The sequence below is a fragment of the Anopheles merus genome, chromosome 2R, assembly GCF_017562075.2.
Source record: "Anopheles merus strain MAF chromosome 2R, AmerM5.1, whole genome shotgun sequence".
NCBI classification, from domain to species: Eukaryota; Metazoa; Arthropoda; class Insecta; order Diptera; family Culicidae; genus Anopheles; species Anopheles merus.
Genome location: NC_054082.1, coordinates 30,335,802 through 30,608,643, shown reverse-complemented (window position 1 = coordinate 30,608,643; position 272,842 = coordinate 30,335,802). Strand labels below are relative to the sequence as shown.

Sequence of the window (272,842 nt, the reverse complement as noted above, 5' to 3'; positions counted from 1 at the left end):
TCTGATTTTATTTGCCGATCAACAATCCTATCGTGTAAGCATGCTGATATCTGAAAAGAAAACAAAATCCAACAGATCCACCTGTAACGAAAATCAGGAAATTTAATTAGACACATGCTAATATCACTTAGTACGAATATGCACGCGTATTTACAGAGTACCAGTGGAAATGTTTCAAAATCATAAAATGTTGTCATTCGAAAGATGGTAATGAAGTTCATTCATCATGAAAAGAAAAACCAAGTTCAAGTTTTTACTTACCTATATAAAAACAATATCAATTCTACGAAGAAGTCCCCCGTAGTAGGAATCTGTAATTAAAGGACAAAGGTAAGCAAAATTAGCTTACGATCTGTTTTATCTAATAAACGTATAGAATCATATGAGATTCAGGGAAAAAGAGCTTTTAAATCACTGTTACTCATCCGAAAGATGGTGTGAATAATAAAAAAATCATCATTTGAGGCTAGATAGTAATCGAAAAATGATGAAACGCCACAATGCCAAACATACCTGAAATGAAACACAGAAAAAGGTAACGTTAATGTCATGTAAAATGTTCGAATTTTATAGCATATACGGATTTAATGAAGTCAGTGAGAGCAATCGAAATCATGGATATCATTCCCGAAAGATGGTTAGATGTAGCGAAATCATCATTAGCACAGAACAATTGAAAAAATACGAATGTGAAGCAAAACCTTACCTTTTAAGGGGAAAATCCATGATGCCGATGTCATTGTCACGCAAGTAGGTGAAGTACTCTCGCCGACGGTTTTCATATGCATCAATTAATTCCAAGAAAAGGAACGCTGAAAACTTTTACGGATTCGTGGAAATTTAAGATTAAAAAAATGGAAAAAGTAGTAGTTTTCGAAATGAAAATTTATTCCTATGTCACACGTTTTGTACACAATACCCAATCCACACCATTACACGCACTGTAACAATGATGCGAACCCCTTGGATTTGTTGGTAGCTGCAAAGAAAATAAGAATAACAGCTCAATTAGACATAGCGAAGAAGCTTAAGATGTTAAGAGATTCACAAATGAAGAGAAGGAACATTAGTGCCAAGGGTTGGATGAATTTATGGTGGTTTAAGAAATTCTATGTCTCTTACCTATATCTGAACGATATAGCACAGCAGCAGTGAATGTGACGCAGTAATAAACTGTAAAGGAAAAGAAGTGCTGGGTTTTAGAACGGTGTATTACAGTATTACACACGTGTTTCACGGCAGGCGGAACTGTATTGATCAGGAGAAATACTTTAAATCACTGTTCATCATTCGAAAGATGGTGATATATCGTTGTATTCATCATTGGAAACACGCGGTGAAGCTATATACAATTGCACTGAGGGAACACAAGGAATACGATACCAACCTGGAACGAAACAAGAATTAAATGTGAGTTAGTAAAACGTCTGTTTTTGAGGGGATTAAAAGCATTCCGATCAATTGGTTTAGTCGGTGATCAGTAAGAGCAATTGGAATCATTGTTATCATTCCCGAAAGATGGTTGAATACATGCGAGTTCATCATAAGAAAACATCTCCCAATAGAAGGGGGAATGTTGCACCCATAAATGCTTACCTTTTACTCGAAAAGACCGAAGCCCATGTCGTCGTCTTCGGATTCCGACTCTTCCTTCTTCTCCTCTGCAATTGGATGGAGAATTTTTTTTTCATTAACTTTCCGCACAACGAGGCACCTATGTGCACAGCACACTTCGTTAACTTACCCTTCTTCTCGGCAGCCGGAGCAGCACCGCCGCCGCCACCGGCAGCAGCAGGGGCAGCAGCGGCAGCGCCGCCACCAGCCGGCATCGAGGACAGCTTCTCGCGTCCGGAAGCGATCAGTTCCTCGATCGACTTGCACTTCAGCTCGTTCACCACCTTGGTGACGCGGGTCGAATCGGCCTCAATACCGACCGAGCTGAGGATCTTCTCGATGTCCGAGTTGGATGGTGCGGCGTTGCCACCCAGGACAGCCAGCAGGTATGCAGCTACGTAACGCATTTTTGCAAAACTAAAACACACCGAAACGATTGGTCGCTTGTTAGTTGGCGCTCCGGGCGGCGTTTTGGCGGATTCTCGTACTTACTTTTAAGTCAGATCGACACGAAACGTGAGCAGCAAATGAAATACACGTCTATTCGACTCAAGCAGTTTACAAAAAGAGGAAGCGTGAGGCTTGTCGGAAGTGCGAACTGACAGCCGATGTCAGGGCCACTCGAGTGCCATCTAGCGGAAACAGTGCCAACTATCTCGCAAGGAAACAATTTTATTTATCACATATTTCAGATAGCATTCACGGCATACAAGAACTAAAAAGATATATTTTTCATCATTTATTTATTTTTGTAATACTTTTTTTCATTTTTTTCATTTTTTTAAATTATGAATTAAATAAAAATTATGTCTTGGAAAAGATACCAGACATTCAATTTCCAACACGTCAACTAGTCCTTAAAAACGGAAAATGCGGCCAGCTGTCATTTCTAAATATAGAATGCTTTGTGTTTATGTTGTTATTTACAAATTAGACGAATGGGCACGGCCTAGAGGACAACATTCCGGGCCACAGTCGTCGACGATGTCTAAAGATGCGCTTTTAGCCGTCCCAAATGTGTGGAAGCCCGAGCGTAAGTTGTCGATTGACCCCAAAAGCACCAGTCGAAGCCGTAATGAACAGCGCGCAACTTTTTCTTGCAGTGTATAAAATACAGCTTGACGCTCCCACCCCAAAACCAGTGCTATGCGAGCGGGACGACATCATGGGACCCACCCGGTACGGCAAAGAGTATCACGGGACAATGGACCACAAGGAGTGTGAGCAGATGCTGAAGGACAAGCCGGATGGTAGCTACCTGGTGCGACGCAGTCCCGGTGCTGACAACTACTACACACTCAGTTTGCGGTTTGGCCAGGCGACCAAGCATTTTAAGATATTTTATTGCCCGGAAAAGGGCCACTATCTGCGGGAGAACTTTAAAAAGTTCGAAACTGTCGAAGAGATGGTTGCCGACGGATTGGTGGACTTTTACATGCGCCTGCATGCTGCCCCGATCCTGAAGGAAATGATGAGTCAGACCAAGAAATGCTACGAACAGAGCCCGTACATGACGCTGCATCGACGCAAGCTGCGCTCGCTGTGCAAACCGACCAAACTGCCGATGGTGCAGGACAGTCTAGAGTCGGCCGACACGGAAATAGCGGACGATCGGGATGGTGGTGCGAAGGGCGCAGACCAGGAGCAGTTTGAAAAGTCGGATACACACGACAACGCTTATCCGGAGTACGAAAAACAGCATGCGTTTAAAACTCACACATTCAAGGGCTTAAATTGGTGCGAGTTTTGTGCTAACTTTTTGTGGGGCTTCACCTCACAGGGTGTGAAATGTGATGGTAAGATAGAATTAATCCCTCCGTATGGTGTACCGATAGTAGCAAAAGTATATTTATTTTCTTTTTTGTTAGACTGCGGTTTTATGGCGCACTTCAAATGCTCGGAACTGGTACCGGCCAAATGCGTACCGGATCTGAAACGTTTGCGGGGAATATTTGGGGTCGATTTGACCACGCTAGTGACGGCACACAAGTGTCGCATTCCATTCATTGTGAAGAAGTGCGTAGAGGAGGTGGAAAACCACGGCATGTTGCAGGAAGGTATCTACCGGATATCGGGATTTGCGGACGAAATCGAAGCGCTCAAGATGGCACTGGATAAGGATGGCGAGAAGGCGGACGTATCCGCCCAGATGTACAGCAACATCAATGTGATTGCCGGCGTACTGAAACTGTACTTGCGGCTGCTTCCCGTTCCTTTGATAACGTTTCAATCATTCCCCTTGTTTATGGAATCGATGCGTAAGTAGCTGTAATCAAGGGAAAAGGGGGTATTACACATTTGGCTTACTTTATTTTGTGTCTCTCCAGGAGAGAAATCAATCGGCGAACAAGTAATAGCGTTGCGGAACGCTGTGAAAGCCTTGCCACCCGCCCACCTGCACTGTTTGAAGTACATTCTCGAGCACCTTAATCGCATTGCTTCGCATCACACGATCAACAAGATGAACGAACACAACCTGGCCACCGTGTTTGCTCCGACGCTTATTGCCACGCCCCAGCATATGACCGACCTGTCGCAGGAGATCAGCATGCTGGCAGCCCTAATCAGCCACTGTCATGCAATATTTTTGTAGTGTAAAGTTGAACAAGGTGCGAGAGAGTCCAAACAATCTGTTTAAAAAAAGTAACCGCAGCAGCATCTTAGGATATAAAGATACGTCGAAATTGTACTTTATTTTTGTTAGTATCCTTCGGCATCCTAGAGATGACTGAACAGCATTAGCTTCCTTAATATTCTGCTGTTTTCAAACTTTGCTCATCCGCATCAACAGCTAGCTACCACCAGTAAGGCTCGGTTTATGTTGTATGAAATTATGTTTCCTTACGTAGGTTAACTATCATTGCTAGAACAAAAACGAACAATCTCGTGTGTAATCATGCTTCTACTGCCCTGACTCTATGCTAATATGCCTTTTTATAACCTTGTTTTCTGTTCAACAGACAAATAATTTTCATACGGTATTAACAGTTTCATTTTACTGGATGTAATAAACAATATTTATGTCTTTAAAAATCTCATGTTTTTATACATTTGTTTCCCCGAAAATGGTTTTGTATGTTAAACAAACAGTTAAACAAATAGACTTAAAACTCTTGATGTTTTGGCCGTCGGTGACTTGGATGCTTGTATAGGAGATGAGCCGTTTGTACTTCTGGAGAGAGATGTTGTAAATATTGAGTAATCGAAGCAGGTTATGTTATGGGTAGCATAAACAGTATCTCCGAAATTGATAAAGCTGATTTCAAAGAGAGCAATAAATGAAATCAATCAAATAAGGGAAAATAATCTGACATTGAGTTGGACGCTCCTGTCAGAAAGAACGCCACCATTGCTTTAAGTGGTGTAATTCCAGTGCTCGTGTAAACTTACTCACAATGACCATCATTCGACGTAGACCTTCAATGTTCCCACAACCGTACACCCACTGCGAAATGCGGTTATTGCTCGATTTTAGATTATTCAGCGATATCGTACATCTTACTTAATTCAGACATTGCAAAAAAACACGCATTACTCACAAACGCACACCACTACTTTGTATTCCGGTGTTGTGTTGAAAAAAATATGCTTCCTTGATGTAGACTGGGTAGCTAATGTAGAAGACTAAACTAATTCAGACATGGCAAAACACGTCTCACAGCAAGATCTGTAAATGATTGCATGAATAACAACACCCTCATACTTTAATTGTGTCCTCAAACTCGTGTCCTACCTCACTATTCTAGGAACGGTATTGTGGAGGCCCCCAGCGCCTCGAAACAAATTTCGACAATTTAACATCTTTAAATTGTGCGCTTTGAATGTCATACCAATAGGATCGCCATTACCATTTTGTTTTGAGCGCTTTTATTTGCCACTCCATTTATTCTCCATCTTCTCCTCCCAACATCCGAACGCCAGCTGATGGTGACTTCGCCACGAACCGGGGGCGTGATGTTGGAAAAGATCCAAGCAACCGCCTCCTTTTTTGTTTCCAACCGTGATACACATTCCATTCCATCGTGTGTATGTATTAGTGATGGGAAAAAAGAAGTTTTCGTCGGAATCGATTCCGGCTAGCTCCGAAGTTTTCTGGGATCGATTTTGTTTAGTAGGTCCGGAATCAGTTTCCGGCATCGGGTCAGGCATTGGAATCTGTTCATGAATTGACATCGGCTCTGGAATAGGAATCGGCTTTGGATTCGGAATTGGCTCTGGAATCGGAATTGGCTCTGAAATCAGAATCGGCTTCGAAATTGGAGTCCGTTTCGGCATCTCCATAAGAATAGACGTTTGGATCCATAGCCACAAAGAATCAAAATTTCCTTGTAAACGATCCTTTCTCACGGAGATTCCCGGACTGATTTCGCTTCAAGAACTGATTCTCATTCCGGAGCTAATTCCAATTCCGGAGTCAAATCTGATTCCGTTACCGGAGCAAATTGCGATATCCAGATCGATTCGGATTCCTGAGCCGATTTGGATTCCGGACTCTATTCCGCATTCAACACAGGAATTGATCCCGGAGTCAACTCCGGAATCGACTCCGGAATTGACTCCGAACACGGAATCGGAACCGCATAGGTCCAATCCCGAGCTCCCATCACTAGTATGTATTATTTGCTCTATAGCGTTAGCTTTTGTTGTTTATTTGATATTCTTCCCTTGCCTCCACCATGTTGGGGACAAAACTTCCTAATGGACCCTATCTGCCCCTCCCGCCAAGTTCCGGAAGTGTCTCTACCAGGGGTTGTTTCCAAAACGCTGATCTTGGTTTTTCCGCAAATGGAACAGATCGAACCGCGAGTAGCCGACGAGTCGTCGTAATGCAGCTTAACCTCGACCAAGGTTGACACGGAACACGTTTGGCAAAATGCGCGAACCTACGTTAGAACGCAAAGGCGCACACGCGGACCGAGCCAACGACTCCCGGGTGTCTTCAAGCGAAGCGCCATCACCGGTTGGGTCCCATAACTGCGGGGATTGAAAATGAAACTCCCCTTCCTACCTGCACAAGCACACATGGTTTGTATTCTGGGGGAGGGATGCCAAGGGGAGGGGGGGGGGAGGTGGTGTGTAGCCCGGTCAACCTACCGGTGAGGTGGTAGTTGTATTGGTGTCGTTTAATTGTTTTTGGCTTTGGGTGTTTGGATTTGCAAGCGGTTTACGCCCGAGTGGGGGCCGAGGAGACGGATGCTGGGGACGGATCCTCCAAGATCGCTGCGACGGGCGCGAAACAAGCGATGACCATTAACCGTTGTTGTTGTTGTTGTAATACAGCGGGGGGCGGGGTGGGCGAGTTTTTATATATACCTCCACCGTCGGTGGTACTCGATCAGTTGGTTGACAATCGGTTTATCGAACCGATCGGATCCGAACAACGGGCTAGAGTCCGCGTCCGCGAAAGTGTGTTGTGCACCGAAACCCTTGACGTGGTGTTACGAATTGTGCAATTGTGTGTGCAAACACCTAGGAAAGGGGCAGCTCGGAGTTGGAAAAACAATCGCAGTTGTTGTCGATTATTGTGTAATTTGTGAAGAACGTTGACAAACATGGTACGTTACTGAGCGGGTGCGATAGTTGATTAAAAATGGCGCATGTTCACGTAGCACTTCAGTAATTGGGTGCACTAAGCCCCCCGTGTTTTCGAGAATAAACAATCCAATCCCACGCTTATGTGAGCGCTTGCTGTGTCCTTTGGCTCGAAATTCTGAAGCAATTCGGACACTGAAATTAGTGAACATTAGGGTGACACGTGTTGCGATATGTGAACTAAACAGCAACAGAATAAACACCATCATCTTAATGTGTCTGCTGTCTTTTCCGGTTTGATTGCAGCATCCGGTACAGCCGTTGGCGGGTCCTGCCCGGGTCCGGTGGCTGCTGGCGCTGCTGGTGTTCGGAAACGTTTGGCTCGCCGCCGTAGGTACGCAACGGACCGTTTATCGGGCGGGCGACGAAATCGTCACGATAACGCGCACGAAAGTCGATCCGTCTACGGCCACCTCTCCCGTCTACTCCTACTACACGTACACGGCTCCGAACCCTCAGCCCGAGGTCGTGTACTACACGAACGCGCAGGGTATCACGACCAGACAGTATCAGTCCACCTCCGGGACGGTGGTGTCAGCCGGAAATCGCCGCATTGCCTACGATGACGGAACTGCGACGGAAGGCATTGGAATAGTTTTATTTTTCCCCCCCACTCACTTTTTCACTTAATTTACATGCCCTAATCTTCACACCCTGTGCAACATATGCTTGCTTTTCAAATGCACTCTCAGATGATTGGATTAAAACTAATAGGACACAGCAGTTTGACACAATTCGAATCTAGGACGCGCCTCCCACAAACTGTTCCCGCCGCTAGTGTTACCTTTCTAGCGCAACCGTTACGCAACTGACACTATTGGCGCGCTCCTGCTCTGATCATACATCGCACCTATTGTCTCACTGACACAGCGAATCGTAGTACACCATGACAAAGTGACGCATACCAAACTCCCCTTGTCACTTTCACCGTGTCAGTCAAATTCAAATTCAACCGAAAGCTGAATAATAAGGCTCAACAGCTTTTAGCTCGATGTGGCCATATTTGTGTCTTTGATTTCTACCTATTTCTCCATCACTTTCTAATTTGATCGCTCTAGAAACAAACAATATACTACGGAGGAGGTAAACTAATCTGATTCACACTAATTTTGATCACTAAAATTAATACACTTGGAAGTGCAATTTCTGTAAAAGTAGTTGTCGTAGTAGTAGTATGTAGTAGTAGTAGTAGTTGCAGTAGTAATAGTACTCGAGCATACACCCATATTTCCATATTAACCTCGATTGCATAACCACACTGACACCCCACCCGTCTTTCTCTGCTTCCACCGCACGTGTCTCCTTATAGGGCAAGGATGTTCGCGCAATCCGTGCGGGGTAGGCGCCACGTGCCAGGAAACGGCCGGCGGCCGCCCGGTCTGTTCCTGCCCTGCCGGCTACAGTGGCAATCCGCTCGTCCAGTGTCGGCGGGCCGAGTGCCTCGACCATTCGGAATGCCGTGGTGACCAGGCCTGCCGTAACGGGAACTGCGTCAATCCGTGTGCGGGCGTGTGCGGCGTCAATGCCAACTGTGAGGTAAGCCAATTGGGGCCAATCGTTTGCATCGCAAATGGAGCAATGCACTCAGCTTACCGCGTTCTGCTCGATGATCTCTTTTTGCTGTAGGTGCGCAATCACGTGCCCGTGTGCAGCTGTCCCCGGGGCCGTACAGGAGATCCGTTCAGTAGCTGCCGTTTGCAGGACCCGGGTAAGTAAGCGAACCCGATGCACAAACAAACCCACACTCCAAACAGGGCCCTCCCCCCTCCCCCCCTCCGTTACCCGGAAGAGATGGTACCGATCCGATCGCAGACTAACTAGGGCCTGCGTGATGATCTACATTAGCGCGGCACGATCGCGTAGTAGCGCGGGGGGTTAGTGTTTTGTTCTCAGTTCCCACTGCCACACCTACGCGCTGCGGGGCGCGTGCGTCCATCCGGGTGGTTTCGCTGCCCCGGCGTGTGGCGTAAACTGGCTTACCTTGACTTTGAACCGACGTACCCAATGTTGGTGTGATTTCGATTATCGCGCGTACGTTGAGATGAATTCCACAGTACACAAACAAACAAACAGTTCTGCAGCTGGAGGCGGCAACGGCAACTCTTACTCAACACATCTTAGTGTAGGCTGCAACACGATGTAGCTATCCGGCTCACCGAGCAACGCGGTGTTTGTGGCGGTTCCGGCCTCCGACGTCTTGATCGTCTTGATGAAGATGAGGGGAACCGTGCTTGACCAGAGTAACTGTAGCGGCACAGACGACTCGATGTGTGATCCACCTTTTCAAAGTTCAAACATACAAACATTTGGCGTTTTTTTAGGGTTTTATTAGCTTCGCCTGTGTAGGTAGAAAGCACCTTCGTTCGGATGTTTGGAATCGCGCTTCTTTGCGCTTATTATTGCCACTTAAAAAAAAAAAATAATGGCATCTCATTCACGTGGGCGATACTCCCGGAACAATCAAACGATCGAAATGTACACAAGCCATCACAACGCAACACAATGGCATATTGTATTGAAAAATCTGAATAATTTGCTGGTCGCCAAAATCCTACGCATCTAAACGGTGAGGCCGATGTTTGATGTAAGAAACCGTTTGAATACACGGTGGAGGAAGCACTTTTTTTCTTAACAACCAATCGACATACTGGTCCGAAGGTTGTCGCACCCAAATATGGACCTCGTGGGGATATGGTAGCAGTGCCTATGTATGTGAATATGCGTGCTTTTAAATTATGTCTGTAATTATTGCTTTTCAACGAGCTGCGAGCAATTATGCCTTGTATGGAATGGTAGTTAAATTTTACTCAATGTAATTTTGCCTGCTGCCCGGCTTGGCCGGCTAGACTGTGCAAGGAGAGATGAACGAAGTAGGATTTTTAATTATTTCTCTATTTTGTAGAGGAGCTGTGCCGTCCGAGCCCTTGTGGATCCAACACTCAATGTAACGTAATCAATGGTGTACCGACATGTTCCTGTTTGCCGGGCTATATTGTAAGTAAATCCTTCGCACTACTAAAGCACCTAGTTAAATGCTTTAATTCCCCACGATCATCCAAAAGGGTTCTCCACTGTCCGGGTGCCGGCACGAGTGCGAATCGGACGGGGAGTGTAGCTCCAACCAGTACTGCAGCCAGTTCAAGTGCGCCAATGGGTGCAACCAGTGCGGCAAGGGTGCGACCTGTGCCCGGGTAACGAACCATCGGGCCGTTTGCGAATGCCCGAAGGGGTACATCGGCAGCCCGTTCACCGAGTGCCGGCCGGAGTGTTTCGGCGATCGCGACTGTCCCGCCGGTCGACCGGCCTGCATCTACGGCATCTGCAAAAACCCGTGCGAAGGGGCGTGCGGTGTCAATGCGGACTGCAATCTGCGCGGCCTGACGCCGGTGTGCAGCTGCCCGCGCGACATGACCGGCGATCCGTTCATCAGCTGCCGGCCGTTTACGAAGGAAGACCTGTGCAGCCCGAACCCGTGCGGCACGAATGCGGTCTGTACGCCCGGGTATGACCGCAGCAACCAGGAACGGCCCGTGTGCACCTGCCCGCCTGGTTACACTGGCAATGCACTGAGCAGCTGTGTGAGAGTAAGTTACTACTACTATCTGTAAACATTTGTGGTCGACGAGAAGGTGACGATTTTGACGGTTTTTTCCACCCCACTTTTTGCGTACAGGGCGAATGCCAAAATGATGCAGAATGTGCTGATCATAAGGCTTGCATCGCCTACCAGTGTGTCGATCCTTGCAGTGGGCAGTGCGGAGTTGGTACGTTTACCCGCTTGCGGAATGGATATGTGTTTGCCACACGGTTCTAAACCGTTGTTTTTTGTTTTCCCATTTTCCCAGGTGCTCAGTGCCAAGCGAAGCGCCATCTTGCCGTCTGTACCTGTCCGGCGGGCACACAGGGCGATGCGCTGGTATCGTGCCGTACCGCTCGCCACTACCCAGTGGCTCGTTATAACAAGAAACGAAATGCAGTTCCCTAAACCACTATCGTCCTCCTTCCTTTTGCATTGCACGGTAATTGAGTGTTTGTGTTTGTCGCTGCCACCCGGGCATGGTCCGGAACACCTCAAGCTAGTCGCTATAGCGAACGAATCGACAGAGACGTTCGAATGCTTCATCTTTAACTTATTGAACCATCATATCTTACCAGCTCCCCTCCTTCACCCTTCATAGACGATAACTTTTTGTGAATAGTTTTAACTGCCACCGACACGAGCGACCGAATGCCCCTCCCCAAAATGTGGGGCAACAACACGATGGGCGAACGATAATGGGTAACATAAACGTGCGTTTATTCATTTATTCATTCGACTACTACTACCAGAAAATCGACCACGGTTCTGTTTCTAATCCTGAAGTACAATACGTGAGTAAAAAAAAGAAGAAGAATAAATAATACACTGAAATCATTCAAAATATGACAAAATTAAAACGAAATAAAACATAATTTTCCACGAAAAAAGAATGTTCCTAATTTCAATACTCAATTTACAAATGTGTAAAATGTTACCGATCTGGCAGTGGCTGTAGTTGGAAGGAACCAGAAACACAATGCTTTCCCATGATGCACACATCCGATACGGAGCAAAGGGTAAATTCCCAATTATTCATCCCACAGATATGCGTGCCACGTTTGCGCTGCCTTTTGATCTTTATCGCGTTGTTAGCAGTAATGCGGTTCGCTCTGCGCAAAGGCGACGCTTGCGCATCAGCCCACGTGCTCCGTGAAATACCTGTGAACATCGTGCGCAAATCGTACATCGCTGGAGGGCAGTGTGGCATGTTCAATATTTTAACAGCAAAGTACTTTAAACCACATTTCTATGACTGGCTCACCACAGGTCAACGAATCCTACCGCCGGTGGGCACAGGTGTCCGAGCGTTTGAAGGTTCGTGTGGGGGTTTCGTGCCTCCCGTAGTTTGCATCAATTAGTCAATCTATTTCATTTTACGCACGCTCCACAAAACAATTGCCTTTGATGAAGGCACATAGTTCCGTGAGAAAACAATGTACCTGGGATGGATGATGCTGGGCTAGATTTAATATAGCTGTTGCATCCAGTGCCTCGTCATCAGTACACTGGTGTAACTCGCACAATCCACAGCGCGGTTTGGAAGGATCCGAAATAATAAGTTTGAAAAATCGGTTGTGCTAAGTGAAATATCATAGCTATGGTACGTTATATGTTTCGGTTAAAAACGCATAGAAAAGATTACAATTACGCTACGCCTAACAGTAATCTAGTTTTGGGAGAATAATCAGCTGGTGGTGATATGAGTTATGCAGTATGCAGTGAATAAGAAATAAAACTTTAAATAATCTCGTTAAAAAATCATAAAAGGTTCTAATGATTCTGATTGACTACTACTGATGAAAGATACAACAGTTTACGTTTCAATTGTTTGTGACGAATCGGTTCAACCCGTCCCCGACGCAAAGCAATCCAAATAAATATCTATAAACATTCATGTTTGTTTGTTTTGTTTCGTTTTTTTCTCCTATCGTTTCTGATCACAGTTTAAATTGGCAGTGTTTTGTATCGTTCTGGCGATTATTAGTCACAGCGATGGTGAGTAACACACCAAATGGTGTGAAGAAGAAATTCAACCCATTCTCATATTGCCAACCGTCCTTCGTTTCTCCCCAATGCTCACAGCTCAATGTCCCGATAATCCGTGCGGGATAGAGGCCTCGTGCCGGTTAAACTCCGCCGGGATTCCGGTATGCTCCTGTCCGTTCGGATACTTGGGCGATCCGTTCAAAGAATGCGTACGGCCAGAGTGCGTGAGCGATGGCGACTGCACCGAGTTCCAGGGCTGCCGCAAGGGAAAATGTGTCGACCCGTGTATTTACAGCTGCGGTACCAATGCGGCGTGCTCGGTAAGAATGAACGTTCTCGAGGCGGATTAACCGCGTGATTAATGTACGTATAGAATGGCAGCACAGTTGATTTCGCTTGTTTGTTTGTTTTGCCCATTTTGCCCGTTAGACCAAACATCACGTTCCGGTTTGCTACTGTCCCGAAGGTTTAACCGGCAGTCCATTCGAGCGATGTGATCCGTTGTAAAAGGCGCGCAGTTTCGGTTCGTGTTTGTAAAGTTATGTTTGTAAATGTATACCATTAAATGAAAATCGATACAGTTTTGTTTACCATTTCGTTTAGTTTCCACTTTTTTTATACAATGTTTTTCGATAAGCTTTGATTTTTCGTGTCTATCCGTTGTGACCGGTTCGGCGCTGGTTTGTGTGTGTGTGTGTTAAATATACGATTTAAATCAAGAAAATCATAATGAAGCATTTTACAATTATCATAATAATAATTATTATTATTACTGTTACACGCTTACGCTTAAAAGGGGGGGGGGGGGTTGCTGGAAAGAACGGTGAGAAGTGTTGTTGCTTCATGGGTTTCGGAATTCACGACATCATGTTTGTTGGTTTTGTTGGGTAGGATTCGTGGAGCTTGGGAGTCAGAGATGTTCGGCGAGTGACAAACAAATCGGCATCGGCAAACAAAAATAATCCACACATAACCGGTGTCAGGATTGTGGCCGCATTGTGGAATGGTGATCGGCGCTTTGGGTCGTCCTAGATTAGAGCTTCTTCTTCGAAGGCCAATGCGTTCATCAAGCACGCATCTACCGTACAGCTTGTCCAGTCTCTTCGTTCAATACTATCGAGGCCAATATCATACGCAATCGTGCCACCGATCATCGGTGGCCTTTCACCTTATTTGCGCACCGTAATAGTGTGTGCGATAAAATTTCGGAATTTGCTGTGCTAATTGTTCTCTACTCTTATGTACGCACTTGTACGATGCATGTTGCCGTTCGCCGTTCGCCCGACCAGTTGCAGTTATGTTTGAGGCAGTAGATGCAGTAAATATGTTACAGAAACACAAAACACCCATCCGTGGCTACAGCTGACACTCACGGAAGCATACCCCCACAGCACGGAACGTGCCAACATAAAGGCTACCCACTCACCCCTGCACCCTCCACGACCATTAGCAACACTTGTTCTTCTTTTTGTGCGTACCCTTTTTGAGCTGTACAGTATCGTTGTTCGTTTCCGACTGTTGCTGCTTTTGCGTCTGCTTCTTGTGCCTCAGGACCTGCTCGGTGATGGCGAGGAACATCTCCTCCACGTTTAGATTATCTTTGGCGGATGTTTCAAACAGCTTGATCTCCATCTGGTTGGCGAAACGCTCCGCATCCTCCGTGGTAACTACCTTGCGCGTTGGATCGTCATTTTTGTTGCCAACTGAAATGCAAAAAATCGAGTACAGTGGAGTGCGTGCGAAGCGCCATTTGGATTAGGGTTGACCCTTTTTCTTACCTAGTACTTTGTTTACTATATCGCAGTTCGATTCGATCTCCTGCAGCCAGCGCTTCACGTTACCGAACGATTCGCCATTGGTCACGTCATACACCACGATGACGCCGTGTGTTCCGCGATAGTAGCTGCAAACCATGCGTATGATAAGGGACAAGACAGGGGGAGGAAAAAAAATCTCATCATTCAACGCTCCATTTAGCACCGTTCTCTGCGTGACGCAGGTCAGCGATCGTGTACTGGTGATCTTACGTGTTGGTGATCGTCCTAAACCGTTCCTGCCCGGCCGTGTCCCAGATTTGCAGCTTCACCCGCTCACCATTGATCACCACTGTGCGTATCTTGAAGTCCACGCCGATGGTCGTAATGTAGCTTCCGGAGAATGTGTTGTCCGAGAAACGAATCAGCAGCGAGGACTTGCCGACGCCTAGAGCGATCAAAAAGGGCCATTGTTTGCGAAATTAATGATAAGTAGGCCGGTCCGGGTTAGTATCAATGGGATGAGCGAAATCGGATGCTGGGAAGGAATGTAAGGCAAACCGGTGCCGGGCAATGCATGTGTTCCCATGTACGGCCTCAACTCGACAAACTGTGCTGTGCTTATCCTAATGGGGCAGTTTTTTCACAACTTTTAATCAGTTGTGGGTAGCTTATCAATCGAGATGATGACCGAACGGCCAGTGTTAGATTTAGATTTTGCCACCGAGAGTGGACTATCAAATGAAAAAAAAAAACAAATTTGCAGAAGCATACAACCAGTAGCGGCAGCATAAAAATAAATATTACTCCCAACCACTGCTGATAAGGGAGCATTGCTGTAGCGGCCCCGTTTTACGATCGTACGCACAATACATGCACAGTTCGCGACTCGGTTAGTCACCACCCTGGACAGAAAGGCGGGCCACTTGGAACTTGGGGGTTCGAAATGTGTCTTCCTCGATCTAGAAGACACACAGCAGCGCAACCACGAATAATGAAGCTAAACCCTTGGCTCACGCACGTCCGGACGGTTGCTTTCTTTGTTTACGATGGTTGAAGAAGACAATGAACACTCGCCACTCGTTCGCAAGAAGACGCACAATCCGCCCGAGGGGGTGTTTAGCGGCAACACATCATCTGACAACATTCGCCCATCGATGCCTAGGCGCCCTCCCTCCTGCCCAGCACTCCCGCTTGCCGCAAACTCCTCACTACCCGACCCCACCAAGCCTCTCACTTACCGCTGTCGCCAATAATAAGCAATTTAAACAAATGATCATACTCCCGAGCCATTATCGGATCACTTGCTTCGTTGGGATTTGGCTACACACACGCACACACACACACTTGGGGCCAGACACTGCGCCTCCCTGAAATGCTGGGACACACTCGCTGCGCTCGTCGTTCCCTTCCCTTTCCTGTTGTGGCTCGCACAGCGCTAATCGGTGTTTTCTATCGATCAGCAACAACCCAACGCAGCGGAAAACATAGCATCCGGAAGGCGAGATACGCGGTCGGGTAGCGGGTAGCACAGGCTGCACCGAATTGCGGCGAAAACGAAAGGAAACACAAGAAAAACGGATTTTACGAGCAGGAAACACAAAACACGACAAGACAGAAATCACATCATAAGACGATTTTGTCACAATTATGATTCCTTTCCAACACACACGCACACACGCAAAGACCGAAACAGAGCGTTTTTTGTTGCGTTGTGTCAACTTTGGCTCTGACAGCCGAGGTCGTTAGAGAAGTTGGTCGAAGGTGGTTTTTGTTATTTAAAAAAAAAAGTGGAAATGTCGTTTTATCCTCATTTCTTGGTATGTTGGAGCATAACTTAGTTTATGAAAATGAAAATAATCTCCGAAAAGTCTGATTTGAAGTAGGTTCTCTTTGCTTTACCTTTTCGGGAAATTTCGAACCAAACAAACCAGTCAATGTGTCCACCCACTAGGCACCGCGTACATGCCGAGGTAAACAGACACATTGCAATCTGTCAGCGCTTCACAAACAAAGTGGTGTTGCTTGTGCTTGTGCGGAGAGTGGCTTTTATCTGAGCATCCTTCCAGTTGCTGGACCCGAAACCAATCGCACAAAAATGAACGCCAAAATAGGCAAGCAGCGTGCTCAACCGGACGACATGATGGCCACCGGTGGCCTAATGCCGGTAAGTGGTCGTGCCAAGTGCTCATTCATAATTTCCGCTGACCAGTGGGCTGCAGAACGAAACGGCACGGAACGGTGTGTTATAATGTGGCGCTTTTTCGCCGTCCCTACTTGCAGCTCATCCAGGCCCTCATTAAGCCACCGGAATCGATAGATTTGCTCGGACGCAACCAGCAAAAGCGGAACAACCATCCGTACTACAGGAAGCCGGGACGGGGACACAATAACGATACGTGCGATTCGTGCAAGGAGGGCGGCGCACTGCTCTGCTGCGACCGATGTCCATCCTCCTTCCACCTGGGGTGTCACGATCCACCACTCTCGGAGGAGGAAATACCGTACGGGCAGTGGGTCTGCCATACGTGCAAATGCAAATCGGCGATGAACGTTAGTGACGCGTGGGGCACGGGCGGAAAGCTACGGGTGCGCGATCGCAGCCTGTCCCACAAAAGCTTCACCTCGAGCAGCTCCGGCGGTAAGCATTCGCACGATGGTGACAATAACGATTCGCTAGCAGGCTGCAGCGAACCTACAACGCCCCCGTCGGAGGCGATTGCGATGAGTTCTGCTGCTTCGCTGGCCGCTGACCTGGAGCAGATCGAATCGCGCGCGGAGAAAAAGTGGGACGAGTGTAGTAAAACCACTAACTCGCCATTCGATCAACTCATAGAAGCGGCACGGATACTGAATCCGAAGCAATTTGAGCTACCTTTCGAAATGGAAATGTGCATCCCGTTTCCGGGGGCGGAAAAGGTAGATGGGATGGGTAAGCGGAACAAACCGAAAAAGATGCACGAACTCGATAGTCAGGGATTGGTGCCGCTGCCCGCAAGAACGTGCCACAGCTGTGGGCAGTCTTGCCGAAAGGCGCCACTGATCGCTTGCGATTACTGTGAGCTGGTGTTCCACCAGGACTGTCTTGATCCGCCACTTACGGCAATGCCCACGACGATGTGGATGTGCCCAAACCACGTGGAACAGTATGTGGTAAGTATCGCTGCTTCGTGTTGATTTAAATAGATAAAACGACAAGAGGTGACTTTGAAGTGAGAAGCAGATATTAATTTGCAAGCGTTAATCTGTTTCGCTCTCTGTAGGACTCCAAACTGGTCACCTCTGTTTCGCTAACCGAGCGCATACGGTTGTGGAATCGGTTCAGCAACGATATCGAACACGACACGGTTAAAACCGAATTCCTGCGCAAAGTGCACCGTAAAAATCCTCCATTTCGGTTGAAGCAAAAGTTTCGCCAGCGGACTAAAATCATTGTACCACCGTCGATCGAGTATCACTACCAGCATCGTGCACCGCTGCTACCGTCGCTTACGACGTTCCTGCGATCGCGTCAGGTGAACCCTTCCATGCATTTTCAGGATGCACAGCCCGTTCGGTATGATGACGAGACGCTGCTACAGATAGTGGAACGCGAGCTGCAAGCGATCGAGGAAGCGGACGAACGGATGGGCTTTGAAAAACAGAACACGGACGAAGATGGAAGTGGTGATGAATGTGGAGAGGAAACTGAGCAGAAAACGGACGACGGAAAAGCTGGCGAACACGATGTCGGATGTAATGGCGGGAGCGAGGATGTTAAAATGGAAATTGATTCGGTCGTTGAGAATGGTAGCAGCAATGTTGATGGTGGTACAGTCGGTGCCGCTAATAGTTCTGTGGCGCCAAGCTCAAGCTCGAACGCAACAAATAATACGATAAACATTACTGAATCATGTTATCAAAATGAACATGGTAAGGCGAAACCGAATTATTATTCAGTATTATTTTGTTATGGTTAGCATTATTCACATTATATTACATGCTGTATTCTTGTTAGACTTATTCTGTAGGATTTTTTAAAATAATTTATTTATTAATTAGATTTACTTTGTCTTTTGTGTTCTTTATTTTAATCGTAGAGTTATTGTTTCTTGGTTTGCATTCGCGTGGTTTTGTTAAAACATAATAATATAAGCAAATAATTATATTCCCATCACTTTCACTTACAGCAATGCGAGAGCTGGATAATCTGGGGCCGGCGTTGATTAAACTACTGGCAGTGCAGCGCATGCAACAACTCATAGCGGAGCATCCCGATCTGCTGGTTAGTTCCACATCCAACGGTACCACACATGAGGAAGCAATCGCACAGCTGTGCCAGAATGAGGACGATCTCAAGAAGATGCCACTCCCCAGCGAGCTGCTGACGAAGGAAGATATCGAGCGAATAGCGCGCGAGTTTACGGCGGCCAACGGTAGTGCGCTGAACGCAAAGCTGCAGTCGGAATTGAGAAAGCAAAAGCAAAGACCCAATAGTGGGTCAAACAATGGCAACTCTGTTAAGCCTCTGGCCTTGCAAGATGTGTCGGATGCAACCGTAACTACCTCCTCGAAGAAGGACGCCCTGACCGAGCTGACGACCCGCATAGTGAACCAGGCGCAACACCAGCAAATACGGGTGCGGGCCGCACTGACTTGGATCAATCTGGACCAGGAGGGATACTTTTGCTTCGAAAAAGTGGACGCATCCGATGCGATCTGCATGTCGTACCGCTCCTTTACGATCGGTTCCGGACCGGGGAATGATGTAACGCTCGCCAAGTATGGTGACTGTTGCTGCACATCCAGCCGCCATGCAATCATCTTCTACGATGAGGTATAATGGTGCAGCCGAGCTCTGACCTTCTTGTTAGTAAGTTGCGTTATTTGTTTCCCTTCAGGTTACGCAAATGTTTGAGCTCATCAACTACTCCGAGTTCGGGACGGAGGTGAATGGGCATCTGTACGCTTGCGATTTCAGCGATCACTCGGGAACGGAGTACGATCCGGCGTACAGTCAATATGGAAACGCGGCGGATGCCGTGTCGGACGGCAAGAAAGCAGCAATCAACGCGGGACAGGAGCACAGTGCAGCGGCCAGTGCAAAATGTGATCCGCGGAATCAGCTTAAACAGGATGTGCAGAGCATACTCGAAAAATCTCGCAAAACAAGGGAACAGAGGAAAGCGGAAGAGGCTTACGCCTCTGCTTGGTAAGTCAAGGGTTGCTCCAATCGGTGACGATTGTTTCTAACAAGCATTCTTGTCTGTTTATTCAATTCCCATTCGATAGTATGGCCGATCGATCCCTGCCACTGTGCAAGTGCTCACCGGAACGACGAATCCCAACACGTGCGTGCGGCTGGGAGGGCAGTGCCATCCTGTACCACGGTGCACTGATTCGCTTCGGTTGCCACGCGTTCGTCTTTACCATCGTCGACTTCGACGAGGGACAGGATGAGTTTGAAGATTCGTACCGGGATAGCGACAGCGACTAACTCTGCGCTGCTCAATACCTACCTATTTCGATCTGTTGAATAAAATTGAACTAAATACTCTACACAGTTCGGTGCCAGTGCAGTGCTTGAGGCGTAGCCCGAAAGTAAAAGTGTAAGACTAATCTGTATTTGGTTGGTTTTCCACGTCAAAGGTCACTTGATGAATGGTGTAAGGCGCTGCTGCCCCATTACAGGTTAACGGCACGGTTCAGTGTGCCGTGCTTAAGCCACGACCCGGGATTACAACCGCGGATTGGTCCCTCCTGGTTTTGGCTGTACACGTCGGTTGAAAGTTCCGGCAGGCCAATTTCGGCATCTGCCTTAGCTTGCTTGGTCGCCTCGTCTACCTCCTTCTTAATCTGATTGTCCATGGCCTGTGAAGCAAAGGGAAAGTAGAGTGAGAAAGGAAGTACGCCACTACAACTGGGCGCGGTCGTGCTAAAGTACCTTTAACTCATCTGCGGTCACTAAACCGGCGGCGAGAATTTTGTCCTTAAACGAAGAGATGGGATCACGCGTCTGGCGCACCTCTTGTACCTCCTCGCGCGTACGATAGCTCGTGCCCGGATCGGACATGGAGTGGCCGGAATAGCTGCAGCGACAAACAGTATTAGTATCGATTGCTGTGTAGGTTACGTTTCCCTTCCACCGCTTACCGGTAAGTATACACCTCCATCACAACCGGACCCACGTTCAGCACATGGTTGATGGCAAACTCGGTGGCCAGCCGGACCGCAACCACATCCATACCGTCCACCCAGATGCCCGGCAGCACGTCGCCGCGTTGATAGTAGTTCACGTTGCAAGAACCACGCTCGGCACTCGTTCCCATACCTGCGCGTGTTTAGAATAACGGCAAATCAGATCAGTTACGGATGTCACGGCCCATCACTGCCTGAAAACACAAACGAGCTTCTCACCGTAGCCATTGTTTTCGCACACAAAGATGCACGGCAGCTTCCACAGATGGGCCATGTTGTACGCCTCGAAGATCTGGCCCTGGTTGGCCGCACCGTCACCGTACAGCGCCAGACAGACGCCCTGGTTGCCCTTGTACTTGCAGGCCAGCGCAACACCGGCACCGAGCGGGACCTGTGCCCCCACGATCCCGTTGCCGCCGTAAAAGTTCGGCGCGTACATGTGCATCGAACCGCCCTTGCCCCGCGCGCAGCCACCCTGCTTGCCGGCCAGCTCGCACAGCACGCCCTGCGGCGAGACGCCCATCAGGTACGTCCAGCCGTGCACCCGGTAGGCGGAGATGATGTTGTCCTGGGGGCGCATCGCACCCTTCATGCCGACGGCGCACGCCTCCTGCCCCGAGTACAGATGGCAGAACCCGCGCACCAGCTTCTCCTTGTACAGGTTGCCGGCCGACGTTTCCAGCCGCCGGATCGTTTGCATCTGCCGATAGTACTTGACCGCTTCATCTTTCGTCACCTTGCCGGTGGTCGGGGGCCCTTCCTTCAGGTTGTGCAGTTTGAAGGGCTGCAAAGAGGAGGAGCGTTAATCAGCAAACTTAGCGTACTTAGCGGGTGGTGAAAAAAGTACGATGCGGAATGTGTTCGATAATGATGAGACACGGTTGGTGCAAATAAAAAAAAAACCGCGCTCAAGGTCAACAAATTCCCGACTCCGCACGGCGCGGATACCGCTCTTACCTTTGTCTCGAACGTTGCCTCGGTTGCATAATTTTTCACCGACACTAGCGTGCTAGGAACCACCGCCGTCTGGAAGAAAGCACAGTGCAGGAGCGTTGAATCAATTGCACAATTCGATTGAGAAAGCTGGTTCGCTTTGGCTTTTTTATTTATTTTACCTGTTGCCGCAGGATCCTCGGTACTAGCGATCCCATTCCTGTTTTGATCATTCTGAGGCAGATAAAAATGTGTGTAAAGTGATCGGATCAGTGCAACCGTTGCAACACTACTGTTCGGCTCGTCGTTGTCGCGGTAACGACGGCCGAGCGTTGGTCTAGCAATCCACAAACCCGCACGCTCACATTCTTACGATGCACACACACACACACGCGCGTACGAATGATGATGTGCGGTTAGTTTAGGGTTTGCAAAAATAGTGTATTCGCGGATGCATCGGGCGGTGGTGCGGTCGCGCGTGCATCAGTGCAATGAATGCAACGATGGTGTTGGTGGCCTGTGTGTGTGTTTGCGACGGTGTTGGTGGCAATAGAATAAACCAGCACACCGCACGTTTACGGTACGCTGTGTTTGTGGTGAAGCGCTCATACAGCTCACCAATCTGGTTGCAGCACGCGAGTGGTGTGTATAGATTTGCCTCTTTTTTATGCAGACGTTACTTTGTACCGCAAGATATAGGCGCTGATAACGGCGATTGGCTGTCAAGTGCTAATCAAGTGATTGATTTATTTACAAACTCTCTTTAGCTGCTTGTTGTTTCTGTTTGTGTTGTGCTTATTAAGATTAAAAAAAAATAACGAAGTTAAAAAGATAAGTTAAAAAAACGAAATAAAAATGATTGAAATGTATTTATTTCTTTTACTTTTCTATATATTGGTAGAACCTAAAAATAATTGAAGATTATTATTATTTTTTGTTTTTTTTTTATTCAACTTTGGAATATTTTAAAGGAATTGTTTGTTATATATTTATACATTTCTAAAAACGTTTGTATAATTGTCGTTTTTTGGAGAGGTTGCATATTTCATAACCTTTTATTGAACTAAAGAAACAGTCCGAAAGTAGATGGAGAAGCCTGGTATTTCACACACAATCACGTGTTGAGCCTACGTAACTGTAATTGTGCTAGGGAACAGTGATGATAAGCTTTGTTTTTTTCTCCCTCTTATTTTCTTACACTTTCACTGGTGCAAATTAAATAAAGAAAAAAAGTTGCCAGCAATAAACCAAAAACAGACAGAGGAATTTGAAAATGAAAATGTGCAATTTTAAACCTACATTCGTGTGCGTTTAGGTTCATACTTCCTGTCCAGCCGGGGGAGTGTTTTGCCGCAGTAGAACGGAAGTTGTTTTGGAGCTGTACCGACACCAACTCCTTGCGACAGTAATAAAAATGCAATCGAGAAGAATTCACATTAAATCCAAAACACAAACCATAAAGCAGCCGAAGCACAACACCCGTAAAGGATTAGCGGTACGCTCGGGAGAGCAAATTCCTTGATAAATACAACATCCAAGCAAACGACGGTGTATCAGTCGCGCTTGGTTTGCCTTCCTTTTTCTTCCGGTCAAGTGTGGTGGAAGTTTGGTCTCTCTTACTCTCTCTCTCTCTCTTTCTCTCTCTCTCTCTCTCTCTCTCTCTCTATCTTTCTTTTCGGGACGCTCCGTTTCTTCACGCATTGTATTGTAACCTTGTGGAGCAGGCGCACTATCCCCACAGGGTGGTCCGGCACCGTGCCGTGAACGTTGCCGAACGGTAGTCGGCAGGGTAGAGCCCGTCAGTGGTGTCACAGATTCCAGCACAGCATCTTCGGTACGGGCGGGCGGGATTTGTAAATTGAAGGGCAGAAGAACAAAAAAAAAAAGGCCAAAATCCTCCTGGGTCAGAGAGTGCTTGGCCAAACAAACGGTACGGCACGGTGAGGGTCTCGGTGAAGTGACACACGGATATACCACCATCCAGTACGGTGATGAGTAAAGAGGCCACCTCCTCGACGCGAGAGCCACCTGTCATGGTGTCGGGCGTTGCGGTGTAGGGTGGCGTTCTTTTTTCTTTCTTTAGGTTGGTGTTCGCCCCTTCGCTCGAGAGCTTGTTTTGTCCTGCTGGCCCTGGAACCTGGTCTGGCAGAAAGCGAACCACCAATTTGTGCTTTGTTATTGCCCAAGAGCTGTGTTTCAGCTCGGCAAGTGTGAGGCGCGTCGTCCCGTGAGTGGAGAGCGATGTTCGTGGCTGTGTGACGGTGTGTGTGTGTGTGTGTGTGTGCGTGTGTCTGTAACAGTGGTTGAAGTGGAATGCTAAGGACGAAGGAAAATAAATAAATCTTCTCGTCAGTAAGTCGAGACGAAGTGGTCCGAGCACACGGGCGTGAGACGGTGAGATTCGGGGGGGTTGGCGGGGGGTTTATGGTTTATTAAGAAATTTACCCTGTCCTAATGATAGGCATCCCGTGCTCCGTGTGCCCGTCCTCGAAATGCTGATTGGCATTTATTAAGAACGTCCTGTGTTTGTGTGTGTGGCATAGCACTGGGCAGGTGGTGTGAAAGTGTGTGCAATGGGAGTGGAAAAATAACCCCGCAGGAACACTGCAGGGTCCCCCCCCTCCGTTTCTGCCGTGGCAAACAGGTACTTTACAGGTTGGGAAAACCTGCAGGGGGGTTGGGCGTCACGCGGTCGGTTGTTTCGCCACACAAGGAAGCAGTGGAAGCACGAAGGTGACACTTGCCCTACGGAAAAATTGTACGCGAATTGAAAGAGGGTCGCAGCGAATGTGTGTGTATGTGTGGGGGGGGGGGTCTAGCTCTAGCAATTCGCGTTGTTATAGTGTAGTGGGGGATTTGGTTATTGTACTCATATCGACCTGCTTAATATGGAGCCATTCGAAAGCAGGCCGCCTACTTGTACTCGATACAGTTCAGTTCGGCAGTCCGACCAAGGGGTGGTGGTTGGTGAAGTAATTTAGCCTACCCTTTAGCGATAGCAACCGTGGGCAAGAGGGGACCGTGGTGCATGTGATGCGCTTTGATTTGTTAATCCTTGTTATAAAAAAATGGGATGATGACAGCACTGGCGTTCCAAAGCTCCCCAAAGTTGGAGTGGGTGACAGATTGACACGGCATTGAAACAGGAGCGAATATCCTCGGACACACCACATCGCCTCGTAGCTGGAATGTGTATTCATCGCTGGTGTGTGTATGTGTGTAAGGGTGTATTTCAGCGATTTTCATTGCATCCTAGTGGCAGGAAAACGGGACAGTAAGGGGAGCAATAACGAGCAGGGTAACAAGAATTATCCAAAAAAGAAAAAGGAAATGGAGCGACGGGAAGGGGAGAGCAGATGTGTCGGACACATACTCACACACACACACACACACACTAATCTGGCGCATCGACCACACACGACCAAGCGAAGGAAAACAGTTCCAAATCTCTCTCCTTTCCCGTGATGTGCCCTCCATCATCTGTCTACTCCATCCACCGATTTGCGATGTGATTAATTTTGTGTTCTGACGGGGGACCGTTTTTTCGCTCTCCCTCTCGTTCGCTCTCTCGTTTTTGCCTTCCCCACCTCTTTTTCACTCTTGCTGTCTAACACACTTTTTCCTCTTTTCACTTACCGCTTCCAGGAAGAAGAAGGAAAAAAACACGGTGCAAACTTGAATTATGTTTGTGTGCTTCGGTGCGGGGCGCTGATGGTGCGCGGGTGGAAAAATAATAATTTGATAACAGCGAGCAGCAGCGGTAGGGCTGATGTTGATTTTCGGTCCGGTTGGTGCAGGAAGGGAGTGAAAAGGGGGAAGAAAGTTTTGCACGCGAATGAAACAATCATCAAGTTAGGCTACATAGAGCGACGAGTACGTGTGTGTGTGTGTGTGTGTGTGTGTGTGAGTGTGTACGTGAAAGTGGAAAGAAGCGCGTTTGGTGCTGCCAAGGATTTGATTAAAGTTGACATTTCACAGCAACCCATCGCCCTGCACTAAACACAAATGCTTACATCCGCGGTGAGCTGGTCCATCGTTTATTAGTGTGCGTTTTGCTGCTTTTCGGACTATTCATCAGGGAACAGCAAGGAAGTGACCAACCTAAAGTGCAATGGCAAGCAGATAGTTTGGTTAACCAGGGTTTGTGTGTGTTGTGTAAAAGGGGATTAGAACCGATAACCGCAGAGCGCTGTCGCTCAATCTAGTGTGCCATATCCATTCTCCTACCCTGCCTCCGTAGTGCCAGCCCGGGATGCTTTAACGATGAGCATAGCCGCGATGCACGAAAAGGACGGTCACGATCACTACCGTTACGACACGTACGCGCCGCTGATGAAGTCCGCCACGCTGAAGGGCGTCAAGGCGGTCCACTGTACCAGCGAGACGGCCACCGTGCTCAAGGGCGGAACGCACACGACGATGACCAAGCACAGCACCACGATCCACAGCAAGGACGGGACGGCGAAGGCGCGCTGCTGCACCTGCTGTGCCGGCCGGGGCAGCTCCACCTTCTGGGCCGCCCTGCTGACCAACATCGGCGTCTGCACGTTGCTGCTCGCGTACACCTTGCTGGGTAAGGGCGACGCCGAGGGGGGGGGGGGACAACGATGACGCGTTGGAAATAAAAAGAGGCTCACGGACGGCTCACGCCGGTTTTGGTTGTTGTAGGTTCGTTCATCTTCCTGGCCATCGAAGGAGGCGCCTCACAGATGCAGCAGCGCACGCTCGCATCGACCAACCGGCACCAGAAGCAGCTGCCAGTGAACAACAATAACAACAACAATCATCATGGACGGCACGATACGGCCAACCTGACCTTTCCGCAGCTGATACTGCTGGAAGCGGTCGAGGCGCGCCAGAAGACGGTGGAAAACATCTGGGACATTACCGTGTCGCTGAACATTCTGTATCGGGAAAACTGGACACGGTAAGGAGCCGGGATGGAAAGGCGGGTTCAGGACACCGGCTGACACACACAGTTCGCTCGTCTCTTCGGCACAGGTTGGCATCGATGGAGATAGCACGGTTCCAGGAGCAGTTTGTCAACCGGCTGCTGGAGGAGATGACACAGATCAACAACATGCAGCACGCGGGCGCTCCCGGCACCGCTGGCCATGAGCTGGCGGGCCACGGGCCGGACAACAACTGGACCTTTGCCCGTGCCTTCCTGTACTCGCTTACCATTTTGACGACGATCGGTAAGTCTGGGGGACGGTAGTGGTAGAGGGAGAAGACGGGGTAAAAACCCTCAATACGGTGCGGTGTAGCTCGGTGAGACCCGAGGTGTCAACGTTTGTCATCGTCGGTAAAACAATTTACTTAACCATTTTTGAGCGCATAACAGAGAGCGGCCATATAATAGAACGGGCTGCGGGAAGAAGATGAGGAAGAAGAAGAGAAAAAAGGGGAAAGTCGTTAAAACTTTCGCACGAACGCTTGCCGGCGGCGGTAAGTGTTTTCTGCGATTTCCGCGTGTGTGTGTGTGTGTGTGTGGGTGCGCGAAAAGGTTACAACTACCGGTGTAGTCGTTCTTCCCGCTGCTACTGCCTCTCTACTACCCTCCCTTCCGTGGCGATTAATGGCCATTTACGGCACATTGAGTAAAGTGATAAAAGCAATTAGCGAAGAACCGAAGGTACCGCTCGATTGAAAAAGCGGGCTGGGGCTGGCGGACGGCATCCGTGATTCCTTCTCCGCTGTGCGCCTTTTACCTTAGCACCATCAAGCACGAGGTCAGACGTGTTCGTTCCATCCTTCCCGCTCTACGTCGCCTTTCTCTGCAGTACTTTCACGCAATGGACGCGAACATGGACTAAACACGGGATGGGCCCAACGCTAGTGCCAGATTTAATGTCGGTCCGGACGGTCTGCACCGAAACGGCTTAAAGCCAGGGAGCCAGGCTCCACCGAAATGGCCGGGCGCTGCAATCCATTGATCCCTTACGTTTTTAGCTTTACGATTCCATTTCGCCAAAATATTGTACTGGCGCTGCATTTATGAGCCCGCTCCCCTGCCCACTGACACCCTTTTGATACCTTGGTCGAGGGATGGGAAGGTTGAGCATTGAGTCTTCGAACTCGAAGCACGGCCCGCCGCCACGTGTCTTTACGCTTGGTCACGTTTTTTTGGCGGAGAGTATCTTTGCCCATCAACGTGTGCGCGAAACGGTGGCTGCCGTTTTCCATTAGGCGCGAGTATCTGATTGTAGGATGATGTATTTCAAAAGTCCCGGTCCTTCGGAAGACTAATGGTTTATGACTGGTGCATGATGATTCCCCTCTTTTCTTGTATTCCTTTTTTGCCCACTCTTTCACTCACTCTCTCACTCTCTCTCTTACCCTCTGTGTTACAGGGTATGGAAGCGTGGCACCACGGACCGTGCTCGGACGGATGATAACACTCGCGTACGCCGTGCTGGGGATACCGCTGACCCTGGTGTACCTTTCCAGCACTGGCGGGATGCTGGCGAAAGTTGCCCGTGGAGTGTTTTCCAGGTGAGTTCGTTTGCCCGGTGGTGGCATGCGGTGGGGGCAGTGTTAATGATATCTATATTGGGGTAACGCTTCACCCTTTCGCCCTTTGCAGAGTTCTTTGCTGCTGTCTGTGCTCCAACTGTGGCTACTGCTGCTACGACGAGAAGCGCATGGAGGAGAAGGAAAAGCGCATGAAGCGGAAGCGCCAGCAGATGGAGCTGCAGCAACAGCAGCAGCAGCATCTCGCCCTGTCCGGCCAGGAACCGTACTACGTGCGGTCGGGCTCGCTGCAGAACAGTGTCAGCTCGCCCGAGAAGCAGCTGACCATGCTGGGAACGGCGGCGGCGGCGGCGGCAGTGACGTCCGCTACCACCCCGGACCACGACTCGACCGCTGGCAGCAGCGACAGTGAGTCGCGCGCCTCGATGCACGGGCTCAGCATACTGGCCCCGATACTGCTGTGCGTGGCCATGATGTCCATCTACATTGTGGTCGGTGCGCTCACGCTGTTCCGGCTGGAATCGTTACCGCTGTCCGACGGGGTGTACTTTTGCTTTATGGCCCTGTCGACGATCGGGTTCGGGACGCTGGCCCCCGGCACACGCCGAGAGTCGACCGCGACCACCTGGTTCTGCTCGGGCTACATCATGGCCGGGATGGCACTGACGGCAATGTGCTTTAACGTGCTGCACGACGAGATACTGCACCGGTTGCGGCACATGGTCGAGATGCAGAAGGAGATCAAGAGCCACAACGAGCATCGCCGGTTTCTCGCCTCCTGACGGTACGAGAAGAACACGAACCTGTACCAGCGGAATCCCACCGAGGAAACCTTGATCACCGGTAAGTTTGTGGGGGGGGGGGGGTGGGTTAGTGTTTAACCGCTCATTTCAATATGCAATATATATTAGCACACTTTAAAGTGAAGAGTGACTGCAAAAAGCAAAGACGCGGCGTTGTTTCCAGCCTAGTTCACGCACCTTAAATGTGCCGCCACCCGTGCTGGGGCCAGCGTGCAGACAGATAGATCAAATGCTATGGAAGGGGTGTGTGAAACATCCGTAATTGAATTACAATCGATACTACTGCTTTGCTGCGCATCTTTCCCGGGCGGACTGGTTGCCCACCTACCCGTTCGAAGCTACGGTTAGCAAACCCCGCAAGGAAAGGGAGTAAAAGTGAAAATGGGTTCTAATTCGATCAAGCACCAATCAAGAACCGGTTAGAAAAGGGGTGACGATAGTGTAGTGTCTCCAGATTCGCTTCCCCTGTTGCGGTGTGCAGCTTGATTGTGTGAGACGGTTGTTGAAATTGGTAATTCAATTATCTGCTTATCTTTGCACTGGGTTTGTCGACGATGGGAGTCGATTGCCGTTTGCAGGTTGATAGAAACACACATTGGCATGCAGCAAACCGACACGATATCTTTGTTTGATACATCTCTTTGGTTCTAATCATATTTAATCGCTCGCTCGCTTTCCCCTTTCCCAATCCAGGAACACCGACGTCCGTCATCTTCGCCCAAGAGCCAGACTTGGGCCAGTTGCATCTGCAGCACGATTGTCACTCGGTGCATCATACGGTCGGGCACGAGCTTATACCGATCGTTACGATGGCCCCGAACGGGCCCGGTCCGGGCCTGTCGTCGGAGCTGCTGGACCGTGCCACATCCCTCTCGGACGTTGGGCCCGTTGGTGTTGGGCAGCCGATGATGATGCCGGCGCCGGGTGAACAATCGGTACCGCACGGGCTGGGCATGGCGAGCAGTGGGATCGGTTCGATGATGACGTCGAACTTGAATACGGGCGTGTACACGCTGCCAGAAGAATCCGAACACGAGTCGGAAGAGTGCCCAGCCATGTAAAGCCGAGGAGAGCTTGCGGACAGCGTCAACCTGACCCGTCAACTTTGCCGAGATGTTGGGTGTTGGGGCTGTCTGTCGGAACACGATACAGGTGGCACTCTTACAAAGATCAATCAATCGTTGAATCATTTCCGTACTCAACCGTGCTGTTGATGTAGATCAATTACGACAAAAACGGAAACGTTACACGTTAAATCTTAGGTTAAAAGGAAATCACACACATACTTAGATTTAGATATTTCGAATGCGTTTGAAAAATGGATGGACCGATGGAAGATTTGTTGCAACAGCTAGACACACATCAATTCCACACCCCGGTTGTTGAGGCTGCCAGGACATCATACTAAGTGCAATGTACATATACGTGTAACACACCTTACGCACCTAACATTAGCAGGCATCTCGAGCGACATAAACAGTAATGAAACAATCGCTACCATTTACCGCACAGTGGATGTAAATAGTGAAGGATTTGAACGCTGCTAAATACCATTTCATATCACGCAGTACATTTTTCTTACAGGCCGATATATTTCCAGCCAGCCATACACAACAATCTGCTCGTCAATTTGTTCAACTATGCAGTGCATCGCAAAATTCAATAGGTTTTGCTTTCATTTCCAACGAAAAATACACGCTACACTTACAAAATCCAACCAACCATAGAATGAATAGTGCCATGCGGAATGGGTGCATGTGTTTGTTAAACTTTTGTATAATTATTACCTTGGTTGGATAACGAAAAGGACATCTCGTAAAGCTAGCTAATACGGGCCGGAAATGGCCGACGTACATAAATATATCACCTAAACTATTTAGATAAAAACGAAAAAGGAAATAGAATAGAGATAAATGTTCACCTTCAAGCACATGCAACGGCTTGATTGGCTGAAGGCAACTGTGCCATAGATAAATGAGAAGCAATTATTCACTAGCTACGCAACGGTACGCGTGAAAAGATTATTCTATACGTTACCAGTCAATCATTTTAAGGTAGAGACAGTCTAAGCAGAAATGTATTTTTATCGATTTTCATATATGGTTACGATATATATGGTTCTGTTGGGGGGAATTTGTTTCCTTATTAAACCTTTCGATAGAGCAATGTAGGAAAAGAGAACAAATATCGAGAGTGGCACGAACACAAAAATCGCAAAATTGTTTCTATACATTCGGTATCCGAATGATGCATGTCAAACAAAAAAGGGGTTCCGTTTGTTTGTTCGGTTCCGTTCCGTTTCATCAAATGAAATTTAGAACACAAAGCAAACGTTTATAATAAGAACGTCCACTCGAAGGAATTTAGAGCAAAACGCACAGAGGAGGACTGCTAGGAGAATATGGAGATTGTGCGAAGGGAGTAATCGTCAATAGACCTAACATAACACATAAACAAGTTACCTTTTCGTGCAATATGTAATGCAACTCTATCGTATGATAATGGAATTTACTTCTCTCCCCACACCGTTGTAGTTCCACTCCCCAGAGCATCATCGATAGAAACAGAATCCCTCCTTTTGATGCAATATCTTTATCTTCGACATTGAGCCAGGTGCACGGTGCTGGCGGAAGGACATAGTAACCCTATCTTTCGCTCTCTCATCCTGTTCCCCTTTTCTATCCAAAGTTTTACGCGAACGATGTAACGCACGGATTTTATACAGTTGTACATAGCGCTCATTGTTTACCTTCTATTCGTTCGTCGACACCTGAACTATACGTTTGTAAAAGGGCAATCATCGGCGTGTTGGCCGGAGCATAATGTTTAATTGCCTAAACTGTCCGATTGCGTTCTTTACGAGAGGGAGATGGAATACTTCCAATAATAATCGTAGTATGATCATGTTGTATGAAAACTCTTCTGGAAGATCATTTTGGGATCATCACGGGAGCGAAAGGGGGAGCGTGAACCAATCGTGTGCTTCACGGAATTACCGCCATAAATAGTATCGATCAATGTGTTTAAACAAATTGCAAATGAACCCGTATGTAACCGATAAGTAACTGTAAGCTACAGGACCAGGCCCTGTTGTAACTAAAACAAACCTAAAAAAAACACTCAAACTAGCAGAGATCGTGCCGTTTGGTTTACATTGACGATCGTGCAAATTGATTCGAATTTATCCGCTCTAAAGGGTGGAAGAGTAATAGAAGGGCCGCGTTTGACATGACACCTACATCTGTGAACACAATGTGATAACGAATGAGCAGATACTATTACTAACTATTCCACAATGCAATCGAACAATAATGGAGGATGTCGTCCATTAAACGGGGAATTGAAATAGAGAGGAAAGCAAAATTCATAAGCAAGAAGATTTGAAGCACAGATTAGGAGAAGATGGTAAAAAGACATTGTGTATCCCTTACAAAACCTTCTTGTTCGCCACACCCAGACACATTCACATACGCTTCGCCCGAAGATATGCGTTGTGAACGGAACGAATGGACACTTCCTCAAGCATCATGTACGCGTCCATTCGTCAGGGATGAACTATGATGATCGTCCTTTTATCGATGCTGATCGTTGATGTAATAAAAAAAAAGTATATGCATACACTACCATATAATAATACAACACTTTATTGTGGGTGTTTTTTTTTATATTTATTTCATGTTTTAGTATGTGAATAACACGATCGGTCCCGTGGTACAGGTGGTCAACTCGAACGATTCAATAACAATCCCGTCATTGGTTCAAACCCACAATGGACCGTCTCTCCGTAGTAAGGACTTGCCTATCATTCGGCTGCATGGTAATGAATTAACTCTCGAAAGTCTGTATAAGCCGGCATGTTCGCGTAGGACGTTACGCCAAATAGAAGATTGTTAATAACACGTCGTGCGTGATCGAGCCTTAGTGCTAATCGATCCACAAACCATTTTAATTCGATGCATTGTTTAATATTACGATTTGAGATCATTCTTATTTCCTAATTAGTTAGACGCGTTCATGTCCATACGTGCGAATTGGACTTAATTAGGCTTCCGTGTATAGTTTCCAGCCACTCGCAGGCAAGGCTTTTTCTCACTCAATTCCCACAAAACTCGACTCAGCTTGCGCTGGCTAACGTAACCAACAAGCAAACAAAACCGGAGTGATCAAAATATTGCGTCGCAGTTTTTTCTTTCACCCCAAAAGTCCGCCATTTGCGGTAGCGTATGGTATTTCATTAAGCGGCGAACTGGTTTCCCGTACGGAAAGGAATGTTACGGTTGCACACATTTTTTTTGGTTACTCTGGCAGCGTAAGCGTGAACAGAGGAGACAAAACGGAATTGCAACGTCCCACGGCGGCATGGGTAGTGATCAATTTGGGGTAACGATAAAGCTATTTTTAGCAATGGAAAATTTCACGCTCATGGACGGATGGAGTATGCGCTTGTGCAGCGTCGGCTAAGTGCATTCATTGATAGAGTTGTTATAAAAATATAAATAATTTCGACAGAACGCTATTCCTTGGTGTATCAGCTTCCAATTTAAAGGGGAAATGATTTTCTATTTTATTATTTTTTCAACTGATTGGCAGACATGTGCTAATCGTTGTGTTTCCTTCCATTCCTTTGCATTAAGGGAAAGGCGCAGCGTCCTCAATACGCTTGTTGGTGCATTTATTTTTGCACCTTTTTTCTCCTCTACAAACAGTTGCATGCGCATGCTGAGAATGCAATGCGCTCTCACTTCCCTCGCGCACTTACCTGTGATGGGCACAGACATCCTCCCCTGTGATCTGATCACTTTCCATTCAATCGCATTCCGTTTCATGCAACCCGTTGGACGGATTGCTTCCACTTTGGATTGATTTGCCGTCAGGCGAAATGGATGGGGTTTTCGCACACGTCGGCATCATCCCGACCACGATCAATCATCTGTGCTGTTAGTGCAGGCAGCACCAAAGCGAGAAACCGATCGATCTGTCTTCATCGACGACCCACAAGCACACCAGCACAGACCCTGCAACGGGGGGTTCGTTGGGTTCGTTGTGTGTGCATTCGATCGGTCTTTTGACCTTCCCCGTTTTCAAGTTCAATGCCATTGAAATGAGCCGAGAAGAAGATGGAAAACGGTGTTGGTAATGGCTGGGAGCTGCAAATGGAGTTTTGTTGTCGCATGCATCTGTTCAGAATGTGTGTGTTTGTGTGTGTGTGTTTGCCCCTCATGGAAGGTGCTGGGGAACGACTCTCCAATATTGCTGCTATTTTTCCAGGTGTACCACAAACTAGTTTGCTGACAACCTTCGCCACTGGCAACCGAGCCGGCCCCGATTTTGTCTTATCGCCGCATAAACATATGGGCGTGCGTATTGAATAATGCGATCGCCGTTTTTAAAAAAAAAGGTCAATGGCCGCCTTCGTTTTGTGGGATCGCGCGTTTGTTTACACACGATCGGCTGGAAGATGAAGTTAATCCCGCTGTTCACCACCAAGAGGTATTATTTACTTTTATCTTTGGAAAAATATACATATATTCAAATACCGAATGTTAAGTTTGAGGTTGTGGAGAGCTTCGAGCTTTTGGGAAAGGTTAAAATCGGATGACTGATACTCCTCGCAGAAACTGGTTCGTCAGACTTTTGTGGTTGATTGTATCGCTTACAAGCGGATACCAACCGTTGGCATGTAGAAAAAGGTGAATATTCTTTCATGTGATTTAATGAGATTTTGACGGCTTATACCCCATAAAAATGTTAATAGTTTTATGTGCATCCAGTACGCGATCAGAATGTGTCCCCGTTCCCCGTCTGTGCAAGCATTGAAGTCTCTTTTCCGCTCGCCGATCTCCTCAAACGCCGCGTGAGATGGATTGTTTGTTTTCTCTCACTCGTTTTGTTTAGGTGCCGTATTTCGCTTCCTGCCTTCCCGCTTCAGTCCGTTTCCCCGGGCACCTTGCCACAGAAGAGAAAGTGACAACATTGCCCGGGCAAACCCCGTATCGGACGGGTGATCGTGATGGCGGATGGCGGCCCCTTATAATCGGTGCTCTTCAGTTGATCCGATTCCACCTGAGCACGGCCGACCGCTTCGGTGTGGGAACGGAGAGAAGGAACGCAGTCGCAGGCAGAAACAGAAACAAAACAAGTCCCGGTAGAGTGGGTCGTCTGCGGGGGCAGCATATCGGCCTGTTCTGCTTCCGCCGATTGGCATGGGAGTACGGTCGCACACGAAGGAGGCGCATGGTGCGGGTCGCCCAAGAGAAAGGGTGCGCACACCCCTTTGCCCGGTTGCGCATTCCCGCTCGAGCGTATGTGTGGGGCTGTCGCGTGCGTCTTCTTCGTACGATACGCGAGCGGCAGGGGCCGGGGAATGGGTGGGCTGCGAATCGGTGGAAGGAATCCGCGCACACATTCGCGCATTCGGCCGAAGCTCCCGAGGGTGCGATCGTACGTAACGTGACGTATCGAATTCAGTGCTCTTCCAGCCGCCGTACCGAATTGGTCGACTTACGACGCGGCCGCACAATGAAGTTGGTTTTGTCCTGTGCTATTGGTGCGCTCCTGTGCGCTTCGTTACGAACGGTGAGTTACCGGTGAGGGCGGGAGTGATCATTGCTGCTGGGAGAATATTAGTGTCGAAACGGTGCCACGATAAGTGGATGATTTTTGTATGCAGAAATTGTTGTTGTGCTCAGTTGCTCTTAAGTGATGTGATCACAGCTGAGGACAGTGTTCTTTGAATGTGAATGTGAGTTTATTAATTAACTATTAAATCGTTTGGCAACAAAAAATGTTTCCAGATTTACGCATCGGATGTAACCATATCAGCAGATGACGATGAAAGGTCAGGAGACAGAGGACCACTGCTGGTAGATAACTATATACCCGTGACGATGCAAATACTGCAACACTGTATCGAGATGATTCAGTACGAGCCGACGATGACACCGCCAAATGCTGAAGCTGAAATAAAACCTTCCACAACCACTACCACTACTACTAAACGGCCTTCAACAACGACAACGACTGTTGCTAGTAGTACGCCGTCTAGCTCAACCAGCAAGCCACCCCAGGACAGTCCGTTAAGTACCGCTAAGCCTGCAGGTTTGTAATGGCACCGCGTGAAGAGGTGATTGTTTATCGCACAGCAACGTGAACTCATCTGCTTATGCCTCGTCCAGATGCAACACTGTCGCCCACCAGTCCGCACAGACCGGGCTACTACGGTCCAGCAAAGCCCCCGCCAACGGTTGTGACCACGACGACGGGGAAACCTACCACCACTTCGAGCACCACGACTACTGAGATGCCCAAAGTAAACGAAAGTCCCACCACCGAGACGCTGCTGTGGAGTGATAAACCGTTTGCCGAGTGGTTCTTACAAAGCAAGCGCAAGAAAGTTCAGCCGATCTGTAAGTTAGTTGATTGTATCTGTGTGCATTCTAGTGAATTTGTGTGGGCCCTTCTTTGCAGCTCCTCTGAACGTGCAGCTGTTAGATCCGCTGCCACTGCGGGTACTGCAGGACTTTAACCGCGAGCCGTACGAACCGCTCGCGCTACGCCCGGAAGACAATGCCAACGAGTTCCGGCGCCTGTACGACGACAATTACCGGGGACCGATCTCGCAGCTGGTGCTGGAAAAGGGCACGAAAAAAGGTGGCAAGAAAAGGGTACCACCAACGAAACCGTATCTGCATATGCTTGTGCTGTACGATATGTTGAAGCGTGAAGCGAAGAAAAACATGTACAGCATCTACGAGGTAAGGGGTGTTGGGTGCATTGGCAGGGGAACTTATGCGTTTGTAAATTACCACATTTTCCACTCATTTGCTTAGGGATATTCGGAGGCCATTCTTGGCGAGCTGTCGGTGATGGATTTCCCTAATGCAAAGGAACAGCTCTATTACGCGCTAACGCAGCTGCTAGAGCGCAAGGACATCGAAAAGTCGGACGTTGTTTCGCGCTCGAAACAGATGATTACTGGTGAGTGTGATCATGCGTGAAGCATGTGGTCGAATCGGATCCTAACAAAATTTATTTGAATATCTTCTTCACATTCTGCTTTCTCAACCCGCAACAGACTTGAGCACGCGCAATAGTGCGATAACGATGGCGCTGGAAGTGGTACCGCCGCTGCGGTTTGGATTGTGATTTAGACAAATACTAGCCAACATACAATCGATGTTTTACAAACAACGATACAATTAACAAGTACTGAAATTTACATAATATAACTTACTCGCCCCTAACTGAGAAATACCATATTTAGCTTATGGCGTACGAAAAGAACGACTGAGCCGTTTTAAAGATGCCCCAGGAAAAGCCAGCGAACGATCCGAGCACCTCCAGCAGAAATATACCGACCGTTTCCATATTGCGCCGCGGTTCCGTATCAGCATCAGAGTCTTCCGCAAGCAGCGCTTCGGTATAATCGGCGTACGGGTCCACCACATTGGGTGGTAGCTCGGCAAGCGCACGTTTTTCCCTTGCCGACAAGTCATGGCTGTTCGATGCTATTGTTATCGAACGAGTACTGCGCGAGTTGCCTTCTCGACGTGTGTTTGCTGCTAGAATTAAGAGTCCCGTAATGGACGACAGTGCCTTCGCTACTCGTCGTCGCAGAACCTTCCGTCGTGCCTGAAACTGTCCCAGAAGCGTGCTTCCGTTAGCACCGCGATCGAACAAAGCAGGGTCACTGTCGTGCTGCAGTGGCTCAAGATCCGAATCGAGCTCATCGGAGTCATCATTGTCGGTGGTGGCGTTCAATGGATGTTCTGGCACCGATGCTATCTGGGAGTCGTCGTTCGTCGAGACCTGTTTCACTTTGTCCAGCTCTTCGGCGCCATTCTTGGGCACGAGGGTTTGAAACACCAGTGTGATGCGTTCCTGTGCTGGTTTGATTATGTCGTCGATGATGCGCACCAAAAGATCGGTTCTGTTCCATCGTTGCCACAGCGTAGTGGTGGTTGCTGGCGTGGTCGTTTGCTCGTTGGCGAACGTTATCGGTGACTCCTCCTCTGGACTTTGCTGAGTGTTGTTCGCTTTTGTGTCGATCAATTGCAGTTTATCTGCCTTCTTGTCCATTTTCATCATCATTCGAAAGTCCGTTATGTGCGACTGTGGGTCGTCGGGCGTCGAGGACGAAGCTATCGCACGTGCCAGAAGATCGCCAAGGAATGGTTTGCTCACGACAAGCGAGAACTGCGAGAATGCATGAACGATGGGTAGAATGTATGAACGCATCTAACAATCGGGACATCAAACCCACTTAACGTACCATTGATAAAACAGTTATCACTGTTATGCAGATGCATCCTGAAGGCATGGCTAAATGGATTATACGCACTTTCTACTCTGCTAACACCGTTTCTAGCTGACTGACACTGCACATTTGATCGCTCCGGAGCGATCCACAAATCCTCACACCACTATCGAAAGCAGCTCAAGCACAAACTGAAGCAGAGTCGTATGACGGGGTGTCTACTTGCGGGTATGTTGCAGTCGGTTTGGTTCGATTTTGGGGAGTGCCTCCCACCACACGCACTTTCGGCTGTTTTATATGCACGCATCGCGGTGACAATGGTACGTGACGTGGTAGTAGTTATTGGTGATGTTTACCACGTTCAATGTTAAGGTAGCGGGCGGTTTTAAACTCGTCACGGTTTCGTCTGGGAAAGACTGGTACAAAACCTTGCCACTTGCATTTTGGATGCGACATACCGGCACAAGGTAATGGTGGCGATAATCGTGCTCCGCGAAACGGCGTACGTTATCCATCGATGCTCACTGGAAATAGTTGAGCGATAGGTGGATCATTCTTGTAAACGGTGACGGGCGCATGTTCTCGCTGTCCCAAATTCGGGTGGGGGATCGCAAGCAAAACAAAATTCCCCAAAGCAATGGCATTGTGAAAGAATGTTCATTAATTGTTGATAATCTTGCGTTGTGTGTATTCTTTATTTATGCCGAGCCTTCCGGTGCTGTCGGGATCATATTCCATTAATAATAGAGCAAAGAAACAGTTCAGTTCGAGAATGCGCCATACGGCCGGCTCCGATGGACGCGACGATTGCAACGAATCCAACTGCCAACTGCCAACTAGCGGCTCCGAACGGCCTTCGACAGTTCCGAACAGATCCGACGTCTTCAACGACTTTACGCATGCAGATTTGCTCCTACCTTCTGGAGCTACTCCCAGTTTTGGTAGAGTCTTTCGGAAGCTATTCCGGTTTTTCAGGAACAACAATCATTGGTCTATTGTTTAGCTCTTTCTCATTATTTATGTTTATTTTGGCGACATATTTTCAACCGGAAACAAGATAGGCCGGTCCTGTAGTATAGTCCTCAACTCACTCGTCTTAAGAATATGCCGGTAATGGGTTATAGTCCCCAGACCGTGTTCCCCATACGTAGGACTGACTATCTTGCTATAGGTAATCAATCAGTCACTGATACCCATGGCCAGGAGGTACAGGCTGGCATTGGCCAAATACGGTAGTTGCGCCAAAATAAGAAGAAGAAAGAAGAATAATAAGAAGAAGACAAAGAAGAAGAAGAAGGTGAGAAAGAAGAAGAAAGAAAGAATAATAATAATAACAATAATAATAATAGTAATAATAATAATAATAATAATAATAATAATAATAATAATAATAATAGTAGTAGTAGTAGTAGTAGTAGTAGTAGTAGTAATAATAATAATAATAATAATAATAATAATAATAATAATAATAATAATAATAATAATAATAATAATAATAATAATAATAATAATAATAATAATAATAATAATAATAATAATAATAATAATAATAACAAGAAGAATAAGAAGAAGAGAAGAAAAAGGAAAATTAATAACGACACAACGATCCAATGGGAATCGGACCATGTCGGGTCTTCTAAGAGACTGTGTGTTTATCGCCATTCACACAAGTTTTACCTGGTTTTTGTTTCAATGTTTCGTGTGCTATGTTTTTATCACCTTTATCAACTGTAATTTCATACAAAAAATACATCTCGCGCGTGAAACCGACAATTTGAATGACATTTAAAAACCAAATGAATATTTGACCAATTCTTGCACGCACATTACCCGTTGTGCACACTATTTGACATCGGGGAACGCGTTTGTCAAACGAACGCGTCAACGTTGCTATTATTATTGTTGTTTTCAGCTCACTGCTACATTGCGCGGATACTTGGCTAGTCCTGCGGAAAAGGGACGTTCCTAAAAAAACGTCCCAAACCCCCGTAACAAGGATGAATTTCGCTCCGGTAACGTCGAAAGCGTTTAGCGCTATGCAAAACCTAGACATAGCCCAGCTGGCTACCTGCAGTCAGCAGGAAATACGACCACTGCTACCGTGCCTGGTGCGTATGAGCTTGTTGTCGCCGCTGGACAACACCAAGGGATGGGCCGAAGCACGAAAACAAATTCTCTCGCTGCTGGTCGGCATCGAGGTGGTGAACAACATCGTGTCCCTGTTGCAAGTCAATTACCACGAGCTGGAAATCGATGTAAAAAAGGAGCAACAGATTAGGTACGTTTTTCGGTGTGATTATCGCGCAAGCGGTTGGCGACGCGGTGTCGGCGTGTAATGCGTGAGTTTAATAACATTCCCGTTTTTAGGCAAAAGATCGGATACACAACACAGGACTCGGCACAGTTCCACAGCCTTCCGAATGGCATCGTGATGGGGTTTGAGCGAGCCGACGGCACGAACAAGGTTCGCGTGGTTTTGTCGGAACTGTTTTACCTGCAGGCGCAAATCAACGAGCTGGCCACGCAAGCATCGCTGCAGAAATCGTCCTCGAACGAGCTCACCATACGCCCGTCAGAGCTTTTCGACAATGAAATCTATCTGGAGGAAATAGCCGACATCATTTGCATTGCGCTGGCGGAGCTTCCATCCCTGCTTAACCTGCAGGAGGTGGTGGAAACGCTGCTGTATGTGCGCAACGGGTCCAAGATCGTGTGCTGGATCGTAGCTAACATGCCGGACTGCTTTCGTGAAGTGGTAACCGCACTGATAACGAACAGCGATGAAGACACTACCGATGGTCGCGTGAAACTTGCGGCACTGTACGAGCTGAGCGAGATGAACCCCAGCCAAGCGCTGTCGATGCGCACGATCTGCGTGGAAACGGTAAAGATGCCCTCGCTTATGATCAAGCTGAGTCTGCAGGATCCCCAGAATCTGGTAGCGTTCGTGTCCGGGTTGCTGCTCGGCAACGATCAGAACATCCGCTCCAGCTTTGCGCTCTACATACGCACGAGCCAAAAGCGCAAAGGCGACGTGCTGCATCAGCTGCGGGAGGAGTTGTTGAAGCAGCTGATGAACATCAACATGCAGTCGGTCAATGGGTCGCTGCCGGAAGAGCTGGTGGTGCAGGCGGCTGCCATCGTACGTCTGTACTGCGCACTGCGCGGCATATCGGGGATCAAGTTTTTCGACGAAGAAATACAGCTGCTAATGCAGCTGATCACCTCCAAGCCACCGCCAACGCCGGCCGGCATTCGGTTTGTGTCGTTGGGGCTCTGCATGTTCATTGCCTGCCCGTCGCTCATCACGCATCAATCGCACGAGGCCAAGATGATCGAATGGATACAGTGGTTGATCAAAGAGGAAGCGTACTTTGAGAGTGTGAGTGAAGTGTCGGCATCGTTTGGGGAAATGCTCCTCCTGATGGCCATCCACTTCCATGGCAACCAGCTGGCACACATCTGCGAGCTAGCATGCTCTACGCTGGGAATGAAATTTTCCCTTCGCCCCAACACGATCACGCGCATGAAGCTGATCTTTACGCAGGAAATCTTTACCGAACAGGTGGTGGCAGCTCATGCTGTGAAGGTACCGGTAACGCTGAACCTGAACGCATCCATACCGGGCTATCTGCCGGTGCATTGCATCCATCAGTTGCTGAAATCGCGAGCCTTCTCCAAGCACAAGGTACCAATTAAGAGCTGGATATACAGACAGATCTGCAACTCGGTCACTCCGATGCACCCGGTGCTGCCGGCGCTGATCGAGGTGTACGTTAGCTCCATCATATTGCCAAACCAAAAGGGACTGCAGGAGCAGCACACGCACAAGGCGCTTTCCGAGCAGGAGATCGCGCAAGTGTTCCAGAATGCTGCCGGGCTGTGGAACAAGGAACAGCAGAGCAAGCTCAAAGCGGCCGGCCAGACGGGGGCGGATCGGCCGACCAAAGAGCACGTCCATCAGCAACCGATGGAGGTAGATGATTCTGGGAATCGACAACCAAATCTTACGCCTCAGCTGCTGCTGCTTTACTATCTACTACTCTACGAGGATGTTCGGTTAAGCAGCATGCCGCAAATCATCACCAGTGGCCGGCAGGTGAAGAGCTATAGTAACGAGTTCATGTCCGAGCTGCCGATAAAGTATCTGCTGCAACAGGCGCAGAAAAATCAGCACGAGTACAGTGCCCTGTTCAGTCCGCTGTTGCGGCTGCTGGTGACGCACTTTCCCCATCTGTCGCTGGTGGATGATTGGATCGACGAAGAGACGATTGCGTTCAGCGATAGCTCCATCGGTCGAAGCATCAGCGAGCATACGATCGTGGAAGCGTTTGAAGAGATCGAGCTGAATCCGGCACGCGTGATCAAGTTGCTGCGCAGGATGATGCGTAAATCGCCCACGGACCTGTGGCCGCTGGCACCTACCTTCATACGGTACTTCAAACATACGCTCAATCCGACCGTGCCATCGCTCCTGCAGGAGCTGTATCGGCAGGTCTGGATGCGCTTGAACACCATCTTCCCTCGGCGGCTTTGGGTCATGTCGATCAACGCACTAATGCCGGCGGATAATGTGACGAAAAATTTCACACTCACCCAGGAAAAGATCCTGTACGATCCGCTCCAGGTGCTGCGCTGTGATAAACGTGTCTTCCGCTGCTCCAGCGCCCTTACCGTGGTGTTGCGCATTCTGCAAGCGATACTGGCGGCATCGAGAAGTCAGCTGTCGCGCCACATGCTTGACAAACCTCTGATCGACATCGGGAATCAGGTGAAAACGGACAACGATCGTGAAGAGCTCAAGTTGGCGCTGCTTGCCACGCAGGAAAGCATTGCGGTGCAGATCATACTGGAGGCGTGTCTCGAGAATGAAACCGACTGCTCGGAACCGGGCCGGCTGTGGGCGCTTCGGGAGGTTCGCGGTGTGATTTGCTCGTTCATCCATCAGATGTTCATCGCGGAACCGTCACTAGCGAAGCTGGTCCACTTTCAAGGCTATCCACGTGAGCTGCTGGCGATGACGGTGCGAGGCATTCCGTCGATGCACATCTGTCTCGATTTCATACCGGAGCTGCTAAGCATGGCTGAGATGGAGAAGCAAATATTCGCGATCGACCTTGCGTCTCACCTTTCCCTGCAGTACGCGCTGCCGAAATCGTTGAGCATAGCGAAGCTCTGCATCAACACGCTCACGACGTTACTGGGCGGTAAGTTTTGAGGCCTTTTTGTCTTCCCATAATTTGTTTATTTAAAAAAAATATATATAAATATCCCTTTGCAGTACTCTCCGGCGACACGCGTATCGAAATGTTCCGTGCGGTGCTACCCTGCATCGTGCGATTTGCCGAAGCGTTTCCACCCTTGCTGGATGAGTGTATACTGTACCTGCTGCAACTCGGACGAATAGTACAATCGCAAACCGCGCTCGGCCGTTCAACATCACTGCCATCGCTGTTCGTTGGACAGGAATGCAAGCGGCGATCGCAGAGCGGACAACTGCAGCACGCCGAAAGTTTGGTCGATGAGGTGCGGGAAACGTTCGTCAAACTGCTCGATGCGGCCGTACTGAGCCCGAAGATCTATTCACATTCAGAGACGTCCGGGAGTTAGAAGATGTAGGTGATCGCCATGATAACTTTTCCCAAGTTGTAGATTGCTGTAAGATAGAAAAGAGCTGCAACGATACGCTCCGGGCGATTGATGCTAGTGTTCGGATTGATTCTACGCCGGCAGCAGTGGCTACCACTAGAGACGAGAGCAACTAACTCACGGAACTACTTGTAACGATAGTGTACCAGAACAAAGTATAAACTAACTTGGCCTTGATTTTAATCACGTTTTAATGGTTTCGTGTTATGCACGCTTTTTGAACTTTTTAATTTTACTTTCGTGCCACATGTTGGCATTGCGGGCTTTAGTAAACTCGTTCGCAAACGGGTCCGACTTCTCCACGATGGTGCCATTCTGTTTCTGCTTGTACTTAAACTCGATCGATCGCTTCCGTGGACCCTTCCATTGCTGCACTTGGCTTGGAAACGTGCCCGGATCGCAAACAGAGGCAGCGATTTTATCGGCCATGGGTAGTTTCGCTTCCTTCTCGACCGCTCTACGTACTATTGGCACTTTCTTCAGCTTCACCTCGGCCGGGCAAGTGGGATCCAAATTGATGTCGATAATTTCATCACACCCTGGTAAAAGACGTACTCCGACCTCTTCGGTTGATCCGTTAGTCACTAATGACTGCGGAGTGCGTTCGGTTTCATCAAACTCTATGACGGTGCTGATAAATCTGGACAACTTGTCGGCCGTATATTTCTGCACGGCGGCCGGTACGTTTAGCTCGCTGTGGAAGACGGATTCCTCCTCGGGCAGAAACCGGTTGGACTTGGGCACAGATACTGTAACGCAAGCAATGATTAATGTTATAATGTTTCTTTGGTTTCGATTACAGAGCTCCTTCTACGTAAGCTTCCTTTTACTCACCGGCTGGGACAGGCGAAGATTTAACCTCTTTATTCGGTTTCTTAGTCTCTTCTTTTTTGGCTGTTGGTTTGTATAGATTGTCGTTCAGAAATGAGGTATCTACTGCTGACAATAATTGGGCATTTGTTTCATCGTCGCTACTATCCGAATCGGACATCGTTGGGCAGGAACAGTTGCGGACTTCTTCTTCTTCTTCTTTTGTGGAGCAGGATATAGTCTTCTATGTTTTATAAAGCCTATGCTTAATAAAGCCACATTCAAAGACGTACCGCTCTTAGGTTTTCGACTGCCTTAGTCATATACCTCTCCAATGTTGGTACCGTTGTATTTGTGTTGTTTACTTGCTGATGGTTTTGACATTTCTATGTTGTGTTTATGGTTTGTCTTTCAAAGTTCATATGATCATGTTGTCTATGTTTTTGTGTGCTGTTCAAATTTGCAGTTATTTTTTTTTTTTTCATTATAGGGAGATTTTTGTGTCTTGTATGAATCTAATTATTTCTTTTATTATTTTTCCATCATTATTTTTCCAGTGTTTGCTAAATAGATCTTCTCGGATGTTGGGGTATTTCTGTCTTTCATTGTTGTATTTTGTACAGTGAAATATTTGATGTTTGCCCGTTTCCTGTACTTGGCAAACATCGCATATATCATTTTCTTCAATTTTAAGTATTTTTAGCCAGTATTTTGAGAAGTCATGTCCTGTTAGTATCCGATTCATAGTCTTTATTTCATTTCCCAAGCGCCACAGATTAAGCTTAAACGACTGGAAAATTTAATATCCATATAAAAAAATGAAAGCTCCACAGCTTCATTGGTTTGATCAATAGATGGCGTATTACAACTCATCATTATATTGCTATCCTGTTCTTGCAATGTGTTTCGACAAGTTTCATCTTATCATGACCTATATAGCCTTATAACTTTCTGAGCAAAAATCTATGTGAATGGTCGTGTGGTCAGATACGTGGGTATCAACACCAACGACCATAACTCAATTCTCACTTGCTTCAGTACTGGTGGTTTCCGTTGGAGTTTAGTAATTAAACAATTGTATCGCCGTTCTAGTTCTAGCGATGCATAACTTCAATGCGAAACCATACAACAGTACAGAGGAAATGAGAAAGCTCTCCTCCAAGCGATGAAGCTCAACTGGTTGGGGTACACTGGTGGACATAAAAATAGGAACTTTTTTCTGTGACCGAAAGACATAGTTCTTGTCAGAAATATTTGGTAGCCCTGAAAAGGACTGTTTAAGTGGTTGTTGGGAGGAGGTGTTGCGGTGTTCCACAGAGCGAAAACACATTCTAACGGTCAATGTGATGACCGTTATTCGCTATCACTTCCTGACAGCGTTTGGCCATATCTTCGATGAGCTTACGGCATTCGCTTTCGGGTATGTTTTCCCACATAACCTCGCAGCGTGTCCATAGATCATCGGCTGAACGTGCAGGCTGGTTCTTAAGCTGACGCTTGAGAGTTGACCACAGATTTTCAATTGGGTTTAGGTCAGGACTCAACGCAGGCCACGGTAGAACTTGCACATCCTGGTTTGCCAAATAACATTTAACTGTTCGCGATGTGTGCTTAGAGTCGTTATCATGCTGAAAGATGTAATGCTCTTCGTCTCCGAATTTTTGTCGGGCGTATGGCAACATCTTACGACTAAGTATTTTTCTATACCCTTCCGAGTTCAGTGTCCCGTTGATACGGAACAAAGGACCCGGGCCGTGCCAGGAGAAGCAACCCCACACCATTACGTGGCCGCCTCCGTGACTTCGGGTTTTTATCGTATTTTTCGGATGATACGCCTGATTAGGAAGGCGCCAGACGTATTTAATGCCGTCCGAACCATCCAGATTGATTCTGGACTCATCCGAAAAAATGATTTTACTCCACCAAAAGATGGATGCAGCTAAATGTTCTTCGGCAAACCGAATGCGCGCTTCTACGTGGTGCGGCAGCAGCTTACGAACCTTCCGCGGTCTCCGGGCACAGAACCCAGCGGCGTGTAAACGGCGAGACACCGTTTTCGCCGAAACTTGCAAACCAAGCTCCTGCTTGATTTGAGCGCAAGTTTTGAAAGGATCCGCCTTGATTATCTCAACAATCTGCGCGTCAACGTCGGCCGTTGTTTTTCGCGGACGACCTGTCGATTTACCCGTAGCCTCGCTACGAATGGCGTTGTCCACAAACGTCCGTGAACGGCCGAACGCCTTACAGATTGTCTTGATTGGCACGTTCTCACGATAAAGCCCCTGAATGTGTTTTCGCTCCTCTGGTGTGCAGTGCTTTCCGCGACCCATGATGATTTTGTGGAATTTTTCAACAGCAACCTTTCACCTTGACTACTGATGGAAGAATGAAGCTCAACACGATTTGGCTCTCCTTTTATACTGCCGCAAAACGCTGCCGGCACTCAAAACTCAGATAAGTAGCGCACCAAAAATGAGAGTATAAAAGGCATAATTCGACTATTGCAAATTCAGTACGCCTCGAACTGTTGGCGATGACACACCTAGTGCACGCAAAAAAAAAAAACACACAATTTTTTTTTCCTATTTTTATGTCCACCAGTGTATCCCACCAACAGAGAGCGCCACCAGCTTTTTTGCTATTTTTAGAATGAAAGAGTCGTTTGCCGTCTGCTAAACGAAGTCTTTCTATATTCCGTTTAGGTAGAGAACTTGAGTCGTTTAGAAGCCGTTTAGTGGTCGTTTAGTGGATTTGTGGCACTTGGGTTGCATTTATATTTATCGTTTTATGCCAGTTATCTCTTTTGAATTCTTTCTGGTATTCTGCGAATTTTTTCCCTTTATGTTGTATTTCCGTTGTGTACCATTCCTGCGTTTCCAAAATCATTCTTTGTTGAAACATAAGTTTGATGTCACTTTTTCTTAATTTGTTTTCCATAATGTTGTCTGTCGTTACTCCCTTTTTTGCTAAGTCATCCGCCTTTTCATTACCTTCGATATCAATATGTCCCGGTAACCATCTGATTTGAGCATTTATTTTTAAACTGTTTTTAATAATATTGTATGTACTTTCCTCTATGTTGTTGTTATCTTGTTCCCTTTTTATGATGCTGCAAGCCGCTTTACTATCCGTATATAGTATAGGATTTATTATGTTGTTTTCCACTGCTATTTGTAATGCCTTGTCTATTGCAGTCAGTTCTACTGAGGTAATGGGTGTGTTGTTTTTTAATTTATATTTGTAGCTCCAGTACATATTTTTGTTGTTGTGTGGCTTGATGTATATACCTATACCACAACCATCATCTGTTCTGCTTCCATCCGTGTAAATAATTGTGTTTGTTTTTTTTAAAAACTCTATTTCTTGTTGGTAATATCTTTTGAGGATTTGTTTGTTTGTATGTTGATTTTTCGTTATATTATCCGGGGTATTGTATATTATCTTTACTCTTTTAGTGTTATCATTTATTACTATATTATCCATTTTGTTTATGATGTTTTTGTTTTCTTCATACAATTTTTCGTAATATGTTTTGTACTTGTTATTGTTGTTTCTGGTGTTGTGATTTTGGTTTGTGTCCCATAGTAGATTTCTGTGAATTTTTGAATGTGCAATCTCTTTTGCTTGCTCATTGCTCGCGAGGTACTTTGCTCTTATGCCTAAAGGAATTTCTGCCGCTATGGCCATTAGTGAGGGTATAGGAGTTGTTTTGGTACATCCTGTAACTTTTCTTAGAGATTGATTTTGTATTGTATCTAACTGTTTCAGTAGTTCTTTTTTTGCATTTCTTATTGATGCTGTTCCTATTTCTAAATTGCTTCTAATAAAACTTCTGTGAATTTGTATTGTTTTGTTAGGATTTAATTTATTGCGGTAATTACAAATTCTTTTTATTGTCATTAGTCTTTTTTGTGTTTTTGTTTTCATTGCATCTATTTGTTTTTTGAATGTTAGTTTATTATCTAACCATAATCCTAAGTATTTGTAGTTATTAACTTTCTCTATTGATTTTCCTTTTATCCTTATTTTTACATTATTATTTTTCGTATCAAAAATCATGAATTTAGTTTTTTCTGTGTTAATTTCTAGTTTTAATTCATCCGTTATGTCTGAAAACTGTTTCATGATCTCCTGCATTTTTGTTTGTAGTATGTGATGACTATGACTTTGTGTAATAATTGCAAAATCATCCGCATATTGAATTATTTGTATTCCCAACCTATTTATTTTGTCATGTATGTCTTTAGTATATATGTTAAATAGGCTTGGCGATAGCACATCTCCTTGAGGAAGTCCGTCTGATATTAGTTTATTAATTATTGTATCTTCTGTGTTTAATTCTATAGTTCTGTTGTTCAAAAAAGCTCCTATCCATCTAATAATTTCTTTTGGTGTTTGATATTTTTCTAATTTAGAGATAAGTATATCTGTCCTTACTTTATCATATGCATTCGTTAGGTCTAAGAAAATTATCCCTGTTGCTTTTCCATCTCTTTTATTTTGTCCTATTCGATTCGTTATGTAATTTGTGCAATTGTTTATAGACCTGTTTTTGATAAATCCGAATGTTGTTCCTGGAATTACTTTATTAATATTCCAATACCTGTTCATTTCTTCCAACACTGCACTATTGGCCATTTTGATAATAGCTGGTATAAGAGCAATACCTCTATAATTCAGTGGATCGTTTTTATCTAGGTTTGCTTTTGGGAATGTTATTATTTTCATTTTTTTGTAATGTTTTTTTATAATTCCTTTGTGCCACATTTCATTTATTTCATTAACCATTACAAGTCTTGTTTTTTCATTTATTTTCTTTAGTATTTCATATGATACACCATCGTGACCTGGTGCTGTATTTTTTTTCTTTTTTAATAAGCGATTCCATTTATGTATATCTATGATATCTTTGTTAGGTTTAAAGTTTCTATAAGGCTTCTTGTTTCCTTTTTTATTTTTAAAAAAATGTTTGTCTAAGAAAATTTTTGCTGCTTTCCTGTCAGTTTCTATTATGTTTCCTGCTTTTGTTTTACTCTTGAATTTCCCTTCCATTTTTTGTAAGAATTCATATAGTTTTATTGGATCTCTGTTGAAATCTACTTTCTCTAGTTTGTCCTCAAATTTTTTATTTTATTAAGTCTTTTTTTCGTTCTAAATTCAGCTATTCCTTTATTCATGTTAATTTTATTTTCCGTGCTTTTGTCATTGTTGAAAATTTTTCTAAGTTCATTTTTGTTTTTCCATGCTTTTTCTGTTTCTATATTCCAGTATATTTTTGGTTTTTTTTTTCGATGTTATTTTGTTAGATTTAATTAATTTTTGAATTTGTTTTGCTACCTGATATGCTGTTGTGGTTTCTTTTACCTCTATTGCTTCTATTTCTTTGAACAATTTTGGTTTATTTGTGTATGTTACTGTGTGTTCCTGTATTATTTCATTTATTTTTGTTATTATGGTTTTGTGATTTGTTGCACCCATATGATGTTCTGTAACTGTTCTTTGGCACTTATCTATTATATCTTCTGATATGATAGTAAGGTCAACAGCTGTTTCTCTTTTGTTTCTATCGGTGGGTATTAGTGTTTTTTCCTTGTTGTGTAATAAGCATAAATTTGAGTCATTTAATTCATCTAATAAAAAGTTCCCTTTACTGTCATTTGTTGGGTTCCCCCATATTTTGTGATGACAGTTCAAATCTCCTGTTATTATATGTTTTTGATTCCCTGATCTGTTGTGTAGTAACTTCCCAAGCGCCACAGATTAAGCTTAAACGACTGGAAAATTGAATATCCATAGAAAAAAAATGAAAGCTCCACAGCTTCATTGGTTTCATCAATAGATGGCGTATTACAACTCATCATTATATTGCTATCCTTTTCTTGCAATGTGTTTCGACAAGTTGCATTTTATTATGACCTATATAGCCTTCTAACTTTCTGAGCAAAAATCTATATAAATGGTCGTGTGGTTAGATACGTGGGTATCAACACCAATGACCATTGCTCAAATCTCACTTGCTTCAGTGCTGGTGGTTTCCGTTGGAGTTTAGTATTTAAACAATCGTATCGCCGTTCTAGTTCTAGCGATGCATAACTTCAATGCGAAACCATACAACAGTACAGAGGAAATGAGAAAGCTCTCCTCCAAGCGATGAAGCTCAACTGGTTGGGGTATCCCACCAACAGATAGCGCCACCAGCTTTTTTGCTATTTTTAGAATGAATGAGTCGTTTGGCGTCTGCTAAACGAAGTCTTTCTATATTCCGTTTAGGTAGAGAACTTGAGTCGTTTAGAAGCCGTTTAGTGGTCGTTTAGTGGATTTGTGGCACTTGGGTTACTAACATTTTCTCTAAATCTATTAATTTTTAATTGAGGTGACATGTATACACTTACTATATTATTTTTTTCCTGGTTAATTTTATTTCTGTAATTTGAACTTCTTTATCTGTTATGTTATGTTTGATAACTTTGTATGCTAAATTTTTTCTAATGTATATGGCTGATCCTCCATATCCATCTTCCCTGTTGGTGGTAACTAAATTGTAATTTGATACGTTTACTTTATTAATTTCCTCTTCTTGCATCCATGTTTCGGTAATGCACGCGATAGTAATTTTGTTTGCGTTCATCATCCTCTCTAATTCTTCTTTATTTCGTTTAAACTTGTTATATTAGTCTGTAATAGACTAAATTCCTTTTGATTTATCGTCGCCATTTTTATTTTCATTTAATTTTTCTTTATTGTTTAGTTTATTAGTTTGTGTTAATATCTTGTTTTGTTTCCTGTGACAGAGTTTTTGTTTTTTTGGGTCTTCCTTTTAGTTTTTTTAATTCGGTTTCTGTTTCCATGCAACTTTCATCCTCAGTTTCTGTTGTAGTGTGGCTGTCCACTATTCCTGTGCGCTTCTGAGCATTAGCTTTGCTAGTGCTAGGAGCTTCTTCTACGCACTCATACGCTCGTCGCTCTTTTATTGTGTTAACCGGTTTTTTGAACAAAGTGTTATCTTGTTTTTTCCTTCTAAGTTCAAGCCCTCTACTTCTCTCTCTAACTGTAGTCTATTCTGTACCGAACTCTTTACCCCTTCCTTCCGTACCATATTGGCATACGTACCTTCATCCTCGTTGTTATTGTCACCGTTCTTTTGTACTGGAGACAGGTCATGCCTAAATGCATGTTGAGTTCGCAGTACTTACACGTTCTCTGCTGTCCATTGTATTGTACATGCGCCTTTTCTCCTTTTATAGATACGAATGATGGTATTGGTGTATCTATTACGATGGTTACCTCTCGGTTACCATCTCTTATTCCCGCTATCGGGGATGGCGCTTCCCATACACAGTCAATGACTTTCTTTACTTCTCCAAATTTCATCATGGCTTTTTTAATCTCCTCATTAGTTATCTGATCCGTGCAGTTTTTTATTATTACTCTTGTCGAGTTGTCTTCCATTTTTATGGGTATGAAATATTTCTCCCCATTGTACTCCACCGCGTGTTTGCCATCGTGGTTATCAACTATTTTTATAGCCTCTCCCGATTCTTTTATTTGCACCACTGCAATAGCCGTTGTCGTCATAAGTTGCACTTTCAGCAAACTCTCCTTTTTTATTCCAATTTTTTCCAAAATAAATTGTATCACATAGCCCGGACTCGGCCTTTGTGGCATTAGATTGAAATCCACTTTGAAGGTATTGTCCTTCGTCACCATTTTGCAAGATCGTTTTTTTGTATCACTCGTTCAACGTTTGATTTGAAAACACTGTGTTGTCCGTTTGACGTACCAACATGGAATGCGTTGCGGACAAGTAAGGCCCGTGTCTGTGCTCCATCGCATGCGATTTTATCGCACGTGCTGTCAAACGCTTTTTGTATAATATTGCGATTATTTGGATGATTTTAATAATATAACGATTATGAAAAATTAAGTTGAGATTGTTCCTACAAAATATCACACATTTAGTTTGACAGATACAATCGGATGCGGCGTCCGACGAAATCAAATTTTTTTTATTCCGTCGTACGACGAAATCGCACGTCCGACGTTATCTGTCAAATCCCATATAAAATTTTGACAGGCCTTCCGATAAAATCGCATCCGATGGAGCACAGACACGGGCCTAAAGCCGGTAAAATGTGGTGAATGGAAATGTCCAAAACAACAACAATCTCCCCGCGGGGTAGGAAACGAATGACATTTCCTGCCGAGATGTATGCAACAATTTTCAGATTTTCAATAGAAATTCCGAAAAAAATATTATTGAGCGCATAATAAGGTTTAATTTCTATAAATGTACAATAAATTAATTATTTCAGATTAAACAAAATAATTTATCGTTCTTGTACTTCCGCAATAAAACACAAGATTTGCAGATATTCTTGCAGGCCTTTATTCGTCCACGTTTCCTCAAGTTACCTCGGTTGATGTTTAGTTGGCAAAATTTGTTTGACTGAGGGATTGAAAAAAAGTGTCTGCTCCGATAGCAGTTGTACGGAATCGGGTTCATTATTTTGTAACTTATTTTGTGCTAAAGACAGCGCGTTGGCTGTAGCTGAACGGCAAAATGCTTTCCTCTGGGTCGGCTGCAATCGGGGTGAGTGCTCTGGCCTCAACGGCTTACGGCAATGAGCGTACCGAGGTAGCAGAATACGCGAACGAGGGTGGCTTCTTCCACGCAGATTACAAAAAGTAAGTGTTGCGCTTCAGTGACGGTGGGGTGCTCCACCATATGCTTTCGTCGCTGGCTTATCAAAACCTTCCTTTTCGCGGTGCAGGCACGATGACTTGAAGCAAATGTTGGACAGCAACAAGGACAGCCTGAAGCTGGAGGCGATGAAACGAATCATCGGGATGATAGCGAAGGGCCGCGACGCGTCCGACCTGTTTCCGGCCGTGGTGAAGAATGTGGTGTCGAAAAACATCGAAGTAAAGAAGCTGGTGTACGTGTATCTGGTGCGATACGCCGAGGAGCAGCAAGATCTGGCCCTGCTTTCAATCTCCACCTTCCAGCGGGCGTTGAAGGATCCGAATCAGCTGATCCGAGCCAGCGCACTGCGCGTGCTGTCCAGCATCCGGGTGTCGATGATTGTTCCGATCGTGATGCTTGCGATCCGCGACTCCGCCTCCGACATGAGCCCGTACGTGCGCAAAACGGCGGCCCATGCCATTCCGAAGCTGTACCATCTCGACCCGGAACAGAAGGACGAGCTGATCGTGGTGATTGAGAAGCTGCTGGCCGACCGTACGACGCTGGTGGTCGGTTCGGCGGTCATGGCGTTCGAGGAGGTGTGCCCGGAGCGGACCGAGCTGATCCACAAGAACTATCGCAAGCTGTGCAATTTGCTCGCCGATGTGGACGAGTGGGGCCAGGTGCTTATCATCAATATGCTGACGCGGTACGCACGAACGCAGTTTCTGGATCCTAACGCTGATGTAAGTAGTGGCTTGTGCTCTTCTTGAATGGCTTTTAATTTTACTGTATGTATGTTTGCTTCTGTCCAGGATGACTATGACTACCAGGAAGCAGAAAATAAACCCTTCTACGAGGACGAGTCCGATTCCGATGCTTCGGACGGCAAACGAAAGGAGAGTGCGGCGGTGGCTTCGCCTCGAAAAACCTACACGCTCGACATCGATCATCGGATGCTATTGCGGCAGACGAAACCATTGCTGCAAAGTCGCAACGCGTCCGTCGTTATGGCCGTCGCCCAGTTGTACCACCATGTGGCACCACGTAACGAGGTGGAAATAGTGGCGAAAGCGTTAATACGCTTACTGCGCAGCTACAAGGAGGTGCAGAGCATCGTGCTCACCTGCATTGCCTCGATGACGATCGAGCGGAAGTCCATCTTCGAGCCGTTTATCAAATCGTTCTTCGTGCGCACAAGCGACCAGACGCATATAAAGCTGCTGAAGCTGGAAATTCTGACGAACCTAGCGACGGGTAGCAACATTTCCGTAATTTTACGCGAGTTTCAAACGTACATCAGTAGCAACGATAAAGAGTTTGTGGCTTCCACGATTCAGGCTATCGGGCGGTGTGCGGTTTCGATTTCGGAAGTGACGGAAACGTGCCTGAGCGGTTTGGTGCATCTACTATCGAACAAGGATGGTAAGTAAAGGAATGTCCCAATCCTTCCTTTCGATATCGATGATTAATTCTGTTTCTCACCTGCTGCAGAGTACGTGGTGGCGGAGAGTGTGGTCGTGATCAAAAAGCTGCTGCAGACAAAGAAGGAGGAACATTTCGAAATCATCTCGCAGATGGCGAAGCTGCTCGATTTCATCCAGGTACCGGCGGCGCGTGCCTCCATCCTGTGGCTTATCGGTGAGTACAACGAAAAGGTGCCGAAGATTGCACCCGATGTGCTGCGCAAAGCGGTCAAAAGCTTCATCGACGAGCAGGATATTGTGAAGCTGCAGGTACTGAATCTGGCAGTGAAGCTGCACATTACCAACCCGCAGCAGACGTCCCTGCTGTGTCAGCATCTGCACAATATCGCCCGCTACGATCCTAACTATGACATACGCGACCGGGCTCGGTTCTTGAAACCATTCCTGCTGGCCTCGCCGGACGGGTCGGATGCTGCCGGATCGATTCTGGTGGCAAAGGCAAGGAAAATCTTCCTGTCCGAGAAGCCGGCTCCAACGCTCGAAAGCATGTACCACGGCAGACGGCAATATCAGCTGGGATCACTGTCGCACTATCTGAATATGCCCACGAACGGGTATCAAGATTTGCCCGCCTGGCCAGCGGAGGCGCCCGACAGCTCGGTAAGAAACGTGGAACCACCGGCATCGATGGGTGGTGGAGAGTATCCGGGACGGCCGGGCAACGATCGTGCTGGAAGTGGAAATTCTGTCGGGGAAGCTGACCGGCGCAAGAAAAAGGCGAAATCTTTCTACTCCGGCTCGGAGGATGGCACCCGGTCGAGCACTACGGAGGGTGCGTCGACCGCTTCTGGTTCGTCTTCGTCGGGTTCCGGCTCGAGCTCGGGATCGGGATCATCATCGTCTGGTTCGTCGAGCTCCGGCAGTGGTTCTAGTGGCAGCGAAAGTGGTACCAGCAGCAGCGACAGTGGAAGTAGTAGCACCAGTGGCAGCGAGGACAGTGATTCCGGTTCTTCGAGTGACAATGCAACGCGAAAGGTGCAGAAAAGTGTTGCCAATGCACGTGATGCAGCAGCAAAGAACAACCGTCGGAAGGAGGATAGACCGACGAAAACGGCTTACAATGAGATGGACGGTACGAGTCGATCCAATAAGCAAAGCTCGATGGATGAGAGCGATAGTGATAGCAGCGGAAGCTATGAGTCATCCTCGTCTTCAGCCTCGTCTTCGGGAGGCAAGAAAAAATCATCTTCCAAACCCCAAACTAGCAAGCCGAACAACAAGCCCCGGGGAGGGGAGAAAAAGTCCGCAACGAATGCTCCGGGCAAAAGCAACCTGGACCTTTTGCTCGACCTCGACGACATTCCGCCGATCGGTCCGGTGATGACACCCTCGCTGGGAGGATTCCTAACGCCTATGGCAGCAACAAACACGGCAGGCGCTGGCACCGGCATTGAGCTGGTCGGTCCGAGCTTCATACCGATCAAGAAGCACGAGCTGCTAAACAAGGTGAACGGGTTCGGGCTGGGAATCGAGTATCGTTTCGTTCGCTCGCCCCATCTGTACTCATCGCGCATGGTTTCGGTGGAGCTGACGTTCACGAACCATGGCAACGTAGAGCTGATCGACATCGAGATGGGCAAGAAAGGGAACCTTCCGGCCGGGATGGCTGTGAACGATTTCGCCCCGATCGGTAGGCTGAATCCCGGACAGAGCGTGACGGGAATGCTGGGCGTGGACTTTAACGATTCTACCCAGCCCGTGCGGCTGGAAATCTGTTCAGCGAGCGGCTCGAGCACGGTAACGCTGAAGGCTCCGGTCGGCGAGATGGTACGATCGGTAACCATCGCGGAGAGTACGTTCGACAGCGAGCGGGCCAAGCTTCGTGGCATGACGGAACATTCCTGCACGCTGCAGCTCCGTGATGCCCTTTCCCCGGACGATAAGAGTTTGCATCGGGCCGTGTTTGAGGCGAGCAATGTGGCGTGCGTACCAGTCGATGATGGGAAGGACGATTCCGTCAAGCGATTGCTTTTCGCTGGACAAACGATGAGCTCCAAAAGTTTGGTGCTCGTTGTGCTGGAGCGAAGCAGCACGTCCGACGGTAAAAACGCATACTCATTGACCGTGAACTGCGAAAAGTTGGTCGTCGGATCGATGCTGCTGAACGAGCTGAAGGCGGCGCTGAAGCAGTAGGGCGTTTGCAACAACGGCGGTGGCAGACCCCTTTCATATTACTAATCAAGAGTAAAGCGAATTTGTGCTTATCGTATTATTATATTTTTTATGCAATCTCATACTATGCGCATGCTGTGCAAATTAAAATATCGAAATAAAGCAAAGTCCGTTAAACGCATTTCAAATGTTGCTCGGCCGTCGAGTACCACAAGGTTACTAGAGTGTCGGCCATCTTGGTTGCAGCTACCTCGTTCGGCGGCTTCCCTCTGAATGTTTGACATTTGCTCATAGGTCTCTTTTGCGGTATCTTCTGCACATTTGTTTTGTAAATTTGTAAACTAAAGCCAACAACTAAAACCAGTCGACTGCTGCCGAAAAGCGTGCTTGGAATTTACGCCATCGTGATAATAGTACCCCTCGCCAGAAGACATTTGCCTGTGCGATAACTTACGCGTCTTCGTTGCTTCGTTTTCGTACATCGGCGTGTATTTCCATCACAAAAAAGGGCGCAAACATCATGGCCGGTTTAGAATCGATGATAGTGGAAGAAAAACAACAGCCGATGAAATCGGTCGACCGAGAAAAGGTAGGTGTAATTCTTTATTAATCCTTCGGATATCGGAGTACTGATGCGTCTGCAACACCTTCCCGACCCAACACGCCTAGACCTGTCCACTGTTGCTGCGAGTGTTTTGCTCCACCGGACGCCATCATTCCACCAACGAGTACTCGTACGGCAATGTGCCCTCGAACGAGCTACAGATCTACACCTGGATGGACGCAACGTTACGCGAACTGACGACGCTCGTGCGGGACGTAAACCCGGAGACGCGGCGCAAGGGCACGTACTTCGACTTTGCCATCGTTTACCCGGAACGTGGATCGATGTACCGAATGCGCGAGATCGGCGTCACCTGCTCTGGCCAGAAGGGGGCGGACGACTCGAAAACCCTCGCCCAGGCCAAGTTTACGATCGGAGACTTCATGGACATTAACATAACGCCTCCAAACCGGGTCCCACCGCCCCGACGCCAGCGACCGTACTAGGGCAGCATGTGCACGTGCGAAATGTACGCGTGAAAGGATTCTTCTCCCCTTTGAGCTGCTGAACGACCAGAGAACCAAATCTGCCACAAACGAGCACAGGCTTTTTTAAGGAAGGGACGATTGCTTTTTTTTTGTGTAGAAATCTGGAGAAGTGCTAAAACACAGTGTGTAGTTTTACATTTTAAGTGAATGATTTTCCATCGCACACACTGAAATGGAAAACTTTATTTCATCTGTCGCTTCTTCAGATTTGAGTGTGTGTGTGTGCTCCCTTTGATTGAATTTAATCTTAGAAAAGCAAACGAACTGCATGTAAGAGAGTGTTCCCCCTTTGCCAGCGACAAACGCGAGCGCTGATTATAATAAATACGACTTTTCCTACATTCGAATTTTAGCTTTATTATCGCACGCTCGATTACACCAAAGAGAAAGGGTTTGAGGATGTGGTGTGACCGGTCACAGCATGGTCGCGCTTAACTCTAGTTACGATAGTACTGCTGCTGCTGCTGCTGCTGCTGGCCACCCGGTCGCTTGGACTGCTTCTTGCCCATGTTGTTCAGATCGAGCCGCACACCGTTCGGCAGGACGGCCTTGTTCTCCTGGTAGTCCACCTCCAGGTTGTCCTCGTCGTCCTCGTCCCGCTGGTTCGGGTCGCACTGGATGCCGGTTTCGTACGTGTACTCACGCTTCTCGCCGTCCGGGTCGACGTATCCGTAGCGGCCGCTGCACAAAAAAAAGGAAGAGCATTAGTACACTGTGGCTGACCGTCAGCCATTCAGTCACTTACCGGGTGACGCAGTCGATGCCGATCGTTTCCTCCTTGAACGAGCCGTCATCGTTCTCGAAGCCCCAGGTAATCGAACCGTCCTCGTGCTCCTCGCGCCACTTGCGCAGGATCTGCGCGACCGGCTTGCGCTGCCGGTCCTGGTCCTGCTGCGTGTGCGGGCGGGCCGCCTGCTGGTGCGGGGCGGGCCGGCGGTCCTCGTCCTGGAAGTGCTGCTGCTGGCGGAACGACTGCTGCGGCGCTGCGATCGGTGCCGGGCGGGCAATCTGCTGCGGTGCCGGCCGGTACTGCTTCGGGGTGGGCTGCTGCTGCTGCTGCTGCGGCTGGGGCCGCTCGGCCGGGAACCGGGCCGGTTCCTTGTCGGTGGCGAAGAAGCGCTCCGGGATCTGGGCGCGCTGGATCGGTGCCGGCCGGTTTTCCTGTGCATTGAAGCGAGAGAGAACATTTTGCTGTAGTTCGCGGTCGCGCTCGCTCGGCTGCTCGTCCGCCGGGATCGGGAACTGCAGGGCCGGGGAGGCGGCCGGGGACGGCGCCGCCGGAGAGGCAAGGGTCGCGGGCGAGGGATGGTGGTGGTGGTGGGGTTGTTGGAGCTGCGGGATGAAGGCGGGTCGGAAGTCGTCCTCCGGCTCCTCGGTCACCGGCTTGTGCTCGACCGTGCTCGGGATGTCGTGGAATTTGGGAAGGGCGGACGGCAGTTGGTGGTGGATGGCGTTCGGGGCGGCGATGCGCACCGCGCCCGGACGCCGCACGCGTATTACTTGCGGTGACTGCTGCGGGAGCAGCCGCTCCTCGCGTATCGGCGGCAGCGGGATGGCGCCGGGGATGTTCAGCCTCGGCGGGGCCGGACCGTACTGGGCTGTCGCTAGGGTGATGAGTCCCGCCAGGGGAAGCTGCAGGAGCGAGAGAACGAAACACGAAACGAAAGGGTGTGTTAGCGTAAGGAGGGTTGGTAGGGAGAGGAGCGGGGAGTTGTTGGTAAAATGGGTTCAAATCGCGTCAGTTTCAGGAATCGATTGTCATCGGAGAAAGTGCATTCACTTTTCGTTCGCGTCGCACACCGTGACCGTACGCCAAAGGGAACGGTTTCGGTGCGCAACGTGCAGATTGTGCGCAATGCTTGGAAAGTGCACGTGCGCAGGGCGTGTTGCGGGAGGGGCAGCGGAGAGTGAGAAAGTTTAGAGGAAGCGTTTAATGACTCTAATGTTCGTCAATTGCTGCGCTGATCGCACAGCACGGGGTTCTAAGAGGTCATTTTGTAACGGTGTTTCCAGCTAATTAGTGTACTAGCTGGCACTGCCTGATAAGAAAGACTAATTATCCACTAAAAAAACACGCCCATAAAACGGATCATATCCCATGCTTATAATCCAATAATTCAGAGGAAGCAACAATTTCCATAACCTGTCCCGGGACCAGCTGTCTCACCGCACTGGGAAGCCGTTGGAAGATCGATTCCCGATACCCGGACCCAGGCGTGCGTGATATACATTGGCAGGCGGCGGCGGCGGCGGCGGTAGATGATGTTGCAGATCGAAGTGAAAGTGAAAACTGGCTGTGGTGTGCCGCCCGATGGTACCAGTTTTAATTGCACCAACAGCTGCAGCTGGTCTAGCGGGATCGTCCGGCAACTTGGCCAGTGTCGCAATCCGGGGTAACCGTGCTCTGGGGCAATAATAGCCGGTTTTCGGAACGCAATTAAATCATTCGGTTCGGTATCGTTGACCGCCGGTATTGGTCCACCCGGGACCATTGACTTCTCCTTCAGCGGGGTGGGCCCACCGGGCCTTTCTTTTCTGGTTGCGAGTGACCGTAAAGCTCGCACCGTAAACTTGACTGTTTTGCATGGAAACAGTTCGTGTCCTTCACCCCGGTTCGACGGTTGAGTGCAGATCGTTCGCAGTTCCGGGTGTGTTCTTTCGCTTGTCTTCTTAAGTGTGGCTTTTTTGTGTTATTACTACTAAAGGCTTCTCAGATGCTTGATGCTATCTTGAACGACTCTTTATGATTAATGGTGTGGTTCGCTGACTGCTAGGCTGTTAAGTTGGAGCTGGAGCAGCTGGAACCTCCTGTTAAGCTTAAGCACCGTTGGACGACTGTCTCCCGGATGCAAAAATGGGTTAAAAAAATCAATCTTCCAACATTTGCCATCTTGCAACCGTGCGCGACTGGGGAACTGAACATCAAACAAGGCGTTCTTTGCATGGAATTTCCCCGCCCTTGTTGGTAGGATCGGTCGGATCAACAGAAAAAAAACGGGGTCCCCCATTGAGGTATGTCCTTCACACAAAAGTCATAACCATCAAAGCGGCGAGTGTCCATTTTACAACGCCCAATTACTGTTCGCAAGGTCAGCCGCATGGCTCCCTTCTAAAATAGCAACTCAACAACATGTGTAGTGCTGCTTATAAAAAAAGAAGCTGATCGATTGACAAGTCGCGCGTCATGCTGAACCGTTTCCGCATCCGCATTGCATTCGCGGGCAAGCAAATAAAGAAAACAAAATAAAAACACATGCAGCAATAAAGAAAGCCAACCGAGGGAGGGGGAGGGGGGAGGGGGGCGGAGGTCAGTTGGTCAACTCGATCACCCGCGGACTGGACATGCGTTAGCGCACAGTTTCCCAGCTGCTCGTATATGGCCGGTTTCGGCAATCGGCTCCCCGCCAAATTGTGGGCAATTTGGGCAATGATGGAAATCGATAATTGGAGCACACGAGCACATGATATGCAATCATCGTCAGCCTGGGCATTGTGTGGAAGAAAAAAAAAGAGTCGCTGCAACATTTATGTCGTAATAAACCGTTTTGTGGAGTGCTTTTGCGGGGGGGGGGCTCCGCTTTATGCGATCGATCGTGATCGTTCCATGTTGATGTAGATCTAGAAAAGGGGCCAGCAAACAGCCGCCCAGCTTGCGATCTTATCGTGCGATCTTAAAACGGTTGGTAAAAGGTTTTCGAATGCTTAGATCCGTCCAGCTGCTTAGATCGCGCCGGTTGGGGCGGTAAGTTCTATGTTTCCCTGTTTTGTTAATGGTGTTGACTTTTGCGATCAGCCCCATGCCAATCAGATTTTGCAGTCCATATCGTTAATCCAATGATGATGGCAGGCTGGAATTCGCCCGCTGGGTGAGTTCTATTTACCATCCTGACGGCTAACGGGGAGTTTTGACCTTTCGTCAGTGGAAAAGGCGGTGGGCAGCAAAAGCTTAACGATGTTACCGGCCATAAAAGAATGGCACGATGAACTTTACGATTGCCAGGAATGGTCATTAAGGGGATATTTGATGGGGTTGAGAAATGACCATCACTTTAAAACACCTGCCGAAGAGCGTTTGAGGTTCGAGATCCGGATTGGGAGAATGATTAGAAGGGGTTAGATAGCGTTTGTTCTTTAGAGCGAAGCTATAGGAGAGTCCTAAATGGTTTAATGTAACTATTTCATGACACAATTAATGGATTCTTAACAATTTGCATAAGGGATATTATTTGTAAGGAAAAGTGGAAACGCCTTGCTTCCAATGCACTTTTGCTTGCCATTGGATGCAACTGTTTCATTGAATCGCCTACATTTACTCCCTCTTTTCTTTCATGCACTTTCGATCGCAACCAATCGCACTGTCTCGATCTGCGACTTTTGTTAATAATCACAGCAGCAAAAAAAAAAAAACTCCATAATGTCACGAAACAATGACACACCGATGGCAGACTGTCACGCAGGGCTTAAGGAAAGCGGTTCATTTAATACGCCAACCCCAAAGGCACCCTCACCTAACCTGCGGCAGGACACACGTCAGGGGCAATGGACTGTTTGGCTATATTTCTTCCTATAGTCTGATCAGGTTTTTTTTGTCTTTCTACCGTTTTGTTGCGGGCCAATTGGAAAGTTCACTAATCAAACATGCACGACCGGGCGCCATCGGGCGCTGGCACAGAACGGGAGAGGGGAGGTCAAAAAGTTCCCCGGTCCCCCGATCCCCCGGCAGAGCAGGAGATGGGAGTTGCTTTTGCATGCATGCATGGACGGGACACGATACGGATTTGCAATGAATTGATTTGGGGCGCGGGATTTAATTTTTTTCCTTTTTGGTATTCATCATTCGTCTCGCAGGACGGAGCTAGGGGGGGGGGGGTGGACCGGAAATGGTTGGCACTGCAATTGCAGCTTTCCCCTGTCATGCTTCGTTGTTTTCTTACTTTTGCTTTTCGTCTATAATCCAGAGCGGAAGATGGATGTCTCTTCGTGGGCCGAGGGTGATGCAAAACCCTCTTTCCCGTTTTACATCGATTCGATACAATTTGCATCTCATTTTAAGGTGCCAAAGGCGGCGCGTTTCGAGGGCAGTCGACACGGCCACACGGCGACACTTTTCGCCCGACAAAAAAACGGCGCCTAAGAAAGAAAACGTGTAAACCCCGCCAGGCTGGCAGCGAGATTGAACCGGCTTTTGGTTTCGATACGGTCGTCCGGCGTGCTATTGTCATTCAAATTGTTACTTATTGTTTACAAATGCAACACCAGACGTGAGGACGGGTCGAAATAGAGTTCGCTTTTTTTAAACGCAAATGCGAAAATGAAAGTGAAAAGTTGGACACGATTTGTGTGAGCCCTATTATTCATCCTACAATTTAATGGGATTTGCTCTGACTTGTGATGAGAACTGAGCAAACGGTACTACAAATCGTGAGCAGCTTCTTTACAGAATAATGGATGCAATAAACAATTCACATATTTTTACAATTTTTTATAAACCCTCAAAATTACGCTTGCTTGTTCCAGCATGCATCCTTCCATATTCCCTAAAGTAGTCCTGCTTGCCATTCAGACAGCGAGAACGCTTAAGTGGTGTCGGTAAAGAAATTCCCTTTCACCTGGCGTGCATTTACGGTGGCAGTCACGGTTCGACAGATTGTAGCAACGTGTTGCATAAACCACTCTCGCGCTGTATCGGCCCTGCGCTGCGGTACCAGGAATGTGTGTGGCGTAGGATGTGTGACGAAGAACTTAACGCTACTACTCCATTGGACTGCTTCAGTGGAGGTTTTTTTTTGCAGGAGCATTGAATAAATTCTCCAAGGAATGGAAGAAAAGCAACATAAGCTTTTTGGAATGTGTTCAATACACTATCGCCTTTTAAAATTAAGTTACTTTCGCTGCAAGGGATATGGGTACAGATAAGCAAACTAGCAAAGAAAACTCTAACAACTTCGATGTCAGTATACACGCGTTGTACCTTTTTTCCTATAAAAGCGCTCTTTCCCTCATCAGATCGTTGGATCGATTTGATTTACTTATTGTTGGCTTTCGTTTATGTTTCTCCGACCAAAAAAAAAAAGCATACATCCCAAAACGAAACGCAAAAAAAAGTTCGATCGTTTATCCCGACCTAGGGCAAAAACTCGTTTTGTTTTCGCTTCCGAAAGTCATTTATCTTCGGTGGCGGAACATACTGCCGCCATGAAGAAAGGATGATTGCGCAACGCTTGCACGGGATCGATTAACTATTGGGGGCCCTGATGGTACACGAAACACACGTTTTGTAGCTTATTATACCCACACACACACACACACACAACACACTCACACCCCATGGGCTGTGTGGGTTTTTCTTTTGTTTCCGCGCGCAGCTAATTTCCTCGTGTCTTCGGTTCGTGTCTTTTAATTAGCGCGCAGCATTGAAGTCTACTGTTTTGATCGTATACGCTCTGCGCGGTGCGGAACTGTGGTCGCCATTTAGGCGTAAAATAAGCGATCGATTTTCTCGATTTCTTGGCTTGTGTGTGGCAGCACACAAAATCGATGCGGGGAAACGATAATCAGATGGTATTGGTTTTTGCTGCTTCAAGTGGGACCGGCCTACCGAAAAATCCGGCCTAATGATGGAATCGGCAGCAGTGCAGTGTGAGGAAGTGAGCCAGGGTGATATTTAGGCTCGATTACGGTCTACGTATGCCATGTGTGTGTGTGTGTGTGTGTGTGTGTGTGTGTGTTTGAAACGTAGTGATCGTAACGACCATGTCAATCGATCGCCGATTGATTGGAATTCCTGTTGCAAATTCTACACCGTCTAAAAGCGTGAATGCCGGACCAGACGGTGCGTGGTATGAGCCGTGAAGCCGTTTGTCGAATTACTTGCTGATGCATCGTTTTCCGCTCGGTTGGATTAGTTGGAGTCGGTTGGATGATGGAAAGGCGCCCACAACAAGACGTTGGGGTTGATTTCGTAGCGCGCGCGGGAACGGTACAGGTGAATGTGAAGGCTACAGACATTAGTTGAACGATTTATTTGTAGCGAGAGTCAGACGTTTGTTAAATATAAGCTGACTATTTTACGCAAATTGTTAACATTCCAACAAAAGAAACAAAAATCGCTTTCGAAACGATGTTTCGCTTCTTCGCTGACATGATTTAAGAAACGTGTTGAGAGCTGCTCATCGCTTACACAATCAATACACACGATCGTGGAAATGCATTCACCCAGCAATGAGCACCGTGATGCTCATAAAATTTTGCATCCTTTAAAATCGCCTTGCATAATTCAAACCCCTTTAAAGCTCGCCCGTGCATGAGAAGTTGCCATTTTATGAAGAAAAACAAAAAAAAAGCGCAAGATCATTTAAACACAATCCGGCATTCAGTGCAAACCGGCCCCCCGCCGAAACCAAGCGAACCTTGCATTTCCTTGCAGCTTCGATTATTACGCAAGGAGTGTATGTATGGCGTGGCCAGCGAAACAAAACCAACGGCAGAACGGCAAAACAAAAGTGCACCAATAACCTGATAGGGCCGGCCCCACATCGACCAATGAACCGGATCCCGCGCAATCGAGCATGCGAACGATAGCATAAGTTCGGCGTCTACGCGCAGCCTGGCTGCAGAGTGCTCGTTGTGGTGGTGGTGGTGGTGCTAGCCACAGCTTTAAGCAATCGCGCAGAACGGGCAATCGGGTTTGTTTATGAAATCATAACTCCAGGGCTTCTGGTCCTGCTGCGTCAGTACCCTTTCCGACAGCCCGTGCCTTGGAGCCACGTGCGACCTTTTGCAAGACAGCCGTCTTTTAAAGATCCCACCAGTGCGAACCTTGAATGATGTCAAGAAAGAGTCAAAAATAATTTACAAAAAAAAGAATGTAAATACAACTTCTTGGGTTTTTTTTTCATTAACTCCACTGACCGTCCCAAGAATGAGGAAGTCAATAAATGGAACAGTTGTTTGAGTAGAGCTGTACGGTCGGGCTTTTATCAGTCCGAACAACTTTCCTCCTGAGCCGCCACGCTGTGCAAGCGCCACGTTGGGCAACATTCTCTCCCCGGTTGCTCAAGGCCTTCGGTGGTTCGGCCCAAGCATCTAGGATCTGGTTTCGCAGGCTCCATCTCGCAGGCACGGAATGGAAGTGGAAGGGGAAGGGTAACGAAAGGCCACCGTGCACGGTCGGCGTCTAGAAAGGTGTACCGGCAGCACCCCGTTCGCATCGGCAAGCTGGCGGTAGATGGATCGGTGCTGGTACGAGTGCGACGGATCAAATGGTTCTCAAACTGACCACCCAACCGACCCGGTGTAAAGGAATTTGGGTTGGGTAGGGCGAATAAAAAAATGTATTGAAGTGTAAAGTAATGGCCAGCCGTCCCTTGCCTTTTGCCAGTGCCCACTGTGTGCCCGCGGTTGGCTGACAGCGATCAAGAGTGATCAAATGTGTGATGTCATTGAGATGGAATTGGAACAGTGGAACAAGAAAGGTGGTACACGGTACCCTTTACGACAGGGTGGGTCACCCTTGCGTTGCTGTATGGGCGCATACGCGAAAGCAGCACAAGGATCTTGGAATGGGAGGCGTTACAGTGGCGTGAGGTTTGACGAAGGGTTAACCTTCTCTGCTGGTGTCCTCCATTTGCACTCTGACCCGACGCCCTTTACCACATGCACTTTGTACGGGCAATGATTTGTTAAGAAAGTTCTTTTCGTTCATTACGATACTACCAACATACCAATAAGACCCTAAAGATGTAATATTCACTTGAACATATACTAAAAACCTACCAAAGCTAGCGTATATTTCATCCTGTAGACGAGTGTAAACTGTAACTGCACACGAACTATATCGTTTCTCCCCGCAAATACTTTCACTGCGTCAGCAAAAGCAAAACACAAAACTGATTTCCGCCGTTCTGTTCTATGCCACACAAAGCGCACTCTTTTTCACCTGCTATCGAACGTTTGTTCACTTTCTCCTTCACTAAGCTCACCACGAACCAAACGAAGCTTTCTTTCTTCCCTTCACACGCACTGTTGCCCACGGGTGGGAGGGCGTATAAGAATCGGTACGAGGTTACTTGCAAACCGTTCCAGACAACGATCTGCTAGCAAATAACCGTTCCGAGCGTGCTGCACCGGCATCTTATACCGAAGGCCTGTTTTCTTGCCACGCCGCTGGCCCGTTTTTTTTCCTTCCACCTCCTTGCGATCACATGCTCCCTCTGTTATTCGCTCGCTCTCTTTATTTCTCTCGCTCTCTTTCTCTGTCTACTTAATGTCGGTGGTTTGGCGGCATCATTACCACGGACGCACCCTGGAACGCCTGTAGTAAGATCGTAATGTACACTGCCCCAGCTACAACTGCCCTGTTACAGAAAAAAAAAACAAGCAAAACGCACAACGACACTACCACCAAGCGATAGTGATCGCGGGTAGTAGACGGGTGCGGAGTAGGGTTGTTGTTAATGTTGCCGAGGAAAGGCAAAACAAACCATGTGTGGGTTCTCACTCTCACTTTCAGCACGGTGCAGGGTAGCCTGCGATCAGTTGCTTGTGTTTTTCTTTGCTTCTTCTACCAACCGTTTCATGCAACTAAAACATACCACACACCGCTAGTCGACGCCAGATGGCGCTTTGGTTCGTAGAGAGAACCCACATCGATGGTAGTATTTCGTCGTAGCACCAGCTGCGTTGCATGAAGGCGTTGTTGGGGTACAACATTGATGAACATTTTACGTATAAAAAAAAAAAAACAGGATGAATGTGATCCTCAATCAACTGAAGGTTGTGGCCGGTTCGGCTTACTCGTTCGTCGATCTCTGTACTCAATTTGTTCATGGGGCACGCACTTACGCTGGTTTAGTATTGCGCAAAGCGACACCTTGTACCCCTCGATCGTACAAGGGCCACGTTGGATTTGCACCCGGCGGGTTCCATTGCGTTGCCCGCACCTCTTCACGGTACCTTCATATCCTCAGTTGCTCGAATGTGGTACGCAACTGCCAATCCCAGACGGTGCTCTGTAAGATGTGGGTGTGTGCATGTGTGTGTGAGTATAAACACGCATGCATTTACGTTCAGGATTATGCATCCCATGCAATGTGGGTCAAATGCAGTGAAAGCCGTGGGCCAGACTGGGACGGAAGGAGCAAAATTGCTTAGCTGCAGAACGGCCCCGGGAGGGTAATGAGTTGGAGGCCGAATTGGATTCCGGAGCAAGGTGCTATGATCGGTGTAGTTACGCTGTTGGCTTGGGATTATTGTTCACCCGCACGAGACACTAGGCAGTATGGGTGTGTATTATTTTCATTTTTTTCATCAATGACAGATCTATGCATGCGATATCAATTAGCGTTAGCGATCTTGTCGGTCGATCAATTAGTGTTGGTAATCTATTGAAGACTGGGGGAGTATCAGATGTTGCTTTGTTATTAAAGCAGTTTTTTTTGTAAAAATCCAAAAAAGGCTACTATTTATTTAAGTTTGTGTTATGCTGTAATTTAATTCTTGCCCATGTGAGTTCCACAGTTCCAGATATAAAAAGAACAGTTACAGAAATAGTTCAATAACAATCCACTTTATTCCAGCAGGTTTGAATATCAGTAGCAGTAGGTAGAAACTACACTAACGTGTTCAACAACACTGTTATATTGCACTTACTTTAGCTATCTTGCATAACCCTTATGCAGAGCCCGGAGTTGCCTAATACTTGCTGTGTACCTATTTGCCCTAAAGGTAGTGAAGGTTGCAATAATACTTGCTGCTGCAGATGTCCTTAGTACTTAAATATCTTACAATAACTATCAATAAAGTAGGTTGATGAAATCGTGCCTCATCCGGAAGGTTGTAGCATCTGTTATCACATGTTGCCGTTTTTTTGTTCGTGTTGCGATCGTGTATGTTCCCAATGTGCGCTCGGTAAACTGGTTCTGGATCTATGGTTCGCCATGAAACCTTTAACTTCCCATTGGGCTTTTGTACACCAAATCCTGACCCGTTCGAAATACTGTCATGAATGCTGTATGCTCAAGCTGCGAGCGATTCGCCTTACTAATCGCTTACTTACGAATAATATCAATGCATATCGTTATGGGAATGTTTTGCATCTAAATTTAAATACTAGCTTTAAATTGTGTGCTGAAATCTGTTCCCAATGGTTTGATTCTACTTGCTCCGCTAGTCCGATTGTATTACCATCTATTTAACTAGCTGCATTAGAACTTGCTACAGAAAACTGTATCCCCTGCCCGCTATTATTTACTAATAGAGAGAAAGAGAGAGAGAAAACGAGGGAGAGAGAGCATGTCTTACTGTAAAGCTTTACAGAAAGATGCTTTCGTTCTGCGCAAATCCGATGTTGCTGATGCCGGCCCCATCGTCCGTGTTGTGCGGGAAGTGTGAACCCAGGCGCCTAAAGGTAGACAATCGGTACAGCACATTACAATCGTTACCGCGTAGCGTTACAGTAGAACTCACGTGCGTTATTGCGAACGTAACGCGCTCACTTACCGTTTCGGATCGTCGTTTTCCATCGCCGCGTGGTGCTTCGTACCGTTGATGGTGGCGGCATTTTGATAGATCGACGCCTGCTTCGCCTGCTTGCGTTGGCGATACTTTGGGCTGAGCTTGTCCTTTAGGATGGCCAGCGACAGGGCACCGATAATGCTGAACACACCCATGATCGTCATCGGCAGGTACTGATCAACGTGTTCCTGTGTGGGTGGGGGAAAAAACCCGAGCACAAACGGCACAATCAGTAAACGCTTTAAAGTGGCAACGCCAATCCACCTTTCTCTGTCAGCTTTGTCTGGCTTGGTAATGCTGTTACCCCCGGACCGTAACAGGGAGCTGGAATGCGATTAAACATGCAGATGCGCGACCATAACTCACCAGCAGCCACAGGTACGGTACGATGATAAGGGCCACACCGGCAGCGAAATTTCCCACCCCAACGCCAAGGTTGCGCATCGTGGTCGGATACTGGTAGGCGGTAAACGTCGGTATGATGGCATTACACGCTCCAACACAGCACTTGACTGGTAAGGAAAGCCAAAAAAAAAAGAAAGAGAAAAGAACAAGTGTGAGGAAGCAGCAATGTAGCGATAAAACCAACAGAATGAGCGCGCCTGATACAAAAGCTGACTGCGGTTTGGCGCTATCCCTTCGGCGGCTGAGGCGGCAGCAAATTGATAACACTTGAGTAAATCAGAGCGCTCAGGGCACAGTGTGCAGTGTTTCAAGCAACGGTGGCACTACATAGTGACACTAGTTGAGCGCAACACTAATTGAATAATGTTTCATCATCATCAGCAGCTTCCCTGAAAATGTCCAAAGAGCACGGACTACGTACGGAACGGTGCGGCACGAAAGTTGTCAAATTTGCGAGAACGTGTTCTCCCCGGACCCCGGAAGGGGGAGTGACAGAAGGAGTCTAAATTTAGAGCGCTTCAAGGGCCGAACGAAGGCGAAATCTGCATCTTCACACGTGTGAGCCAAATTCTCCGAACCGGTTGAGGGGGGAATTCCACCCGGCAAGTACGCCCCCGTCAGCAGCATGGCTTGATGAATTGCATAAGCTGCACCACCCGCTGCACCCTCACTCACCGACCATCGCCAGCGTAATTATCAGCCAGAGGTTGCCATCCGGCACGAAGTTCATCACGATGCAGGACAATCCGGCCACGACCATGTAGAGGAATAAATTAATCCGCAAGCCGAGCTTCAGCACGACCACGATGCTGAGACAGATGGCAATCGCTTCGACCGAACCGGCAATGACCTGTGGTGGGGGGGTGAAAAAGGGCGAGAGAAAATTGCGTTGAAAACAGGCACAGCAGTAGTTGCAAGGAAGATGCAGGTCGCGTAAATTAGGGCACGCTTGCGTTTTTGCCCCCCCCCCCCTCCCCCGTCTCCACCGTACCGTGTTCAAATAGATGTCCCCACCGAGATTGCTCAGGTGCAGCGTAATGCCGAAGTAGATCAGTATGATCCCGAACCAGACGACGATCATGACGAGCGTGGTGCGGATAAACTTGCGCCGGAATACGTCACCGACCGAGATGGCGGCTTCCGGCTGCCCGCCGTTAGCGTCCTCACCCTCGGCCTGCAGTGCTTTCCGATAGTTGGCGGGCAGCTGCAGATGGTTGGTGCTGGCGGCCCGCTCCAGCAGCTGGCACAGCTCGTCGAGCCGACCCTTGGCCAGCAGCCAGCGGGGTGACTCCGGGCACCAGTACCAGCTGGTGACGAGCAGCAGCCCGGGCAGCGTGATCGCGAACTGCATGGTGCGCCAGTCACGCGCCACGTAAGCGATACCCGCGGCCAGTATGTAGGCCAAGGCCACCGGAAGTATGTTGAGGATGCCGATGATCGTACGGTACCGGCCGCTTACCAGCTCGACCACCAGCACGAAGCTGACCACCGCGACCGACATCGAGGCAAATCCGATCACCACGCGCAGGGCCATGTACAGCTCGAGCGACGTCACGAATCCGAGCGCGAGACCTGTGGAAAAGAAAGAAAGAGTGAGAGAGAGAGAGAGATAGAGAGAGAGAGATAGAGCGAGCAAACCGCCAAGAATTAGTCGGGATGATTGATTTTTGCTAAATTGTTTATGTCACAGCGAGGTCCTTGCGTGATGGATCTGTTTGTATGTTGGGTTGCAAAAGAGGGGGGGGGGGGTTCCGCTTTCCTTTCCTCTCCATCGCTGCGATGCTAATGAGTTGTAACTATTGGCTGGGAATTGTGTGGGTTTTGAGGTTTGCATTGGCTGACATTCATGAGCGGAAGTGATCAGACGTATGTTTAGGAATTCCGGTGTAGCGCGGAGAGTGACGTTTACTTCCTTGTGTCTATTCTTGCTGGAGCATAATGGTTAAGTGATCTAAATAACGTTTGTATCATTAACATTGGTTTAGTTGTTGATGGTAACCTCCTTCTATAATTAGCTTCAGTTAATGTTCACGAAGTCCAATTGATTCAGCGTCTAATGAGCTAGTTGCTTACACGAGCTCAGCAAAAGCATCCACTTCATTGCATATTAAAGCGTTTTTTATTTTATAGCAAACGATTTAAAAAATAAACCACGATTGTCCATCAAACTGCCAAATAATGTCACCGAGGGAACATCATAATTGAAGATGCTAATTTCTTGAACAAATGAAGAGTTACGGCTCAATGCGAAGGGGGTAATAGTCGTATTGCTTTACCACTTGACGACGGTCCCCATCACGTTCATGAATGATAGGGAAGACGCTCGATCGTAAAAATGCCATAACTGCACGTATTGCGAACGGACTAGTCGGATGCCATGACTAATCAGTTCTCTGGGCTCGTAGCTGTAGCTGTAGTCGTACCTGCGACGGTTCTTTGGGAGAGCATTTTGGTGTTGGTTTAGTGTTTTTATGATTACTACAAGTTTAAATAGTTAAAAACTATACTGAATTAATTGAACAGTTGTACGCTGTACCATCAAATCTAAACCACCGCTTTGATACTGTGCTTAGTCAGTTCAGTTCCGGTTCGAATACCACAGTCTCACGAGTTCGTGCCGAATCAAAGTTTAGTATGCCTTCAGTTCTTAGACATTCTTGCCGGTCGTAAGTTTACGAAGAATTTGTCGTGTACAACTGCTCGTACCTTTGCACTGTAATTTCACCCATAAATCGCGATCGTGCGCTTGGGAGAAAATTGTTTTCCCTCCATTTCGTTGCAATAGCACGTGAATGAATCATTTAACTACCCAAGGCCGTTTAACGGGTGGGTGGTAGATGATACGGTCGAGAGTTGAAGTAGATATGATGGAGAGAAAAAAAATCAAACGAATTTACTAACGATCAATTTAGGAAGGATTAATTGCCATCGAAATCAACTTTGAATGGAACGTTTTGTATCTCTTTTAACATCATCTTTGTCTCCAACTGCAAATAAGATAGCGTGCTTGTAGAGCTGGTTGTAGGCCTCCACCTAAAGGTGTATTCATGACCAATTGACAAAGTAAACAAATCCACTTTAAAAAACTGCTGATAATGGTAAGCAAATTGCGCGTCCCCACTCGATTGTGGCACCATTTGCGTCACGCACAAGGGTTGCTTCAACCACCGAAAAAGCTAACGATTATCCTCCATCCAGACAATCGATACGCGACCCACGAGATGCCGTCGGTTGGGTCCGTCGCTGAGCGTAACGGACAAGTTGAGCGTTCGCTGGGGCACGCTAAAGTCTCTCACCCTCCCATTCGCCCGCCGTACCGCGTGCTCGTACAATTGCAATCGTAATTGAGCGTGTAATTTGGTGTTTGCAGGCATGCAAAACAATAGCACGAGCGGGCAAACCGGCACGTACGGAGCTACTGTTACTAATTCTGTCTGGAAGCTGAAATGAGTTGGAGTTTGGAAAGTGATGTGTGATGTGTGTCCCCATTGCCCCGCTGTGCTGGACCCTGGCCTTACCTGTCACACCCTGAAGCAGGGCGAAGCCCATCAGTGTGTGCCGCCGGCCGAACTGATCGGAAATCCACCCGCTGCCGACGCTCCCGAGGGCCGCCCCGGCCAGAAAGCACATCTCCACGATGCTCATCAGATGGGCCCGGTCGCAGACCAGCCCAAACTCGGCAATGATCGTTTGGCCGTAGATCGTATCGTCATACTCGTACCCGCTGCTGCAGGCCATTTCCAGCTCGCCCTCGGACGCGTTCGACGCTGCACCCTGGAAGTGGTCCAGGATGCTGTCCACCGTCAGATGTTCGTACGGTGCGGCCCGAACGCTGCACTGGCTGGCGGTGGCCGTCTGCGTGAGATTGCGCCACAGCTCCAGCGGGATGGCGGCGAGATGGTCCGGCCGGGCGCACCAAAAGTCTCGCGTGGCGGCCTGTTTGACGACCGGGGAGGATCAGTATGTAAGAGGAGAAGGAAAAGCGTAAATTATTAGTAAGTTAGGTTAAACAAAACATAAGCCCGTACATAATAGAAACTATAATAAATCTCACATAAACTGCCATAAGTACACAGGTCTACTAACGGCAAATGAATGTAGAAGCACAAGTCATTGTGCATGTTTTCATTTGCATGACGTTAAGCGACTATTAATTGAGACTTTTCTAACGATCTAGAACTGCACGGTCGTTGTCGCTGTAGGCTTATTATGCTAATTTTATTCTTCTCCCCTTCTCCATTTGTCGCTCGATATGGATATCGAGTGCTGCTATTTTCTATCCTTTAATAGCTTTTGCGTGATTTTACTAGAAGGCGCGTGGCCACAACAGCGACAAAAAGGCAACAAATTTGTCAACACCTAAGCTTTTGTTGCTTGTTTTAAGCGTTACAAATTGTCGACATTATTTTATTGCTCAAAATTATAGACTGAATCAGTAACGAAGTAACACTGCCAAAACCCTGACCTTTGCCGCGTGAAATGGATTCGATTCTGTTGCTCTGCTTCCTCTCCAAAAGCTAAATCACAAGGACATTACCGTTTGAGTCGTTTGAGTAGTTTGCAAGTTTTTTTTCATGAAAGTGACGCTTGGAATGTTATCATCTAAAAGGGCAATAAAAAAAGGCATTATGCATAATCGAGGGCATCACACCCCGCATCGATCGTACTCTTCGCATTGTCTCTTCGCAATACGATAACCAATTAATGAGTTCAACCATAATGTTCGCTGCCAAGTGGATCAAAACATCAACACGGTTGCATTGGTGACCTTTGCCGAACGGTGTGCGTCGATCAGTGCGACAGCACGGCCCGGACCAGCATGCGCAGCTGCTACGCATCTAAGCTGCTAACTGCGCCAATGCACCGCCACGCTCGTGTACTCGTGATTAAACGCACATCGTGCACAGGCGGTTGGACTGTGTTCTTTATCCGCGCAAGGTCACGGTCGGCCCAGTCGATCGAAGGTTCGTTGGGCTTGTTCGCAGCTTCCTAACATGTGTCGAAGGAGGCACGCCCGCGGGCGCGCGCTCATACCGCTTGCGTACGCCGCCGGCGCACTAAAGGGCAGCAGTCGCTGGGAACAACATGCCGGTGCTGGAATTCTGCACTGCCAGTATGTTCGCGTGCCGGCCATTTCTTACAATGTGTGGAAGTGGAGGTGTACCAGCAGCCCACCGTTTCTTGCCGATCCCCCGATCTTGAATGCGATGATTTTTTTCTCCATACATTTAGTTCGCCGCAATAGCAATCTGGATCGGATTTAATGTGTTGATTTAATTTAACGCAAAGAACTCAATTATCTCCTATCTCGCAACCGTCAATCCGTCATCTTGGTCGTGGTGTTAAAGCTTCCTTTAAGTTGTATGGTACACATGCGTTAGTGTAAATGCGCCAGTGTGGGCGCGGGTGTGATTATCTATTGCTCCCCGCTGTTGCTGTCTGCTGCTCTACCGACAAGCAATGATCGAGCGAAGCAAACACCGACAACCGAACATGCAAGAGTGCAGTAAGTGGTATGATACACTTTTTGGCACCTTATCGAGCTTGCCGGATCATATCTTGAACGTACCGCTTCCTCTTCCTGCTTCTCCACTGTTACAGACACCATTCCGTGCAAACTGATCGATTATTTCCTGTGCAGATAGGATAACCCGTTCCGTAAGTACACAGGCGACATAAATCGGCGCGCAGCGTTATCCTATTTGCAGCGGCGGATGTGAGAGTAACATTGGTTAAATATTCGAGACACCACGGGATCGAAAGTCATTGGAGAGCCACAAGCTCGAGGAGCTCTATTTTTAGAGCAAGACTGTTATACAGGGTCTCTGCTTTGGGTGTAAAAATAACCTGTCTTGCACCTCGATTTACAGTGTGCGCCAGTCGCCGCCAACGAGCGGCGTCCTTGGCGTCCTTGGGCGCAGCGCTGCTGGAAGGTTCGTAATGTATGTGAGAATACAGAAACAGATATCAGGGGGTGGTTGGATGACGCGACGCCGTCGTCCGCGGGCGTCGTTGGTTTCGCGATTTCCTGATTTCGCGCACCGTGCGAGGACCACAAACTAGCAGCGCACAATTAATCCCCACAGCCCCATTGGTGTATAATCATTAGTAAGGTTCGCCCGGGTGTGTGTGGGAAACGATTGATTGATTGGGAGCGTGAGTGGCTTTATCTACTGTTTCTATGTTGTTTTTTTGTAGTTGACTTCCACTAGCAAAGAAATGTTCCTAAGCCTCATTCTGCCGAGATTAATTTAATTCTTCACGCGTAAGGGTTCGCCGCTACATTTCTAGTGATGTTGAATGTAGTTTATTGGGACGAAAAAAAGCTTTATTAAATGGCGAGAACTTCAGATTGAAGGAGCGGCGCCCACTGGGAGCGCCATGAAATTGACGTTTAAATTGGTTTTGATTTACGGCTCAAAACGCGTTGCCGTTAATAGGTGCGATGATAGCGCATTTATGAATAATTTAGCACATTGAGTGAATGAGTGGCTAAATCGACGACTATTCTCCAGCGACATTAGATAATAGTTTGGTCCTAAACACGTGTTATTCTATGTTGGTATACCACGTTCAAAATACTTAAAACCCCAATTTTAATGCTGTACATTAGCTTTCCAGTTATCGATACAAATTAGGTACATACAAACATCTCTTTCAAAAATGCTTTGGCGTTCCAATTACTCAATTAAACTTTGCCTATAAATAAATCATAGATCTCTCATGAGAAATGTTGTTTTTTAACCGCTGTTATTCCATCGATCAATATTGTTTTGAATGTGGCGGCTTATCGTTTCTTCAAAATACACTTTTGCTGCCTAGATTCCACTTTTATGATTGATCTAATCAGACTTCAATTAACAAAAAAAAAGCTTCAATTGTAGCAAGGAAGTGTAGAAGCATGAAACGGGAAGTAACCTTTTGAGCTGCAATAAAAACATTATATCCATCACTCGACGCCTTCAGCCGTATGTAGCCGGTAAGCAATGCAAATCGTTGACCTTATCGTCAGCACTGCTGGAACAGACTTTTCATAAACCTTCTTACAACCACCGTTTGATAATTATATTGCAAACGCCGCCGGGCTGGTCTATGCGCGTCGCGGGTCATAAACCAGCTAGTTGCGCACAAGAAGCTGCGCCAGCAAATGAAAAAAAAACGTGGCGTCCCCATCTATAGACGCCCCTTTACGAAGTGGTTTGTGATTTGCCATAACTCTACCTCGAATGAATATTGATATGTTCTAACGCATGCGTAAAAATCAAAACCACGGCCAGCGCGAGGTGATTGCATGATTGCACGATGATCGCGAAACATTCCGGAAGGATCGTCGATCTAGCGATGCCTTTGCTCGCGGTACGGCTCGATGCAAGTGCGACTAGAAATTGTTTCGATTGAGACATTGAAATAGCGCCAGGAAGTTGCATCAGTAGGTGGAAAATACGACGCAGCAGTTGGACCGGGTTTGAGGATCGAGACCGTACGTAATCGCCACCTACCGGGGCGCGCGGGTAGCTAGAACGCCCCTAATGGGTGAACCGGTGCGACATTTTTTCCCTACGCAATGAGTTTTGCGTATCAATGGGACGGGAATGCCACAGAGAGAGAGATAGAGAGAGAGAGAGAGCGGCTTAAGCCTTCTCTAGCGGTCATTAGTGAACAATGTTTCACGTACCATACGCTTCAAGTGCTTTTACATGTTTGTCCTATGTAAGCCGGCGGATCGGCAAGTTCGCACCACACGCGCACCGCACACATGGCCGCGGGCAGAATCGGTTTGTGCAAAAACAGAAGAAAAAAAAGCCACTTCCACTCCACTGTTTGGTTCCGATTCCGGTTCTACCTCGCCAGCAAAGAAAGATCGCACCGCCGCGATGGGACTGAACTTTTTCAATGCTACGCACCGGCACTCGAGCCAGGGTCGCCGCGGTCCCGTTTGCAGTACCGAAAGGGATTCCGGCGGTCTTCGACTGACCTGTGCGACGGATCAGACGAGATGGTGACGCACAAGTGCGTCGTTGGCTTTGGTCGAGGCTGGGTAACGCTAGAATTCGCGCGCGCGGCCGGTGAAGTGCGAGCGGTAAGGTCAACCGGTTCAGCGTAGTATAGCAGCTACCGAAGGATGCAGGAAGCCCGTTCGACTGACTCCGTTTCGCCAAATCGGAACTGATGGCGAAAGGAAATCCCGCAAAGCGACGAACGGCACGCGGCCAGTTATTATTGTTGTGTTGTTCATATTTTTGTTATTTACGTTGTCAGATCGGTTTGTTTTTATTGGAACATAAATTTGATCTAGATCTTGCCTGAATGGGATACACAAATCGGTGAGACGCGGTTTTTGGTGTGTCACTTGGATGTTTGTTTATGGCTAATTTATATTTAATAAATAATTGTTAGTGTATACATACATTTAATGCATTAAAAACTAATATTTCATATGCTATGCACAGCATAGGAAATTTGATAATTTATGTTAAAAGATAAAAAAAAATAATTTACATAGGAAGAAAATGATCATGAACATTATTATAAAAATCAATCAAAACCAATTCACTAAGATAAGAATATATCAATCTTTTCCAACCGGTAATGATCCTTCCTGTTCCCGTTTAAAGCGTGTTGATACACGCGGTAGTTGTAGTAGTAAAGGCACAGCAGCCCACGTTCCCAGCGTGCGGTTGCTAAGAACGATGGAGGAAAGAGTTCGCTCACCCAAACGTCGTCGCCCGCCAGCACGATGAACGCGACGAACCTGCATATCACGAGTCAAGGTCTAGGTCGTTCGGTGGTTTGGCGAACGGATAAAATATGTAGTTCAGTCTTTAAGATTACAAAAAAAACCTCCAGCTAAAAAACAAACAAACACCATAAACGAATGGATGCAGAGGGCAAACTGGGGAGAGATCGCCACGGGAACGATCGGTTGATCGGATTTTCACTCAACCTTGACAGCTTTGCTTTTCATCGTTCAAATGGGCAAAGTGGTAAAGGAACGAAAACATTTTTTTTAAATAAAAATGGAGAAGAAAAAAGTGTAATATTAAATTCTGTGCTCCCATTCTCCGGTCTGCTTTGTTGCCTGTGGCGCGTGCCTCCCAATCAAATGGCAACAGACACGGGATGACGAATGCAATGTTCCGTCTAGTTTGTGTTATTTTTTAGCACGTTTTTTCGGTGCAAACAATTTATCAGTGAACGCATAAAAAAAACAATATGCACATCATGATCGGGCGCGTGCCTCATAGCTCTTCCGGCATTGTCTCGATGGCGGAGCGACGTTGAAAGAGCTGTGGTAGAACAAATTTATAACAAGGCGTATAAATAATGCATTTGTTAGCGGTGCGGAAAGTCGATGGATAAAGTCGACTTGAAAAAAGGGGGGGGGGGGATGTAAACCATGCGTTTACCTGCAGTGTGGAGAATAAAGGAACAAAAATCAATCAACTTTCATAAGTGATTTTACTCTTTTGTTGGATAGAAAAAAGGTAGAAAAAGTAGTGATAGATGGCGCCAACGTAACAAATTCAAATTCAAATCACTACCTCTACAATGTCAAATGTAACGAACAGGATCGTTTGCGTCATCCGTCTACGGCACTACCTCGGCGCAACCAAGAAGCGTCGGAAATCTCAATCATAGCTCGAAACTGTAATTTAAAAACGCTCGTTTTTACGCCTCCGCATTGCATTTGTGTCCGGAGGCTGTTCTGAGTCTAAATCGCCAGTAAGAATGGCAATCGAAAAGGAAAGTAAACGCGTTGCGACTCTAATATGGAGCAGCACACATACCACATGGTTCGCTATGAATAAATAGATGACCTGTCAATGGAGCGGCATTGAATAAATAAGCAATTAATCTGCAGCTGCATTGGAATGCACTCCAGCTGAGATGCTGCGTGGTAAAATTTAATTCACAATTTTTGTACATTTATCCAATTTACATCGTTGCGTTACCTTTTGGGTCGTTTTTTTCTCTACCGCTGCAACACATTTAATCAATCTAACAAAACGAGCCGGACACCAAATGAACTGAGCAATTTTACGACGAAAGTTAATCGATTTTGGCACCCATTGGTAACGCTAAAGATTTGTGTGTGGTTTGTGGTGTGGTGCCAAACATCGGTCCAAACAACCCCAAAAGACCATGGATGCACCAATATGCATCAACCATCAATGGAACGAAAACACACAACGGAGAGGGACAGTAAAAAAAAAACCACCCCGCGAACACCGTCGAATTATGTTGCAAAGTCAATGGACTGACTTGGGCGGCGGTGGTTGCTGGTTGCTGAATAGATGATGGACGACCGTTTTATGGTTGATCGGAAACGACTGGTTTCTCTGCTTTCTCGTTGCCGCCCAAGCGCTCAAGGTTTCCCGTTGGTGGTGAAACATTAGCCATTAGACATTAATTTATTCTTGCCAACTCGCCCTAACGCTGTTAGCGGGTGTATGTGTGTATGTGTGTGTGTCTCTTTTACTTCGCCACCATGCCAACGACAACGGTAAGCGGGGTGGTAAGCGACGCAAAACGGTTTGTTTAATCACGGGCATATGTTTGGTGTGTTCCAAACGCCTTCGCGTAACACATTTGTTAATGCATCACGGAATGCATGTAAAACAGACCTTTAAACTGATTTATGTTGCTGCCATTTATTACCACCTGTTTTCCAATTGTGGGGTAGAAGAGGGAGAGTTAACTTAAAATCGATAATCAAAATGTAAGCCTGACCGATGGACACTGAGCGCCATCCATTGGCTACTAGATTAAAGCTGCTAACGACGGCAATGACAGTACCTCAAAAAGCTCTCATCGTGACCTGACCCAAAGACCACCAAAGCCCCCTAATAGCGGACCATAAAGGATGCAGAAAGTGTCGAATGTGAGCGTTAGAGGGTTTGGTTAATCTCAAGGGTGCTGTGTAACCTTGACACGATTATCATTAGACCAAACTTTGGGTCGTAAAACACAATTCGCTACGCTACGTTTTGCGACACCCATCACACAAATCTTTCGACCACTCTCATGCATCTTACCCTTTCACTACCGCGAGCTGAGCTGAGCATAAGAGGAAGCTAACATTTCGCCCACTTCCTAGCGGTCGTCCCTCGATGCTTGCCAATTGCCAGTTCCCACCGAGCACGCGTGACAATGACCTAGCGTACGGGGACGCGGTAACCGTCTTTAGGATGTTGGATGTTCTTTGAACGCTCTAACCCAAAAAAAAAAAAAATGTGCCAAACTAAGAGAACAGGTTTCTTTGGTTTGGGTTTTGTCACAATGTTTGGGGTTTCGGGGTACTCTTTCCCCACCGGAACCAAGGTTACACGCATGTGGAGGCGCTCATAGATTGAAAGTGAAAGGTGCTGCTGGACTGGAGCTCAATCCCAAAGCTGAGCTTTGAACGATCAGCGCCCAATGCTCGACTTGAATGGAGCTTTCGTTAAGAATCCGGCACTAAACATACTACTTACTGCCCCAAGCTACCGACAGTCGTCATAGTTCATTAGGCAGTCGATATTGGTTATTGAGTCGATTGCAAATTCAATTTAGCATTATCTGATCGATTACACAAAGCACCAACTGCACCAAAGCGCACTGCACAAGAAGTCTCTTATCCAATAAACTCCACTGCCGACAAGAAGGTTGGCGCGAGCCCCTGGGCTTATCGTATTACCGTGGTGTGGAGAGAGAGAGAGAGAGGGAGGAAAAAAACGCAGAAAAACTGTGCACACTCAAGTGGCAATTTGCAGGTAATCCGAGCGGCGAACATTTGAGCCCAGCGCCACCGGGAAGACGGTGCACGGCACGCGAGGAAACTCGGTCGAGCGAGCAGAGCGCGGCTCGGTATCGCAGGAAGTGAATCGCGAAATCAGGGCCCTTTGGATTCTTTCAATCAAGGCGGCGTTTCATCGCCGATGGTCGACCGGGCCGGAGTAAACTTGATACACGCGTTCCTCTTCTTCCGTATTCAATCAACCGCTCGCCTAATGCGCACCCTATTGAAGAAGTTACCGGGAAGGCACACTAGCTCTCCTGCCGTTTTCTTGGCCTAGCGTTCCAGTGTGCAGAAAGGATACGCAGTACGGCTCCTGCTGCTACTGCTGCTGCTGCTGCTGCTTCTTACGCAGACGATATTGGAATTGAGTGTCACATGAAGCGCCGTTCTTTAAGCCCCAATTACGTACGCACGCACGCAGAACTATCGTAGGAAAAGGTATGAAGTAATGTCCCCGGTTTATGATGTAAAATCAATGATACATTCCTATCACGCTGGCGTAATGCATCAACTCGCTATCGTTTGTTTGTTTGGATACGGGCGGACTGGCGCTTGGTTTTATATGGCTTATGATTAACATTCAAGCAGCGGGTCGTAGAAGACGTCGTTCCACGTACGTGGCTCCAAGATTAAACCCATCTATAAACTGGTGGTCTGATGCCGCGGTTCCGCTGACATTCAAAGTGCCCTAGGTTTGGGCAAGCGAGCTCAGGCTGGTGCATTTGTTTGCCTTCACAAAACAATACAAATCCCTTTGCTGAAGGGCATCCACCTGTCCGCAGCTGTGGTAGATGGGAAAGCAGGAAAGCTTTACAGATGGCAGTTGTTTGATTGTGATTTTTACGCAGCAGTTTAACGGAATGATCCAGATCATAAATATTGATCTGGTTTACAAATCACATACGTAGAAAACTTATTAAAGCATGATCATTAAATTCATAGATGGAGTCACAATAATTACCTCAAAATTTTACAGGTTATTGGAAATTTCAAACAACCATGAGGAGTCTAAAAATTCAGCAGAAATATATTTGTATATTTAAAAGATCTACCTAATTACATTAACGAAAATCAACGCAGTTTAGTAACACAGAACCACTTATCAATAACAATTTTAACGAAAATGGTCGTTTGCAGCACTTTAATTTTCTTGACAACTCTGAGCTTATTATTATTAACAAATAAATGAAGAAATTGGGCATGGCAGTCAAGTTTTAGGTCTTCTGGAACTGATAATTACATATCAGTGATCAAATACTGCCGTCTGCTCTCAAATTGCACTGTTCTTGATTATTTAAAATTTTATAATATTTAGAACAAATTGTTCCCATCTGCTGCATACAATTCAAAATGTTAAAATAAATGTCTTTTAACTGGACAATTTGTTTAAAATGTTTTTTTAGCAAAAATCTTTTTAATTGATGAAACATTAATCCTAATAAAAATCATTTATGAATAAAATATATTTTATTCGAAAACCACTACATTCGATTAATTTGGATATTTGAGTTATGCTAAAGTTTCCGGAGCGCATTAACCGCGAAACTCTAGAACCAAGTGTACCAAAAAGTAACCAACAAGGTAGACAATGTCTACTAGACATAACCATCAAAATTATGTAGGAAATACAATAATATTTTCCCCGATAAAACATATTCAAATTATCATCATTTAGCATAATCTCGTTGTCTGGACCGTAAACAAATGATTTGATACAGATACAAACTATTAAACGCACCGGGTTTATCTCTTATCTGAAACTAAGCACTCGAAAGCCAATGTCCTTCGCCCTATCTTCACTCACCTGAAACACCAGACAGAAGATGTGAAACGTCGTCGGTATCTGGAACAGGCACAGCAGGAACGTCCACCCGAACTGCCACCGGCCGTAATGCCCGATGTACTCGGATATGATATCGCTGTCCTCGTCGTTGGCCGTCGCGCTCAGATTGCTGCTGTTATCGCTCTTATCGTCCAAGGACGGATCGTGCCCCTTGCCACCGGGTGCACTATTCGACGCTGCCGCCGCCGACGCCATCCGGCCACCCTTGCTATCCGCTCGGTCCGGCTGTTGGTAAATGTTAACCGTGCCAAAGTCAACGGTGGACGCTTTCGGTGGCAGCTGCAGAACGGAGGTAAAGGTAGTGGGCCCGGTCGGTGGCACCTCAACCCGTGACGGCACCGTGACCGTGTAGCTGCCGGCCGTATCCGTGCCGGCCGATTCGTGGGCCAACCGTTCCTGGCTGTTCATTTTCTGCACGTAATAGTGTCGCTTCATCATTTTGCACCCTCACACAATCGGCGCATGTAAACACGCACGCAGTAGGCTGTGGTTGTTTTTTCTTCACCGAGCAAAATTTGTTACATTGACACATACACACACACACGTGGGATTGTAAACAAACACGGGGTAACGTTTTTGGCAACTGCTTTAAAATGAAGTGCTGCCTCTTACCCACTTGTACGGAAACAGAGAACACTACCGCCAAGCGCTACTGTACCGGTCGCCTCACCAACACTTAAACATTAAGCTTCGAAAAAAACCAAACCAAAGCTGCAAAAGCTGTTTTCGATCGTGTCCGTTGGAGCACCGCGCACGCGTTCACCAGTCGACGGGCGAGTTCTAGCTCGCAGGAAGCGTTACTAAACACTGAGCGGATCGTGCGCATGGACGCAAAGTTAAATAGACTATCGTGGGCTGACGACGACGACGACGACGACGACGTTCAGCGATCTGTACCCGCGTACACGTACAAAGCGACAGCCCAGCCGGCACACACCGTTTCGCGTGTGTGCGCTTTTCTCTACTCGCGTCAAGTGTTACGATCTAGCGTCGGCATCGTTGACATTCCACCACTATCATATGCGCCCGCCGACCGTTTGCCGGTTGATCGGTGCCTGAAGGCGACCGGAAACCCGGCGGAGAAGTAAGCTCCCATTTTCGGCCGATGGGTTACCGATCGTTCGGTGGTTCGGGGCGTCGTGGCGCACCGCGGCAGTTGTTTAGAATGACCGATCAAAGCGAACGCGACGATTAGGGGTAATAAGGTGACCAGCGAACCACCAAACCATCGGGCACGATACAGCACCCGGGGGAGGGCGGACCATTTACCACCGGCAATCTATCAACTATTCTCCAGAAGGTGGAAGGGTCAGACGGGGGAATGGGTTTGGAGGAAGGGAGCCTTACATGCACCTTTACAAACAGAACGCGCACCACCACCGGCGACTGACTGCACGGGGTGAAACGCTTAAAATGGTTGATTGTTTTCTGTTTCACTTCACACTTGCTGCTGCTGCTTTGTCACCCTTGTTCGTTACATGGCAGGAACGATTAGTAGCGTTTTATTGCTTGCTGTTTTCCCTCCGGCGGTACAGGCATGTTTCCTTTTTCTTTATAAAACAATGACTGTGTCGGTCTTATTATTGTTACTATTTTTTTTTGTGTAAAAATAAGCTACCTCCCTATACAAACCGTAAACGGTCGCTAGGCGGTTGTGTCGGAAGCAGTCTGGAGCAGTTCAGTATGAAGCCAGCTTACAATGTCTACTGCGAACTCACTGTAGTTGGTGATTGCAAAAACGGCCTATCGAGACAATCGTGCACGATGAACAAATTTAGAGCGATCGTGGTGCTAATCAAATGTCAACGCAAGCAAGCCATGGCGTGGCTGCCAAACCGGCAGGTGTAAAGTGTTACATCGTCACCTACAGGTAGTGTAGGTAGTGATGAGCAGTTGATCCAGCTGTTTTCTGCGTGACGCTGGGTGAAGCGTGCCTTTACTTTACGGTTTGTTTTGCAAAAAACTGAGCTGAAGCGTTTGCTTAAGTTGATGCTTATAGTCGTTGTATAATGCGTGTCGATTAACACATTGGTAGGGAATACATATTTTAGAAGCTACAGGATCTTATTGTTCAGGCTCGATAGTCGCTTGCCTTGGAAGACTTTGGGAGTCCTTAATCAAGTTGTTGGATTGTTACTTTACCAAAAAAAGGTCTCGAAAAAACAGAATGAATACATACTAATGAATTAAATAAAAGAAGTTCGTCCCTAAATCTTCAAAGATTTAGGTCTCGCAAAATCATTAATTTACAGGCCGAGAGATCGATATTGAGATATATTAGTGTTCCAAAAATGTTTCAGTTGCAGATAAACTACAAAAAATAATCAAAACACTTTGCTAATCTCTGCGCTGGGCAAGTATTAGCTAAAATGCGTGGGAAAAAATAAAAACAACATTTGGGCCAAAACAAAACATTTAAATTGTCTTGTCTCCGAATCCCAACATCATGATTTCCCCATAAAAAAAGGAACGCCTTTAAGCGAATTTCATGTTCGAATCTAAAACAATAACAGATTAGCCAAAACAACAACTTTACAGCTCTTTGTTTGAGCTGTTTGTGTGATTTCCTTTGATTGATAACTTCAATCGCGTCGTTCCAGCCGTCGACCGAAAGGAATGGCTTATTAAATTACCCACACGTGCCACTGCGCCACCAGGAGAAACGGTTCGGGATAGAGCCTGGCGTGGTGGAAACCAGAACATATCCTTGAGCGTAAAGCCATTCATTTTCGTCTGTCCGAACATTGCTGGAGGAGCATTTCGAACTGCAAGTGTTGTATCTCCCCATGCGAGCAGTGGTAGCTTTGGAGTGTCATTTTACTGTCCTGAACCACCACAGCTCAGCACCATACGACATCCGACACGAACAAGGTGCCAATGTTCAAACCCAGATGTGGGTTTCGGGTAACACTTCCTACTGAGCATTAACGTTTACATTTGAATTATAGATGTGACGAGCTTGCTAAGAATAACAACTAAATACAACGACGAAAAAGAGCAAGAACATTAATCGATCATTTTTTACATTTTATTCGCGCGACTGTGTTGTGCTGAATCGTAAGGACAGCCGGCGGGCAGACAGAAACCTATCAGCAATTGGAAGCGTAATTGAAGAATTATAGTCTACCGGCACCTGTCCCGTGGTTTTGGCGGACAGAACGCTACAGAGTGGATAACATGAGCAGGAAACGGTTGGTCGCCCCCTCGTCAAATGTCGATCCAATTCAATATCTGGGTCTCACTGCCCTGTGTGTGTGTGAAGTAGTCGCTGAGTGGTTCGACTTTACCTCACCCGTTTATCTAGCAAAAGTTCGCCCCGGTGGTTAGCTTCCAGCCGGTGGTGACCTCCACGATGGATCGGATGGGTGCGTTCTAGTGATCGCGTTTGGTTCGTTTTCAGCTCGATTGTATCCTGCTGGGCCAGGGCTCGGTTCAGGAATTTAGCCGTAACCTTCACCGGCAGCACCCAACCTGTTGCAGTGCATTCGATTCTGGGCCAACGCATTCCCAGCCGGTATCGTTCCAGTTCTACGTCAGTTCCCAAACGAGCATCGAGCACGAGTGGCCCGATCGAGCAGGAGATCCCACTTCGGCGGCACGCGGCACCACGGCACAACACAGAAGTGTCAACCGTGTCGCTGGTGGTGATCATTTCGTAGTGACCGCGTCTCTCCAGCTAAGGGTATCCTCCGATCGGGCATTCTTTTTTTCTTTTTTTGTTTTACCACGCTCCGGAACATAGAAATCGTGACCGAGCAGGCCGCATCAATTAACATACAATTAACTTCCCCGTTCTTGTTGCTTGGAGGGGTTCTTTTGTGTGTGCTTGTGTCTTAACTTTCGGACTTAAGTCTCTGCTGCAAAACACCGTGCTCTTAGAGCCTGTGCATTCGCTTCCACATTCACTTACCGCCAATTGTTGTTGTCCCACGTTGCCCGGTGGTGAGAAATTGAATTCGAAAGCGACACTCGGCTTGCACACGGACGCGAAGGTCGTTGGTGCGTGGAAAATGCTGGTGAATCACTGAGACCTGCTGCTATTAGACAATCGTTTAGCAAGAATGCTGCTTCAAATGACACCGTACCCTCCTCAAGCGATTCCCATCAGCTGATGAGAAACCGAGTAAAGTGTCACGTCTAATGTACTGGGCTGCTGCGTTTTTCGGATGGCTGTTAAACGTTGCTCAGCGGAGCACGCGAACTACACAGTACGGTAATTGTACCACATTTATTATCTCTAGCGTGTTTGGAACTACTCACACACTCGCCTGCGGAGCGGTTAACGACGAGGTTCGACACTCATTTACTTCGATAATGGTTACTCGCGCTCACTGTATCATCCTTTCGCGCACGCCTCTCACTCGCCACCTAGTACTACTACTGCTCGTAGCTTCTTTGTTGGAAAGGATATTTACAATGATGATTCAACCACAATCACTTACACTAGCACCTAACACGCGTAGTAGTAGTATTTATCTGTTCCGTTTTCACTATTGTTGTTGATTTGCACTGCAGCTGCTGCTGGATCTTTGTGTGTATGTTTGTTTGTTTGCTTGCTTGCTTGCTTGCTTTAATACTCAGCCTCACGACACTGGCACACAGACTGCCGTGCTGTGGACAATTAAATGCTCTAGTATATCTCCTTTTAGTATAGTATCTTTACAACTGCTAGTAAACCAAATTACACGATGCCGGCAAACGGATGCACTAACGCAGATAAGTGACACGAGGGCGACGGGCCTTACTTTCCAGTGGAAGCGAAACTTTCTTGCTTAAGTACGAGTACGAGCAAATAAATAAATAGAAAGCTTTTACACTCACACACAGCTTCAACAATAACAATAGACAGAACTGCTGCCCGTTGCAACACTGCACTGCACCGATGCGGATGGTATTACTGTAACGCATCCCTGTACCCACGGTTTACTAAACATCTACTCTATAACTTACATGGTTTCTGTGCGCTAGCTTAGTATTATTTGCCCTAACTTTTTATCGAAATATATTGAATCTCATTCAAATTCCGCCGACCCGATCTTCCTAACACAAACCTTATTTCAACCCGACTAACCTTCTGCTACAATTTGCTCAACATTCTCGCATTGAATTATTTACACGAGGTTTTTTTTGTGTGCGGGAGCTTTTAAACAACTGCCTGCCGGTGCTTGCCCTCGTTTTGCTTTGCCTTTTGGGTTGATCGTCGTCCATAAACAGGACTCTACCTTGACACATGAGAATATATGACACATTAATTACGTTTAAGTACGGCTAACATAGACGAACAATCTTTCAGCTTGAAGGTTACGGAAACAGCGGTGCTACGCCTGCAGATCTGGAGAGCTTTCAGGAGAGCTAAACTACTGCTGAACTGATCCTGTCTTGCGTGATTCTTTCTGTGGGATATCTCATACTCCACTACTGTAGTAGAAAGTTTACAGATAGAGAGAGAGAGAATGCGTGCGTGTATATAAGAGAGCCTTTGAATGGTTAGTATTCCTTTACTTCCGGTACTTAAATTAGTGTTTCCTTTCCTCCATCGTTTCCAGTTTGATATATCGATACACCATTTTGATGCTCTAAAATACACCTAAAGCTTGGCTAATTCTGTTTTGTTTTTTGTTTTGCATTCTTTCAACAAAGATTGGCATAAGATTATGTATATATTGGATGCTGCTTTACAGATGTGTGATGCCGCTCAGGGCAAATGCTACTACACAATTTACAGTCCCATCCGAGGACGTAACGATGAGTAAAGGGTAACGCACGTGTAGGAATCGTCTAACACCCGAACCCTATCAATCTATCAAAGTGCGAAGATCGGCCCAATAATGCATGTGGCTTAGTGAATGTTGTACAAAAATCTCTTAAAACTGTTGGATCAGTCCCAACACTATTGCTGGCTGCTGCTGCTGCTGACTATAACTATTGTTTACTGTGTGTAAATGAGCTGAGTGCTTTGCTTTGTGAACCGGTCACAACGACATTCGCTACTGGGGGGGCGTCGGGGCCTTTCCTGGAACCAGCCAGCCAGTGCCCACCACGGGACCCGCGACGTATCGAAATGTTTGCTTCCTATTGAATAAATCTGTTCCATTATACTTAATTCTTGCTTGGTTTAGGCCATCATCTTGGCTCAGAAGTAAAATCATACTAAATGCTACCACAGCTATTTAGGCGGGCTGTTGGAACAAACCCTCCTCCGGAGGACACTTGGAAAGGTTGGCATTACATGTACACACACTGTACCGTTACAGCGGTGCTTTGACGAACATTTAACCCCTTTTCAAAACTGTCTCATAAAATTGACCATTTAGAGTAATAGATATTTAAAAAAAAAAAACAACCAAAGCCACGACCAGTGGTCGCTCTTTGGCGAAAGTGTTCGGTACAGTGTTCGGATTGAGGTTAGAGTTCGGTGCGCTTCGTGTACTACAAAACTCTATTAGGGAGTAGATATGGCAGTTGCAGTTGATTGATCGTTGATCATGTCGGTCGGATGATATTTCACTCCAGCTCCACTGTGGTGGTGTGTTAGCCGTCGCGTAACAGTGGGTCCAGCTGAGAGGGGGCTCGCATCCACGCACTACACCAACCAGCCCTGCCTCGGCAGAAGGATTGATTAGGGAGCATGAGTCGCACGGTTTCGCTTAAGCTGGTACCTGTGTATCGATTTCTCTGTGGATTAATTGTAAAAAAAAACAACACAACATTAAGAGTATGGCTCACGGTGGCAAACATGCTGCAACTTACTTATCCTCATCATGCTCCTCGTGCTCGTGGTGCTGCATTGCTTCCGGCAGGAAAATGATCACAATTGCGCCAAAAATACACCAGGCCGTTAGAAGCGTCATCAACAGATGGACTTCGATTTTTGTCTATCGAAATACAAACACACAGAAACGTTCAGATGCATCTCACAGGCTACACGGTTAACGGTGCTACTTACCAGCAACGATAAGTATGGTGTCAGGACGAGCGCAAAACCAGCCGCCAGGTTACAGGCCCCGACACCGACGTTACGAATTGCGGTCGGATACAGTTCTGCCGTGTACACCGGCATAATGGTGTTACCGGCGCTGATGGTGAATTTACCTACAAGTGGAGAGTCGTTATTGCGTCAGTTTTTTTTTAATAAAAGGCCTTCAAGCAGTCGTTCTGTCTTATCGTCGATTCTTACCGATCATCACGAACGTGATTTTCATCGCCAACAACTCCGGTTTACCCTCGACGATGGCGGCACACAGGCAAGCAAGTGCGGCTGCAAAGAACGTCGCACAGAAGAGCCACTTTTTGCCGGTTCGATTGATGATGTACATAGCCAGTGCGATGGCGGGAATCTCCACCAAACCTGCCAGCGCCTAAAGTGGGTAATGGTACGAAACAAATCAAGTCAAGTGAACCGAGTTTTGCACGGGAAGCGTTCGAGCAGTTCGAGTGTAATGCGGATTGCAGCCCATCAGGCGTGTAGCGAATATTTATAGCAAACCAACTGGATTTACACCGAACTGCACGTACCGAACGCGGAATTGTGTTGTAAAATGAAACCTATAATTGATTTTCACCCACAAACCCCCCCCCCCCCCACCCCCTTCCTTAAATTGACCCTAAAAGCTCGAATTGACATACCGAGTTGAGATAAATGTTGCCACCGAAGCTGTTCATGTTCAGTACCAATCCATAGTAGACGAGATTCATCGTGAACCAGATGCACAGGAAGCAAAAGGTCACCAGGCGAAGATACTTTGATCGGAACAGCTCGCAAACACCGGCCGCCGTTTCCTCCTCGTCCACCGGTGGCTTCAGCAGCTTGTCCAAATTGTCCGGTAGCGGGCGCTTGTTGAACGCGGCCGCCTTGCGGATGACTTCCTTCACCTCGGTAATGCGACCTTTGCACAGCAGCCAGCGGGGCGATTCCGGCAGGACGAACCTAAAATGAGCAAATTCTACTTTTAGGTCTGGCTGTTTTTTGTGTGTGTTAGCCGTAGATGTTACGGTGATGTTTGACCGATGTTTTGAACAACAGCTCTCGTAATTCCCGAACATATTTAGTGTTCTTAGCCCTATACTTTCTCTAACAGACTCCCGTATTTCCCACAAAAGCTGCAGCCATTGCCAACCGACATTCCGATGTCAAACCACAAGCCATCGACCCGCGGTCGGAAGGATGCTTCACCAAGCACTAACCACTAATTACCAATTTGCAGTGGAAGCACAAAATTTCCCAACTCTGCGCTTCACATTACCTGCTCTCAGACAGATACAGCACCGGGGTGTTCCTTCCACATGTACCGGGGCGAAAGAAGAAAGCAGCTCCTCAACTCCCCCTACCAACAGAAAAGCAAATGCCAAGCGTGAACCTGTGGGTGAAATTGATGTAAACATGGAAACGAGCCGAAGGTCGAAGCTATTTTCTACGCTTCACGTTGTTTGCCGTGTTGTGCTCGAACACGAGGAATTGGAATTGTTTTGCAAGCTTTGCAGTTGGTGCGTCCATCTTCAACGGCGCTGACATTATTCGCACCAAGGACGGCGGGGCAGCTAATCGAATTGGTTTTTATTTATTACTGCAAAGGTCCCGTTTGCCATCCACACATCCTCGTCGCCAACAGGAACTAGAGGATTGTTGGGTATGGTTTGGCATCTCATTACTGGTGATGATTTTCGAGGCTTAATTAGCATTGTACTGACAGGGTGACAGGGCGCTCACAAAATGTATAGCGCCACATGCGACACACTCATTGGGGCAAGACAGTGCAAAATACAAACAAACAAACACGCTCCAACATAGAAGGAAGCAAACTATTTTAAGCAATTATTTAAGCGCATGTTGTTTGCTTCAAGAACTCGTGGGCGAGAGTACATTCTTTCCGGGCGAGCGTAATCTGATACGGACGTAAAATTAATGTGAACTCTGTGGTACGAGCAGCAACAGCTACCTGTTGCAACGGACAAGTTGGACGCTACGTACTGCTCATCGACCTTCAATGGTCTGTGAAATGGGACGTTTGCTTTGACAGGTGGTCCAGGTTCGTCAGCGGTTTAATTTATCACTAGCACTGCAGGATGAGCGAATTCCACCCACAAGAGGACGTAAGTATGGGATTATTCGCTTTGATTGCGTCGGAAAATCAACCACATCCAAAAAGAAGCAGATCATCGTTGCAGGGTGATCACTGCAGGAACTGAGAAATTATTTTTGATATCCCATATTGACCGTAAAGTGATTAACTTCATTACCTCCCATTAACGTGACTTGTTAGATGAATGGTTTTCATACATACATACCATAATAGGCACAGAAACACACCCGGCAGCCCGATGCACAGCTGCAGATTTCGATAGTCCTGCGTGAGGTACGCAATGCCGGAGATCATGATGTACGACACGGGCAGCGGGAACAGATTGTACATGCCGGCGATCGTTCGCCACTTGCCGTCCACGTACTCGATCGCCAGAATGAGCCCAGCGTATGTCACCGACACCGACACAATGCCCAGTAGCGCACGCAGCACCAGATAAAACTCGAACGAATCGGCAAAGTAGAGGGCTAATCCTGTGGATGGCAGCATAGAATACAGCAGAAATTAGTAACACTCAGCAAACAGAGACGTTACTCGATCCTTTTGCCTTACCAAATATCGACTGCAGGACGGCAGAGATGAAGAGCATCATTTTGCGGCCAAACTTGTCCGAAAGCACGCCGGACGTGATGCCGCCAGTTGCAACCCCGGCCAGGAAAAACATCTCGGCCACATTCTTCAGGTACTCCTTGTCGCAGACGAGATTCCACTCCGAGGACCAGGTGTTGCCGAGGTTGTCGTGCACATCAAACTCCCAGGCGCTGCATGCAACTGTGTCGGTTACGTTCTTCGGCAGTGAAAAGTTGCTCTAAAATCGTTGTTTATAGTAAAGTTAGCTTTCAGTTACATCCTCAAGCATTTTCTTCTCCTACTGTTGTACTATCCTCCCTATCCACGCTGTCTTAGGCCCAATTGTTCTAATCCGCACTGCGGGGACAAAAACAATTTGCAAACAGCGGCAGAGTACGGACGGACCAACAACAAAGGGCGGAAGGAAAGCATTACACAGCCAGCATTTTCGCTACTTACCATCGACAGCTGGGCGCTCGTTAGCGCATTCCAGTCGTAATTCAGCATCCTGCAATTTTCCACCGAACTCGACACGTTCCGCCACCGGTCGATGGGGACGTCGTCTAGATGTGTCGGCCGTCGGCACCAGAAGCTTTTATCTGCTGCCTGGGACGGATTGATTATGCGCAACATTAACCGGAAATGGGACACCGTATGAATATTGAAACGGTTTCTTGGTTTGTCCATGTCCCCCGTACTTCGACGGGCGGGAGACGGGTGGCAGCAAAGTGGGAGAGAGGCGAGAGAGAAAGACAGAGCACAAGCAGCAACGAGAGAGAGAGAGAATGGGCGAAACGCGCGGGCATTCAATTGGACTAATTATCGTGATCTGAATTCTTGGCATGCCGTAAATCTTTGTACCTGCTTTGATGGTTGGAAAAACGTGGCGATGGGCGAAAGTGATGGGGGGAAACGGAGACGCTAGGGAACGGGCAGTTGCATGGCTGTGGTATGCGGTCGTTTGAGGGAGTTTTATCGGATTACAAGAGTGAACAACAGCACGACAGGATGGTAGTGAATGTAATTTGCTACTAATATTCTTCTTGCTTTGCTTCTATAGCGCCACAATCTTCTTCTTATATATCTGAGACTAATTGGTTCGCCCACAACAGGATAGTCAGTTCGCATTTCTTCCAATTGCTCTGATTGAATTTCCCAGAAAATTAAAAGGAAACTATTCTGCAGCTGGAGATTAAAAGAATATTGGAGATTTCTTTTCAAATCATTTCTTTGTCAATTAAATATCTTCATTCAGTTTGGCTTTTATGACAGCCATGACAGCCACTAATTTGTCTGAAGATAACTATTCTTTGCGGGATATGTCTGTAGGAAACAGTATGAGATATTTACGCTTAATTCCTAGGTTGGTGACTGTGGAAGCGAATTCAGTGACACTGCTAATTGGTGTTGGTATGGATTTACGTATGAAATGACGATCTATGGAAGTTTGGATTTGGACATGGATTTTGGGACTAATGCTGGGCAGCAATTATTTTCTGTTAGAACTTCTATTGTTGACATTATCTCGTCCCTTCTTTTTCTCTCTCTTTCTCTTTCGCATCTTGCCCATATCTCTCCAACCCGTTGTATTCCCCATTTCTTTCCCAAAACCTACCTGAAACGTTGGCGAGTAGATGTGGAACGTGTTCGGCACCTGGAACAGGGAGAGCAGAAACGTCATCACGAACTGCCACTTGCCATAGTCCCCGATCAGTTCGCCGATGATGTCGCTTTCCTCGTCCGAGCTTTTGTGCTTTTTCGCTCCCTTGGAGCCGCCCCCGTCCTTGCCGCTCGGTTTACTGTTGGCCTTGTTGTTGCTGCTGCTGTTGTTGTTGTTGATGCTCTTGAGCGGATTGGGGTGGCCGAGCGGGTGCGTTGCGGAGGGTGTCGGTGACGGGGTGGCGCTCGCTTTTCCCAGCATCGCGCTGGGACTGGTGGCCCGTGACGAGGGGTTCAGCGTGATGTGCATCCCGCTGCAGTCCTGTTCGGATTGGCCGGGCGGTGGGGACGGTTCGTTCGGGGAGGTGGCTTTAGATTTGAACATCTTCACTGCAAAGAAGGAAAAACACACACACACACACACGCACACGAGGGGGGAATGAATGAGTGATAATATTCGAAAGTAGAACAATTTTGGAAAAATCTTGGATGGTTTAATTTTCTTTTACGTTATACACATCAAATAGTTTCGTTTCGTCATTTGAGTACCAAAATTCATTAACCCAGGACGAAGCACACGATACGATACACTTTGGTCGCTCCACAACTCAAGCCCCGAACGGTGGGTCAACGAGTTTTACCGCACGTGCTCGTGCATAATTTATCTGTACCAATGCACACTTAATCCCGAAACCGTGCACGAACAGAGTGACCCATAGATAGAGAGATAGAGAAAAAGAGAAACTACACATCTCCATTGTGATCTTCATGCATCTCACATCCAACACAACCAAGAACGGAGGAAGAATGAACAGAAAATGTCTGCACCAAAGACTTCCTAACAGTGCACCTCTGTTTGCACCAACACGAGATGGCTTTGATGTTTTCACCTCTAACGTAAATGACGTCACAATTCGGCGAATTTCCACAAACTGCTTTAACACTTTAACTCCTCGCAACCATCCAAACACGATCAAATCTAACGCACAAATAACCGAATGGGTGTAACAGCGTCAATATTAAAACCTAAAATCAGTTATGTTATGCTACCACCTCCTAACAACCCGCAGCCCTGCCCCGTCAGATAGACATACCATGCCATACCGATGGCCTTGGCCTTGTCGAAGGAGAACAAAACGACTGCACTCGGTTCGGTGATTCGTTCGGCCGATCGGTTCGGGGACGCCAGTGAAGCACATTTTACGGATTAATTTTCAATTTATCGTAAAGTACGGGTCGAAACGAATTTGCCCCTTTTTTTAATGCTTTAATGTAGAGCCCACCAACGAAACTATTGGGTCAAAGTTGCATCTTCTAATGTGATTATTTTTAGCTACGATAGAAGAAAAACTCCTGCATTCAAATACAAATTGAGCGCTTGTTAATTGCCTTCAGGTCGGGCAAAGGAACGAGCCCGGATTTTATCAAACGGATTAATATCAAACAAGCATTGCATTGAAGTAAAGTAAACCCTTTATGGTGTTGAATCGCAAAGAAAAAACAATGCATGATTGAACATTTAAATAATTTTACGATTAATCTCTCATAATCGATGTAAAACAACCCACCAGGCGCAACTAATGAACAATGGCGACAGGGCGTTCTGTAAGCCTGCAGCAATCTCGACACCGTTAAAAAAGGTGCCATAAATGTAATTAATTCGAATTAATAATTCATATCGCACGTAATCTAAATAGCTCTCTCGTGTCTCTCCCTTTCAACGCCCGGTGCAAAGCGGTACACAGCAAAAAAAATCGTATTTGTAACCCTTCCCTTGTTTGTTCTCCATTGCCCCGCCGTTCGGAGCGTTGAAATAATGTTTCAATTAAGTCACGTTCGGTGAATCCATCAATCAACACGGCAATCCACTCGACGCTTAATAACGATCGTTTTCACAGATGAAGCCATCAATTATGATTCAGTATCAGCGTGTTGTATGGCGATGTACTCGCGCGGGTATAACGGTAAAAAACGTGCCAAATTCGATGATAAATAAAACCTATAACTGCGATGTACAAAGGACAGAAAAAAAATGCGACTTGTCACGCAATTGTAGTCCATTTTTCTCTCTCTCTCTTTCATCGCCGGAAATTGCATCAAACAAACCGGAATGCTGCGCACACTGTTTGATTGACGTTTGAATGAACGACATTACGCATCGCGTCCATCCGTCGACCGGGCCAACACTAATGGGAAGTGACACATCTTCAGAAGCACGGCCGGTACACGGTTAATCTCCATTCTTACGTCCATCTATCGCGTTCGGGGCGTACCCGGGCTGACCACTGGGGAGAAAAAAAAGGATGCCCCACTACCACTGGCAGTATAATGCAGTTCCATTAATCTTGTGTGCGGTTTCAATCGCCGTTTCGCGATCGTTAGCGATCACAAGCAGCGAGCCCGCCCTATTTATGCAAATTCCGCAAACAAGTTGTAAGCGTTCAACTCAAGTGCGATCGGGCGGGGCAGCAATTTGATTGCAGCAGCAGCAGCAGCACAAATGGGAGGAGGTCGGAGGAGTTGGTCATGTTTGTTTCAATGAAGCACATGTTTCCGCTGTTTTTTGCTTCCTTTCGTTTCGTTGCAAGGGGGTGCTTTTTTGTGTTGCATGTTGTGCCAAGCGTCAGAGCGTCATCCGAGTGGCTACAATGTTGCAACGATCGTAGATTGAAGCAGCTAAATATAATCATTAATGAGCGGGTGAGCTATCGAAAATACCATCACAGTGTAAGATACGAGCGTTTCAAGAGGTTGCTTCAGTTATTGCAAATGAGTACATGAGGAACAGCTGTTTCTTTCACTGTAGCTTGATGCGTATAAAAAGCTACATAAACAGCAAACAAAAACACATTATTCTGGAAATATATTCAATTCAAATCAACTCGAAAGAAAGACATGACGGTATCGACCCTTTATAAATTTCCCTTTGAATAAATATCTATCAATATGAAATTGAAGATCATCACTAATGTTTAAATATACTTTACCGTTTGCAGGTTACAACGGTAAACATTATTAAAAGGCAGAGAGCAAGCAAATCGGTGCGCAATGTTTGCTTTCACTCATCAAAAATCAGAATCAAAGTGAAAATTATTCATCTTTAATCCATCTCGCACCCATACCCCCCATCTGATGCCCACCCGTGATCATAGCGACAAAGTCAGCGCATACCGTTTCTTCATCCGCTTTCCCCCCTCCCCCTTTCTTTTAAATGCGCCACAACCCATTCAACCAGGTTGGCCATGGACGCAGCATAATCGCAATCACCCATCAAGCTTTCCAATCCAGCCGGCAGCCGGCGAAGCAGGTTGCGCTCAGAATGTTGACTTTTAATTTGCTTTTCCTTCCAGGTTGTCCGCGGAATGGTATTCTGTGGTGGGCGCGATACACAGTTTACGCCACATCAAACGAAGCGTACGCAAGGAGGGAACTGTGATTTTCCTTACACAAGTGTCACTGGCGGCACTGCTTGCGGTTTTCAGTATCGCTATGTCAATTGCAACCTCACTCACACCGAGCGATGGCTAAAGTTTTTCGCTCTAATTGAAAATGCGCCCGGTCGGGGTTGGCAACCCCAGCGGTGGTAAACTAATAGATGCTTTCCTTAACGGCAGGGTTTGCTGGGACGTGTTGCTTGGTCTGGTGGGGCGAGCTAGCAGCCAGCTGATTTGCTATGGGAAAAAGTTGTTCCCTATCCCCCAGCTGTATGAGGGGCAAGGAACAGGAGCAGAACTTCTCTTGGCCATACTCAAAGTGGGAAGGGGGGGGGGGCAGTGTTGCTAGCAGTTTCGATTAGTTTAGTACGGCTACCGCACCGAAGGGTTACCGCGCATCCATTCGCGGGACATTTTTAATAAACATTCTGTCTCGTCTCCGCTTCTAACCGAAACATTCCAACCCGAAAGCAGCACAGCGCGTGAGGGCCAGGGACACCGGAGGATCCGAAGAAACGTAAATAAATATCATCATTCCGTTCGTTTCGGTAAACGCCTAAACCGATTTGGTGAAATTTAGTTAGAAATCCATTAAGATGTGACTTTCTGGTTGTGCTAACCCGGTTCCACAGCACGGCAGGACGTCCCGACGTCGGGCTGCAATCATAGCCAACATCAAACGGGAAGGAAACCCCCTCGATTGACACACACACACACAACTGTCGAATCAAAAGTTCTGCAAAATCCCGTTTACGAAGGCAGGAAGGTCAGTAAGGACGCGCCAAATAGCGGTGGTTCTAGCAAGAATGCTTCTTCCGTACGAATCCGTACGATCTTCCTCTCCAATTTTGTCTGTGGGTGTGTCTTGGGGAAGGTTGAAAAAGCCACAACCGCAACCACAGATAGGAAAGTAAAAAATGAAGCACACACACACACACACACACACACACACACACACACACATTTTGCAATCTTAATCATTTCCGTCTCGCGTACGGCACGTCATTTCGCACCACCAAATGTTACCACCCTGGGGAAATCCCAAGTGGCAACATTAACGTCTGGCGCTGGGTGCGAGCCATACCCTTCCAGGGCGCTCCTTCGTTGGTTCCCGCTGGTACGTGACTTTTACCGAGCCCAAAGTTTGTCTTTGGCCTTCCCTTGTCTCCTCCCCCCCCCCCCCCCAGCTTAACAAACGGGTCCCGTGGATCGACGAGTTCCAGCTTGGGAAAGCGGTTTCACCGAAATATCGTTTACGAATTTGCATCGTGGGAAAGTTTTCCCGGGTGCGAAAGAAAGTGTAGCCATAGTACCATACCGCTAGCAGCACAATTTTGAACTTTCTCGATTTGCGCGAGTACCATACCGACGGCACGTTTCGGCCAATTCGGCGAGTGTAACCGAGTGACGAGAGAGGGCACAAACCGTACACCGGTTACAGTTTATCATTTTAATGTCGTGCCGGGCGGGAGGGAAGAGGAGGGCTTAGTTCATCCGGTCGGAGATACAATTTTGAAGCGTCCTTTTGGCTTTCAAACAACTACTTGCTGAAAATTCAATGCATGTCAATGACAGTGGATGGAAAACAGATTTCTTCTAAAAGGAACATTTTAAGTAAATTTTACTGAGAAATAAATAAATCAAACGAGAGCATTAATGAGAACATTACAGGGTTTTCCAGACATTCTAATAGCTGTGGGACACTTTATTGACTCCTTTTTACGCGAAATGAACTTAATGTAATGGGAATTGGACTCTATAGTGCCCTAGTCGGACAAATCCAATAGGAATTTCCAAAGAACCTGTCCAAAAAGGGTGCCATAGAGTCCAATTTCCATCACATGAAGTTCACTGCCCATAAGTAAGAGTCTAGGAAGTGTCCCACAACTTTGAGAGCTCCTGGAAAACCCTGTATTAAGCGAATCGTGTAATAGGGGTGAATTTAAGCATCAGATAGTTCTGGTCACACAGCTACAATTATTCCTCTGAAGTCATTTTCTGTTCTCATTCTTCATCTCAAGATATCGGAATTCCTTAGAAAAGTGGTCACATGCTCTACTCATTGTTAAATATTTGATGTAGCGAGTATCAGAAATCTTAAAGCTTAAATTAATACTTCGATTAATTGGCTCATATCATTTAAACTAATTCATTGACGATGCTTCTGTCACTTAAAAGTCATCAACAACTAATACCTGTTTATGCAGTATTAGTATATGCAGTGTCTCTAAACAGATGTCAGTCATTGAGTATTAAACTAAATTAAATTATTCTTATTTATTTAGACTTTGTTGCTACATGTCAGTGCGTTCAACTTGCGCTGGTCTATAGCTGGAAAGTTCACAAACTGAAATCCGCGCTAACCAACTGGGTATTCCCGCAGCGGGGGCAGCAACCTGATACATTCAAGAAACAAATACACAACAGCAACGAAAAAAAAAACCGTCTTCTTGCCAACACCGCCAACGAGCAACGAGGATCTGTTGTGAAAGTTGAGAACGCTCGGCTAGTTGAGTTAGTTGCAAAGTTTGATTTATGATGGCCCCGCAACGATACCGATACCACGAATGAACACCGACACCGACGACCGACACGCGGGTACGCGGTTTGATGGATATCGTTTTATCCAGTTGGCCATAAATTTGGAAAGCGTACGGATTATTACCTCTTTTTCGGTAAAAGGAGCTTCCCTCGGGGGTGATGTGGATGTACCTAAGAGCAGTGCGCCATAAAGTGATACTCCTAGCCAGAAACGGCTCTTTTGTTGATTAAATTTCACCCGTAAGTGATGTGAGTGGGAAATGAAGCAATTTCATTAAAGTTTAATTTCGTTTAAAATGATTCTTACCCTTCATTAAAAGATATATTGCCTTACATGTAACGCAGCATCGTAGTGCGGCTGTTACATCAAAACACACACTCTCTAATCGATTCACAAAACCCACAAACAGGACTAAATCCTAGAAATGCTAACCGCCCGACCAACCGACCTTCCAACAGCTGTCCTTTTCTCGAGTGCTTCCACATTGGGGAATGCAACAGTTTTGCTGTCGGTTGACTTCATTCCGGGCGGAAAACATCATCAGGATGACGCTGGAACAAGGGGAAGGTGAACACTAATCGCTAGCAGGGCGGCAGGCAGAAGGGTTTGCTGTTTTACGAAAGGTCAGTTATTTCCGTGTTGAGGCATCCCCGATAAAACGGGAGCCAGCGTGAGAACAGCTAGAGCAGGGAACATCCTTCGCAGCCTTCGTTGCTGTCGGGAGATGACGTTCTAAGGCGCATCCACTCACCCAACCTACCGCGTGTGTGTGTGTCTGTTTTGTTCCTCCACGTACCAGTCGATGGACTTAGTCGATGGACGATTGATTGATTGATTGGCTCATCGTTCGCCCCGCCGGACGCTATTCTCGTCTCCCTGGGCGGGAGTGAGAGTGACATTAAGGATGAACGTCCGTCCTTTCCGATGTACGAACGGTGGACCGGATATACGTTTATGATGCTTCAATGCTGCATGACCTTCTACTGGATGCACAAACTGTTGAACAAACTCATACACACACACACACATATACAGAACGAGACGCTTCAGGTTGATGCTCACTTTCATCAACCAGGGCAATGGTTCATACATTGACCACCTTCTTTCTGGTGTATGGTACCTGTCAGTTGGTATTACGTGCACCGAGACTGAGAAGAGCAGCAGCGCTAGAGAGCAAACGTTTAAAATACTGTGGCAAAATAAAAGCCAATAGAAGGTGTCCTTGAACAGTGTTGGACAAACACATCCGATGGTAAATAAATATCGTCCAAGCTCGGTGGACGTTGGAGGCGTGCAGTTATCCGATGTGGCACACACATACAGATGCACAGACACATACACACACACACACACACACACACACACACACACACACACACACACACACACACACACACACACACACACACACACACACAGATGCACTTAGAGACGCAGCGATGATCCTTAAATCTTGCTCTACACTTTTCATTACAAATCTCCCTTTCCAAAGGAGGGTATATTTCAATTGACAGCTTCCCCGAGAAGGGTCGACGGCAGGCGACCGAACGCTTTAAAATGAAAGGAAATGGGAATAAATTATTACATCCACCGTACTGGGCGTTGAAGGGCAGCCTCAAAATGGAGTAATAAAACTGTTGTTTGCCGTTTGGTTGAAAATAGATTCCAATGTGCTGTGTGTGTGTGTTTGGTGAGCTTTACCGATTCAATCCTATTTTCAATTCTGCTCACCCTTGCCCGTTTCAAACGAATCAAAGTCAAATCGTCTGCTTGCTTGCTACGACTCAATCCTGCCGGTCGAACGCTCTTGCAAGGACGACCCTCTCGGACAGTCGCCATTCCGGGCAATCGAATTACATTTCAGCAAAAAACATGCATGCCTAACTCGTGGGAGGATGGGACACGATCCTAAAACGGTTCGGTGAGTTGATAGGTTTATCGGTTTTTGATACCACCAAATCTCGGCGCCCAAACAGCCCCCACATTGAACCTTGTTGGATGTGTGGTGGATATGGGTGCATAAGGTGGAAAAATCATTTTTAAGGGATTAGGGGTAGAACAATTTTACAGATCCCGATGTACCCTTTGCTGCATGATACAGTTTCAGGAAAGAACAACGCTAAATAACGCATAAATGTATGCTATCCGTAGCACGACGTGCGAATGTGCTGTTGTGCAAACCACATAAAGCCTAATTTCCCAAACAAGTAAACTCTAGCGCCTTTCTGTTGCTTTTATGCAACAGTTTTCTGTTTCACTTCGCCCTAGCAAAGCGCTCAACACGCACGAAAACACACCTCCAGCAGTATCACCGAGCCGTAGCCACATCAACAGATATCATACGACTGTCCCTCCGGTTTTGCTGCCCCAATCCAATCCCAAACACAGGCGGAAAGTGGAGAGCAAAAGAAAACTTTTTAATCAACTCCTAACGGGCGGGGCATTGCCTGGGTACGAATCGCTCCGAGCACCTGTTTTCCCGTGCCAGAGACAACCTCAAATCGCCAACAACACAGGGAAGTAGAATGTCCTGCCTAGAAGGGATGTTCAAGGACAGGACAAAACTATGCAAATGTTTTGCTTCTCTGCTGAAGTTTTCACTTTGAATATTGACAGCAGCTGTCCGGAGACTGTGCGGGCGGTAACCCATCATCGCGCACCACCGGGCACCGGGGTTACAGGATCCTTTATTTCCCCTTTCGATTGCTCCATTTCTCTCGTTCATCTCGTTCGTGTGGTTTGATGTGTTTGATAATTTCTACACACACACAGACCGGCGCGCACGCTTTTGAAGAAAGCAAAATTCATCATTGGGCATCGAACAGCGACGCGTCTGTTTAATGTTCGCCTTGGTACAGTTTTAAAGTGCAAAAAATCGAGCAAGACGCGCTTAGTTGTTTCGGTCGGCTTGAGCTGTCTGGCAGATGAAATTTGCATACTAATGGATGGTGTTCAAGTGTTGCGAATATTATTACCACCGATTGCGGCCTAAGCGGTGTATCGTTTGAGTGATTTTCTCCCATGCCATTGGGGTTTCTTTCTGCTTTCTTGTTTGAATTTGACCCGCCAGAAGTTCGACCTTCCCTCTTTTGTTAAACGGTCGTACCCGTGTTCTCAAGTGGACCAAAGCCGTTACCTCACAACTGTAGGAAGAGCTGCGGGTAACGGTTATGGAAATTCGAACGAAATAGGTATTTTATCGTAGATTATTCATGAGCATTTTGCAGCGTACTTTTTGTCGCGCCGACCGGAACACCGCCGGACGTCTTGTGCAGAAACTTTTCTCCCGGCGACCTGTGACGAGATTGACAAGCAATGTTGGTGAGACCGGGCAAAAGTTTTTCAATCGGAAGGGTATTTTGAATTTTTGAATTATCCTCATCAAGAACCAGTTGAGGTGTACAAGTTTGATAAATCATTGGCCAAATTATTGGCCTTGAAAATGAAACCCGTCGCTGGGTGGCACATCTTTCCCGTTAGTAGTATTGTTACCTCATTCTTTACTGTAATCGCATTTATTTAGGAAAAAAACACATCTCGCGGCTCAGTGGGCTGGAGAAAAAGTATTTATTTATATACATATTGATTGTTTCTTTTAACATGTAAATCGATTTCCTGTTTCCATTAGTGAACTCTTTTTATAGCCTTGACTATGCCACTGTCTAATGAAGATAGAGGACGACCTTACCGCAAATGAGGTTCATGTTTAGAGTAATGAATAGCAAGCTGATAACACGCTTAATCGGCTATTTAGTCTGAAATTGTTTTGGAGCCAATTTTAGAAACATTGCTTCCAGCAAATTATCACACATCGGCTGTAGCTCTAGCGAAGTGCCGCGAAATGTGCTATCAACGGCGCTTTACTGGGGCGTTTTGTTAATACATTTCTAACGTGCAATCGAAAGACAACATCCCTTTGGTGTGAATCACGCGAAAAAAACGATTCTGATTTTAAATATGCCCTGATGACGCGTTGTAAGCTGTCGTATCAACAGTCATAACATGTGTTCGGTTACGCATGTAACGCATCGTGTACGGATCATAAACGTTGAAGTGGGATGGCACGTGCCTGACAGCTATTATCAAACAACGGTAATTGACTTGTTTCACCATATTACGCTTGTAGTTTGTTCAAGAAATAGTAAACCTGTTTGTTCGTGCGTGTGTGTGTGCTGTAACGTGTGTAGCGAGGGGCAAAGGGCACATTAGAATGAGCGTAATTAAACACATGGCTAAGCAATGTCGGTAATTTAATATTCTAGAGAAACGATTATCCATAACACAAGTGACAGACTGCTCGCCAGTTGCCAGTTAAATTCGTACTTTATGGGTGTGATGCAATTGCTCTCAGTTACGCAGATCTGAACCATAATCAGTGAATGAAACATTACATATTTTACATTCATCGTTGTTTCGTTATCGTTTCGTAGATCCAACGATATTTGCAAGATCGTTGAAATGAAAGGGATTACACACAATCAAGCATATTAAATCATCGAAACGATTTCTGATGGTCAATTACAAGGAAAAACATCTACTCCCCTATACGTTCATATCCGATCCGTTAACATCGTCGAGCAACTTCGTCGAACGTGGTGATGGTTCCGTGTTCCATGCTGTATTCTCTACTCTTCTGCGACCAACTATCGTCACGTAAATCTAGGAAAATTGTTTTTGGCGTCCTTTCGTATCGCTCTTTATCTTACTTTCCGGTGCTAGAACCACAAAATGTGATCCTTGTCCCCTTTCCCCTATTACTAACCCTTGACGATACAAAGATGTGTAGAGCAAAGCGGAGGAAATAACACGCCGATAACCATTTCCCAAGCAGATACGTGCAGAGCCGTCCCGAGCGAGCATCGGAGGAGCGTTTAAGGCGTCATTCTACCGTGTAAGCGGCATCGGGCCGCATCGTCTGAAAAGCAATCCCACTATCAGATCAGATGCGAGATGAGCTTCGATCAGCCGGGCTCGGAATCCAATCGAATCAATGTCAACGGGCGCGGTGTGTGGCGATGGAATTTGCTGCACGATTTCGCAAAGCATGCGACTCCATTACGCGCACCCGCGGCTGTGTTGAGAAATGTTGTAGGGCTTACACCGGGCTGGCATACGACATAATCCCGCCCACCCTTTTGTCGCTCCAACCTACCGGAGTCGTATCGGTAAAGTTCGTTAATATTTAGTGCGTGACCTTGGGCAAACCTTTCCACACCATGCCACACACCGTGCATTTCCTGTTTCGCGCGCTGCCTGCTAGATGACACTCCCATCAAAAAGGGAGGACGAGCCCCCAAAAAGCACATCATACCAACACGAAGCATACATGAAATGATGTTGTAAAAATATGTTTGCCTAACACGTGCGTGATGCCGTGTACACGGTGGCGCGCTGGTTACAAAACTACGACCCAACGGCGTCGTAAACGTTCCGGCTGAAAGCGCTTCCGGGAGGCTGAGGGCGCGCGGGCACACATCGCGCGTCGTTATCTTCATCAAATTCTCATTTCGTGGACGCAACAGTAGATCAATCTGCTAACGATTGGTCTCGTTTGTGCAGCGAGGGCGAGGGTAATGTTCGCAATATGTGCCAGCTGTTTTTGAGCGACAGAAGCGACCGAATGTTCTGAATCTTCTTCTTTGTCAGCACCAAGGTTACAACTTGTTCTCCCCACACAAAATGATAAGCTCATCAAGTCAACATATTGTCTGATTTTCTTTTTTTATTAATAGAACGTTATGTGAACATGTGAGACGAACTGTTGAGTGCATATGGCCATGTAATTCCGCGAAAAACGTTAACCCAAGCAGATACGGTAAACTCAATTTGCATTTAATTTTTGATTTCGCTCGATGTAACAACATTTACATTTGCATTGCAAGATGTGGCTCGGTAGCGAAATGAATATTAAACTAATGAGCCAGCAGCTGTCGAGGTATGTATGTATGCTTGCAAGACGGACGAATAAAATGAGAATAATTTAAACAAAAATCATCATCAGGAAAGAAGTCAGCTCTGATTGGTTTCCGACATTCAATCCATCTTTTCTGCGTAGATCCTCTACATTCCTTTCCGACTACATGTGTGCCGTACGAATGTTCACAACCCCGCCACCACCAACCGATTGCAAACAGAGGGATCACGAAGGAAACGATTCTTAACGCGAACGGTGGTCTAACTGACTGACGGACTGGCTCGCTGCCTGCCTGTCTGGATTGACAGATAAATCATTCTAAGATTCGTAGGACGAGTGCTTCCCAGCAGATGGATACACCAGTAGACGAAATAGGGTGAATGAAACGGTACTGATGAACCTATAGTAAGCAGCAAGGCGGTACCTTGAGTTGCAAATGTCTGACTGATATGTCGCGTTCGACGGTGAATCCGGCGAGCTGGTGGTGGTGAATTGAAATAAAAATTTCGTTTGATTTGTTTCGTTCTTTTCGTTTGATTTCTTAGATGGCTCTGGCTCTGTGTTTCGCTCTCCCTATTTAGAATGGAGACGCCTGGTAGATGACATTGCCAGCGAACAACCAAAAACCAATCTAAAAGCCTAAAAGTTACAAACAAAAAGCAAGTTGTTTACAATTCTCCGAACCAATAGCAAAATGGGCCGTTTGAATGTAGTGCGAAATGGTAAAAAGCACCAATACACTAACGGTACATCTGTTTGGGAAACAACTGACCGGAAAATGCAGTGCCAGTGAAGGTACTGAAATGATAAGCACCAGGAAAACTGTGCCCGGCTGTAACGAGGTCAGGGATTGAGACGGATTTGCATCCATTTTGTGGGGGGGAGGTCAAATCAGTTACATTTATTTGCTTCAAATCCGCAGCTTCCCGCTTCAGCCATGTGGAAATGAACAGCTGCAATACTCTACCACGGTTATCTTGAGACGAGAACACTGTACTGTCTTACGGTTCGAGTTTCTCTTCCGCGCTGGCAGACTTTACCGGTTGCAAATTCAAAATTTGCTTCACTGACTTCAAGCTCAGCTCGGTGGCTGTGGTCCGTTTGCGATAGTGACAGCGAGTTGGAATTCTGCTCCCTCACTGATCACCACTGCCACTTGCAAACGACAAACTCGTATCGCTTACCACCATTTACGCGGTGGTAAAGGGGAAGCAGTAGTAACGCAAGCATGCAACTGTTTGGAATCGTTCAGGAAATTCACCAAACGTTGCAGCATTATTCGGTAAGGATGCCGGTAAGAAAACCAGGCGCCCCCTGGGGGAAGTTGTCCTTCACGTGATGGTGTTGTTTGAAGCCACACACACACACACACACACACATACACACACAAACGCATACACCGGTAACGAGATGCTGTCGTTATAAACGCTTTCCGTTCAGGAACACAATTTATCTAATGGCGAACCGAAAACGTACCAACAGCAAAGGGAAGAATGGAAATGCCATGAAATAAGGTCCCTTTCGACTGTCCCTTGTGAGCGTGGAGGGAATGCTAGATATGTATCCTTTTTGAAGATGTCCGGTTGTTTGCGTGCGTGTGTGTGTGTGTGTGTGCGGGCACCTGTACATGCGCTTGCACAAATTCTTGTGAAGCAAAATGAAGCGTAACGATGGGGAACAGGATAACAACAGCAAGTGATGCATTTTCTTCTGCACGGTTGCTTTGATGCTTTCCGTGCGTTTATGGAGTGATAGCTTACATAAAGAGAGAGAAAGAAGGGGGAAAGAGAAACGCTTTGAAAGGGAATGGTAAAACAGATTAACAGGATACAATAATAAGATGTCCTTATCAACGTCAAGTCAGTCAGTTGCTGCGAGCGATTTGTTTGTGCTATGTGTGTTAGTGCGAGCCACTCTTTTGACGTGCAAACATGTGGCATGCTGCGCTCTAATGAGCGATGTATTTAAAAATTGATAAGACTTGTTACTCAATTTACCACCCTTTTTTGTTTTAGCTTTTGTTGCGTTCTATTGGAGACACAATGAAATGCTGTAAAACATCAGTATCTAGCAGAAAAGCATCCTTTTCCCTTCGTCTCTTTGAATGTTCGTAACAGGCTCTTAGGTGTTAGCACACAGCAATACCCTTTTCAGAACGTTTTGATTTATTTGATAGACACTAACTATCATCCGCAACACATTTACAGCCACATTTCCACCAGAGCCATATGTGTGTCTGTGGCGAATACGAATGAAAAAAAAACAACACAAACAAACGGAAAAACCACCCATTCGAAATGCAACAAAAAAAAAGAGGCGGATCTTCTCCGGCTGAATATTAATGTAAATCAATTCGCAATCCACAGTGGGAATGAAATGGATACTGAGAACCGGGGCGAGAGCAGTGGCTCGGCCCATACCGACCATTAATGCAAATTTAAACATTTATTCGTATTGCTAGCTTGAGGTTTTGTGGTGCCTGTGTGGTTCTTTTTATGAGATTCTCGCCACGAATTTATCTACTTTTGCATCTTGGGCTTTACCTTACTGCGCCGAAAGCAGTACCTGCTTGCTTATCAGCCTTTCCTTTGTTTGAATGGAGACTTTACTGCAACACTTTAATGTGGACACAATACACAGACACACGCGCATGCTACAAAATGATACAAAATGGATGGAGAAAAGTTAACACAGATCACTTCCAAGTATGCTGGCGTAAGGTATGCCTCAAAACGCGGGCGATATTAAGTGAACCTTTGTCATTCAACTTTGCAGTTTGTGTGGGTAAGCAACGGTTGAAGAAAAGTTTCTTGTTTTTCTTTCTTTGCAAAATGCTCTGAACACTAACTTCTTGGACACTTTCGACACTTTCCGTTGACGCTTTGCACGCGAGGTGGTACACCTTTGTTTTCCTAGCCTTTCAAACACAACAACACACACACACGCATACGTAATAATGACAAGTTTGTTATTCTTGCCCAGCGAAGGAAGGTTCATGGACATTGGTTCTTAAATTGATAGTGCCGCTGTGTTGTGCACCACCCTTCTTTCACAATCTCGCGCGATCAAGCTGCGTTACTTCTCCCCGCAGTTTGGCAACGCCACCTCCTCTCTCGAGCGCTTTCGTTACAGCGTCACGGTACTGCGACAGCATGGAAACCGGTTTGCCGTGTTTTGCCGTGCGGCGAGCCCCCACTAGAGCGCGCCTAGATTTTCCACCACAACGCTACGCGCGAACACCGTTTGAACTTTGCTAGTGTTTCTGCCAAACGTTCCGAGTATATTCCTCTGCCCTTCCTTGCACCCAGTCAATGGCGTCACCGGTTTTCCGGTTTTTTACGGAAGATCACAACATCTAACTGAAGGGGTTCCTGTGCGAATGCAGCACAGCTCCGTCGATCCTCATCAAACGGAACGGAAATTTCGTTTACTACAGGTACACACCAAAACTGAAAGGGGGGAAATTAGGACGAAGCGAGGCGAAACAGAATTGTTCGGAAACGCGCGTAAACTTTTCACACTGCCAAAAACGCGCGTACACTTCCGCTTGGGTTTGGGTGGAAACAATCCCAGACACGTTTTTGCTTGTGACCTCGGAACAGAAGGCAAACTTCTCAGCTCTTCCTGCCGCCGAACCAAACTAAAAAGCCTGAATCCACCTGCATTGTAACGGTGCGTATGTATCTGTGTGTGTGTGTCTTGTGTGTATGCGTGAATTGAAAAACGTTAGAAACCCGCGCACCGTTTGAATGTAGCGGAATCGCAAACACGTTGTACCGCGCGCTGCACAACGAGATCAAACACTGCGAAAGGCCACCAACACTGCTGTGTTGTGGAGAGATGGACGCAGGTGAACGTTTGCTTCACTTCTCGGCACAGCACAGCGAACGAGCAGGCCAGCAGCAGGGGCCGAAATGCGAACTGCGACTGAAAAGCGTTTACCGCCCGCATCTGGAACCACTGGTGTGTTGTGCTAGACCGATCGGACCGATTTTCCCCGAGCAGGTCGTGTGTCGGGTGCGCGAAAAGAGCGCAAAAATAAAGCCATACTAACAAACATAGACACACACACACACACTTGAACGCACACATTTGGTTGGGGAGGGTTAGCTGCATGCGAGAGGATGTATGGCGCCAAACGGCCGTCGGAGAGATGCTGTACGGATCTGGTAGGAAAAACCGTCAAGCAGACGGACTCCGTTCGGCTGTACTCCCACCGGCTGATGAGGAGAGCGCGCGAGAGCCAAAGTCATCATCGGTCGGTCGTCGGCAACAACGATCTGTCAAACGCGGTGGCAGGTGGTTCTCGTAACAGACATAGCAATGTAACGCCACTGTGTTACTCTACTACAATCGCGCTGACTGACGCTTGGCTTGTTGTAGCAGGAGCTGTGTTTTGCAGAGGTAGAATACTTACGCCGTATCTAAAACGAAACTGTCAAACGCTTTGTTTAACATTCTTTTCGCATTCTGAACGGTTGCTTGATGGATGGCTCATTTGGAAAAGATAAACAAACGGCCGACTCTCACAGCGGAGAGTTGTTGCGTATGAATAGCAGGCGATGGTGAGAAACGATACAATACGCAAGCAAGCCCGCCACACGGAATGTTGCATCGGGTGGGGAAATGCAATTTGTTACGCGTGAGAGTAAAGCGTTTGAATTTGATCCGATCGCCAAAAACGTGGTTTTATTCAAACTGCCCGAAGCGACCGTTGTTATTGTAACGTATTCAATGTGCATCTAATTGAAATGGTGATAAACAAAATAGGAATTCAGCAAAACTTTTATTTGACTCTTGTATTGTTTTAATCTTATGGTATTCATCACAACATTATTGAAACAGTGATTAGAAGTAGCATGTAAGAGAGCAAATAAAAGCTTTATTTTTTTCATTCAGTAGGAACTATCCCAAAAGGCTACATTACGTGAATTTTGTCATAACTTTGACATAACTAGCTTAATTATGAAGGCTACAGCATCAAACGATAGATAAAGTGTTTTTGGTACATCGGAAAGGAATAAATATCTTTTTCTATTATAAAACATATTTTTTTATCATTTTAATTTACCTTTATTGTCATCCACCAATTATTCCCCGTGAACAACCATGAATAGCAACTAATGAAGTGTTTAATTTGAATGGAAATCATGTTTATCCATTAAAGAGTTGAATTAACACTGGTATGATGTAAGAAATGATATATTTTAGCTTGTTTTGTAATAAGTATAACTATAAAATCAACTTTGCTTTTCTACTTTCACGCTTATAACTGTTTTACTCGTTCATTTGTCAGTTCCTAAGCTAAGGATATTAAATACTATCAACTAGTAGCGGGTCCTATGGTTTGAACTTTCGAAGAAATAGTTATTATTAAACTTATCTTCAGGATAATTACACAAGGCATAAATTGCCCAGCTTATGAGTGATTTATGGCAGGGCTATACTAAATATGGTTGTTGCGAATTACAAGAAGGCAAAGAAGAAGAAGTTTATTTTTTTTTCATCTAAACAAATAGCTGCTTGAAGTAGTCTTTGTCAAACTCAGACATACATCCAGGTGCGGATTCAGCACTCCGCAAACTAAGCGGGCGCGTGAGGACCCGAGGTCTCGAGGAGCCCGAAAAAGAGGACTCATCCCCCGTTCATAAGTAAATTTACTTCTCAATCCTTCTCTAGAAGAATTATATTTCCTTCACATTTTCTCGCTCAACACTTCATAAAGGCCTACATTCATGTGACCGCTTAGGGCCTCCACTCGTGTTAATCCGCCACTACATTCATCCGAATCTTACTGGACTTCATCCTTGCTAATGTTGCTTACGATAGTCGATATTTGTCAGGACGGTGTTTATCCTTGTAATTTGTAATTTTACATATATTACAAATAAATAACATCTCAATGTCGGAATGAGTTAAGTTCAATTTCGAAAAATTGTTTACCGATTTTGAAAGAATCTCAAACTTTCGTGGCAAGTGATATCGTTTCTAGCAATATCCATATTAAACTTTAATGTTTAGACTAAACTTTTCTTAAAACCCTGCATCAGAGCCGATGATAGCTTCTCGCATCCAAACTCCAAACTCTTGCGAGAAGCACCCAGCACCATTTGCACCATCGTTCGAGCTACACGCCCCACGGTAGTATACCGTTCGGTGCGAACCTAGAAACACAGGAAACTAATCAACGCAATTTATTCGTAATTTGCATCCGTCGGCAACGGCGAATTGCTCGCGCAGCGATTGGACCGGGTCGCACGATGTATTGTCCCCGGGCAGTGGAGTTAAAACAAAACAAACAAAAAACGTGCCACCAAGGATGCGTCCGTCCGTCCGTCGGCGTACAGCCGTTGCTCAATAAGAAAAGTGGACAAGATGTTTTGTGTTATCTTATTAACGACACCACCACCAATGGCCAATGGATGTGATTCGCCGGCGAGCTCGCAGCAAACAGCAAACTATGCTCCCTTTTCTATTAGGATCAATTGACGATGATAGTTCGTTTGCTCCCATGGTTTGTGGTTTGTTTTTTTTTCAACCTTAATTACACCTCAAGAATGACGAAACCTCGGTCTTCGGATGGAAAAATCCATCTCACACGGTCAATTTACAATAGGTACTGGTTATTCTATTTACTATTTAACAACAGATTATGGAGCAGAGAACATATTATTCAAAGGATTTTCTTTTGAGACCATAAAAAAAAAGATTTATAAGAAGCGCCAAAAACGATTCAAGAAAAGGCATTATTGATCGTTGTTCTTCATGACTGAACCAATTCATTTTTGGAAATTTTAAACACAAGGCACATTACGCTCCTTCATTTAAACTTAACCTAACATTTGCTCTATCGACTTACCTTTGGCGTTTCCATTCCATTTCCCCAGCAGTCGTTCGGTCGCCTCATCCAATACCACTATCTCGTCGGTATCATCCCGCCCCGGCACAGGACCCTCTTCATCGCTCAACTCGACGTCCACCCGTGCCACCGGACAGCGACCGCCGGAAGCGATCTGATCCGCATGCTCCGCTTGCCGGCCACTAGCACTACCGTTCCGCGATCGCGAATGATCGCCATCGTCGCCAACCGCGGTGGCAGCATCTGGCCGCATCAACATTTCGCACTCATCCACACTGCCGCCGGAATGCCGCCGGCGGCCAACATCAGGCGACTCCCAGCGTACCGACATGCTGACGTACCGTGTTTATTCTAATGCTCCGGGAATTTATATCTTTCGCTGTAGGATCTGCACACTAATGTAGCAAACGAGCTACGGGGTGTTTTTTTTTCTCGCTTCCTCCACTAAATGATCGCGATTTTACGATCGCACTAATGCGCACACGAATTGAACCACACCACAAACGTATCACTCACCACAAACGGCGCATTGTAAGCCGTTCAGTAACACAAAAAATCATTCAAGAACACTCACACACACACACACCAGAAAAGCAAACAAACGTACGGAATAATCAACCCGATCACACTAATGCGCACCGAAAAAAAACGAAACAACACGCAAACCAACCACACAAACGAGAGATCGCGTTGGGTGCTCTCGCACTGATTCAATCAAAACTGATCATCACTAACCGGAAGTGGCGAGCACGGTGTGTAAAAAGGGCGGCGCTGGGTTTTGGGCGCTGGATGTACGCGCCAATCCCCGATGAATGTTGTGGCGGCAATAAGCAGTGGAAGCGAACGAAATGATAGGAATAATAAAATAAAATCACCACTGCGCCCTATCGCCGAGCTAGCTTAACAGAATCGTACTGCACACACGCACCAGGTTCCAACTCAAGCGGGAAGGTTACTTGCCGGTGGCTTGTCACTGCTGTCAAAAGCCACACGAAAATAACACTATGCAGTCCGCACTAGACAAGCTACAATTGGGCACTGAGCGCATCTACCGTTACGCTTCGCTTTCGCACACTGAGCACTCAAACGCGGAATGTTCCTTCCTTTTTTGGAGATCCTCTCCTTATCTGTTTCGGGTAAGACTCTTCAGTTTCGCATCATCGGCCCGGTACGATCAATACGACGCCCAACATTAATGAGCTTGGCGAGCTACCGTCGAGTTGCACGGGGCACGATCATGAACGGTCGGTGAGGTTGCACACGTTTCCCAGTGCGCGGTACGGCAGCGGCGGCGGCTTCGGCGTCACCGAGGGTCGGCGTCACGCGCGCCATAAAACCCCGATGCCCTCCGATGACGACTTGGACGCTTGGTCGACGTCCGGCACTGACGTACGAGCGGTTTCGTGTGTTTGGGCTGCAATTACCCGAGGCCGGGTGTCAAACCTAATTGCGGCTCGGCCGTACCGCCGTAATGGATATGCAAAACTCCGCGTAATGCCTCGATTGGCACGATCCCGAGTGCCCGAGACGCGGGTACCCGGTCAGCAGCAACGGGCACGGGTGTACCTAAACTTTGCTTCGCGATCTGTTTCACATGCCTGTTTTGAGCATGAGCCTGTCTTCAACTTTGGAGCTACTGAGCAGAGATATGGCCTGCACCGACACGGTGACACAGTTATCCGAGCACTGCTTAATTCCCGTCGCTCTGCACCACTTCTGCACGTGCTAAGAAGCTACAGTATCTCACTTGCACACTTGTTGGACGAACCCGTTCATGCACACTTGCGCATACGATAAAGATCCGCATCAGATATGACCGGCTTTGGAGATGAGCTGCGAGGCGCAGCTGAACTGAACCTCGCTGGCGGAGATTATAAATTCTTCAATCGCGCACTGATGAAGATATCACGTATGGCGCGTGACTCGCGTGACAGCGATCCTACTCCCTGCTGGCACTCTTCTCCCGTTCCATTCCCCTTTTGAAGATGAAATCAGTGGATCGCTACAAGAACGCAGGACAGCAGAATTTTTAAACACTCATTGACAAACGCCACATTCCCTTACCCGCTGTGTTAGGACCCTTTTTTGGTTTAGATTTTCACCCCAAAAATAGATCTTCGTTCGCAGCCGTATCGCGTTACGGCTAGCGCGTGACGTTCCGGCAGCTAACCAACTTGGCCAACTTGAAAGCCGCGGCTCCTATTTCCGCTTGCCCGGTCGGGTGCGACACCGGCGGCAACAGTACGGTGCGCTATGGCGAAACACTCTGACTACACTGACGGGCTGGACGTGGGCCCGCGAAGCTCCATCACGATCATCGACAGCATCATCATTATCATCGTCGTCGTCGACAGTGGGTTCGCCCTCGTTGGTACGCTGGCCGTTATTGCCTTTCGTGGAATCAAGCAGCTGCCATGACGCCTTGAGTCCGATGATTTGCGTGATTACGGTGCGCGTTCACAGGCAGGTGGCGCCAGCTCGAGCACTGAAAATGAGGGGAAGAGTTCGTATTCGTGAGCAGCGTAGTGCGAAGACGCGGACGATCGAGATGAAGGTATAGGTTAGCATGGAATGAAATGGTAGGGACCCCGCCCGTTCCCACAATTATGGTGCCGAAAGATGAAGTAATTGGAAATCTTCCCTAAATATATCACACTTCAATCGACAACTACACTTGTGAGGATGAGAAAAACAGTGCTCTAGCAAACCATTTAAAAACAGCTTAACACAACCGTTGATAAGAAACCGCCTCCAGTCCTCATCTGACCCTCTGGCTGCCCAAACCCCCTTTCCCACACTGCCGTAGCTACGCCATTACGTTTCGGAGGTGTTGAGGTGTGTTATGAAGCGTTTGAATTAAAAAACAAACATTGGTGAGGAGCCACTGTCCGCCCGGGCGCCCGGCAGAAAGCGGAAACACACCATCAAGCTCAATCATTTGTCCACCGGCTGACTGCGAAAACAAATTGCTAATCAATATTTGCGCGCGAATGGCATTAACCAAACCAAACGCAACGGCGAGCGCCGCGACCGCGTTGATAAGCGATCCATGGGGCGGTACCACGCCCGCCAGGCAGGAGTTCCGCGACTCATCCACGCCCGGCTCGGCGTTTGCAAACGATTGCGACGCATTTAACGGTTGTTTGTTTGGTGTTTGAAGCGTTGTCCGTACTGTTTGAATAAACATTACACACCATCGCCATGAATCACAGTTGGGTGTTGCTTATGGTTTAATTACCTTTAGGACTTTGGTAGATGGGTGTGCAATCAAGGCACTGATCGGTTAAACTGTGCTTCTCTTAAGCTGGCCAGCTCATTAAAATTCGATCACTGTCCGGTTTGAGACCCCGTTCGGTTACGTGTTGCCTCTAATGGTTTTACTCACGGTCCCAAACCAGACGGTGAGCTGCTTAAAGATCCGGCGCCGAGACAAGTGTGTCTGCCGCATGGTTCTTGTGCGGCATCTGTCAAGCGATCACCTAACAATTGCCACGGAACAGATGTACCGCGTCCTGAGCGGGAGGGAAACGGCCGCAAACTGGGGTCCCAGTCCCAGATGCGTGACACCGAAGAGTTCCAAGCATCACCAAAGCATCGGAAGGGGCGCGAGCCGGGTGGGCTAAATTTAGCGCATGATGAGTGAGGAATGGAATTGGTTCAGGTTTTTTTCCTCGCCCTTATTGCCCTTCCCCCGTTTTCTGGGGTTTGAGCGCCACCTCCTCATTGAGCTGTCAGCGAGTATCGCCGCTGCTAATGGTTCCATTTAGCGAGGTGACAAGTTTGTTTCAGTTATTAGCGGATTATTTTTAGCTTCCTCCCCGCAGGAGAACAATACACACGTAAATAGCGTCTAATAGTATCATCACGCGTCGGTTCAATTGAGTTTGAGCACCAGGAATGCAACCTCATACCACCCTGCCGGGGGGGTCGTGCTAATGTGAGTGCTCTCTCTCTCTCTCTCTCTCTCTCTCTCTCTCTCTCTCTCTCTCTCTCTCTCTCTCTCTCTCTCTCTCTATTTGTATTTTTCACGGCATTCAACCGAGGAAATGATAGCAAATTACTGTTTACAGTGCACAGTAAAGAACTGCACTTCGCACCCACCCCCACACTATGGGCGTTTAATTCGTACAAATTGCTCCCCACTCGACACGGACACGTTTTGCTCCACGGCCTCGTGCAGCCTTGCAAACATGTCACTTTAATCAAACGCTGAAGCTTCGACCAGGGGTCAGCCGAATTGGGAAGCAATTGCATCTTGCTGCACAATTGAACAGGCCACGCCGTCTTGCGCGACAACAAACCCCTTGCGCACACAGTCCAAGCGCACTTGGTCTTGGTACTCCCACCCACCCCTGCACCGATTGCAATATTTTAATTAGCAGTTCCGAACGAAACCGTTGATCGACTCCGCTCCCCGCTCGCCACAGGAGAGTTTGCGTGCCGGGAAGGAGAGTGAGCTTTGTGCGAGCCCTTTGCTCTGTTTGCCGTCGCGCCGTCCCGCACCATCCCGCGCCAGTACCGGTTGAGTCGATGATTTACTTTAATTACCGGCAATTTAGATGTAAATTCCAGACGAAAACGGTACGGCTGTGTGTGCACGGTTTTCAGCGTGCGGCCCGGGGTGAGGGAGAATGCATGTAACGATCGTCGTCGCCGTCGTCGTCGTTGCCGTTGGCCAGAAACGCACCGGATGATGGGCGAGATGCGCATAAGAAAACCCGTAAACGGGACGGACGAATGTAAAGCGTTACACACACATCGCTCTCCACGGCACAGCTAATGAGGAAGGCAGACGTGATGATAAGAGAGCCGTGATGGTTAGCATAAGCATGATGCTATGTTGCTTGGCGGGTGTGTAGGAAGGGGAAAATGATAACATACTTTGCGTGGAATGCAAATTTAGATCAACCATTGAGAGCGCAAACGTCTGCGCGTAACAGCAGTGGCGTTATGCTCAAAACAATTGAAGGGACAGCTGAAGAATTGCTGATACAAGCTGCCATTGGAAGGTGTGTTCTTTGTTAAATTTTTACTCCATTTGTAATGTCTTAATTGAATGATGAGCTAGGCAAGCCACATCTTCACACGTACAAAAAAAAAAAAAAAAAAAAAACGACAACAAGCCCATCCCAGAAACGGCCGTCCACAAAACAACACAACGCCTCGTGCCGCTCGTAACGCGCCAAGCAGCTGCCCGATCGCACGTCACCCTGTAATCGCACGCGAACGTAAAGCAAACAGTGAACGAAATTTAATTAAAAACCCAACGACACTAATCAGCGCCACGATCGTCGTGACCACCCCACGATTCGACCGGTGGGCCTGTGTTGGTAAGCGCCATCACTGTGTCAGACTTACTACCGGCAGACAAGTGCAGTTCCTGTACTTCCTTCCCCACCATCACCGTCACCACACCAACAGGCGTTTGGTGACTTTCTCTCACCCAGCGGCCGGCCGACCGATCGGTGCAAGTGTCGGTTTTCGGGCGACGCCGTCACTCGCACAACATCGAGCGAATGACGTTGGAGGGGTGGGAAAAGGGGAGATCAATAGGTCGGGCACCATAAAACACGTCGGTCACGCGATCGCTACGGTACGACACAGATCCTCACGATCACCGATCATCCACGGTTTTGTTTGCGGTGTTTGCGGTAGGAATCGAACCAAAACAGATGCCTGTTTGGCAGTTTGTTTTTGAAATCATTCCTAGAATTCAAAAGATTACTAAGGTCAACGCAATTGAAGTAAAGTTACAGAGCTGGTCTCTGGTGGTATAGTCGTCAACTCGTACGGCTTTAACAACATTACCGTCATAAAAAAAAAATTATAAATTTATTGCGAATTCTCCTTTGATACGAGAATTTTACCAATGGTTGTTGGGTTGAAGAAAAACCTTGTCTGAATCGTCGATACTAATAGTAAACACAGCACAGATAGAAATCAATATTTTGACTCTAAGCTAAAGAAGCATTATGAGGTCCAAACATGAAGCATCTTACTCCATGTATCAAACTTCCATCTCTCTTTAAATGGTTTAAAATAGTTAATAGTTTTAGTTGGATAACATTAAACGCTATTTGGGCGAAATGTTTGTGATAAACATTTTCACATGTTTGATGGGATAATGAAGATTAGCAACTGAAGCAACGAAGTTTCTACAGAAGTTAACATTTATAAAATTAACGAATAATTTTGAGTGGCTCGATACATTCCCGTGCACAGTCAATAACCACCTTTTGACCACCGCTCATCATATACCGCCAGCCGAACCGACTCGATTCACATCAGGATCGTTCCCTCATAAAGCAGAAATGAGGCAGAAGGAATGCCTTCTTTCTTCGCCCGTGCCATGGTTTCACGCTGTAAAATAGCCACCCAATTATGCTTCGCTCGTGCTCGTGCAACACCATTTTGGAAGAGCGCGTTACAATATCCCATTAGCGTTATCAGCCGCATTCGATTATTACCTTTCCGCCTAACCGCCATCACCTGTAATTGACCTTGCTTTTTCGCCCCAAAATTGACACCTACCTGCCAGGTTCTGATTGAGTCTTCATCAATCACGCACACACACACACACACTTTTGAAAAACCTGTGCCCAGACTCTTATCAAAGCTATCACTTGGAGGATAGGACAAGCAAAAAGAAAAAAAATAAAGGAACCACCAAGTGTGGTAGTATTCCACAGCCCACCCCTGGCCACTGCCAATTACAAAGGGGTAGGAAGGGCATTAAATTGCGCCCCCCGTTAGCTTCTTGTTTTTTTGATATCAGTTCTCACAACACTTCACAACGCAACGAGCCCCTACTTCCCGCTCGGCTCTGCAATCATTCATGGGCGTGTTGGGTTGGCTGCTGTTGTTGCGTTATTTTCGCTTAGCAATGCCCACTCCAGAGCGGATGTTATCAATGGAAGGTGTGGAACGCAGTGCAATGTCCAGATCGCGCGTTCGGCCCAAAACCACCCCTAGGGAGCACTTTGACATTGTCGTCGTTAAGCTAATCAGTTCCATCGAATGGATGGTGGAGAGGGGACGTTTTGTGTCTATACTAAAGCATCTATTTACACCCGGGGGGAACGGGTTTGAGGTTAGAACAGCTAGTGGTAGCTTCCCGCAATGGGGAGGATGATTGTTGCACTAATCGAACAAAAGCGGGGTGGCTCAAAAAAAAACAGATGGTTTTGTGACTCATCCGCCCCATGCATTTGGCGATTTACGTTGTTTTAGGTTAAAAAGATCAACTTGCTGATTGTTTTTTTTTTATAAATCACCTAGAATTGCACAAAATTTACCACCCAAAAGCAACGTGTCCCAATTCCCTATTTTCACCTTTGCCTTAGCAGCTTCTCCATAGAAACCATAGCATACTACGCATCGCGCAAAAGTTGCTGGATCACCACACAAGTGGCAACGACGTACATCACGGTCAGTGAACGAGTGGGGTTGCCTTGCCCACAGCCAATTTGTTTGCCACCAACCGCAAACCGCAAAGCCGAGTGAACTAATTAATTAGTAATAATTGGACTAATTTAACACTTCGACACCCGGAGCCAGCCTCCAGCTGCACGGCACGGAACACGGAAAGAGTGCTAACACTATGTGTACCTCTTTTGCTGTATGTGACAGTGAGAAGCAACGGTGATAGTGGCCAGAGGCGTTGGAAGAAAAGAGATGCCTACATTTGGTGCAAAATAGATAATAGTTCTCACACAAACAGTAGTAGTAAAAACCAAAACCTTCCGCAAACTTGATATTCGAGGAACACAGTACTGAGGTTGATAACTGTTTTGTTATCGAAGTTCAATCGGTGACTTACAGCAGACTTACGGCACGCGGTTTAATTGTGACAAAACTGTTCGATCGACAATGTAGAGATCAAATTCTAATCCATGCACTCTTTCCAAGCCGTCGATCGTTGGCCTCTTCCTTGACACTTACTTCTTGTGTTATCGAATTGTAATAGCAGAGGTAGATACTAATCACTCACACACTCACACAAACGCACACAATCTTTCTTTTTTTGTTAGCAAGTAAACAAAACCACGCACCTCAACATTGAATTTGCACACCTATCCTGCGCCGGTCAACCTACTAGCCCTCGCTCACCCTCGGGTGGCGTTTGCAGTGTACCGATGGCTGTACGCGCCTGTAATCCGAACCCAACCCAGCGAAGTGTAGTGCGCAAGCAGTGTATTCCGCACGAACCGATCCGTCCGAGTGGCTGATTTGAACTGGCTAACGGCCAACCGATCTCGTATTCGCGCACCCTTCCCCCGATAAGCAGGAGGAAAGCGACCAAAGACGACACGACACGGCGCGGCTGCTGCACACGTTCTAACTAACTCACGCACACCACCACCTACGGGACAGCGCGCTCCGCAAACACGCTTGCTCAGTGCGAAACGTCAGTTCAGCCGGTGTGGTGTATCGTAGGATGCTGTGGTGATGTAGCGCTCGGAGGATCGGCCTCTCGCGGGGCCCAATGTACCCAAGTGCCATTTGTAGTAGCTGTCAGTGGGTAATGGGGTAAGAGGTTTGAGAGTTAAACGATTTGCACCAAAAGCAATAAAGGAAGGTATTTATTTCTTCTTCCTTTATATAATGAATACAATGGAAAGAATAAAGTATGAAGCAAAGCAGAAGCGAAGCGTACTCGCGGCGGAAGCGAGATGACAATGGTTATTTATACCTGACCTGGAACCAAAAAAAGCGATCACGGAATTTAGGAAGGTGATTTTTTTTAATTCCTTTTGGTGTTTCTTTTGCGAACACGCTTCTGTACATCGTTTTGGAGCGTGTTTTTTAGTCCCATTATTGTGGAATTTCATTCATATACGCACCCATCTGCATTCATATACGAGCATGAGATTTTTTTAACACATTCCAAACATTTATCTTTTTATCCAGCGATGCCTACATCCCATAATTATTGCATAACCGAGGCTGGTTCTATCAGGAACCGATCTGATGTTTGCCTTAATCAATCACACTACTGATCGTACATTCAAGATCAGCTGCGATGATAATTGGTCCACTTCAGCTGAAGTGCTTTTTCCGCTCGAATAAATCGCTCTTCCTTCAGTTTATTGTTCGTGTTGCTATTGGGTTATGGGTTTCGCTGCAAGATTTAACACCTTAACTTTGAGCACCTTTACCTTTACCAGCCTTTTATACCGACTGAAGGGCCAGTGATTATGTATATTTATATAAAATAACTACCAATATTCAAACACCAAGGCATCAAAGCACACCTAGGTTCACGTGAAACGCTCTACCGTAGTCACGTTCGGACTTTGATGGTACTTCAGGATAAATAGATGCTTCTTGACAATTCTTGACGAACCGGCGTACACAGTCACCATAGATTGTAACAGTGAGCAACACTTGAGTAGATGCTGCTGTTGCGGCAACAAGTTGCCGGCGTTGAGCTGAATCGGATAAGCAAAAATGGTCACCACTCTGATGCTACTTGCTCCGCTACTCCACTCCTTCACAGGCGACTCCCTTGATTGCCGGCCGTAGCACCAAGAGTCCTTTTGCTGATCCGATTCCGTTCTGTTGAGTACTATTTTTAGCCCCAAGTTCATCGTGGAGGACTCTATTGGTACCTGCACGCACCGTGCACCCATTTTGCCTGCCTTTTCGCTTGATGGTGGTCACAAACCGAATGTGGCACTTGTCAGTCCAGGACTTTAGATTACGAATCGAACGAGCAAATCATAAGTGCAAACTCCTCAAGTGTTGTGACAATGCTAACGAGCAACACCTTGGCGCGTTCGATCGATTGTTGATAAGTGCGCTTTAAAAGCGGCGAAGGTAACGAACGTGCAACACTAGAAATGGGAAAGTGATGAGTTCGGGTGATGGTATCATGTTGTTGTGTGCCTTAATCTATCAGCGATGGTTATGTCAGTTAAAAGGATAGTTATGTATATTTTAACGTTAAATATGAATAAATAAAGATTCTGCAATATAAGCAACTTTCTAAAACCTACCAAACAGAACAAAAAGTTTTAGCATAGCAATTAAAATCACCGATCGGTAAAAAAAATTAAAGGAGAAGAACTATGTTTTTGGTCCTTTATTTAAAGATTTTTGTTCTTGTCATTTAATCAGCAAGTGATATATCCTTTATGAAAAAGTGGTAGTGACCAATAAAAGGGTCAATCTCATATGTATTATAATCGAAAAATTACGTATTTTTTAATGTAACATTTGTATTAGTCTGTAATACGACTTTGTTAATTTTCTCACATTCTTCACATACAAACTCTACATTTAACTACATTTTTAAACAGCTCAAATGATCTACAGAAACATACCATAAAAATCAAATTTAAATATTCCACAAAACCCATTGTTTGATCCCACCGTGCATGAGAATGTGATGCGGGTTGCATACCTGCAGGTAAGCACGAAGCGAAAAGTTACACAAATGAGCAACACTTGCCATGTGTAGCTCACTTTTGAATTCATAGTGATGGAATTTCGTTAAAACATTTTAATATAAGTAAATGTTGTCACAAAAAAGTTGCATCATATTTTTGTTAACAACTTTACCAACCAATTCTATTGAGGCTTTTTGTATATATTTTTTTCTTCAAAGGTTACATAAACAGAAAACATGTGATTAAAGATGAGATTGAGTGCGTTTTGTTTTTTAAAAGCCAACAGCTTATTTGGATTCTAGAAAGAGTTCATTTGAATGTACAACATAAAGGGACTATTTTTTAATCACATCTGTGGTTTATATTTATTTATCACTTCTCTGCGTTTTGATTCTTCTGCAATGCTAACAACTGAGTTTGGATCTATCGCTACATTGTCATTGTGAGGAGGCCCTGCGTGAGGTTTGTTGTATGCTTTCTGCCACTGCTTGTTAGAGCTACTTAAAGAGGTAATTTATATTTAAAAAAAACTCGTTTACATTTATTCGCTTCCACGCTCATCAGCGATTAGGACACATTCCGACCATTCCCTTTCCTCCGCAGCTACTGAACACATAGTGTCCCTTGGGAGATAATGTAATGTCACAGCACAGCGAGAGGTGCCGCAATGCCACATCCAAACGGGGGTATAGAGGAACGGACTGAATGCACTATTCTAAAAAAAATGCTACCATAGCTCATTCCCCATCCCACACAAACGCCAGCCTAGTGCTTGCCATTCTCAACACCCGCCGCACCGCTGGCAGCCGTGTGACGTTTGCCAAAGTTTTCCCCATCCTCCAGCGTCTCGGGCAGCGGATGGCCTTGCGTTTCGGGTAGGAAAAACACGCAGAACGCACCGACCAGTGGTACCAGCCCGAAGATGCACGGTGGCAGCCAGTACGCAATCGAGCCCATGCCCGCCACGAACGGTGCAATCATCGAGCCGAACCGCGCAATCATCGATGCCGTACCGATGCCCACATTGCGCACCACGGTCGGGAACAGCTCGCCCGCGTACAGATAAACGGTGGGGAAGCTGATGCTCATGCCGATCAGCCCGACCGAGGCGAGGCCCACGTTCAGTGCGCTGGCCGAGCTGGGTACGAACGCGATCGCCAGCATGGAGATGCCGGTCAGCGTGTTCGAGAAGATGAGCGTCTTCTTGCGCCCGTACGCCTTCATCATGTAGATGCACAGCAGCGTGCCGGGCAGCTCGAGGGCCGCACTGATCGCAACGTTCGTGTAGATGTCGCCACCGGCATGCCCGATGTACTGGGCCACACCGAAGAACGCCAGCCCGCACACGAACCAGTTGAAGCACATGTACAGCGTTTTGGCGCGCATGTTGGGCGTGCGGAACAGATCGAGCACGTTGCCCTTCGACGCGTTTGCCGATGCGTTGCGCGTCTTCTCCTTCGCGTACTGCTCGATGTCGTTACGGATGGTGTCGGTCGGCAGTTTGTTTCGTTTAGCCGCCTGCTCCAGCACCGTTACCGCACCATCCACGTTGCCCGACGTAAACAGGTAGCGGGGCGATTCCGGCACCAGCCAGTAGTACGACAGCATCAGCACGGAGAAGATCGATAGAGCGAACTGCAGCTGGCGCCACTCGCGCAGGAAGTAGGCGAAACCGGCCAGCGTCAGATGGCCCAGGTTGAACGGGATCTGGTAGAGCACGGAGAACAGTTCGCGCCACTTCGGACCGATGATCTCCATCACGAGAACGAAGCTGCAAATGGGGAAAAGGAACGGTTCCGTTAAGAACGATCTCACTGTGAACAACGGACTGGAAGATCTTCAGGCATCGAGCTACAACACTCACCTAGTTACCATAGTACCGCCAGTGGCCACGGCCGTAAGGAACCGCAACACCACAAACACCCAGAACGAACCGATAACAGCAGCGCCAACACCCGTCACCAGCTGAATGATGACCGCAATCACCAACGGTGGTCTTCGTCCATATCTGCAAAACGATGGAATTGAAGTTTTTTGTAAGAAAAACCGTGTACTACACGATCCTCAGGGTGCGACTCGCCCCACCGACGATACATACTTGTCTGCCAGCGATCCGAAGACGACACCACCGACCAGAATGCCAAACATGAAGATGGTTTGCGAGAGCTTGACCAGGTTCGCGTTACCGCACACCAGATCCCACTCGCTGGTAAGGGTCGTCGCGAAGGTGCTGTTGTCGTACGTCCAGCTCGTACAGCCGGCATCGCACCGGTCGAGCGATGGGTCCGACGCACAGGTGTAGTTGACGGACGGGCCCAGGAAGATGATGCTCATCTGATGCCAGGCAACGGGGAATTTGAGCGGAAAGACGACGGCACAGACCAGTATGTGCCACCAGCCGAGCTGGCCCATCGCCCGCTGTATCGGGTCGAGGCTCCATTTCCTGTCCGACTCCTCCTTCTTGGCAGCGACTGTTGGGAAGCGAAGAAGAAGATGTTGAAATTTTGCATCAGTCGTTGATCGTGCTGACATATTTTTGGACAGTAAAATATTAAAAAAAGAAGAGAATAAAGTCCACCCCATGAAGTCACAACCAAATATAACAATCAATCGACCCTTCTGCGCCTGCAGTCACCGTGAGCTTGTGCTCTCCGCCACCAACGTTTGCACAGTTCGTAAATTGGATAGCGTTTGATGAGGAGCAGATAAATTCACCAGTCCATTATTTGATGCTCTCCGACGACGGTTCATCGTTCAATCAATCGCAAGGCCACCGTCATTCAACGGTAAAATGTATATAACCCCACCATACCAAGCTAAATGGTGGGGCACGTGCGGCTCTTTGGGCGAGAACGATCGCGCTGGCATGCGCACCACCCCCGGTGTGGTATTCGGAAATTAGTTTGGGGATCGTACTACCGGCTACGCTTGATCACAAGCATTAAAATGTATGAATTATCGCACCACTTGCCGAGCTTGCGGCTTGCTGTGAGTCATCCGTTTTATGGTGGCAAAAATCGAAGCTACATTGCAACGGCTAGTAAATTAGCAAACTGCTGTCAATTTCAACCCTCGTCATCGGGTTGGCTTGGGCTGGAGTCAAAGGCTTCCATCGAGGATTGTACAGTTCGAGCCCTCTTTTTTGTTACACTCCATTGCGGAATGGAGCTACACCACGAACAGGTTTTCTTTTCCATTCACGGCGGCCACAAGAACAGGAACAAAGCTCAAACACCCTGCGGAATTTATGAATTTTTAAACAATTTACAAAATTGATTCTGTTTTTGGGAAACCCCGCCTGACAAAAAAAAAATTGCTGGCTTGGTCATTTTTAGATCAAACGAAGCCACACGGTCGGGTGCAACTGGTTTAGCTTCAAATGCCATACCCGCCGGGAGGTTCGCCTTTTTTTCTCGCGGAGCTTGTTGCGATGGGCGGGAGGCAAAGGCGTTAATTGGCGAAGCGAAACAAGGCCATTGCCAAAAGCTTCTTTGGAGCTGCTCTTTGAGACCTTCTCGCATGAGCCCGCTTCAAATGCTCACATTGGAGCAGATCGGGCTTAGGGTGTCACACGGCCATCAACAAACAAAAAATTACTTCAAATGTACTTTTCACATTCGATCGTGAATGATTATTTTTACAGATAGACATGTTTTTTTTTTTCTTTCTTCAAACTAACGCATCGCAATCGCAGTTGCTGCCAACATTGGCAAGGGCGGAAAGTGTTAATATTTGCTGTCAATATTATCAAACGCTCCCGCACGCATTACAAGTGATCGTAGGTGATCGTACAATTGCTTGTTTGACGAAGAAGAAAAAAAACACCCGGAAACGCGGAATCTGCTCCGAAAGTGCTGGGCGGAATATTCAATCCGCCACCATCAATCATCGATCAAACCAGCACGTGATCGTGTCAGCAAATTGCAACGGTAAATATGCGCCTGCCTAAGTGGTACTTTCACCACCGTGGCACAGCCTCGGGAAGGGTCTAGCGATGACCAACCGGGTTAGATCCGGTAGCGCAATAATTTTTGATTAATGAACCAAGGAACCGAGCAAAGCGGTAAAGTTGTTTATTTCTGTCATTGTGCACAACAGTGATCGTGCTTATTTAACTTCTCGGACCTCCACTTTTGCTATGCTTACTTTAGCTTAAGAGCCTCTTACTAATTTCTTCTTACCACTTTAACTTCCCAATAGTTTGCATAATAGTTGCACATCCACGCTAGTGTTGGAAGTGAAATTCCAATCAAAATCAATCTAAAACGAACCATTTTTACACAGAAATGGCATCAATTAATAAGAGACTCACAGCCGGCCGAGCGGCCGGCTCCTCCAACAAAGCAAATTAACAAAACGATGCACTCATCCGCTTGGCCACGTTTTTTCCATTCCACTATATCTCAGTCCCATCGCACCCAAGTGAAATCAAGCATGGTCCACAAAAATTGATTACTTTTGCGCTTGCGCCGCCATTCCGGTTTGTCTCACCGTGCGGCGCATCCATGCGTTATCCGATTATGCTTTGTGCGTATGCTTTAACGCTGCTCTTCATACTCTTCCCTTTCAACTGCGCTTGAACGAAGCGAAAGCAGATGGCCGAAACGTATTTAATACATGTGTCAAATAAATTGTCTACATGCGAGAGCAACAAAAAAAAATCGAATTAATCCCTCCGAACGAACGGGAGGTCAAGATAAAAAAAAACGCATTACAAAGCTGCTGGCATGCCCTCCGCTCTCGTGGGTCATCGGGTCAGGCGATGGTGTTCTGGTTGGATAACCTCCATCACGATACGATGACACGCGACGACGCACGGGAGATTAATTCATACAGAAACGAAAAGAGCAAGAAAAAAACGTTTAACCGAATTTAATCTTTCAGCGCAGTGTGTAACGGGTGGAATGGTGTGCACACACACACACACACACACACACACACACACACACACACACACACACACACACACACACACACACACACACAATCATTGCACACTGGGTAAATTATAAAGCAAAACCCAAAAAAAAAATACTGGCTCTTTTAAAATTGGCAAAAGTCACGCACTGAACCGAACCAGCCCGATTCGCCAATTGTATTTTAGCCGCAAAAACTCAAAAACTCCACTTCAAATCCACAATTGAGCACGATGGTCCGTGTTTTCGAGTGGAAGGGGAAGGCTTGTACCGTGCCGTATGTGTCACAGCGTCGTCTTGGGCGAGTTTTTAAACATTTCCCAATCACGCTGCCGGCACGGCATGACACGCTAAAGCAATGGAATGATGTTTTTTTTTCTCTTCTCTCTCCCTTCCCGCCAAACCAGCTGTTCGTTTACAGCTTCATTTTTTATGCTCTCCCCCTCCCTGCTCGCGTGCTGAATATATGAATGTGTAATCGAAGCCAATTTTGCCACCCATTCTCGATCGTTCCTCCTCCACCCTACTGATACACTCCCCCTTTGCGCAATAACGCTAATTTGCCGCCCTAACCAAAACCGTTCAGCAAACATCGAGGAGTATCGATGGTGTGCTTTCCTCCCATTTTTTTTTTCTGATTGGAAAGCGGATGGAGTAGTAGTGGCGGCTTATGAGGCCGATCACATCACAGCACAGAGTAGTGCCATCGTTGCAACACGTGCAGCAGCAGTGAAGCAGCAGCAGTAAAGGCGGATATTAGATCAAGTGTTCCACAGCCCACAGCCTCGAGGGGAGAGGGCTTCGATGACGAAAGAAAGTGTTTTGGGCGCTAACTGTTTGGCTTATCTTTTGCGCGCCTAATTCGATCCGAATGTGAAACAGTTTTCCCGGGCTGGGAAAGTGTTTTCTCCAACTTAAATGGACCGTGAGGCCCATCAACGGAAACGAGCTGAAGCCGAGCCCTCCAATGTGGTTTGTTGCGCGTTTTTACACCGAGCGATTGCAGTGTATCGACACTTTCGCAGAAGAGCTGTTTTTTGTTTAAAGCATCACCAGCAAAGCTTGAAGATCATTTTTACTAAATAGTGAGAAGAGGGTTTTTGGGAGGGCTAATATAGTTTTGATTGTGGGGTTTTGCTGTTCAGTTTTAACGCTCCAGAAAGGAAAAATCAAACGACCTTTTTATGCTGGAAATTCAAGACAAACCGAAATCGAAACGAAACATCAATGCGAGCACGGTCATTAACGTTTACACTGATCAAACAAATCAAACAAACGACACTGACACTGAGGCTCGCTTTTCGCTTCCGATTCCGATGATTGATGACGGGGGGCAAACGACACATACGTGACCGTAAATGATTAGCTCCAGTGTCATGCGAGCTCGCGTGTGCTTTTGGCCCTTTGATTCCCGAACACAACTGAAAAGCCATCCCTGCTTTCCATGTTTTTTTTTTTTTGCAAAATCGCTTAAATTCAGTTCGCCAAGTGCTGTGCATTAGTTGAAGAAGCAATCTCCCTTTAAACAGCTAACAAATCACTGTCATTTTCACTGGCTCCCGCGCATCAACCGTTCAAACTCTAGCGCACTCTAGGTCCAAGTAGCTCATCATCTCACAATACACACACACACACACACACACCGAACGTGTTAATGGGGTAAATTGCACGCGAAACTTGATGGTTCAAACCTTACAGTGGACCGATAGGAAGTCGAGCGAACACAAACAAAAAGCAAAACCAATACCGAACAATCTATCTCTCCGGGGAAGACATATTTTCACACTTTTCACCTTGTGCCGCGTCGTGTAATTGGCTTAAAGATTTCCCTCCCCGGCCTCCGGTAAACGCCCGTACGCGCTCGGCTCACGCTAGAACCACCACGCTGGGCCGTTCGTTCGCGTGCGTAAGAACGACCATGTGGTGCGGCGTGTTTAGAAATAGCAATTCGCTGTTTACCTATTTACTAGGCAGCACCCCCGTCCTCGGGATACTCAGCTTCACACACGCTTCCCACGCCACACCGGGAGAGATGTTTCCGCAATTTTCCCGCTCATCCATTTCCCAATACGCACGCACCATCCACGGCGTTCACCCCCCCCCCCCGCCTCGCATCGTTATCAGCTCACGGTCAGCGGTCAACGTGACTTACGCAAAAACATGCGCGTGTTTTGTCGGTTTTGCGTGCGGCCACGTACGGTCCGCTATTTTTGGACCATAACACAGTCGGACCAGCCTCCGGATCGCAAGCCGGCATAGCGCGCAACGTAGACGCAATGGCACGAGAGCCGGGCCCGTACGTTTGACCGTGACGGTTTGATAGCTTTGTGCAGGTCAAAATTTGTGGCGCCTACACCGAATGCCCCGGCAGCCGGTTTGGCCAAAGCCGGAGTAGCCAACCTTGACATTGGCTATTGATCCAACCCGGTTCCCAATCGCTTGGATAAGGGGAACGATTGTGTTTGCTCACCCTGTCTCTCTTTCTGTGTTTCTATCTAATTTTATGGTTTTATAACACACGCGGTTGTTTAAGCATTGCTTAAGTCGTTTTTCTCCCCTTTCCTTGAGCTGCTTTCTGATCTTTTAAAGGCTTGTTCGCCTATCTATTTCTAAGCGTCCTTCCCCAGGTTGCAACTGATTTAAATGTGCTACCTGTCCGTCTCACAAGCAACCGCTAATTTACTTCACGGATCAGTAAACCGTACACGACAATGCGGTTAGCTGCCTCGGGTGAAACTAATTATGCTCTTTGGAGCCCCAGCAGGAGCAATACAATTGCATTGCTTTCACAGTAGGGTGACCTCCGTCACGGAACTCAACCAAAGTGGGTCAAATGGTTTGCTCTTCCAGCACAGCACTTAACATAAAAAGCATAGTTTAGGCTAAAAATATGCCCCATGTACTTATGTGGATCAAATTAAACTTCTAAAGATTATGAGGACCACTTTTACTTTAGCACTTTTTCGCCCAACGCACTCATAGTTGGATTTAAGAATAAGCATTCACAACTTACATTTCATTTTTGTACAATTTTTTAGTCTCTGTTGGCTCTTTTCTTTAGCTGCTTGTACAGTTCTTTTGTTCCAGCTTCCAGTTATAGCCTTTTAAACACACCAGTGCAGAACTGAAGTAACATAAATCACGCACCAATGCCTGTCGGTCAGTTCGACCAATCGAACAGCCCCTCTCCCTCTCTCTGTCTCTTGACACTCACGCACAATTGTAACAACTGCTCGAAAGCCACTGGCAGTTTCACAGCTCCACCCAACTTTCGACTACACAGCTGGAAGCAGTTCCCGATCGTTTGTGGTCAAGGGCGCGCCACACTCTTCCTGCGGGGAAACTGTAATTGAAAGGCTGTACTGTGCTGAATTTTCCTTTCACAATCTTCACTACTTCACGCCGAAAGGCTACGAGCTAGTTATGCTGGCGCAAGCAACAACCACAAAAAGGGGAACGCACTTCAAACAGATGAGGCCGAAACGTCCGCTCTCGAAGCGATCGTGCGCCTAACTGTCACCGTTCGGTTTGTTTACGATCGGCTTTATACGGGTCGGTCTACGCGAGCGGCAACACCGACGGAACCGACGAGGAGCCATCTACCCGGGGGATTTCCCGCGCATTGGCCCGAATGGTGGTGGAATGGCGCGAAAAATGCTCCCACCCGCGGGTCCAAGACTCATCTCAGCAGCCGCGGTTCGTGTACTTGCCAGACCCGCGGGTAGTGTGCGCATAGCCGTTGGAGCAAGTTTTGCAAGACGGAGAGAGAAATCCCAAGACACGGAGAGAAATTTATCGGCTAGTGGAGCGGTCTTTTGAATTTTCCGGGTGGGGGAAGTTGTAATATAAAGCCCTATTTTAAACTATCCTGAGTTGTAAGTGTTATTCTCACTGCATACTACAATGTTTGAAAGGAATAGCACAAAGAAATATATGCATTTTCGAAAAAAAAATCATCAGGTGAGAAACACCAGAGACAAAAGTACTCTGTTCGGGTGAGAGAGAGAGACAAAGAGAGTGAGAGGCGCCCTATTGCTGCTCGCCAAAGACGATCACGATCATTGTTCAGCCTGTTAACCAGAGCCGACTACAGTTCGGTGACTTTGCTGACGTCGATGCTCGATGATCGGAAACCGCCGGAGGACTTGCCGTGCGGGTTTGAGACTTGTTCGGCAACATAAACTGTGGACCTGAGTGTGTGTGTGTGTAGACTGACGGAGGCACGTATTTTACCGGGGATTTCCCATGCTCTAGCCAAATGCACACACGCCTTAGTGTAAAACCAGCATACATATTTAATTACAGCAACCATTACATCCACCACAGCTTACTAACCCCAACCCCCCCCCCCTCTCTCTTCTGTGGCTTACCCGGTTCGGTTTATCCAGCAAAACGTCAACGCGTGTTCGCATGATGATCACGAGGGACCCCCTCGAAGTACGACGGTGGGCACGTGTTTCGGAAGTTTGATCGATTAGCTAGGGCGGCTGCTTATGCAATCCCATGGGTAAACACGCATGGAGACATTATTGACGACCCGGTTGTGCTTCAAATTACCCAGGGAATCAGCAAGTTGTACGCTATCAAGTAATGCTGTTTGTCTTTTTTTTTATTGTAAATTGACTATAACACATGTCTAGATTTTACCGGAACTATACCGGGGAATTAGAGAGTGGGTAATTCTGCCCACCCCAAGTAGTGGAATGACACGCTAATGATCTACAGATAAGAAGAAGCCACTGGTTTTATAGCTTTATTACTTTTCTTGGTTAAGATTTCCTTTATAACAGTCCTCTTATCGCTTATCGCGCTGTTGTATCAGCAATATTATGAAACAAATAAGGGGAAGAAACTATTCCGCACCATTTACAGCTGGTTGAAACGGTAGCTAAACAACAACGAGCAAATGCCCACATCCAGACATCACGTTCAGAGTGGCACAAAGTTCTGCGGCAATTTGTCGGACCTCATCAATTTAAGAGGACGTAATGCAATATCAGATCTACTGCCAGCGACGATGACGCTCCTGTTATCTACACATAACGGATCCATTAGCGCGCACCAAGCGTTTAGAATGGGTAGAAATTTGCACTCAATTGTAATGCACACATCCCACGCATGCCCAGTACTTTTACTCTTTCGAACATAAATTGTCCAATGGGCGCGCTATCAAAGTAGATGGATGGTTCGAGGTCATAGTGTAATGGATGTGAATAGAGGCACACTTTAAGCACACGATGAGCAGTGCAGGTACTAACTTCTCTGCACACAGAACGTCCCCCTTTCCAACCAGCAGAAGCAACAAAATCACCTCCCCATTTCCACATAAAGTCCCCGCTGCCTGCTGTACTATTAATCATCTGACGTCGATCGGGTCACCGCATCATCGGCGATGGGAAACAACTATTCCAACAAACTAGTTTTAACCAGTTCCGAAACACCGGCGAAACATGAACCGTGCGTACTGTTGTGCTGGACTGCCAACGCGCTACCAACGCACGCTGTACCAATTTTCAAAAAATGTGCAGAACGACCAGAACGACAGTACTAAAAGGCCAGTTCTTAAGTGAAAGGCTCCCAATCGCGGTGCTTGCCGTAAAGGTGGTTGCAGCTGAAGGTCGCGCACCGGACCCGTCGCCACTGCTCACACTGCTCGCCGAGCGCGTACTTGAGAGGAGCGTGAATCAAGCTGCATCGGAGCATAACTATTGCGTTTTGGGCCCGATTCGACAGTGATTTGCAGCCATATGCGGGCACAAATTTGAACGATCAATAAAAGATGAATCAAACATTTCGGGTTGTATACTGGATATCCCGTGTGTTACTTTCTCGGGTACACGGACGACACCGAACCGGCTCTCTTTACTTCCCGTAATGAGTCACTGTCGCGGTTTCTGCCCGTAGGACTGTGCCGAAATTTTCACACCTTGCCGCATGGGTTGACACTTATCCGTGTGTTTTATTCATTCGCGTAGCGGAACTTGGGGCAAGTGTGCCACCTTAAGCATTTCAAGTTATAACTCACTAAAACGTGTTTTTCAAAAGCCGATTTAAATCTCATAACCATTTTACATCTATTTCCTCACTTATAAATGAGTTTCGCTTGAAAAAAGTGCTAACAAAACAGTTTTTGAAGCGTTTTAAAAAGGGTCCAAAAAGACGTTGTTTTTTGGGCTATGGGGCAAGAGTGCCACTCGTATGGGGCAAGACGGCCACCTGGTTAAAATAACCGTGTTTCTTAGATAATTGGAAATTATTACGTTTATACCACTAGTATATGTATTCCTACATGTATTTAGTCCTCAATGAACCCTTTTTGACCACCAACTGTACCACAATATGGTTTGTTACTGTTCTGTTTTTCCGGGGTGGAATCCGCTCACAATAGCGCACCATTCTGCAGCATGCTACAACAATGTTTACATTTTTGACAGCTCGCGCCTATGAAAGATGGTGGCACACTTGCCCCAAACAGAGATGGCACACTTGCCCCAAAAGTTGTAACTTTTTTGAAATTGAATTTTTCAGTGACAAAAAGAAAATTTTTTTCAACTAACCCCACAAAAAATTTGACGTTTTCTCAGCTATACGGTGGTGTAAATATTTTCTCGGTTGATTGTTCGCACGATTTTTGAGAGCTTATTTGGTTGGATTAAAAAATTATAATATTCTGCTCACTTTTGAAACTCAATATAAATCAGTTTAAAACAATGGGAAATATCGATTGGTCTATATGAAATTAGGCTCAGAATACCTAGTCATTGGAAAGCAACCAACTGTATACACAATTGATCATTAAATTAAAGTTTTTAAGGAAAAATGCTTGGTGGCACTCTTGCTCCGTATGGCACACTTGCCCCCAATTCCGCTACGAGCTTAACACACTTTTAATCGATGGTTTGCTGCGAGCGGTAATAAAAAAAAATCTTCAATACATCTGATATTCGCCTCTATTGAACGGGGACATCGCAGATTCACAAATGTACTATGCAAACGCAACAGCATTAGGGGCCTGTGGACTGTGGTCAAACATCCTATTAACATTCCGTTGAAGGTTTCTTTGCTCAGAATTAAATGAGCTTTTGCGTGCGTTAAGGGGTAGTTAATTCCAATGGTTAATCCACCATCGATAGTAAATAATTGCACATTTAATTGGCAACTTTGCTACGCTCAAAAGACAACCATTAAGCATTTATTATTAGAGAGAGATTGACTGTCAAACTGAGTGGATGTGCCTTCCTCGTGCTCCTGATTTTTTATGCTGTTTTGCCGTGCTATTTTCTGGAATTTCAACATTTGCAACAGTGGTGCTGCTGAGTTGTTCGTGCTGGCTAGTGTGTGCCTTCGATTAATATAAAGTTGCACTGGAGTTCTTCTGTTAATTCAACATTTTTGCCAAGAAAGTGTTTGGCTTCGTTTCTGCTCCTGTCACTCATCAGTTTGTGCTGAGTCATCGTTATGCAGTGCTCAACCTGCAATGCACCCACCGATAGTGCTAATTCGGTGTCCTGTGCCGGTGTTTGTGGTTCCAAGCATCACACCCATTGCACGGGGTTGTCTCGTGATTCTACTCGTGAGCTTGGGCGTAATAATCAGTTATTGTGGTTGTGCAAAACATGTCACGAGTTTCGCAATGGCACAAATTCACTTCTCACAAGTGAGATAGCAGCCCTACTCGAATTGGTGAAAGCAGATATTCTCACCACAATTGACTCATCTCTCTCTTCTCTTAGATCGGCTATCAAGAGCGATTTGCTTCCTGAGATCCTCGCTCTCGTTGATAAGCGAGCGCTAGCACCCATATTAGCTAAGCCGTCTGTTAGCAACGCATCGCTTACGCACACATCCACTAATGTATCGTCGCTCAATGCCACAAATACATCCAGAACGACTAAAACAGCTTCCGCTCGCCGTACATTTACTAACTCAACGGAGCTCACTGCTGATATCCAAGCTGCGAACGATACCAACACTGTAGAAGATTCTGACAACTGTAACCACTACAATCATCGTACTAAGCCGACTAGTGATGTTAGTGCTGGAAACTACCGAACAAATACACAAGCATCTTCTGATCCTGTTTTGAACCAAAACACCACCAACAGGGGCATAGCCGAGAAAGTATGGTTATACTTCACGAACATCAAATCGCATGTCTCCGCTGATGATATGCGTGTGTGGCTTAAAGCTGTGCTACCAACGGACGATATTAATGTTTACCGTCTCACGAAAAAGGGTGTGAACCTGGACTCGATGTCCTTCATATCGTTCAAAGTGAGTGTTCCTAAATCTCTTAAGGAGCTTGCGCTGCAGTCTACTATTTGGCCAGTTTCACTTACTGTTCGGGAGTTTGTTGCTCGTGGCCTACCAAAGCAACGTGTACATGAAAGGGCTCGATTTGACCCTTCTGAGCTTATTTCGCATCGTACAAATAGTGAAAATTGCTCTTCAGCTGTGCCAAAAACTACCGCTCATCCGGATCATTTTTTGGAACATCGATCGCCACCCCCACAGCGCGGGATTCTATCACCATCCCAGTTGACCGAGATCCTAGAGGCTATTCAACTGGAGTTTCCTCCCACACCGCCTCAGTTATCACCGGGGGTGGGGCTTCAATCACAATTCAATCTCAGCAACAGAACAGCTCACAATTAATAGACCCATTCGTGATATATTACCAAAATGTTCGAGGCCTTCGCACCAAATACAATGAATTGCGCCTTTCTGCGAATGAATCAGGGTTTGAAATGCTTGCCCTTACTGAAACCTGGTTAAATGAATCGATTCCATCCAACATGGTCCTTGATAGTGATGCCTACAACATATACCGCTGCGATCGAAGCAGGTTAAACAATGAACGTTTGCGTGGGGGTGGTGTGCTACTTGCATGTTCCGTTCGATATCCTTCTGTGGCACTTAACATTAATCAACCCACGCTTGAAGCTTTATGTATACGTGTTTCTTTTTCTAAGTTTCGTCTTTATGTGGGGATTGTTTATGTGCCACCGTATTTGAGCAGCGACCGCAACTATTTGGAATCCCTTTCTGCTTTCATCAGTGATGCATACATGCAAATGAAACCGAATGATCATCTTATCCTTCTGGGCGACTTCAACCAACCTGCGTTAGAGTGGTCGCTTTCTACCGTAGTAAGGCCAGATTCATCTTCAGCTATAAGACATTATGTGCCACATATTTCTTCGAATACATCCAGTTCCTGCTTTTTGGATATGTTAAACTTGCATGAACTCTATCAGCTGAACGGGGTGCATAACCATTTAAATCATTATTTGGACCTGGTGCTCTCCAACTCTGCTGCAGCTGCTTGTTGTTCTGTGTATCCTGCTTCGTCACTGCTCCTGCCCCAGGATGCCCATCATCCTGCCCTAGAAATTGCGTTACCGTCTTCTTTATTTAGGGCTAGTAGGGTTAGGAATGTATTACCTTCTGCTCCTAATTCATTGAGTGTTCGTTATAATTTTCGGCTCACAGACTATCGTAAACTTAATTCAATTCTATCTCGTTCCGACTGGTCTTTTTTTTATCAATGTACATCGGTCGACGAGGCTGTCCAATCGTTTAATGCTTTGTTAACCTCTGCACTCCTTTCATGTACACCTATTTTTCGTTCCCCTCCTAATCCTCCCTGGTCCAATCGTACTCTTCGCAACCTGAAAAAGGATAGAATGAAATATCTTAGCAGGTATCGTCTGAACCGATCTGCATTCAACTTTCGTTTATTTAAGTACGCTGCCTCTGCGCATCGACTATACAACAGGGCTCGTTTTGAGGCCTATTCGAGTAGACTGCAATCGCGTTTCCGTTCTGATCCAGCATCCTTCTGGCAATTTGTTAGAATACGAAGAGGGTGCAATACGTTACCTAATGAAATGGTACTTGATTCTCGAACTGCCTCTACGCCTGTTGAGATCTGTGAGCTATTCTCTGCACATTTTTCCCAAATGTTTGAGCCACCGGTTAGTGACCCTAACCTTATTGAGGCTGGGCTTCTCTACACGCCAGAGAACTTAATTAATCTCTCCGATATTTCGGTTAGTTCTGAAACAGTTGTACAGGTGTTATTTGGGTTGAAACGTTCTTTTACTCCTGGTCCAGATGGCATTCCTGCCTCTGTTTTAATAAACTGTAAGGACGTGCTTGCTCCACACCTTGCTAAAATTTTCAACCTTTCACTTTCTCTTGGGGTTTTTCCTGCTCTTTGGAAATCCTGTTGGCTTTTTCCGGTACACAAAAAGGGCTGCCGTAGCATTGTTTCTAATTATCGTGGGATAACCCAAACATGCGCCACAGCCAAAACTTTTGAGCTATGTATCCTTCCAACCATACTTCATAGTTGTAGTTCAGCTATTAGCCCTAAACAGCATGGGTTTATGCCTGGTAGGTCTACTTCAACTAATCTCATGTCTTTTGTTTCCAATATTTTTAGATCTTTTGAGGCCGGTACCCAACTTGATGCAATATACACCGACTTTCATGCTGCTTTTGATAGTTTACCTCACTCTTTATTATTAGCTAAATTGTCTAAACTTGGTTTTGGTGATGGCATTATTAGCTGGCTGTCCTCATATTTAAATAATCGATCATGCAGGGTTAAAACCGGGTCGTACTTATCTGAGGAGTTTTTTTGTACGTCAGGTGTCCCTCAGGGTTGTGTGCTTAGTCCACTTCTGTTTTCTTTGTTCATCAATGATGTTTGTAATGTTTTACCTCCTGATGGTCATCTTCTTTATGCGGATGATATCAAAATCTTTTTACCTGTGTCTTCTTCTTCTGATTGTCTGAGACTTCAGCATTACCTCAATGCATTTGTTCATTGGTGTTCATCCAATTTACTTCGCCTGTGTCCCGAAAAATGTTCTGTTATTTCTTTCTCTCACTCTCTTTCTCCTGTTTTATTTAACTATACTCTCTCTAGCGCTTCCCTCTCTCGTGTTATGTCCATCCGTGACCTTGGTATTATACTTGACTGTCGTCTTAACTTTAAACTGCAGCTTGATGAGGTGCTACTAAAAGCAAACCGAACCCTTGGGTTTATCTTACGTTTTACCTCTATTTTTAGAGATCAAAGCATCCTAAGAATCCTTTATTGTGCTTTGGTAAGGCCTATTCTTGAATACGCTAGTATCATCTGGAATCCTCCCACTATTGATGGCTGTTCGAGAATTGAAAGCATTCAGCGCCTCTTTACCAGGATTGCTTTTCGTCGTTTGTTCGGTGCTGCCTCACTACCTCCCTATGAAACGCGATTGCAGTTATTCAATCTTCACTCTTTAAGCTTCCGCCGCCAAGTGTTTCAGGCTTGTTTTATTGGTGGCTTATTACTTTCTGCTACTGATGCTCCTGATTTACTCTCGTCCATCTCGCTGTATGTTCCCTCTCGTTCTCTTCGTCCACGTGATCCTCTGTCAATTGAAACACGTCATACTCTTTATACTTTCAATGACCCTCTTCTGTCCTGTTTCAGATTGTTTAACCACTTTTACTATCTCTTTGATTTCGACTCCTCTCTTAACTCTTTCCGTAACCGTATTTTTTCTTCTAATTCCCTTTAATTATTCTCCTTAGTTTTCTATTACTCTCTTTTTTTTTGTTAAGTTTATGATAGTCTCTACGCTCTACCCTTGTTTTTTTCTTTTCTTTTTTGCTAGGTCAAGACTAGGTTAGTTAGGCTTAGTTTTTCATGAATCATTTTGTTTTTTTGTTAGTATTTAATTAGTTTTAAGTCCATTATATTTAGCCTTGATGGCAGATATTGTATTAAATAAATGAAATGAAATGAAATGAAATTATGAGCATCAAATTCTGTACAGACTCGTACGGAGGAGCGCACAGGAGGTGACAAAATTATAATTTACAACAAACGATAAAATTAACTTCTATACAGCTCGCAAGAATGGTGTCAGGTACAGTGGAAGTGGTGGCATTGCGCAACCTGAATGTTGGTGGGATTTTTAGGCGATCAACTGTTTAACAAACTTGTTTGATAAAGCAACCGCGATCGCCAAGTGATCGCACTCAGCGCATTGAAATACAAAGTTCCCAGTGGCGAGAAATGTAAATCACTCATTTAAAATGTTAAGTGTTAAAATGTTCTGTATCTTATATAGTAGTGGGCATTAGAGCTGCATTCGCTATGTGTTTACGGAACCTTTAATATTTATAATTATTATAAATTTAAAAATCACGTTTGCAGAGGCAGACAGTGGAATAAATATAACATTCAAAAACACACATAGCTGCATGTAATGAACTTCAGAACTCTTCTCAAGTTGATTATTTGTAAAAGTGTCGCCTTTAAATCATGAATTCCCGCCTATCAATCATGAATGAATAGATTGTTCCAATTGCTTGGATTGTAGAAAAAAAAAATTAAATAAAACCCCCTGGACTGATAAAGGATTTTTCTTAAGAGCACTTAATTCCACTCCAATAATATGTGTCCCTTGTTGAGCATAACGCACTCGTAGTAGTAGTACACTATTCCCACTCATGGTTTGTTGGTGCATTCTGCTAGCCCTGCCTGTCCGGATCAGATAATGCACTTACGAAAGATCACAAAAACACATTCCCAACACTATCTCTGCCCTCGGACAGAGACATTACACTGCTGTTGCAGTATACGCACATAAAACTGTGTGGGACCAACGGACAACAAATCAGCTAATTATGCTAACTGATTGGAATGCTTTCCCCCGGCAGATAGCGCGTACCAGGATGCGGAACATAAAAATGTGGTCTCTTCACGCCGATGGGTTCAACAACTCAAGCTCTGATAACCTTTTACATGTTTTTGTACGCACTTAAAAAAAGGGTCTCAACGAACAAAGTACGTTTCCAAAAATAATGCATCGTACTGATAAGCACTAACCGGTCATGGTGAACGCTTCTTAAACATTGAATTCCCCTGGCTGGGGGTTTGTGACATGCACATTTTGGATTCAACCCAAAGGTTGTAGAATTGAAGGAAGTTCAAAAAATAAACAAACAACTGTTTCGAATTGCGCATTCGCATTGCCATGGCTAGCAGCTGCCCTCGGCCAACTATGTTTAGCATCGATGCAGCTATAGACAGTTTGTTTATTTGTTGATTACAGTTTAGCTTCGTCGCGTTTCTCGGTGCGCCCGATAGCGCGACGTGTGTGCGGCTACGGGCGAGCGAGATTTGGCAAACAACCGGAGAACGCGATCCGGAACCTAGTATGCAGCACAGAACATGGCTGACCATGGCACCACAGTACTACATAGGTGCCGACAGCTGTCTGGTTGAATATTCAATTTCACAGATTCAGTGTTGTTAATTTTACATACACAAAAAAACGAATATGCATACATACACACCGGTTCAATAAAAACCGATACCGTCTCGCTCTCGGTTCGGTTGACTAGTGTTACACCCTTTCCTTACCTTTTGCCGCCTGCGCGTCTCGCTCGCTCTGATGTTCGAGTTCCATTCCTTGGTTGGGGTTGGTTTTATCGGCCATGGTACGGGCGCGGTGTTTGCACTTACGGGTTAAATTTGGAAGTTTATTCACTGCTTTTTAAAAGCACAATACCATCACCTTGATTGCACACACACACACATAAAGACACAGGCCACACAGGATTCGATTAGGCCAAGAATATCTATCGCAACACAAACAATTTCCCGTGGATAGTTTACACTTGTGTGTTGCAAATGTCTTCCCGTGCCCGATCCGATCCCCGGATGACGCTAGAATGCCACGCCGAGCTGTGCGCACGATCCACCAACGGCCAAGGTCCGCCGACAAATGATGATACCGACGGCTGGAACACCAGCGACAGGCTAAGCGTGTCTTTCTTCCCGGTCGCGTATCGCACCGCAGTCGCACTCGCTCCATATATTCCTGGTTAGTCCGCTGCCCATCACCCTCGCTCTCGCCGACTGCGGGATGAGGGTGGCGGTGATGACGACGATGTTGATGATGATGGTGATGATAGATTTAACAAACCGCTGCTGCCATTTGGCAACAAAAAAAACACTACTCGTTGGATGGGGCTAAGGGCTACTGCGATGCGGAGTGGTGTGTTGCAGGCAGTGTAGATGCACTTGGTGGAAAGTTGAGCTGCTCGCATCGTCGCAGCCGCATCGCAGATGTCTTCTATGCGCGTTTCGCGAAGGGGCATTCGTTTTGTTTAGTGTTTGGTCGAGCCGGCGTGAAGGCGAGGAAAAACTCATGAAAGGTACGAGAAGAAGGACAAGAAATTAATAATTGGTTTGCCCACTTGTTGCTTTGCCATGTGTGGTGGAATATCATTGTATGTTACCGTAAATAATGCAACAGTGCGTTGTTTTGTGAAGGCATGTTTGGTGCTGTGGAAATTGTATCGACGAGCTGCCTGTGGCATTAAATGGCACATAAAAAGAATCTCGTCGATGATGCGTTAAGTTCGCTAAGCTGATTTTGTTTTGTTCCGAAATTATGTTAACGATCACGATCATTGCAATCATCACGATCGTACAGGATGTTGAACTGAACAAGATAAGAGTTGTTTTAAACATTATCTAGAAGTACACTGTACAATATAAGAACTTTAAACACAAAACCCCGGACTGATAACAAAAACTGATTACTGCACGGCATAGATTTGAATCCTACAACACAACGCTGATGAAAGAACCAATGCAGCGCATCCGCACAACGTCTGTACATAATGCAAAATAATACCAGTATGCTTGACAGACACCTAAAATCATCTACGAACAATCGCACATTTTGCCAACTAAATACGATACGAGGGTGCAACCAAGCTCCGTTAATTGATCCTCTGCCCCTTTAATCGTTCTCTTCCTGAGTTGTATTTGCCTCCCCGCACCAGACCTCTCAGAAAACGAACGGAAGCATAAAACATACCACAATGCTGCCGTTAATAAACCTAAATCCCTTTCACTATATTAGCCCCCTTTGTGCACAGTTACCGGAAACATGAACTAATTCGCAACAATGTGGCACAAAGTCATGCATAATTTCCCGTTGGAAAATTAGTGTCACTGTGGCCAGAATAGCTCGCGTTGAATAAAGCCCCAATGCACCAAACAATCCCGCAGAAAAAAAGCACCTTATCACACCATTTGTTACCAGGCGCTGGTGTAAATTTAAACAAAAATCGCCGCCACCACCACCCCATCTGGGAGACAGACACGCACGGTCACAAAAGCAGTCCAACGACCTCACTAATACCCTACTTTCCTCTCCATTTCGGTGTTGCGTTCAATCGAAACGGTAATTTGCATTCGTTATCCACCCCCGTGTCCCTGTCGTCTCCGCGCGCGCAAGTTAACCGTGCCGATAAGACGTACGAAGTTTAGTGGCAACATTTTGGCAATTTAACTCTATTTAAAAGACAGCTCCGTCCAAAAACCCACACGCCCTGGGGTCGGAGACATCCCACCCGGAGGAGGTGGAAGATTACTCAATTGAACAGTGGCGGGGGCTACTACACGGGACGAATCGTTGGAATCGGTACCAAACCGGCGTACAGTCGGATAGCTTGGCCAGCGGCAGGGGAAATAGATTCGCCCGTAGTTCAAGGTCGTGCCCGCCATGCTGACCTCACGCATGGTGGGCGTCTAGGCCCGCAGTTTCTTTGTCGGTTAGTTTCATTTCATCGCCAACATGCCATAAACACTTTCTTATTGAAAGAAATCATCCATCTCAACATACCGCCCTTGGTGGCGAATGATCATTTCACTACACAATGAAACTGAACATTAATTAAATCAGCAGAAGTAAGGGTTTAACACGCATTCCATTCTCCATTTAGCGCACTTTTTTTTTGTTTCAGAACGGTGATAAAACGACCCAGTGCGCTCGAAGTTAATAACAATTAATTATGTTTCGTTGCGTTTGGTACAACCGGTTATGTCGATTATTAATTACCAACTGTCCGTTACATGTCATCGGTACAATCGCCGCCAGCTAACAATTATGGAGTTAACAAAGTGTATACGAGTTAATTAAACATTTGTAGTAATTTATTTACTTTGTTTTGCCATCGTTCTTTTTTTTGCGTTTAATTTGAGAAAGAGAGAGTGTAGTGTTTTCTTTGTTTTACTTTTCGTTTGTGGTTTGGTTTGGGACGTACTCCCAATTAATGTTTAGATTTCGGTTAGTCTCTTTGCACTCTTTGTTTAGAGAAACCTCTTTGCACGGTCACCATTCAGAATAATGAATACAATTAACACTTTACTCCTTTGGAGCCTTACAAACGTATTCTTTTTTGTAATTTGTCTTCAAGAGAGATAGTATAGGATGGTTTCAAGGTAGTGTTTCCGTAGCCCTGCCAGCGGTGTGTGTGTGTGTGAGTGTTAGTAAGTTGTTAGGGTTCCGTTTTAATAATTGTTGAATGCTCTAAGTCTTCTAGTAAAATGATAAGGTTAGTGCGTACTCCACAGAACGTTTGCGTCCGTGTACAAATATGTTTTTTTTCTTTTTGTTTGTGTGTTATGTTGGTTTGGCCACGAACGGGAAAGTAAATTGCTCCCGCAAATGCATAAAAACCCAATCACCGACATCCATCGTAAAATGCAAAAGTGATGAATTATTGATAAAGCCAAACGCTTGATGTCGTCCCGTTTTGTTCACATACTCTACTACTTAAGAGACCCTCCTCCCTCGGTCCTAGCCTATTCGTTATTGTACGTTGAAATACGTTAAGAAATGAAACAGTTTGAAACACTGGAAGCAACAATTGCAGCACAACGCACACATCGACAAACAGCGACATCAGGTAGCAACGGTACATAGACAAAGCACTGTCCCTTGTGTGACAAATGGAGATGTACGCCTAGCAGTGGCCATCCCACGAACAACAACACCATTTAGTTGAGCCGCTACCAGCGGGCGACTCCTTTGTTCGCTGCTTCAATATATATATGTATGTATGTATATATATATATATGTAGACCAGAATACACTATTACAAGGCTCGCCTGTCCTGCCAATATAGGTTTTGTTTTTCTCGTTTTTGTCGTAGGTTATCACAATGATTACTTCCTTACACCCGCAGCTTCTCGCTTCGCGTCAATTAAATTCCATAAACTCCCCTGCGCACATTCTGTCCACCCATTCAATGGCATGATACAATGTAAATATGGTTTTGTTTCCCCTCCCTTCCGTCGCCGGATTAGCTGGCGGTTGTGGCTGGCGAAGGCGAACCCGTCTCTCGTCTGCAGTTTGGCGATACTATATTCTGTATATGTATATGATTGTATATGTTTTTAAAGTATGTATATATGCATATGCGTACGTGTATATTATTATTCGATTTGTTTTGTTTGTTGGTTTTTTTTTCTAGTGTACCTAACGTAGATCAATTTATTGTTAGTTAGTTATACCCTGCCCACACGTTTACCTTGCCCATTTCAATGGTTTGAAGTGTAAACGATACCATAATTGAACTATACGCGCCTTGAACTATACGCCTATGACTTTGAAATCAATCCACACTACAACACACCATTCACTATTATGTGCAGTTTGCAATAAACACGTTAAATAGGCTTTTCACTTCAATTCATCATTTATACTAAATGCTTGTACAATTAAACCTAACGCGTTTTAAACGAGATACTTAACATTCAAGACAGTTTCTTTATAATACTACGCAACCAATCGCATGGTGAAATAGTTGTTAAAAATATGTTAAAAGTAGTTAAAAGCACAAAAGATATTGTTTAAAAACACAAAACAGAAAAAGAACGATAAACAAACACGACAGCTCGTACAACCGCATAGTACAACCGCACTTTATAAAAGTGTACCGGTTCAATCCCTTTGCTATACCAGCTATTTCTGTCGCAGTGATTTAGCATTGAAACGAATCGAACCAACCATTTTCCACACATACTTGTATAAGTTACACTCATCTATCGTCTGCTATAACCGTGTCGTACTGTAATGCTGCCACCATGCAACCTGGCCTTAATTGCTAGCACTGTTGTTCTCTGGCACACATGTCACTCTGGCACTGGTTGACAAATAAAATTATCAAAATCTTATCGTTTGAAACAAAACAAAACGTAACAGGTTAAAAACTAAATAGGAATAGCGCGATAACATATCCAATAAGTGACAAACTCTCTACAATCAAACACCATCCACTCGCTCATCGGCAATGGCGGTGTTGCACAGTCCGCCGTTTTGCGAACACACGGCGTACCTCGAAAAACCCTTATTAGGAATGATTCATTTTATCCATTCGTCTTCGCGCCAGATCAGACATTCCGACCGGTCCCAGATTGGCTGCCTGGGGCGAGGATATCGCACGGAATGTTGCATGGACCGCCCCCTTGATGGCTTCGGTATTTACGCACGCCGGCTTTGTGTCCTGCGGTTCCACGACCATCGGCCGTTCGCTGGTAGCATGTTGGGTCCCTACCGTGTTGTACATAAGTCGCGGACCGCTTCGCGATAGCCACGGATGTCGCAGGATTTGAGCGGCGGTCGGACGCCTCGAAGGTACGATGTGTAGCATCTGCCGCAGCAGATCCTTCACTTCATCCGATATCGTGGGCCATTTCTAAAAAGCAAACGCAAACACGGTTAAATTACCACCAACCATCATCTGCTAGAAACAGCGCGTAATATGCTGGTAAGTTACTTACGCCCGTTTCTAAATCGACTTTGCCGGAACCAATTCGCGCTAGAATCATATCTGGCGAGTCGTTCGGAGTGCTAGCAAACGGTGTCTTTCCATCGAGCATAATGTAGAGCAGCACGCCCAGCGACCAGATATCGCACGCCAGATCGTAGCCCTGTTTCTTCAGCACTTCCGGTGCGACAAAGTTGGCCGTGTAGCACGGCGTCATCAGCAGTCCGTTGTCGGCTCGGAGTTGCTTGGCAAAGCCGAGATCGCACAGCTTCAACGATTCGGGCGTATGGTTGACCGAGGCGTACAGCAAATTCGATGGCTTTAGATCCCGGTGCACAACACCGTGCTCGTGCAGGTAGGCGACCGCCGATACGACCGTCCGCAACACGGCACTGGCCTCCTGCTCGGCCATAAAATGAATCGCCAGAATGCGGTCCAACAGTTCGCCACCCTTCAGCAGCTCCATCACCAGGTACACGTAGCTCGCGTCCTCGTGCACACCGTACAGCGTCACAATGTTGGGATGATTGCCGTACCGAAGCAAAATCTCGACCTCCTCGCGACAATCGTGATAAGATTTGTCAATTATCTGTCATTAGGAAAGCAAAATATTTAGAGCATAACGAACACGAACATTGTGTCCTATCTGTTACCTCCGTAACGTATTTTGATTAATGAATTACCTTAACCGCGTAATGCTTCTTCGTTGTGCGATGTTCACACATCCGGCAGATTGAGAACGTTCCGCGGCCCAGTTCCTCCATCAAGTTGTACTCGTCACCGAACGCGACAGGCTTCACGCCCGGTATTTCGTTCGAGAACGGTGACCGAGAAGCGGGTTGCTGTTGCATCACCATGTTGCTTCCGTTGGCAAAGTTTGGCTGCTCGTCCAGCAGGCCCGGTGCGATAAAGCTAAAGCCACGGAAGATCTCATGAGCACTCGCACTGACGGGGCCTCCGGGCGAGTCTCTGCGAAAGTAAAAGGAAAACACACATCATTAATGATAGTGATCGTCCCGAACGCATCGTGCTTTCACACATACTTTGGTGATTTGTTCGTGTATTCCGAGTCAAAGTAGAACGCATCGTCCCTCGAAACGGCAGGAATGAACGGTGGCCGAACCTCCTTGCGTTCGAACGCATCCCAATCGACGTTGGCGAAAAATTCGTGCCGCTTGATGTCCTCAATGCCGTTCGGACCCGCCCCGAGTCGATTCTGGGGATTGCGTTTGAACAGGGCGCGCAGCAAACTTTGCGCCTCGGGGCTTAAGTTTTCCGGCATGCCGAGCTTTGTTTTGAGGATCTGGTTCATTGTGTCATTTCGATTGCTACCGTGGAATGGTAGATTGCCCGTCAGCATTTCAAACTGTTTGCGAGTAAAGAAGATGTAAGAGGGTAGATATAGGTATGGTTTAATCTTTAAAATATCATACACCTTACCATTAGCACGCCGAAGGACCACCAGTCCGCTGCAAAAGTGTGTCCCTTCCGGTTGACAACTTCCGGCGCCATGTATTCCACCGTGCCACAGAAGCTGTACGTTTTCGATCCATCCAGCGGTTGCTTTGAGAGCCCAAAATCCGTTAAAGCTATATGGCCGTCCTGGTGTGTAAAATGTGGCATTAAAATTGATCCGCTATCATTTCGTGATCCCCACCCACACACCAACCAACCTGATCCAGAAGAATGTTTTCCGGTTTTAGATCGCGATAGATGATGCCGATGCTGTGCAGGTGGTTCAGCGCCAGGGCCAGCTCGGCCAGGTAAAACTTGACGTCTTCCTCGGTAAACATTACCTCCTTGCTCAAGCGCGTAAACAGGTCACCGCCACGCAAGAAGTCCAGTATAAGGTACAGCTTGCCAGGCGTCTGGAAGGCATAGTGCAGCTTAACGATAAATGCGTGGCCCACGTCAGCCAGGATGTTCCGCTCGTTCGTACTTCTCACACGATCCTTCACCTTCAGCGTTGCCTTCTTTAGTACCTGCAAATACGCAACCGATTGAGGTGAGATGTTTTGTATTTGCCAACTCTCTCAAGCAGTTAGCAGCCGAACCACCACCTACTTTCATCGCATACAGCGTCCCCGCATCGATGCCGACAATCTTCCGCACCAGAAACACCTTGCCGAACGAGCCTTCGCCGAGCACCTTCAGCAGCTCGAACTGTGACGGATCGGCCTTTTCGTGCCCCTCCCGTATGATGTCCTTAATGTCGATCTCATGCTCGTCCCCACCGTTCCCTCCCGCCCCTGCGTTCGGGTACGTGGCGTCACCTCTCAGCTGTGACAGGTCACCTCCACCTCCGGTTACATCCAGATCCATTGCTTCCTCGGCACCAACAACCAACCCGGCTTCGGGAGAATCGCCACGATGGTAGCGATAAGTGCCACTATCAGCTACAACAGCTCCATCTAGCAGCGGCTCTTGCTGGCCAGCGGCTGTATGCGCCGGAGCATAGGTAACCATTCCCGCGGGAGCCACTGGGTGCTGCCGGCTGTACTGGTGCGGTTGAGGATGGGGTTGATGTTGATGATGATGTTGATGGGGATGGTATTGATGCTGTGCGGGCTGCTCCTGATGAAGCTGAGCATGGCGGTGGTCATGGGTTAGATGTTGCTGGTGGTGCTGCTGCTGGACATCATAGCTATCGTCGATGACCATCTCTACATTGTCCTGCGATGCGGACTGCAAAAGAGCATAGAACAAATGAAAATAAATGTCACGATGTAGCGACGGTAAAGAAGGGGCGGATGATTAATTGAGCTCATGCACAATGCTTACATGACTGTACAACAATTAGATCGAAGAAAAAAGGTACAATACAGTTTGATACATACGCTCTACTCTACTAACAGTACATTACAATAGGATCCGAAAATGAGGCGTAACATAGAGAAAAAAATGCAAAGAAATAAGTATAATGCAATCTGTATACATACATCCATTTTTAAAATTTTTTGTAGCCCATTGAAACTAAAGTTCCTCTGTGTTTGCCAAACAAAAAAATACATTCAAAAACACTGCTCAATTTTTCAAGAATTATTGATTTTAACATTGCCCACTCACTGTATATTTTGTTCGGCGAATTTGCGGCCGGTCAACAAAACATCAAAGCAATTCTACGCGCACCATTTTCGCCTGAATACAGGCACAAAAGCGAACAAACAAAGTGTTTCTCTTTTCCGTTTAGGAACATCGTGCTTCTGGCTCAAGCTTTGCTTTCATTTAACGCGTGCACAATTACGTTCAACGATGGTTACACAGAGCATCGCTAATCGCCATCGACGGTTCAAAACGTGGTTTCGCTTCCTCGAGGATATGTATAGCCATTCCTTTTTGCTGCTTTTCGTTACTCATCGGCCTCACCTAGTACGGCTTCGTAAACCACTAGGCGTCTCCATTGCACGTTGTAAAAACATGTACCCACACCACTACGCGCCACGGCCGGAATGAAAGCGTGCCGAGTCTCAAAAATATTACAAATATAATTCCACCAACTTTGGGAAAGTGTGGGATAATAATTCCTAAAATTAGGGACCAAATGATGGGGGCGTTTCGTTCGTTCATGTGACCTACATACATACATACCGCAGTGGTATTGCTTTTATTGTAACGCAAAACGGCGGTTGTAACGTTGTAACAAACAAGGACTTTCTTCATAATTCAGTAGAGTTTTAGAATTTGTCATAATAGTATTCAATATATAAAAAACGCTGTAAAGCAATAAGACCACAAAGTGTTACTGTTGTTAGTATCAAAAATATGTTAAATTCTACTGTTTATAGCGACTCTACAAAACACATTGTTGAGCTATGCAGCGCTATGGTGAACAGTCTAGCAGCACTGAACCTAAACAATATGGCAAGAAACTGATAAATCAACGTAATTTGATAATCAACGAGTATCACCACCACAACCATTTGTGGCCTTTTTTCACCAGCCACGCCTATCAACGGTTCACACAGCCATGCAACGATAACAACAGGTGCGCTTCACCCCAGCGTTTGGCGCTGTGCCGAATAGGGAGGGGGGGGGGGGGATTTTTATCCCGATTTATTTTTCTGCTTGCACTTTCACCTCCGTTGTTTGAACAATCGGTATAATTCCGTTCCAACTGATCAATAGAATGTGGATATTTTTCATTTCCCGTCAAACCCCATCAGACGTGATTTCCTTTCACGATAACGCTCCTCCTTCCTCATCGTTGGATGTGTCTCTGCATTCGTACACATTTCTTTTATTTTGTCCATCCCTTGTTCGAGTATGTTCATGTTAAATCCGCTTAAAACGGCGGCCCACGCCCGTCAAAAGGCGTAAAAATCAACCACAAATCGTATTACTGAATAATGCACACAACAGAAAAAAGGAAGGTTTGGAAACACCAACCCCCCCTGAGTACAGAAAGTTCGATGAAGCGCGAAAGGATTGCGGCCCACTTGACTTGAATTGAGAGCGAATGCGGAAATCTTTCTTTTACTAAACCATTTGCTATGGTAACGCACGTATTCTTATCAATCATGACGGGGTAAGGTTGCTCAATCCTATTAGTAGCATAAATCTTATTGTAAGAAAATAAAACTGCTTTTTGTCGATTTAATAAATACTGCAAAGGCTTCATAAACTCCATACATTTATTTTTGTAAAAGTTTGAAATAATAACACTTCTTTATTACACTTTTTTAAACACAAGTACACATTTTTATTTCATATTGGCAATTCTAAACACCAGATTCATCAAAGAAGAGATGAAAAACTCGTTTTGCTTCTCATAAAAAAGGGAATAACATAAACCTAGCCCGGAACTTTCATTCGCACTCCGGAAGGAAGGTCATATTGCACAACGTATCATTATGAAGCAGAAGTAGAGGGCCAACCCAAAGAAGTTATGAAAAGAAATTCTGATTTAAATTTCAATCTCACTTTCCTAACACACAAAAAAGACACCCAGACAGCCTTTTTCCGAGCCTGCCTAAGCATAGTAAATAGGGAGAGCTTCTTTAGAGAAAAGATACACTCCATCCGCTTCGAAATACGATACAAATTGAATATAAAAAGTTTCAAACAAATTACTCAATCATTGTGCTATTCGACGTAGATGCAAAATATTTTATTAAATCGTATTTGAACAGTTTAATACAACGGCCGTCGCCGTTTCAGCTTAAGGCCCGTGCGCTTCCGAACCTCCGACAAACACTGCACATTGTCCAGAAGCTTTGTGATAGCATTACTCCATTTTAGTAGAAAGCTTCTGTAAAAGCACAGAAACAAACAACTGATTGCCGAAATCCATAAAAGCATGAGATGTCCGATGGACTGTGTATGTATCTTCCAATTAGGGTAGTGTATTGTTATAACGCGCCATATGGCTACAGGCTTGCACGCAACACGCATTACGGTTCGACGATTATCGAACTGTTCAAACTTGGCGTGGGCATGCAAAGGACATGCTTCAATAAGTGAGTGTACCATGTGCATGTGGATGCTGCTGGATCCTTTTCTAACGAGAAAAAAAACCAAAAGAACATGAACATATCATGGTGCACAGCGTTGGAGGGTCGAGCAATGGCAAAGCTCCACTCCCGGTAGAACGTATTTATTTTTCAAACCACTGCACTGAATAAACGAACGATCCCTCTACTGTCCAGCCTACTGCAAGGGTATCCTGGGGGACAATGTGAAAGATCCTCGACCAAACGTCCAAGGCATCATGATGATGATAGTTGCTTGGCAATCGGGAATGATTCCTTCCCTTCATGGTACATAAAACCTATCAGCTCAAAAGGCGCCGATAATGATCAGTTATAGGTGCAACGTCTCGAAACGTTCGCCAATGCGCAGCTTGTGTCGATGTAAAAATAAGGCCAATGATTGTCCCTTCTTTTTTTATTCTCAGCACTACAGTTGCTTGCACGTGCGAGCCACTTTCTTTTCGTACCATATCCAAAATTGCTCTCTTTTCTCTTCTTATCAAATATCCACACAGGCCAAACCATGCAACTGTGCTTTTCCTGTAAAGTAAGATAGTGGGAAGGTGAAGTCAGGCTCGTGTGTTTGGCCTTCGAAGTGTTTTTGCAAATAATGTCACACACAAACACACAATACTTCTAAGGAACGTTCTTATCTCAACGTCCTGTTCAGGGAAGAGAAAATTATTAACACACCATAAACTTCTTGGAAGGTTTTGCCAGAAAAAAAGCGAAACATCTATAACATCAGCGCATAAACGCAACGGATGACAATGTGATAGCTTTGGTCGAATGTATTTCGATGCTTCAGCTGTACATGCTTCCATGTAATGAATACATTAATGCTCCGATAACATCCAATGAAATGCTTTCAGCATTGTGTTGTTCTAGGCTTCTAAGGGTAGAGGTACTTTCTCATAATCGTGGTGTCATATCGCTCTGGAAGGATTTTTGTTCGGACATTTTTTACAAAATATCGTACAAACAGCAACAATTTGTTATCCAACAAGCCTTACGCATCGCATTATATTCTGGTGCTCATCGACGACAAAACGTTCTAAGTATTTACTAATCTGAGCACAGGCATAGGTTTAGATGGAAAGAAACGATCTACTGGTCCTAATGGTCCCTTTTCTTGCAATTAACTTGTTCTGAGAAATTGAATTTTTAATCACGTTCAAAGCCTTGGAGAGGCAACATTTGGCATCGAAATTGTTTGAGCATATGCCAAGCTTGTAGCAATAAATAGCAATAACTAGTCAATATTAAGACAAGCTGGTGAGCAAATAACAATCGAAACATGATGGATCTGCTGGAATGGGAGCGAATGGGACACGCAATATAAAAACAAAACTTACAGATAGGCTGATTCGTTCGTTCATCTACCCACAAAGCCATCTCAGCGTCAAAGGAGAAAATCACCGACCCAAAGCACTGCCGAAAACGGAACAAACTCGTTTACAATTTTGCACACATTCTCTGCTCGCAATCAAATTGTTAGCCAGGTCGAAAACATACCCAAATGACCAAGCGTCAATTTTCCGCGTAACATCCCATTCAGCTGAATTCCACTTCAAGTCACATTAACGATTGCTTCGTACGAGGAACGACTTAGCGCTGCCATGGGCCATGCGTGTGCAACAACCTATTGTGCAGGCAGGCAGCGAGCAAACGCCGGTGGCGATAGAAAACCTTCGTCCAATAGAGCTTTTCCCAAGCAAATGGTACTGCACACTGCAACATTGTCGTCCGCGTTTGCTGGGCTGAACGGCTCAGCAAAACCGGCTGGAGTTACTGGGACCGGAGGCGGCAGCGGACATTATTTCATCTTGTACTTCCCCCCCCATCGGAAGCCGAGCGAACCTAATGGATTTAGCTTTAATTTAGCTTCCTATTTTTCGTTCCAAGAATAATAGCGCACGAACGTTGTTGCCGGGATAAAGCAACACACTCAAAGCCAGTTCGGTTGCTAAGGAATTGAGGAACGGCAGTACTAATTCTACGAAGGGCCGGTTTGTGTGCTGGAAAATCTAACATTACGTGCAAACTATATTAAAGATGTAGATGAAAACTGTCAGCTTTGCCGGGCAGAGGAAGCGAAGCAAACGAGGTAGCAGCAAAGGTTGGACCGTTTTTCGTTGGGCCTAATAATAACACCCGCCGTTTCGGTTTCAATGGATCGAGCCCCCGTACACAAATAGTGACTAGTTCATTGATGTATTAACGGTAATGAGTAGAAGACAAAAAGCAAAACTAAGAATGGCAAAGTATGTCAGCATGGGAAACATGTGGTAGCTCGAAAAGGATAAAAATATCCATTAAGTTTAATCCTCCAAGTATTTTGCAATTTTTGTTGCAGTTCGATACCTAACCATGACCTTCTAGAACAGTAAACGCCTTTCACTACAAAAAAAAAAAAACAAACAAGTGACTCAAGTAGTGAGACTATCATACACTCCTCGGTAGAAGTGAAGAACTCGTTTTCCTCCACCGCGCACCGACATACCCCACAACTCAATTCCATTCTTAAGGACCCTTTTGCTGGCGATAAGAATTTTGCTGCTAAAAGGCAAGAAACACCAACGACGGGGGGCCGTAGAAAGTGCGTCAAATATTTGCTGAAAGGGCCGCAAGCCGCAAACAAGCTTTCGTGCATGAAATGAGCTTGAATGGCGCAAATGAGTGTGCCAACCGTGTGCCAACCGGTGCGAACACGACAACGATGCCGGCGAAAAGGACAAGCGTGCCAAAGGCATGTAAATAATGGATTCCGTCGTTCTCTGACAGGGTTCGGGGGGAGCGTAAGGGCTTGGAGATCTAATCAGCTGAGGTGGCACCACCGTGTGTGTGTGTGTGTCCTATCGCAAAGGTGTCTCTAACGGGCGCGCAACAGTTGCGCCTCCGGAACATCAGCGCAAACAATCGAGCGAAAGCGAGCGGAAGCACTTTAAGCTTCCGCCCTCTACGACTCACCGTAGCCACCCAGGAGGGATTAGGATAAAACGCGAGCGAGCTATTGACATTCGCACTGTAAAGATTAACAAGGCTGCTGTGAAGGGAGCGCTTGGGAAAAAGCCCCTTTATATCACAAAAATTCAAGCGAAAGCAATACACTAACATTAGGCGAACCATTGGAAGATAATTTTTTTCACTTGGTTTGGCATTTCGACGCACATCAAACAGTATTATACAGCACTGGGAGAAAAAAAATTCGGCAAACGTGTACGTTAAGATCGTGCAGAACATCAGCCAGCAGCGGTACAACTTTTCCGCTACGGAGAAATTAAATTTAACAGAATTCAAAACCGGCACTCACGCACCGAGCATTGGCGGTGGAAGATAGACAAGAAATTGCGTATTCCATCCCACGCAACTGGTACGGGAGGAGAATTTTGTAAAAGCATTCCAAGCGAGCAGCAGTGCCCGATAAGCACCGAGCACCGAAGCAACTGCTAACTCGAACCGTATGGCAGCACACGGCAAGCAAACTGGTTCTAAAGAATATCCATATAAAGGCCGGCCGCCGAAGCGGCAGAAAGAAAAGTGCAGGAAAGTGGGTACGGTTTTCTGAAAATGATTTTTCCTCCGGACGACGATGGCTTGTTGATTTTTCACCGAAGATAAAACGATCTCTATTCTACCACTAGCTCTTCACTTTCACGGCAAAGAATCGGTAGAGAAGTGGGGTTCGTTTTCGTAGTAAAAGCTTGCGTCCCTCGATGTGCACGGATTTTGCACAAATGTCTCTCACAGCTACCTAGCCTAGCTGAATTTCGCTCCATATCACGGTAATTCAGCGAGCCTCAGGGGCATTGCCCTTACGAGTTTTTTTTTTAATTTTTACCGAACCAAATTTGCTTCTAACCGCAATTAGAGAGCGCCATTAAACGACGGTCCTCCAAGGGCCAGTACAGCACAGAGTCCTAAATCATTTGTCGACAAGATTGGACAAAAATACAAACACACACACACATGCACGACTAATGGAGTTTGTAGAGCATGTTTGTGTTTGTGCAGGAACGCGATCGATCGGAGACATTTTCTTAACCTTTGTAAAAAGGAAATGCCAAATAAGGCATTATTATTTCAAACACACAAAGAAAATGCTACACAGAAACAAAATCGTCCCGTTTTGCCTGCGGAAAAGTAACCCACTAAAGTAGCGATGGGTAAAGTTGGCAAAAATCCGGAGTCGACTCCGGAAGGTAGGTCCGCCCAGCATTAGCCGGAGTCGTTCTTAGTATTCAGGAATCGCCCGGAGTCTTCCGGAGTCGTTTCAAGTAGCTTGGTAGTAGTCGTTCGGAGTAGTTTGGAATCGTCGGAGAGGTCCGGATTCGGCTGGAGTGGGAGTCATCCGGAGTCGGCCCTCGAAATAAAGGCCTGTATACGAAGTGCACGCGCAAAGTGAAAGACAAAACACCGCAAAATGAAATGTATGATCACAACCACATTGGACCGGACGGCTCCTGTTAACTCCGACCGACTCCGGACGACTTCGGACGACTCAGACCCCATGCAACTCCAAACGACTCAGGACGATTCCAAACGACCCCAGGCGGAACTAGTGATTCGGATTTTGCCAAAGTCTGAATCGGACTAACAATAGCCGGAGTCCGATCGGAGTCGTGGGTGCGCTCCAAAGAGCACATCACTACGCTGAAGCATTGCTCTTAGTTTCATTCTTTTAACCGGGAGCATTCGCTTCGTTATATACTCCACTCAAAGTAAATCATCTGTCACACACGCAGAGAGACAATAAGGTAAGCAAGGCGTGTAACTGCCACCAAAAATGCCACCGAAAGGGCGCATCCATGTTTTGGTTGATTTATAGGAAGCAACCGTCATTTCAAAAACCACATGGGAATATAGTTGACTCCTTTCTATACGCTAATGTGGTCCCGCTTCGTACCTTCCGCACGATGTGTGTGCGCCTTCCCATCGATGTAACAGCTAGCACCAATACATTTGTAAAGTTACAAAAACCCAACACATACAAACGAAACGAGCTATGATGCTTATGCTTCCGAAATGCTCTCGGTTTTTCTTTTGCTGCTTGTACACATTTGCAGAGTAAAGATTCCCATTATCATTGATAATGATGTTGAACGAAAATAGTGCGTGAGATGAGCTCTTGGGCAACCAATCAACACCACTCAACACGCACCTCTCGTCCTTCCTGCGAGCCCCAACAATCGGCCCAGGGTGTAAAGAAACAGCAGACATTGACGCTAATTAACGTCAGCGCTCTGCCCACGTACCCAGCAGCAAGCACTGGAGTGGCGCACGTTCACAGAACGAAGAAGCCTTCGAGAAACCTCACCCTGTCCTGACGCTCTAGCTGCTATTCCATTGCCATGAGGGTGGTGGTGGGTGCCTTTACCGATCAATACATGTGCGCGGAATTTGCAGCCACATAGTCATAGTTGTTTCTTTGTTTCTGCTGCTGTAGCATGGTTAATCTGTACACCCTGTGTGATCGACACTTCACGGTCATAGTCGTAATATGTCCTGTTTCCTTGGCGAGTTACAGGTGCCAGTAGCACAAAAGAAAGTCACCAGGAACAGGGCGGAAAAGAGCTTTTGGCTTCTTCCACGAAAGCGAAACTAGTCTCGTCCCGCCTGGGTATACCTGGCGTAATACACAAAGTTGCTGTATTGTTGCTTTGCGGTGAAGGGGGGTTTTCGCGTGGAAAACTTTCCCCACACAAACACACACAGACACACGCACTCATAATGAATATTGATGAAGCATTTATTATTGGGCAAGCGAAACTGCGAATGTCGATAAATATCTTAAAACATCTATCACAATCCAACAGTGCTGCTCCGTGGTGGTGTCCAGAAACATTGCCAGCAGCAATACAGTGGTTACGCCATTTTCCAATTTTCTACTTCAAATTTTCGCGCACGAAAGGCAGAATGCTGCCCACCCCTGCTAGATGTCATGTAAATTAAAACAATCCATCTAATGTGGCCATCCCAGCCAAGGGGGAGTTGCAGGACCTGCGATGCAACTGGTAGTTACGGAACGGCCCTCGTGGCAAGACATCGGAAGGCAAAACCTGCCCTGTGTAGTTAGCGGAAAAGGCCACTTTGCAGCTACAGTAGTGGCTGTCAGGGTCGGCTTATCCGAGCGTCAAATGTAGGTCGACTGGAAACCTGCAACGGAAAATGCTGACGATGATGATGATGATGACGATGATAGCAAACCATAGTGCAAACATTTACACCCTTTTTGCTGCCAACGCACGGGAAATGGCACCACGGTATGGATGGCTGTAGCAGCACGTTCATGAGTCCACACTCCCAAGGGCATTCAATTACACGGCACTGGAATGAAGAAGCCCTTGCTACGCAGTGGGAGGAACGAATGTGATGCCGCCCGTGCCAATTAGCTATCGATAATACTCGATCACACTACATGGTTTGGTGGTGGAGTGGATGAAATCATCCCCATTGGCGTACGATTGATGTTTTTATTTACAGTTCAATTAATCGACTGGCTTGGGGAATACGATAGGAAATACGACGAAATGTAATCCAAACGCTACATGTGCTGTTGTTGTGCTGTACAGTTTGTGGCATGTTGGGTAAGGATTTGTGTGGTTGTTTTAGTTAATATTAATCACATTTTCTATGGAACAAAAAGCATTATAACCCCAACAAACAGCTAAACCACACAACGCCACACACCATCCTTCTGGCTGGTTGGTTAGCAAATAATGCTTATCGTTGGAGTCTTATCCATTTAACCGCACACAAACATGTACAAATGCGCATGTTAAAAAGCAGCTTTGCGTCAAATGGGGAAGGAAAGCGCGGCATCAACACATCATCTTAGAAATATTTGTTTTACTTACGTCTATTGCATCGAGCAGAACATAGTTGTTAAATTGCATTTGGTTTCAATAGGAAACGAGACGAATCATAGTTTCATGCACACAGGCTAGAAATAAGTCAAGTAAAGATTAATGCTAACAAACTCAGTTGCTTCATGCTGTGCGAAAACGTTCATTGCGATTACTCATTCAAACATGCAACATGAAGACACGAAAAAAAAAACAATACGTTCTTGTGGCATTGGGTTTGGACTGGAACAAAATGATTTAAAATTGGTGCTTTTTTTCATACTTCGTACGGATTGATGAGGAGAAAAAGTGCTTGCATAAAATATGGTAATAAGTATCAATTATATGTAACACACTTGCAACAAACATCGTCAATCGAAACCAAAAAGAGAAAAAAAACATAGCAGTACTGTTTACCGTATGATAATGAATGAGAGAATGGGAAACAAAAATGAGAGAAAGAAAAACAAAACACAACCATTTATCAGAGCGAAATGCATACGTTTAGAATAGAAACGGAAAGGAAAAGGTCACACATTCATTCCGAGATCTTCATTCCACAGGCAAGGCATCGAATTGACGAGAGGGAGAGAGATTTTTTAGAGCAAACGCAAATTTACGACTCTAACAGAAAACGGTAATGATTTGCGAGATTTATTTTCATGAAATGCCATTTTTGCAGTAGCGTATACAAAAACAAATCCAATCGTTTTGTTAAATATCTCGCAAAAGATTAAAAAAAAAGGTTTGGAGACAAACGACACCAGGCAAAAGGAAAGAAAACGAAACCCAAGAGGACACAGTTGCAAACTCTAACGTATGTGATAATAAAGATGGCAAATAGCACGCAAGTGCCACGGCACATTGGCCCCACACGGGGCACGTTGCTATTTTGTTTGACGTATCCAAAAACAAAATAATACGTACAGAAACTATCCGGAGCCCTGAAATCGAGTTAGACACTCCGTGCGCTGCAAGAAGAAAAAAACGACACGAAAACAGAGAGAAAGAGAGAGAGAGAGCAGTGAACGACAGACGGAAAGAAATGTGATGCATTGTAATGGGCAGAATGGGAGTGTGATGGAAACACAATTAAAGGAAGAGAATAACACACAATAGGATAAGCAAAAGGAAACGATAGATAAAGAAAATAGAACGCAATTGGGTGACAAATAAATTGTGTTAAAATATAGAAATCAAGACGAGAGCTGGGATAATGACATAAGAGATATGGTTTGAATAGCAATAATGTAAGACGCAGGGCGGGGCAATAAACATGGCGACTAACTGAAATTTTGTAACAAAAACCAAACACCATCGTCAGAACCATTGGCACGCTGTTGTCAATATTTAAACAATAACATTTGATTTCGATGAATTGTATGATAACGTAAGAGGTGTGGAAGATCCAAGATTGGAATCAAAATAAACATGAAGCAAAATAACAACAATTTGGACAGAAAATAACAACTCTGGTGTATCTTGACGACGCATCGAATAAAATTTACACATATCGCTATTTAGTAAACATTAGATGAAGCGAATCTGACAATTGAACCGTTTTACACTATCCCAAACACAAATCAACTAGGTCATCAAAAAAGGTGTATAAAACGACTACTAAAATTGGAAACATTTTTCATCTTCAACAACACAATGCAATCCTTTTTAATCAGCTGTAACACGTACAATTAGTGTATGATTTTATGAGTATGATTCTAGTGATTCAGTTAAACCATAAACAACAACACTGCCGTAAATCCCACAGACAGTAAAAAGCATCAAAATAACCAGATATTCATGTTGACAACATGTTACCTATGCTAACATTGATATCGTCTATCATCAATAACGCACACACACACACACACAAACTGTCATAATAGCAAGGCAGTTTTAAAATCAGTATGGACGTGAAATGTGAATAGTGATGCACCGGTACGGTGTGTTGCCGTTGTGCCGCAAGCTAGTGCCTCACACATCTTCAATGCACATGGATAATATTTGCTCGCATCCCAATACATCCTCCTCTCTCTGTTCTGTTGTGTTCTCCCATGGGGAAATCTGTTTAAACATGAAGCTATTTATTTTATTTTGTCTGTACACTTCTGGAAACGAAAACACAGGTGCGGTAAAACCTGTAACACAAACAATTAAATGCAATTTATTTATCAAATATGACAAGCAAGCAACACTGCTGCATAAACATCAGATATAGCATGTAGCTATAGCAGAGGAATGCACTATATTTGGGTTAGGGATGCTGAAGTGATCCGGCGACAGCAAGAAGCGATTTACTTTCAAACGCTGGGCTGGAATCCGTGATAGTATCTAGCAGATAAGTGTCTTACATAAAACAAACAACAAGCCAAAGGACCAGTGCTGCAAAATGACATTGTCAATATCATACAAAAATTTGACTGAAACAAAATCCATGTCAGCGTCACGTACTCAATTGTGATAATCGGAGGAGATATTCAAAACGATTGGTGTGCTCACGGCATTCTTCATGACATTTTAGCGACCATCGCTTGGTCAGTCACTATGTCATGACTTTTTTTACTGTGATCAGTTCTGCAAAATGTCATGACCAATGTCGGCTGAAACAAAATAATGTCAGCGTCACGGGCTCTACTGTGATGATGAGAGGTGAGACTAAAACAGTTGGTGCGACCATCACATGCTTGGTGACATTGTGTGCAATCAACTTTTGGTCTTTTATTCGGTCACGACATTTTCAGTCGGTGATCATCACGATAATCATGGGAGGTATGCGGTGCGTGCGAGTGGTTCCAAGAAACAAAATGAGCATCGTTTCATGCTCTGTTTGACCCTACAAACCATCAATCCAAACAGAACAAAAAACATGCTCATTTTGCTGCTTGGGACCACGCCACGCCACGCCAGTGTCGAGATTATCACCGACAAAAAATGTCGTGGCCAAGTGAGTGATCAAGAGTTGGGTGCTAAACAAAATGTCATCAAGCATGTGATTGGTCCACCAACTGTTTGAGTCTTACCTTTGATCATCTCAGTTGTGTACGTGAGCTGATTTGAGCTTCGTTAAGCTTGATTTGAGCACTATTCACAGCTAGAAAAAGTCATGATCATGCTTGTGACGACATTAAGCTTAGCTTGTCAGTCAGAGTATCGCGGTTGACTCAAGCACTCGTATGTCTTGTTTGGCATGCCATGACGCACTTTCGTGGAGTATCAGCTACGAGCATCAAGCTACCACAGATATGTTCTTTGTTTTCGTTGGTGAATATCTCGTGATGCTCATGAGATTTTGCAGAACTGTAAAGGACCATGTAATAGACAATAAATTTCAAAACTAACAATACAGTTTCTCCAGAATGTGTCTAATTCGCCTTACGGAATTAAATTGCAACGAATGCACCAATCGGAATATGCATTCAAATCTCGCATTCAAAGTATCTCGACAATTTCCAAATATTTCTTTGTGCACTTTTAAACTTTTAATCTAACACGTATAATTTTTTAACAAGACACACACGCACGCACGCAACACCCCTGCTAAAACAGCTCTAGTGTGAAGTGATGTCGGCATCGCCCTTACACTAATCAGTGTGCTGTGGGTTTGTGGTTTTGATAATTGAACTTCATCCACTAACCACAAACCACATCTCCACTACTAACACGTATAAGGGTAGTTATGGTCGTCCAGCAGTACGTGTCAAGCCAGACACATTAGCATAAATTTGAAAATACACGAGCGTGCCGAACCCAAATGCTAGAGAGTGTCCAATTAAAACAACACACTTGGGTAAATTTGATTTTGTAATAATTGACTAGATTATATGCGATTGTGTATGATAAGAAATAATACAATCTCAACTCCTTTGTCTACTACATCAAAACATTTAAAAAAAAAAAAAACATCAATTTTCCTCCTTGCACCAACCCGAAATGTATCTGCTCCTGTTCCAGTTCTTCTCGTTCCCAATGGGAATAAGAACAGTGTAACATGATTTGTTAACGAAAGCTCTGCTAAGCGGTGGAATAAAAAGAATTGGCTTATTTTTTGGTTCTACGCGCACACATCATCCTGAGTGAACAAATCATTATTCGACAAAGCGTGTGCCACCAAAATCGTCTACTCCCAGCGGTACATGTGTATCATATATCATGTTGAAAAAGGGTAAAATTATCCTCGCATGCTTCATTTTAAACTGATCGCCATGGATGGAACAACCATCATTCCTATTTCATTTTGCATCGCTACCTTTTTGCTTTATTAACGAACGTTACTTGGAAACAAACAAGCAAAAACGGATTATATATCCTATGTAACATGTAATCAAACGGGGTTAATTAATGCAACCACATTTTTATGCTTTTAGTCCCTTTTTAATACAATCACGCGTACATGAACACCATCTAGATTCTAGCACATGCAGAAAGAAAATCTGTTCCACCATTTCCATAGCACACACACACACACACACACTCACATTCCGGCAGTGGTTGACAATCTTGGGCGTTTACACGAAAAAGGGCACACACGATTCGCGTGTTATATCCTATTTAATATTCATACGCAAAGCACATCCCGCCCGAAAGACACTCCTTGGTTTGGGGGAAATACAAAACCACGAACCATCCAAGCACCCGAATGTAGTGAAAATTGTGCGTGGTAATATCCGTTTTTTCTTCTCTTTCAATGTCTTTGTCGCACGTCATAGCACATAAATCCATTTATCGCGTCGGGCTGTATAGAAGCAGCACATACAGAAAACTTGCTATAAAAGCTGTTGAAGCTGTACTTTCGACACGAGGCAGCATAAATAAAGGACATTTGGCTTCATATCTCAGAGCCATCAACAGAGCAAATGATAAGGATAAATCACACAAATATATAGGAATTAAACTGGGTGTTTTATATCGAATTTCGAGATACTGATCTCTTTTGATAATGGTAACTTCTTCTTCTTCTTCTTTGGCTCAACAACCGTTGTCGGTCAAGGCCTGCCTGCACCACTTGTGGGTTTGGCTTTCAGTGACTAATTGATTTCCCCCCATAGCAGGATAGTCAGTCCTACGTATGGCGGCACGGTCCATTTGGGGATTGAACCGATGACGGGCATGTTGTTAAGTCGCACGAGTTGACGACTGTACTACGAGACCGGCCTTGGTAACTAGTTGTATCTATTTATTCTGAACGACGATTGGTAGTGTTACTCTCCGTTTCGATTGTGGAATGCAAAACACAGAGCACGATATCCAAGACTCTCCATCCTAACAACGATGCGACAACACTGGTACAAAACTGGTTAACCTTCTGCCGTACTCTCCAAACACAGAATGTCATACCAGTCCGTCGTGCGTGACGGTCATCCCGTGGCGACGAACAACAAAGCTGACTTTATACGCCGGCTTCGTGACGAAAGCAACAACGGATCTATAAAAGCAGCGTCGCTGTAGCTTCTGCAACTATGAACCCTGCGCACAGTCCTCCCCGGGGACTGTCCCACATTTTGCACCATTTGCTACCGACCAACAGGCGAAGATGATATTTAAATTCCCCCATCCAGAGTGAAATCCATCACCACGACAAATGTAACCGTCCTCTGAGCGAACCTGTTCTTGCTTCGGGCACAAGTGTTGCTACTAACGTGTTTTCAGCTACGCGAACTGTAGACGTTTTTACGGTTACGGTTCTATGTTGCGTACTTCATTTTGATTACAAAAAAAAACACACACACACAAACAATGCTGAGTTGTGCAAAGCAAAGTATTAAACAAGTAAATCTAATTGCTTTTGCTACAATTTGCATTGGCGTGACGAAAATGTGTTAACAAAACGCTGTAGCTAGCCACATATTTCTAGTCCCGTACCTGTAGCTCCCCGTGCTAACATTCTAAAGGTAATGAGTTCGAAACTAATCTTGCTCGACCTTCGCTTTACCAAGACGTTTGGAGTATTCTCCTATTACTGCATGGTGAATCGAGGCCCCCGGATGTCTAAATATATACTTTTATCTAAAGGATTAAGGGCACCCTTAACAAGATAACGACGTGCTCGTATCCTACACACACACACACACACACCCTGTCTGCCAGAACACAAATGACAAGTGATGAACGGTGGAGACAAAAGATTAGACACGAACTTTTACCATATGCTGTCAGTTTCCTAAGGGCCGGATACAACAATCACCAGTAAGGCGTGAGGCAACCAGCTACAATACAGTTTATGATAGTTAGCCCGAGCTATTATCGCTGTGGTTGTAGATCAAACGACAGAGACGGAATCTTCCCTGCATGCCTTTGCCCATCTGGCAATATCCACCTCCTATCACTCGCTTTCTCACACATCTTTGAGAATAGCAAGTTGACAGTAATTACGATGTTTTTTTTTCCAACTTTAGCACACCAGCATACGTACTATTAACGATGCAAAATCCAGCAAACAGTGTTCCTTCAAACAACATGGCGCTATGCAAAACCTCATGGTCTGGTCGCTAGCCTAGCTGCCTTACCAATGCACACCCAAAGTGCAAAGTGCATACAAAGAGCCGGATTACATCGACGATGTGTCTCAACGCCACTTTATCCGATAACCTTTGCCGTCCGGGTTGATAGCAATCTCTCGGCAGCCCGGCCAAAGCCTACCAGCATACACGCGCGGTGGGCGCAGTTTCAATTACAGTCGATCCCGCGCGAGCACACACGTTTGGCGTACCATCCAAAGTCTTCGAGCGGCAAAAAAGGCAGAGAGAATCCCGGAACTACCTACTACAGGAGGCGTACATAAACCGGCAGGCCAGACTAAATCGACCTTCACAAAGCCGATTCTTTAAGCAAACTTTCACCGCACAACGGCTCAACTTTCTGGCGCGGAGGAAAAACACACACACACACACCGAGAGCACCCTTCGTTGAAACGGAATCACAATTAGACTGTCGGTTTTCATTAACAGAATGGCTTCATATTGAACTCACTGTGCGCGGGTCAAGGGTCACCACCACCACCAGCACCATTTCGGAGCTCAGGGGTTTCTGCTGCTCACTGGTAGGTTAGATGAAAGACATGCAAGTAATTGCTAATAATGTGGCACAATTACGCGTGCACACAGACCCGCCGAGATAAAATAAACGGAAAAGTGTGTGTGTTTTTTGTCCTTGTTTGGGTTGGGGAGAGACGATGTAAGCGATGCCGTTTACGGTTGAGCAAAATTGAAATTGAACCAGGGGTAGGGGGAGAAAATCGGAAAAGAGAGGAGCAGCGAACGGAATGATGGCACGTTATCGAACGGGGAGACAAAGTTTAGGACAATCGGCTGAGTTTCAGGGTGGAGGGATTAATGTTATCAATTAAATGCGTCCACATTGCTTGGGTGTGCTTGCAGCGCAATAGCGTTCCGAACAATGCTGGTCGAAGAAAAGCAGTCTAAAAATAGTCTTTGAAAAAACCTTAACACCACACAGTGTCACATTAACCTGTTGAGCATTTGAGATGTGGTGAGCTTTTCCATTGAAAGGAGCAGTTGGTAAGCACACTAAAGGATAACTAAAGACATTTAGTCAATCCGTAAGAGAACATGAAGGATGTTACTGTTACAATCATCTTTCATGGAATTTTGTAATATATGTAACCAATAAAAAAAAATAATACTTGTTATGCAAAACAACCGCAAACGGGCAACGCACCCCTTTTGCCACTTTTTACCCTGTCAAGCCATTCGCGTGTCAAAGTATTCTAATCAACTCGCCAGATAAACTAATTTACGTCAACAAGATGAAATGAAATGAACAAATGAATGGATGGAAAAGCAACAGCAAACAGACAGCAGAAACCCGTCAACTCCGCCTGTGAACGTGGCTGTTTTTTCGTGTCTTGTTTCTCACTAACGCCTCATCCTCACTCCTGGCTGGCTGGCGGGCCCCATGTACGGCCAGGCTACCAGGCTCTACTAACAGCATGTAAGAGAGCGCGCGCACGACCCATTGGCATCCACCGCCGACATCAGCACCGAAGAGTTTTTTTTCCATCGAAGAAGCTCGTCGACAGCAGATCGTTTCATAAGCGAATTATCGGAGCGCTTGGAGAGAAGGGAAGCGGCAGCAAACGCGAGAAACCGGGAAAAGAAAAATGTAGCCCGAGTGTTATTGGCTCGTGTTCATTTTTCATTTCATTTGTGACGGAAGCGTGGCACAGCACCGGTCCGGTCCGGTATCCTGGAATAGGATCATCGCTTTGCGCCGGGCCGGGCCATCGTTCCCCTGTATCGGCGGTATGCAGCAGAGCTTCGTCGCCGGGTTCCACTGGGTGTGATTATCGATTGATCCAGGAAGGGAGAAGTGTGTGAGTGGGGGGGGGGGGCAGTTAATTTTTATTGATTTTTACCACTCCGTAACTGTGTGATGACGATAGATCGGAAATCATCGTGTGTAGCACCAAAACATGCCTAGGTCAGGAACGGAAGGCACAGGCCTGAAGGCTTAAAATACAGACATCAATATCAATCGGTTTGAGGCTGACTTTTTTCCAAACAACTAAATCAGTGCAAAATACGCGAAACTCACGCATATTTTTATGGAAAATAATAAAGCTGTGAAAAATAAATAAATTACTCTGACAATTATCTAGCAATCACTGAGCCTTTGTTGAATGTTCCCATTGCACAGGCAAATCCTTTTTTAAGAACAATGCTCGCTTGTAATACCCACAATAACTCATTTATGCAACTACATAATACACCCTATGTATTGCTCCCTTGTTGTTTAAAAAACAAAAACAAATAAAAAAACAAAACTACGCGAAACGTAGCACACCATTTTCACCACAACTTTTCAATAATTTCCCGAACAATTGCGATGGTAGCATCCACGCATCACGAACACATTTTGGCTTTAATGCTCCCGGCCAGCGGTCTTAAGCCTGTGGTCCGTGGTGTTAACAGACGTGGTCCGCGAAAGAATTTATTTTTGAAAAAGCAAAGCTTATTATTATACACATCGTGCAATTTTTTTCCCCGCAATCAAGAACAAATTTGCCACAGGCATGTCTATAATAAGATTTTATCATATTTTTGATAAAAAAGCGAATTTCAAAAAAGTCTAAAAAAATTATGTTCTCAATTGATGTGGGCCGCGGCAAATGTATTTTCAAAGCCAAACGGCCAGCAAATCTAAAAAGGATGAAGAGCACTGCTCCAGGCTTCAAATATAGGCTGATTTTCAAATTTGTTTACCATGTTTTCAGCTTCCAGTGCCCTTTGATCCGGGGCAGAAAGGGAATGGAGCCTACTATTCACAAACCGGAACCAATGACCACGTGTTGCTTGCATGGGCAAATTGGGAAATCAAGCGAAAATGCAAGAAAAGTTTGCACAATTTTAGGATTTGTTTTCCCATGATTCTGACCGGAACCATGTCGTTTGCCTGCCCGCACAAGCACAAAGAAAACGAAAGGACTAACCCAACAGTATTTATATGTTTTAGAATACGTTTTTTTAATTATTTTAATAGTTATTTTAAAAACAAATAACTACACAGAGTAGTATTGCACACAACATAAAAAGTATATACTTTTACCCAACCGAAAGGGTTGTTCTTCGATTACTGTGGTCCGTCGAGTACTGAAAATCGATATCGAAAACCAGGCAAAGCATGGTGCGACGTTCGTCCGCCTACGTCTCACCTTCCCGGGAAAGCCGCAGTGCACACTGTACCACTGGGCAGGGAAAACGTTTGTTTACCGGTACACCGTTTACCTTCACATTTTAGCGATTATGGTTGAAAGTGAAAATGGTTGTACGATGCGCTTTTAGACGAGCGTGTTGCCGTGTTACACCTTCTCCTGCGACTGCAGGCCACTCTTTCGCTCGTGGCACAATAAGAAAATGGATCGATTTCGTACAGCCCGGAAGGCCCGTGGTTTGGTTAACTTAAATTCACACAAGATAAAGTTACGCTTTACCCCTTAGTATTTGTAACCAGTGCATTCATTTGAAAGACACCCACAACCACTGGACTAAACGTGAAATAGTGTGCCCTAATTCGACTAAAACTGCCAAATTATTTTCCCCCAAAAATAACGGCATTGTGCACCACAGTCATGTGACTTCCTGTGCTGTCATACTGTTTGGTACGTCTAGTAAACAAACGGTACCATTAAACAAACGAGTGCATGGGCATCGTGAAGGACAAATTCAATTAGTGGTTCATACGCGTGTAACCTACCGAGTGTGACCTGGTGGTCACAGTTAAGCCCTTCCATTAGCGGTCTTTCCATACGAAACACGCCTCTTAAAAGAGCTCAGCATAAGGAACGTAAGTGTGTTTGTTTATGATAAAACGAGGATAAACATGATGCAAACAGTTGCATTACGCGCTTTGGGACAGATAATCGATACGGCTGATAAGAGAGGGAGAAGAAACGGCTGAAGGTGTACACCAACTGGTGATTAATTTTTGCAAAGCAAAATGCAAATATGTTGACTAAGAATAGAAACATTCAATCGGGAAACCTCGAAAACGAAATGATAAGTTAAACCAATCTTGAAAGTAGCAAAAAAAAAAAAGGAAAACAACCTCCCAACAAATAGAAACACGTACATCCATCTTCACACACCACATTACCACCACAAAACACACCCAACTGATGCGATACTATGCTGGCGAGGAAGAAACGGCACAAACAACGGATACAAAATCGATAACGCCAAAGCCGATTAGAAAAGAAAACGATTAAATAAATAGAGACAAACGACTATTGTGAAAACGGGACTGCCGGCCGGGGGCCTGGGTGTATGCAAAGAAGCACCACCACCGGATATTAACGATGCAAACGATGGCAATGACGATGCGAGGACGGCGATGACGAAGACGACGATGACGAAGACGACGATGACGATCGGAAAATCGTGGGAGAAAACGAAAAGGAACGTAAAGCGAACACTGTTCAAAGAAAGGGTTATTTAAAAAATGAAAACTAAAACCATAACACAGGCAAAGCAAACCAACGTCAACGGAAGAGGAACCGCGTACAAATCATACCATTAAAAGCATAGAGAGCATAGAAAGAGAGCATACAAAAGATGGATCCAATTGCAGACGCTGGGTAAACAATACAGGTATTACGATGGGGGGGAGGACACACCCCTACTGCGGGGTGCAGCACGCGGGAAACTTTAATTAACTTCCTGGGTGAGGAGGAATGGGGAGGGGGAGGGGGGGTAGAGGACAGCAACACTAACGGAAAGCGGAACCATGCAGTACAAACTGCAATCTCCTGTTTCCGCAGTTCCGCCCGGATTCGCGCTCAGTAGGAGGAAAATTTAAAAAAATAATAATAACAATAAACAAATTATACGGGAACGAGTGGGGGATGGATTGGTATTAGGGCGGGTGGTATGCCAGCAAAACGGACCTACCTCGATACCGACGATACTGATTGGGACTTTCTCTCTCCATGGGTCGATCGAGTTGGCTAGCGGCATCCTCCAGCTTTGAAGCGTTTGCAAGGACGTGTGTGTGTGTGTGTGTGTGTGTGTGTGTGTGTGTGTGTGTGTGTGTGTGTGTGTGTGTGTGTGTATACTGAACGATATCGGGAAGGTGTTGGCGTGTTTGTTTGTACGCTCGGTGTACGTGTTCGCTAGTGGTGAGTGTCCTGTATGAGAGGCGGGCAGCGAGATGTCCTTGTCCGCTGGGTTCCCTTTGAAACCTCTGCGTTCTGGTTGGATGTGTGTAACTGTTGCACCAGAAAAGGGCTCAACTGCTACTCCCGCTGACAGATGCTAGGAGGACCCGCGGGAAGGGTTAATTACATGCGCCCTTCCAGCGATCCGGGATGGAACGTACTGTGCCTAGCAGGTCCGGTCGATGACCTACTTTGTTTGCCCGATGCTCAATGCCAATTTGCTACCGTGGTGGTGGTGGTGGTGGTGGTGATGGTGGCACAGCAGCGTTACAGAACCAGGGAGCAGGAGCACTTCTTCTTCCTTATCTGTTGCTAAATATCTCGCCTTGATAGCGGCCGCCACGCTAGCAAGGGAGAAAAACACTCGCACACGCACACAGCACACAAATTGCTCCACATTCACAGGGCAGGGATTTTTTTGCCCAATCGCTTGCCCGCAAATCTAAATCCAAGTAACAACTGATCGGCAACGTACGCCGGAAACAGGCGAAAATGATTTATGTCATCGATGTTTTCCACTAACTGATTGCCTTACTGCCGCCGCCGCACTACCTCTTTGGGGCGCACTTTGGACACTAGAAGATGTTTTGCATTTTCACACGGAGGAGGGGACGTTCCTGTAGACCACTCGCGTTTCGATGTCTGTCGCCAGCTGCAACAAACGGTCCGAGCTGGGAGGGATTATTAGCACTACCTGGGGTTCGCTAGGTTGCGAGCCGTTGTACCTCGGTAGGTTGGCCGATGTGCTTGCTAGGCTCCCGGTGTACAGGGGGGGAGCTTACTCTGCAAGGACGACTGGGCTGCTACCTTGGCGGTGATGATAATGCGCCAACGCAAAGCCACCACCACGACAATGATGATGATGATGCGCTATTTGATGGAATGCAACTGTCGGCAGCCGTTCCCGTTCCCGTTCCTGTTGCGCGGGAGATGGCCGGACACACACACTCACACACAAAGACAGCTGCTGCTAATGTGTTGCGAAGTTCACCCCATTCACGGGCATCCGCCCATATGCACCGTACCGAGCAGCAGCAGTAGGACCACTCCGTACGAATTGGGTGGCCAGTTTTGCATATGCACACAGGCACACACACGCCGATCCGCAGAACAACACGCACGGTGTGATGCAAAGCTCGACGCAAGATTCACTTGCTTCCGTCTCGAACGATGCCGTGATGGATAGCGCTGGCGAGCGACAAGTAGGACAAGAACAAGGGCACACAACGCGCACGGGTCGGTCCGTCCGTGAAAAACGATGCACGCACTCAGACTGTGCACTGGCGAAACAGGTGCTGGCCGTGCGGAACATTTTGACAGCTGCTTTGCGGGGGAGCGGGAGATGTCATGAAGTTAAATATGACACATGGTTGCATGCTGTTGCAAAAATGGTTATTTTATTTTTAACACTTGTGAAACTACTTTAATACAGAGCAGAGAATGTGTAAAAAAATAAACGAGGTTTTAAATCACAATCAAAACAGTTGAATTATTTTCCAACAAGAAAAATCCCACCAGCATCAAGCTGACAATCGTAGAGTTGAATAAATGTTCCAGCCTGGAAAGTCATCTTGTTGAATGTGTTTACAGCTGTCAGCGCACGAGTGAGCAGGTGAAATACTCTTTGTTTTGATATCGGCGCCGCACGTGTATTACTTCGCGCGTACTGTTTTGCATTGCACGTTACCCACTAAACGCTACACAAAATGTTGAAACCAGCTAGAAAAATGAAACGTAAGTATAATTGCTGCTGTGTAAATCCTGTCTTGTACTGTCAACATTGTTTTCCCACGCTCCTTGCAGAGGCGGCACTGCCCGCACCGGCTGAAAGTGATAGCGATTCGCTGGCGGATGATAGCAGCGGATCGGACGACTTTCTATCCGACGAGGAGTACCCGATGTCGGAGGAGGAGCTGGACTTGCAAAACGAAACTGGCGACACGGAACCGTCCGACGAGCCGACGAAGTGGGCCAAAGCGATGGCCAAGTTTCTGCGCAAAGCCACCGACGACAGCATTCTGTCGAAAGCGGCCACAGACGAGCAGAAGGAGCGCAAAAAGCAGGAAGCGAAAGCGATCGACTTTGACGTGGTCAGTGCGGAGGGCACGGTAAAGAAGGAACCGAAACCAGGAACCGACAATCCGGAAGAGAAACCGGACGAGTTGAAGCTGAAGGAGGAACTGTTGCGACAGAAGGCAGCACTCAGGAAGCTGCGACAGAAAGACATCCTCGGTCTCCGGGTACGGCCCACGATACATGATTACGAGCGCGAACGAACGCTGCGCAAGGTGGCCACTCGCGGTACGGTACAGTTGTTCAATGCCGTCCGGCAGCAGCAGAAGACGGTAAATCAAAAGCTGGAGCAAGCCGGCAAGCTGGAGTACAAGCGGGAGAAGGTGCTCAAGAGCCTTAACCGGAAAGAGTTTCTGGACGTGCTGATGAACGGACCGCGCGCCAAGTCGGAACTGGTGGATAATTTGGTGAAAAGGGAGGAGGACGAAGAGGAAGACATCAAATCGGAGATCGATTCGGACGACGAGCGGAAATCTACGTGGGGCGCGTTGCGGGCCGATTTCCTAACGGGAAAAAAGTCCGGCTGGGACAAAGAGGACGGAGAGGACGAAGCGCGCAAAGTTCCGGACGATCTGGACGAGGAAATGGATTCGGACGGTTCGGATGTGTAGGAGAATAAAGTTTGTACACCATCTTCCAGCGTACAGAAAGGGACTTGGTTTATTGCACGGCAGCCGGCACAGAACGTCCTGCAGCTGCGTTACTTAATGTTTAGCTTGTACTCCCCACAGGGCTGCGGTATTTGCAGCGGTGCCGTCGGGTAGATCGTAATCGGAAGACTCCAGATCATCGTCTCGATCGCAATGTCCGTCGGTGCGACCCACTCCAGCCCTTCCTCGCTTTCGGCGGTACGATCGAGCAGCATCTCGCTGCTCAGCTCCGCGTTCGTGCTGGTCACGAACTGAAAGTGTAACCGCCAGCTGACCTCGATCAGCTCCGTCCGGAATGTGGGAGTGACGTGCAGCGGGATGGGCAGGATCACTTGCGTCTGCAGCATGCCCAGGCACACTTCGTGATGCTTGCTGTAGTTGGTCACGCGGGAAATGTTCTTCGGTCGTTCCGGCTCGTTCGCACCCTCGGCGCTGCTCGAGGCAACATCGGCACTGTCCGCCGCTTTCGAGTCTTCCTTTGCACTGGGCGTACCACTCGGCGGTGAGACGGCACCGTGTAACAGCTCGGTTTCTTCGCACTGCAACGTGACGGAAAGCTGCACACACTTGATCGTACCGCAGCTAAAATCGATCGTGGCCACTATGTCCTCGCCGAGCTTGTACGCCGACTTGAACAGACAGAACCGGCCCACCTTGCCCCATTTGTTGTTGATCATGAAGAAGTTTGGCCGGCGGCGTGCGGTCACGCCGCGCAAGTAGTGCAGCGCGTACTCGATGCGCGACGGTGGCCGCTTCTTCTCCAGGAACGGGTTGTTCGGTGCCAGATCTTCGTTCGACTCATCGTTCAGCGTGATCGCCTCATCGAGATCGCTCTGGGGCAGCGGTAGCGGCAACACGCGGATCGGAATGTTTAGCGCCTGCACGGTTGAACCTAGCCGTTGCGTGGCAACCGTGATTTTGTAGTAATACTTTACGCGAATTCCGCGGTACGTGGGCGGCGTATTCAGTGGCACGGTTTCACGATACAAAACTAAAGAGAAAGATGCCATTAGACAGCGGGGGAGAAAGAAAGGATTGAACGAGAACGTACATTGTTTTGCTTCTCCCGGGGACAGGCGCAGATCGCAGAACAGTATCTTCGGTTCGGTCGAGAGCAGCACCTCTCCCTTGAGCTGGTTGCTGGCGTTTAGCGACGTGCTGCCGCCAACGTTTCTGTTCGCGGCAGCATCATGCGGAGCTTTCTCGTTAAACGACGCGTTGCAGTAGCAGTGCAGCTGCACCGTCGCCCATGCAAGATTTTCCAAAATATCACTAAAAGAAAAAGGGATCAAAATCAGTACGCCGTGCCTTCGCAAAATTGGACAGCAGTTGATAGCTCCGTGCCATTGTTTCTTACCTATTGCTCTGTGAAATTTTGTGCTCCGGTAGGGATGGGTGAATGAAATCAATTAAACACTCCACCACCTCACCGCACATAAACACTGCACTTTGATCTCGCAGCAATTTTGCATTAATTTCTAGCATGTTTCTGGTTCCCCCTGGAGAGCTTCTGGTGTTCGTGTTCAGAATTTGAGGAAAACAACAACAAACACCCGTCAAACAGTGTTGCCAGCAAAGGGATTTAGATGACGATGGCAATTCGGGATTCAAATTGGATGATGGAAGATGGCAAAGGGGTTCGTTTGTAGCAGAACGATAATCTTTAAATTATTGTACGATAATGACAATCAAATTGCGTATAATTCCAATAGGAAAATAAGCCTCAAAAAAGACCAAAAATGAGAGAATTATCGAGGATTCAGAAAGGGTGTTTTGAACGCCAATCATTCCTTAACCTTTATGTGCACACATATCCAGTCGTAGTGAAGCGGGTTAATTGAGTGCTCAATTTTGCTAGAAATGAGACACTTTCAATAAATAATACAATTGCCATACAGCTAAAAAGGCAGTAAACTACATAAAAACAACCATAAATGCTATTTTATGAACGAAAAGTCAACCGCCAACGGCAAAAGACTGTCAAGGCTCGCCTGCACAATATGGCCGACCGAACCGGCCCTTGTGCAATCTGGCCCGTACCCATGTTCATTGACCTCGCCATCTCACGCACACACTGCCCGCGACGAACGCTCGCACGGTGCATCTCGCTCTCGCGTGCGCCGACCCGCCTCGGCCCAGCTCGCTCGCACACCACCGTACACGGTGCGTGCCAGTGCTGGTGTGCGTGCGATCGGGCAAATTTTCTGCTCTCCGTTCATTTCACTCCATTCTGTTCCTACGTGTTCAATTTACAGAGAAATTTGTCACTGGCGGTTCACATTCACGTCTCACGCCTGCCGACTCCGTTTTCGTGGTGCCGTCGTCGTGGAAGTTCCTGTCGTGCGTGTGCGTGCGTGCGTTCGTGTGTGTCAAGTTTGGTCGGAAAATCGGTTGTGCGTGCCCGTCCGATATCGCCCATCCCCATCCCCGCCACAGTCCGGTTAGTGTTGCCCGCTTTGTACAGCCGAAATTGCCCGTTTGTTTCAGTTTTTTTTCCTTCCATTTTTCCGCTTTTCCCCGTTTTCCGTCGCGCACGCACATACACGCACACATACACACGCACATATCAGCACCGCCAGGAAGGAGTGCGTGCCCGCCTGTGTCCGGTATGTGTGTATGTACGTGCGACAGTATGTGAGCGTGTGTGTGTGCGCGTATGTGTGCGCTCTTTCGATTCGTTCTACCCCGTACGTGTGACGTGTTGGCGTGTTCGGTTCTGGTGGGTCTGCGATCCGCTCCCACACCTCTTTCGAGGCGTTTTTACGGGACAAGTGCGCAAAGGGGTGCCACAAGGATGGAGCAATATGCCCGTCCATGACGGAAGCCGCGTGTATCGACTCTTAAGACGACAAACTCTTTTCTGCATTTCTGGTGCTGACCAGGGAAATCAGTCCAATTGGCCGCTGCCAGAACACTAGAGGAGCTATTCGCTTCGGTATCCAATCTACCGTTACCCCTGTGCGTGTACGTGTGAGTGTGTGTGAGAGACAGAGTCAGTGCTTGTGTGTGATTTGGTATGGGTCGCGGAACGCGGGTGCGTGCGCTTCAGCGACGAAACACAAATGGCTAGAACGAAGGAATACGCCAAATCTAAGCAAGCCCCAGCCAGCAATTGTAACCGGGACGCTGAGATACACAGCATTATTGTACAGCATGCATAAATATCCATCAAAGTAACACGAGAATCTTTGCCCGTGTCGCAACCATGCAAAAGAGGATACAAGTGCGATTGGATTGAGTTTTGTGGAAACTATGGAGAAGGGGGGGGGGGGGGGAGATATGTTGTGTATGTGTGTGTGTGGAAAGATGGGGATTTATTCTACCGCTGGTCGCTGGAGTCGCCCGAATGCCGTCATCATCCGGACGCGTAACTCTTTCTTTTCTCTGCTTCCGGCGTACACACACACACACACACACACACACACACACACACACACACACACACACACACACACACACACACACACACACACACACACACACACACACACTCACGGTGGAAGATAATTTCGATGCACTTTCACTGTGCAGTCAGCATCCACCTCCCAAGCGTCAATTCCTGCCGAAAAGTCTCGTTCCGCAATAACCACCACCGGGAGTGACGAGTGTGTGTTTGTGTGCGTGTACTGTGTGCACGAGCGCTACGTGGACAACGCTTCTCGATGAATGCATCCTATCCCCAGACACATTCACACACACACACACACACACACACACACACACACACACACACACACACACTACGAAGGGTTACGGGAGACGGGTAGATCTTTAGTAGTAGCGGCTCTTCCCCTCCCCATGGTCCCTTTTCTCACCGGCAATGATGCAGTGCCGTTGCATGGTTGGTTGGAAAATCTGTTCACTCTTGTGTGTGTGTGTGTGTGTGTGTGGGGGGGGGGGAAAGCTTGGGAATCCCCCCCCCCTTCCCTCCACCGCCCTCCCAACAAAATATTTCAACACGAAGTGTGGAAAGTTGGTTGTAAATGGGTTTAGTGGTGGACGAAATTCCCCCCTTTTTTTAATCATAAATTACGGGAGTTGTAGTAACGTTCCATATTTTGTGTACAAGCTACGACAAAATAGCACGTTTTTTTGTTTGGTGTAACACCGATTGATGTATGTGCGGTGAATCAAATTAATGCTTATTTGACCAGCGTACGAAAAACACACATACACACACACCCATACGAACAATAAATCGCAAATAGCCACCCCAAAGCACAATGCTAGAATGGAACCGTTTCGGTCGGTGTGGATTTTCCTAGGTTTTCCCAGCCCCGGTCAGCCGCTCGATGAAAACCGCCCTTCCTTCTAATCCATACGGCGGCAGCGGCACACATTGGTGCTTCCTCCCGGTGAGCATAGCGGACCGAGAATAAAATAGATTAGCCCATATCCATCCGCTGACAGAAGCAAGTGGTGTTGGGACACCCCTCCCCTTCCCCAATATCACTAGTTCTAGCCGGGGATGGGTGTAGTTGGGTAGTATGTGACGGGCGCATTACCTCATCCACACCCTACCAATCCGGGCACCGGTCACTGATCCGATGGGAAGGGGACGAAGCGCACATTTCTTACAATGTGTGTCTCTCTAAATTTGTGACCATGGTCGCTTCCCCATCACATTAGCGCTTAGGCGTTTATAGTGCGTATTCCTCCTTCCCACAGCCTCTGCTCTGCGTGCAATTGAACTCTCTCTCTCTTTCTCTCTCTCTCTCTCTCTCTCTCTCTCTCACTCACTCACTCACTCACTCTCTCTCTTTGGGGTTTTTAGTTCTCGCCCTCGCAACCCCGGGGGTTTATCATCATCCGGTTTCGATCGGGTTATTCGCGCGGATGGTCTGGCCACATCGCGCTGTGCACTTGTCAGTAACACTTGAACAAGCAAATTAGAAAACGCGGTGGTCTTGGCATGATCTTCGGGTTCGTCTCGTCTGGTGCGGTGCTCCCCGCTGCCCAGACACAGGAAAGGCCCAGCGTGTGCTACAAAGTTCGTGGGCAAGAGAACATTCTGAAGTACTCCCCTCATCCCTTCCCAAGCGATGTGTGTACTACTACGATGGTGATGGGGAAATGATGCTGGGTTTAGGGTACGATTTTGACAGCGCTCTCGACACCCGGCAAAAGCGAGAGAACAAGAGAGAGAGAGAGAGAGGTCGATGAGATTTTTGCCTGACACGAGACGCATCCGTCTCCTTTGTAAAAGTGCCTACTTTTTAATAGATGTTAAGCCATGTGGAGCCGATGAAGCAGTAATGCTTGATCAAACATTGAAGCTATTACGAAAACATGTAAAAGTAATTTCGTTGAAAATTTTCAGATTTTTAAAACGGATTTATCAGAAAAAAGTATAATAAATTATAATGGCATAAAGCGAACGGGTCATCAGACAGACGGTGAGAATTGGAAGAAAAGTAACAAAGTCGTTTCTTTGCATCCCCTATTTGTACGCTCTTCTGTGAGACACACATGCTGTGTAGAAGAAATGGCAAACCGAATTCTTCGCTCATCAATTTTGCTTCAACGAGAAAAAGCACATAAAAAAGCCCAACCAGCGAGCACAATAGAGAGGCTAACCTGTGAAGGCACCACTAATGAATGTGCGGTTGTGTAAAATAGATGAAATAGAGGAGACAAAGACACGGCGGACGTTTCAATGTACTACACACTTATGCACAATCGCGGCGCGCCCGGCTTCTCCGCAGAAGTTGCCGCAGAGAGGTCTCAGACGATCGCAGATTAGTTGCCAGCCGGCGAGATTGTATTGGTTCTGGCCGGCCGGCCGGCCCAGTCTGCCTGCGTGGACGACGTGGTGATTTGCCGCGCACTAATGATAGAGCAAGATGGCACGAAGATGATGGGGTGCGCGAGAGATGATGAACTCGCTCACCCGCAAGCGTGCCATGAGCAGTTTGGCTCAAGCAGCGCTGGTAAGAAAGGGAACCAACCGATCGAGCAGAAGGGAATGCTACATCCACACCACACATCCATGCACCATCGCTGCGTTTGGGCGTAGGAAATGATGGTTTTGTGGCTGGCATTGGTGCGATGAAGGGGGAGAATGGTGTATCTGTCTTGTAGTTAAAGCGATGCAAATGCACCGGTCATGGTGGTATGGTATTGGGCATTCAGCAAGAAAGCATTTTAAAGTATTCTCTGTTTTCTTATTTTTAGGAATACGTAGTAAACCTGCGACTTCTGAACTCCTTCTGAACGGGTGTCAAAAAAGCTTTCCCAAATTTATGCCGCCGGCACCAATACTTTTGCTAAGAAATAACATTTCGCGTACAAAGATGTCTGGCAAATATGTTGTTGCCTCCCAGTGCAACGAGTTTCGCCAATTCCCATCGCTCGTCCTTTTTTCTCCTCCGCATCGCGATCATTTTTAGTCGGAGAGTCGGTGTAACGACTAGCCTTGAGTTTGAGGACCATAAACGCCATGATTGTGCCTGTTGTACCCTTTGTCGTCCAATACCGATCGACACACACACACATGTTTGTAATAAGAGTACTGTCTGTGTAATTTATCCACGATCTTGCCGTGATGATCGCGATGCTGAGGTGGCCTCTACCATTATCGTTACTGGCAGCATCCTGGCGAAGCTGAGAAACTGCATTCACACGATTGCAACCAACGGGAGGGAGAGATTTGGACGAAGAACACAAGGCCCTTTGCTGGCTAGAAAATTGCATTTTCCACTGCATTTTGTACTCCATTTTCCTCCCTCTCTGTTCCACGATTTGTCCCGAACTTCCCGTCTGGTGGGATAATCAGCTATCTCTATATCCCCAACGCAGCGTTGAACAGCCATAGCCATAGCGTGTAGAGTGTCGATTTTGCTTTTGGTGTGGTGGGGCAGCCTTTCTGCCTTTGTTTGCGATCGTCACGTTCCTGTAGGGTTGGGAAACGCGAACGGCCGTCAAAAGCAAACGCGGAAACAACGCGCACATACACTCCCATAAACATACACACATAACTGTGCTGGAACTGGTTTCGTTTCTTTCCTTTCTTTAGCCAGCACAGTGCTGGCCAAGAAGTGATCGCGCTCCGTCCCTTTACCGCGGGAGGGTGATGCATCTCATACACTAGACGGGTTTCTTCTGTCTCCGCCACTGCTCCAAGTCTGCGAGCGCGCCGTGTAAAGTTGGCAATGTTTAAAAACCCTGTCCCGGGGACACCAACTCCCCTCATCTTCCCCAGCTGCCGGCAGTTGGCAGCAGTCGTCAACTTTTACGCACACCGGGACCAGTTCTCGCATCGATCTGTGACCTTCAGAGGCTATCCGCGCTCCCACCATTGGATTTTCCCGTTGGTTCGTAGCGCATAAGGACGTGGCGTCATTCGGCGTGTTGGTGGGAGATGAATCTTTCGCTTGCAGCATCTTCGCGACTGCAGTTTTGACCCCAACAGCCTTTTCCTTTCCCCAATCGTAATCCAAATCCTTTGGACCGTTTCTTCGAATTGTTCATGTGGCGCCGTGACGTGCGCTTGCCCGATGAAATACTCTTTTCGTTGTAAGATGCTGTTCGAGCATTGCTAGTATTGTTCCGGCAAGGTTACACGTGGCATGTACACTTCAGATGATCTTTGTACGATCGGCATTTTACGAGTGTGTGTGTGTGTTAAACCCTGTAACCCGTGCAACGTTACCAGTCAACTCACTTCTAGTTTTGGAGTTTATGTTAGTTTTAATATTAACTGTGTAAATATGTTCTCATACGATATAATCAATTGTAGTTGAGAATTGAAAACAAAAACTAATCATTAGTTTAATGACAGTTACAAACCCAAATAAAAACTCGACGTCAATTACGCACCATGACTGTCTCGAAAGTATGGTCCTCCTTCTGACAATGGAGAGCCCGAAAAAAAGATAACAGAAGCACAATTGGTAAAAGTAAAAAGAGGGAACGCTTCTTCCACTTCTCGCCACCAGCGAGCTCGGTTGCGTAGATGAGAAATTCGTCAATGGTGGTGGTCTCGCGCAGCATTGATTTCACACTCTCTGCGCCCAGATCAAAGCAAGCCCCGCCAGCACTGCTTTGCGGGCGAAAGGCTTTTTGGATTGATTTGACCAGCGCATTGGAGACAATGGAGAAAATAGCGTAACCAATTTGATCTTTTACCATTTAAACACTCGCTGTGTGAAAACAAACCGTTCATTCAGGGGTGTTTTGCGTGACATCGCGTTGAAACTGATTGCTGATGAAGAAGGTGCATTTTAAGTATCATGAGTAATTGTAAACATCTACATATTTCCATACCTTGCATTCGTTGCAGCACAGTTCGCGGTCGACCGATGTGTGTTGCCTGAAATGATGCAATCTTCCGATGCTCCCTGCTGTCACTACAAGGGGAGGGCATGTTCTTCCCTCCTCGGCTGTGAATGGGTTTCCCGTTTAATTCCCCAAAGCTCCAATTGCTCGATCGAACCGCGGGCGTGCACGAACGACAAAAAGCGGTTTTATCTGTTATCGGTAGTACCCGGCGGCAAAAGTCAGCAACGCCGCCGATCGTTCTACTGTGGGTACAGGCACACCCCACACTTGCTGCTGCTGCTGCTGCTTCTGCTGGCTTGGGTGCACTTGGGTTAGCAAGAGCGCTCATTCATAAAGGAATTGCTTGATAAGGGCCTAACACGCTTTGTCGCCTTCGCCGGCCCCGCCACCGGGCTGCTCCTCCGGGCGCTTTCCTCCCTTTCTTCTGGCACACCTCCATTTTTGTGTCGATCTCTTCATTACGATGGCGCGTTATGGTTGTATTTTCGTGCCTAGCCTGCGATAAGAAATCAGTTGCGTTCACTAGCGTATAGCAAGGGGCGAGCGTTTTAAACAAACGGATGGAAAGGTGGTGCTGGTGGTGGTGGTAGTGACCCGATTCTCTCCGGCAGTGCTGCTCGTTAGCAAACACACCAAAAACACATCTCCCAAGGTTTGCCTGTGAAAAATGAGAGTATCTTAACGCCAACGTCACCAACCATCTTTCTGACACGTTTATATTGCGCCAGACCTTGTAGCATATACCCCAGTGCGTGCGTGTTACTCTGGTACATTGACTTTTCGGCTTTCGGGTCCAAAAAAAAAAAAAAAAAAAACATTGCTCATATCTCGGGGCGACGGGCTTTCCCGCACATACAGTAGGTTTCTCATTTCGGTTCGGATGTATGTAGCCGCCGGAAGTAACAACAAAGACGCTCACGCGGCTTCCGTTCAAGTCTTAAAAAGAAGAAAATAAAAGGGTTTAGTAAAAGAAAAGCAAAAGCGAATCAGCGTACAGCATGCGTGACTCACCTTCCTACTTGCCAACAATCGATGCCAACTATTCGCACACTTCAAACAATCTCGGGGATATATTTAATCTGTTTGTAAACCATCGTATCCCTCTTTCTTCGCCCGGCAAAACAGTCTTGAGCACAGTACGATTGCGCGAAAGGTGGTCTTATCAATAAGTGTAGTCCACATTATAGGCGGAACAGAGGCGAACATTCCGGAAATTTCATCCAAGTCAATCGTATGCCTCACCACGCGACCAGAAAGTACAGATTGTTTGTGTTCATGGATCACTTCGATTGTATCACTTCTAAAAGTGTGACCCCCTCTTGTCACTTCTATGGCAACCGATGGGGCAAAGCGGTGGTGTGCTATAGCCAATTCGTGTGTCTACAAGCAGCGTCAAATTAATCAAATTGTTACAATTAATCTGTTGGTATGTTGGCCCTGTTGTGTGTCGCAAGTGATCCGACTGCTCAAAAGAGCCTATTTTAATTGAGACATCGCAACAGTATTGCGTGGTTTAAGTGTGCTTCTAATCAAAAGGAGCAAAAGCGTGTTATCAACGCAAAAGAGATGTAGAGGAGGGATCGGACACAACTAGCATGCCAGCAGGCGGATGCTGCTGCTAGTTACCCGGTGCCAAAGTACAACGATCACTTAATCATATCTCCTGTCGTTCCACACTACTGTGGCTGTGGGTCTGCCACGTCGACACGCTGTTTTTGACACGTTGTGCCCGTAGTCCAGCGCCCGGTTGGCAAGCATCGCCTTCCCCACCGCCGTACGCTATTTTTATTACAGCGATAAATGAGCGTACCAGACACGTGCTTTCCGCTGAGAGTGGCTTCTTCGTTCGACGGTGTCATATTGAATCGCTTTTCTAATCGCTTCTCTCGCTCTCTCGCACGCTCGTGCCCCGGCTCGTCACAGGTCCTCCCTCTAATATTCATATGCTGAAGCATCGTTTTATTAATTTCTGCTGGTAGCCACCGGCAATGTTGATGCGCAATTGTGTGTGTGTGTGTGTGTGTGTGTGTGTGTGTGTGTGTGTGTGTGTGTGTGTGTTGTGTGTGTGTGTGTGTGTGTGTGTGTGTGTGTGTGTGTGTGTGTGTGTGTGTGGTGTGTGTGTGTGTGTGTGTGTGTGTGTGTGTGTGTGTGGTGTGTGTGTGTGGTGTGTGTGTGTGTGTGTGTGTGTGTGTGTGTGTGTGTGGTGTGTGTGTGTGTGTGTGTGTGTGTGTGTGTGGTGTGTGTGTGTGTGTGTGTGTGTGTGTGTGTGTGTGTGTGTGTGTGTGTGTGTGTGGTGTGTGTGTGTGTGTGTGTGTGTGTGTGTGTGTGTGTGTGTGTGTGTGTTGTGTGTGTGTGTGTGTGTGTGTGTGTGTGTGTGTGTGTGTGTCTTCTGATGGTAGATGGACGCGTGCCCGAGACCCGACCGTCATATCGCGCCGACGACTACAATTAACGCTGCTAGCAATTGTTTCTGCTCGATGCGCATCCATTTTAATAAAAGTTCTTTCTATTTCATAATTGCAGCATCGCTCGACTGTGCCAGCTGTTTGGAGTGAACGCGCCGTGGAAGTAGCAGCAATCACAGCGTGACCCACACACACACACACTTCCCCTTCACCGCCTCTCATTTCCCGTGCCCTGGATCGTCTGCGTGTGCAGCAAATCATGCAAAAATGGATCTGACTACATTGTCGTTCATCGTAATTGTGCTCTTCTTTTCCCTGATGTCGATGCTGTTTATCAGCCGCTTCCTGCCCAAGGGCAAATCGTTCGAGGAGATGCTGAAGGAGAAGCGCGAAATGCGTGAAAAAATCCTTGGGCTAACGTCGCCATCCACCACCACCGGATCGTCGACCAAGTCGAGCAAGGAGTCGGCCAACAAGCGTACGAAAAAAACGCATGGCGGCGGCGGCAGCCAGAATCAGAACCAGAAGAATCGCAATGCCAAACAGCAGCAGCAGCAGCACCAGCGCGTTGAGGTGGTGGAAAAGGAAAGCGATGGCAATTCGTCCGAGAGTCCGCTCGAGGAGGAAATCAATCCGCTAACGTACGGTGCTAAGAAGCGCACCGGGCAGGCCACGAACCTGACGGTGGAGTACGCGGAAACGGAAGCATTTCCGCTGAGCGAGAATGCCGGTGGAAATAAGGTACGGTTTTTGCAACTATTCGGTTTCTTGTAACCTTTGCTGAATTGTTTAATAATTATGTATTTCTGTTCTATAGAAAAAAGATAACAAACAGCAGCAAGGTGGCAAGAAAAACAAGCAGAAATCGGCTGGTGGCATTCTGGTGAACAAATCCGAGCCGGTTCTGGTGAAGCCGGTCGAAACCGTACCGGAGATGAACCATTTCGCCGAGATTCACCCGAAAGATGCGTTGGAAATTGCACGTCAGCAGGTAAGACCGTGGTGAAGATCAGTTCGCTTGGTTGAATTTGTATGCATTGTAAGCTTTACCACCTACGTTTTATGAACCTATTCTTCCATCACCAGAAACACGAAGAAGATACCAAGGGTGGAAAGCATCCGGCACCGAAAGAGCAGCGCAATCGCAACAAGAAAGATCATCAGTCGAAACAATCCCCCAAAACCGCGGCCGGTGGTGGCACCAACAATGCTGCCGAGTCGCAACAGCAGCAGCAACAGCATCACCACCATCATCAGAATGCCCCGGCAGCGAATGTGGCCCACGCAGGGGAATCGAAAAAGAAGCAGCACGAGGCAACCGCCGATAACAACAAATCCTCCACCGTCGTGGCAGCGCAGAAGGACAAATCGAACAAGAAGAAGAAAAACGAACTGATCACGCAGGAGCTGGCAGTGGAGATGGCGGACGCCGTGAACGTTCACTCGCTGGTCAACATCCTCAACAAGACCGATCTGCCCCGGAACGATATTCAGATTTTGATCGACTTTCTGCTAAACAAGCAGCAGGACACGCTGGCTAAGGATCCGTCCGAGTGGAACGATCCGTCCGACCCGCTGCAGAAGCTGAAGAAGCAGCTGCAGGAAAAGGAGTCGGCCCTGCTCGAGGAGCAGCAGGCCGCGGCCGGCCTGCAGGCCAAGCTGAAGGAGCTGCGCCAGGAGCTGAACGGCGAGAAGATGCACACCGGGGCCGTGCTCAAGGGGTACGTCGAGGAGCTGAACAACAAGAAGCAGGAGGTGCAGAATCTGTCGCAGGAGCTGAACATGCTCCGGGACAAGCTGGCGAACGAGAAGCAAACCATGTCGATGCAGTTCCAGCAGCTGCAGGCCAAGTACCTGCAGCTGTCGAAGGAACACGCCTCGACGCAGGACCATGGGGCAACGATCGCGCAGCTGAACAACGATCTGCAGCTGCTGCAGCAAGAGCTCATGGCCAAGAACCAGCTGCTGAGCGAAAAGCTACAGTCCGAGGAGGTAAGCTCGATCGCGGTTTGACCACTGAGCCTTACTTTTACACATTTATTTCGTGTTCTCCCACACAGGAAATGATGAAGAAAAAGACTGAGTACGAACATATTTTACGCAACAATGATGAGCTGATGAGACAGCGCGTACAGGGTAAGGACACATTGCAATGTACAATGTTTCGACCAAAACATCTATAAAACGCTTCCGTTCGTCCCTTCCTTTCCAGAGCTAACTGCGTACGAGAACGATTTGCGCCAGCTGCGGCTCGAGCTGAGCCAGAAGGATGAGCTGAGCCAGACCTGCCAACAGCAGAGCTACGAAATCGAGCAGCTGAAGGCGGAACTGCAGGCAAAGCAGAAGCAGGCGCACGCGGCAGCGTCGGCGGCAGCGGCCGCTGCCCACACCCACAGCCAGGCGGACGAAAGCAATCGCGTCGAAATCCGCAACCTCCAGAATGCCTTAGACTCTACCAAATCGAAGCTCGAGGTGTACCGGAGCGAGCTGGTCGAGTGCAAGAGCCTGATGACGGACTACAAGCAGCAGGCGAACGAACTGAAGGCGAAGGAGGAACAGCTACAGAAGCAGCTCGTGGAGCAACGACAGAAGAATGACGTAAGTAGTGGCCAATAAACCGCAGGCTCTCATTCCCCTCCCATCGGGGACCCTTTGAATGGGTTGGGTGTGCGTTGTGATGGTGATTCATGTATCCCATGTGTGTGTGCCTTTCCGGTGTGTTCGATTTTCATTTCCTTCGCCTTTTTCATTAGAATTTTCAATTTTCTATCGCTCTATTGTGTATATATATTCCAAAATTTGATGTGTGCAGTTTCATTACCGGTCAGGTTATTGTTTTCCGTTAACATGGTTATTAAACGGACGAAATGTAAGAAAAAATGTTTTCCTATGATTCATATCAATGGGGCATGGGTTGGATGGCTCAACCTACTTAGCCTACTTGTATATCCTACGTGATTTTAATATTTCCAATGTTAATCTAATTCGCATAATTCTAATAGGAAATGATTTGAAAATGTTCGTTCGATTTAATTACAAATATGAGGTTAAACATAATCAACTCACCAAACCGGTAGTGGCCAGAAACAAACAAATATCATCTCCGTTACCCTCTGTGCACCTCCCCCAGTAGCATATAAGCGCACTTGAGTGAGAATGGCAAAATTGCACCCAAATCACTGGCCCTCCGCTGTTGTGCTGTGTTGTACATTTTATCGCTTCATTTTGTCAGTTTAAAATAATTATATCTTACCCCAAAATGCCCTAAATGCCATTTTCGTTTACGCTGTGTTTGTTTCTTTTTTTTCTTTCGTTCTTGTTTGACGATTCGTGTGCACGCGCGTGTCCTCCCCAATTCCGTTACGTTGCGTTATTGTTTGTCCTTAACAACACACGCCATGTAACGCAATTTGAATGCGTGTGCGCGCGTGCCCTCACCACCAACACACCATGGTTCCTCCTCCCTTCTACAAATCCCTTTTTCCCGGATCGCAACCCATTTGCTTGATCTGATGTCCTGCATTATCCTTTCTTACTATGTATTACTACTACTATTACTACTACTACTACCAACCACCATCAACAACACCATCACCACTGCAATGGCATTGCGCGCATTTGCACCTTGCTCTCCTCCGCGTGTTGCTGCCTGCGTAACTGCGCAAAACACGCGTAGAGTTTGCGAACGAAAAACTGGAAGTTGGTTGAGGCATTGCAAGATGCCGAACGGCGAAGAGGATCGACGACACCGGCAGCCGCCAATGATGTTGTAAGTGGAAAGCGAAGTGTGTTCTGCCAAACGCTATTTGTTCTCTCTCTCTCGCTCTCTCTTATACAGTATCTCAATGAGTGTGAACCGGATCATTTGTTTCGGAAAAGAACGAACTGATTGCACATTAAGATATCTTTTCTATATCTCTATCTTTCCTGCCGAATTGTAGGAACAGCAGCAAAAGCTGGCCAACAGCAGCGCAGAGAAGGTGGACGTCGGTAAGGTCATCCTGGAGGAACAGAACCGAACGAAGGATTTGCTGGTGCAGCTGCTGCAGCCGACCGGTGTGGTGTCGGCCCTGCCCGTCGATGCGACCGATTTCCAGAGCTGGCTCGAGGCGACGGTCGGCTGCATTAAGGAGCAGTACGAGCACCTGCAGCAATCTCACACAACCACCACCACCAGTAGCAGTAGTAGCAGTAGCGGCAGCAGCAGCGGCGTTAACAACGCGTCGGTGGTCACGAACAGCCACCCGGAGCAAAGCTCTGGCACAGCAGCCAACAGCAACAACAGTGACAGCAGCAGTAGGCTTAACAGTAGCAGCAATATAATCGCTAATAATAACCTTAATACCAATAGCAGCGTTAATAGTAGTTTACACGAACATGCGAACGACGGTGCGGTGGTGAACAAGAACGGTGCCACCGGCGGCAGCGACAGTGGCGCCGAGGACGACCAGCAAACAATGGCGCTGCGGTACGAGCAGATGCAGAAAACCGTCGATCAGTATAAGACTATCATAGCCGACACGGTACGTACTTACATGTAGTGGCACGCAGAGCAAGCGTGTTTGTGAGATACCCTTTGGTCTAACTATCGGTTTCTGTCTTGTATCTTCGTCACACAGGAAAACATGCTGAAAAACCTCGAAGCGAAGGTGATCGAGCAGGACATCCACTGGCGCACGGTGGTGCAGGCGAAGGATAAGGAGCTAACCCTGCTCAAATCAGCCGGTGCCGTCGGGCAGTAGTAGGATGGGTGGTGGCGGACGGTAACCAACCATCAGCAAGGTCCGTGAAAAAAAGTGCGTGTCTCTAAACCACCACCACCATTCATCACCCTCAACACCAACACACGAGTGTTGTTCCGAACGCCGTTCTACAACCTCTCTCCTCTCGGTGCGCAAGGACACACACGCACACACACACACACCTCCTTGCAGGTTGGGGACGAAAAAACGAAGCGGAACAGCAAGCAAGTGTGATGCAAAAGGATATGGGAAAAGGGGTAAGAAATAAGGATGCAATGTTTATTCCGCAGAAAAAGTGTCCAACATGTCGCTTTCTCTAAATTGAAGAGGACCTGGAAGGAGAAGAATAACAACAGAAAAGGGCAGGGGAACGTGTTTTGGATAGGCAGCGCAACATAAACAAGGCAGAGGGGAATAGGACTGGACAGGACAGTAGTTGAAGGGGTAGAAATAGTAAAACGGCGACAAATCTCTCGATCCACACACGGTAGATTGAGATCGTATGCTGCGGCAATTAATCTGCCGCCACACATACACACTACCACCTCCTCCGTCAAACCGCAACTCTCGCAACAGTTAACGTAACGTAAGCAGCACCGTTGTGTTGCCACCCGAAAACGTGACATTAAACCGATCGAGCGATTGGTAAAAAAGGGGGCGCCCGAAAATTGTGTAACCGACAGGAAGCCGAACCGAATCCTCTATTGCATATATTTATATATACATATACTTTTACTTTAACGTACATACACACACATACATACTCGCTCGATCTGTCGGTCGCTCGCATATTCGCTTATCTTTTTACGATGTCCAATTCGATCCATTTGGTCCATTTTTTCCCTCACCACCTACTTAACATAGCAACGCACAGTGCGCGCGCACTCGCACACACACACACACACACACATAGGCAGCGAAAGCGTTGCACACTTTGATATTTGGTACTGTATATAAAAGTGCCGCAGTTTAATGGTGTTACAATTGACTTCTTTGAAAAGAGTTTGTGTTCTTCTTTGTTCCTAAATTGTGTCAACTGATCATGGTTTTTGTTTACATCTCTTGTAATATCTTTGTTTTGTTCGTTTACGCATTTCGCGTGCGCTTGAGTGTCTGTCGTGAGTGCGTCTGTTGTGTTGTTTGTGTGTGTGTGCGTATATTATTTAGCCTTAGAGACGTCCTACATTGATATCTGTGGCCAATAGATGTTTTGCAATTGTTTTGGGACAGTTGTATTCAAATGCACATGCTGTACAGCTGTAACGGAATGTGAACGGAAGTTGTTAAGCATTATTGTGGTTAACGTCGTGTTGAAGGATTCCGAAGGAGGTTTTCGATTCTCAGTTCCCTCTCCCCCTCCCCTTTAGAAAGGTGCTCCGTATGCGCGGTAAATGTATCAACACGCACAAATTCCTATGCATTTATACCTTCACATCAGGCTAGATGTTTAACGGTCCCACTTTTATTGATGTACGCATTCCCCCTTCTACTGACCCCATTCTTCGCCTGTACCCATACCAGTTCTGCAATTCGTTTGCTCTCAATTACTCCAAAAAATCGAATGAAAGGATTTTACAATGCATGAATCTAATACATCCCTGGTGGTGTGTGTACGTTAATGAGGGTGATCGCGCGATAATGATCTGCGGGATTAGATTGAAAATAGGTCAAAGAAAACGCCCCGAATCCTGCTCTGTATGGTTTAAGATGCGAATTAAAAGGAAAAAAACTGATTAAAGAACATCGGTACTCAATCAGTTTATACATTGTGTGTGTGTGTGTGCATGGGGGGAAGTGAGAAAGGATGAGGCCGAAAGAGAGAAAACAGAGAGAAAATATGCATAATTTGTTTCTTTTTTTGTTCTATTATATTTAAAAAAAGAGCCGAGCAGGAAGCAAAATAATAATACGACGAGCCAAGGGAGCGAGTATGTAATAGGTTCAATAGTGAAAAATGGAATTATAGAAATGAAGGAAGAAAAAGTGAGGGAAGTAAGGGGGCTTATAAAAAGTGAAAGATAATCTATAGAAGAGAAAGAGTAATAGGAAGATCAATAATAACAGGATAGGGAAAATAAATCCGATAAAAAAGGCAAGAGAATGCAAGCAGCAGGGCGTAACAACTGTACGACAAAAAACAAAACAAAAAACAGCAATATTTATGTATAACTTTATTGTATACTTTATTTTACGTTTTCCATAATTCAACCCTTTATGTGTTACACTGCGGACGTCTGCTCCCGGTGGCTCCGCTGGTCTTGGCATCGTGGACAAGGTACGGCAAAACGGCGCGAAGTGTAATGGATTGTTATTACGTTAACATACGAAAGGTAACATTGGACGTACCCCGTACCCTTTACTCTCATAATCTTTTTCCGATTTATCCAAATCCTGCTCCTTCCATTATGAGGTTACATTAAGTATAACTACCACCAATATGCGGGTGCGCGATTGAGAGAGAGAGAGAGAGAGAGAGATAAATAAAGAAAACATGCATTTGATACAAAGACAAGGGGAACGATAACAAATCGTGTGAGAATCACGGACCTCGTGCTAAAAGATAGAAACTGAAACTGAAAGGGATCGCAAGGAAAGTGGAAGGTAAGCCGCGAAACTTTCCAAGCACCTCTATCCTTGTAATTCAGACACACACACACTCTCACAAACGTAGTGGCAGAGATTGACTAGAAAGCCAGCCTATCGGAAGACAGTATGTTATCAGAAGGATGAAGCAAAATGGAACACACTCCCTTCAGAGGGGGAAGAAAGCTGTACTGGGAATGGAACAAATTTGGAATAAATGCAGAATAATATATATGGCCCAAGAACAAGGTGTTTAGTGGATTGCGTTTTACCAAAATGTCGAAAGAACAACGTGTCCACGATCTCCCCGTGGTGTCTGTTAGCAATCAACGATCAAGCAGAAGAACGACGAACCCTGCTCGCTCAGGATGGTTTATATTCCACTTCGGACCGATGTTACGAGTGAAAGCAGCGCGAACCATATTTGTTATTTGTTATTTATTAATTAAAATAAAACGGACCGCGAGTGGCCCACTTGAAGCGAATTCGGTTAAATTCATTACATAATTAACACGTAAAAGGTCGCACGACATGAATACTATTCAGCAATGCGGTGCGCGACATGTCATGTTGATGACGATCACAAATGACATTAAACTCACGGCACATACGAATAAACGGATCAGAGGAGCCAAAGCGAGAGCGGCGTTCCGCCACGTCAAGTAGCGATCTAGCTCGGAGCAATCTCGGCGGGACATACATGTTGAGCTTCGAAAGAAGCGCGGGCGAGTCGATCCGATTGTCAAGAAGTCCCGCGACAAACAGCTCCTGAGCGTTGCAGTTCCGTTGCTTCAATGTCTCGATGCCAAGCAACGGCCAGGGTCCCTCATAGTCCAGTTGGACACTCCAGGAGCGCAAAGCGAACCGCGTGAATTTGCGCTGGATCGACTCTAAACTAGCTAGGGGGCGAGCAGCTGTAGGCCACCATACTACCGAAGCGTATTCTAGCACTGGCCGCACCAAAGCGCAGTATAGTGTCTTGATGCAGACCGGGTCAGTGATGTCTCGTGCTATTTGTTTTAGTAAGCCGATCAATTGTAGGTCAGCCACAACACAAAATATCTAGTAGGTCAGCCACAACAACAACAAAATTGATGAGTAGAATGGTGTTCCGTTGGTGGCCTACAACACCATAGACTGGAACGAGCTATGGAACATCATGCAGTGGTACCATCTCCCTGGTAAGTTGATCCGGCTGTTAGGGACCACCACCATAAACGGGATGCAATCCAAGGTGAGAGTATCAAACTAGACGCCGGAATCGTTCGAATCTATCAGGGGTCTGAGGCAAGGGGATGGTCTACTCCTGTCTGCTCTTCAACATCGCCCTGGAAGGTGTTATTCGAAGCGTGGGGCTAGACAACGACATCCGGTCACTCCAATTTCTTGGCTTCGCGGATGACATCGACATCATCGACAGGACAACAGCGAAGGTGTGTGGTGAGGCGTACACCCGACTCAAACGCGAAGCAGCATCGAGAATCAATGCGACGAAGACGAAGTACTTGCTTGCCGGAGACTCTGGCCATCTGGGAAGCAGTGTATTTAGTTGACGGCGGCAATCTCGAGGTAGTAAAGGAGTTCTGCTACCCTGGGACGGTCGTTACTTCAGACAATGACATCAGTAACTAAATCCGGAGACGTATTCCGCAGGGCAATCGTACATACTATGGACTTCACCGACTTCATATATCGCACATTGATTCGCCCGGTGGTCCTCTACGGACACGAGCCCTGGACCATCCGAGCGGAGGATGCAAACGCTCTGGGCGTGTTTGAGGGACGCATTCTCAAAGATGGTCCTTTGGCGGTTTGTTCGGGCATGGAGCTTGGAGGAGAAAGATGAAGCTTGTATGCTGAGCTGTATGGCGAACCGAGCATCCTGATGGTAACGAAGGCTGGCAGGATACAATGGCTGGGGTACAGTGGCGGATTTAGGGTGTTGGGGGCCCTAAGCGTTAAAAGGAGTGGAGGCCCGTATGAGGATGTCGGACTCATGCCGCACCCAGAAGGTGTTCGACAGCGATCCTCAGTTCGGCATAAGGCGCAGGGGAGCACAGCGAACTTGATGGCTTGATCAGGTGAAGCGAGACCTGGCGGAGATCGGGTGTCTACATGGATGCAGCCAGGGACCCAGCATCCTGGAGAACGATTGTTGATCGGGGCATGTCACATCGACGTGCTCTATCGTAAGCAAGACAACAAAAGCGAGGGATAGATAAAGAGAGAGAGAGTGGGAGAGAGAGAGAGAGAGAGAGAGAGAGAGAGAGAAATGGTATACCAACTACCGTCTTGGTAGCTGCTGTGCCACCCTGTAACACGCTTGAACCATTGTACGCCTAAAACTATGCAATACCGTGAAACAAATGCACGCTATTAGAAGTACCGAGTGGAAGTCTATGGCACGATCAACATACTAAGAGCTACAGCAACAATTGCTCATCAATCATCTAATTTCTTTCAACAAAATTTACATCTTTCAATGTCTATGGACATCATGACGAGATTCTTTACCTTCACATTTTAGTGCCACTGCGGGATTGCCGATTGCGGCTCACGCAACTAAGGGCTCCCGACGGAACCCGGCTGTTGGGTAGTGAAAACGGCAATCGACACTCCCGGAGGCACATACACACACAATCGTTACATTTTTATTAGCCAAGATTAGCCCTTTCACACACGACTCACAGCGCCAATCAATGTTATCCTTCTGGCTCTGCCTTCTAGTTTCGCACTTCCTCCCCGGTGGTGATCTAGGATTTATAGGCGACTTCGTCGATCCTTTTCCAAACTCCATTTGCGCTTGTTGTGTTGATCCTCGTGACGTTGTCATCCTTATTTTCTTCCAGTTTTGTTGTTGTTGTTGTTGTTGTTGTTTATTATGTTTATTAATCATGCTCGTGTGTATTATGTGTGTTTGTGTATGCCTAGATCGTGGTGCGCGCATTGATGCTACTCCTCTATTTGTTGCCCACTGCCGCGTTTTATAATACTTCGTGGACGGGCGTCCCCAGTTTTTCTATGCTATCGTGAGCGTTGCACATTATGCTGCTCCTTTAGATGCAATTGCATCATGAGATGCCCTTCCTTTCTTATACATTTTTTCTTCCATTCCAGCCATTTTTTCTACGCCAAGAGTATCGAGCACGTGCGCTACCAAGGGCTTGTGTCCACACTGTGGCTTATTTGTTTAATCGCTAACCATTATCTATGTAGCCTGTTCCGAAGTGTTCCGAATTTCCTTTCCCATTTTACCTATAATATGCATGGCGCCCATTCACACTCTCTTCGTACGGGTACGTATGAACTGGTTTTGCAACAATATGAACGGCGATCCCCGGGGATTTAAGTGCAGCGCGCTCCCGTCCGGATGATCTCAGAGATCGGTTGTAACTGGTGGCGCCTTTTTGCAGCGGAAGAAAGTACGCTTTTAGCTGGGCTTTCACCGCATCAAAACGCGCCAGTACATATAGTTTACGGTTCCTAATAGTCTCTGATTCTCTCAAGCAGTAGGTTGATCGATCACCATCGCCGATCGCCACCACACCCCTCTTACAGCATGTCCTCTCTTATGCTGTCAAATGAACGACAAGGACATAAAGGAATGATGATTTTTACCTTATGTGGCAAGTGTTTAACGGTGTGAAAGCGGAGTGCGAGCTAGAGTAGCAGAGTTGGCTAACCACCAAAAACGTTTCCTTCTCCTTTCTCGCATTCAGTTTTCGCTGGCATTTTGCTTTTACTAAAAGTATACCTATGTCTATTGTTTGCAACTCTGCGACGTCTTTTGGTGGGAGGGTAAGAGCGCAGCCAGTGTTAAACTGTTTGCTGACGGATCAGAGTGTTTGCCACATCCCGACATCCCGAGATGGGAAAGGGAATGCTTGCCGATAGAACACAAATGGCAATTCGCTTCTCCCATGCGCTGTTTTTCTTCCAATGTAAATGACAAGAAATGATCTGTTTCTCCTTTGCTGCAAGTGCTGCGATCGCCGTTCTTTCGTACCATTCGAATATCAATCGTCCGTTAGCGTTGCTTTTTTGTGTATGTGTGTCTACTTATAATTGAAAGGTGTATTAATAAGTGTAAAACATAAAATGTTCGGGAAGTTCAATAATTGGCTTCACTGCCAAGTTTTTTTTTCTTCATATTTCAGTTGTTGACGGGGTGATTTCTTTTTTTTTTTTGCTGTCCTGCAATAACTTTCTGCAGTAGAGTGAGTTTTACACGTGTTTCGTTTTTAGTTTCATCCATTAACTTTCCATGGTTTGCGCGCGCAGATGTGCATTATTGTATCAGCTTTGTTCTGATCTGAGAGAGAACTAAACTTCTGTTGTACATGACACTCTCTTCCCACTCTCTCTTCTCTCCATTTCGTACGCTAAATAGAGATGTTCACTATCTATCATGTGCTCGCTTTTCAAGAAGCTCTCGCATACATTTGCACACATCCTGTATACTCTTCATATCGAATGATGTTTCTCGTACTATCTTCTACCTCCTTCTTTCCTGTTTGGATTTCCTTTTTGCTTCCTTGATTCAACACACACACGCGTACTCTGCGCGCTTGTGTCTCATATCTGATCCTGATTAACGGTGTTTTTGCTTTGAATGAGACTCTCGCAGATCATGGTGTTCTTTTTTTTGCTGACTTAACATCTGCGCTGCACTTTTGCAAACATTTTCTCTCCTTTGTTCCTAGCCCTTGTTTTCTCTTCTCTACAGACCATTGGTTTGCCGATTAGTTATACTTTGCAAGTGTAATTTATTTGTGTTTTTTTCGTAGCTGTTGTTGCATAATGCGTGTGAGAGTGTTTTTTATTAACTTAGAGCAAGTATGTTTTTGTTATATTGTTGTTGCTGTTGTTGCCATCTTGATGCAACTATCTTTTGCACCTGACACTAATAATGCGGTGCAAAATAGCCGGCATGCAGCGCTTTACCGGATGCTGCGCTGTGGGTGGCCTCAGTAACCATCGCCCCACCAGTCGACGCCGTTGCCGCCATCGTTGTTGCTGTAGCTTCCACCATAGCTTCCACCGCCAACACCATTGCGTCCGTAGCCGTCGTCGCGTTCTAGGAAAGAGAAAAGAAACAGAAAACACACATCGTTCATATAAAACACATTCACAACAGGAGGGGCGCATGAGAAGCGAATAATCTCCCGTTCACTTACCGCCATATCCACCGCCGCCACCGCCACCACCACCGCCGCCATAACCACCGCGGGAACCACCACCACCACCACCGCCACCGCCCATTGGGCGATGATCGCGCGAGCCACCGCCCGAGCGGCCACTGTTCTGCTGACGGTAATCTCGTGATCCGAAGGTCGAGCCACCACCGCCACGCGGTACACGGCCGCGGCGATTGCCCCCGAAACTGCGGCTGTTGGTCATCTCCTCCAGGAAGCCGGGAATTTCCTGCCCCGTCTCGGCCAGCAGGCGCACCAGCCCGTTCGCCACGTTGCGATTCTTCTCGTTAAAGAAGGAGGTGGCGGTACCGAGGTTGCCCATACGGCCGGTACGACCGATGCGGTGCACGTACTCCTCCACCTCGGCCGGCAGATCGAAGTTGATCACCTGCTTCACGTTCGGAATGTCCAGCCCGCGGGCGGCCACGGCCGTCGCGACCAGGATCGGGCAGCGGCCGCAGCGGAACAGGCGCAGCGCCTCCTCGCGCTCCGCCTGCGTACGATCGCCGTGGATGCTCGTGACCGGGAAGTTGTGGTTGTACAGGAACTCCTCCAGCGAGTCGGCCGCCTTCTTCGTCTCGACGAAGATCAGCGTCAGACAGTTCTCGTCGTCCCCGTCGTTCAGCTTGGTGATGTTCGACAGCAGATCGAGCAGATGCGAGCGCTTGATGTTTTCCTCCACCCAGAAGATCGTCTGCGTAATGTTGACCGAGGTCGAGCCGACGCGCCCGACCGCCAGGAAGATGTAGCGGTACAGGAAGTCGCTCGCCAGCTCCTGGATCGCCTTCGGGAAGGTGGCGGAGAACATGAGTGTCTGCCGTTCGCCCGTCACCGGCATGCGGCTCTCCTCGACGATGCGCCGGATCTGCGGCTCGAAGCCCATGTCCAGCATGCGGTCGGCTTCGTCCAGCACCAGGAAGCGGATGTTGTCCAGCCCGACCTTGCCGCGCCCGATCATGTCCTCCAGCCGACCGGGCGTCGCCACGATCAGGTGGCAGCCGCGCTCGAGATCACGCATCTGGTCCTGCGTGTTGTTGCCGCCGTACAGTACGGCCGGGCGCATGCGCGACCGGTAGCAGAACTTCTTCGACTCCTCGAAGATCTGCGTCGCCAGCTCGCGGGTCGGCGCCAGCACCAGCCCGAGCGGGTACTGCTTGCGCCGGTTCATCGGCCGGTTCGGGGGCGGCGCGGCCGCCCCGTGCTTGTACATCTGGTTCAGGATCGGCACCAGGAAGGCGGCCGTCTTGCCCGAGCCCGTCTGCGCGCACGCCATCAGATCCCGCCCGGACAGGATGATCGGGATCGCGTACTTCTGCACCGGCGTCGGTTTGTCGTAGCGTGCCAGCTTTATGTTATTATCGATAATCTCTGTCAGCTCAATGTCGTCGAAGGTATTGATGTGGCCGGGCACGTCGTCGCCCGTCGCCTCCACGGGAATATCTTCGTACTTGCTGAAATTGATACCGGTGTTGCCGTGTTTGAACAGCTCCGCCTCCAGACGCTCGTCCCGCTCGGTGAGCACTGTGTAGTCGATCTGGCCACGTCCGGATCCACCGCCGCCGCCGTATCCTCCGCCTCCGGCGCCGCCACCGCGGCCGTCGCGCCGATCGGAACCACTCGGCCAGCGTCCGCCACCGCCATTCGATCCACGATCGTAGAACGATCTGCCACCGGCGGCTGCGGCACCGGCCCCTTCACCGGGGCCGGTTCCGCCGCCGCTGCCGACGCTGCCCGGTCCGGGCGGGCCCATTGCCGCTCCCGGCTCCGGCCAGCGATCATTCTGAGGCGGCCCGTCCATGGGTCGATCACGGCCAACGGCTGCCGGTCCGCCACCCGGACCACCACGAGCGCCACCGTACGACCCCCAGTTGTTGTCCCGCCGATCGCCTCCGAAACCTTCAGAATTCTGATAGCCCCCGCCGTCCCCGCCGCGCTGGAAGCCACCGCCATTGTTGTAGCCCCGGTCGCCACCGCCGCGGCCATAGTTGCCGTAGTCGCCGCCGCGCCGATCGTTCTGATAGCGGCCGCCACCGCCGCCACCGCCGCCACCGCCTCCGCTACGCCTGTTGAAGTCGCCTCCGCGATAGTCACGATCGCCGTAGCGCCCGAAGTCGCCGCCGCCACGATTCCGGTTCGAATCGCCGTATCCACCCCGTCTGCCACCTCCACCACCGATACCGCCGCCGCTTACAGGACCAACGCCGGCACCGGTATCAGCAGGTTGAAAGTCGCCACCGCTATCAGCACATTCTCGCAATTGCGGTGGTACGTACCGCCCGGCCGGATGCTTAGGATTTCCGGATTCTGGGTTGCTGCTGCCACCGCCGCCGCCAAGTTGCTGCTGCTTCTGCTGCAAGTCCAGACCAGCAAACTGCATTTGGTAAGAGAAAAAGGAGCGAACGATGATAGCGTTTATTAGTTTGTATTTCAAAGAGAAAGATATGAGAGGATAAAACTCTAACAATTTCGCAAAATATGGTGCCCTAATACGATTGTATTGGGCTTAGGCTTAGGAAAAGAGTGGCCCACTAAATTATCCAACATTTCATTGATAAGGTTTGCTTCATTTCGCCTATTGCTTTTTTTTTTTTATTCAGGAGTGACGGTCCAAAAAGGCCGTATTGCTTAAGAGTAGAAAATACAAAGATTTCGCCTATTGTTCATATTAACTCTTTTAGGTTCATTTAATGTAAGCTGTTTAGACACAAATAATTGTTTTTAAAAGTCAAATACCGGTCAAAAGTTTAACCGGTCTCATGGTACAGTCGTCAACTCGTACGACTTAATAACATGCCCGTCATGGGTTCAAGCCCCAACTAGACCGCGCCGCCATACGTAGGACTGACTATTCTGCTATGGGCCAACCCCATAAGTGGTACAGGCAGGCCTTGACCGACAACGGTTGTTGAGCCAAAAGGGAGAAGAAGAAAGAAAGTCAAATAACCATGAAACGTGTTAAGATCAATACATGTACAAACTAATGCTTTGTATGCGCATAGAGTGTTCGTATTTCGGAGTAGCATACAGGGTTTTCCAGAAGTTCAAATATCCGTGGGACACTTTATTGACTCTTTCGAATGTGAAATGAGCTTATAGTAATGGGAATTGGACTCTATAGCACCCTCGTTTGACAAATCCAATAGGAAATTCCAAGGAGCGTATCCAAAAAAGGTGTCATAGACTCCAATTTGTCATCATATGAAGTTCACTTCACATAAGAAAGTGACCCACCAACTATGAGAACCCCTGGAAAACCCTGTAAATCCAAACCAACAGCACCTTAACATGCACTAAAGGGCCGACCGCCCGACACGGGGGTACGCCTGCGAGGCCAATAATCTGAGCTCCGTTCTCTTCTCTCGCACCCCCCCCCCCCCCCCCCCCCCCCCCATTTACTCTTCTTCTTGTTGAGATCAGTGGGAGTAGATTTTGCAAAGTTCGATATGTTCGGTTTGGTTGGGGTCCATCGTATTGTGTGCGCAGCAAAGCACGATCGAAAAGCGAAACATAACAAGCGCGGCTTCAAACGCGCAATGAAATGGAATAAAAGAAAGGAGAGAAGGAAGGGAAAAATGGCCAACAAAGAATAGTAGAAGAGGCAAACCGCGAAAATCTGTATGGTGTATGTGTGTGTGTTTGTTGCGGCAGACAGCGGCGTCCATTGTCCGTTTGTTCGTTCGCGTACCAAACAACCAATGGGCATAAAAGTAACGCGGCAAAACGAGGTCATTAAACTTGACGGTGGAAAAAACGCTACGCAAGCAGAGACCGACACACTCAAATCATCATGGACGTCTTTTTCGTGCCTACTTGGATACAGACGGCCGAGAGTTCCGCGCAGCGCGTCTTACTTAAATGCGCGTGTTGATATCCACGTACCCTCTTGTAAAGCTTAGAATGCTATTTGTAAGACGTAGTAGCATGTGAGACACACATTTGTGACGTAGCGAAAGCGTTTATCTGACGCAATATATCTCATTTCTCGAAGCGATTAGCGTATTTGCTCATTGCCAAAAGAAAACCCATATTATAAACCGTTAGTTCAACAAATTTTAAAATGTTTATATGTCCAATTAATCATCTAATACAACAAATTATGCGCTACAAAATAGTAAAAATAGTTTTTTCTATCAAAACTACTTAAACGGTGCTGCTCTCGTAAAAGAAAGAAATCGACAATTATTGTGTTCCTTGTGGATTAATCCATACACTTCGCAGAAACGATGTCAAGCGGACGGGGCTAACACTGAGTATCAGTATCAAAGTCGACTTTAACACAACACCCTATATATTCCAACGCTCATTTCCGCAACGTGACCAGACGATGCACGCGCGCGCACATACACTTTTACACATGGAAGGGAAGTACTATTGGAAGGGACACCACGACACACAAACGATTATCACGATCCTTTACCGTGTCATTGATCGAACACCATCCCACCCTGCTGCTGCTGCTGCTGCTGCCGCCTGCCCGTGTATGTGCTTTTTTGCTTGCGCGTGCACATCTCATATATAGCAACAACAAAAAAGCTGGTTTTGACCTAGAACTGCGCTTGAGAATTTAGTCCGCGCTAAAGGTACAAGCATATGCATACAATACACTCACACACTAACCCTGTACCACCATTAGAAAGATGTGTGAATGAGCTCTAATGGTGGTTTAGTTGGGATTTTGAAGTAGGCACCGTTACACGAGATAAGAGAGGGCCGGCACACCACGGGAGAACAGGATGGGGAAATTATTGCACCCGAGAGCAGTGAATTAGGGCCATAATTTTCATGAAAACATGCTTCCATAATTTGCAAAATTATTATTTCGAATTGGGAGCCTGGTACATCACACCCCCTTATTGGTCTGTGCTGCATACTGCGTCAACTGCAAAATATGCGTTTTAGAGCTCAAATGGCAAACGGAGATTACTTCGCAGTTGCTGCGCCGTGCGACGACATTACCACCTTTTTATTGAACCAAATGGTTGTGTATCGATGGAAATGAAAAGTAAGCGATGGTTTGTGCTGAATCATAACGAATCGCAATTGGCGTTGGTAAGGTGTTTGCTAGTTCTTGTTAGTTTCAATTTTCTATTTCAATATAAACACGACTAATGTAATATTTTATTATTAGAAGAGACGAAATATACTTTAATTCCCTGCCCCTGCCTTTAATGCACTCGAAGAATTGAGCATTTCTCATATGAAATCACTAGCCAACATCAGCTCTAGTAAGAAGATAAGGGTGTAAGGAAGTGAAAGAGAGAAACTTAAAAGTGGGAGTGAGAAAAGGCGACACACGCACGGCAACAGCACAACAGCATCGTCATCTTTTCAAACATCGTGGAGTGCTAACACGACACCTTCGATACGGGTTGGAGAGAACAGGGTGACTCGCGAAGCGAAGACACAGGTGAAGTGAATCACGGTACACCGCCGCGCGTGACTAATCAAGTCGCCGTGGTCTGTGAACGTCAAAGAGAAGGAAATACAAAAAAAAACGCTACGGAAATGCGTAAGAGAAAGACAGCAGAGCTGCTATTCACAGGAAAAGAAAAACCGAACGGGGAAAAGAAGCCAATTGCGAAATGGGAGAGCATTGCACGCGCTTTATGCTCGTGAAAGCTGCGTTACGAAGTTGCTACACAAGCATAAAACCACTACCTTGATGTGCGCACCACACTTGGTATATGTCGAGACAGTCGTACCATCGACTGTGTGTGTGTGTGTGTGTGTACCAGCCACTACGAACGGTATCATGTGTCTGTGCACACTCACTAGCCCAAAGGGAACCCCGTTGTGGCGATATGAACTGAAGCCAACTCGTTTGCTCATCTTCGCAAAAGTGTAGCACCAATTTGTTTCCAACAGTATAAACGTTCTCAATGTGCTGTAATTGTTATTTGCTGCACCATGCAACACCTCCTGTGTGCTGTCATATGCAGTTGCGCTACGACGGGAAGACTTACGTGCAGCGAAGAACGTACGCGTACGCCATTTTAACTGCGACTGGCCTAGGTTGGGTATGGAATTACATAAAGGAAGAGTTAGATGATAGCCGGGCTATCGATTTCCGATCCCGATTGCGCAATGCAAGCAAAAATTGCCTACTTTTTCTAATTCTTGTCATAGTAGGATGTCATTTTACGAACGCTAAATATATGGGGGGTATCTGAATAATCACAAAGCACAATCATACGGTGCTAACCCCGGTTCAGTTGCCTAGAGGTCGGTAGGAGGTGAGAAAAACGGCTTCTTTTTTCTCTCTCTCCCTTTCACTCACTGTGGCACATCCAGACGGACTCTTTCGTGCCCTAAACTCACCTTCAGCACACCCTAACCTAACAAAGGCGCACACAGACACACACACGCACAGTACATCGCCGTCGTCGCGACACCGCACGCCAGCCCAAGCGTCTGGATGTGTGGGTAGGTCATAGCTTGGAAGAAACAAAAAAAAATCATGACGGTGCGCATAAAATGCACGCGACAATGAAACATCCTTGACACGGAACGCACTCAAAACTCGATGTCCTTTCAGTCCCTTTCCCCTTTTCGTTCATCCTCACGCACGCACCGATCTACCAAATGACTTTGAGCAATATTATTCCACCCCCGGACCACCCCTCCTTCCCCGTCATCACCCCGTAAAGCCCACCCCACTCCTCTCTTCTCATGATGATGGTTGTACGTACCTGCTGTTCTAGACCTGTACCATTTTGGTTAATAGCATTACTCATATTACAGTGAGCGTTCGTATAGTTTTGTTGTCTTCCTTCCACCGTAGGATTTGGGACGAAAGTTACGATGAGAAAAGTGTTCTTTTTTAGCGGGGGTGAAGCGGTACCGTTTTACCTAACAGTTTTACCGAACGCCCTAGTTTCCTATACACACACACACTTACGGCGATGCACACCTTGGGAAGAGTAATTACGTACTGTTCTGTTTTAAATCTCGCCACTAAATTCACTGCAATTTTATAGTTCAAAAATGTTCACAAACTGTTTCTTCAAGCGTTGTCCTTTAAAGCTGTGCTCATTCTCTAAGCACTGCACAGAGCGTTTGCACAACACGCTGCCCCGACACTTTCCAAATACTGTGTGTTCTCACTTGTTTGAGATGAGGTGTGCGCACTCACTGGTACACAACACACGTATACACTCGAAGCGTCGTGTCACGGCTATCTTTGATTTCGAATGCACCACCAGACAGGCTCACACACACACACATGCATACATACACGCGCGCGCACACACAGTTGAAAGGGGGAACAAACGGATGCTGCTACTGCTTCCGCTTCTTCTTCTTTAGATGTTCTGCTCCGACGAAGGAAGGGAAAAGCTTTCCGCTGAAATTAGAACAAAAGTAACAACCACAGTTCAGACAAAAGGCCAGACTATTTGTACATTGTTTGAAAAAAAAAGGTCCTCAACCGCTCTTTGTCACTCGAGGGGGAGGGTGGGGTGTTGAATGCTGCTGCTTGGGAAATTAACGCAACAGAGGAGAGCGCGTCATGTACAATGTTCTTTCTTCGTATTGCACACTCCATTCATGGGAAAACGGGGTCATCATCCTCCAGCAGTTCACGGGACTTCTGTTTTCTAGAGCTTGTAAGGACTGCTTATCTATTTCACAACTTTTGGTAACACATTTTTTTTAAACTAAATATACCTTTCCAATAAACGCAAACGTTTGCAACAAATGTGCAAGACAAGCAATGCGTTGTCCTGAAAAACTTCTCTTAAAACTGCCAAAAATCTCCGCAAAATAACGGTCAAACGCGGCGTACCGCTCTACTACGACTGGCGAAGCCTGAAAACCTATTCCGACTAATTCGCCCCGTCTGCTTCTTCTTTTTTTTTTCATTCGATTCCGTTGTTCCGCGAGCAGGCCAGACGTTGCTTCTTTTGTTCAACCCTACCAACACACCTACATACACACACACACGCACGCACGCGAGAGCACATTCATACTTGAAACGTGATCTTGCTTCTACACACACCGGCTTGCTCCTTTACCGGTGTGTGTGAGCGTGGGACAGGCGGTGCATGTGGTATGAGTGAAAAGACACGCCGCGTCGTGGCGGTAGCGGAAGAACCGATAGAAAAAGAAGACCGATTATGCCTACACCTAACGCACAACTACACGCGCAGCACGGACGCCGGTAGCGAGAGTGAGACAGCAGCACAGGGCCGTGTGATTCAGCTGGGGAGAGTTTGTCGAGCGGCTTGACAAAGAGACGTGCGGGAGAGGAAACGAGCGGTCAGGGCTAACTGCTGTGAAACAGCACCAACACCACTACCACCACCACCACCACTGCATCTTCCTTTCACTGTGGAAACCGCACCGCAAGGTACGCTTTTCGTGCACCAATTATTACCCTTTCCGCCCACGGTCAGTCTCTGCAAACACACCAAAACCGTAGCCAAAACGTTGGCGAGCACGAAGAATACACTTCCGCTGAGGGTTTGCACAATTTAGCGTAAGTTTTCGCTCATACAAAACGGACACGACGTTACCGACGTTCTTTTCCACAGATCGGAGTTTTCTCCAAAGGGCGTCCAAGTTGGCAACAGTGTTGGGTGAGCGTTCTGCGACCGTGCCCCGTACTGTGCGACCGGGCGAAAAAGGCTACGCTTTTTCGCCGCAGCCGCGTTTGACAGTTTGTTGTTTATTGCCGACATGTGTTTTGTGGACCTGTAAAATTGGAAGAGCAGGCACGGGTGAAACAGATTCCAGACAAAAGTTGGTGGATTTAATCGTGTTTTTTGTGTGTTTGAGTGTAACAATTGAAGCGAAAGGATCATGGCATCTTTACGTGTAAAGTAAGTATGCAGAATGTGCGAGGCGTCGCTTCGCATTCAGGGGAAATGCTAATCTTGTTTTCGCCATCGTCTAGGAAACCGACCACCCGCAAGGGTAAAAAAGCGTTGGAGGAACGGGAACCAAAAACGATCGAAAATCTGAAGAAAACGCTCATCATGGAAGGCCGAAAGTGTTCGAACGAAATACGACAAGCGCTGAAGGATTTGAACCTGTTCAAGAAGCCCAACTCGCGCATGATGAGACGAAACAACGACGTTACCCCGTTCGAGGATGCTACACCACTGGAGCAGTAGGTTTTGTTGCATTGCATTTTATCGGTGTATTGGTTTTGCTAGAAATTAACATTTGAATGCGTTCGATTTGCAGCCTGGCAAAGACAAACGACTGCCATCTGTTTCTGTTCGGCTCGACGTCGAAAAAGCGACCGAATAATCTGATCATGGGCCGCATCTACGAGGAGCAGGTACTGGACATGATCGAGTTCGGCATCGACCACTACACGGCGCTGGAAAAGTTCAAGACGGAGAAAATCTCCCAGTTCACCAAGCCCGTGATCGTGTTCAACGGGTACAAGTGGAAGCTGACGGAGGAGCTGCGCCGCATCAAGAATCTGCTGCTGGACATGTTCCGGATCGATCAGATCGAATCGATCCGTCTGCAGGGCATCGAGCATGTGCTGAGCTTCACGCTAACGGACGATCTGACCATTCTGGTGCGCTCGTATCGCATACAGCTGAAGAAGAGCGGCCAGCGGACGCCGCGGATCGAGCTGACGGAAATGGGCCCGTCGCTCGATCTATCCATTCGCCGGACCAAGATCGCATCGGACAGCCTGTACAAGACGGCGATGAGACAGCCGGCCATTTTGAGGGTAACCAAGAGGAAGAACGTGACGCGCGACGAGCTGGGCAACGTGCACGGCAGGGTGCATGTTGGCAAGCAAGACATCAACGCTCTGCAGACCAGAAAGATGAAGGGTTTGAGAAAGACGGCCGAGGAGAAACGGACGGAGCGGGCAAATAAGAAGAGTCGGCTCGCGGGCAGTGCGGACGCTTCGATGGACGAGGGTGCGGATGGGGACTCGAGCGGAGAGGCGAATGATGATATGGATGCGGACAGTGGTGAAGAATAAATGAGATTATTAATTACAAATAAATGATTCCGTTTGTATTCCACTAATATGTTGCTTTATTTATACAAAAGTACTGGGGAGTTTATTGAGCATTACATTTCTGCTATGTTTTATGTTCCTCATGCTTTTGTTGTTGCTCTCCGTTTTATTAACTAAATTAATAAGTGAGCAAATATCAACAGTTATTTTTTTAGTGTTTTAGATACTGAGAAATTGAAAATATTGTCATTTTTAGTGAAAGTATCGATATCAAGAAGGAAATAAAGCAACCAACTCAGTCAAATCAAGATATTCGGTACGACAATATGCGAAGCGTTACGGTTACGATAGTAACGGTTGGTGTAACACTACTAGTTTTACGCTGAAAGCTCATTGGCGAGCTTGCAAAGCTCAACACGTATGTTCCAATGAACAGCAAATTTTGTAAAAGCATTTTTTTGTAATAATTACATATGGAGGTGGTAAATTGCCATACAAAGGTATATTATTTTATTCAGGAGGGACGGCATTGCCGTAATTCTTAAGGTATAAACAATATTGGCAACCAAAATATGAATAAAATAGTGCTTGTACATTGACTTACTAACCGGTTTCGGTGTAAGATGATTTATTTAATTGTTGAATACTCGGTAGTGATAAGGATTGATAACTCGTTGATCATAGATATGACACGTTAACTGGTTGGCAAAAAACAATTCAATGACTATTTTTGACAGCAAAAACTATTCCATATATTATAAAAAAATATATATATATTCGACCAGAATTTACATCAACAAGAAGTCAATGCACTGTTAAAAAAGAGCATCGTTTTTATCATCGATCGCAAAACGATCGACGGCTGTAAACCGGTTGTGGCCCCGGCACTGCTCAATGTAATCAGCTGATCCGAGTAATTGCCCGGTAATTGATCAGTGCGCGTTGCATAAAAACCGTAAACAATTTGTGATCATATATTCAACCGCCCGTAACGAGCCCACCGAACGGGTGGCGCCTGCTCGAAAACCGGTTTGTGCGTCGGCAGCCTAAGTGCGGCGTAATGGCAGTACGACAAGTACCGTACTCATTGACAGAGACGTTTTTTGCTATTTATTTTGGTAATTCGCCGCAGGTAGACACTACGCGAGACAGTGTGGCTAGACGTGGTTTGCCACCGAGGTGGGTCGTTTTTTTTCGATGCACGTTGGATGACGAACGTTACGCAGCTATCCGTAAGGGGAGCATTTTCATTCATACCCGAGTCGAAGAAGGTGTGCAATCAGAAACAAATGCCCGTGGGAATGCTGGGTGAATGGTGGTGGCGGGAATGTATTTTCTATTCTTGATGGTCATCGCCGTAAACAATGCAATGGCGCTTCTGTTCTGCCAAATTCCACCTTCAAATTTTGGTACAGGTTTTTTACCCTGAAAAGCTAAGTTATTCGCTGCAGTGACCTTTGCGGGAAAGGAAGTCATCAAGCATGCATTAATGTGCAGGTTTGGAGATGCCTTAAAGACCGTTACGAATTGGATGTGCGACGCTACTCTTTGATGATCTTCATCAGTTGTAGATAACAAACGGAAGAACATCATCCACCAGCTGTATGTGTGTTCCAATCGATAGGTTTTACCTTGCACAAACCTTTACGAGCAGACCTTTATATTTATCTAATAACACGAAATTCTTCGAAGGTCACACCAGTTCGTAGATTGAGGCGGAAATGTTCGCTTCTCTCTTTCCGACTCATACTAACAGTGAGCTTTGGTTTTTGCTTTTAACAGTAAAACCTATTTTGTTTGTGATGTGTTGATCGCCACTTGATCTTCGTACTAGTGACGCACCGCTGACCGTGTGTTGTTTTTGTGCCCAATCTAGCAGTCACCGCTTTTCGCCTGCGTGTCTTTGCTGGCGTAAGGTAGCTGGAGCGCTTTTGCGCAACACGGTCGCGTTCCATCTCGCTCGTTCCTTTCGTTCGGAGGGGGGTTTTTAGCTCTAGGGCGCAACCCGGGCGATTACGTTACATTCGGAGGAGACATTCGAATTCCGCGCGGCCCGACCGGGTGGCTGCTGCGTACGGCCGAACCGACGCGAACGAAAACGAGTCTTTTGTCTTTCCGTGCCATTGCTGCTGCTGCGACGGTATAAATTCATCATTTTGGGGGGTTTAGCTTTTGCGGCTGTATCTGTGCAGTCGTATTTATTTTGACGGGAGATAGACTATTTTCGTGTTTGTGTGTATGTGTATGTGTGTGTTCGTTTGCGTTTGTCATGGCTGACAGCATGCCACAGTAGAAGGTCGTCATCGAGCGAGCTTTTAGGTCAGCTGGTTGAGTGAGAAAGTGGCTGATGGCGGATGCGTTGAAACATGAAAACCAAATTGCTGATCGAGCCGTTGTTAGGAACCAGTCTATTGATTGTTTATTTAAAAAAGCTCTTTTATTCCTAAATATAGTTCCCAATTCATTCTGCCCCCACTGCCCTCCCCATTTCCTGCTTACCATCGAGCGGGCTGCACCGTAAGCCGCATTGCCCCGAAAATGGAAAACACACAAAAACACAAACAGCATTATAAAAAACGCCCGATCACTTGAGATTAATTTGGTGCGCCTTGATGGTGCTAGAGCATTCTGGGTGTGTGTGTTTTATTTTTTGCTCGTCCGCTGGACCGCGTTGAGTTTTTCTCCGCTCTGTTTTGCACCAACACCAGCATCCGGTTGTGAAATCGAATTTCGCAAGATTACCCTGTGAAGATTGGCCCGGTGGAGATGGCGCACGAGGGCTTCTTTATCGGCTTTTGGTCGTTTCCTGCTCGGGAACCTCCTTCAGGTGCCCGATCGGTGCCGTAATGTGCGTGCCATCCCCTGTTGTGGCAAAATGATTCAAAACAGGTATAAGAATTATGGGTGGGAAATGATGGCGTGAGCTCTTACCGTATTTTTCCAACGTGCGGCGCACAAGCTCCTTGGACGGTTCCTTCAAATCGTACGCCCAGCCAATCTTGGCGAACACGTCTAGCCAGAATGTGGTCACATTAACCGAGTAATGGCCCATCTCGGCTGCCTTGTAGTCCCACGGGAAGACGTGATGGTAGTTGTGCCATCCTTCGCCCATCGACACGATCGATACGGCACGGTTTTCGGCCGGTCGGATGCGACTGCGGGTCGTAATAATAGCGCGTCGCGTTAATGGCAAATTAAGCTGTGATCATAATGAAACAAACCCCTATCGTACCTACCTATCGTACGGTTTGTTGCCGTAGATGTGGGCCGCACTGTTCACCAGCCAGGTGAAGTTGAGCGTCAGCACGTACCGCAGCAGACAGTTGGCCAGGAAGGACAGGTAGAGCGGTTCGCCGAGGAACAGCCACGGCACCATGGACGGCACCAGGAACGTGAACAGGATCTTCAGTGCCATAAAGTAGCGCTGGTGGAACTGGATCACCGGGTCGGCCAGCACGTCCGACATGTCGATCAGCCGGCCCTTCTTGATGCACTCCGGATGCTTGCGGATCAGCAGCCAGCCGACGTGGGCGTAGAAGAAGCCCCGGTTCGAGTTGTGCGGGTCGGCATCCGTCTCCGAGTACTTGTGGTGGATGCGATGGTCCCGCACCCAGTCGAACAGGCTGTTCTGGCCGGACAGACAGTAGCAGCACATCAGGATGATGCGCAGCGGCAGCTTCGCCTTGTACGCCCGGTGCGTCCAGAGCCGGTGGGCACCGGCCGTAACGCCGAACCCGGCACAGCCGCCGACGAAAAAACCTGTGCGTCACAAACGGGGTGCGTAATCGTGTTCGAGCGCGTGTAAAGAGTGAGAGTGGAAATTAATCGAAAAGAAGAAAACGATTAAAAAAAACGGCTTTTAAGTGTGACATGGTTTGAGGCGACCAATATTGCCACACCCCGTACCCGGGTGAGCCGGGTGTCCGAAAATCATGCAACTTTCATAGGATGCAGCAGCGTAACGGCACAGTTACGGCAATATGCACGCATCGATCAACGTCTCTATGCACCGGATGCAACGAAACCACCTGTCATCCGAACTCTCAGGGGCGGTATGACGCACCGTCTTTGAAGGGGAAGCATTGGAATGGGACTTTCCTCTTCAAACGCTGTGCCACAACAGATCGCCACGGATCGATTGCGTTTTCCGCAACCTCAGGCGTGACCTCGAAATCATCATCAAAACCTACTAGAGCCAGTTTGTTTTTGGGTACTTTTCCGGTGGAATGTTTATTTCGTGTCGCTACCTTCCACACTGACACGCTGCGACCCTGTTCTTGGCGTGTTTGTTTAACCACTTTAACGGAGAAAATGTATGCTCCAATTCTTCACCACCGACCAAAGTTTGGCAGCTAGCAGGGCAGGTACTAACGACACTTTAATAGCTTAAAATCTGCGCGTTTTTATTGTGACGCAAGTTTGCTTCTCGAACAAACCTGTTTTGTTGTTTAGCTCAGGTTCAGCCAAAATGCTGCGCAATCGAACGCGTTTGATGTGCGCTCTGGGTGAAATCAACGCAGCAGCAGCAAGAAACGTCTGGGAGTTGGTAACAGAATTTGAAATTATAATGAGCCTTAGTGGTGAAGCTGAACATTGAGCTTGTGGTGAATCGTTTTTGGTGCGGCATCTGCATGGCTTCGAACGGGCCAGGAAAGTTGGAGCGATATGAGACATTTTGCGCGAGTGGAGAAACTTCTATCGAAGATGGGTTTCAAATCTCACCCCCATTAGCATAGCAGATTCTTCCGTTAGGCTGATAAGGCCAGCCAAGAGAAAGAGCTCGCTGCTCGCACGCTCACAAATACTAATGGGTGAGTTGGTCGTTCATCGATCTGCTTCGTTTGCAGGGGACGATTTTGTTTTTGGAAGCATCTATTTAGGAAAAAAGGTTTCCTATGGCGCAGTGTAACCTGTCCGTAGATGTGTGAAGGTTACAAACGGGTCTATGCTATGCCGTGCACCAATCAGCTATCCTCTTCCGACTGCGACAATCGAATGAGCAAATGAATTAGGTCTACAGTGACCCTGGCGATACAAGCTTCCGCGTGTATCGAACAAGGGTTCGTCGCTTGTTTTATCGCGCATGTTATTTGTTTTTCTAATGCGTGCATCTTAGCGCGCGCTTCTAGGTCTGGGGAGAAGCTTCTAGAAACCGGATTCGGACGCTGAACTGAAAAAAACGGAAACACTTACCCCACAGCCAGGTCGTCAGTGTCGAGTACCAGACGTATTTGAAGAACATTATGACCGTGGTCAGATGCAGCCCACCGATCATGAGCACGTTCTTCCACTTGATTTCGGCATCGAACTTCAGCCCGAGATGGTCCGCAATCCACTGCTGCAGGGCCCGGCCGAACCGGCTCTGCTGCCATTTGTTGTAATGATGCAGATAGTCGTCCAGATCCTTGCTGGTGAGCTCCTTGCTGTCGCCCATGTCCTTGCCGTGCGAGTTGTTGTTCAAATCGTTGCCTGCATCCGGTTTCGGTGCGTTGTTCACGTCAACATCCTGCGCGGCCAGGACCGTCCCGGGGACGGTTTCGGTTGTGGTTGCGACCGTCATTGTGCCCACCGCACAACAATTGCACCACGGGTATAAAGTTTGCCTAGAAGTCCCGTCACACCAAAAACGCTCTACACTTCGCTTCACGATCACGAGCACAAGTTCGAAGCAAACACTTCGTACAACAGTTCACACCACACTAGAGTGTCTGCCACAGGTCTCGAACCCCCTGGAGGCAAGAATTCTCGCTATTCCGGTATATATGTTGACACGCGCGCACGCACACACACACAGACACAGACACAGACTGTCACTTTGGGCAGACGCTCAGGTTAATGATCACATTTGCCGTTTCGCGAAGAATTTGGGGAAAAACAACCCGGAGATCCAGTCAAGGGTCCAGTGGGCGGACCAGTGGGCGAACGATCTCACACGATCAGACTGGTTAATCGTTGTCCTCGGGTGGTGGTGGTGCTGTTTTTAACGCTCTACCTTCTGCGTTTGACCGTTCGGGATATTAGCACGTGCAGAAATTTTGGATAGGTCAACCGTCTGCCACCGACCGTCTACCATCGACGTCTTTGGTTTGTGGGCCACCTGGTCTGCGCCTCTTATATATAACATTTTTCGGGTGAGAACCCAAACCCGAACGCGCGCGGACCCACAAAACTGACGCACCAACACAGCGTTCGGTACGGGCACACACACACACACACACACACACTTCACACGGTGGCGTTTGGTTTTGCGTCACTGTTGGTGCGCATCTTGGGCTGCTTGGAGTTGCAGACCCCAACGCCCGGTGAGAGGGAAGAGCTTTTTTTGTTTTTTTTTGTTTTGTAAAAGTGTATCTGTTTATCGTCATTTCTTTCCATGCCAGGCCACTCAGCGAAACAAAGTGGCACCCAGCAGCTATTAACGTTTGGTGGCTGATGCAGTGAGAGTCTAAGCGGTGGGGAGCAGATCTGTTTTTAGAGGGGTTTTGTCAAACGCGTTGCCGAAAAGTGGGAACTCATTCAATCTTTGAGAGGACGGAGGACGGAGGAAGGACGGATTGTTTCATGATAAGCTACTTAGATAATAGTAATACCAAACAACCGTGACGTGTGTCACGGTGGAAGGGTACGACGCTTCGCCAAAGCCGAAACAAAACCAAACCAGACCAAAATACTGCACAAAATAGGTTGATAGGTTAAGCAATAATGCGACGCGACAGCTCGTGTGGCGAGAAATTCGTTATAAAGAAGAAGACGTTTATTACAAAGTAATGTATTTAAAAAAAACACACAGAACAGAACCTGACAGCTTTTGCTTTCTGTTTGAGAGGGAGTAAAGGCAGAGAACTTTGGCGAAACGATGCACACGATGGATGGTCAGCCCTAGGAGTCGGCCGGTGCTGGAACTTCCTCCATGTGCCCGATCCGGGCAGTAATGTGTGTACCATCGCCTAGTGGAATGAAGCAAAAATACATCGAGCAATTATTAGCTATTGCGCTGACCCAACGCTGACCCCCAAAACCGCCGCGTGACCGTACCGTACTTCTCGATCGTCCTTCGCACCAGATCCTTGGACGGTTCCTTCAAATCGTACGCCCAGCCAATCTTGGCGAACACGTCCAGCCAGAACGTGGTCACGTTGACCGAGTAGTTGCCCAGCTCGGCTGCCTTGTAGTCCCACGGGAACACGTGATGGTAGTTGTGCCATCCTTCGCCCATAGCCACCACGGAAACGGCACGGTTTTCCGCCGGATTGATGCGCCTGGCGAAGTGGACAGTGCAACAGGGCGGGAAGGGAGGAAGGGGAAAAGGAAGCATTAGAACGTTGGCGGGCCGTTCGGCACTGGCGGGCTGGGCTGTGATTCGCTACTTACTTATCGTAAGGATGGTTACCGTACAGGTGGGCGGCGCTATTGACCAGCCAGGTAAAGTTCAGACTGAGCACGTACCGCACGAAACACTGGCTGAAGAAGGACATCAGGAACGTTTCGCCGAAGAAGTACCACGGTATGAACGTCGGCAGGATAAAGCAGAACAGCAGCTTCATCAGCACAAAGTTTCTGCAAAGAACAGAACGCAGATTGGTGGAAAAGTGCAGAGAGCGAGCGTGAGTTATTGTTATGCGACATGTATGCAAATATGGCCGAATGCACCAACCGGTTCCATTGGCAAGCGACCGTTTGGATGCTTGTTTAGAGTCGTTTTCTATTTTTAAACTATGCAGGCTCTTTAATAATTTAATAGTTTTCGCAACGAAAAGATGGGATGCAATGTGGAATATTTTAACATGTAATTTACACCTAAACTACCAACTGCATTGAGGCTCGTTTACGGCTGCCCTGGCTCCGACAAGGTCCTGTGCAGCATGTAGACATATCTCTCCTTCATTTGATTAGTGCATTCCACGCATGCAAACAAGATTAGTCTATCCAACCGAGACGGTGCACAATTCGCACCTGTGGAAGATGTCACGGAACTAATGGTGCAAGGTAGTGGAGATTGTGCAATGATCATCTGGAGTCAGCAGCCACTATATAGGCTCCCGTACGAGTCCTAGTGTTATCATTAGAAACGGGGCCAGGGGGATGCGTACGTTTGTTCATCTTCGTGACCTTGCGTGAACGAGCAGAGAGAAGCATTGCTTTCGCTCGAGCCGAGAAGTGATACTGACGCGAATGGTTGTGTAAAACAAAACAAAGCAACGTTTTGTCAGGGTTGCAAAGGTGTTGGAAGTGTGGCGAGTGGGAGAGGAAACTGTTTGCCGAAGATGCCGGTGAGGCGTAGGGGGCTGAGAGCAGGTTAGGGCGTGCAAATGTGCACCAAACCGATCGAAGTCGTGGGCAGGTGAGGATTGGGTAGAGAGCCAACGACGATCGTTCGTGGCCGTTTCGCTTTGACTTTTTTGACGCGCAAACGGGTCCATATTGTCAATAAAGGGGTGGATTTTCTTCGGCCGGTTGGAAGGTTGCCCGATCGATCGGTTGCCATTGTTCAAGGGTGTCAAATGTGACTTAGCGGAGAGACTATTGAGGACAGTTACGAAATAAGTTTGATTGAAGAGAAACAAAGTAACTGAATTGGGAAAAAAACTAAAGCTCTTAAAAAGGACCATTAATGAAATCGTAAGTAACAATTTCAATACTGCAACTGCTAAATTTCAATTTAAATACAGTCTGTTCCCGAGTTACGCGGTTTCTGCGTTCCCGACGAATCCGCGTAACTCGAACATCCGCGTAAGTCGAATTTCACGTTTTTTGACTGAAATACTATTGGTTACTCGTAGTTTTTGATTTAATTTAGTATTTTTATACACTTTATCATTTATTTGATATGATTCGTGCAGAAAATTATAATATTTCTGGCTTTTAAGCGGTTTCAATTTGTTGCAAAAAATGCAATTTTTACCGAACTTGAAGCAAATTGTACTGATTTGACATTTAACCTGTCAAATTTAGAAAACCGCGTATCTCCGAATCCGCGTAAGTGAAGTGAACCGTGTACCTCGGGAACAGACTGTACTCGCAAAATAGCTGCACCTGCTCGCGACGCCTTGTATTAACAATTACGCTGGATTTCTCACGGGATATGCAACCCGCAGTACACAAGAGTGGAAACGTTATTGCTTGACGCGGGAAAAGAGAAAAAGAAGAGTGTAAAGTGCAACGACGGACGTCAGTCGCCACCATAATAACGAAGCCATTATTCCTGATTGTTTAACGATCATTGATTTACAGTAGGAACGGGTTAATGCGTTCCGTGGACAAATTTAAAATGTTGTTATTTGTTTTAAAAAGATATTTTTACATTTAAAAAATGAAAATTTTTTTGCTTTAATTTTGTAGAATTTTACTTATAAAAGTATAAATTAAATATTTTCTTTTCTTGATGCACTACACCTTCATGGTTTAGTGCAGGTATATTACACACTTCTCACACGCTTTAGTGTGAAATCGATTTGACACCGCTTGTAACATATCAATTACTTCACCTGCTAATTGAACAGGTAATTAAAATCTATTTTTCTCCTTCCCCTGCAAATTGTGCTCGAGCGACCGAGCACAATGTCACGGCTAATTGCCTTGTATTGGCAGTCCATACCGTGCCGTTAAAGTGCAGTGAAGCGCACCGCGCGAGAGTGACGGCGAAGGTGCTGTCGTGGACTGTACAAATGATTGCATACCCGGTAGGCGCATACTGGCAGGCGCTGCGGCACACCGGTCGGTTCGTTCGAATTAGAAAAAGGAACATAAAAACACACACACACACACACACACACACCACACACACACACACACACACACACACAACACTTACTTGTGGTGGAACTGCACGACCGGATCACTCACGATGTCGGACATATCGATCAGCCGGCCCTTCTTGATGCACTCCGGATGCTTGCGCAGCATCAGCCAGCCGACGTGCGCGTACAGGAAGCCCCGGTTCGCGTTGTGTGGATCACCGTTCGTTTCCGAGTACTTGTGGTGGATGCGATGGTCCCGCACCCAGTCGTAGATCGTGTTCTGGCCGGCGATCGAGTAGCAGCACATCAGGATGATGCGCAGCGGCAGCTTCGCCTTGTACGACCGGTGGCACCAGAGGCGGTGTACGCCGCCCGTCACCCCGAACCCGGCACAGCCGCCGACGAAGAAACCTGCAATTGGCAACCGAGCGGTGGCAGAAAAGAAAAGCGAAATGGGAGTGAGCAATCGGGGGCACGTTTGCGGTTCGGAAATTCCACTATTCGGGAACACGGGAGAGGAAAAGTACTGCGCGCGCGCGCGCGTTGCGGTGGTCGATGACGTGAATGAGACAAACGTACGCGACCCCTTGCGTCGGTTTCTCCTGCCGTCCGATCTGGCTCCCCCTCCCCTGGGGCGACCATTCATTGAGGAGCGGCGGTGTTGCATACCGTCGTGGGGTTACGTTATAGGCGAAGCTCTTTGCTGTTTGCGGCTACTTACTCTGTTTTTTTTGGCAACCCCAACACATTGCAAACGATTTCTTAATCGAACGCTATTTTTCTTTTTCGGCGCTCAAAGATCGGCCAAAAATTTCAACGCGCTACACTCGAAGGTTGGAAGCGAGCCTGGCACACACAGCGATGGTCATCGGCGCGCGGTTCATCGCTCGGCTCAATTGTTCACCGCTGACCGCTCCACCTGCTTGCGTAGGGGATGTTTTGTTTGCGCTACGCATACTTTATCTGCTTTTCTTGCATCCTTCGATCAACGCGCGTATGCCATGATGCTTGTTACCATACACACTACACCGCGCGCGCGAGAGCTCACGAAAAACGCACGAAATAATCGATGAATCTCGTATGGCTCGCACGGGTATGGAAAGGGGCCAAGCGATTTCGATTTCATTTGCGTTTTTCACCCGACGAGATGATTTATGTCGTGTGACGAAATTCGATCAGCTGTTGCGTTACGTTAGTGCCCTAGCCTGACTGTGTTTCTTGTTTAATTTGCCGCAAACAGCCGAATCTCCCGGGTAGGGCGAATAAAAAAAAAAAACAACATACAAACGAGTTTTGTTATGATAGGGCAGAGCTTTTCGTGTGTGCTAGGCGAGCGAAGGGTGATATTGAAAGGGGCCGAATGTTTGATATTTGGTGCATTAACAACAGCAGCACCGATTGGTTAGGGTAGGTTGGCTTTTTTCAGGCATGTTCAGGTATGCGATTATTATGATTATATGCATGTATGATGATCCTCGTTAAGGGCGTAGCTTTTTTTTTCATTCGTTAAGGACAAGTTTTTTTTAAGGAAATTAAGTGTCATAAATTTACTACCCTTCGAACACCATCACGTGCAAGGGTGCGGTGTGCATGGCCAAACTGGTTTTGCTGGTTGCGCTGTTTAGAGTAGCATCCCTCCACTAGCTAGGTCGCTAGCATCTTCACGCCCAAAATGCCAGATGCCCTTCGCGTTCGGGCGAAGATAACGATCGTATCCGTACCCCTCAAAAATTCCACGTTTCACCGTACTTGTGCCGTTTCTTTTGTGTTTTTTTGGTGTCCACTCTCCTCGCCATCGGGTAACCTGTGATGCAAAAACGATCGATTACGCTTCGGAGGAAGGTGTTTGAAACTGGCACGTCACACTCTACCACACTGTCAATTCGTTGGCAGTGACACATTTCGTGCTGATTTTCAGGAAACGAATCTTAACGTTTATGTAAATATGTTTTTTTATTCACTCTTGTATTCACCACACCCACTTCATCCAGTAGCTCAGGGGGCAAACAGCTAGGATTGAAAACGTGTTCCGTTTGAGGTTTAGGAATTTTCCCAAAAACACAAATTTGGAAAATGTATCTGGTACTAAGCTTTTTTAAAGTCAGCTCGTTTTACAAAACTCAATCGAACAGGAACGCTAGCAGCATTTGCCCAGCTCCAACGATTCCTTTCAATTATGTTGAGTGTACACTATATGCAAAGCGTTCTAAAACATCGAAGAAAACCAGTGTGCTAAGTCTATCGCTTAACAATCGCTTCGATCGTCCCCGTCCCCCAAGTTTGAGAGAAACTGGCTGAGTTTGTGCACAGCTTTCAAAACATCGAGCTAATATGCCAATATAAGTACTTAAGGTTGCGCTAACAGCAACCAGACGAGTCGTAGGCTGTGCGTTATCCTCGCGATTGTGTAATTTGGCAGCGCAGGACGTTGGACTACCGATAAACAATTAAAATGTGCAAAACATATGCAGCATTTGGTTCTTTTTTGTTGCCTCTGCCCCTTCCAATGTCTACCACAAACAAATACAACGTCTCATATTTTCAAAGATGATGCAATTCGAGCTAACCGTGACGCACGATGACGTCAAAAGGATGTGTTTGGTATCGTTTTTTCTTCGAATGAATTATTTTCCAAAAACCAATCCACTGTGGCTGAATAGCTTTTGCAACGCTTCAATAGTCACAGAGCATATCGTTTTGAGTTGGCCTTGCCCGATCAGCAAAGAAAGGAACTGTGTCGTCCCACTGGTAAATCGTGACGAACCCGCCGAATCTGTAAACTAAACATCGATCCTCATCACTTTCAATTTGAGGCGCTTTCGATTGCAGCAGAGTACAGCGATGATTAATTATCTATTTGATGACCTTTCCTTTCGTTAGGTTTTCTTTCAATACCCACCAACGTCAAATCACGCCGGTGCAATCGACTGACAGAGCCATGTCTGCGCAGGTTGCAGGTTTGAAGGTCGCAGCTAACAATTCTCATTGTGATGAATGGAATCCAATTTTGTGCTGTGCTGTAGCATGTAACTTTCTATTTTATATGCAACGGATTGGGATTTGTGCTATTTGTACTACAGCCCACAAAACGAGACAATAGTTGCTCTTTCCGAGTGAGCCAAAAACACGTTTCGCTACCTTCGGATACGCGGCACTGGCTGGGGGAGACACCGTTTGACAGGCACGGTGGACAATTATTTTTGCATGGCTGCGTATTTGATACGAATTAGGCGCGTGCTTTCGGGTATCCTGACGGACCGGTTTGCGCGAGCAAGTCTCGAACACGGGGTGGACAGGTTTTGGGTACTTTAAGCGGAGGGATTTGCACAGCAGGAAGCGTATGTGTTTGGCAGTTGTATAGGATTTGTAATATATTATAGCAACTAGTGAACGTAACACGTATGCCGATCGAAAGATAGTGCAAGTGTTAGATTTCTGCAAATCTAAAATGCCCATCAACAATTCCTGCCTTTCTTTCGGGTGCCATTAACCACAACCCGTCCAACCCCCCTCAATTCTCCCCATTAGGGCAGCAACGCGTGCAGCGCTATCGATATTCGTTCGACTTACCCCAGAGATAGGTGATCGGTGTGGCCAGCCAGACGTAGTGCAGGAAGGACCACACCGCAATCACGTGAAAGATCCCGATCATGAACACATTGTTCCACTTGACTTCGTCTTCGAACTCGTAGCCGAGGTACCGCTTCACCAGGTCGGAGAGCGTGCGGCCCCAGGCCGACTGCTGCCAACGGTTGTAGTGCTTGAGATAGCTGTCGATATCCTTGTCGCTTACGGTACGATCGTCCTCCATCTCGTTGTTGTTCGTGTCCGGGACGGTGGAGCTGGCTGCAGCGGCCGCAGCCGCCGCTTGCTGTGATTGACCATTCGGGCCGGGTTTCATGTACTGCGCCGAATTGCCGGCGATGAACTGTAGCGTGCTGGTAATGCCCACCGTCATGTTGCCCAATTAATCACAGCGCTTACACCGTTTCTTTTCTTTTTTTTTTGCCCCACTAGACAAACTCTACATACGAGCTTGCACGCACACACACACACACGTACCGATACACAAACACACAGCGATACACGAGCACTACACTCGCGGGATGTAATACACTTCACTGTTTGGTAACTTCGCTTAAGTATTTCGAGATCTTGCAAGACGCCTTTTTGCTGTTGGCCCGTTACGATTCGAAAAAGCGTTTGAACTTTCTCTTTCCACCAAACCACCGAACTGCCACTGCGGGAAAGAAACAATCGATTGCTTGCCGCTTACACAACACACTCCCGAATACTCCCGCCGGCCCGCTGTAACCCTCCCCAAGAAACCCACCGGGGGTAGGGTAGCTGTGTATGAAGGAAGTGTAGGATGTGCCCGGCGTAGATGGTACCGACCGATTTGAACAGGCGTGTTAGGAGAAGCGCAAACGCTCCGTGCTGTTGTCTGCTTGTCTCGCGATACGATGACAGACAGAGGCGTAGTGCTCCGTGTCCCGATGGCTTTATATCGTTTTCGGTTTAAATCTTGCCCTGTCTCGCGCTCTGTCTCTGTCGCTCTTTTCAGTGCTCTTGTGTAGTGTGTTAGTGGATGGGACGGAGAAAAAACATCCACCCCAATACTCTGATGGATCGTGACGTCGTGCACAGGACGATCGTCGGAATGGTGAAGGGATGAAGGGGCAGCTCGAGAGCTGGAAGAGTTTTGAAGCTCATGCGCTGGAGAGAGAGAAATGCGGAGGGAAACTGAATAGAAGAAAAAAAAAACAGATGTGGCAGAGAGTCGTGAAATGGTGTGCCCTATGGAACGGATGTTTGTTGCCCTGAGTACTGTACTGGCTGAGAGTGTACTTAGTACTTAGGCTGACTAGCTAAATCCCCTGGTATTATCGTACCTAGGACCATACCGCCCGAAATATAAACAGGTCCGTGCAGGGGACGCCGGGGAAGCGAGATCGCTAAACAAATTAACTATCACTAGCGCACAAAACCAACAAATCTTACCGCAATCGTACGAAGATGGGTTGCCGCACGAGCTATTACCGTGCCCGTGCTACGGGGGAAACCGGTCGGCTAGGTTAAACCATCAATTGTCATCAATTAGTAAAAGCATCTGGGCGGACGGGTGTGATTTGCACCTGCACGGATGGGGCGTTGAGCGGTGGGGAACCTTTTTGCTGTCGATGAGTTGGCGATCGATTGCGAAAAGTTGGCACAATAAACCAGCGCGCGGCGCACTTCCTGCGACGATCCGAACTGCTTGCCCGTGCAATAAAGGGAAGCTTTCCACCGTAGCACAATCGATACGCTGCACTGTTAATGCTGTGCTGTGTTCTGTCCCCTTGAAGTTGGACGGTTTGGTGAAGATCGATTGTCAAGGGCCTCCTTGCCGACACGTGCTGGCTGTGTGCTGCTTTATGGCGCTATAAACGGTACGCACGGTGGATAGGCACATTGCACAACTTGAAACAATAGTCAAACAACAGGCTTGTTTTTCACCTCCATTTCACCAGCCGGCCAATGCCAGCTTCGGGGGGATGATTAATGAGAGGTTTCTATGTGGCTATCTATGTGAGTGTGTGTGTGTGTGAGTCTACATCCCAACAACAAACGATCTACATCCAATCGTAAAACTGCTTCGATCGGTATTATTAATATGAGATTTCGGATACTGCATTGCCCTCCGGAGGTTGTGAAGGGGCTGCTAGGCATTGTGTTGGACGCTGAGTGAAACCAATTTTCATTATGTTCACCATCGCACGTTAGGTGTAGTGGAAGTGATCGTTTCGTTTTTCGAAAAATTGTTGAGAGTTAGCATCGCCCAATAACTCGCAAAGCAAACGGGTTCTGGTAAAAACTTAAACCAGTTGCGAATTTTATTTTTAGGTTCCGAAGGTCATTGGCCAAAATTCTGGCTCGCCTTACATAGCATTCGCTGTCGCTGGTGGAGTGTGAATACGTATCCCATTATCGTTAGATTCCATTATCATGCCATCCGAAGACAGAAGTTATTATTATAAGAACAAGTGAGGTTCGTCGCTTAATGCAAATAATGAGATGAACACTTTTTTCAAATACATTTTTCTAATGCATCCAAATGTCTGAAGTTATTGTTCAAATGTTCTGCAAAAATATGTCAAAATATTTGCAAAATATTTCTCCACAGCAGCACAAACTGTTTAGACTTTCAAATGGCGGAAATCGACGAGGCGGGCCAGATTCGTTAGCAACAGCCGTGAGTGGTAAGCGATTGTGTTTACCGATGTTGCTCCTAACGACTAACCCACCCGACAGCAATATTGGATTCAACTTTACGATAGCTTTAGTTAACGCTTGCCAAAAACTCAAGGTTGGTACGGCAAAACGAATACAAGCAAGGCATAGTTAGCGCTTCCGCCTCGTAGACATATGTCCGACCGGTTACGTATATCGGACTATGGGAATATGGACACACTCGAGGGTAAGGTCTAGGTAAGGTAAGGAAGTAGCATTCGGAGCAGCTGGATGCTTGTGGAGTTACGCTCGGTGAAAGGTGTCCCTCGTGCGAACCTGCGCGTAGGAAAGATCGCTCCAGCGAACGTTTATGATTAGTAGCGCGCGATCTAATCGTCGTCGAAGCTTTAGTTTCAATGCCTTGCAGTTTATGTCTGTTGGGGATTTAGGTTTGGGTATTAAAACCTGCTTTAAGGGCTTTGGAGCCGTTTTGAAATTTGGGTATGGTTTATGGTCATTTAAATATATGTCAACATGATCATTGATCGAACTTGTGTTGCGTTGACGGTCGATTCAGCGAGCAGGCTAGACCGATCAAAATTGGTATATCGTTTGCATATGAACTCGATCGACTTGGGGATAGTTTTAATTATAATTATTTGCATCTTGTGAAAGAGCTGTGGACCAGGGTGGTTGATTGAACATGCGTTTTTTTATGATTGAAGCTGTAATTTAAATTTTTTATAGTGTTTGTTAACATGTGTTTTTACACAACTTAAAGCAAATAATTATTCATTTAATTATAGATGAGGGTCTGTTTTGCAGAATATTTGTCGAATGAATGAATGATAAAATATCTGACGTCAGCACACTATCGAAATATTTTTTGTTTGTGTGGTTGGTGTATTTTTTTGCAAACAATTCATTTTTCAGTTTCCCAATTTAAGCAATACAAATAAATTGTGCAAAAGGCATCAGACATTCGTTTGAATATTTATAAGAAGCCAGCTTAGATAAATATGTTCCAAGGACGAAAATTGGTAGACATAGTTTCTTCAATGCTTTTTAACTGAATGTTTCGATTAATTAATTTCAATGCTTAAATTGTTTATCAAAATATTGCTAATAAGGTGATCCTAATATTGCATATATGCTCGATATTTTAATTATTGCTCTAGTGTGCTCATCTATAGCGCGAAATACGAATCTTCATGTTATAATGTTACAAGGAGCCTCGACATTTCTTATGTTAAAGATCAAAAAGATTAACCTGCAATACTCTTACTAAATAGTTTGTTGCTGATTCATCTCGACCATTCATAACCATTACAAGGATAAATTAATTAAAAAGCTATTGGATTGCTAAGTACGCCAACGTGAGATTCCTTTACAATATTCTAGATAACGCTTACTTATTGATGTGCTTTTTTTACTTTTTTCTCAGCAAACGAAGCTGGAAGTATAATTGTTGAAATAATAGTTCACAGTAAGTAAAAGAGTTAAAAAAAATTATGTTTACAGTAGAGAAAAGCTAGATGTCACATAACACACCAATAAAAACTGTTCACGAAAATTTCCTTCAATTTTCCCTGTTCAAGAACGCCTGGGGAAGGTTTTGGGAATTTTCCACCATTCCATCATCAGCGCTCTGATTTAGTGAGTTCTAGCGGCGAGTATGAACTCTACAAAAATCGCCCCCCCCCTCCTCTCTTTTATGCAAACCCCTCATACTCTAGCATCGTGCAATCAAAAGAGCTCAACGTTTTGTTTTATTTAATTCGTAGCCATCCATCGCGGCAAATGATGCGCAAAGCTTTGGCGTTTATTGTACCCTTGCTACTCCCGATGCTAATTTTCACACCACACACGCAGTCCGGCCCGTCCCGGTCCGGTGGCGATCGCGTCGAACACCATTGGCAGTCGATCGCGCACGAAACGCGTGTCGAATTTTGGACGCAACTGATCGCGTACATGGACTGTTCGCACGTGGTCCTGCTGGACAGCTTCGACTTCTTCGGTACGTCACTTCAATGCTACTTTCAATCATTCTTTGCGGGAGAAAATAAATGATTCGTTGCTATCTCAATCCACACCACCCCCAACAGCCAACCGGCCAACGTTTGCCCGGCAGCTGTTTGCTCGGCTGACCGACGCTGGCATACGGGTGTCCGTCCAGCGTCGGCTGCGGGAGGTGAGGCGGCTCCCATCGGTGACGCACCGGCTGGCTATTATCGTCCCGATCGTGATGAATCCATCATCGCCGTTCAACGCCGAGCTGGACACATTTATCGGACAGGTACGTGTATCCGTCTGTTTGTACTGGATTAATGGATTTCCCCGCGCACGTACAAGCCAAACAAGGCGGGGGGGCGAGATAGTATACACCAATAACGCTTCACTTTTCCCCTTTCCCTTCCCACGTCTTTGCCCTTTCACGCACACTTTGCAGATCGCGCAGGAGTCAAACTTTGTCGAGTTCTATCGGTGGCTGTTTGTGTTTCGGGCCTCGCATAAGAAAAGCGTTTGGCGTGCCCTTCAGCAGCTACCGATACGGGCGGACTCACACGCGTACGCTGTGATCGTGGTTCCCACTGCCAAGACCGTTCCCTTTGACGACCGAATTCACCTTGAGCGGAAGATGATGCCACTGGAGCGGTTTGTGCGGCGCATGCAAATGCTGCCGCCTCACCACCCGGAAGCAGCGACTCGAACTTCGGCAATACTGACGCTGCCCGGCCAGACGACCGCTGCCGGCTGGGTGGCGGTGTGGCAGCTGTACCGGCTTCACACGCGCATGAAAACGATCGATGTTGCGATCGAGCTGCTCGGTAGGTATCGGTAGGTGCTGCGTAAAACTCTCCAAAACGCTTGCGCTAGGTTTAAGAGCGACCAAATTGTCCGACCAAACTCCGCCTGCATCTAATTGGGGCCGAGGGAATTAGTGTGGCCGCGTAGCTAACTTGCATGAAGGTGAGCCGGTAGGGGTACGATCGTGCAACCGTCGATCGAACGGCCGTTTGAATTGTCTTTTCATTGTTGTCTTTCCATCACAAATGTGTGTTGGTGTGTTCGCACTGGCTGTGTGTGTGTGTAAGAGCCGGAGAAAAAAAAGGAACAACAACTCTTTAGCATGGGCGTAGGTTTTATAACACATTATGAGGCGGAAGATCCACCGCCAGCAATGCCCGCAGCGTTAGATTTAAGTATTGGGGCACCAGCGCTGCAACACAGGGCTGACATTTTGTTTATGGCCAAGTTGTAACGAGTTGAGCTTGGGTGTAGGGATTTAAAAATCTCAAAACCCCCAACAGCCCTACGCTGGGTCGTTGTAGTTTTTTTTATTGCCACCACTGGTATCCTGTTTAAACCAGTAGTGAGCATCTCATTAGATGTAGTAACTGACGCGCCTGACGTAATATGGTACCGAGCGTCTTCGTCGACCAAAAAATGAGGTCCCTCCCTCCCATACAGCAGGCGTAATGAATGCTCTACGCTCCATCTCCCAGGACAGTGTACCTAGCTTGCGCGAAGCGGACAATTTTTTTTATTAGCCAGTACCTCGAGGAACACCGCTTCGTTTCGGTGCAGACTGAAGCCAAAACCGGGGCCCACCCCGCGACCCACTGAACTCTTGGCGGCAAAGTTCAACAAAGGACAATCGCGATGCGCGATGTGCCTGTGGCTAAAAGCGTTTTTACGCGTCGCGTATTCTTCGCCATTGCATAACCGGCCGAACAGCTCTAATGGTGAGTGCTGGCGTGTACTCGGGGCATTTGTTTGTGCCTTGTACTCCCTCTACTCCAGGTGGTAAAGAGTAAAGCGATTCTGCGGTACTTGCGGTAGACATTAGTGATGGGCACTTTTGGACGAATCGGGTGGAACCGCTCCGATCCTGGATTGTTAAAGCTGCTCTCAAAAATTCCTATTAACGATACTCCAGACGATCCAGACGATCGCTAGACACTACAAGACACGATCACTCCAAAAAGCCGTTCCCTTTAATGACACTTTTTGTTGGAACCCTTCCCATCACTACTGGATATAATTCAGCCGCGCCCCGAATGAATGGAATAGATTATTCGGTGCTGGTAGTGGAGGCGGTGAATGTCTCGTAAAACTTTCGCTTGAAAGAGTGAGCAGATGAATAGAGAGGTTTAGCATTAGGATAAGTGCGATGTATACTCGACATTCATTTCGGCCATAACTCAAGCGAGCTAAAGAAAATAAACACAACCGTTCGGTGATGGCACAGGGGTAGGAACGGGTGTGTCCTACACTTGGTGACACCATTCGGCGGTTTTATGACCTCTAGGCTGAGAAGGCGCCACTATACGCTGCCCAGCGTTGGCGGTCGGTTGTAATTGCAGGTTGAAAGTGAAACTGTTTGATCCGATTGATGATCGCCATAGTTAATCGATTGAAAGTTAGCGATAATCACAGGAGTTACTCATTCACAATCACAGAGACGAGCGCCGAGGGACGGATGATACTTTACCGTGGGATTGCGCCAGAGCAACGGAACGACTTCTTCGGACAAGCTACCATCACGACGATGGTGTACCGTACCGCGCCCCGTCACATTAACTCGACCTACGTAGCCCAAAGCATACCAATGTTTCGCAATGCAAGGTGAGCCCGGGTGCATCAGTGAGTTCAGGTGGCAGGCAGATGCTAAATCATCGGTTCATTGATGGCTCTTCCCTCGCCAGCACCAGAATAAGGACGTACTGGATTGGCAGTGGTCGCCACAAGGTGGATCTTCACTTTCAACTAATCACCACCAACCGCTTCAACCAGCGCTTGCAGGGCTGGTACTCGTACTCGCTACCACTGTTTCACGAGCAGTAAGTTTGCTCCAGATGTGTTATACGGACTGCTGTTAAATTGTTTTAGTTCCAATACTTTGTCAAACATCCTTTCCCACTGCAGTCTCACCATGTACATTCACTACACCCATCTAAGCTATCATGAGCAGTCGTCGCAAATTTTAACTTTCGTCCTGCTCCCGTTCGCACTGCTGGGACTGTTGTTATGTCTCTCCCTGCTGTTGGCATTACGCACGGGCAACGCTTACCGCAGCGACCGCAACCAAACCCGTCCGGTTTCGTTTATCGACACGCTTATCTGGATGGTGGGTGTTTTAGCGCAGCAGGGCAGTATCATCCGTCCAAATTCATCGTCCAGCATGGTCATCATCCTGGTAGCGCTTTACATGTCCGCAATCATCTACTGCTCCTACCTGACGAAGATTGCCTCGCTGCTCTCGGTGGACGCGAGCGTGGATCTTGATCTGCAAACGATGCTTTCGGCAGGACAGTATCAGATCGGTTTCGTAGGCAACAGTACGGCGGACGAAACTGTTATCCAGGTACGTATGGGCTGCGAGCTGATAATGGGCTGTGCATAACCGGTTTCTTTTTGTCGTAACATTTCCATGCCGGAAATTTAGTGCCTACTGTTAGATCGAGCTAGAAGGTCAAAATGGTTTCATTGGGAGTGAAGTAATGGTTTCTCCAAAATGTTTCTATGTTTTAGGCTTCGGGTGCGCTGTGTTTGGGGTAGACTGTTTTTTTTTCGGATGATGTGATTGCGGATAGATGAGGATTGCTTTTTACGATTCTTCGTACAAACCAATTAGGCTTCGAAAAACTAAAGTAAATGGATCTCAAAGTGCTTTAGAACCGACGGATTTACTTGAGGTCATCAGACACTTAAGATGTGAATTGTTTATAGTCCACAAACAGACCAATTTCTTGGCAAAATTGAGCGGTTATATTTTGTCACTGTGCATTTAACCGTTTCAAATTGCATTATTTTGATTTTTTGTTTTGTTTGAATTGTAAAATTATATTTAAGCTTTAATTACCAGTTTTTTTTTATTATATAGTAGTTTTGTTAGTGTGTGGCAGAGTGCATTTAATTCATTTATCCTTGAATATTGCAGATAATGACGGTTTTGTGACAACGCTTCTTATTATGACGATCGAGTTACTATTGCAATGCATTTCCGCCTGGTAATTTACTCAGTTATTAATTCACCAGTAGTTTAGTTCGTCTTAACAACACGCCCGTCATAGGTTCAAGCCCCGAATAGGTGCTCCTATACGCAGGACTGACTATCCTGCTATGTGTAATCAGTAGTGAGTAATCGAAAGCCATGCCCACGAAGTGGTAGGCAGGTCTTGACCGAAAAACAGTTGTTGTGCGAAAGAAGAAGAAGTTTAGTTCAGTTCAAGAGCTGACTAAACGCCTGCGTGGTACTCAATAAGTCTCAAAAGTCTGTATCTTCTTCTTCTTCTTCTTCTTCTTTGGCTCAACAACCGATGCCGGTCAAGGCCTGCCAACCCACTTGTGGGGTTGGCTTTCAGTGACTTATTGATTTCCCCCCATAGTAGGATAGTCAGTCCTACGTATGGCGGCACGGTCTATTTGGGGCTTGAACCCATGACGGGCATGTTGTTAAGTCGTACGAGTTGACGACTCTACCATGAGACCGGCTCTCAAAAGTCTGTATATGCTGATATAACCGCGTAGGTCGTTACGCTAATAAGCAGAAGAAGAAGCAGAAAAACTAGTTCAAAATATAAAGAAACATACTAAAAATACTTTATGTAGTTTTCTTTTATATTTTTTATTTAGTTCTCTTTTTTAATGATAGTGATAGAAATTGAGTTTATGAACCAAGCAAGATATGTAAGATAACCAAGCAATCGACTCCGATTCCGGTCGACTCCGATCAACTCTGGGCGATTTCGAGTGACTTCTACTCTGGCCGACTCCATATGACACCGACACCAAACGACTTCGGGCGACTCCGGACGACTCCCAACGACTCCGGACGATTCCTAACGACTCCGACTCCGAACGACTCTGAGTGACTCCGAACGATTCTGAACGAGTCTGACTCCGGTCAGGACTAGTGGTTTGGATTTTGTCGGAGTCGGAATCGGACTAGCAAAAGCAGGACTCGGATCGGAGTCGTGGGTGCTCTCCAAAGAGCACATCACTAATATGAACCCTGCATACCAACTCAGCGTGATTAAACGTCTGTTTGTATTTTACACCCAAAATTTGGTTTAACACACGTGATCAAACGACGTGATCAACGATCAAGCATCATGTCGAGTGTTCACGGTCAGCTGACTGTGTGTATTGCGTATCCAATTCGCACTAGAGCAATCTGTCTGTCCAAACGTTTAAACCGTTGAATGGGCACACGACTAGTGCAGGGGGCAAAACTTTTGAACAGCGTTGTCACGCGTGACAACGTTTCGCTCGTTTAATGGATTATATTTTTTTCTTTTGGCTCAACTGCTTAGAAACGATACGATCCAGTGATGAACGAGATTATGCGACGGATGGTACAGAACAGTTCACTATACTCGCTATCCCACGAACATGCGTTGCACCGCGTACTTACCACGAAATATGCACTGATTGGCAATGTGGGAAGTGTGCGCAAGGCGATGCAAACTCTAGACGAGCAGCAAAACTGTAACGTACGTATCCGATGGGTGTGGTAATGTTTTACATGCGTAAAATAAAGCTAAAGAATTAATACTTATCTTCCTTCAATTTTAACAGATCACGGAAATAGAGCTGACAGGAATCGAGCAGATGATTGCACTGCAAATGCCATCGTTCTACGCGTACCGCAAAATCATCCACTATGAGTAAGTGTAGCGGTAGTCGGCGTGAGATACACAATTTATGAGCTTCTTTCTTTTTTTGAGTTACAGAATTTTACGATATTATTCAAACGGCGTAAGGCATCGCCTGGGCTTAGGAACTATTCCGACCCGCAGAATGTGCGTTCCAAACAAGCAGTTTTACCGGATCACCTTGTGCAACATTACTGTGCATCTGTACTTGCTAAAAGTGGGTTTCACACTAGCTGCCATTTTGGTGTGTATTGAATTGTTGTATTATCACGTAAAGAAGTTTAAACAAAACAAAGCACGAAAATTCAAGGAGCAAAGTATGAAAGTATTTGTTGCGAATACAACCTACTAACAATTAGGGAACGTTCCATTTTGTATGTCTAACACATAAATGTTAGACGGCCAGTTTGTGGCTAGATTTTTATCACTGTTTTTACTACTTTTTATCGTTTTCCCACGCTTATTCGGTTTGCAGCACCGCAAATAGAAAGGCAAGTAAATGTGTGTTCATTGGATGAAAGGAGCGAAACATCGTTTGAGCGAGTTTTATTTGATTTCGTAATGATGCGTAATGAAATTTTGCCAAGTGAAGAACCTTTCCTACAATAACAATATCGATGAAGATTTAGAAAAGCCAAAACAAAAATGCACAACTTATACACTGAGTGTTTGACATTCACATAAAAATAAAACAATATCATCTGTTTCTTATAGCAGCACCAGCTCAATTTGGTTTTGTTTTATTTCACAACTATAAAGTCACCCTCCGAAAAAAATCATCTAACGTTTGTCCATGCCCGGGGACCCCGTTTCCGGTCCGCTTTTTGTTTTCCACGCACCGCGATCAGCCAGTGAGTGCGAATTGCAACCATAGCTCTAGCGGTATATATGCATTTTCATCATCAAACGGTGTCGCACTGAACCTTGAGCACGCGCTGATCAGGACCAAACGGAAACGGTACAATTGTCGCGCAGGCCGAAGAAGCGGAGAGAGGTAGAGAAGAGATGTGGAGTAAACGCTCCCCTTCTCCTCCTAGCAAATAAATTATTCATCGACCGACCGTTTTTGCGGACAAGCGGGAGACAGGCGGGACAGGGGGGGGTAGAGACAAGCTTAGCAAAAACTGTAACAGTGGTCAACGCCCGTACTCTGGCGCCCCAGCAGACCAATAAGAGCGACAGGGAAGGGGTTCTCTAGTGCAGTCGCTCCGTTTCGAGGTAGTGTTCGCGCTTCAGATTGCACATCTCCTCGGCACCCGCCTGCTTCAGACACTCCACGATCGGTCTGCCACTGTCCACCGCCATCGTGAGCCCCCGCTTCACTGCCTCCGTCGTGATGGTTTGCAGCTTGGTCGCCTGTCCGATCGCGGCGAAGATGCGAATGAATGCGGTGGTGCAGCCCGATCCTGAACGTGGTTCAAAAAGAAAGGATAACATCGGTAGACAAAAAAAAAGGCCCATCATAGCAACACGTCGACTTACCGTAGTTGCCGAACTCGCCGCTCTGGTAGTCGAACGGTAGCAGATAGTGGTACTGCGGCCAGTAGCTCTTCGTCACCACGAACACCATGTTCGAGTCCGACTGCTTGTGGTTTTTGTCTAGACCCCAGACAAAGTGAGCCGAATTGATGAGCCAGGCCACGTTCAGCACGACCAGGTAGCGGAGCGAGAACGCGACAAAGATGGCCGCCTGCACGGTGTCGCCCCAGTACTCGAGCGGGGCATTGATCGGCAGCAGCACGAACAGCACCAGATACATCGCCCAGTAGAAGCGGCGCTGGAACATCACAATGCCGTCCGCCTCCAGGTCGCTCATGTCAACGGCGGCCAGCAGCTTCTCCTGCCGCGGGCTTAGCTTGCGTATGTTGGCGAATACCTGCGCGTGCATAAAGTCCTTGTCGCTGTAGTACGGATCGTCGACGGTGCGGAACTTTTCGTGGTGCAGCCGATGCATCCGCACCCAGTCGTAGATTGAGCCCTGGGCAGCAAGACGAGAAAAGAAAAGAAAAAATCAACACACACACACATTATGAGCTTTGCGTTCGAGCTTTTGAAGGCAGCTTTTCGAGCAGTCGAGCAGTGCAGATCGTTTGCCGAAGCGTTACGCGTTACCTGTCCGGCAAGTGTTTGGAAGATCATCAGCGTGAAGCGCAGCAGGGCCGTGGCCTCGTACGTCCTATGCGCCCATAGACGGTGGGCCCCGGCCGTAACGCCCAAGATGCCGAACAATGTGAGCAAGGATGCTGGCAAAGAAAATAATAGGAAACATTAAAAAAATGACACTAATAAATGGCATTTGTTTTTGAGGTTTCGCGCCTGCGGCGCTACACTTACTGAAGACACACGTTATCAGTGAGGTGTGAGAAAATAAAACGAAAACTCCGTACACGCCGAGAATGTTGAGATGGATGTAGAACAGCACCGACGGCCAGCTGGCCTCTCGCTTCGTATCCCTCGAGGAGGAACTGACACTGGCTGTTTCGGTGGGCTGGGGCGGTTGGTCCGTTTTCGGCGCCCCGTCACCGCTCGGCTGCTGCGCTTTCAGGTGCTCCGCACTCGGAGCAAAGTTTTCATTATGATCGGCCATTGTGGATGCGGTTGCTGGTGGTGCTCGTGTGTGTGTGTGTGTGTTTGGAGTACGTTAGTTTTTGGTGTCTGCAAGAAAAACAACGCAAAGTTCGTTAGTGTTATCTACGCACTGCGGCAGAGAGACAGGAAAGTCAATTGCGAGCCAATGCTGTCGGTAATGCTCGCAGCTGGCTCCAACGAAAGCGCTGGGGGAAAAGACGCGTAAAAGCAGAAGGGGGAAATAAAACATTACACCATCACCAGGCCTGAGGCACGAGGCACACGCGGAGTTATGGATCGTGAAGTTTTACAGCTGCTCCGGATACAAATTGTGTGCCGTGTGCCGAAAACATTGCCCACAGGTGGAGGCTGATGACGACACCGACGGTCGTCCCGAACCGACTTGCGCTTGCGAAGGTCACCGCGAAGGGGCTTGTAAAAGACAATTGTAAAGGATTGAACATTGAGCGCTTCCCTTCGGCTTTACGACCGGTCTTGGTGCGGTGAAGTATACGAGTCCTTTCACTTTTTGTCCCTGTGATGACCGTGATAAGCTGATGGATTGCATTGCAGCACGACAGAAGGTGCAACGATCCCCGCTGTCCGTCGGGATGGGAGCGGTAGACAATTTAAGTTGATTACACCGTCCTGCGGCAGGAGGAAACACGCTGACCTCGAGCGGTATCTTCGATGGTGTGAAGGACACAGAAACACGTATGGTCCGCTAAGGTTAGACTTTAGAACCAAAGACTCGCAATGGGCATTTTTAATGGGGCCCGTTTTGGTAGGAAAACGATTTACCCTAATGAAACCGTCATGGTGACAACGGCGGAAGGCTAAAAGGTTAATCGTATGTAAAGCCAAACTCCAAAACGGTCGTACGTTCGAGGTTTGCTACCGATAGCCTCCAAGAAATGGCGATCGTCACCATCGTCAGCTTCAGGCGTACTTGAACTTGCGCACACCGGTGAGCAAAAACTTAATTAAATATGCAAACACGCAGGCCAGCGACGCAAGCTGCCCCAGTGAAACCTTTGGCCGCTACTTCGTTTAGTGAGCGAAAACCAACAAAAAATCGTTCTATTCGATTCTCAAACCACCTGTACGTTGGGCGTTCCGGAAGTAACCAGAAAGGAACTGACGATCTTCGACGTAGCGGACTGCGTGATATGCGTAGACATGTTTGATGCGACCACACTCCTAACCAACAAGAGAGTTTGTTTGCGACAGCACGTGGATTGAGCGTCTCGCATCGGTACCGGTCAAACTGGTTTATCCGAGCGTTAGAAGGAAGTTTAGAATTGTTTTATTCTTTTCATTTTTTCTCCAATTTTATGTTGGCATTTTTGCGAAAACATACCCCAGAACCCTGTTTGGTGTCTGTGTTTGGTGCAGGTTCGATGACATTGCGAACGGGTCCAGCCGGCGTCATATTGTTCAACATAATCTAAAGCGGTCTGGTGAGCACCTCATGGGGGTGTTTTATGTGTCTAAAGGAAATTTTCTACCATGCTAAAATGTTTCCCCCCCCCCCCCCAACGCATAAGGTCACTCGAAAACCTCACCACATGATACGCACGAGCGTATTATACGCAGCACACACATCAAGGGTTAATTTTACAACAGAACAAACACAAAATCTCACTGCACTGCAGTGATCGTAATTAGAATTGTAATGAAAACACACACACACACACATGCGCCTGTTAGTTTAATTGACCTTCTCCCGCGGCCCCGATCGCTTCTGCCAGTCATTGAGCGAACGAGCAAGCAGCTACTACGATGAATTGTTAACAATTTTCCCGACCCCGCCGGGTCGACGACGGGGGGAAAATGATAATCCCACACGCACACGTTTTTTACGCACAGATAATCAGCTGGGAAAGCAAAACGAACGATTGTAGATGTACCTCAACTGAGCCGTTTGATTTCCGAACCGACGAGCCGACCGACTAACTCTGTTTCCGAAATCAGATGATGCAACGGTGAACCGCGGTCGGTAGCAATTGTTCTTCCATTACTGTTCTCGTCTGTTTACATAACGACCCAATTACCTAACAAAAGTACCAAACTACGAAACATTTTAAGTGCAGCTTAAAAGAGTGGGTCGGCTTGCAAACCTTGCCGACGGGTACGGGTTTAATAGGTGGTTTAGTTTTGTCGTAAAATATGTCTCAACGGCCTTCTACCGCTCGGTTGCGTACAGGACGCGCAAGGTTGTAATACGCCGTGCGTATGGAGATCGGGCAAGATCGTGGCACCAAGAAGTTGTCCTTAAAATTACGACACCTAGTGCGTTGAAGGTGTATAAGCAGCCGGTTCGCTGTTCGGTTTCGGCGAGCACCTTGTTGCCACGGACAGGAAGCACAGATAGAGGGAAATAAAGAAACGCTAAACTCCGTGCTAACCTTGAAATGCTGTGACACTTAAGACACGACGACACACGAGACGAGTTTTTGCTTTATTCACCCAGCACGGTGATAAGTGGCCTGATTAGTGCGGCAATATTTGTTTGTGGCTTTGTCTGTTAATAGTTTCTCTGTTTTTTTTTTTCTGTTTCGTACGCTCTAATTAAGCGGCGGAAATAGATACTTCCAGATGGAGCCATGCGTTAAAGCGCAGTAGATCACTCGTTGGACACTTTCGCCTTGTCCAGAATGTTTGCCGCAGAGTTTCGGCGATCTTGCGAACAGTTTAGTTTCAATGCAAAAACGCTTTCGGTGTCGCAACGCACGTGCAAAACGCTCGTATTAATTACCCAGCAAGGAGGTTAATACGCATGAGGACAACATCACACCCCAGTGTGAAGATCGACATTAAACATCTTGCGCGATCGCTAACCGGTGAGTGTGAATGATTTGAGAGTGTTTTAATGCAGCAGATTTCGTCTCGGGGGGAAGAAGATGTCCACTGTATGGTTTATAGTTCAACGTCGTGGTTGGGTAGCTGACACCTGATCACACCTGATCGAGCCGGTCGAATATCGATGTTGTGAAGAGAAGATCACCACATGTTCCTAGTCACACATACACACAGAAAGACACATACACGCACACAAGCAAACATTTTCACATCATTCGAGCTCGTCGCCTACAATCGATCGGTCAACTCCACTTCCTTACGGCTAATTTAAATTCACTCACATGAACACAGGGCTCGCTGGGGTGATGCTGTTTTCTATCTCCACCCTGCTCTTCTAATGCTGACGCTTCCTTGTGTCGTCAAACGGTGGCACCACGCTCGCTTCTATTCTATTCACTCGATCGACCGGCTAATGTTTATCCGCTAAACGCAGCAACCGTTTAGCTAGAGACAGATGACAATCACGAAGTGATATTCTACGAATTCCATCCGCTGGTTCGTCGTCTGTGCAGCGCGCAAGTCACCGTTCCGTGGAGCCACCGCGCTGTGGACAGCGGAGCGAGCGCACATGCGCCTGTATATTATTTTCAATGCGGATGCGTCGTGGAAAGTCCCGTCGGACGGCAGGCAAACGCGCAAAACGCTTCACTCTGACTCGGACCGCCGGTTAAGGGGCATAAATCCACACAACACATACACACACACACAAACGCACGCAGGCACACACTGCGAGAGCTCCGTACTGGTCGAGTGCTCGATAGCGAATAACCGTCGGCCGCGGTGCGATCGTTGGATTATTGCGAGCGAACCCCCTGACAGGGGGGGGGGGGGAGCGGAATGGTGGGGTACCGGGTGCGGTGGAAAACAGAGCTACCTAGACGGAGAGTGCGCGGAGGCAGCAGCACGGCCAAGGTTGCCCTTTCGTTTCCTTTTCGGTAGGGAACGGTCCGATAAAGCGCACGGGGACAGGGTTGGGATGGAACAAAGGGGGGTTGCAGTGTCCAAAGATTCGTGACGCACTGTGGCTGTACCTTTTTTTCATTACATTTTAGATCAAAAAGTTTTTGAAATATTTCTAGAATGCTTCCAACTATGATCAAACATTTGTCCGTCTAAAAAGAGAAAAAGTTGGATAATGTTTAATAAACTTTAGTAAAGCGTTCGAACCATTGAACTTTCTGGAAACGTGTCCGAACCGAATATTCGTACCGTTTGCAAGATAACTAGCTCATGTGTTCTATTTCCGTTAGAATGTTTCATTCATCCTACCCACCAGTTTACAACAAAACAACCTTTACGCATACGTCTTCACGCATTTAGCTCGTTTGCGAGCCACACCGGTAGCGTTATCGGGCGACCCGGAAAACTTGACCCCCCGCGGTTCGAATGTTCTACCAGCTCAAAGTGCTTTACGCACTGTCAACACATCCAACAACGCTTGCCAGTAGGTACGACACCAAAATTAATTACCGAAACCAATGCGTTCCGTTCCTGCCCAACCGTGACCGTGTCGTGACACTCCGTGCAGCCCTTTCCCTGCAGCGAAACGGCCGTCCAGCCGCGGGTGACGATCGCACCGCGAGGAATTAAAAGTCCGATGATTTTTATGCAATCAAATGTAAATATTATTCTCACTCCCTGTCCCACCAACCACCAACGCACCACCAATTGTAATCACACGACACAGCTCGGCAGCAAATGGATGCGCATTTAAGCTGTCCCACACAAATGGATCGCAAATGGGGATTTACCAGCACTTACACGATCACGATCAGTTGCTCGGGATGCAACTGATGGTCTGCGAGCTATAAGGTGGGTGCGTTCGGAAATCCCGGCATTTTGGTTCCCGCCGGAAGAGAATGTACACTCCAGAGGTTGGGTGACCGCTCCGAACGGGTTACTGGACGGCCTTGCAATTTGCAATACTATCACTCCACCAAGAAGTGCTGCCAGAGAGCATAATTGTGTATGTGCTGCACCAATCGGAAACGGTCATACTTCAATCCACTCACCCACGACTCGATGTAGACGTTTCTCTCAGTGTGCCCGGTATTGTGCGGGGACAGGTTTCGCCGTGGCTATTATGTGGCGTTTTTAGCGCTCGCTTTTTCGGGCGCTGCGAGCGACTGCGGTCGCGAGATGGCGACCACTGCCGATCGAGAGCAAGACAGATTGTGATTTTCAAGTTCAAAACCAACGCTCGGATTTCTTCGAGGACGGATCCGTGCGTAGTACGGACGGGTAGTTTGGCGCTCCTGGTGGTAGCGCAGAATATTGTGGCGTTGTGTTTATGTGTGCGTGTGACAGAGAGAGAGAGAGAGTAGGTTAGTTTCGTTTCTTTTTACCATATTCGACACAAAACCAGATTCGTAGCGCGTGTCTGGATTCGTCTTGTGAATTTAAATATTACACTACATCGAGGACGGCAGCATGTGCGATCTTGTTTGAGGTTTCATGGTAGAAGTCTAGCCGCTTTTGTGGTTTGGAGATATTTCAGACGTTAACCGGACTGTCATATGTATTCTGTTTGATGCAGTCTGAAGTCACGAGTAAATAAACGTTACATAATGTTTAATGATTTAAAGTAAGGATTTAAATGAAGGATTTAAATAAGTCCTTTCTTTCAGACGTTTGAAAGATTTTTAGGCTGTTTTATCTCTCATTAGCTCTCATTAACATTAGTCTCTGCTGAGTGGCTTGTACATGAGCTGTTCATTGACCCGCACAAGGATAAAGAAGTATTTAAATTGCATGAGATTGAAAGAGGGAATTAATGTGAAGTTCATAAATTGAAGACATTTATCTCTTAAAGATGCCTCCAGATCTCTTGCATCCATTAATCCGCACTAATTACAGCGGCATTCTTTCAGAATAAAGCACTCTACACAATTGCAGCATATATTGAAAGAGAATTTAATTTAATTCACTAAGCTAAATGCTAACTGCTGTGCACAAGCGGCGTTTAAGCACTGATTCTAGCTCGTAGCTGTTTGCAAAGTAAACATGCTGCAAGAACCTCCCCCCTCCCGTTTTTGATCGATGGCGGCTACATGCCACCATGGTGGGAGAATCCTTTTGCGTTTGCAGGATCTGCCCATGCCGATCAGCACTGTGTCCTTACGATAGCGTCCACATCTTCCTTTGGTATGTCCTGATCGCCGTAGCCCCACACCGCATCCTGATGGGCGTACTCGTCGCTAAGAAAGCGCGTCCCATCGCCACACTTGGCCGCCCGGCGGGCCACCACTTCCGGCGGCACGGATTTGCCTGCATTAGGGGAGAGGAGAAGATTGTCGTTAGCTGCTTGTATCGCCCTTTCCGATTGCTCACCACTTACGATCGTAGGCCCAGCCGAGCCGGGCAAAGCAGTCAATGAAGCCGGTCGTCACGTTGAACAGGTAGCTGCCGAGCTCGCTGGTTTTGTAGTCCCACGGGAACACGTGGTGATAGTTGTGCCAGCCCTCGCCCATCGCCGCGATCGCCACGGCCAGGTTTTCCACCGGGCTGATGCTTCGGTCGTACGGTTTGTTGCCGAACATGTGCGCCACACTGTTGACGAAGAACGCGATGTTGAGCGTGGTGGTGAAGCGGAACGTGAAGCACACCCAGAACGCGACGGCGAGCTGCTCGCCCCACCAGTACCAGGGCACCAGCACCGGCAGGCCGATGACGAGCAGCGCAAACAGGGGCAGGTAGTAGCGCCGCTGCAGCATCACGATCGGGTCCGCCTCGAGATCGCTCATGTCGATGGCTTGCCGCTTCGCCACCACCTCCGGGTGGGGCGTTAGAAACACCCAGCCGACGTGGGCGAAGAAGAAGCCCCGCTTGGCGTTGTGCGGATCGGCATCCGTCTCCGAGTACTTGTGGTGCACGCGATGGTCGTGGGCCCACGTGTACGCATCGCGCTGTGGAAGAGATTGCGGGAACGCGTGGTTAAGGTGGAGTTTAAAATTGTAGCACTCTCTGGTGCATACTTTTAGGCGCAGCGCATGTTGAAGTGATATGCGTTAGGAAAGCGTTACCGGGTGCGTTACGCTAGCAGCGAGGGAGAGTGGAAAAGAATGCACCTACCTGTCCGCAAATCGTGAATAAAAACATCAATAGTAGTCGTAGCGGCCAGCGCGCTTTGTACGATTTGTGCGACCAAAGCCGATGGGCACCGGCTGTAATGCCGATGCCGGTGGCCCACACCAAACCTAGGGCTAGAAAAAAAAACACACACAAAACCAAATGCATTAGTACAAATATGGATCAAGGTTAGCAAACAAACGCAGGAACGCTTACTCCATAGGTAGGTGTAGAACTTGGCCTGGAATGTGACCAAATAGTAGAGCCCAATCAGAAAGCCACCGTGCACGAACAGCTGGGCGAACAGGTCGGGCCACCGAATGCGGGCCCGGAACGGTGATGGTGGTACGCTCGCACCCTGATCACAGTGATTACTGCTACTGCCGCTTTGACAGGCATCGTTGTTGTTTTGGTCGTTGATTGTGTCCTGCGGTCGTCCCTTTGCCCTTTGCCAAACTGTTCCCGCGGCCCGGTCGCTGTCCGACACGTTGGGTGCCATTTTTCTTCCCCCGCCGGTACTTCCGAGTGCTACTATTACGGTCCTGTAAATGGTCACTGCTCGCAGCTAATGGCGTACCGAAGCATTACCTGCAGGAAACAAATTAGAGCGCAAAAAAAAAAACCGAGCATTGTCAGGCATGGCAAGGAACACGTTAATTGTACGGCAGTCGTTAACGATTCTTCCTCGACCCGGGGTAGCTGCTCCACCGCCAGCACATCATTACGCATTACCGAAGGGTGAACACATCGTACGAATGGAACAGGACACGCAACCGCATCGCAAGCGGCGCCCCAGTTGTTTGGCCAGTGCTCGAACGAAAGCAAAACTCAGCCGGCCGGGACGGGAGTGGATAAAATTTTCAGCATTAGATAAATAGAAAATTGATTGATTGGTCAATATTTGATGAGCAGGTTAGAGGCGAACACGGGTGGAAACTTGATGGATAGTAAGATATCCTTTTGACCACCACTGACCAGTTGCCGCTCGTCCTGCGCCCGTGGCGGACAGTATGATATGAATGTGGACTTTACAATTATAATTCAGAAGATGGCATTCCATGAGCTTGTATAAACTTTACCCTCTTCTAGATGCTTGATAGGGGAGCAAACTTAGGAAGAACCAAGTGCAGTACTATTTGCGCTGCAAGGATAGTCGATAAACGGGCTGGGTTTCTAGTAGAATAATGTTGGAGCAATGGATCCGACAGAACTAGTGATGGGAAAAATGAAGTTTTTGCCAGAATAGATTCCGGTTAGCTTCTAGAAGTTTTCTGGAATTGATTCGTGATAGTAGGTCCGGAATCAGTTTCGCACCGGAATCGGCACCGAAATATAATCTTTTTCGGCATTGCCATTAGAATGGGTGTTTCGGTCCAATGATGCTATATATTGATAGCCACAGAGAATCCAAATTTGCTTGTAAACGATCACTTCACATCGAGATTCCCGCACTGATTTCACTTCTGAAGCTTTTCATTTCAATTCAAGAACCGATTCTCATTCCGGAGCTAATTCCAATTCTAATGTCAACTCTGATTCCGTTTCTGGAGCAAATTGCGTTTTCCGAGCAATCCTGGATCGATTCCGATTCCGGAGATTATTCCGGAGTTGACTCCGGAATCAGAATCGGCCTCGGAATTGATTTCAAACACGGAATCGGAATCGGGTAGGTCCAATTCCGACCTCCCACCACTAGACAGGACGATAAGCCGATGGACCGATAGGAAATTGTGGATATAAATTATACGACTTAATTCATTGCAAGCAATTACTCTTCGCATGCAGTGCAAAACCTACGTAAACGAGCCAGGAACGGAATGGTCGAGGCGGGTGTGGTCTGTTTACACAGCGTGAAGGATATTTTATTGCAAATGGAAAGCTCGTATATCGTATATCGCAATCGTGTATCAAGGGTTGATGCTTCGCATCAAGTCAGTTTACTTCGCGATGTAGACAAACACAACAAGTTAATCATTATCTCTCTGTCTAACCAGCTGCCTGATAGTGTGGAGCGTAAAATGTCTGTAGTCTTATCGGAATTGAAGACGTACCGTCAATTCCATACACCTGTTGATTCGAGGGAAGCTTATCAATTCAAAGGCGAGCGAAATTCATTGAAAAATAGCCACTCGTTTCTAACTGTCTACTAAAGAGACGTTCTTGAAAGATGCACCTGTTTATCTGCGGCCTGGTGACGTCTTTGCCGGTACTTTAGCTCGGCATAAAAAAATGACAGTGGCTGCAAAATGGAAAGGCAAACACTGCAGGTATATGAAAACAACGTGCGAAAACATGCTTCAAATCAGTTGTCGAACGTAGTAAAGGAGTAAAAATGTTGGAATCTTCCTTAAGTATTCAAGGGTAGGACGATTAGTCTGATTAGTTGCAAGCCACTCTGCATTACTGCACAGCGCCGTGTGGTGTCAAGGTGTGACTCACAGGTACCATTGCCAGCGAAGACTCAACACATTGGCGCTCTCTCTTCCACGCCCGCTGCCTCTTCCTTCGGGGGTGGAAGATAAACAAACCTGTAAAAAAAGTATTATCACCCAGCTAAATGCCCCGCTGCGTGTGAAGTGCGATAACGAATCGTGCACGTCTCGCCCAGATGGTGGGCTTCGGCGGTGCCTCAGCACCATCGCACCTACATGAGCAACGAAAGAAATAATTGCAAACAAAAACAAAACACACACAAAACACAAACTGCATCGTCTCTAGGCTGAGATTATCCGGTTATCGTGAGAATTTGGTTCGGTGGTGGCCTCGCGCCATAAGCCATAAAACCAATGAGCATGATAACGAAACAATCCGGACGACCGGAGCGATGGCTAGGGATTTCAAATTCGTTGACCATTGGATGACTGAAACCGTCAACACGTGATTGACGGGCACTCATAAAATGCTCATAAGCAAACGTATTTCTCATGCAGCGCAAAGGTACTACCAGCATTTTGGTGGAGAGGGAGAAAAACTCTTGCCCGGTGACTCATTGGTACGCCGGATGGGTGGGGTGGGTGTAGCTGTGAATCAATCTGGGGACAGGGTCCGTCCATTCAGCTCAGCAGGTGTTGCCATCGCAAGTCGAGCACGGACACGTACGCGAAGGGAATGACAAGTCCCCCCCCCCTTAACCGGAGGGGCAGAGCAATGGGAGCCACCGTGAAGCGACGTTTCGATCGATTAAGTATGATGTTGCAATCGAAAAATATTACTTTTCGCCCTCCCTTCCCTTTCCCACGCTCGTTATGCTAACACCGCTTTCTACCTAACACCATAACAAATTTATCATACCACACATTGCTCGTTCCGGCCACATTGCAGTTCAACACTGTCCCACACACACACGCGCACTCAGTTCGATTTTGAACACGTCGTTGGCGGGTGATCAAATATTTCATCGCCTCAAATTTGGGAACGAAAAAAAAAATAAAAATCACCCGCACAACATACACTCCCACCCCCCATTTGCTGCATGCAAAAAAGGAAGTGACGATTTTTGAAGTCATATTTAAATCCATCCAACCAATCGGTTGCGTTAACTGTCGGCAATTCGATCATTTTAACACGCACACATACACACTTACGGCAGCATAACACTATCCTGCCCTGTTTATTTTTAGCAAACCATATTGGTCACCGGTAGCGTCCAAAAAATACCAGCCGCTGGACATTTAACGGTTGAACTGGGTGGGTAATTTCACCGGCGCTACGCCGTACGCAGGCAGTGGTTGCGCGGCAATGCGGTTGACCTTTGAAATCGAAGCGTCTCCCGGGCGGTGGAGACGTTACGCTTCACCACGCTGGGAGACGGCGGGAATCGATCTCGGATGCGGTTCAATTGGGTAGCCACAACTCATTGACACTAATCAAAGTCTATCACGGTAAGGCCAGCGGTGCTGCACTTTATTAGAAAGGTTAGCGATGGCCAGCAAGCGTGCGTGTGTGCGCGCAAGCACTATTAACCGCCCGGCAGCAGCATTAGGGCTCCAAATATTTAAATTATTAAGATGGGTTGAAAATGTTCGCCCCCTTTTTGCGCACACCCACTGCAGATGGGGTGTTCTATTTGTTACCAAACAGTACGCACCTAAAACGCACCAACTCGAATCTATTATGTCCATTTGAGGTGTTTTGCCGCTTAAAAAAATAGGTGAAACCCACTGCCTACTTCTCGCGAAGGCAATTAGCAGCCTCCACACACACACACACACACACACACACACATATATACAGTTGCTCACTTCACTGCCACTTCGCAGCGGATCACCATTAGAAACCTTCCGACCGCTAGCAGATGACGGCATCGACTAGCCTGCTTCGATCTAGCCCCGGTGCCGGTCTCCACGCCTTGAAGTTCTTTCGGGCGGAAGAACGAAGGGAAGTGCCTTCTCACCCGGCCATACTACACTAGCGTGGACTGTCTCGCACGCACACACACACACACACACCGCACGGAGCACCCGACGCAACATGGGCGGTATCGGAATGCTCTGTTTGAACAGCGATTACGCAGGTATGATGCGAGGGGAGCAAGAGAGCGCGCGCGTTAAAAAACAAACAGCCGGAATTGTTAGTGCACCACAAACATTGTATGCGCGAGACAGACGCTTTCTGGGGGTGGCCGTTTTTTTACTGCTGTTGTTGATCTGGCCGGCCGGTTTTTATCTAAGCTTGTCGCTTAATTTTTGTCGCGCTTTCCGCTGTGTTTGATGGTTTTTTTTACCGTTCGAGGAGATTAACCAGCTCGGAACGGTGCAGCTGTGCGATGTGCATAAGGTACAGTGTATCGGCCGGGAAAAGGGTCACATGTAAAACCAACAAACAATACCTAAAACCACCCTTGAAGGGTTCACCTTTGCAAGCTTATCAGTTGCGGAACGATTATCTTCACCCGATACTTCTGTTGCCCGATCGGCGGAGCTATTACAATAATTACTATCAGTCTCTCACTCTCTCTTATCGCTTATTAATACCGAGACCAAGGATCGGGGAAGAATGTGGATGCTATCTAAAATGGTTTCAATTTCATTCCTCCAGAGCTAGACTGATTAATTATGCACGAGTTGTTATATTTCATAACGTTACGCAGGCTTTATCAGACGCTATTGCTAGTGCACTGTGTCGCACAACGTTGCATTGGATCAACGACCAAGCGTCTCCATTGCCCACCCCGGTGAGGCACACTTATTCTAAGACACTTTCAAACCTAATCGGACTCTTTAAACAGCTGAATCTGATTAAAACACGCTGGACAACAGACACTCAAACCACCAAACTAGGCAATCAACGGTCTCAAACACACCTGGCAGATACTGACTTGTTGCACCTCTCCCGTTCGGATGTGCGTTGAACTGTACGACTACCAGCGTTGGAATGAAACCATACCGGTGGGACTTTGGTAATATTTACTCCAATGTCGCGCGCATTCAGCTCGCTCTCCCGATATACCCCTTTTCTCTTTCTCTTTCTCTCTCTCTCTCACTCTCTCGCACAGTCTCACTCTTCCTCTCCATGTATTCCAGCTAGTTTAGTGGTATATTTTCTTCGTGCCAACTGTGGTACTATGGCGTACACTTCGCTAACTGACTTCTAGCGGACAGATTAGAAACGATCCGATGGAAAGGGGCGAAAAAACACAAACCCCTTACATGAGTGATGAATGGGTTTGTTTTAGAGCTGGTTACTCATTTCCTCAAACAGGCCGCTCTAACGCTCACGCCCATCCCCCCCCCCCCCACCCACGACGTTGGGCCGGCTGACGATTCAAGTTCATCGTTACCTGGAATAGTGAACACCAAACGTTACTCCCACGCACAGTCCACCCTGCGCATTATAAATACTCCCCGTTTCCATCCCCCACTCGCACCGGTCAAAAATGGCTTCAAATTACATGTGAAACATGTGTGATTGTTTCTCTCTCTCTCTTTTTGTACCGCCCTGTCACACTTCCAGCTGGTCTGGACTGACCGGGATAGTTCGGAAGTAAAAGCACTGAAATGCGAACAGAACGTTAACAAATAAATAACACAAGATGTGCCCGTGCGCAAGCGTGCGATCTGGAATAGTAGTGCCAACGTAATGAGTGAACGTGAAATACGTGATCCGTCTGATCGGGATCGGTTTCGATCGCTTTCAATGCGGGGTCTCGTATGTCTGTCCAGATTCATGATCTCATCTGTGTACTGCTTGGCTCTTGGCTGACCGTTTTGAATCTATGCTCGTTTGAGGTTCAAATAAATTAGCCTTGCAGCCTTTTTTTTTCTGGAAACACACGATGCACGTGGAACGAATTTGAAGGCGACGGAACGATATCTTATCGCCGAATGCGGCTTGTGCAATGAACTTTACACATCCGCGGGTAAACTTACTCGTCCTACACCGGGGGCGACAGTGAGCCCAGTGAAACCGATCGATCGACTGTGGAGAACAAACAACAAACTTTTACCGCGCATCGTCATCAGTTTACCCCACGTGCACTATCGCACGGACCGCTGCATTTAACCCAGTTTTTGTTGCTCTTCGTACGATCGGCTTACATCACCCGAGCGCTTCCAAGGTGCGGACGGCGGCAGCCAGCGATCGATCGTAGCATACAAAATGAGTTTCGGGGAAAGCATGCATGTTTGCTTCTGCCCCCGTTCGGACGGTCTAGTACGTGCAGCGGCAAGGCGGTGGGTCATGGGGCACGTGCTGTTGCTATTGTTTTCGATTTCTTGCCGAATACTTTGGCCCCTTAAGCGGACTTCTCGCTAAGCGGAGCGCTTCCTTCGCCCCTTGCGCACGTGATGGAGTAATTTGCGATTGTTTGTTTGTTTTGCATGCACCTTTGGTAATTGTGTATGCTTGTGGGTGATTTTTATTAGTAATTATTTAGGGTCTCTATCCGCTACAAAATGTACCATTGCGCCGGTTGTGACCAGCTACTGGATGCCAAGACAGTGAACCCACTCTGAGTGAACGAGTTTATATTGCGGGACGCTATTTTCCGTACAGTTTAAATATTTCAAATTAAAAAAGTGGCTCCAGAAACGGAAGCACACTTTACACGAGATTTTGACTATTAATTTGGAATCTTTTATCTGTTTGTCGTTTTGCGAAAAATAAACTCGCATATGCTCGGGACCACTGTCAAGGCGGTAGGAGGTGCACGGGGATCAATTTCGAGGGGTGTGACACAGTTACGCGAAAGGTTGCGAAACAGTTACGAAAACGACTGAGTTTACTACAACAAATCATTGATCGTCCGTTTTAAAGTAAATGGAAGCTTTGATGTGCAACCCAAAAAAAAAAAAAAAAAACACACAAAAATAACACAACTTCATCCGACGTACAAAAATGCCTTTCAGTTCCACTACGGCTGCTGGGTCCTCCTGGTACCGAAGGATGTTGGGGGACTTGTTTATGACGACGGAGGTGCTGGTGGCGGCTGCTGGTTGCCGTCCGGGTTTGGCGGATTGTTGCGGGGTAAGTTGATACCGGCCTGCTCCATCTGGCGTGCGACGTTGTTGAACAGTTCCGGATTTTCGCTGCTCATCTGCATCGCCAGACGGCGGCCAGTCTCTAGCAGTGCGTCCATGTTGTTCATTCCTCCCAGCTGGCCCAAACTAAAAAAAAAAAAAAAAAGGGTGGAAAAAGATGTAAGCTTTAAATGTGACAGGATGTCGGTCAAACACGGGACGGGTCGTTCTTACATGTTATGCATTGCCGGATCGCTCATCATACGGGTAGCCATCTGCACCATGTCCGGATTGTTGATGACCGAGGCAAAGTCGATGTTGCCCAGCGGATTGGCACCGGCCCCGCCGGCAGCAGCACCGGGATTGCGCGACCGCTCCTCCAGGAACTGTTGCGACACGCCCAGATTGTTCTTGTAGTCTTGATTGTCCGGCTCGAGGCGTATCGCGTTCTGGTACGCCGTCACAGCCTGCTTGTGTTCGTTCATCTTCGAGTAGGCCAGCCCGAGCCGGCCCCAGGCCTTGCTGTAGTTGGGATCGTGCCGCAGCGCCATCCGGCAATCGTCGGCCGCGCGAACGTAATCCCCCAGCCGGCTGTACGCGGCTGCTCGGTTGCAGTAAAACACCGGATTTGTCGCATCTAGATTGATGGCCCTGCAAAAATTAGCATCGGTAATTAACACTAATTGCTCCAAAGCTGACCACCACCCGGTTCTGCCACCCTACTTTGTGTACGTGTTCAGGGCTTCCTGGTACTTTTCCTCCTTCATCAGCCGGTTGCCCTCGTTTTTCAGCCCTTCCGCCTCCTGTTTGCGTTCCGGCGACACCTCCACGTACGTGTTGCAGTACAGCTCGTACAGATCGACATGGTTCCGCGGGTCATCCTCCTTCTTCACGCTACTTTCTCCACCAGTGGCAGCCGCGTCGTCGCCCTCGCCCAGATCGTACACGTTCTCCAAGCACTGTATTGCCACCTCGATGCTTTCCCGGGAGTCTTCGTTGAAGGTGGGCTGGTCGATCTGCTTCGCCAGGAAGCGGATGAACGAGCGGACGAAATACTTCGCATCCACGCTGATTCCGCTGTCGCTCATGGTAGGAAGCGCGTTTGTACCTTGGCGGGCCGGATCTGTTTGTGTTTGCACTGACGTGGGCCGCGAGTTTTCACAGCGGACAGAAAAGCACACGTATTGTTTGGAAAACGTTATCGGAAAACACGGCGCGCGGTGTAGGATGAGAGTGCAGGAAAGACGACGAGACGGGCAGAAGCAAATGTCATGCGGTTTACCGAAAAAGGGCGATGTTTGACAGTTTGCGATAATTGCCCTATTTTGTGACCACTTTGAAAAGGGGCCCATAGTGTATGTGGACGATGTCGACAATGGTCGACCAGCTGAAACATTTCAAATAGAATTTGAATCTTTCGACATTGTTTCAAATTATGCTGAATGTTTTCAAAATAGCCGTTAAGAAAGGCAAGTGGCACTTGAATTACGCGATGTCAGGCGATGTTTTTACGTTTTTACAATAAGGCAGTCCATTCTCAAGGGCACGAGGCCACAGGAAACCACCAGAGGCCAGAGGAAACCACCAGCACTGAAGCAAGTGAGACTTAAGTAATGGTCGTTGGAGTTAATACCCACGTATCTGACCACACGATCATTCATATAGATTTTTGCTCAGAAAGTTAGAAGGCTTTATAGGTCTATATAAGATTGTTGGGAAGTGCCCTCGTGTAGACAGTCTTACAGATGCAGATGCTGCATGGGCCCCCTTCTCTCATCAAGAGAAATTAGAGGCAAATATCGAGTCCAATGTAAGGTATCATCGTGCGCTTTTAAAGCTCCCTTCAGTTGCCGATGAAATCGTTCGACCATGCATGCCATTGGCTTGCGGGTGATAGATAGGCTGTAGTTTTTTATGTGATGAGTGCCGAGCAATTTCGTCAATTCCTCGAACAGTCTAGATTGAAACTGACGACCTCTATCAGTTGTTACAACTAACGGGCATCCAAAACGCGATATGTATTGCTCTACAAATGTTTTTGCAATAGTTGGTGCTGTGATGTCTGTCATGGGGCAACATTCTGGCCATCGTGTGAAGCGATCGACGATGGTCAGAAGATACATCTTGTCCTCTGCAGGAGGCAATGGACCCACGATATCCATGTGGATGTGGTCAAATCTTCCTTTTGGTACCTGGAACGTGGAATAAAAGTATCCAAAAATATCGTTCTACCAGCATTTTCCGTGAAGCACGGATTCCTGGGTGCGAAAAGCTATGAATATTATCGAAAATGATTTTTCTCAGGGACAAGGGTACGTACAACATGTTCTTTCCCGCACAGGTTTCAAAAACTAGGCTGGTTTTGTCTAGGACTAGTTGACTAAGTTTGTATTTTGTGTTTTTCATGTTTTCTAATAGCTGTGGTAATTGTTTGCCTGTTTTATGCTCTTGAAAGAACGTCTCATAAGTTATGTTGGTTATAACTTGTGTTTCGCCCACTCTCGACAACGCATCAGCTATAACGTTGCTATCACCAGCTATGTAACGAATGTCATTGGTGAACTGTGATATAAAATCAAGTTGTCGACTCTGACGTGGTGATTTTTCTGCCTTCGATGTTAGCGCGGTTGTGAGAAGTTTATGGTCTGTGAATACTGTAAACGATCTACATTCCAGAAAGTATCGAAAGTGTTTAATAGCTAGTGCTATTGCTAATAATTCACGATCGAATGTGGAGTATCTTCGCTCGATAGGCGTAATAGTTTTAGGGAAAAAAAAAATGCTAAAGGTACCCAATGTTGGCCTTGCTTCTTGTGTAACACTGCTCCAACAGCGATGTTGGATGCATCTGTTGTAAAGGTTAGAGGTGCTTCTCGCTGGGGATGTGCTAAAAGAGAGGCATTTGATATATCATCCTTTACTTGTCGAAAAGCAATTTCACATTCATCCGTCCAAAGGAACTTCTCTTTCACCTTTTTGTTGCTGTAATGAGCAATTAAGCAATACAATGGTTCAAGCTTCCCTGAGACATGAGGAATAAATCGTTGATAATAATTGATCATCCCTATTATTCTCTGAAGTTGCTTCACTGACATTGGTGTCGGATAGGAGCGAATTGCTTCTATTTTTTCTGACGAAGGAGTTATACCTTCTTTCGATATAGTATGGCTTAAGAAGTCCAATTTGGAGACACCAAAAACACATTTGGATGCTTTGATTTTTATGTCATGCTCCGCTAGTCGTTTGAAGACTGTGTGTAAGTGTTCAACGTGTTCATCATGTGACGAACTAGCAATCAGGATTTCGTCGATGTAAACAAAAACAAAGTCGAGATCTCTAAATATACTGTCCATAAATGGTTGAAAAGTTTGGCTCGCCTTTCTCAAACCAAATGGCATACGTAGAAACTCAAACCATCCGAACGGTGTTGTTATGGCAGTTTTATATATATCCTCCTCAGCAATGAGGATGAGGTGGTACGCTCTCACTATGTCCAATTTCGAAAGATATTTGCAACCGCACAGATTCATCGTGAAGTCTTGCACGTGCGGAATTGGATATCGGTCAGCGGTAGTTATTGCATTCAGCCGGCGGTAGTCTCCGCATGGACGCCAATCGTGATCCTTTTTGGGTACCATGTGCAAAGGAGATAGCCGGTCTCGTAGTACAGTCGTCAACTCGTACGACTTAACAACATGCCCGTCATGGGTTCAAGCCCCAAATGGACCGTGCCGCCATACGTAGGACTGACTATCCTGCTATGGGGGGGATCAATAAGTCAATGAAAGCCAAACCCACAAGTAGTGTGGTACAGGCAGGCCTTGACCGGCAACGGTTGTTGAGCCAAAAGAAGAAGAAGAAGTGCAAAGGAGATGAAGCTGAAGAAGAAGAAACTCTGCAGATTTCCAAGTCCAACATATGTTGGAATTCTGCTTGAGCTATCTTGTGTTTTTGTGCGTCGAGACGCCATGGTTTAGAAAATGGCAATGGACCTTTGGTTTCTAAAGAATGTGTCACTGTGTGACGAATTGGTGCCTTGTAGTTAGGGGGTTCCACCAAGCAAGGGTACTGTCTTACAATGCCTGAAAAAGGATTGGCTTCCATTTGGTAGTTTTTTGGCGTCGGAGTATCTACTACTGCGGCCCCTGCTGTTGTTTCCTGTCCTGTGAGAGGATCGATTAAACGTTTCCTCTTGAGGTCTAACAGCAGTCCATGTGTGGCCAAAAAATCAGCTCCAATAATGGGGCGATTTACGGCTGCCAGGATGAAGTAATGGCTAAAAACTGGTCTCAAACCAAGGCTGACTGTTAATAATTGAGTACCGTATGTTGAAATTGAGCTGCCATTTGCTGCAACTAAAAAATTATCAGATTGTTTTGCACATTTTCCAAACAAATTATGGGATATGACGGAAACATCGGCTCCAGTATCGATCAAAAAGGTTAGTTTCGAAACTTCATCGTCAATGAAAAGACGATGAACCCTCTGACTGCTCGCAGATTTTCCGTCTCATCCGCTGAGCGAATTAGTTTTTTGGGACAGGAGGGTTGGAAGACGTATCACGTGAAACCCCAAAATCACAGGGTGGCAAGCATTTCCTTGCTGCCTCACCGAAACGATGGTGATAGTATCTAACAATAGTAACAATGTCTATCACCTTTTTCAATACATCTTTTGGAAGCGCACTTATCAAATACGAATAACGTGTGCGTTCCCTTATGACGTTAGAAACGTCGAACTCTGCCTCAGCCGCTGCAAACCATGCTGCAGGAGAGTCTTCCCAAAAAGAAGGAAGCTTTGTGGACACACGTGCTATTTCTGGGGTAGCATTGGTCGCAGAAGTGCTAGGTACCGAGCCATCGCTAGGTTTCGTGCCCCTTGCTGCAGCCCCCGGCATTGTGATCACGACTGGAGGTGGGTTGGCGGTTGGAGTACCAGGTACCGACCCTCCGCCAGTTTTTGTGTCCTTCACCGCAGTCCCCGGCATTGCAATCACTGCGTTTCACAATTATGGCTTTTGTTCGTTTGACACTTTCGACTACGCTAACTACACTGTTCTAATTTCACCATATATAATGTGCGCGACCGACTATAATGTGTACATGAATATAATAATGTAATAATGTGTAAATGAATATAATAATGTAATAATGTGTAAATGAATATAATAATGGACCTGATCGGGAACGAAAGTCGATAACGGAGTGGATAATTTAGTCGATCGGTTAGCAAAATTCCAATGTTATCCAATTGCGTTTTCTCAATCAGAATCTTCGCTAACCGATCGGTTTGCCAGTGGAGTGGAATGGTGTTTGCCGCCATAGCAACGTGGTTAAAAAGTCGAGCAGTGGGATATGCAGTTGAAAACTTCATATAAAAAAACCATTTCAGTCGGATAGCGATATCTACTGCTCCACTCCAGTTGATATAACAGTGGAAAACTAAACTATGTTTAACAGCTCGCAAAAAATGATATTTTATTGCTGTTTGAGTTATTTGAGATGTTTTATCGCTCGATTTAGCTAAAATATTCATTTTTAGAAAATATAAATTTACCTGTTTTTTTATAAACAATCAAAACACATAAATTTAGGTTTATAACAGGTATCTAATTTTTATGGTTCAAGCTAAGAAAAGAAAAACCAACAAAATAAATCCTTTTCTGCTAATCTTTCCCTTTTATCCAACCTTACGTTATGGCCTTATGGCATATTAGAATCGGTTCCGAAACGTAAATGCAACGAGATTGAGAAGACCAGTAGGATCACTAGGTACAAGAAAGTATAAGCAATTCATATCCGTTGGATCGGCGAGTTCCGGTCGGAATCGTTTGCGTTGTCTTGCACCTATCGAAGGTGTTGTGCTTACTTGTACCTTCCGCACTATCCCCAAAAACTCGGGGTCGCTTATGGATGGATACAGCCCGGGAATGTTCGGATTGACTCTCACATCGCTAGGTTCCACGTCTTGTCACAAACGCGTCAACCAATGAATTTTTTGTTCATCCATTTAAACGAACATGTAAACTTGAATAGCATCTATACTGAATCATGTAGATTACAATTTTAACGTAGTTATTTTATTTTTATGAAATCTGACGAAATCATCATCGTTGAGAGTACTGTACACACCCTATATGATGGACTTGATATCCACGGGGCCTCCCGCGGCCACTCAGTCCGCGTACCGTTAAATCCGCCATTGCGGTGGGGGCGTAGTAGGTTTAAATTTAAGTGGCCAGATGTCTTGGAGGTCAGTCATTAAGGCCAGGATAATGAAGTGGCAAGGGCGAGAGACCATGAGCGGTTTCGGACACTCCTTATTGCACGGAATAATTGTACCGCGTTGTTTCAATATATTTTTTCACGAGAGCGTAAAATACGGACGTTCAGGGATCCAACGTTCGCGGTGACTGGAGTTGATGGGCGCACATGGTACATGGCTCAGGACAAGCGTCAGCGAAGGCGGTAAGTTCAGAAAGGATTCAAACCTCGTCCTCCAGTTCATACGATTTTGTTTCATCTAGACTTGTTCAGCTAACAACCCGTTTTACACTTTACCCGGATCGTTTGTACAGGCCTACAGTCGGTACTGTCTAAGGCCACTTCTGGTTTGGATTCTTTACTAGATGGTCCGTAAATAAGCCAAATTTACTATTTTATTCATTCCGCAAAACAACACCTCTAAATGTAAACAAAAGTGTGATTGACAGAAAGGCAAAACCAATGGCTACTCGAATCGTAAAGAGTTATCCACCAGTGGAGAAATTTTCCACCGGTGGAAAATAAATTCCACCGGTGGATTCGAGCAAAATATCCGATCGGATAAATTTTATCGACTTTCGTTCGCGATGAGGTCCAATGTACCCTATCCGCAAAAGGCGGTTTTCGCCGCGATTTTCGACCAAGCGAAAATAAAAATTATGCCATTTGTATGGGGCGAACACACACACACAAATTATGGTGGCTGATTATGGATGGGAAGATTATGGTTCTGACTTCTGTTTCGCTCTTGCTCACAGACGATGGTGTCCCGTCGCATTCTCACCATGTTGTAGGCGCAAAGCTATGGCTGTTGCTGCTCTTTCTCGCACGTGAGGGAGTTTTCTTTCTCCTTGTTATTCCCATGTGTGGCATTGGCTGCGAACGATCGCCATCCCCGCGATCCATTGATTTGAAGAGAAATATTTTAGTAGCAAGCAGGTGATCATAGTGTCGAAAGTTTAATTTTACAAGCGATAATTTTAACTCTATTTAAAATGTCGACAAAGAGATGGCGCAGTACAGGTGGTTTAAACTACACCCGCAACAAGAGGATGCGTATGTTTGATGCTGAGTGGGAAAATGAGCAGCGTAAGGATAACGCTCGTCCTTCGACATCGGCTCAAATTCCATCGGCTGGTATGTCTTGCAGCCGGCTGTAAATTTTTAGATGTATAGTAATTTAAGTTTTACGTTTACATCAGATGCACCGATACCTGCGGCTGAAGCTTTGCCAGAAAGCGTGTCACAGGAAGCGCAAGAAAACGAAGAAAGCATTCCTGTGGGTAATGAGGATAGCGACGATGGAGCTGATAGCTCTAGCAACGATGACCTCTTCAGCGACTTGAGTGAGGACAGTGGATGCAGTGGCGACAGCTTGGATGGCAGAAATGTCCAGTTTAGGGACAAACTTAGGCGCTGGGCGCTTTCTTGCAACCTCACCCATTTTGCTGTAGGATCTCTTCTTACCTTACTCAAAGAGGAAACAAGTTTTAAGTTGCCAAAGGATCCACGAACTCTTTTAAAAACACCGAAAGCAACGTCCAATGGGATAGAAAACATCGGAGGTGGCGAGTTTTGGTACAACGGTGTTGCAAATTGTCTGACATCGTACTTCACGTAAGCAAATGTAGCTGTTTTTTTTTCGTTTTTTAATAACTTATTTTAAACCCACCCTTTTTAGCAACATTAAACCCGAAGCAACAACTTTTTGGTTAGATTTTGCTATGGACGGATTGCCCATCCATAAGAGCGGGCCTACACAATTGTGGCCGATTTTGATGCGAGTGACCGATGTTCCGCAAGCACCAGTATTTGTTGTGGCTCTTTTTTGTGGAAAAACCAAACCAGCGAGCGCGGAGGATTATCTTCGGCAGCTGGTTACAGAGCTGAATCAGCTGCAGTCAACGGGTATAGTGTTGAGTGGCATACAAGTCAAAATCCGTGTACGCGCCATCATCGCCGACACTCCAGCACGTGCTTTTATCAAAGGTAGGTAACGGCAGAACAAAGGCATCCTTTCTATCTTTTAATGTGGTATTGCTATTCACAGGCGTTATATCACACAACGGCTATGACTCCTGCCTTAAGTGCACAGAGCACACTGTGTACGATCAAATCACGCACCGGATGCACTTTTCCGGTGTTGATGCACCGAAGAGAATTGCCAAAGAGTTTAAGGAAGGGAAATACAAACGTCATCGAATAAATACCACCCCGCTCACTGTCTTAGACTATTTCGACATTATCGACGATGTTCCAACTACCGATCGACTGCATCTGATTGATCTTGGAGTAATGCGCTACCTGATGAGATCCTGGAAAAAAGGTACATTTGGACAACTCTACAAATGGAACCTGGAGGATATAGAATATATATCGAGCGTTATGGACAAGGTGAAGCTACCTTCAGAAGTACCACGAAAGCTACGCAGTATTAATTACTTAAAATTCTGGAAAGGTGCAGAGTTTAAAAATTTCTTGCATTACCCCAGCATTGTAGCACTGAAGGATACGCTTCCAGAAGCAGCATATGAACACTTTAAATTATTTTTCTGCGCTATCACAATTTTTTCGTCCCCAGCTCATGAGCAACACTATGAGCTGGCACACGAAATGCTGCTTAAATTTGTGCGCGATTATGCCACACTGTACGGGGAATCCTTTATCTCCAGCAATGTGCACAATTTAAAGCACGTATACGATGATGTGGGTAGATTTGGATCGTTCGACGAATATTCAACCTACGTTTACGAAAGTGCACTTCAAGTTATAAAACATTTAATACGCACAGGCAACAACATCATGCCACAGGTTATAAACCGAATTGAAGAAATAGCAAGAATGCTTAACAAGCACCTCGCAACAGTTGCTCAAGATTCGCAACAATATCCCGCTGTAGTAAAAAAAGGAAGTGGCGTGAATGTACACGTAAGAAAAAACTTTACGCTAAAAAAAGAACAGCGCGATCAATGGTTTATGCTAAAAAATGATATTATCATGAAATTTTCTAATGCAGCGCTATCCGGTTCAAAAGTTACTGTAGAAGGCCAGTATTTTCTAAAACAAAGGTCATATTTCATGAAACCATGTAACTCCGCATTGTTGCATATTTATGCTACAAAACTGAACGACCTTTCTACGAACACGCATATGGTTTCAGTTGATGAAATCAAATGCAAGTTGATTACAATCAACCTTGACCAAGAAAGCATGCTAGTGATTCCATTATTGCACACATTAAAGAATTAGCTTGCATTAATGTAAATAGAATTATATCATATGGATGATATTTAAGTATGTTGAATTTTGTTGAACGTGTATTAGAACTGTACACAAAAATAAATAAGAACAAGAAGCATGTAACACAATAAAACAACCTCGGCCACGCGCCAGCTTCCACGCGGCCACGCGGCCTTGATAGAGCCCTGCTCAATCGACTGCTCTCTACTAGTGATGGGTAAATTCAACAAAAATCCGGAATCGCTTCCGAATGACTCCACCAAAATTGGCAGCGGTTCCGGAAGGTAGGTGCGAAACTCCGACCTCGGAGCCGTTTGGAGCCGTCTGGAGCCGTCCGGAGCCGCTAGACGGCAGCCGGAGCCGGTCGGAGCCAACGGCTCCAACGGCTCAAACGGCTCCAACGACTCCATCGGTTCTGACGGCTCCGACCGGCTTCAACTGCCGACTAACGGCTCCGGACGGCTCCGACGGCTCCAACGGCTTCGGACGGCTCTGACGGCTCCGGGCGGAATCGACGGTTTGAATTATTCGGAATCGGAGCCGGAGTAGCAATGCTCGGAAGCGATTCCGAGCCGTGGGTGCGATTCCGGTGACCCATCACTACTCTCTACCCTCGTCCTCACCGCACGAATCATACACAGCAGCATCCGCTTAGAATAGACTAGCATATTGCAATGCAGAAACTGCATTCGCACATTTCGTCACGTACGTACAATCCTGTTAATTTTTTTATCTTGCATGTGTGTGATTACGTATAAATAAAAAAGAACGAATGAAAATTAACAAAACTTGTTGATACACCTTTTTTCTATTTTTTTATTCTTTCATAAAGTTCACATATAAGAAATATGGTCTTTTCGGACCGTTCCTTATGAATAAAAAAAAAGAAAAAAAAAGTTCACCTATCAACTTAAAACTACCACGTAGAATCCTATTTATCTGCAACCACGCCTTTTCTCTACGAGAAAAAATCGTTTTTAGTCTAAGCTGTTAGGTAGCGAGCTCCTGCTTAAGCAGCTCGTTTGTCTATACCCCTGTATATTTACTCGATTTTTAGCATGTTTTAGTTTTTTTTCAAAAAACCTTGTTACATCAGCATCTGTACACCTATTGAATTCGGTACTTCCTACTGCTTTAAACAATCTCAAAATATTGGTCTGCGCTGCCATTGCTATTTTTCTTACGCCTAGTCTTGATACCCCTTTCCAGCTGCATTCGGGAACGAATTTGCGATCGAACATTATATCCAGCGTGTCGTGCAAGCGATTTTCTACATTGAGCCGATGTACAGAAGCATTAATTCCCTTCTTAATATTGTTGAAATAATCGTCACTTGCCAATGCATTTTCAAATAGAGATAGCTCCTCAGCAGAAGATATTTTTTTCAGACTAAACTCTTCATTATCGTTCCTACGATCCACACATTGCTGCATGGATTCCTTGATAGAAGACACAATTGTATCTACCGTGGCTAGCTTTTTTTCTAGTTTGGCGCACATGGCATTCTGATCTTTTTGTTCACGTCTAATTTCTTGAATGTTTAAACAAATCTCGTCGATTCTTTCGTGCATTCGCTGTAGCATTGCCATAATGTCTTCATTTGTAACTGATGGCTTTGCTTGTGTGTAACTTGGCTCGAGAGGGTTTAATACTGTCGATGTGTTTGGTTTCTCGTTCCTGGATGGCAAGGTACACAATACCGGCGTTTCTGTAAAAATATGTTTAGGCAGAAAAAGAAAATTACCAAACTGCTTGCCTCAGTTACGCGGTGCAACAATTACTAACCCATCGCTTGTCGTTTCAAAGGAGGCCGCCCTGACATATTACCACCGACTGCGATGCATTTCCGTTGATTAACTAATGAACAGGATTCCAGGTTGCCGGTTGATTCAAGATCACAGGGAAAAGAGAAAAAGTTTTTCATGTTGCATTCACACACTTGCACTTTTAGTTCTCAAATTCAATGGAACTTACCATTCGCAGGTTGGACTTGCAATGTTGTGCCTGGCGATGCATTTATATTCGGCCGATACATTTTTTTGCTTGCACTTTAAAGAAAATAAAACGTTAACTTAACACGCACCGAATTGGTCCGGTGAATAGCTCTAATGGTAAAGCGATTAAAACAATCACATATGACACCCCACTTGAGCTACGATCGATCGAATCTACGGCTAATCTACACTCATTAATAAGCTACTTTGTTCTGCGTAGGCACATTACCATACATACAAGTGCAATCGAACAGCCAAATGAGCTGTAGAAGGAAAGAAACAAATCAACACCACGAAGCGCGCGCGTCTACTCTGGTATCATCACACAAGTTGCACTCTCACGTACAGGAAGAGGGTGTGGGTGGGCCGGTGGGTGGCGAGATGTGATATACAGCCAATGTGTCAAGCCAAAAAGTGTGTATGTATAATCGGCACAATGAATAACAAAGACAGCAAATGTGAACTATCACGTCGAAGCAATGGCTATGAAGGAATAGCGACAGGCAAAGCAGTGTATGATGATTGGTAATGCGAATGAAGAAGACAGCAACCAGAGCAGATATATCATCGGACAGCAGCGATCAATATCGGTAATGCGGATGAAGAAGACAGCAGCGCGCGCCACACAAGTGTATCAAACCTACACCATACCATCCCTCTCCCTTGTCACATATCAAGAATGGTATTGCAATACACGTACATCGTATCCATTTGGAAGAGTAAGGCGTACGTGCATGTGTGCGTGTGTGTTTTTGTGTGTGTGTGCGTGCGTGTGGAAACCCCAAAACTATTTGATTCTGATGCGTACATTTTCATCCGCTGCGGCTACAAAGTCCATGCATTTTCGATTTCGCTACCTGAGAGACAACACAACTATCGGATTGGCACCACGATCTTTGCGATCGGTTCTGCTGTTGGGGGTGTTAAAAAGGCACACGATCGAAGCAAACGTGCGTGTGATATGTAGCAAATTTCTTTCGCGCATATGGTGCTGCACCTGCCCGTCCAGAATCTGGCGGCTTGTTGGTTTGGAGAAGTTATCATGACGCGGATTGACCGGCATTGCCTTGGAATGGGTTCGGATCGGTAGGTTCATGTTTTAGTCGAGTGAATTCCGTGCATTTGTCGCGCCACAGCGGTATACCCGGCAGCACCAAAGTCAAAACAAAAACCTTCCCCGAGTGTGGACTGCTATGCTAAGTTCTTCTTCTTCTTATTATTATTATTATTAGCGTAATGGCCTACGCGATCACGCCGGCCTTTTCAGGACTTGAGTAACACGTAGCCGGATAGTCATCTCTTGCTACGGCGGACGGTTCATACGCGGTTAGAACCCACGACGGGCATGCAGATGTGAGGAATGACGGCGGTGCCGCGGGACCGCTCCTATCCAGCGGGTAACTTGCATACTGCCACATTGTCTGCTTCCCGATGCATACGCTGCAGGCAGGAGGAAGGATGCACCTCCACAACAAAAAAACACCGTTATGAACCAGCGGCGGATCTAAAGGTAGACGGACTAGGCGGTCGCCGAATATCGCTAGTCTGTAGTATGCCGTATGTCTACAAGTGGACAGATTATTAGCGACAAGGGCCCCCGGAAAGATGGTCTTTAGGGCTCCGTGGCTGGAGAAAACCATTTGCACCTCCCCTCCCCCCATGGCGACTACAATTTTAGGGCCTGTCACCGATTATCGTAGGGGTCCCATGGCCACCCCCCTTCCCGCCGGCAATTTAAGTATACTGTTCAATCTCCCAACAGCTGTGTGCCACTACCCCCTCCTCCCTGTCATCAGTTACCATTGACAGGGGCCTCAATTCGTCTTTCCGCCTTTCATGAACACCTTCCTTTCTTTGACCGATGGATCATAACATTTCGGAAGAAAACACATTTGGCGACAGTTTTGCACACACACGCACACTCACAACCATGCGCAGGATGCTTAGCATATCTATGTAATCCACAACAGGCGAAAGCAAAATCTTAGTGCTATGCTTACTGCTTAACACGTTCAGCACGATGACATGCCCCAGGGACTGTCAGTGGACTTTCCAGCATACTGGTTTCACAATCAACTTGCGTTCTAGATGCCGGCGGAAAGAAAAGTTGATGAAAATTAGCGCCGGGATGAACGTGTTAATGTGAATCAGGATTCTGCACGTTGCACAGCAAACCCTCAATCGTGAGCTAGCGTTTCCTTAGTCATTTTTACATTGCAGCAATTGAACTTATTGCGCTTTTTTGGTTTGATTTGTGAAAATGCAACTTCATCGCCGCAATGTTTGTTAACGGCATTTTTAGGCGCCACAACAGCTCGCGAGCATTGACCACAAGTGAGAATGAGATAGCGCTAGGGAGGGAAAGAGCACGGACGATGGCTGACAGCGATTGGCCGTCTGACACACCAACACATCCAAACCTTCGGCAGCGCGCTCAGGCGAGGGGTATGAGGCGGAGCCAGGGACGGGCAGCTCGACGAGCTGCTCGACAAATTTGCCGTTGGAGAGAAAAGGAAGGCATGATAAAATTCTCAGAACGCCATAACGCCTTCCGTCGCTTTGCGCAGCGGGGACGTTCACTCGACGTCTACTCGACGTCGTAGATTTTATAGCAACGGCGGATTTTGCGGGTTGGGATGGCTTCGATGCACTGCGATGACGGTTGCCACGAAGTATGGTCGATGAATTGCGATGGCGGTTCCCACGAGGTGGCTTCGATGCACTGCGATGAGGGTTGCCACGAGGTGGCGTGGTTGAATTGCGATGGCGGTTGCCACGAGGTGGCGTCGATGAACTGCGATGAGAGCGATGACGCAGCAGTGGTATCGTTTCACGTGATTTCTGGTACAGCTGCGATAATCCCGATGACACGGTACTTGCCGCAAGATGATTATCCTGCTGCGGTGCTGCAGGCACTTCGCAACTGCCGATCGGTACCACTGAATAAGGGTGATGACGGCAACCGGAATGTGAAACCGGCTTGCACTTTTAATGCCGAGTATGGGGTCCGCATGGATGGCACTGCCTGTGCGTATGGATGGCAGGACTCCGGTGACGCTCGGAACTGGTGCAATGCGCGGTTGGTTTGCCCGTTTGTGCACGACACGCCAAATTGCGTTTATCTTTGCTGTGTCAATGCGTAGTGCGAGACGATGACGTAGTTCAGGCAAAACGTAGCTAAGCGTGGCTCGATTTGTTGTGGTGATGAACTCAAGCAGGGTGCAGTGCGGTGCGGTGCAAAGACGTTGCACAAACTCTCACACAGAGAGGATGCTGCGCGGTGCGGTGTGAAGGCGTTTTTGAGCTCGCACACTAAGAGGAAGCTGGTCGGTGCGGTCGCACTATCTTCCTGGAGAGCGGCACCTTAAACAGCGCAATGTAGCATTCACTATTGCACTACCTTCCGTTTTTTCCGTTATGCGCGGATCATGTCGGGGTCACCACTTGTTGGGTTTTTGTCGTACACCAACTTTATTATTACGCACTATACTCACGCACAATACAACGGAACGGAAGAACCCCACTAGCGTTCGGTTTGGCGGTCGGAATGATAAGAGAAAGACGATCACCCGGTGCGATCGTATATCCCTACTCTCCTATCGGTGCGATCGTTTATTCCTGCTCTCCTATCGGTGCGATCGTTTATCCCTGCTCTCCTATGGTTCGTGGATGTTCGGTCCCTTCGTTGTCGTCTTACTACTCCCTATCATTTCTGGTGCCATCTAGCGGACGCGTCGTCTCGACTACAGGACTAGGTGTTTGCTGCTTGGGATCCCGCCTCTCGCCGAACGTGTTGAGCACGCCAGACTGGCATGTATTACGGGAATCTTAAACGGAACCATCGACTGTCCCGAGCTGCTTTCAAGGATTCACCTCTATGTTCCTGCAAGAATACTCCGTCGCCGACCAATGCTGGCAGTCACTGAAACCCGAACAACATTTTGGCTCTCGTAACCCCCTTCTTTGTATGTGCCTTCTATTAAATTCAGCTGACGATATTTATGAGCCTGGAATGACGATAACTAACTGACTTCACTTTTAAGTGTTCAGAATGCGTTCAACAATAACAATATATAAATATTCTGTTGGTTATCTAATGTCTATTGTAGACAAATTTTAACTCGAGAGGGCTTCATAGTCCATCGATTAATAAACTAAACTAAACTAAAAAACTAAACTGAAAAATGAGCAATTAGAAATATTCATTTATGCAATAACAGCTTAGTAATGGATGACAATAGCGCCAGATAACTGTTTATTAACGCTTTCTTGCAAAAGTCCCAAGTACCACAAACCCACTAAACGACCACTAAACGGGTTATAAACGGCTCAAGCCCTCAACCTAAAAAAACTTCGTTTATCAGACGGCAACGGACTCATGCATTCTAAAAATAGCAAAAAAGCTGGTGGCGCCATCTGATGGTGAGATAGCAATACAGTTGAGTATTCTCACTTGGAGAGCTTTCTCCTTCCCACTGTACTATTGTATGGTTTTGCATAGAAGTTATGTAAAAGTTTTTGCGACAATCGCAGAATAGTTTGTGACAATCGAAGAATAGTTTGCGACAATCGCAGAAGTTTTTGCGACAATCGCAGAACTTTTTGCGACAATCGCAAAAGTTTTTGCAACAATCGCTAAAAAGTTTAAGACAATCGCAGAAGAGTGCTTCGATTTACCAACTAACTTCTAAAACTGTCGCAAAAACTTCTGCGATTGTCGCAAAAACTTCTGTGATTGTCGCAAAAACTTCTGTGATTGTCGCAAAATCTGCTGCGATTTTCGCATAAAGTGTTGCAATTTTCGCAAAAAAATTTGCGAAAATCGCAGAGGTTTTTGCGAAAATCACAGAAGTGTTTGCGAAAATCGCAGAAGTGTTGCAAAACTCGCAAAAGGTTTTGCGAAAATCGCAGAAGTGTTTGCGAAAATCGCAGAAATTTTTGCGAAAATCGCAGAAGTGTTTGCGAAAATCGCAAAACTTTTTGCGGAAATTGCAAAACTTTTTGCGAAAATTGCAAAACTTTTTGCGAAAATCGCAGAAGTTTTTGCGAAAATCGCAGAAGTGTTTGCGAAAATCGCAAAAGTTTTTGCGAAAATCGCAAAACTTTTTGCGAAAATCGCAGAAGTGTTTGCGAAAATCGCAGAAGTTTTTGCGAAAATCGCAGAAGTTTTTGCGAAAATCGCAGAAGTATTTGCGAAAATTGCAGAAGTTTTTGCGAATATCGCAGAAGTATTTGCGAAAATCGCAGAAGTTTTTGCGATAATCGCAAAGGTTTTTGCGATAATCGCAAAGGTTTTTGCGAAAATCGCAGAAGTTTTTGCGAAAATCGCAGAAGTTTTTGCGAAAATCGCCGAAGTATTTGCGAAAATCGCAGCAGTTTAAGCGAAAATCGCAAAAGTTTTTGCGAAGATAACACAACATTTTGCGAAAATCGCAGAAGTTTTTGCGAAAATTGCAGAAGTTTTTGCGAAAATTGCAGAAGTTTTTGCGAAAATCGCAGAAGTTTTTGCGAAAATCGCAGAAGTTTTTGCGATAATTGCAAAGGTTTTTGCGAAAATCGCAGAAGTATTTGCGAAAATCGCAGCAGTTTAAGCGAAAATCGCAAAAGTTTTTGCGAAGATAACACAACATTTTGCGAAAATCGCAGAAGTTTTTGCGAAAATTGCAGAAGTTTTTGCGAAAATTGCAGAAGTTGTTGCGAAAATCGCAGAAGTGTTTGCGAAAATCGCAGAAGTGTTTGCGAAAATCGCAGAAGTTTTTGCGATAATTGCAAAGGTTTTTGCGATAATCGCAAAGGTTTTTGCGAAAATCGCAGAAGTGTTTGCGAAAATCGCAGAAGTTTTTGCGAAAATCACAGAAGTTTTTGCGATAATTGCAAAGGTTTTTGCGATAATCGCAAAGGTTTTTGCGAAAATCGCAGAAGTTTTTGCGAAAATCGCAGAAGTTTTTGCGAAAATCGCAGAAGTTTTTGCGAAAATCGCAGAGGTTTTTGCGAAAATCGCAGAAGTGTTTGCGAAAATCGCAAAAGTTTTTTGCGAAAATCGTAGAAGGTTTTCCGAAAATCGCAGAAGTTTTTGCGAAAATCGCAGAAGTTTTTGCGAAAATCGCAAAACATTTTGCGAAAATCGCAGAAGTTTTTGCGAAAATCGCAGAAGTTTTTGCGAAAATCGTAAATCATTTTGCGAAAATCGCAGAAGTGTTTGCGAAAATCGCAGAAGTTTTTGCGAAAATCGCAGAAGTGTTTGCGAAAATCGCAGAAGTTTTTGCGAAAATCGCAGAAGTTTTTGCGAAAATCGCAGAAGTGTTTGCGAAAATCGCAGAAGTTTTGCGAAAATCGCAGAAGTGTTTGCGAAAATCGCAGTAGTGTTTGCGAAAATCGCAGAAGTTTTTGCGAAAATCGCAGAAGTGTTTGCGAAAATCGCAGAAGTTTTTGCGAAAATCGCAGAAGTGTTTGCGAAATTCGCAGAAGTGTTTGCGAAAATCGCAAAACTTTTTGCGAAAATCGCAGAAGTTTTTGCGAAAATCGCAGAAGTGTTTGCGAAAATCGCAGAAGTTTTTGCAAAAATCGCAGAAGTGTTTGCGAAAATCGCAGGAGTGTTTGCGAAAATCACAGAAGTGTTTGCGAAAATCGCAGAAGTGTTTGCGAAAATCGCAGAAGTTTTTGCGAATATCGCAAAACGTTTTGCGAAAATCGTAGAAGTATTTGCGAAAATCGCAGAAGTTTTTACGAAAATCGCAGAAGTTTTTGCGAAAATCGCAAAACATTTTGTGAAAATCGCAAAAGTTTTTGCGAAAATCGCAGAAGTGTTTGCGAAAATCGCAGAAGTTTTAGCGAAAATCACAAAAGTTTTTGCGAAAATCGCAGAAGTTTTTGCGAAAATCGCAGAAGTTTTTACGAAAATCGCAGAAGTTTTTGCGAAAATCGCAGAAGTTTTTGCGAAAATAGCAGAAGTGTTTGCGAAAATCGCAGAAGTTTTTGCGAAAATCGCAGAAGTGTTTGCAAAACTCGCAAAACATTTTGCGAAAATCGCAGAGGTTTTTGCGAATCAAACTCAATACGAAAATCGCAAAAGTTTTTGCGAAAATCGCAGAAGTGTTTGCGAAAATCGCAGAAGTTTTTGCGAAATTCGCAAAAGTTTTTGCGAAAATCGCAGAAATGTTTGCGAAAATCGCAGAAGTGTTTGCGAAAATCGCAGAAGTTTTTGCGAAAATCGCAGAAGGTTTTGCGAAAATCGCAGAAGTGTTTACGAAAATCGCAGAAGTTTTTGCGAAAATCGCAGAAGTTTTTGCAAAAATCGCAGAAGTTTTTGCGAAAATCACAGAAGTTTTTGCGAAAATCGCAAAACTTTTTGCGAAAATCGCAGAAGTTTTGCGAAAATCGCAAAACCTTTTGCAAAAATCGCAAAACTTTTTGCGAAAATCGCAGAAGTGTTTGCGAAAATCGCAAAACTTTTTGCGAAAATCGCAGAAGTTTTTGCGAAAATCGCAGAAGTTTTTGCGAAAATCGCAGAAGTTTTTGCGAAAATCGCAGAAGTTTTTGCGAAAATCGCAGAAGTGTTTGCGAAAATCGCAGAAGTGTTTGCGAAAATCGCAGAAGTTTTTGCGAAAATCGCAGAAGTGTTTGCGAAAATCGCAGAAGGTTTTGCGAAAATCGTAGAAGTTTTTGCGAAAATCGCAGAAGTTTTTGCGAAAATCGCAAAACTTTTTGCGAAAATCGCAGAAGTGTTTGCGAAAATCGCAGAAGTTTTTGCGAAAATCGCAGAAGTTTTTGCGAAAATCGCAGCAGTTTTTGCGAAAATCGCAAAAGTGTTTGCGAAAATCGCAGAAGTTTTTGCGAAAATCGCAGAAGTTTTTGCGAAAATCGCAGAAATTTTTGCGAAAATCGCAGAAGTTTTTGCGAAAATCGCAAAACTTTTTGCGAAAATCGCAGAAGTTTTTGCGAAAATTGCAGAAGGTTTTGCGAAAATCGCAGAAGTTTTTGCGAAAATCGCAGAAGTTTTTGCGAAAATCGCAGAAGTTTTTGCGAAAATCGCAGAAGTTTTTGCGAAAATCGCAGAAGTGTTTGCGAAAATCGCAGAAGTGTTTGCGAAAATCGCAGAAGTGTTTGCGAAAATCGCAAAAGTTTTTGCGAAAATCGCAGAAGTGTTTGCGAAAATCGCAAAACTTTTTGCGAAAATCGCAGAAGTGTTTGCGAAAATCGCAGAAGTGTTTGCGAAAATCGCAGAAGTTTTTTGCGAAAATCGCAGAAGTGTTTGCGAAAATCGCAGAAGTGTTTGCGAAAATCGAAGCAGCTTTTGCGCAAATCGCAGAAGTTTTTGCGAAAATCACAGAAGTTTTTGCGAAAATCGCAAAACTTTTTGCGAAAATCGCAGAAGTTTTGCGAAAATCGCAGAAATTTTTGCAAAAATCGCAAAACTTTTTGCGAAAATCGCAGAAGTTTTTGCGAAAATCGCAAAACTTTTTGCGAAAATCGCAGAAGTTTTTGCGAAAATCGCAGAAGTTTTTGCGAAAATCGCAGAAGTGTTTGCGAAAATCGCAGAAGTTTTTGCGAAAATCGCAGAAGTGTTTGCGAAAATCGCAGAAGTGTTTGCGAAAATCGCAAAAGTTTTTGCGAAAATCGCAGAAGTGTTTGCGAAAATCGCAGAAGGTTTTGCGAAAATCGCAGAAGGTTTTGCGAAAATCGTAGAAGTTTTTGCGAAATCGCAGAAGTTTTTGCGAAAATCGCAAACTTTTTGCGAAAATCGCAGAAGTGTTTGCGAAAATCGCAGAAGTTTTTGCGAAAATCGCAGAAGTTTTTGCGAAAATCGCAGCAGTTTTTGCGAAAATCGCAAAAGTGTTTGCGAAAATCGCAGAAGTTTTTGCGAAAATCGCAGAAGTTTTTGCGAAAATCGCAGAAATTTTTGCGAAAATCGCAGAAGTTTTTGCGAAAATCGCAAAACTTTTTGCGAAAATCGCAAAACTTTTTGCGAAAATCGCAGAAGGTTTTGCGAAAATCGCAGAAGTTTTTGCGAAAATCGCAGAAGTTTTTGCGAAAATCGCAGAAGTGTTTGCGAAAATCGCAGAAGTTTTTGCGAAAATCGCAGAAGTGTTTGCGAAAATCGCAGAAGTGTTTGCGAAAATCGCAGAAGTGTTTGCGAAAATCGCAGAAGTTTTTGCGAAAATCGCAGAAGTTTTTGCGAAAATCGCAGAAGTTTTTGCGAAATCGCAGAAGTTTTTGCGAAAATCGCAGAAGTTTTTGCGAAAATCGCAGAAGTTTTTGCGAAAATCGAAGCAGCTTTTGCGCAAATCGCAGAAGTGTTTGCGAAAATCGCAGAAGTTTTTGCGAAAATCGCAGAAGTTTTTGCGAATATCGCAAAACTTTTTGCGAAAATCGCAGAAGTTTTTGCGAAAATCGCAAAACTTTTTGCGAGAATCGCAGAAGTGTTTGCGAAAATCGCAGAAGTGTTTGCGAAAATCGCAGAAGTTTTTGCGAAAATCGCAAAAGTTTTTGCGAAAATCGCAGAAGTGTTTGCGAAAATCGCAAAACTTTTTGCGAAAATCGCAGAAGTGTTTGCGAAAATCGCAGAAGTGTTTGCGAAAATCGCAGAAGTGTTTGCGAAAATCGCAGAAGTGTTTGCGAAAATCGCAGAAGTTTTTGCGAAAATCGCAAAACTTTTTGCGAAAATCGCAGAAGTGTTTGCGAAAATCGCAGAAGTTTTTGCGAAAATCCCAGAAGTTTTTGCGAATATCGCAAAACTTTTTGCGAAAATCGCAGAAGTTTTTGCGAAAATCGCAGAAGGTTTTGCGAAAATCGCAAAACTTTTTGCGAAAATCGCAGAAGTGTTTGCGAAAATCGCAGAAGTTTTTGCGAAAATCGCAGAAGTGTTTGCGAAAATCGCAGAAGGTTTTGCGAAAATCGCAGAAGTGTTTACGAAAATCGCAGAAGTTTTTGCGAAAATCGCAGAAGTTTTTGCAAAATTGGCAGAAGTTTTTGCGAAAATCACAGAAGTTTTTGCGAAAATCGCAAAACTTTTTGCGAAAATCGCAGAAGTTTTTGCGAAAATCGCAAAACTTTTTGCAAAAATCGTAAAACTTTTTGCGAAAATCGCAGAAGTTTTTGCGAAAATCGCAAAACTTTTTGCGAAAATCGCAGAAGTTTTTGCGAAAATCGCAGAAGTTTTTGCGAAAAATCGCAGAAGTTTTTGCGAAAATCGCAGAAGTTTTTGCGAAAATCGCAGAAGTGTTTGCGAAAATCGCAGAAGTGTTTGCGAAAATCGCAAAAGTTTTTGCGAAAATCGCAGAAGTGTTTGCGAAAATCGCAGAAGGTTTTGCGAAAATCGCAGAAGGTTTTGCGAAAATCGTAGAAGTTTTTGCGAAAATCGCAGAAGTTTTTGCGAAAATCGCAAAACTTTTTGCGAAAATCGCAGAAGTGTTTGCGAAAATCGCAGAAGTTTTTGCGAAAATCGCAGAAGTTTTGCGAAAATCGCAGCAGTTTTTGCGAAAATCGCAAAAGTGTTTGCGAAAATCGCAGAAGTTTTTGCGAAAATCGCAGAAGTTTTTGCGAAAATCGCAGAAATTTTTGCGAAAATCGCAGAAGTTTTTGCGAAAATCGCAAAACTTTTTGCGAAAATCGCAAACTTTTTGCGACAATCGCAGAAGGTTTTGCGAAAATCGCAGAAGTTTTTGCGAAAATCGCAGAAGTTTTTGCGAAAATCGCAGAAGTGTTTGCGAAAATCGCAAAACTTTTTGCGAAAATCGCAGAAGTGTTTGCGAAAATCGCAGAAGTTTTTGCGAAAATCGCAGAAGTGTTTGCGAAAATCGCAGAAGTGTTTGCGAAAATCGCAGAAGTGTTTGCGAAAATCGCAGAAGTGTTTGCGAAAATCGCAGAAGGTTTTTGTGAAAATCGCAGAAGGTTTTTGTGAAAATCGCAAAACTTTTTGCGAAAATCACAGAAGTTTTTGCGAAAATCGCAGAAGTTTTTGCGAAAATCGCAGAAGTTTTTGCGAAAATCGCACAACTTTTTGCGAAAATCGCAGAAGTTTTTGCGAAAATCGCAGAAGTTTTTGCGAAAATCGCAGAAGTTTTTGCGAAAATCGCAAAACTTTTTGCGAAAATCGCAGAAGTGTTTGCGAAAATCGCAAAGATTATGCGAAAATCGCAGAAGTTTTTGCGAAAATCGCAGAAGTTTTTGCGAAAATCGCAGAAGTGTTTGCGAAAATCGCAGAAGTATTTGCGAAAATCGCAGAAGTTTTTTGCGAAAATCGCAGAAGTTTTTGCGAAAATCGCAGAAGTTTTTGCGAAATCGCAGAAGGTTTGCGAAAATCGCAGAAGTTTTTGCGAAAATCGCAGAAGTATTTGCGAAAATCGCAGAAGTTTTTGCGAAAATCGCAGAAGTTTTTGCGAAAATCGCAGAAGTATTTGCGAAAATCGAAGAAGTTTTTGCGAAAATCGCAAAACTTTTTGCGAAAATCACAGAAGTGTTTGCGAAAATCGCAGAAGTTTTTGCGAAAATCGCAGAAGTTTTTTGCGAAAATCGCAAAACTTTTTGCGAAAATCGCAGAGTGTTTTGCGAAAATCGCAGAAGTGTTTTGCGAAAATCGCAGAAGTTTTTGCGAAATCGCAGAAGTTTTGCGAAATCGCCAAAACTTTTTGTGAAAATCGCAGAAGTTTTTGCGAAAATCGCAGAAGGTTTTGCGAAAATCGCAGAAGGTTTTGCGAAAATCGCAGAAGTTTTTGCGAAAATCGCAGAAGTTTTTGCGAAAATCGCAAAACTTTTTGCGAAAATCGCAGAAGTGTTTGCGAAATCGCAAAGATTATGCGAAAATCGCAGAAGTTTTTGCGAAAATCGCAGAAGTTTTTGCGAAAATCGCAGAAGTTTTTGCGAAAATCGCAGAAGTATTTGCGAAAATCGCAGAAGTTTTTGCGAAAATCGCAGAAGTTTTTGCGAAAATCGCAGAAGTTTTTGCGAAAATCGCAGAAGGTTTTGCGAAAATCGCAGAAGTGTTTTGCGAAAATCGCAGAAGTATTTGCGAAAATCGCAGAAGTTTTGCGAAAATCGCAGAAGTTTTTGCGAAAATCGCAAAGTTTTTGCGAAAATCGCAGAAGTTTTGCGAAATCGCAGAAGTTTTTGCGAAATCGCAGAAGTATTGCGAAAATCGCAGAAGTTTTTGCGAAAATCGCAGAATTTTTGCGAAAATCGCAGAAGTATTTGCGAAATCGAAGAAGTTTTTGCGAAAATCGCAAAACTTTTTGCGAAATCACAGAAGTTTTTGCGAAAATCGCAGAATTTTTGCGAAAATCGCAGAAAGTTTTTTGCGAAAATCGCAGAACTTTTTTGCGAAAATCGCAGAAGTGTTTGCGAAAATCGCAGAAGTGTTTGCGAAAATCGCAGAAGTTTTTGCGAAAATCGCAGAAGTTTTTTGCGAAAATCGCAAAACTTTTTGCGAAAATCGCAGAAGTTTTTGCGAAAATCGCAGAAGGTTTTGCGAAAATCGCAGAAGGTTTTTGCGAAAATCGCAGAAGTTTTTGCGAAAATCGCAGAAGATTTTGCGAAAATCGCAGAAGTGTTTGCGAAAATCGCAGAAGTGTTTGCGAAAATCGCAGAAAGTGTTTGCGAAAATCGCAAAACTTTTTGCGAAAATCGCAGAAGTGTTTGCGAAAATCGCAGAAGTTTTTGCGAAAATCGCAGAAGGTTTTGCGAAAATCGCAGAAGTTTTTGCGAAAATCGCAGAAGTGTTTTGCGAAAATCGCAGAAGTGTTTGCGAAAATCGCAGAAGTTTTTGCGAAAATCGCAGAAGTTTTTGCGAAAATCGCAGAAGTGTTTGCGAAAATCGCAGAAGTGTTTGCGAAAATCGCAAAACTTTTTGCGAAAATCGCAGAAGTTTTTGCGAAAATCGCAGAAGGTTTTGTGAAAATCGCAGAAGTTTTTGCGAAAATCGCAAATCTTTTTGCGAAAATCGCAGAAGTTTTGCGAAAATCGCAGAAGTTTTTGCGAAAATCGCAGAAGTTTTTGCGAAAATCGCAAAACTTTTTGCGAAAATCGCAGAAGTGTTTGCGAAAATCGCAAAGATTATGCGAAAATCGCAGAAGTTTTGCGAAAATCGCAGAAGTTTTTGCGAAAATCGCAGAAGTGTTTGCGAAAATCGCAGAAGTATTTTGCGAAAATCGCAGAAGTTTTTGCGAAAATCGCAGAAGTTTTTGCGAAAATCGCAGAAGTTTTTGCGAAAATCGCAGAAGGTTTTGCGAAAATCGCAGAAGTTTTTGCGAAAATCGCAGAAGTATTTGCGAAAATCGCAGAAGTTTTTGCGAAAATCGCAGAAAGTTTTTTGCGAAATCGCAGAAGTTTTTGCGAAAATCGAAGAAGTTTTTGCGAAAATCGCAAAGCTTTTTGCGAAAATCGCAGAAGTGTTTGCGAAAATCGCAG

At 46.5% G+C, this 272,842-nt stretch overlaps 32 protein-coding genes and 1 long non-coding RNA gene across 62 annotated transcripts; 15 read left to right on the top strand and 18 right to left on the bottom strand.

Annotated features, from left to right (window-relative positions):
- Window positions 1-867: 867 nt before the first annotated feature.
- LOC121587749 (60S acidic ribosomal protein P2) lies at window positions 868-2,219 on the bottom strand. Of its 3 annotated transcripts, XR_006004098.1 has the most exons (5): window positions 2,107-2,219; window positions 1,745-2,031; window positions 1,597-1,661; window positions 1,123-1,173; window positions 868-979 (listed from the first exon to the last, which is right to left on the bottom strand). XR_006004098.1 is itself a non-coding variant. In XM_041904836.1 (4 exons), the coding sequence occupies exons 2-3, from the start codon at window positions 2,019-2,021 to the stop codon at window positions 1,600-1,602; spliced, it is 339 nt and encodes a 112-aa protein (XP_041760770.1). In that variant the 5' UTR covers window positions 2,022-2,031; window positions 2,107-2,219; the 3' UTR covers window positions 1,119-1,387; window positions 1,597-1,599. The 3 variants fall into 3 exon arrangements, 2 of the variants coding, with proteins under 2 accessions (XP_041760770.1, XP_041760769.1); XM_041904836.1 differs by lacking the exon at window positions 868-979 and having other exon boundaries at window positions 1,119-1,387; XM_041904835.1 differs by lacking the exon at window positions 868-979 and having other exon boundaries at window positions 1,119-1,173.
- A 334-nt stretch (window positions 2,220-2,553) lies between these two features.
- On the top strand, window positions 2,554-4,641 carry LOC121587723 (beta-chimaerin). Its single transcript, XM_041904795.1, has 4 exons — window positions 2,554-2,647; window positions 2,718-3,410; window positions 3,483-3,872; window positions 3,942-4,641. Exons 1-4 carry the CDS (start codon window positions 2,599-2,601, stop codon window positions 4,205-4,207), a joined length of 1,398 nt encoding a protein of 465 aa, XP_041760729.1. The 5' UTR covers window positions 2,554-2,598; the 3' UTR covers window positions 4,208-4,641.
- A 2,298-nt stretch (window positions 4,642-6,939) lies between these two features.
- On the top strand, window positions 6,940-11,534 carry LOC121587721 (neurogenic locus notch homolog protein 1). Of its 2 annotated transcripts, none has more exons than XM_041904791.1 (8): window positions 6,940-7,169; window positions 7,453-7,540; window positions 8,516-8,742; window positions 8,833-8,914; window positions 10,109-10,200; window positions 10,269-10,790; window positions 10,880-10,970; window positions 11,052-11,534. In XM_041904791.1, the coding sequence occupies exons 1-8, from the start codon at window positions 7,167-7,169 to the stop codon at window positions 11,189-11,191; spliced, it is 1,245 nt and encodes a 414-aa protein (XP_041760725.1). In that variant the 5' UTR covers window positions 6,940-7,166; the 3' UTR covers window positions 11,192-11,534. The 2 variants fall into 2 exon arrangements, with proteins under 2 accessions (XP_041760725.1, XP_041760724.1); XM_041904790.1 differs by having other exon boundaries at window positions 7,453-7,789.
- Window positions 11,535-14,186: 2,652 nt separating this feature from the next.
- On the bottom strand, window positions 14,187-16,243 carry LOC121587746 (ras-related protein Rab-35-like). The gene is made up of 4 exons (XM_041904832.1): window positions 15,768-16,243; window positions 14,800-14,974; window positions 14,551-14,675; window positions 14,187-14,475 (listed from the first exon to the last, which is right to left on the bottom strand). The coding sequence occupies exons 1-4, from the start codon at window positions 15,817-15,819 to the stop codon at window positions 14,219-14,221; spliced, it is 609 nt and encodes a 202-aa protein (XP_041760766.1). The 5' UTR covers window positions 15,820-16,243; the 3' UTR covers window positions 14,187-14,218.
- A 243-nt stretch (window positions 16,244-16,486) lies between these two features.
- Window positions 16,487-20,064, top strand: LOC121587707 (PHD finger protein 12). The gene is made up of 6 exons (XM_041904758.1): window positions 16,487-16,693; window positions 16,810-17,679; window positions 17,790-18,438; window positions 18,696-19,342; window positions 19,407-19,717; window positions 19,798-20,064. The coding sequence occupies exons 1-6, from the start codon at window positions 16,625-16,627 to the stop codon at window positions 20,000-20,002; spliced, it is 2,751 nt and encodes a 916-aa protein (XP_041760692.1). The 5' UTR covers window positions 16,487-16,624; the 3' UTR covers window positions 20,003-20,064.
- Window positions 20,065-20,107: 43 nt separating this feature from the next.
- LOC121587728 (pyruvate dehydrogenase E1 component subunit alpha, mitochondrial-like) lies at window positions 20,108-21,955 on the bottom strand. The gene is made up of 6 exons (XM_041904801.1): window positions 21,819-21,955; window positions 21,661-21,729; window positions 20,923-21,487; window positions 20,659-20,836; window positions 20,450-20,594; window positions 20,108-20,376 (listed from the first exon to the last, which is right to left on the bottom strand). Exons 1-6 carry the CDS (start codon window positions 21,867-21,869, stop codon window positions 20,191-20,193), a joined length of 1,194 nt encoding a protein of 397 aa, XP_041760735.1. The 5' UTR covers window positions 21,870-21,955; the 3' UTR covers window positions 20,108-20,190.
- Window positions 21,956-23,359: 1,404 nt separating this feature from the next.
- On the top strand, window positions 23,360-29,696 carry LOC121587719 (TWiK family of potassium channels protein 7-like). Of its 6 annotated transcripts, none has more exons than XM_041904788.1 (7): window positions 23,360-23,470; window positions 25,615-26,209; window positions 26,305-26,563; window positions 26,638-26,834; window positions 27,990-28,131; window positions 28,223-28,953; window positions 29,607-29,696. In XM_041904788.1, the coding sequence occupies exons 2-6, from the start codon at window positions 25,900-25,902 to the stop codon at window positions 28,890-28,892; spliced, it is 1,578 nt and encodes a 525-aa protein (XP_041760722.1). In that variant the 5' UTR covers window positions 23,360-23,470; window positions 25,615-25,899; the 3' UTR covers window positions 28,893-28,953; window positions 29,607-29,696. The 6 variants fall into 6 exon arrangements, with proteins under 6 accessions (XP_041760722.1, XP_041760718.1, XP_041760720.1 ...); XM_041904784.1 differs by having other exon boundaries at window positions 25,282-26,209; XM_041904786.1 differs by lacking the exon at window positions 23,360-23,470 and adding an exon at window positions 23,480-23,566 and having other exon boundaries at window positions 25,282-26,209.
- Window positions 29,697-35,395: 5,699 nt separating this feature from the next.
- LOC121587732 lies at window positions 35,396-38,227 on the top strand. Its single transcript, XM_041904809.1, has 6 exons — window positions 35,396-35,489; window positions 35,708-36,011; window positions 36,089-36,319; window positions 36,381-36,667; window positions 36,743-36,890; window positions 36,988-38,227. The coding sequence occupies exons 1-6, from the start codon at window positions 35,433-35,435 to the stop codon at window positions 37,056-37,058; spliced, it is 1,098 nt and encodes a 365-aa protein (XP_041760743.1). The 5' UTR covers window positions 35,396-35,432; the 3' UTR covers window positions 37,059-38,227.
- On the bottom strand, window positions 37,173-38,549 carry LOC121587736. The gene is made up of 2 exons (XM_041904817.1): window positions 38,185-38,549; window positions 37,173-38,108 (listed from the first exon to the last, which is right to left on the bottom strand). The coding sequence occupies exons 1-2, from the start codon at window positions 38,230-38,232 to the stop codon at window positions 37,173-37,175; spliced, it is 984 nt and encodes a 327-aa protein (XP_041760751.1). The 5' UTR covers window positions 38,233-38,549.
- Window positions 38,550-40,070: 1,521 nt separating this feature from the next.
- LOC121587704 (integrator complex subunit 2) lies at window positions 40,071-44,001 on the top strand. Its single transcript, XM_041904750.1, has 3 exons — window positions 40,071-40,447; window positions 40,537-43,376; window positions 43,451-44,001. The coding sequence occupies exons 1-3, from the start codon at window positions 40,167-40,169 to the stop codon at window positions 43,777-43,779; spliced, it is 3,450 nt and encodes a 1,149-aa protein (XP_041760684.1). The 5' UTR covers window positions 40,071-40,166; the 3' UTR covers window positions 43,780-44,001.
- Window positions 43,992-45,065, bottom strand: LOC121587745. Its single transcript, XM_041904831.1, has 2 exons — window positions 44,653-45,065; window positions 43,992-44,567 (listed from the first exon to the last, which is right to left on the bottom strand). Exons 1-2 carry the CDS (start codon window positions 44,807-44,809, stop codon window positions 44,023-44,025), a joined length of 702 nt encoding a protein of 233 aa, XP_041760765.1. The 5' UTR covers window positions 44,810-45,065; the 3' UTR covers window positions 43,992-44,022.
- Window positions 45,066-53,068: 8,003 nt separating this feature from the next.
- Window positions 53,069-57,091, top strand: LOC121587703 (AP-3 complex subunit beta-2). The gene is made up of 4 exons (XM_041904749.1): window positions 53,069-53,313; window positions 53,400-54,057; window positions 54,127-54,736; window positions 54,806-57,091. The coding sequence occupies exons 1-4, from the start codon at window positions 53,189-53,191 to the stop codon at window positions 56,929-56,931; spliced, it is 3,519 nt and encodes a 1,172-aa protein (XP_041760683.1). The 5' UTR covers window positions 53,069-53,188; the 3' UTR covers window positions 56,932-57,091.
- An 82-nt stretch (window positions 57,092-57,173) lies between these two features.
- On the top strand, window positions 57,174-58,343 carry LOC121587748 (histone deacetylase complex subunit SAP18). The gene is made up of 2 exons (XM_041904834.1): window positions 57,174-57,499; window positions 57,580-58,343. Exons 1-2 carry the CDS (start codon window positions 57,431-57,433, stop codon window positions 57,958-57,960), a joined length of 450 nt encoding a protein of 149 aa, XP_041760768.1. The 5' UTR covers window positions 57,174-57,430; the 3' UTR covers window positions 57,961-58,343.
- Window positions 58,337-67,137, bottom strand: LOC121587730 (probable serine/threonine-protein kinase samkC). Its single transcript, XM_041904804.1, has 3 exons — window positions 66,778-67,137; window positions 58,748-59,634; window positions 58,337-58,683 (listed from the first exon to the last, which is right to left on the bottom strand). The coding sequence occupies exons 1-3, from the start codon at window positions 66,796-66,798 to the stop codon at window positions 58,440-58,442; spliced, it is 1,152 nt and encodes a 383-aa protein (XP_041760738.1). The 5' UTR covers window positions 66,799-67,137; the 3' UTR covers window positions 58,337-58,439.
- Window positions 67,138-68,666: 1,529 nt separating this feature from the next.
- LOC121587714 (organic cation transporter protein) lies at window positions 68,667-85,279 on the bottom strand. Its single transcript, XM_041904775.1, has 7 exons — window positions 83,505-85,279; window positions 73,440-73,857; window positions 70,913-71,493; window positions 70,597-70,771; window positions 69,883-70,028; window positions 69,502-69,704; window positions 68,667-69,403 (listed from the first exon to the last, which is right to left on the bottom strand). The coding sequence occupies exons 1-7, from the start codon at window positions 83,979-83,981 to the stop codon at window positions 69,313-69,315; spliced, it is 2,091 nt and encodes a 696-aa protein (XP_041760709.1). The 5' UTR covers window positions 83,982-85,279; the 3' UTR covers window positions 68,667-69,312.
- A 2,473-nt stretch (window positions 85,280-87,752) lies between these two features.
- LOC121587711 (organic cation transporter protein) lies at window positions 87,753-121,954 on the bottom strand. 6 transcript variants are annotated; one of them, XM_041904769.1, is made up of 12 exons: window positions 121,653-121,954; window positions 115,666-116,086; window positions 113,602-115,603; window positions 94,809-95,242; window positions 93,653-93,799; window positions 93,176-93,431; window positions 92,829-93,096; window positions 91,170-91,470; window positions 90,721-90,901; window positions 90,490-90,635; window positions 90,294-90,418; window positions 87,753-90,218 (listed from the first exon to the last, which is right to left on the bottom strand). In XM_041904769.1, exons 3-12 carry the CDS (start codon window positions 113,930-113,932, stop codon window positions 90,191-90,193), a joined length of 2,217 nt encoding a protein of 738 aa, XP_041760703.1. In that variant the 5' UTR covers window positions 113,933-115,603; window positions 115,666-116,086; window positions 121,653-121,954; the 3' UTR covers window positions 87,753-90,190. The 6 variants fall into 6 exon arrangements, with proteins under 6 accessions (XP_041760703.1, XP_041760701.1, XP_041760702.1 ...); XM_041904767.1 differs by having other exon boundaries at window positions 113,602-116,086; window positions 121,543-121,954; XM_041904768.1 differs by lacking the exon at window positions 121,653-121,954 and adding an exon at window positions 121,421-121,536 and having other exon boundaries at window positions 113,602-116,086.
- Window positions 121,955-124,328: 2,374 nt separating this feature from the next.
- On the bottom strand, window positions 124,329-142,942 carry LOC121587718 (organic cation transporter protein). 2 transcript variants are annotated; one of them, XM_041904782.1, is made up of 4 exons: window positions 142,335-142,942; window positions 126,091-126,463; window positions 125,857-126,000; window positions 124,329-125,763 (listed from the first exon to the last, which is right to left on the bottom strand). In XM_041904782.1, the coding sequence occupies exons 1-4, from the start codon at window positions 142,408-142,410 to the stop codon at window positions 124,758-124,760; spliced, it is 1,599 nt and encodes a 532-aa protein (XP_041760716.1). In that variant the 5' UTR covers window positions 142,411-142,942; the 3' UTR covers window positions 124,329-124,757. The 2 variants fall into 2 exon arrangements, with proteins under 2 accessions (XP_041760716.1, XP_041760717.1); XM_041904783.1 differs by lacking the exon at window positions 142,335-142,942 and adding an exon at window positions 131,922-132,440.
- Window positions 136,115-137,563, top strand: LOC121587737. Its single transcript, XM_041904818.1, has 2 exons — window positions 136,115-136,565; window positions 136,642-137,563. Exons 1-2 carry the CDS (start codon window positions 136,525-136,527, stop codon window positions 137,561-137,563), a joined length of 963 nt encoding a protein of 320 aa, XP_041760752.1. The 5' UTR covers window positions 136,115-136,524.
- A 1,953-nt stretch (window positions 142,943-144,895) lies between the features above and the next one.
- LOC121587709 (ribosomal protein S6 kinase 2 beta-like) lies at window positions 144,896-172,810 on the bottom strand. Of its 3 annotated transcripts, none has more exons than XM_041904762.1 (9): window positions 171,257-172,810; window positions 160,782-160,825; window positions 149,606-150,226; window positions 149,215-149,523; window positions 148,982-149,143; window positions 148,585-148,907; window positions 148,225-148,510; window positions 147,555-148,130; window positions 144,896-147,469 (listed from the first exon to the last, which is right to left on the bottom strand). In XM_041904762.1, the coding sequence occupies exons 1-9, from the start codon at window positions 171,294-171,296 to the stop codon at window positions 147,125-147,127; spliced, it is 2,706 nt and encodes a 901-aa protein (XP_041760696.1). In that variant the 5' UTR covers window positions 171,297-172,810; the 3' UTR covers window positions 144,896-147,124. The 3 variants fall into 3 exon arrangements, with proteins under 3 accessions (XP_041760696.1, XP_041760698.1, XP_041760697.1); XM_041904764.1 differs by lacking the exon at window positions 160,782-160,825 and adding an exon at window positions 159,867-159,952; XM_041904763.1 differs by lacking the exon at window positions 160,782-160,825.
- A 328-nt stretch (window positions 172,811-173,138) lies between these two features.
- Window positions 173,139-174,256, top strand: LOC121587742 (RRP15-like protein). Its single transcript, XM_041904827.1, has 2 exons — window positions 173,139-173,256; window positions 173,326-174,256. Exons 1-2 carry the CDS (start codon window positions 173,229-173,231, stop codon window positions 174,204-174,206), a joined length of 909 nt encoding a protein of 302 aa, XP_041760761.1. The 5' UTR covers window positions 173,139-173,228; the 3' UTR covers window positions 174,207-174,256.
- On the bottom strand, window positions 174,230-176,363 carry LOC121587726 (RAB6A-GEF complex partner protein 2). The gene is made up of 3 exons (XM_041904799.1): window positions 175,603-176,363; window positions 175,297-175,517; window positions 174,230-175,236 (listed from the first exon to the last, which is right to left on the bottom strand). The coding sequence occupies exons 1-3, from the start codon at window positions 175,728-175,730 to the stop codon at window positions 174,296-174,298; spliced, it is 1,290 nt and encodes a 429-aa protein (XP_041760733.1). The 5' UTR covers window positions 175,731-176,363; the 3' UTR covers window positions 174,230-174,295.
- A 131-nt stretch (window positions 176,364-176,494) lies between these two features.
- LOC121587706 (ribosome-binding protein 1) lies at window positions 176,495-192,226 on the top strand. 5 transcript variants are annotated; one of them, XM_041904753.1, is made up of 9 exons: window positions 176,495-176,685; window positions 185,049-185,671; window positions 185,748-185,921; window positions 186,017-186,922; window positions 186,991-187,066; window positions 187,143-187,528; window positions 188,607-188,699; window positions 188,872-189,453; window positions 189,550-192,226. In XM_041904753.1, the coding sequence occupies exons 2-9, from the start codon at window positions 185,198-185,200 to the stop codon at window positions 189,670-189,672; spliced, it is 2,814 nt and encodes a 937-aa protein (XP_041760687.1). In that variant the 5' UTR covers window positions 176,495-176,685; window positions 185,049-185,197; the 3' UTR covers window positions 189,673-192,226. The 5 variants fall into 5 exon arrangements, with proteins under 5 accessions (XP_041760687.1, XP_041760688.1, XP_041760691.1 ...); XM_041904754.1 differs by having other exon boundaries at window positions 176,495-176,721; XM_041904756.1 differs by lacking the exon at window positions 176,495-176,685 and adding an exon at window positions 183,856-183,951.
- On the bottom strand, window positions 181,825-183,850 carry LOC121587752. 3 transcript variants are annotated; one of them, XR_006004101.1, is made up of 3 exons: window positions 183,537-183,850; window positions 183,256-183,461; window positions 181,825-183,202 (listed from the first exon to the last, which is right to left on the bottom strand). It is a non-coding gene; the product is annotated as an uncharacterized LOC121587752 (long non-coding RNA). The 3 variants fall into 3 exon arrangements; XR_006004099.1 differs by having other exon boundaries at window positions 181,825-183,183; window positions 183,537-183,838; XR_006004100.1 differs by having other exon boundaries at window positions 181,825-182,448; window positions 182,511-183,461; window positions 183,537-183,834.
- Window positions 192,227-196,313: 4,087 nt separating the features above from the next.
- Window positions 196,314-206,004, bottom strand: LOC121587710 (ATP-dependent RNA helicase bel). 2 transcript variants are annotated; one of them, XM_041904765.1, is made up of 4 exons: window positions 205,825-206,004; window positions 204,140-204,792; window positions 197,433-199,821; window positions 196,314-197,332 (listed from the first exon to the last, which is right to left on the bottom strand). In XM_041904765.1, exons 2-4 carry the CDS (start codon window positions 204,182-204,184, stop codon window positions 197,223-197,225), a joined length of 2,544 nt encoding a protein of 847 aa, XP_041760699.1. In that variant the 5' UTR covers window positions 204,185-204,792; window positions 205,825-206,004; the 3' UTR covers window positions 196,314-197,222. The 2 variants fall into 2 exon arrangements, with proteins under 2 accessions (XP_041760699.1, XP_041760700.1); XM_041904766.1 differs by lacking the exon at window positions 205,825-206,004 and adding an exon at window positions 205,116-205,521.
- Window positions 206,005-206,018: 14 nt separating this feature from the next.
- On the top strand, window positions 206,019-207,422 carry LOC121587735 (ribosome production factor 2 homolog). The gene is made up of 3 exons (XM_041904816.1): window positions 206,019-206,269; window positions 206,344-206,559; window positions 206,637-207,422. The coding sequence occupies exons 1-3, from the start codon at window positions 206,250-206,252 to the stop codon at window positions 207,400-207,402; spliced, it is 1,002 nt and encodes a 333-aa protein (XP_041760750.1). The 5' UTR covers window positions 206,019-206,249; the 3' UTR covers window positions 207,403-207,422.
- Window positions 207,423-209,796: 2,374 nt separating this feature from the next.
- LOC121587729 (stearoyl-CoA desaturase 5-like) lies at window positions 209,797-213,471 on the bottom strand. The gene is made up of 4 exons (XM_041904803.1): window positions 212,575-213,471; window positions 210,618-211,140; window positions 210,313-210,536; window positions 209,797-210,243 (listed from the first exon to the last, which is right to left on the bottom strand). Exons 1-4 carry the CDS (start codon window positions 212,939-212,941, stop codon window positions 210,167-210,169), a joined length of 1,191 nt encoding a protein of 396 aa, XP_041760737.1. The 5' UTR covers window positions 212,942-213,471; the 3' UTR covers window positions 209,797-210,166.
- A 642-nt stretch (window positions 213,472-214,113) lies between these two features.
- Window positions 214,114-221,620, bottom strand: LOC121587727 (stearoyl-CoA desaturase 5-like). Its single transcript, XM_041904800.1, has 5 exons — window positions 220,689-221,620; window positions 217,193-217,529; window positions 214,753-214,938; window positions 214,417-214,640; window positions 214,114-214,328 (listed from the first exon to the last, which is right to left on the bottom strand). Exons 1-5 carry the CDS (start codon window positions 221,074-221,076, stop codon window positions 214,261-214,263), a joined length of 1,203 nt encoding a protein of 400 aa, XP_041760734.1. The 5' UTR covers window positions 221,077-221,620; the 3' UTR covers window positions 214,114-214,260.
- Window positions 221,621-225,173: 3,553 nt separating this feature from the next.
- On the top strand, window positions 225,174-226,170 carry LOC121590613. Its single transcript, XM_041910425.1, has 3 exons — window positions 225,174-225,345; window positions 225,434-225,624; window positions 225,778-226,170. The coding sequence occupies exons 1-3, from the start codon at window positions 225,174-225,176 to the stop codon at window positions 226,168-226,170; spliced, it is 756 nt and encodes a 251-aa protein (XP_041766359.1).
- Window positions 226,171-227,642: 1,472 nt separating this feature from the next.
- LOC121587724 lies at window positions 227,643-231,569 on the top strand. Of its 2 annotated transcripts, XM_041904797.1 has the most exons (7): window positions 227,643-227,695; window positions 227,792-227,957; window positions 228,038-228,172; window positions 228,258-228,696; window positions 230,648-230,827; window positions 230,913-231,001; window positions 231,068-231,569. In XM_041904797.1, the coding sequence occupies exons 2-7, from the start codon at window positions 227,812-227,814 to the stop codon at window positions 231,339-231,341; spliced, it is 1,263 nt and encodes a 420-aa protein (XP_041760731.1). In that variant the 5' UTR covers window positions 227,643-227,695; window positions 227,792-227,811; the 3' UTR covers window positions 231,342-231,569. The 2 variants fall into 2 exon arrangements, with proteins under 2 accessions (XP_041760731.1, XP_041760730.1); XM_041904796.1 differs by having other exon boundaries at window positions 227,657-227,957.
- Window positions 231,570-231,691: 122 nt separating this feature from the next.
- Window positions 231,692-238,577, bottom strand: LOC121587733 (acyl-CoA Delta12-desaturase). 3 transcript variants are annotated; one of them, XM_041904812.1, is made up of 5 exons: window positions 238,432-238,577; window positions 233,324-233,644; window positions 233,102-233,232; window positions 232,472-232,967; window positions 231,692-232,395 (listed from the first exon to the last, which is right to left on the bottom strand). In XM_041904812.1, the coding sequence occupies exons 2-5, from the start codon at window positions 233,574-233,576 to the stop codon at window positions 232,184-232,186; spliced, it is 1,092 nt and encodes a 363-aa protein (XP_041760746.1). In that variant the 5' UTR covers window positions 233,577-233,644; window positions 238,432-238,577; the 3' UTR covers window positions 231,692-232,183. The 3 variants fall into 3 exon arrangements, with proteins under 3 accessions (XP_041760746.1, XP_041760745.1, XP_041760747.1); XM_041904811.1 differs by lacking the exon at window positions 238,432-238,577 and adding an exon at window positions 236,701-237,201; XM_041904813.1 differs by lacking the exon at window positions 238,432-238,577 and adding an exon at window positions 233,811-234,225.
- A 739-nt stretch (window positions 238,578-239,316) lies between these two features.
- Window positions 239,317-245,897, bottom strand: LOC121587731 (acyl-CoA Delta12-desaturase). Of its 4 annotated transcripts, none has more exons than XM_041904805.1 (5): window positions 245,790-245,897; window positions 240,704-241,075; window positions 240,491-240,621; window positions 239,757-240,324; window positions 239,317-239,686 (listed from the first exon to the last, which is right to left on the bottom strand). In XM_041904805.1, the coding sequence occupies exons 2-5, from the start codon at window positions 240,984-240,986 to the stop codon at window positions 239,523-239,525; spliced, it is 1,146 nt and encodes a 381-aa protein (XP_041760739.1). In that variant the 5' UTR covers window positions 240,987-241,075; window positions 245,790-245,897; the 3' UTR covers window positions 239,317-239,522. The 4 variants fall into 4 exon arrangements, with proteins under 4 accessions (XP_041760739.1, XP_041760742.1, XP_041760740.1 ...); XM_041904808.1 differs by having other exon boundaries at window positions 245,805-245,897; XM_041904806.1 differs by lacking the exon at window positions 245,790-245,897 and adding an exon at window positions 244,575-245,119.
- A 1,505-nt stretch (window positions 245,898-247,402) lies between these two features.
- Window positions 247,403-249,233, bottom strand: LOC121589796 (small glutamine-rich tetratricopeptide repeat-containing protein beta-like). The gene is made up of 3 exons (XM_041908953.1): window positions 248,668-249,233; window positions 248,179-248,595; window positions 247,403-248,091 (listed from the first exon to the last, which is right to left on the bottom strand). The coding sequence occupies exons 1-3, from the start codon at window positions 249,030-249,032 to the stop codon at window positions 247,887-247,889; spliced, it is 987 nt and encodes a 328-aa protein (XP_041764887.1). The 5' UTR covers window positions 249,033-249,233; the 3' UTR covers window positions 247,403-247,886.
- A 6,752-nt stretch (window positions 249,234-255,985) lies between these two features.
- Window positions 255,986-257,943, top strand: LOC121590612. The gene is made up of 4 exons (XM_041910424.1): window positions 255,986-256,196; window positions 256,258-256,533; window positions 256,789-256,917; window positions 257,720-257,943. Exons 1-4 carry the CDS (start codon window positions 255,986-255,988, stop codon window positions 257,941-257,943), a joined length of 840 nt encoding a protein of 279 aa, XP_041766358.1.
- The last annotated feature ends 14,899 nt before the right edge of the window (window positions 257,944-272,842 follow it).

Bases quoted from the DNA above. Each gene is read 5' to 3' on its own strand.
- LOC121590613 (XM_041910425.1), top strand. From the start codon at position 225,174: ATGCTAATTTTCACACCACACACGCAGTCCGGCCCGTCCCGGTCCGGT. The intron at 225,346-225,433 runs GTACGTCACTTC...CACCCCCAACAG, and splicing joins GGACAGCTTCGACTTCTTCG to CCAACCGGCCAACGTTTGCC. The intron at 225,625-225,777 runs GTACGTGTATCC...CACACTTTGCAG, and splicing joins TGGACACATTTATCGGACAG to ATCGCGCAGGAGTCAAACTT.
- LOC121587718 (XM_041904782.1), bottom strand. From the start codon at position 142,410: ATGGCCGATAAAACCAACCCCAACCAAGGAATGGAACTCGAACATCAG. The intron at 126,464-142,334 runs GTAAGGAAAGGG...GCTTCCCAACAG, and splicing joins AGACGCGCAGGCGGCAAAAG to TCGCTGCCAAGAAGGAGGAG. The intron at 125,764-125,856 runs GTGAGTGTTGTA...CCCCATTTGCAG, and splicing joins GGCGGTACTATGGTAACTAG to CTTCGTTCTCGTGATGGAGA.
- LOC121587724 (XM_041904796.1), top strand. From the start codon at position 227,725: ATGATCGCCATAGTTAATCGATTGAAAGTTAGCGATAATCACAGGAGT. The intron at 230,828-230,912 runs GTACGTATCCGA...CAATTTTAACAG, and splicing joins ACGAGCAGCAAAACTGTAAC to ATCACGGAAATAGAGCTGAC. The intron at 231,002-231,067 runs GTAAGTGTAGCG...TTTGAGTTACAG, and splicing joins CGCAAAATCATCCACTATGA to AATTTTACGATATTATTCAA.
- LOC121589796 (XM_041908953.1), bottom strand. From the start codon at position 249,032: ATGAGCGACAGCGGAATCAGCGTGGATGCGAAGTATTTCGTCCGCTCG. The intron at 248,596-248,667 runs GTAGGGTGGCAG...TAATTTTTGCAG, and splicing joins GCCCTGAACACGTACACAAA to GGCCATCAATCTAGATGCGA. The intron at 248,092-248,178 runs GTAAGAACGACC...TTTTTTTTTTAG, and splicing joins GATCCGGCAATGCATAACAT to TTTGGGCCAGCTGGGAGGAA.
- LOC121587748 (XM_041904834.1), top strand. From the start codon at position 57,431: ATGGCCGGTTTAGAATCGATGATAGTGGAAGAAAAACAACAGCCGATG. The intron at 57,500-57,579 runs GTAGGTGTAATT...CAACACGCCTAG, and splicing joins AATCGGTCGACCGAGAAAAG to ACCTGTCCACTGTTGCTGCG.
- LOC121590612 (XM_041910424.1), top strand. From the start codon at position 255,986: ATGCGAGTGACCGATGTTCCGCAAGCACCAGTATTTGTTGTGGCTCTT. The intron at 256,197-256,257 runs GTAGGTAACGGC...TGCTATTCACAG, and splicing joins AGCACGTGCTTTTATCAAAG to GCGTTATATCACACAACGGC. The intron at 256,918-257,719 runs GTAGATTTGGAT...CAAAATTGGCAG, and splicing joins GCACGTATACGATGATGTGG to CGGTTCCGGAAGGTAGGTGC.
- LOC121587726 (XM_041904799.1), bottom strand. From the start codon at position 175,730: ATGCTAGAAATTAATGCAAAATTGCTGCGAGATCAAAGTGCAGTGTTT. The intron at 175,518-175,602 runs GTAAGAAACAAT...TTTTTCTTTTAG, and splicing joins AAAATTTCACAGAGCAATAG to TGATATTTTGGAAAATCTTG. The intron at 175,237-175,296 runs GTACGTTCTCGT...CTTTCTCTTTAG, and splicing joins CCCGGGAGAAGCAAAACAAT to TTTTGTATCGTGAAACCGTG.
- LOC121587737 (XM_041904818.1), top strand. From the start codon at position 136,525: ATGTCACGAGTTTCGCAATGGCACAAATTCACTTCTCACAA. The intron at 136,566-136,641 runs GTGAGATAGCAG...CTCTTCTCTTAG, and splicing joins CACAAATTCACTTCTCACAA to ATCGGCTATCAAGAGCGATT.
- LOC121587727 (XM_041904800.1), bottom strand. From the start codon at position 221,076: ATGACGGTGGGCATTACCAGCACGCTACAGTTCATCGCCGGCAATTCG. The intron at 217,530-220,688 runs GTAAGTCGAACG...TGCCAATTGCAG, and splicing joins ACCGATCACCTATCTCTGGG to GTTTCTTCGTCGGCGGCTGT. The intron at 214,641-214,752 runs GTAAGTAGCGAA...CCACTTCGCCAG, and splicing joins GGTAACCATCCTTACGATAA to GCGCATCAATCCGGCGGAAA.
- LOC121587703 (XM_041904749.1), top strand. From the start codon at position 53,189: ATGCTTTCCTCTGGGTCGGCTGCAATCGGGGTGAGTGCTCTGGCCTCA. The intron at 53,314-53,399 runs GTAAGTGTTGCG...TTCGCGGTGCAG, and splicing joins TTCCACGCAGATTACAAAAA to GCACGATGACTTGAAGCAAA. The intron at 54,737-54,805 runs GTAAGTAAAGGA...CACCTGCTGCAG, and splicing joins TCTACTATCGAACAAGGATG to AGTACGTGGTGGCGGAGAGT.
- LOC121587707 (XM_041904758.1), top strand. From the start codon at position 16,625: ATGAACGCCAAAATAGGCAAGCAGCGTGCTCAACCGGACGACATGATG. The intron at 18,439-18,695 runs GTAAGGCGAAAC...TTTCACTTACAG, and splicing joins ATGTTATCAAAATGAACATG to CAATGCGAGAGCTGGATAAT. The intron at 19,343-19,406 runs GTATAATGGTGC...GTTTCCCTTCAG, and splicing joins CAATCATCTTCTACGATGAG to GTTACGCAAATGTTTGAGCT.
- LOC121587723 (XM_041904795.1), top strand. From the start codon at position 2,599: ATGTCTAAAGATGCGCTTTTAGCCGTCCCAAATGTGTGGAAGCCCGAG. The intron at 3,411-3,482 runs GTAAGATAGAAT...CTTTTTTGTTAG, and splicing joins ACAGGGTGTGAAATGTGATG to ACTGCGGTTTTATGGCGCAC. The intron at 3,873-3,941 runs GTAAGTAGCTGT...GTGTCTCTCCAG, and splicing joins CTTGTTTATGGAATCGATGC to GAGAGAAATCAATCGGCGAA.
- LOC121587745 (XM_041904831.1), bottom strand. From the start codon at position 44,809: ATGTCCGATTCGGATAGTAGCGACGATGAAACAAATGCCCAATTATTG. The intron at 44,568-44,652 runs GTGAGTAAAAGG...CTTGCGTTACAG, and splicing joins ATCTTCGCCTGTCCCAGCCG to TATCTGTGCCCAAGTCCAAC.
- LOC121587736 (XM_041904817.1), bottom strand. From the start codon at position 38,232: ATGCCTTCAGGATGCATCTGCATAACAGTGATAACTGTTTTATCAATG. The intron at 38,109-38,184 runs GTACGTTAAGTG...GCATTCTCGCAG, and splicing joins TGATAACTGTTTTATCAATG to TTCTCGCTTGTCGTGAGCAA.
- LOC121587709 (XM_041904762.1), bottom strand. From the start codon at position 171,296: ATGGAGAGAGAAAGTCCCAATCAGTATCGTCGGTATCGAG. The intron at 149,144-149,214 runs GTTGGTTGGTGT...TTTACACACCAG, and splicing joins AAAACATTCTTCTGGATCAG to GACGGCCATATAGCTTTAAC. The intron at 148,131-148,224 runs GTAATTCATTAA...TCCTAATGACAG, and splicing joins AGAAGCATTACGCGGTTAAG to ATAATTGACAAATCTTATCA.
- LOC121587706 (XM_041904753.1), top strand. From the start codon at position 185,198: ATGGATCTGACTACATTGTCGTTCATCGTAATTGTGCTCTTCTTTTCC. The intron at 186,923-186,990 runs GTAAGCTCGATC...TCTCCCACACAG, and splicing joins AAAAGCTACAGTCCGAGGAG to GAAATGATGAAGAAAAAGAC. The intron at 187,529-188,606 runs GTAAGTAGTGGC...AAACACGCGTAG, and splicing joins AGCAACGACAGAAGAATGAC to AGTTTGCGAACGAAAAACTG.
- LOC121587749 (XM_041904836.1), bottom strand. From the start codon at position 2,021: ATGCGTTACGTAGCTGCATACCTGCTGGCTGTCCTGGGTGGCAACGCC. The intron at 1,662-1,744 runs GTAAGTTAACGA...ATCCAATTGCAG, and splicing joins TCCGGCTGCCGAGAAGAAGG to AGGAGAAGAAGGAAGAGTCG.
- LOC121587704 (XM_041904750.1), top strand. From the start codon at position 40,167: ATGAATTTCGCTCCGGTAACGTCGAAAGCGTTTAGCGCTATGCAAAAC. The intron at 40,448-40,536 runs GTACGTTTTTCG...TCCCGTTTTTAG, and splicing joins AAAAAGGAGCAACAGATTAG to GCAAAAGATCGGATACACAA. The intron at 43,377-43,450 runs GTAAGTTTTGAG...ATCCCTTTGCAG, and splicing joins GCTCACGACGTTACTGGGCG to TACTCTCCGGCGACACGCGT.
- LOC121587710 (XM_041904765.1), bottom strand. From the start codon at position 204,184: ATGAGTAATGCTATTAACCAAAATGGTACAGGTCTAGAACAGCAG. The intron at 199,822-204,139 runs GTACGTACAACC...TACCAAATGCAG, and splicing joins GTACAGGTCTAGAACAGCAG to TTTGCTGGTCTGGACTTGCA. The intron at 197,333-197,432 runs GTAAGTGAACGG...TCTCTTTCCTAG, and splicing joins TGGCGGCGGTGGATATGGCG to AACGCGACGACGGCTACGGA.
- LOC121587721 (XM_041904790.1), top strand. The intron at 8,915-10,108 runs GTAAGTAAGCGA...TCTATTTTGTAG, and splicing joins CTGCCGTTTGCAGGACCCGG to AGGAGCTGTGCCGTCCGAGC. The intron at 10,791-10,879 runs GTAAGTTACTAC...TTTTGCGTACAG, and splicing joins CACTGAGCAGCTGTGTGAGA to GGCGAATGCCAAAATGATGC.
- LOC121587731 (XM_041904805.1), bottom strand. From the start codon at position 240,986: ATGGCACCCAACGTGTCGGACAGCGACCGGGCCGCGGGAACAGTTTGG. The intron at 240,622-240,703 runs GTAAGCGTTCCT...TTTTTTTTCTAG, and splicing joins GTTCTACACCTACCTATGGA to CCCTAGGTTTGGTGTGGGCC. The intron at 240,325-240,490 runs GTAGGTGCATTC...TCTCTTCCACAG, and splicing joins TATTCACGATTTGCGGACAG to CGCGATGCGTACACGTGGGC.
- LOC121587730 (XM_041904804.1), bottom strand. From the start codon at position 66,798: ATGAAATATACGCTAGCTTTG. The intron at 59,635-66,777 runs GTAGGTTTTTAG...TCGCTCCTGCAG, and splicing joins TGAAATATACGCTAGCTTTG to CTTCCCCTGGCGGGACTCAT. The intron at 58,684-58,747 runs GTAAGTGACTGA...TTTTTTGTGCAG, and splicing joins GGCATCGACTGCGTCACCCG to CGGCCGCTACGGATACGTCG.
- LOC121587735 (XM_041904816.1), top strand. From the start codon at position 206,250: ATGGCATCTTTACGTGTAAA. The intron at 206,270-206,343 runs GTAAGTATGCAG...GCCATCGTCTAG, and splicing joins ATGGCATCTTTACGTGTAAA to GAAACCGACCACCCGCAAGG. The intron at 206,560-206,636 runs GTAGGTTTTGTT...TTCGATTTGCAG, and splicing joins GATGCTACACCACTGGAGCA to CCTGGCAAAGACAAACGACT.
- LOC121587732 (XM_041904809.1), top strand. From the start codon at position 35,433: ATGAAGTTGGTTTTGTCCTGTGCTATTGGTGCGCTCCTGTGCGCTTCG. The intron at 35,490-35,707 runs GTGAGTTACCGG...AAATGTTTCCAG, and splicing joins TGTGCGCTTCGTTACGAACG to ATTTACGCATCGGATGTAAC. The intron at 36,668-36,742 runs GTAAGGGGTGTT...TCATTTGCTTAG, and splicing joins ACATGTACAGCATCTACGAG to GGATATTCGGAGGCCATTCT.
- LOC121587729 (XM_041904803.1), bottom strand. From the start codon at position 212,941: ATGACGGTCGCAACCACAACCGAAACCGTCCCCGGGACGGTCCTGGCC. The intron at 211,141-212,574 runs GTAAGTGTTTCC...TGTGACGCACAG, and splicing joins ACTGACGACCTGGCTGTGGG to GTTTTTTCGTCGGCGGCTGT. The intron at 210,537-210,617 runs GTAGGTACGATA...TACGACCCGCAG, and splicing joins GGCAACAAACCGTACGATAG to TCGCATCCGACCGGCCGAAA.
- LOC121587711 (XM_041904767.1), bottom strand. From the start codon at position 113,932: ATGTCGGTACGCTGGGAGTCGCCTGATGTTGGCCGCCGGCGGCATTCC. The intron at 95,243-113,601 runs GTAAGTCGATAG...CCTTCTTTGCAG, and splicing joins ATGGAATGGAAACGCCAAAG to TGAAGATGTTCAAATCTAAA. The intron at 90,219-90,293 runs GTAAGTTGCAGC...ATTAATCCACAG, and splicing joins GAGGAGCATGATGAGGATAA to AGAAATCGATACACAGGTAC.
- LOC121587733 (XM_041904812.1), bottom strand. From the start codon at position 233,576: ATGGCCGATCATAATGAAAACTTTGCTCCGAGTGCGGAGCACCTGAAA. The intron at 233,233-233,323 runs GTAAGTGTAGCG...TTTCTTTGCCAG, and splicing joins ACTGATAACGTGTGTCTTCA to CATCCTTGCTCACATTGTTC. The intron at 232,396-232,471 runs GTAAGTCGACGT...AACCACGTTCAG, and splicing joins CGGCGAGTTCGGCAACTACG to GATCGGGCTGCACCACCGCA.
- LOC121587728 (XM_041904801.1), bottom strand. From the start codon at position 21,869: ATGATCAAAACAGGAATGGGATCGCTAGTACCGAGGATCCTGCGGCAA. The intron at 21,488-21,660 runs GTAAGAGCGGTA...TCCTCTTTGCAG, and splicing joins AGGCAACGTTCGAGACAAAG to CCCTTCAAACTGCACAACCT. The intron at 20,837-20,922 runs GTGAGAAGCTCG...AAACACGCGCAG, and splicing joins GTGCGAAAACAATGGCTACG to GTATGGGAACGAGTGCCGAG.
- LOC121587746 (XM_041904832.1), bottom strand. From the start codon at position 15,819: ATGGCTCGGGAGTATGATCATTTGTTTAAATTGCTTATTATTGGCGAC. The intron at 14,676-14,799 runs GTAAGATCACCA...CATGGTTTGCAG, and splicing joins TTTAGGACGATCACCAACAC to CTACTATCGCGGAACACACG. The intron at 14,476-14,550 runs GTAAGAAAAAGG...TTTGCATTTCAG, and splicing joins TATAGTAAACAAAGTACTAG to TTGGCAACAAAAATGACGAT.
- LOC121587719 (XM_041904788.1), top strand. From the start codon at position 25,900: ATGAGCATAGCCGCGATGCACGAAAAGGACGGTCACGATCACTACCGT. The intron at 26,210-26,304 runs GTAAGGGCGACG...TGGTTGTTGTAG, and splicing joins GCTCGCGTACACCTTGCTGG to GTTCGTTCATCTTCCTGGCC. The intron at 26,564-26,637 runs GTAAGGAGCCGG...TCTTCGGCACAG, and splicing joins TATCGGGAAAACTGGACACG to GTTGGCATCGATGGAGATAG.
- LOC121587742 (XM_041904827.1), top strand. From the start codon at position 173,229: ATGTTGAAACCAGCTAGAAAAATGAAAC. The intron at 173,257-173,325 runs GTAAGTATAATT...CGCTCCTTGCAG, and splicing joins ACCAGCTAGAAAAATGAAAC to AGGCGGCACTGCCCGCACCG.
- LOC121587714 (XM_041904775.1), bottom strand. From the start codon at position 83,981: ATGATGAAGCGACACTATTACGTGCAGAAAATGAACAGCCAGGAACGG. The intron at 70,029-70,596 runs GTGAGTGAGGGT...TTTCCTTACCAG, and splicing joins AATTACGCTGGCGATGGTCG to TCAAGTGCTGTGTTGGAGCG. The intron at 69,404-69,501 runs GTAAGTGAGCGC...GTCTACCTTTAG, and splicing joins GAAAACGACGATCCGAAACG to GCGCCTGGGTTCACACTTCC.